Genomic DNA, 287,359 nt, shown 5'->3' with positions numbered 1-287,359 from the left:
GAGGTCTCTGAAACAGCTTTTTAATTGGGGGCTCCGGAGTCCACACTGCCTGTCCCCTACTCCCAGGAATTATTGAGCAGTAAATGGTTAACTATATACAGCACAGAGTATCTGAAACACCTTTTTAACTGGGGGTTCCCGAGGCCACACTGCCTGACCCCTGCTCCCAGGGATTATTAAGCAGTAAATGGTTAAATACGTACAGCACAGAGGTCTCTGAAACAGCCATTTAATTGGGGGCTCCTGAGGCCACACTTCCTTTTCCCTGCTGCCAGGGATTATTGGGAAGTAAATGGTTAACTGTATACAGCACAGAGGTCTCCCAAACAGCTTTTTCATTGGGTGCTGCGAGGCCACACTGCCTGTCCCCTGCTCCAAGGGATTATTGAGCAGTAAATGGTTAACTATATACAGGCACAGAGGTCTCTGAAACAGCTTTTTAATTGGGAGCTCCCGAGGCCACATTGCCTGTCCCCTGCTCCCAGGGATTATTGGGAAGTACACGGTTAACTATATACATCATAGAGGACTCTGAAACAGCTTTTTAATTGTGGGCACCCGAGGCCAAACTACCTGTCCCCTGCTCCCAGGGATTATTGAGCAGTAATTGGTTAACTATATACAGGCACAAAGGTCTCTGAAACAGCTTTTTAATTGGGGGCTCCCAAGGCCAAACAGCCTACCCCTGCTCCCAGGGATTATTGAGCAGTAATTGTTTAACTATATACAGGCACAGAGGCCTCTGAAACAGCTTTTTAATTGGGATCTCCCGGACCACACTGCCTGTCCCCTGCTCAGAGGGATTATTGAGCAGTAAATGGTTAACTATATACAGGCACAGAGGTCTCTGAAACAGCTTTTTAATTGGGAGCTCCCGAGGCCACATTGCCTGTCCCCTGCTCCCAGGGATTATTGGGAAGTACACGGTTAACTATATACATCATAGAGGACTCTGAAACAGCTTTTTCATTGTGGGCACCCGAGGCCAAACTACCTGTCCCCTGCTCCCAGGGATTATTGAGCAGTAATTGGTTAACTATATACAGGCACAAAGGTCTCTGAAACAGCTTTTTAATTGGGGACTCCCAAGGCCAAACAGCCTACCCCTGCTCCCAGCGATTATTGAGCAGTAATTGTTTAACTATATTCATGCACAGAGGTCTCTGAAACAGCTTTTTAATTGGGAGCTGCCGGACCACACTGCCTGTCCCCTGCTCAGAGGGATTATTGAGCAGTAAATGGTTAACTATATACAGCACAGATTATCTGAAACACCTTTTTAACTGTGGGCTCCCGAGGCCACACTACCTGTCCGTTGCTCCCAGGGATTATTGAGCAGTAAATGGTTAACTATATACAGCACAGAGTATCTGAAACACCTTTTTAACTGGGGACTCCCGAGGCCACAGTGCCTGTCCCCTGCTCGCAGGGATTATTGAGCAGTAAATGGTTAACTATATACAGCACAGAGTATCTGAAACACCTTTTTAACTGGGGGCTCCCGGCCCACACTGCCTGTCCCCTGCTCCAAGGGATTATTGAGCAGTAAATGGTTAACTATATACAGGCGCAGTGTTCTCTGACACAGCATTTTAATTGGGGGCTCCCGGACCGCACTGCCTGTCCCCTGCTCCCAGGGATTATTGAGCAGTAAATGGTTAACTACATACAGCACAGAGGTCTCTGAAACAGCTTTTTAATTGGGGGCTCCCGGACCACACTGCCTGTACCCTGTTCCCAGGGATTATTGGGAAGTAAATGGTTAAGTATATACAGCACAGAGTATCTGAAACAGCTTTTTAATTGGGGGCTCCCGATGCCACACTGCCTGTCCCCTGTTCCCAGGGATTATTGAGAAGTAAATGGTTAACTATATACAGCATAGAGGTCTCTGACACAGCTTTTTAATTGGGGGCTCCCGAGGCCACACTGCCAGTAACCTGCTCCCAGGAATTATTGGGAAGTAAATGGTTAAGTACGTACAGCACAGAGGTCTCTGAAACAGCTTTTTAACTGGGGGCTCCCGAGGCCACACTACCTGACCCCAGCTCCCAGGGATTATTGAACAGTAAATGGTTAACTATATACAGCACAGAGGTCTCTGAAACACCTTTTTAACTGGGGGCTCCCGAGGCCACACTGCCTGTCCCCTGCTCCCAGGGATTATTGAGCAGTAAATGGTTAACTATATACAGCACAGAGGTCTCGGAAACAGCTTTTTAATTGGGGGCACCCGAGGCTACACTGCCTGTCCCCTGCTGCGAAGGATTATTGAGCAGTAAATGGTTTACTATATTCAGCCGCAGAAGTCTCTGAAACAGCTTTTTAAATGGGTGCTCCCGGACCACACTGCGTGTCCCTTGCTCCCAGGGATTATTGAGCAGTAAATGGTTAACTATAAACAGGCGCAGAGGTCACTGAAACAGCTTTTTAATCGTGGGCTCCCGGACCACACTGCCTGACCCTTGCTCTCAGGGATTATTGAGCTGTAAATGGTTAACTATATACAGGCACAGAGGTCTCTGAATCAGCTTTTTAATTGGGGGCTCCCGAGGCCACACTGCGTGACCCCTGCTCCCAGGGATTATTGAGCAGTAAATGGTTAAATACGTAGAGCACAGAGGTCTCTGAAACAGCCTTTTAATTGGGGGCTCCCGAGGCCACACTGCCTCTATCCTGCTCCCAGGGATTATTGAGCAGTAAATGGTTAACTATTTACAGCTCAGAGGTCTCTGAAACAGCTTTTTAATTGGCGGCTCCCGAGGCCACACTGCATGTCCCCTGCTCCCAGGGATTATTGAGTAGTAAATGGTTAGCTATATACAGCACACAGGTCTCTGAAACAGCTTTTTAATTGGGGGCTCCCGGACCACACTGCCTGTTCCCTGCTCCCAGGGATTATTGAGCAGTAAATGGTTAACTGTATACAGCACAGAGGTCTCTGAAATAGCTTTTTAATTGGGTGCTGTCGAGGCCACACTGCCTGTACCTGCTCCCAGGGATTATTGAGCAGTAAATGGTTAAATACATACAGCACAGAGGTCTCTGAAACAGCCTTTTAATTGGGGGCTCCCGAGGCCACACTGCCTCTACCCTGCTCCCAGGGATTTTTGAGCCGCAAATGGTTAACAATATACAGCACAGAGGTCTCTGAAACAGCTTTTGAATTGGCGGCTCCCGAGGCCACACTGCCTGTCCCCTGCTCCCAGGGAATATTGAGCAGTAATTGGTTAACTATATACAGCACAGAGTATCTGAGACACCTTTTTAACGGGGGCTCCCGAGGCCACACTGCCTCTACCCTGCTCCCAGGGATTATTGAGCAGTAAATGATTAACTATATACAGCACAGAGGTCTCTGAAACAGCTTTTTAATTGGGAGCTCCCGGACCACACTGCCTGTCCCCTGCTCAGAGGGATTATTGAGCAGTATATGGTTAACTATATACAGCACAGAGTATCTGAAACACCTTTTTAACTGTGGGCTCCCGAGGCCACACTGCCTGTCCGTTGCTCCCAGGGATTATTGAGCAGTAAATGGTTAACTATATACAGCAGAGAATATCTGAAACACCTTTTTAACTGGGGACTCCCGAGGCCACACTGCCTGTCCCCTGCTCGCAGGGATTATTGAACAGTAAATGGTTAACTATATACAGCACAGAGTATCTGAAACACCTTTTTAACTGGGGGCTCCCGGACCACACTGCCTGTCCCCTGCTCCCAGGGATTATTGAGCAGTAAATGGTTAACTATATACAGCACAGTAGTCTCTGAAACAGCTTTTTAATTGGGGGCTCCCGAGTCCACACTGCCTGTCCCCTACTCCCAGGGATTATTGAGCAGTAAATGGTTAACTATATACAGCACAGAGTATCTGAAACACGTTTTTAACTGGGGGCTCCTTAGGCCACACTGCCTTTTCCCTGCTGCCAGGGATTATTGGGAAGTAAATGGTTAACTGTATACAGCACAGAGGTCTCCCAAACAGCTTTTTCATTGGGTGCTGGGAGGCCACACTGCCTGTCCCCTGCTCCAAGGGATTATTGAGCAGTAAATGGTTAACTATATACAGGCGCAGTGTTCTCTGACACAGCATTTTAATTGGGGGCTCCCGGACTACACTGCCTGTCCCCTGCTCCCAGGGATTATTGGGAAGTAAATGGTTAAGTACGTATAGCACAGAGTATCTGAAACATCTTGTTAATTGGGGGCTCCCGAGGCCACACTGCCTGTCCCCTGTTCCCAGGGATTATTGAGCAGTAAATGGTTAACTATATACAGCACAGAGATCTCGGAAATAGCTTTTTAATTGGGGGCACCCGAGGCCACACTGCCTGTCCCCTGCTCCGAAGTATTATTGAGCAGTAAATGGTTAACTATATTCAGGCGCAGAAGTCTCTGAAACAGCTTTTTAAATGGGTGCTCCCGGACCACACTGCCTGTCCCTTGCTCCCAGGGATTATTGAGCAGTAAATGGTTAACTATATACAGGCACAGAGGTCTCTGAAACAGCTTTTTAATTGGGGCACCCGTGGCCACACTGCCTCTCCCCTGCTCACAGGGATTATTGAGCAGTAAATGGTTAACTCTATACAGCACTGAAGTCTCTGAAACAGCCTTTTAATTGGGGCACCCGTGGCCACACTGCCTCTCCCCTGCTCCCAGGGATTATTGAGCAGTAAATGGTTAACTCTATACAGGCACAGAGGTCTCTGAATCAGCTTTGTAATTGGGGTTCTCGAGGCCACACTGCCTGTCCCCTGCTCCCAGGGATTATTGAGCAGTAAATGGTTAAATACGTACAGCACATAGGTCTCTGAAACAGCCTTTTAATTGGGGGCTCCCGAGGCCACACTGCCTCTATCCTGCTCCCAGGGATTATTGAGCAGTACATGGTTAACTATATACAGCACAGAGGTCTCTGAAACAGCTTTTTAATTGGCGGCTCCCGAGACCACACTGCATGTCCCCTGCTCCCAGGGATTATTGAGCAGTAAATGGTTAACTATATACAGCACAAAGGTCTCTGAAACAGCTTTTTAATTGGGTGCTCTCGCGGCCACACTGCCTGTACCTGCTCCCAGGGAATATTGAGCAGTAAATGGTTAACTATATACAGCACAGAGTATCTGAAACACCTTTTTAACGGGGGCTCCCGAGGCCACACTGCCTCTACCCTGCTCCCAGGGATTATTGAGCAGTAAATGGTTAACTATATACTGCACAGAGGTCTCTGACACAGCATTTTAATTGGGGTCTCCCGGACCACACTGCCTGACCCCTGCTCCCAGAGATTATTGAGCAGTAAATGGTTAGCTAGATACAGCACACAGGTCTCTGAAACAGCTTTTTAATTGGGTGCTCTCGAGGCCACACTGCCTGTACCTGCTCCCAGGGATTATTGAGCAGGAAATTGTTAAATACATACAGCACAGGGGTCTCTGAAACAGCCTTTTAATTGGGGGCTCCCGAGGCCACACTGCCTCTACCCTGCTCCCAATGATTTTTGAGCAGTAAATGGTTAACAATATACAGCACAGAGGTCTCTGAAACAGCTTTTTAATTGGCGGCTCCCGAGGCCACACTGCCTGTCCCCTGCTCCCAGGGAATATTGAGCAGTAAATGGTTAACTATATACAGCACAGAGTATCTGAAACACCTTTTTAACTGGGGGCTCCCGAGGCCACACTGCCTCTACCCTGCTCCCAGGGATTATTGAGCAGTAAATGGTTAACTATATACAGCACAGAGGTCTCTGAAACAGCTGTTTAATTGGCGGCTCCCGAGGCCACACTGCCTGTCCCCTGCTCCCAGGAATTATTGAGCAGTAAATGGTTAACTATATACAGCATAGAGGTCTCTGCCACAGCATTTTAATTGGGGTCTCCCGGACCACACTGCCTGACCCCTGCTCCCAGAGATTATTGAGCAGTAAATGGTTAGCTATATACAGCACACAGGTCTCTGATACAGCTTTTTAATTGGGGGATCACGGACCACACTGCCTGTCCCCTGCTACCAAGGATTATTGAGCAGTAAATGGTTAACTATATACAGGTGCAGTGGTCTCTGACACAGCATTTTAACTGGTGGGCCCCTGACCACACTGCCTGTCCCCTGCTCCCAGGAATTATTGAGCAGTAAATGGTTAACTATATACAGGTGCAGTGGTCTCTGACACAGCATTTTAACTGGTGGGCCCCTGACCACACTGCCTGTCCCCGGCTCCCAGTGATTATTGAGCAGTAAATTGTTAACTATATACAGCACAGAGATCTCTGAAACAGCTTTTTAATTGGGTTCTCCCAAGGCCACACTGCCTGTCCCCGGCTCCCAGGGATTATTGAGCAGTAAATTGTTAACTATATACAGCACGGAGGTCTCTGAAACAGCTTTTTAATTGGGAGCTCCCGAGGCCACACTGCCTGACCCCTTGCTCCCAGGGATTTTTGAGCAGTAAATCGTTAACCATATACAGCAAAGACGTCTCTGAAACAGCTTTTTAATTGTGGATCACGGACGACACTGCCTGGCCCCTGGTCCCAGGGATTATTGAGCAGTAAATGGTTAGCTATACACAGCACACAGGTCTCTGAAACAGCTTTTTAATTGGGGGCTCCAGAGGCCACACTGCCTGTTCCCTGCTCCCAGGGATTATTGATAATTAAATGGTTAACTATATACAGCACAAAGGTCGGTGAAACAGCTTTTTAATTGGGGGCTCCCGGACCACACTGCCTAGCCCCTGGTCCCAGGGATTATTGAGCATTAAATGGTTGGCTATATACAGCACACAGGTCTCTGAAACAGCTTTTTAATTGGGGGCTCACGGACCACACTGCCTGTTCCCTGCTCCCAGGGATTATTGAGCAGTAAATGGTTAACTGTATACAGCACAGAGGTCTCTGAAACAGCTTTTTAATTGGGTGCTCTCGACGACACACTGCCTGTACCTGCTCCCAGGGATTATTGAGCAGTAAATGGTTAAATACATACAGCACAGAGGTCTCTGAAACAGACTTTTAATTGGGGGCTCCCGAGGCCACACTGCCTCTACCCTGCTCCCAGGGATTTTTGAGCAGTAAATGGTTAACAATATACAGCACAGAGGTCTCTGAAACAGCTTTTTAATTGGCGGCTCCCGAGGCCACACTGCCTGTCCCCTGCTCCCAGGGAATATTGAGCAGTAAATGGTTAACTATATACAGCACAGAGTATCTGAAACACCTTTTTAACTGGGGGCTCCCGAGGCCACACTGCCTCTACCCTGCTCCCAGGGATTATTGAGCAGTAAATGGTTAACTATATACAGCACAGAGGTCTCTGAAACAGCTTTTTGATTGGCGGCTCCTGAGGCCACACTGCCTGTCCCCTGCTCCCAGGAATTATTGAGCAGTAAATGGTTAACTATATACAGCACAGAGGTCTCTGCAACAGCATTTTAATTGGGGTCTCCCGGACCACACTGCCTGACCCCTGCTCCCAGAGATTATTGATAATTAAATGGTTAACTATATACAGCACAAAGGTCTGTGAAACAGCTTTTTAATTGGGGGCTCCCGGACCACACTGCCTGGCCCCTGGTCCCAGGGATTCTTGAGCAGTAAATGGTTAGCTATATACAGCACACATGTATCTGAAACAGCTTTTTAATTGGGGGCTCACGGACCACACTGCCTGTTCCCTGCTCCCAGGGATTATTGAGCAGTAAATGGTTCACTGTATACAGCACAGAGGTCTCTGAAACAGCTTTTTAATTGGGTGCTCTCGAGGCCACACTTCCTGTACCTGCTCCCAGGGATTATTGAGCAGTAAATGGTTAAATACATACAGCACAGAGGTCTCTGAAACAGCCTTTTAATTGGGGGCTCCCGAGGCCACACTGCCTCTACCCTGCTCCCAGGGATTTTTGAGCAGTAAATGGTTAACAATATACAGCACAGAGGTCTCTGAAACAGCTTTTTAATTGACGGCTCCCGAGGCCACACTGCCTGGCCCCTGCTCCCAGGGAATATTGAGCAGTAAATGGTTAACTATATACAGCACAGAGTATCTGAAACACCTTTTTAACTGGGGGCTCCCGAGGCCACACTGCCTCTACCCTGCTCCCAGGGATTATTGAGCAGTAAATGGTTAACTATATACAGCACAGAGGTCTCTGAAACAGCTTTTTAATTGGCGGCTCCCGAGGCCACACTGCCTGTCCCCTGCTCCCAGGAATTATTGAGCAGTAAATGGTTAACTATATACAGCACAGAGTCTCTGCCACAGCATTTTAATTGTGGTTTCCCGGACCACACTGCCTGACCCCTGCTCCCAGAGATTATTGAGCACTAAATGGTTAGCTATATGCAGCACACAGGTCTCTGAAACAACTTTTTAATTGGGGGCTCACGGACCACACTGCCTGTTCCCTGCTCCCAGGGATTATTGAGCAGTAAATGGTTAACTGTATACAGCACAGAGGTCTCTGAAACATCCTTTTAATTGGAGTCTCCCGAGGCCACACTACCATTCCCCTGCTCCCAGGGATTATTGAGAAGTAAATGGTTAACTAAATACAGCACAGAGGTCTCTGAAACACCTTTTAATTGGGGGCTCCCGAGGCCACACTGCCTCTACCCTGCTCCCAGGGATTATTGAGCAATAAATGGTTAACTATATACAGCACAGAGGTCCCTGAAACAGCTTTTTAATTGACGGCTCCCGAGGCCACACTGCCTGTCCCCTGCTCCCAGGGATTATTGAGCAGTAAATGCTTAACTATATGCAGCACAGAGTATCTGAAACACCTTTTTAACTGGGGGCTCCTGAGGCCACACTGCCTGTTCCATGCTCCCAGGGATTATTGATAATTAAATGGTTAACCATATACAGCACAGAGGTCTCTGAATCAGCTTTTTAATTGGGGTTCTCGAGGCCACACTGCGTGACCCCTGCTCCCAGGGATTATTGAGCAGTAAATGGTTAAATACGTACAGCACAGAGGTCTCTGAAACAGCCTTTTAATTGTGGGCTCCCGAGGCCACACTGCCTCTACCCTGCTCCCAGGGATTATTGAGCAGTAAATGGTTAACTATATACAGCACAGAGGTCTCTGAAACAGCTTTTTAATTGGCGGCTCCCGAGGCCACACTCCCTGTCCCCTGCTCCCAGGGATTATTGAGCAGTAAATGGTTAACTATATACAGCACAGAAGTCTCTGAAACAGCTTTTTAATTGGCGGCTCCCGAGGCCACACTGCCTGTCCACTGCTCCCAGGGATTATTGAGCAGTAAATGGTTAACTATATACAGCACAGAGGTCTCTGACACAGCATTTTAATTGGGGTCTCCCGGACCACACTGCCTGACCCCAGTTCCCAGAGATTATTGAGCAGTAAATGGTTAGCTATATGCAGCACACAGGTCTCTGAAACAGCTTTTTATTTGGGGGCTCACGGACCACACTGCCTGTTCCCATCTCCCAGGGATTATTGAGCAGTAAATGGTTAACTGTATACAGCACAGAGGTCTCTGAAACAGCCTTTTAATTCAGGGCTCCCGAGGCCACACTGCCTTTCCCCTGCTCCCAGGGATTATTGAGAAGTAAATGGTTAACTAAATACAGCACAGAGGTCTCTGAAACAGCCTTTTAATTGGGGGCTCCCGAGGACACACTGCCTGTCCCCTGCTCCCAGGGATTATTGAGCAGTAAATGCTTAACTATATGCAGCACAGAGTATCTGAAACACCTTTTTAACTCGGGGCTCCTGAGGCCACACTGCCTGTTCCCTGCTCCCAGGGATTATTGATAATTAAATGGTTAACCATATACAGCGCAGAGGTCTCTGAATCAGCTTTTTAATTGGGGTTCTCGAGGCCACACTGCGTGACCCCTGCTCCCAGGGATTATTGAGCAGTAAATGGTTAAATACGTACAGCACAGAGGTCTCTGAAACAGCCTTTTAATTGTGGGCTCCCGAGGCCACGCTGCCTCTACCCTGCTCCCAGGGATTATTGAGCAGTAAATGGTTAACTATATACAGCACAGAATCTCTGAAACACCTTTTTAACTGGGGACTCCCGAGGCCACACTGCCTGTCCCCTGCTCGCAGGGATTATTGAACAGTAAATGGTTAACTATATACAGCACAGAGTATCTGAAACACCTTTTTAACTGGGGGCTCCCGGACCACACTGCCTGTCCCCTGCTCCCAGGGATTATTGAGCAGTAAATGGTTAACTATATTCAGGCGCAGAAGTCTCTGAAACAGCTTTTTAAATGGGTGCTCCCGGACCACACTGCCTGTCCCTTGCTCCCAGGGATTATTGAGCAGTAAATGGTTAACTATATACAGGCACAGAGGTCTCTGAAACAGCTTTTTAATTGGGGCACCCGTGGCCACACTGCCTCTCCCCTGCTCACAGGGATTATTGAGCAGTAAATGGTTAACTCTATACAGCACCGAAGTCTCTGAAACAGCCTTTTAATTGGGGCACCCGTGGCCACACTGCCTCTCCCCTGCTCCCAGGGATTATTGAGCAGTAAATGGTTAACTCTATACAGGCACAGAGGTCTCTGAATCAGCTTTGTAATTGGGGTTCTCGAGGCCACACTGCCTGTCCCCTGCTCCCAGGGATTATTGAGCAGTAAATGGTTAAATACGTACAGCACATAGGTCTCTGAAACAGCCTTTTAATTGGGGGCTCCCGAGGCCACACTGCCTCTATCCTGCTCCCAGGGATTATTGAGCAGTAAATGGTTAACTATATACAGCACAGAGGTCTCTGAAACAGCTTTTTAATTGGCGGCTCCCGAGACCACACTGCATGTCCCCTGCTCCCAGGGATTATTGAGCAGTAAATGGTTAATTATATACAGCACAAAGGTCTGTGAAACAGCTTTTTAATTGTGGGCTCCCGGACCACACTTCCTGGCCCCTGATCCCACGGATTATTGAGCAGTAAATGGTTAGCTATATACAGCACACAGGTCTCTGAAACAGCTTTTTAATTGGGGGCTCACGGACCACACTGCCTGTTCCCTGCTCCCAGGGATTATTGAGCAGTAAATGGTTAACTGTATACAGCACAGAGGTCTCTGAAACAGCTTTTTAATTGGGTGCTCTCGCGGCCACACTGCCTGTACCTGCTCCCAGGGATTATTGAGCAGTAAATGGTTAAATACATATAGCACAGGGGTCTCTGAAACAGCCTTTTAATTGGGGGCTCCCGAGGCCACACTGCCTCTACCCTGCTCCCAGGGATTTTTGAGCAGTAAATGGTTAACAATATACAGCACAGAGGTCTCTGAAACAGCTTTTTAATTGGCGGGTCCCGAGGCCACACTGCCTGTCCCCTGCTCCCAGGGAATATTGAGCAGTAAATGGTTAACTATATACAGCACAGAGTATCTGAAACACCTTTTTAACGGGGGCTCCCGAGGCCACACTGCCTCTACCCTGCTCCCAGGGATTATTGAGCAGTAAATGGTTAACTATATACTGCACAGAGGTCTCTGACACAGCATTTTAATTGGGGTCTCCCGGACCACACTGCCTGACCCCTGCTCCCAGAGATTATTGAGCAGTAAATGGTTAGCTAGATACAGCACACAGGTCTCTGAAACAGCTTTTTAATTGGGTGCTCTCGAGGCCACACTGCCTGTACCTGCTCCCAGGGATTATTGAGCAGGAAATGGTTAAATACATACAGCACAGGGGTCTCTGAAACAGCCTTTTAATTGGGGGCTCCCGAGGCCACACTGCCTCTACCCTGCTCCCAATGATTTTTGAGCAGTAAATGGTTAACAATATACAGCACAGAGGTCTCTGAAACAGCTTTTTAATTGGCGGCTCCCGAGGCCACACTGCCTGTCCCCTGCTCCCAGGGAATATTGAGCAGTAAATGGTTAACTATATACAGCACAGAGTATCTGAAACACCTTTTTAACTGGGGGCTCCCGAGGCCACACTGCCTCTACCCTGCTCCCAGGGATTATTGAGCAGTAAATGGTTAACTATATACAGCACAGAGGTCTCTGAAACAGCTTTTTAATTGGCGGCTCCCGAGGCCACACTGCCTGTCCCCTGCTCCCAGGAATTATTGAGCAGTAAATGGTTAACTATATACAGCATAGAGGTCTCTGCCACAGCATTTTAATTGGGGTCTCCCGGACCACACTGCCTGACCCCTGCTCCCAGAGATTATTGAGCAGTAAATGGTTAGCAATATACAGCACACAGGTCTCTGATACAGCTTTTTAATTGGGGGATCACGGACCACACTGCCTGTCCCCTGCTACCAAGGATTATTGAGCAGTAAATGGTTAACTATATACAGGTGCAGTGGTCTCTGACACAGCATTTTAACTGGTGGGCCCCTGACCACACTGCCTGTCCCCTGCTCCCAGGAATTATTGAGCAGTAAATGGTTAACTATATACAGGTGCAGTGGTCTCTGACACAGCATTTTAACTGGTGGGCCCCTGACCACACTGCCTGTCCCCGGCTCCCAGGGATTATTGAGCAGTAAATTGTTAACTATATACAGCACAGAGATCTCTGAAACAGCTTTTTAATTGGGTTCTCCCAAGGCCACACTGCCTGTCCCCGGCTCCCAGGGATTATTGAGCAGTAAATTGTTAACTATATACAGCACGGAGGTCTCTGAAACAGCTTTTTAATTGGGAGCTCCCGAGGCCACACGGCCTGACCCCTTGCTCCCAGGGATTTTTGAGCAGTAAATCGTTAACCATATACAGCAAAGACGTCTCTGAAACAGCTTTTTAATTGTGGATCACGGACGACACTGCCTGGCCCCTGGTCCCAGGGATTATTGAGCAGTAAATCGTTAGCTATACACAGCACACAGGTCTCTGAAACAGCTTTTTAATTGGGGGCTCCCGAGGCCACACTGCCTGTTCCCTGCTCCCAGGGATTATTGATAATTAAATGGTTAACTATATACAGCACAAAGGTCGGTGAAACAGCTTTTTAATTGGGGGCTCCCGGACCACACCGCCTAGCCCCTGGTCCCAGGGATTATTGAGCATTAAATGGTTGGCTATATACAGCACACAGGTCTCTGAAACAGCTTTTTAATTGGGGGCTCACGGACCACACTGCCTGTTCCTTGCTCCCAGGGATTATTGAGCAGTAAATGGTTAACTGTATACAGCACACAGGTCTCTGAAACAGCTTTTTAATTGGGGGCTCCCGAGGCCACACTGCCTGTTCCCTGCTCCCAGGGATTATTGATAATTAAATGGTTAACTATATACAGCACAAAGGTCGGTGAAACAGCTTTTTAATTGGGGGCTCCCGGACCACACTGCCTAGCCCCTGGTCCCAGGGATTATTGAGCATTAAATGGTTGGCTATATACAGCACACAGGTCTCTGAAACAGCTTTTTAATTGGGGGCTCACGGACCACACTGCCTGTTCCCTGCTCCCAGGGATTATTGAGCAGTAAATGGTTAACTGTATACAGCACAGAGGTCTCTGAAACAGCTTTTTAATTGGGTGCTCTCGACGACACACTGCCTGTACCTGCTCCCAGGGATTATTGAGCAGTAAATGGTTAAATACATACAGCACAGAGGTCTCTGAAACAGACTTTTAATTGGGGGCTCCCGAGGCCACACTGCCTCTACCCTGCTCCCAGGGATTTTTGAGCAGTAAATGGTTAACAATATACAGCACAGAGGTCTCTGAAACATCTTTTTAATTGGCGGCTTCCGAGGCCACACTGCCTGTCCCCTGCTCCCAGGGAATATTGAGCAGTAAATGGTTAACTATATACAGCACAGAGTATCTGAAACACCTTTTTAACTGGGGGCTCCCGAGGCCACACTGCCTCTACCCTGCTCCCAGGGATTATTGAGCAGTAAATGGTTAACTATATACAGCACAGAGGTCTCTGAAACAGCTTTTTGATTGGCGGCTCCTGAGGCCACACTGCCTGTCCCCTGCTCCCAGGAATTATTGAGCAGTAAATGGTTAACTATATACAGCACAGAGGTCTCTGCAACAGCATTTTAATTGGGGTCTCCCGGACCACACTGCCTGACCCCTGCTCCCAGAGATTATTGATAATTAAATGGTTAACTATATACAGCACAAAGGTCTGTGAAACAGCTTTTTAATTGGGGGCTCCCGGACCACACTGCCTGGCCCCTGGTCCCAGGGATTCTTGAGCAGTAAATGGTTAGCTATATACAGCACACAGGTCTCTGAAACAGCTTTTTAATTGGGGGCTCACGGACCACACTGCCTGTTCCCTGCTCCCAGGGATTATTGAGCAGTAAATGGTTCACTGTATACAGCACAGAGGTCTCTGAAACAGCTTTTTAATCGGGTGCTCTCGAGGCCACACTTCCTGTACCTGCTCCCAGGGATTATTGAGCAGTAAATGGTTAAATACATACAGCACAGAGGTCTCTGAAACAGCCTTTTAATTGGGGGCTCCCGAGGCCACACTGCCTCTACCCTGCTCCCAGGGATTTTTGAGCAGTAAATGGTTAACAATATACAGCACAGAGGTCTCTGAAACAGCTTTTTAATTAACGGCTCCCGAGGCCACACTGCCTGGCCCCTGCTCCCAGGGAATATTGAGCAGTAAATGGTTAACTATATACAGCACAGAGTATCTGAAACACCTTTTTAACTGGGGGCTCCCGAGGCCACACTGCCTCTACCCTGCTCCCAGGGATTATTGAGCAGTAAATGGTTAACTATATACAGCACAGAGGTCTCTGAAACAGCTTTTTAATTGGCGGCTCCCGAGGCCACACTGCCTGTCCCCTGCTCCCAGGAATTATTGAGCAGTAAATGGTTAACTATATACAGCACAGAGTCTCTGCCACAGCATTTTAATTGTGGTTTCCCGGACCACACTGCCTGACCCCTGCTCCCAGAGATTATTGAGCAGTAAATGGTTAGCTATATGCAGCACACAGGTCTCTGAAACAACTTTTTAATTGGGGGCTCACGGACCACACTGCCTGTTCCCTGCTCCCAGGGATTATTGAGCAGTAAATGGTTAACTGTATACAGCACAGAGGTCTCTGAAACATCCTTTTAATTGGGGTCTCCCGAGGCCACACTACCATTCCCCTGCTCCCAGGGATTATTGAGAAGTAAATGGTTAACTAAATACAGCACAGAGGTCTCTGAAACACCTTTTAATTGGGGGCTCCCGAGGCCACACTGCCTCTACCCTGCTCCCAGGGATTATTGAGCAATAAATGGTTAACTATATGCAGCACAGAGTATCTGAAACACCTTTTTAACTGGGGGCTCCTGAGGCCACACTGCCTGTTCCCTGCTCCCAGGGATTATTGATAATTAAATGGTTAACCATATACAGCACAGAGGTCTCTGAATCAGCTTTTTAATTGGGGTTCTCGAGGCCACACTGCGTGACCCCTGCTCCCAGGGATTATTGAGCAGTAAATGGTTAAATACGTACAGCACAGAGGTCTCTGAAACAGCCTTTTAATTGTGGGCTCCCGAGGCCACACTGCCTCTACCCTGCTCCCAGGGATTATTGAGCAGTAAATGGTTAACTATATACAGCACAGAGGTCTCTGAAACAGCTTTTTAATTGGCGGCTCCCGAGGCCACACTCCCTGTCCCCTGCTCCCAGGGATTATTGAGCAGTAAATGGTTAACTATATACAGCACAGAAGTCTCTGAAACAGCTTTTTAATTGGCGGCTCCCGAGGCCACACTGCCTGTCCCCTGCTCCCAGGGATTATTGAGCAGTAAATGGTTAACTATATACAGCACAGAGGTCTCTGACACAGCATTTTAATTGGGGTCTCCCGGACCACACTGCCTGACCCCAGTTCCCAGAGATTATTGAGCAGTAAATGGTTAGCTATATGCAGCACACAGGTCTCTGAAACAGCTTTTTATTTGGGGGCTCACGGACCACACTGCCTGTTCCCATCTCCCAGGGATTATTGAGCAGTAAATGGTTAACTGTATACAGCACAGAGGTCTCTGAAACAGCCTTTTAATTCAGGGCTCCCGAGGCCACACTGCCTTTCCCCTGCTCCCAGGGATTATTGAGAAGCAAATGGTTAACTAAATACAGCACAGAGGTCTCTGAAACAGCCTTTTAATTGGGGGCTCCCGAGGACACACTGCCTGTCCCCTGCTCCCAGGGATTATTGAGCAGTAAATGCTTAACTATATGCAGCACAGAGTATCTGAAACACCTTTTTAACTCGGGGCTCCTGAGGCCACACTGCCTGTTCCCTGCTCCCAGGGATTATTGATAATTAAATGGTTAACCATATACAGCGCAGAGGTCTCTGAATCAGCTTTTTAATTGGGGTTCTCGAGGCCACACTGCGTGACCCCTGCTCCCAGGGATTATTGAGCAGTAAATGGTTAAATACGTACAGCACAGAGGTCTCTGAAACAGCCTTTTAATTGTGGGCTCCCGAGGCCACGCTGCCTCTAGCCTGCTCCCAGGGATTATTGAGCAGTAAATGGTTAACTATATACAGCACAGAGGCCTCTGAAACAGCTTTTTAATTGGGGGCTCACGGACCACACTGCCTGTTCCCTGCTCTCAGGGATTATTGAGCAGTAAATGGTTAACTATATACAGCACAGAGGTCACTGAAACAGATTTTTCATTGGGTGTATTTGTTGCGGAGGTTAGTGTGTGTGTAGTGGGGATGTTAGTGTGTGAGGGGGTGTTTGTGTGTGGGGGGGGGGTTAGTGTGTGTGTGTGTGTGTGTGTGTGTCTGGGACGGATAGTGTGTGTGGTGGGGGTTCGTGTGTGTGGGCGGTGAGTTAGTGTGTGGGGGGAGGAGTTTATAGTGTGTGTGTGGGGGGCTAGTGTGTGTGTTGTGGGGGTTAGTGTGTGTGGTGGGGGTTAGTGTGTGTGGTGGGGGTTAGTGAGTGTGTGGCGGGGGTTAGTGAGTGTGTGTGGGGAGTTAGTGTGTGTTGGGGGTGTTAGTGTGTGTGGGGGGTTTAGTGTGTGGTGGGGGTTATTGTGTGTTGGGGTGGTTATTGTGTGTTGGGTGTGGTTATTGTGTGTTGGGTGTGTTAGTGTGTGTGGTGGGGGTAAGTGTGTGTTGGGTGTGGTTAGTGTGGTGGGGGCGTTAGTGTGTGTGGGGGGTTAGTGTGTGTTGGGGTGGTTATTGTGTGTGTGGGGGATAGTGTGTGTGGGGGTGTTAGTGTGTGTTGGGGTGGTTATTGTGTGTGTGGGGGATAGTGTGTGGGGGGGGGTGTTTGTGTGTGTGTTTATTTGGGGGGTTTAGTGTGTGGGGGGTTTAGTGTGTGTGAAGGGGCTAGTGTGTGTGAGGGGTGGGGATTAATGTGTGTGTGGGGGGTTAGTATGTGTGTTTGTGTGGGTGGGGTAGCTAGTGTGTGTGTAAGGGCGGTTAGTGTGTGTGAGGGAGGGTTAGTGTGTGTGGGAGGGGTTAGAGTGTGTGTGGTGGGGGTTAGTGTGTGTGTGTGGGGGGTTAGTGTGTGTGAGGGAGGGGTTAGTGTGTGTGTGGTGGGGGTTAGTGTGTGTGAGGGAGGGGTTAGTGTTTGTGTGGTGGGGTTAGTGTGTGTGTGGGAGGGTTAGTGTGTGTGGGGGTGGGTTAGTGTCTGTGGGGGGTTAGTATGTCTGTGGTTAAGGGGGTTAGTGTGTGTGTGGGGGGTAGTGTCTGTCGAGGGGGTAGTGTGTGTGGAGGGTGGTGTGTGTGTGGAGGGACGTTTGAGTGTGTGTGTTAGAGTCTGTGTGTGTCTTTATTTCTGTGTATATTAGTGTCTCTGTGAGTGTCGGTGTGTGTGTGAGAATGTGTGCATTAGACTGTGTGTGAGAGTGTATTAGTGTCTATGTGTGTGAGTGTCTCTATTAGTGTGTGTGTCTGTGAATGTGTCTTAGTCTCTCTGTGTGTGAGTGTGTGTATTAGTGTCGCTGTGTGTGAGTGTGAGTGTATGCATTAGAGTCTCCCTGTATCTGTGAGTGTGTATATTATTGTCTCTGTGTATCACTGTGTGTGTATTACTATCTGTGTCTGTGCGTTAGTGTATGTGTGTGTGTGTATTAGTGCCAGTGTGAGTTTGTGAGTGTGTGTATTAGGGTCTGTGTGTGTGAGTGTCTCTGTGTGTTTGCGAGTGTGTGTACTAGTGTCTCTGTGTGACTGTGAGTGTGTGTCTTTGTGTGTATATGAGTGTGTGTAATTGTGTGTATGTGAGTGTGTGTATTAGTGTCTTTGTGTGTATGGGAGTGTGTGTATTAGTGTCTCTGTGTGTATGTGAGTGTGTGTATTAGTATCTCTGTGTGTCTGCGAATGTGTGTTAGTGTCTCTGTGTGTCTGTGAGTGTGTGTATTAGTGTCTCATGGTGTATGTGAGTGTGTGTATTAGTGTCTCTGTGTGTCTGTGAGTGTGTGTATAGTGTCTCTGTGTGCATATGAGTGTGTGTATTAGTGTCTCTGTGTGTCTGTGAGTGTGTATTAGTGTCTCGGTGTATCTATGAGTGTGTGTATTAGTGTCTCTGTGTGTCTGTGAGTGTGTGTATAGTGTCTCTGTGTGTCTGCGAGTGTGTGTATTAGTGTCTCTGTGTGTCTGTGAGTGTGTGTATTAGTGTCTCTGTGTATCTGTGAGTGTGTGTTAGTGTCTCTGTGTGTCTGTGAGTGTGTGTATTAGTGCCTCTGTGTGTCTGAGTGTGTGTATTAGTGTCTCTTTGTGTCTGTGAGTGTGTGTATTAGTGTCTCTGTGTGTCTGCGAGTGTGTGTATTAGTGTCTCTGTGTGTCTGTGAGTGTGTGTATTAGTGCCTCTGTGTGTCTGCGAGTGCGTGTGTTAGTGTCTCTGTGTGTATGTGAGTGTGTGTATTAGTATCTCTGTGTGTCTGTGAGTGTGTGTATTAGTGTCTCGGTGTATCTGTGAGTGTGTGTATTAATGTCTCTGTGTGTCTGCGAGTGAGTGTATTAGTGTCTCGGTGTATCTGTGAGTGTGTGTATTAGTGTCTCTGTGTGTCTGTGATTGTGTGTATTAGTGTCTCTGTGTGTATGTGAGTGTGTGTATTTGTGTCTCGGTGTATCTGTGAGTGTGTGTATAGTGTCCCTGTGTGTATGTGAGTGTGTGTATAGTGTCTCTGTGTGTCTGCGAGTGTGTGTATTAGTGTCTCGGTGTGTCTGCGAGTGTGTGTGTTAGTGTCTGTGAGTGTGTGTTAGTGTCTCTGTGTGTCTGCGAGTGTGTGTATTAGTGTCTCTGTGTGTCTGTGAGTGTGTGTATTAGTGTCTTTGTGTGTCTGTGATTGTGTGTATTAGTGTCTCTGTGTGTATGTGAGTGTGTGTGTTAGTGTCTCGGTGTATCTGTGAGTGTGTGTATTAGTGTCTCTGTGTGTCTGTGATTGTGTGTATTAGTGTCTCTGTGTGTCTGCGAGTGAGTGTATTAGTGTCTCGGTGTATCTGTGAGTGTGTGTATTAGTGTCTCTGTGTGTCTGTGATTGTGTGTATTAGTGTCTCTGTGTGTATGTGAGTGTGTGTATTTGTGTCTCGGTGTATCTGTGAGTGTGTGTATAGTGTCTCTGTGTGTATGTGAGTGTGTGTATAGTGTCTCTGTGTGTCTGCGAGTGTGTGTATTAGTGTCTCGGTGTGTCTGCGAGTGTGTGTGTTAGTGTCTGTGTGTGTCTGTGAGTGTGTGTTAGTGTCTCTGTGTGTCTGCGAGTGTGTGTTAGTGTCTCTGTGTGTCTGTGAATGTGTGTTAGTGTCTCTGTGTGTCTGCGAGTGTGTGTATTAGTGTCTCTGTGTGTATGTGAGTGTGTGTATTTGTGTCTCGGTGTATCTGTGAGTGTGTGTATAGTGTCTCTGTGTGTATGTGAGTGTGTGTATAGTGTCTCTGTGTGTCTGCGAGTGTGTGTATTAGTGTCTCTGTGTGTCTGTGAGAGTGTGTATTAGTGTCTCTGTGTGCCTGTGAGTGTGTGTGTTAGTGTCTGTGTGTGTCTGTGAGTGTGTGTTAGTGTATCTGTGTGTCTGCGAGTGTGTGTATTAGTGTCTCTGTGTGTCTGTGAGTGTGTGTATTAGTGTCTCTGTGTGTCTGTGAGAGTGTGTATTAGTGTCTCTGTGTGTCTGTGAGTGTGTGTATTAGTGTCTCTGTGTGTCTGCGAGTGTGTGTATTAGTGTCTCGCTGTGTATGTGAGTGTGTGTATTAGTGTCTCTGTGTGTATGTGAGTGTGTGTATTAGTGTCTCTGTGTGTCTGTGAGTGTGTGTATTTGTGTCTCTGTGTGTCTGTGAGTGTGTGTATTTGTGTCTCGGTGTATCTGTGAGTGTGTGTATTAGTGTCTCTGTGTGTATGTGAGTGTGTGTATTAGTGTCTCTGTGTGGCTGTGAGTGTGTGTTAGTGTCTCTGTGTGTCTGCGAGAGTGTGTGTTAGTGTCTCTGTGTGTCTGTGAATGTGTGTATTAGTGTCTCTGTGTGTCTGTGAGTGTGTGTATTAGTGTCTCTGTGTCTGAGAGTTTGTTAGTGTGTCTGTGTGTATGGAAGTGTATGTATTTGTGTGTCTGTGAGTGTGTGTTAGTGCCTCTGTGTGTCTGTGAGTGTGTGTTAGTGCCTCTGTGTGTCTGTGAGTGTGTGTATTAGTGTCTATGTGTGTCTGTGAGTGTGTGTATTAGTGTCTCTGCGTGTCTGTGAGTGTGTGTATTAGTGTCTCTGTGTGTCTGCGAGTGTGTGTATTAGTGTCTCTGTGTCTGTGAGTGTGTGTATTAGTGTGTCTGTGAGTGTGTGTGTTAGTGTCTCTGTGTGTCTGTGAGTGTGTGTATTAGTGTCTCTGTGTGTATGTGAGTGTGTGCATTAGTGTCTCTGTGTGTCTGTGAGTGTGTGTATTAGTGCCTCTGTGTGTCTGCGAGTGAGTATATTAGTGTCTCGGTGTATCTGTGAGTGTGTGTATTAGTGTCTCTGTGTGTATGTGAGTGTGTGTATTAGTGTCTCTGTGTGTTTGTGAGTGTGTGTATTAGTGTCTCTGTGTGTATGTGAGTGTGTGTATTAGTGTCTCTGTGTGTCTGTGAGTTTGTGTATTAGTGTCTCTGTGTGTCTGTGAGTGTGTGTATTAGTGTCTCTGTGTGTCTGTGAGTGTGTGTATTAGTGTCTCTGTGTATCTGTGAGTGTGTGTTAGTGTCTCTGTGTGTCTGTGAGTGTGTGTATTAGTGCCTCTGTGTGTTGTGAGTGTGTGTATTAGTGTCTCTGTGTGTCTGTGAGTGTGTGTATTAATGTCTCTGCGTGTCTGTGAGTGTGTGTATTAGTGTCTCTGTGTGTCTGCGAGTGTGTGTATTAGTGTCTCTGTGTGTCTGCGAGTGTGTGTATTAGTGTCTCTGTGTCTGTGAGTGTGTGTATTAGTGTGTCTGTGAGTGTGTGTGTTAGTGTCTCTGTGTGTCTGTGAATGTGTGTATTAGTGTCTCTGTGTGTCTGCGAGTGAGTGTATTAGTGTCTCGGTGTATCTGTGAGTGTGTGTATTAGTGTCTCTGTGTGTATGTGAGTGTGTGTATTAGTGTCTCTGTGTGTCTGTGAGTGTGTGTATTTGTGTTATGGGCCAGGGTTTAGAGAACCACAAAGTGTATCTTGGAGTTCCCCTGACCCACAAATTTTAATAGATTGTGTTATGGGGAGCACATGGCCCACACTACAGTGGGTTACAGCAGAAATGGAAACATATTTTTCGAAGCAAAACAATGTTTATTCTATAAGCTCAAGTTAACCTTTTTAAAACATACAGTGAACAACTTAGGAACCATTAATTCAAATTCAACCCCCAAAGAATACAACACTAAGTAATCCGAAAGCTGTCCTTTTGACACCCAGAAGACTTCAGACACATTTTACCAGAGGGGCGTTAGGTTTACATTCACTACTGAGAACATTTATAATTCTGAATTCACCAAATGATCAAGACATAGTTTCTCATGGCAGAGAGATCAACAGTACACCTGCTCTCTGGCTTCAGCTCCAACACTGAAAACAAATCTAAAACACACCCTGGAGCAAACAGCCAAAATGAAAGAAAAAGCGGACAGACAGCCCATCTCCACACACTCTCTGACATCACTGCAGTAATAAACACCCATTTCTGTAAGGAACTTCACTATAGATATTTATATACACACCGATTATAAACACCCATTTCTTACAGGTACTCGCACATGACAGTGTATGTGTGTGTGTGAGAGAGTATGTGCATTAGAGTCTCCATGTGCCTGTGGGTGTGTGGATGTATGTCTCTGTGTGTCTGTGAGAATGTGCATAAGTGTGTGTGTGTGTATTAGTGTCTCTATGTGTGTCTGTGAGTGTCTCTGTGTCTGAGAGTGTGTTAGTGTCTCTGTGTGTATGTGAGTGTGTGTATTTGTGTGTCTGCGAGTGTGTGTATTAGTGTCTCTGTGTCTGAGAGTGTGTGTGTTAGTGTCTCTGTGTGTCTGTGAGTGTGTGTATTAGTGTCTCTGTGTATCTGTGAGTGTGTGTATTAGTGTCTCTGTTTGTCTGCGAGTGTGTGTATTAGTGTCTCTTTGTGTCTGTGAGTGTGTGTATTCGTGTCTCTGTGTGTCTGTGAGTGTGTGTATTAGTGTCTCTGTGTGTCTGTGAGTGTGTGTATTAGTGTCTCTGTGTGTCTGCGAGTGTGTGTATTAGTGTCTCTTTGTGTCTGTGAGTGTGTGTGTTAGTGTCTCTGTGTGTCTGTGAGTGTGTGTATTAGTGTCTCTGTGTGTCTGTGAGTGTGTGTATTAGTGTCTCTGTGTGTCTGTGAGTGTGTGTATTAGTGTCTCTGTGTGTCTGCGAGTGTGTGTATTAGTGTCTCTGTGTGTCTGTGAGTGTGTGTGTTAGTGTCTCTGTGTGTCTGTGAGTGTGTGTATTAGTGTTTCTGTGTGTCTGTCAGTGTGTGTATTAGTGTCTCTGAGTGTCTGTGAGTGTGTGTATTAGTGTCTCGGTGTATCTGTGAGTGTGTGTATTAGTGTCTCTGTGTGTCTGCGAGTGTGTGTATTAGTGTCTCTTTGTGTCTGTGAGTGTGTGTATTCGTGTCTCTGTGTGTCTGTGAGTGTGTGTATTAGTGTCTCTGTGTGTCTGTGAGTGTGTGTATTAGTGTCTCTGTGTGTCTGTGAGTGTGTGTATTAGTGTCTCTGTGTGTCTGCGAGTGTGTGTATTAGTGTCTCTGTGTGTCTGTGAGTGTGTGTATTAGTGTCTCTGTGTGTCTGCGAGTGTGTGTATTAGTGTCTCTGTGTGTCTGTGAGTGTGTGTATTAGTGTCTCTGTGTGTATGTGTGTGTATTTGTGTGTCTGCGAGTGTGTGTATGAGTGTCTCTGTGTGTCTGTGAATGTGTGTATTAGTGTATCTGTGTGTCTGTGAGTGTGTATTAGTGTCTCTGTGTGTCTGCGAGTGTGTGTATTAGTGTCTCTTTGTGTCTGTGAGTGTGTGTATTAGTGTCTCTGTGTGTCTGTGAGTATGTGTGTTAGTGTCTCTGTGTGTATGTAAGTGTGTGTATTTGTGTGTCTGCGAGTGTGTGTATTAGTGTCTCTGTGTGTCTGTGAGTGTATGTATTAGTGTCTATGTGTGTCTGTGAGTGTGTGTATTAGTGTCTCTGTGTGTCTGCGAGTGTGTGTATTAGTGTCTCTTTGTGTCTGTGAATGTGTGTATTAGTGTCTCTGTGTGTCTGTGAGTGTGTGTATTAGTGTCTCTCTGTGTCTGTGAGTGTGTGTATTAGTGTCTCTGTGTGTCTGTGAGTGTGTGTATTAGTGTCTCTGTGTGTCTGCGAGTGTGTGCATTAGTGTCTCTGTGTGTCTGTGAGAATGTGAATAAGTGTGTGTGTGTATTAGTCTCTCTATGTGTGTCTGTGAGTGTGTGTATTAGTGTCTCTGTGTCTGAGAGTGTGTTAGTGTCTCTGTGTGTATGTAAGTGTGTGTATTTGTGTGTCTGTGAGTGTGTGTATTAGTGCCTCTGTGTGTTTGTGAGTGTGTGTATTAGTGTTTCTGTGTGTCTGTGAGTGTGTGTGCTACTGTCTGTGTGAGTCTGTGAGTGTATGTATTAGTGTGTCTGTGAGTGTGTGTATTGGTGCCTCTGTTTGTCTGTGAGTGTGTGTGCCACTGTCTGTGTGAGTCTGTGAGTGTATTTATTAGTGTCTCTGTGTGTGTCTGTGAGCATATTAGTGTTTCTGTGTGTGTGTTTGTGTGTGCTAGTGTCTGTGTGAGTCTGTGATTGTGTTTATTACTGTCCCTATGTGTGTATAATTGTATCTGTGTGTGTCTGTGTGTGTGTTTTAGTGTCTCTGTGTATGTAAGTGTGTATATTCGTGTCTCTATGTCTCAGATAGTGTATTAGTGTCTCTGTATGTATGTGAGTGTGTGCATTAGTTTGTGTGTGTGATTGTGTGTATTAGTGTCCCTGTGTGTTTCAATTTATCTATCAATGTATCTGTGTATGTCTGTGTGTGTGAGTTTTGTGTCTCTGGGTCTGTAAGTGTGGACATTAGTGTCTCTGTGTGTCAGTGAATGTGTGAATTAGTGTCTCTGGTGTCTGTGAGTGTGTGTATTAGTGTCTGTGTGTGACTGTGAGTGTATGTATTAGTGCGCCTGTGTGTGTGTGTATTCGTGTCTGTGTGTATCTGTGAGTGTGTATTAGTGCCTGTGGGTGAGTATGTGTATTATTGTGTCTGTGTCTCTGAGTGTGTATATTACTGTCTCTATGTGTCAGTGAGTGTGTGTATTAGTGTCTGTGTGTGCGTGTGGATTAGTGTCTATGTGTGCCTGTGAGTGTGTGCATTAGTGCTTTTGTGTGAGAGTGTGTGTATTAGTGTCTGTGTATGTCTGTGTGTGTGCATTAGTGTATCTGTGTGTGGCTGTGTGTGTTTGTGAGTTTGTGTATTCGTGCCTCTGTCTGTGTCTTTGTGTGTCTGTATTAGTGTCTATGTGTGTGAGTGTGTGTATTAATGTCTGTGCTTGTGTCTGTGAGTGTGTGTATTATTGTCTCTGTGTGAGTGTGTATGTATTTGTGTCTCTGTGTCTGTGAGTGTGAATTAGTGTCCCTGTGTGTGTCTGTTTTGTGTGAGTGTGTGTATTAGTGTTTCTGTGTGTGAGTGTGCGTATTGCTGTCTGTGTGTTTGTCTGTGAGTGTGTGCATTAGTGTATCTGTGTGTGTGTATTAGTGTTTGTGTGTGAGTGTGTGTGTGTATTAGAGTCTCTGTTTAGGTCTGTGAGTGGATGTGTATTAGTGCATCTGTGTGTGAGATTGTGCCCATTGGTGTCTTTGTGTGTGTGAGTGAGTGTGTGTATTAGGGTCTATCTGTGTGTGTGTGTATTTAGTGCTATTGTGTGAGAGTGTGTGTATTAGTGTCTGTGTATGTCTGTGTGTGTGCATTAGTGTATCTGTGTGTGGCTGTGTGTGTTTGTGAGTTTGTGTATTCGTGCCTCTGTCTGTGTCTTTGTGTGTCTGTATTAGTGTCTGTGTGTGAGTGTGTGTGTATTACTGTCTCTGTATGTGTGTGTGTGAGTGTATTACTGTCTCTGTATATGTGTGTGTGAGTGTGTTAGTGTCTGTGTGAGTGTGATACTGTCTCTGCATGTGTGAGTGTATTACTGTCTCTGTATGAGTGTGTGAGTGTGTAGTGTATTTGCGTGTGTGAGTGTATTACTGTCTCTGTATATGTGTGTGTGAGTGTGTTAGTCTCTGTGTGAGTGCATTACAGTCTCTGCCTGTGCGTGTGTGTGCATTACTGTGTGTGTGTGTGTGTTAGTATCTGTGTGAGTGTATTACTGTATCTGCTTGTGTGTGTGTGAGTGTATTACTGTATGTGTGTGTGAGTGTGTTAGTGTCTGTGTGAGTGTTTTCCTGTCTCTGTATGTGTGAGTGTGAGTGTGTTAGTCTGTGTGTGAGTGTTTTACTGTCTCTGTATGTGTGAGTGTGAGTGTATTACTGTCTCTGTATGTGTGTGTGAGTGTATTACTATCTCTGTATGTGTGTATGTGTGTGTTAGTGTCTGTGTGTGTGTGAGTGTATTACTGTTTCTGTATGTGTGTATGTGTGTGTTAGTGTCTGTGTGTGTGTGAGTGTATTACTGCCTCTGGATGTGTGTGTGAGTGTGTGTCAGTGTCTGTGAGTGTGAGTGTATTACTGTCTGTGTCTGTGTGTGTATGTGAGTGTGTTACTGTATGCATGTGTGTGGTTCAGTGTCTGTGTGAGTGTGAATGCATAACTGTCTCTGTCCGTGTATGTGTGTGAGTGTATTACTGTATGTGTGTCGGTGTGTCTGTTACTGTCTGTGTGAGTGTGAGGGTATTACTGTCTCTGTATGTGTGTGTCAGTGTGTGTTAGTGTCTGTGTAAGTGTGAGTGTATTACTTTCTCTGTATGTGCGTGTGAGTGCGTTAGTGTCTGTGTGAGTGTATTACTGTCTGAGTGTGTTAGTGAGTGTGTTAGTGTGTGTGTGTGTGTTAGTGTCTGTGTTTGTGAGTGTGTTAGTGTCTGTGTGTGAGTGAGTGTATCACTGTCTGTGTTTGAGTGTGTTAGTGTCTGTGTGTGAGTGAGTGTATTACTGTCTGTGTGTGAGTGTGTGTGTGTGTTATTGTGTGCGTTAGTGTCTGTGTGTGTGTGTATTACTGTCTCTGTGTGAGTGTGTTAGTGTGTGTGTGTTAGTGCCTGTGTTTGTGTGTGTTAGTGTCTGTGTGTGAGTGTGTGTGTGAGTGTATTACTGTCTGTGTGTGAGTGTGTGTGTGAGTGTATTACTGTCTGTGTGTGAGTGTGTTAGTTTGTGTGTTAGTGCCTGTGTTTGTGTGAGTGTGTTAGTGTCTGTGTGTGAGTGTGAGTGTGTGAATGTATTACTGTCTGTGTGTGAGTGTGTGTGTGTTAGTGTGTGTTACTGTGTCTGTGTCTGTGTGTGAGTGTGTTACTTCTCTGTGAGTGTGTGTATTAGTATATATTTATTTCACTCCCTCACCACCACACCGACCATACTTGTGATGTCTTTCCCAGGCTGATGTATAATTTCATTGTGTATTTCCCTTCCTCACAGTGAACCTCATCACAATTGTGGTCCTGAAGAGAAGAAACTGTGGGCTGTCCAAATGTGTGACTTGTTACCTGTTGGCCATGGCAGTGGGGGATCTCCTGGTCGTGATTCTCGACCTGATATTCAGACACATTCCCATTGTTTTTGTTGAACAGTTTTATTTCCTGCGGTCCATCCCCGTGTGTAATATCCACGCCGCCCTGCTTTATGCAGCCACTGACTGTTCTGTCTGGTTCACCGTCACTTTCACCTTTGATCGATTTGTGGCCATTTGTTGCCCGAGGCTGAAAAGTAAATATTGCAGCGAGAAAGCGGCGGCTGTGGTTCTGGGAACAGTGGCTGTGCTGAGCTGTCTGAAGGACATTTCCTGGGGGGTGATGCTGGCCGGTCGGTATCGGCTGGAGAACACCCCCTGGTTTTGTTATGTCACAGATGGTGTTGCGGAATCTCCGGTCTGGACAACAATCGAGTTCCTCCACCACATTCTAACCCCGGGTGTTCCATTCGCCCTGATTCTGCTGCTCAATGTTCTCACCGTCAGACACATTGTCCTGAGCAGCAGGGCCCGCAGGAGACTCCGGGCTCACAGCAGTGGGCACAGTGCCAGAGACCCAGAGATGAAGAGTCGCAGCAAATCCATCATGTTACTCTTCATTATCTCCGCCAACTTCATCCTGTTATGGTCAACGTTAATGGTTTTTTCTATATGGTACCGGATGTTGTGGCTGGGGTATGACTCTGTATGGTTAGATTATTTTGTTCTGGAATTGGGCTTCATGCTGCAGCTCCTGAGTTGCTGCACAAACACCGCGATTTACGCCGTGACACAGACTCAGTTCAGGCAGCAGTTGAAAAATGTGCTGAAAGTTCCCTTTCGTTCAATTCTTCAATTCATTAAATCCTGAGAGGAAACCCCACCCACTCGGCATCTCTCTCCTCGCACTGCCGGTAAAACTGACCCTCCCCAGCCAGACTCACCCTGATTTACCATTCTGCATGATGGACTATCTGTGGGTGGGTGTGACTCCACCCATTGCCGATCAGCTGGGTGTGTGCTGCCCCCCATTGCCGATCAGCTGGGTCTGTGCTTCCCCCCATTGCCGATCAGCTGGGTCTGTCCTTCCCCCCATTGCCGATCAGCTGGGTGTGTGCTTCCCCCCATTGCCGATCAGCTGGGTGTGTGCTGCCCCTCATTGCCGATCAGCTGGGAGTGTGCCTCCCCCCATTGCCGATCAGCTGGGAGTGTGCTTCCCCGCATTGCCGATCAGCTGGGTGTGTGCCTCCCCCCATTGCCGATCAGCTGGGAGTGTGCTTCCCCGCATTGCTGATCAGCTGGGTGTGTCCTTCCCCCCATTGCCGATCAGCTGGGTGTGTGCTTCCCCCCATTGCCGATCAGCTGGGTGTGTCCTTCCCCCCCATTGCCGATCAGCTGGGTGTGTGGCTCCCCCCATTGCCGATCAGCTGGGTGTGTACTTCCCCCCATTGCCGATCAGCTGGGTGTGTGCTTCCCCCCATTGCCGATCAGCTGGTAGTGTGCATCCCCCCATTGCCGATCAGCTGGATGTGTGCTTCCCCCCATTGCCGATCAGTTGGGTGTTTCCTTCCCCGCATTGCCGATCAGCTGGGTGTGTGCTTCCCCCCATTGCCGATCAGCTCGGTGTGTGCTTCCCCCCATTGCCGATCAGCTGGGTGTGTGCTTCCCCCCATTGCCGATCAGCTGGGTGTGCGCATCCCCCCATTGCCGATCAGCTGGGTGTGTGCTTCCCCCCATTACCGATCAGCTGGGTGTGTCCTTCCCCCCATTGCCGATCAGCTGGGTCTGTCCTTCCCCGCATTGCCGATCAGCTGGGTGTGTGCTTCCCCGCATTGCCGATCAGCTGGGTGTGTGCTTCCCCCCATTGCCGATCAGCTGGGTGTGTCCTTCCCCGCATTGCTGATCAGCTGGAAGTGTGCTTCCCCCCATTGCCGATCAGCTGTGTCTGTGCTTCCCCGCATTGCCGATCAGCTGGGTGTGTGCTTCCCCCATTGCCGATCAGCTGGGTGAGTCCATCCCCGCATTGCCAATCAGCCGGGTGTGTGCTTTCCCCCCATTGCCGATCAGCTGGGTGTGTCCTTCCCCGCATTGCCGATCAGCTGGGTGTGTGCTTCCCCCCATTGCCGATCAGCTGGGTGTGTCCATCCCCGCATTGCCGATCAGCTGGGTCTGTCCTTCCCCCGCATTGCCGATCAGCTGGGAGCGTCCTTCCCCCCATTGCTGATCAGCTGGGTGTGTGCCTCCCCCCATTGCCGATCAGCTGGGAGTGTGCTTCCCCCCATTGCCGATCAGCTGGGTGTGTGCCTCCCCCCGTTGCCGATCAGCTGGGTGCGTGCTTCCCCGCATTGCCGATCAGCTGGCTATGTGCCTCCCCCCATTGCCGATCAGCTGGGTGTGTGCATCCCTCCATTGCCGATCAGCTGGGTCTGTCCTTCCCCCCATTGCCGATCAGCTGGGTGTGTGCTTCCCCCCATTGCTGATCAGCTGGGTGTGTGCTTCCCCGCATTGCCGATCAGCTGGGCGTGTGCTTCCCCCCATTGCCGATCAGCTGGGTGTGTGACTCCCCCCATTGCTGATCAGCTGGGAGTGTGCCTCCCCCCATTGCTGATCAGCTGGGAGTGTGCCTCCCCCCATTGCCTATCAGCTGGGTGTGTGCTTCCCCCCATTGCCGATCAGCTGGGTGTGTGCTTCCCCCCATTGCCGATCAGCTGGGTGTGTCCTTCCCCCCATTGCCGATCAGCTGGGTGTGTGCTTCCCCGCATTGCCGATCAGCTGGGAGTGTCCTTCCCCCCATTGCCGATCAGCTGGGTGTGTGCTTCCCCGCATTGCTGATCAGCTGGGTGTGTGCTTTCCCGCATTGCCGATCAGCTGGGTTTGTGTGACTCCCCGCATTGCCGATCAGCTGGGTGGGTGCCTCCACCATGGCCGATCAGCTGGGTGTGTGTGACTCTCCCAATGCCGATCAGCTGGGTGTGTGTGACTCTCCCAATGCCGATCAGCTGGGTGGGTGCCTCACACCTAAACACAGTCTGGGCAGCAGAATGTGCCCCAGATAGAGACAGAGACTGAGACACAGACAGACACAGAGACACAGACTGAGGTACAGGGAGACACAGACAGAGACAGGGGCACAGACAGAGACACAGACAGAGACATAGGCACAGACTGAGGCAGAGACAGAGACACAGACAGAGACACAGACAGAGACACAGACAGACACAGAGACACAGACAGAGGTACAGGGAGACACAGACGGAAACAGGGACACAGACAGAGACACAGACAGAGGCACAGACAGAGGCACAGATAGAGACACAGACAGATACACAGATAGAGACAAACACACAGAAACAGACAGAGACAGAGGCAGTGACACAGACAGAGGCACAGACAGAGACACAGACAGAGACAGAGACAGAGGAAGAGACAGAGACACAGACAGAGACACAGACAGAGACACAGATAGAGACAAACACACAGAAACAGACAGAGACAGAGGCAGTGACACAGAGAGAGACACAGACAGAGGTACAGAGAGACACAGGCAGAGACACAGACAGAGACAGAGACACAGACAGAGGTACAGAGAGACACAGACAGAGGCAGTGACACAGACAGAGACACAGACAGAGATACAGAGAGACACAGGCAGAGACACAGACAGACACAGAGACACAGACATAGGTACAGAGAGACACAGACAGAAACAGGGACACAGACACAGACACAGACACAGACACAGACAGAGGCAGAGACAGAGACACAGACAGAGACACAGACAGAGACAAACACACAGAAACAGACAGAGACAGAGGCAGTGACACAGACAGAGACACAGACAGATGTACAGAGAGACACAGACAGAGACACAGACAGACACAGAGACACAGACAGAGGTACAGGGAGACACAGACAGAGACACAGACAGACACAGAGACACAGACAGAGGTACAGGGAGACACAGACGGAAACAGGGACACAGGCAGAGACACAGACAGAGACAGAGACACAGACAGAGGCAGAGACACAGACACAGACAGAGACACAGACAGAGACACAGATAGAGACAAACACACAGAAACACACAGAGACAGAGGCAGTGACACAGACAGAGACACAGACAGAGGTACAGAGAGACACAGACAGAAACACAGACAGAGACATAGACACAGACAGAGGCACAGACAGAGGCAGAGACAGAGACACAGACAGAGACACAGACAGAGACACAGATAGAGACAAACACACAGAAACAGAGAGAGACAGAGGCAGTGACACAGACAGAGACACAGACAGAGGTACAGAGAGACACAGACAGAGACACAGACAGAAACACAGACAGAGACACAGACAGAGGCAGAGTCACAGACAGAGACACAGACAGAAACACAGATAGAGACAAACACAGAAACAGACAGAGACAGAGGCAGTGACACAGACAGAGACACAGACAGAGATACAGAGACAGACACAGACACAGACACAGACAGAGACACAGACAGAGACATAGACACAGACTGAGGCAGAGACAGACACAGGGACACAGAAAGAGGCACAGAGAGACACAGACAGAGACAGAGACACAGACACAGACAGAGGCAGAGACAGAGACACAGACAGAGACATAGACAGAGACAAACACACAGAAACAGACAGAGACAGAGGCAGTGACACAGACAGAGACACAGACAGAGATACAGAGACACAGACAGAGACACAGACAGAGACACAGACAGACACAGAGACACAGACAGAGGCACAGAGAGACACAGACAGAAACAGGGACACAGACAGAGACACAGACACAGACACAGACAGAGGCAGAGACAGAGACAGAGACACAGACAGAGACACAGACAGAGACAAACACACAGAAACAGACAGAGACAGAGGCAGTGACACAGACAGAGACACAGACAGAGGTACAGAGGCACAGACAGAGGTACAGACAGACACAGAGACACAGACAGAGGTACAGAGAGACACAGACAGAGACACAGACAGAGACAGAGGCACTGACACAGACAGAGACACAGACAGAGGTACAGAGACAGACACGGACAGAGAAAGAGACACTGCCAGAGACACAGACAGAAACACAGACAGAGATACAGACACAGACACAGACAGAGAAAGAGACACTGCCAGAGACACAGACAGAAACACAGACAGAGATACAGATAGAGACACAGATAGAGACACAGGGAGAGACACTGGCACAGCCTCAACAGGGACACAGACACAGAGAGTTACAGACACAGACACAGACAGAGACACAGACAGAGATGGAGACACAGAGAGAGATACAGACCGACACAGAGACACAGACAGAGGCACAGACAGAAACACAGACAGAGAATTGGACAGATACAGGCAGAGACACAGACAGAGACGGAGACACAGAGAGAAATACAGACCGACACAGAGGCACAGACAGAGACACAGACAGAGAAACAGACAGAAACACAGACAGAAACACAGACAGATAATTGGACAGGTACAGGCAGAGACACAGGCAGAGATTTAACATTCTGCATTAACAGGAGAGACTGTCGGTGGGTGGGTGTGACTCCCCCATGGCCGATCAGCTGGATCAGTGTGACTCCCCCATGGCCGATCAGCTGGATCAGTGTGACTCCCCCATTGCCGATCAGCTGGGTGTGTGCCTCTCCCCATTGCCGATCAACTGGGTGTGTGTGACTCCCCCAATGCCGATCAGCTGGATGTGTGCCTCTCCCCATTGCCGATCAGCTGGGTGTGTGCCTCCAACATGGCCGATCAGCTGGGTGTGTGTGACTCTCCCAAAGCCGATCAGCTGGGTGTGTGCCTCACACCTAAACACAGTCTGTGCAGCAGAATGTGCCCCAGATAGAGACAGAGACTGAGACACTGACAGACACGGAGATACAGACAGAGACAGAGAGTGAGACACAGAGACCGACAGACACAGAGACACAGACTGAGACAGAGACAGAGACTGAGACAGAGACTGAGACACAGACAGACACAGAGTCACAGAGAGAGATACAGACAGACACAGAGACACAGACAGAGATACAGACAGAGACACAGACAGAGACACAGACAGAGACTAAGACACAGACAGACACAGAGACACAGACGGAGACACAGAGAGAGACAGGGACACAGACAGAGACAGGGACACAGACTGGGACACAGACAGAGACAGGGACACAGACAGAGACAGAGAGACAGACAGGGACACAGACTGAGACAGGGACACAGACAGAGACAGAGACACAGACGGAGACGCAGACAGAGACAGGGAAACAGAGAGAGACAGGGACAGAGACAGAGATACAGACAGAGACACAGAGAGAGACAGAGACACAGGCAGAGACAGAGACAGGGACAGAGAGAGAGACAGATAGAGAGACACAGACAGACACAGCGACACAGACAGAGACACAGACAGAGTTTGGCGGGAGCATTTCCAGTGCTGTCTGTGTGGGGAGCACTGACAGTGCTGGCTGTGTTGTGGGAGCACTGACAGTGCTGACTGTGTGCGGGAGCACTGACAGTGCTGGCTGTGTGTGGGGAGCACTGACAGTGCTGGCTGTGTGGTGGGAGCTCTGACAGTGCTGGCTGTGTGGGGGAGCACTGACAGTGCTGGCTGTGTGGGGGAGCACTGACAGTGCTGGCTGAGTGGTGGGAGCACTGACAGTGCTGGCTGTGTGGGAGCACTGACAGTGCTGGCTGTGTTGGGGAGCACTGACAGTGCTGGCTGTATGGTGGGAGCACTGACAGTGCTGGCTGTGTGGGGAGCACTGACAGTGCTGGTTGTGTGGGGAGCACTGACAGTGCTGGTTGTGTGGTGGGAGCACTGACAGTGCTGGCTGTGTGGGGAGCACTGACAGTGCTAGCTCTGTGGGAGAGCACTGGCAGTGCTGGCTGTGTGGGGCGCACTCTCAGTGCTGGCTGTGGGTGGAGAACTGGCAGTGCTGGCTGTGTGGTGGGAGCACTGACAATGCTGGCTGTGGGGAGCACTGACAGTGCTGGCTGTGTGGGATGGGGTCACTGACAGTGCTGGCTGTGGGGGGAGCACTGACAGTGCTGGCTGTGTGGTGGGAGCACTGACAGTGCTGGCTGTGAGGGTGGAGCACTGACAGTGCTGGCTGTGTGGTGGGAGCACTGACAGTGCTGGCTGTGAGGGTGGAGCACTGACAGTGCTGGCTGTGTGGGAGGAGCACTGGCAGTGCTGGCTGTGTGGGGGAGCACTGACAGTGCTGGCTGTGTGGTGGGAGCACTGACAGTACTGGCTGTTTGGGGGAGCACTGACAGTGCTGGCTGTGTGGTGGTAGCACTGACAATGCTGGCTGTGGGGGAGCACTGGCAGTGCTGGCTGTGTGGGGCGCACTCTCAGTGCTGGCTGTGGGTGGAGAACTGGCAGTGCTGGCTGTGTGGTGGGAGCACTGACAATGCTGGCATTGGGGAGCACTGACAGTGCTGGCTGTGTGGGGTGGGGTCACTGACAGTGCTGGCTGTGGGGGAGCACTGACAGTGCTGGCTGTGTGGTGGGAGCACTGACAGTGCTGGCTGTGAGGGTGGAGCACTGACAGTGCTGGCTGTGTGGTGGGAGCACTGACAGTGCTGGCTGTGTGGGGGAGCACTGACAGTGCTGGCTGTGTGGGGAGAGCACTGACAGTGCTGGCTGTGTGGGAGGAGCACTGACAGTGCTGGCTGTGTGGTGAGAGCACTGACAGTGCAGGCTGTGTGGTGAGAGCACTGACAGTGCTGGCTGTATGGGAGGAGCACAGTCAGTGCTGGCTGGGTGGGGGGCACTGACAGTGCTGGCTGTGTGGTGGGAGCACTGACAGTGCTGGCTGTGTGTGGGAGCACTGACAGTTCTGGCTGTGTGGTGAGAGCACTGACAGTGCTGGCTGTGTGGGTTAGCACTGACAGTGCTGGCTGTGTGTGTGGGAGCACTGACAGTGCTGTCTGTGTGGGAGGAGCACTGACAGTGCTGGCTCTGTGGGGAGCACTGACAGTGCTGGTTGTGTGGTGGGAGCACTGACATTGCTGGCTGTGTGGGTGAGCACTGACAGTGCTAGCTCTGTGGGAGAGCACTGGCAGTGCTGGCTGTGTGGGGCGCACTCTCAGTGCTGGCTGTGGGTGGAGAACTGGCAGTGCTGGCTGTGTGGTGGGAGCACTGACAATGCTGGCTGTGGGGAGCACTGACAGTGCTGGCTGTGTGGGGTGGGGTCACTGACAGTGCTGGCTGTGGGGGGAGCACTGACAGTGCTGGCTCTGTGGGGGAGCACTGACACTGCTGGCTGTGTGGTGGGAGCACTGACAGTGCTGGCTGTGAGGGTGGAACACTGACAGTGCTGGTTGTGGGGGGAGCACTGACAGTGCTGGCTGTGTGGGGGAACACTGGCAGTGCTGGCTGTGTGGGGGAGCACTGACAGTGCTGGCTGTGTGGGGAGCACTGACATTGCTGGCTGTGTGGGGGGAGCACTGATAGTGCTGGCTGTGTGGGGGGACCACTGACAGGGCTGGCTGTGTGGTGGGAGCACTGGCAGTACTGGCTGTATGGGGGGGAGCACCGACAGTGCTGGCTGTGTGTTGGGAGCACTGACAGTGCTGGCTGTGTGGTGAGAGCACTGACAGTGCTGGCTGTCTGGGAGGAGCACTGACAGTGCTGGCTGTGTGGGGAGCACTGACAGTGCTGGCTGTTTGGGGGAGCACTGACAGTGCTGGCTGTGTGGTGAGAGCACTGACAGTGCTGGCTGTGTGGGGAGCACTGACAGTGCTGGCTGTGTGGGGGGAGCACTGATAGTGCTGGCTGTGTGGGGGAACCACTGACAGTGCGGGCTGTGTGGTGGGAGCACTGGCAGTGCTGGCTGTGTGGTGGGAGCACTGACAGTGCTGGCTGTGTAGGGGGAGCACTGACAGTGCTGGCTGTGTGGGTTAGCACTGACAGTGCTTCCTGGTGTGTGGGAGCACTGACAGTGCTGGCTGTGTGGTGGGAGCACTGACAGTGCTGGCTGTGTGGGAGGAGCACAGGCAGTGCTGGCTGTGTGGGGGGCACTGACAGTGCTGGCTGTGTGGGGGAGCACTGACAGTGCTGGCTGTGTGGTGAGAGCACTGACAGTGCTGTCTGTGTGGGGGAGCACTCACAGTGCTGGCTGTGTGGGGGGAGCACTGACAGTGCTGGCTGTGTTGGGAGCACTGACAGTGCGGGCTGTGTAGAGGGAGCACTGACAGTGCTGGCTGTGTGGGGGGAGCACTGACAGTGCTGGCTGTGTGGTGGGAGCTCTGACAGTGCTGGCTGTGTGGGGGAGCACTGACAGTGCTGGCTGTGTTGGGGAGCTCTGTAAGTGCTGGCTCTGTGGGGGGAGCACTGACAGTGCTGGCTGTGTGTGGGAGAGCACTGACAGTGCTGGCTGTGTGTTGGGAGCTCGGACAGTGCTGGCTGTGTGGGGTAGGAGCACTGACATTGCTGGCTGTGTGAGGGGAGCACTGACAGTGCTGGCTGTGTGGGGAGCACTGACAGTGCTGGCTGTGTGGGGGGAGCACTGACAGTGCTGGCTGTGTGGGGTAGGAGCACTGACATTGCTGGCTGTGTGGGGGGAGCACTGACAGTGCTGGCTGTGTGGGGAGCACTGACAGTGTTGGCTGTGTGGGGGAGCACTGACAGTGCTGGCTGTGTGGGGAGCACTGTCAGTGCTGGCTGTGTGTTGGGAGCACTGAGAGTGCTAGCTGTGTGGCGGGAGCACTGATAGTGCTGGCTGTGTGGGGAGCACTGACAGTGCTGGTGGTGTGGGGGTGCACTGACAGTGCTGGCTGTGTGGTGGGAGCACTGACAGTGCTGGCTGTGTGTGTGGGAGCACTGACAGTGCAGTCTGTATGGTGGGAGCACTGACAGTGCTGGCTGTGTGGGGGGAGGACTGACAGTGCTGGCTGTGTGGTGGGAGCACTGGCAGTGCTGGCTGTGTGGTGGGAGCACTGACAGTGCTGGCTATGTAGTGGGAGCACTGGCAGTGCTGGCTCTGTGGGGGAGCACTGAAAGTGCTGGCTGTGTGGTGGGAGCACTGACAGTGCTGGCTGTGTGGGGGAGCACTGACAGTGCTGGCTGTGTGGTGGGAGCACTGACATTGCTGTCTGTGAGGGTAGAGCACTGACAGTGCTGGCTGTGTGGTGGAAGCACTGACAGTGCTGGCTGTGTGGGGGGAGCACTGACAGGGCTGGCTGTGTGGAGGGAGCACTGACAGTGTTGGCTGTGTGGTGGGAGCACTGGCAGTGCTGGCTGTGTGGTGGGAGCACTGACAGTGTTGCTTGTGTGGCAGGAGCTCGGACAGTGCAGGCTGTGTGCTGGAGCACTGGAGGTGCTGGCTGTTTGGTGGGAGAACTGACAGTGCTGGCTATGTATTGGGAGCACTGACAGTGCTGGCTCTGTGGGTGAGCACTGAAAGTGCTGGCTGTGTGGTGGGAGCACTGACAGTGCTGTCTGTGAGGGTGGAGCACTGACAGTGCTGGCTGTGTGGGGGAGCACTGACAGTGCTGGTTGTGTGGGGGAGCACTGACAGTGCTAGCTGTGTGTGGGAGCACTGACAGTGCTGGCTGTGTGGAGAGCACTGACAATGCTGGCTGTGTGGGGGGAGCACTGACAGTGCTGGCTGTGTGGGGGAGCAGTGACCGTGCTGGTTGTGGGGTGGGAGCACTGACAGTGCTGGCTGTGTGGGAGGAGCACAGACAGTGCTGGCTCTGTGGGGAGCACTGACAGTGCTGGCTGTGTGGCGGGGGGGTGGGGGTGAGCTCTGACAGTGCTGGCTGTGTGGGGGAGCACTGACAGTGCTGGCTGTGTGGTGGGAGCACTGTCAGTGCTGGCTGTGTGGGGGGAGCACTGACAGTGCTGGCTGTGTGGGGGAGCACTGACAGTGCTGGCACTATGTGGGAGCACTGACAGTGCTGGCTGTGTGGTGGGAGCACTGACAGTGCTGACTGTGTGGTGGGAGCACTAACAGTGCTGGCTGTGTGGGTTAGCACTGGCAGTGCTGGCTGTGTGGGGGAGCACTGATAGTGCTGGCTGTGTGGGGGGACCACTGACAGTGCTGGCTGTGTGGTGGGAGCACTGGCAGTGCTGGCTGTGTGGTGGGAGCACTGACAGTGCTGGCTGTGTGGTGGGAGCACTGACAGTGCTGGCTGTGTGGTGAGAGCACTGACAGTGCTGGCTGTGTGGGAGGAGCACTGACAGTGCTGGCTGTGTGGGGGAGCACAGACAGTGCTGGCTGTGTGGGGAGCACTGACAGTGCTGGCTGTGTGGGGGAACACTGATAGTGCTGGCTGTGTGGGGGGACCACTGACAGTGCTGGCTGTGTGGTGGGAGCACTGGCAGTGCTGGCTGTGTGGTGGGAGCACTGACAGTGCTGGCTGTGTGGTGGGAGCACTGACAGTGCTGGCTGTGTGGTGAGAGCACTGACAGTGCTGGCTGTGTGGGAGGAGCACTGACAGTGCTGGCTGTGTGGAGAGCACTGACAGTGCTGGCTGTGTGGGGGAGCACTGACAGTGCTGGCTGTGTGGTGAGAGCACTGACAGTGCTGGCTGTGTGGTGAGAGCACTGACATTGCCGGCTGTGTGGGGGGAGCACAGTCAGTGCTGGCTGTGTGGGGGGCACTGACAGTGCTGGATGTGTGGTGGGAGCACTGACAGTGCTGGCTGTGTGTGGGAGCACTGACAGTGCTGGCTGTGTGGTGAGAGCACTGACAGTGCTGGCTGTGTGGATTAGCACTGACAGTGCTGGCTGTGTGTGTGGGAGCACTGACAGTGCTGTCTGTGTGGGAGGAGCACTGACAGTGCTGGCTCTGTGGGAGCACTGACAGTGCTGGTTGTGTGGTGGGAGCACTGACATTGCTGGCTGTGTGGGTGAGCACTGACAGTGCTAGCTCTGTGGGAGAGCACTGGCAGTGCTGGCTGTGTGGGGCGCACTCTCAGTGCTGGCTGTGGGTGGATAACTGGCAGTGCTGGCTGTGTGGGGTGGGGTCACTGACAGTGCTGGCTGTGGGGGGAGCACTGACAGTGCTGGCTCTGTGGGGGAGCACTGACACTGCTGGCTGTGTGGTGGGAGCACTGACAGTGCTGGCTGTGAGGGTGGAACACTGACAGTTCTGGTTGTGTGGGGGGAGCACTGACAGTGCTGGCTGTGTGGGGGGAGCACTGATAGTGCTGGCTGTGTGGGGGGACCACTGACAGTGCTGGCTGTGTGGGGAGCACTGACAGTGCTGGCTGTTTGGGGGAGCACTGACAGTGCTGGCAGTGTGGTGAGAGCACTGACAGTGCTGGCTGTGTGGTGAGAGCACTGACAGTGCTGGCTGTGTGGTGAGAGCACTGACAGTGCTGGTTGTGTGGTGGGAGCACTGACAGTGCTGTCTGTGTGGGAGGAGCACTGACAGTGCTGGCTGTGTGGGGAGCACTGACAGTGCTGCCTGTGTGGGGGGAGCACTGATAGTGCTGGCTGTGTGGGGGAACCACTGACAGTGCTGGCTGTGTGGTGGGAGCACTGGCAGTGCTGGCTGTGTGGTGGGAGCACTGACAGTGCTGGCTGTGTCGGTTAGCACTGACAGTGCTGGCTGTGTGTGTGGGAGCACTGACAGTGCTGGCTTTGTGGTGGGAGCACTGACAGTGCTGGCTGTGTGGGAGGAGCACTGACAGTGCTGGCTGTGTGTGGGAGCACTGACAGTGCTGGTTGTGTGGTGGGAGCACTGACATTGCTGGCTGTGTGGGTGAGCACTGTCAGTGCTAGCTCTGTGGGAGAGCACTGGCAGTGCTGGCTGTGTGGGGCGCACTCTCAGTGCTGGCTGTGGGTGGAGAACTGGCAGTGCTGGCTGTGTGGTGGGAGCACTGACAATGCTGGCTGTGGGGAGCACTGACAGTGCTGGCTGTGTGGGGTGGGGTCACTGACAGTGCTGGCTGTGGGGGGAGCACTGACAGTGCTGGCTCTGTGGGGGAGCACTGACACTGCTGGCTGTGTGGTGGGAGCACTGACAGTGCTGGCTGTGAGGGTGGAACACTGACAGTGCTGGTTGTGGGGGGAGCACTGACAGTGCTGGCTGTGTGGGGGAACACTGGCAGTGCTGGCTGTGTGGGGGAGCACTGACAGTGCTGGCTGTGTGGGGAGCACTGACATTGCTGGCTGTGTGGGGGGAGCACTGATAGTGCTGGCTGTGTGGGGGGACCACTGACAGGGCTGGCTGTGTGGTGGGAGCACTGGCAGTACTGGCTGTATGGGGGGGAGCACCGACAGTGCTGGCTGTGTGTTGGGAGCACTGACAGTGCTGGCTGTGTGGTGAGAGCACTGACAGTGCTGGCTGTCTGGGAGGAGCACTGACAGTGCTGGCTTTGTGGGGAGCACTGACAGTGCTGGCTGTTTGTGGGAGCACTGACAGTGCTGGCTGTGTGGTGAGAGCACTGACAGTGCTGGCTGTGTGGGGAGCACTGACAGTGCTGGCTGTGTGGGGGGAGCACTGATAGTGCTGGCTGTGTGGGGGAACCACTGACAGTGCGGGCTGTGTGGTGGGAGCACTGGCAGTGCTGGCTGTGTGGTGGGAGCACTGACAGTGCTGGCTGTGTAGGGGGAGCACTGACAGTGCTGGCTGTGTGGGTTAGCACTGACAGTGCTTCCTGGTGTGTGGGAGCACTGACAGTGCTGGCTGTGTGGTGGGAGCACTGACAGTGCTGGCTGTGTGGGAGGAGCACAGGCAGTGCTGGCTGTGTGGGGGGCACTGACAGTGCTGGCTGTGTGGGGGAGCACTGACAGTGCTGGTTTTGTGGTGAGAGCACTGACAGTGCTGTCTGTGTGGGGGAGCACTCACAGTGCTGGCTGTGTGGGGGAGCACTGACAGTGCTGGCTGTGTTGGGAGCACTGACAGTGCGGGCTGTGTAGAGGGAGCACTGACAGTGCTGGCTGTGTGGGGGGAGCACTGACAGTGCTGGCTGTGTGGTGGGAGCTCTGACAGTGCTGGCTGTGTGGGGGAGCACTGACAGTGCTGGCTGTGTTGGGGAGCTCTGACAGTGCTGGCTCTGTGGGGGGAGCACTGACAGTGCTGGCTGTGTGTGGGAGAGCACTGACAGTGCTGGCTGTGTGTTGGGAGCTCGGACAGTGCTGGCTGTGTGGGGTAGGAGCACTGACATTGCTGGCTGTGTGAGGGGAGCACTGACAGTGCTGGCTGTGTGGGGAGCACTGACAGTGCTGGCTGTGTGGGGGGAGCACTGACAGTGCTGGCTGTGTGGGGTAGGAGCACTGACATTGCTGGCTGTGTGGGGGAGCACTGACAGTGCTGGCTGTGTGGGGAGCACTGACAGTGTTGGCTGTGTGGGGGAGCACTGACAGTGCTGGCTGTGTGGGGAGCACTGTCAGTGCTGGCTGTGTGTTGGGAGCACTGAGAGTGCTAGCTGTGTGGCGGGAGCACTGATAGTGCTGGCTGTGTGGGGAGCACTGACAGTGCTGGTGGTGTGGGGGTGCACTGACAGTGCAGTCTGTATGGTGGGAGCACTGACAGTGCTGGCTGTGTGGGGGGAGGACTGACAGTGCTGGCTGTGTGGTGGGAGCACTGGCAGTGCTGGCTGTGTGGTGGGAGCACTGACAGTGCTGGCTATGTAGTGGGAGCACTGACAGTGCTGGCTCTGTGGGGGAGCACTGACAGTGCTGGCTGTGTGGTGGGAGCACTGACAGTGCTGGCTGTGTGGGGGAGCACTGACAGTGCTGGCTGTGTGGTGGGAGCACTGACAGTTCTGTCTGTGAGGGTAGAGCACTGACAGTGCTGGCTGTGTGGTGGAAGCACTGACAGTGCTGGCTGTGTGGGGGGAGCACTGACAGGGCTGGCTGTGTGGGGGGAGCACTGACAGTGTTGGCTGTGTGGTGGGAGCACTGGCAGTGCTGGCAGTGTGGTGGGAGCACTGACAGTGTTGCTTGTGTGGCAGGAGCTCGGACAGTGCAGGCTGTGTGCTGGAGCACTGGAGGTGCTGGCTGTTTGGTGGGAGAACTGACAGTGCTGGCTATGTATTGGGAGCACTGACAGTGCTGGCTCTGTGGGTGAGCACTGAAAGTGCTGGCTGTGTGGTGGGAGCACTGACAGTGCTGTCTGTGAGGGTGGAGCACTGACAGTGCTGGCTGTGTGGGGGAGCACTGACAGTGCTGGCTGTGTGGGGGAGCACTGACAGTGCTGGTTGTGTGGGGGAGCACTGACAGTGCTAGCTGTGTGTGGGAGCACTGACAGTGCTGGCTGTGTGGAGAGCACTGACAATGCTGGCTGTGTGGGGGGAGCACTGACAGTGCTGGCTGTGTGGGGGAGCAGTGACCGTGCTGGTTGTGGGGTGGGAGCACTGACAGTGCTGGCTGTGTGGGAGGAGCACAGACAGTGCTGGCTCTGTGGGGAGCACTGACAGTGCTGGCTGTGTGGCGGGGGGGTGGGGGGGAGCTCTGACAGTGCTGGCTGTGTGGGGGAGCACTGACAGTGCTGGCTGTGTGGTGGGAGCACTGACAGTGCTGGCTGTGTGGGGGGAGCACTGACAGTGCTGGCTGTGTGGGGGAGCACTGACAGTGCTGGCTGTGTGGTGGGAGCACTGATAGTGCTGGCACTGTGTGGGAGCACTGACAGTGCTGGCTGTGTGGTGGGAGCACTGACAGTGCTGACTGTGTGGTGGGAGCACTAACAGTGCTGGCTGTGTGGGTTAGCACTGGCAGTGCTGGCTGTGTGGGGGAGCACTGATAGTGCTGGCTGTGTGGGGGGACCACTGACAGTGCTGGCTGTGTGGTGGGAGCACTGGCAGTGCTGGCTGTGTGGTGGGAGCACTGACAGTGCTGGCTGTGTGGTGGGAGCACTGACAGTGCTGGCTGTGTGGTGAGAGCACTGACAGTGCTGGCTGTGTGGGAGGAGCACTGACAGTGCTGGCTGTGTGGGGGAGCACAGACAGTGCTGGCTGTGTGGGGAGCACTGACAGTGCTGGCTGTGTGGGGGAACACTGATAGTGCTGGCTGTGTGGGGGGACCACTGACAGTGCTGGCTGTGTGGTGGGAGCACTGGCAGTGCTGGCTGTGTGGTGGGAGCACTGACAGTGCTGGCTGTGTGGTGGGAGCACTGACAGTGCTGGCTGTGTGGTGAGAGCACTGACAGTGCTGGCTGTGTGGGAGGAGCACTGACAGTGCTGGCTGTGTGGAGAGCACTGACAGTGCTGGCTGTGTGGGGGAGCACTGACAGTGCTGGCTGTGTGGTGAGAGCACTGACAGTGCTGGCTGTGTGGTGAGAGCACTGACATTGCCGGCTGTGTGGGAGGAGCACAGTCAGTGCTGGCTGTGTGGGGGGCACTGACAGTGCTGGATGTGTGGTGGGAGCACTGACAGTGCTGGCTGTGTGTGGGAGCACTGACAGTGCTGGCTGTGTGGTGAGAGCACTGACAGTGCTGGCTGTGTGGATTAGCACTGACAGTGCTGGCTGTGTGTGTGGGAGCACTGACAGTGCTGTCTGTGTGGGAGGAGCACTGACAGTGCTGGCTCTGTGGGAGCACTCACAGTGCTGGTTGTGTGGTGGGAGCACTGACATTGCTGGCTGTGTGGGTGAGCACTGACAGTGCTAGCTCTGTGGGAGAGCACTGGCAGTGCTGGCTGTGTGGGGCGCACTCTCAGTGCTGGCTGTGGGTGGATAACTGGCAGTGCTGGCTGTGTGGGGTGGGGTCACTGACAGTGCTGGCTGTGGGGGGAGCACTGACAGTGCTGGCTCTGTGGGGGAGCACTGACACTGCTGGCTGTGTGGTGGGAGCACTGACAGTGCTGGCTGTGAGGGTGGAACACTGACAGTTCTGGTTGTGTGGGGGGAGCACTGACAGTGCTGGCTGTGTGGGGGAGCACTGGCAGTGCTGGCTGTGTGGGGGAGCACTGACAGTGCTGGCTGTGTGGGGAGCACTGACAGTGCTGGCTGTGTGGGGGGAGCACTGATAGTGCTGGCTGTGTGGGGGGACCACTGACAGTGCTGGCTGTGTGGGGAGCACTGACAGTGCTGGCTGTTTGGGGGAGCACTGACAGTGCTGGCTGTGTGGTGAGAGCACTGACAGTGCTGGCTGTGTGGTGAGAGCACTGACAGTGCTGGCTGTGTGGTGAGAGCACTGACAGTGCTGGCTGTGTGGTGGGAGCACTGACATTGCTGGCTTTGCGGTGAGAGAACTGACAGTGCTGGCTATGTGGGTTAGCACTGACAGTGCTGGCTGTGTGTGTGGGAGCACTGGCAGTGCTGTCTGTGTGGGAGGAGCACTGACAGTGCTGGCTGTGTGGGGAGCACTGACAGTGCTGCCTGTGTGGGGGGAGCACTGATAGTGCTGGCTGTGTGGGGGAACCACTGACAGTGCTGGCTGTGTGGTGGGAGCACTGGCAGTGCTGGCTGTGTGGTGGGAGCACTGACAGTGCTGGCTGTGTCGGTTAGCACTGACAGTGCTGGCTGTGTGTGTGGGAGCACTGACAGTGCTGGCTTTGTGGTGGGAGCACTGACAGTGCTGGCTGTGTGGGAGGAGCACTGACAGTGCTGGCTGTGTGTGGGAGCACTGACAGTTCTGGCTGTGTGGTGAGAGCACTGACAGTGCTGGCTGTGTGGGTTAGCACTGACAGTGCTGGCTGTGTGTGTGGGAGCACTGACAGTGCTGTCTGTGTGGGAGGAGCACTGACAGTGCTGGCTCTGTGGGGAGCACTGACAGTGCTGGTTGTGTGGTGGGAGCACTGACATTGCTGGCTGTGTGGGTGAGCACTGACAGTGCTAGCTCTGTGGGAGAGCACTGGCAGTGCTGGCTGTGTGGGGCGCACTCTCAGTGCTGGCTGTGGGTGGAGAACTGGCAGTGCTGGCTGTGTGGTGGGAGCACTGACAATGCTGGCTGTGGGGAGCACTGACAGTGCTGGCTGTGTGGGGTGGGGTCACTGACAGTGCTCGCTGTAGGGGGAGCACTGACAGTGCTGGCTCTGTGGGGGAGCACTGACACTGCTGGCTGTGTGGTGGGAGCACTGACAGTGCTGGCTGTGAGGGTGGAACACTGACAGTGCTGGTTGTGGGGGGAGCACTGATTTGCTGGCTGTGTGGGGGAACACTGGCAGTGCTGGCTGTGTGGGGGAGCACTGACAGTGCTGGCTGTGTGGGGAGCACTGACATTGCTGGCTGTGTGGGGGGAGCACTGATAGTGCTGGCTGTGTGGGGGGACCACTGACAGGGCTGGCTGTGTGGTGGGAGCACTGGCAGTACTGGCTGTATGGGGGGTAGCACCGACAGTGCTGGCTGTGTGTTGGGAGCACTGACAGTGCTGGCTGTGTGGTGAGAGCACTGACAGTGCTGGCTGTCTGGGAGGAGCACTGACAGTGCTGGCTGTGTGGGGAGCACTGACAGTGCTGGCTGTTTGGGGGAGCACTGACAGTGCTGGCTGTGTGGTGAGAGCACTGACAGTGCTGGCTGTGTGGGGAGCACTGACAGTGCTGGCTGTGTGGGGGGAGCACTGATAGTGCTGGCTGTGTGGGGGAACCACTGACAGTGCGGGCTGTGTGGTGGGAGCACTGGCAGTGCTGGCTGTGTGGTGGGAGCACTGACAGTGCTGGCTGTGTAGGGGGAGCACTGACAGTGCTGGCTGTGTGGGTTAGCACTGACAGTGCTTCCTGGTGTGTGGGAGCACTGACAGTGCTGGCTGTGTGGTGGGAGCACAGACAGTGCTGGCTGTGTGGGAGGAGCACAGGCAGTGCTGGCTGTGTGGGGGGCACTGACAGTGCTGTCTGTGTGGGGGAGCACTCACAGTGCTGGCTGTGTGGGGGGAGCACTGACAGTGCTGGCTGTGTTGGGAGCACTGACAGTGCGGGCTGTGTAGAGGGAGCACTGACAGTGCTGGCTATGTGGGGGGAGCACTGACAGTGCTGGATGTGTGGTGGGAGCTCTGACAGTGCTGGCTGTGTGGGGGAGCACTGACAGTGCTGGCTGTGTTGGGGAGCTCTGACAGTGCTGGCTCTGTGGGGGGAGCACTGACAGTGCTGGCTGTGTGTGGGAGAGCACTGACAGTGCTGGCTGTGTGTTGGGAGCTCGGACAGTGCTGGCTGTGTGGGGTAGGAGCACTGACATTGCTGGCTGTGTGAGGGGAGCACTGACAGTGCTGGCTGTGTGGGGAGCACTGACAGTGCTGGCTGTGTGGGGGGAGCACTGACAGTGCTGGCTGTGTGGGGTAGGAGCACTGACATTGCTGGCTGTGTGGGGGGAGCACTGACAGTGCTGGCTTTGTGGGGAGCACTGACAGTGTTGGCTGTGTGGGGGAGCACTGACAGTGCTGGCTGTGTGGGGAGCACTGACAGTGCTGGTGGTGTGGGGGTGCACTGACAGTGCTGGCTGTGTGGTGGGAGCACTGACAGTGCTGGCTGTGTGTGTGGGAGCACTGACAGTGCAGTCTGTATGGTGGGAGCACTGACAGTGCTGGCTGTGTGGGGGGAGGACTGACAGTGCTGGCTGTGTGGTGGGAGCACTGGCAGTGCTGGCTGTGTGGTGGGAGCACTGACAGTGCTGGCTATGTAGTGGGAGCACTGACAGTGCTGGCTCTGTGGGGGAGCACTGAAAGTGCTGGCTGTGTGGTGGGAGCACTGACAGTGCTGGCTGTGTGGGGGAGCACTGACAGTGCTGGCTGTGTGGTGGGAGCACTGACAGTGCTGTCTGTGAGGGTAGAGCACTGACAGTGCTGGCTGTGTGGTGGAAGCACTGACAGTGCTGGCTGTGTGGGGGGAGCACTGACAGGGCTGGCTGTGTGGGGGGAGCACTGACAGTGTTGGCTGTGTGGTGGGAGCACTGGCAGTGCTGGCTGTGTGGTGGGAGCACTGACAGTGTTGCTTGTGTGGCAGGAGCTCGGACAGTGCAGGCTGTGTGCTGGAGCACTGGAGGTGCTGGCTGTTTGGTGGGAGAACTGACAGTGCTGGCTATGTAGTGGGAGCACTGACAGTGCTGGCTCTGTGGGTGAGCACTGAAAGTGCTGGCTGTGTGGTGGGAGCACTGACAGTGCTGTCTGTGAGGGTGGAGCACTGACAGTGCTGGCTGTGTGGGGGAGCACCGACAGTGCTGGTTGTGTGGGGGAGCACTGACAGTGGTAGCTGTGTGTGGGAGCACTGACAGTGCTGGCTGTGTGGAGAGCACTGACAATGCTGGCTGTGTGGGGGGAGCACTGACAGTGCTGGCTGTGTGGGGGAGCAGTGACCGTGCTGGTTGTGGGGTGGGAGCACTGACAGTGCTGGCTGTGTGGGAGGAGCACAGACAGTGCTGGCTCTGTGGGGAGCACTGACAGTGCTGGCTGTGTGGGGGAGCACTGACAGTGCTGGCTGTGTGGTGGGAGCACTGACAGTGCTGGCTGTGTGGGGGGAGCACTGACAGTGCTGGCTGTGTGGGGGAGCACTGACAGTGCTGGCTGTGTGGTGGGAGCACTGGCAGTGCTGGCTGTGTGGTGGGAGCACTGACAGTGCTGGCTGTGTGGTGGGAGCACTGACAGTGCTGGCTGTGTGGTGAGAGCACTGACAGTGCTGGCTGTGTGGGAGGAGCACTGACAGTGCTGGCTGTGTGGAGAGCACTGACAGTGCTGGCTGTGTGGGGGAGCACTGACAGTGCTGGCTGTGTGGTGAGAGCACTGACAGTGCTGGCTGTGTGGTGAGAGCACTGACATTGCCGGCTGTGTGGGAGGAGCACAGTCAGTGCTGGCTGTGTGGGGGGCACTGACAGTGCTGGATGTGTGGTGGGAGCACTGACAGTGCTGGCTGTGTGTGGGAGCACTGACAGTGCTGGCTGTGTGGTGAGAGCACTGACAGTGCTGGCTGTGTGGATTAGCACTGACAGTGCTGGCTGTGTGTGTGGGAGCACTTACAGTGCTGTCTGTGTGGGAGGAGCACTGACAGTGCTGGCTCTGTGGGAGCACTGACAGTGCTGGTTGTGTGGTGGGAGCACTGACATTGCTGGCTGTGTGGGTGAGCACTGACAGTGCTAGCTCTGTGGGAGAGCACTGGCAGTGCTGGCTGTGTGGGGCGCACTCTCAGTGCTGGCTGTGGGTGGATAACTGGCAGTGCTGGCTGTGTGGGGTGGGGTCACTGACAGTGCTGGCTGTGGGGGGAGCACTGACAGTGCTGGCTCTGTGGGGGAGCACTGACACTGCTGGCTGTGTGGTGGGAGCACTGACAGTGCTGGCTGTGAGGGTGGAACACTGACAGTTCTGGTTGTGTGGGGGGAGCACTGACAGTGCTGGCTGTGTGGGGGAGCACTGGCAGTGCTGGCTGTGTGGGGGAGCACTGACAGTGCTGGCTGTGTGGGGAGCACTGACAGTGCTGGCTGTGTGGGGGGAGCACTGATAGTGCTGGCTGTGTGGGGGGACCACTGACAGTGCTGGCTGTGTGGGGAGCACTGACAGTGCTGGCTGTTTGGGGGAGCACTGACAGTGCTGGCTGTGTGGTGAGAGCACTGACAGTGCTGGCTGTGTGGTGAGAGCACTGACAGTGCTGGCTGTGTGGTGAGAGCACTGACAGTGCTGGCTGTGTGGTGGGAGCACTGACAGTGCTGGCTGTGTGGTGAGAGAACTGACAGTGCTGGCTGTGTGGGTTAGCACTGACAGTGCTGGCTGTGTGTGTGGGAGCACTGGCAGTGCTGTCTGTGTGGGAGGAGCACTGACAGTGCTGGCTGTGTGGGGAGCACTGACAGTGCTGCCTGTGTGGGGGGAGCACTGATAGTGCTGGCTGTGTGGGGGAACCACTGACAGTGCTGGCTGTGTGGTGGGAGCACTGGCAGTGCTGGCTGTGTGGTGGGAGCACTGACAGTGCTGGCTGTGTCGGTTAGCACTGACAGTGCTGGCTGTGTGTGTGGGAGCACTGACAGTGCTGGCTTTGTGGTGGGAGCACTGACAGTGCTGGCTGTGTGGGGGGAGCACAGTCAGTGCTGGCTGTGTGGGGGGCACTGACAGTGCTGGTTGTGTGGGGGAGCACTGACAGTGCTGGCTGTGTGTGAGAGCACTGACAGTGCTGTCTGTGTGGGGGAGCACTCACAGTGCTGGCTGTGTGGGAGGAGCACTGACAGTGCTGGCTGTGTGGGGGAGCTCTGACAGTGCGGGCTCTGTGGGGGGAGCACTGACAGTGCTGGCTGTGTGTAGGAGAGCACTGACAGTGCTGGCTGTGTGTTGGGAGCTCGGACAGTGCAGGCTGTGTGGGGTAGGAGCACTGTCATTGCTGGCTGTGTGAGGGGAGCACTGACCGTGCTGGCTGTGTGGGGAGCACTGACAGTGCTGGCTGTGTGGGGGAGCACTGACAGTGCTGGCTGTGTGGGGTAGGAGCACTGACATTGCTGGCTGTGTGGGGGGAGCACTGACAGTGCTGGCTGTGTGGGGAGCACTGACAGTGCTGGCTGTGTGGGGGGAGCACTGACAGTGCTGGCTGTGTGGGGAGCACTGTCAGTGCTGGCTGTGTGTTGGGAGCACTGAGAGTGCTAGCTGTGTGGCGGGAGCACTGACAGTGCTGGCTGTGTGGGGAGCACTGACAGTGCTGGCTGTGTAGGGGAGCACTGACAGTGCTGGGTGCTGGCTGTGTGGGGAGCACTGACAGTGCTGGCTGTGTGGGGAGAACTGACAGTGCTGGCTGTGTGGGGAGCACTGACAATGCTGTCTGTGTGGGGGAGCACTGACAGTGCTGGCTGTGTGGGGGAGCAGCGACCGTGCTGGCTGTGGGGTGGGAGCACTGACAGTGTTGGCTATGTGGGAGGAGCACAGACAGTGCTGGCTCTGTGGGGAGCACTGGCAGTGCTGGCTGTGTGGGGGGGGGGGGGGAGCTCTGACAGTGATGGCTGTGTGGGGCAGCACTGACAGTGCTGGCTGTGTGGCGGGAGCACTGATAGTGCTGGCACTGTGGGGGAGCACTGACAGTGCTGGCTGTGTGGTGGGAGCACTGACAGTGCTGGCTGTGTGGTGGGAGCACTGACAGTGCTGGCTGTGTGGTGGGAGCACTGACAGTGCTGGCTGTGTGGTGGGAGCACTGACAGTGCTGGCTGTTTGGGAGCACTGACAGTGGTGGCTGTGTGGTGGGAGCACTGACAGTGCTGGCTGTGTGGTGGGAGCACTGGCAGTGCTGGCTGTGTGGGGGAGCGTTGACAGTGCTGGCTTTATGGGGGAGCACTGACAGTGCTCGCTGTGTGGGGGTGCACTGACAGTACTGGCTGTATGGGGAGCACTGGCAGTGCTGGCTGTGTGGTGGGAGCACTGACAGTGCTGGCTGTGTGGTGGGAGGTCTGATAGTGCTGGCTGTGTGGGGTGGGGACACTGACAGTGCTGGCTGTGTGGGGAGCACTGACAGTGCTGGCTGTGTGGGGGAGCACTGACAGTGCTGGCTGTGTGGGGAGCACTGACAGTGCTGGCTGTGTGGGGGAGCACTGACAGTGCTGGGTGTGTGGTGACAGCACTGACAGTGCTGGCTGTGTGGGGAGCACTGACAGTGCTGGCTGTGTGGGGAGCACTGACAATGCTGGCTGTGTGGGGGAGCACTGACAGGGCTGGCTGTGTGGAGGAGCAGTGACCGTGCTGGCTGTGGGGTGGGAGCACTGACAGTGCTGTCTGTGTGGGAGGAGCACAGACAGTGCTGGCTCTGTGGGGAGCACTGGCAGTGCTGGCTGTGTGGGGGGGGGGAGCTCTGACAGTGCTGGCTGTGTGGGGGAGCACTGACAGTGCTGGCTGTGTGTTGGGAGCACTGATAGTGCTGGCACTGTGGGGGAGCACTGACAGTGCTGGCTGTGTGGTCAGAGCACTGACAGTGCTGGCTGTGTGGGGGGGAGCACTGACAGTGCTGTGTGTGGAACACTCGCAGCGCTGGCTGTGGGTGGAGAACTGGCAGTGCTGGCTGTGTGGTGGGAGCACTACAATGCTGGCTGTGGGGAGCAATGATAGTGCTGGCTGTGTGGGGTGGGGGCACTGACAGTGCTGCCTGTGTGGTGGGAGCACTGAAAGTGCTGGCTATGTGGTGGGAGCACTGGCAGTGCTGGTTGTGTGGGGGAGCACTGACATTGCTGGCTGTGTGGGGGGAGCACTGACAGTGGCTGTGTGGTGGGAGCACTGACAGTGCTGGCTGTGTGGTGGGAGCACTGACAGTGCCTACTGTGTGGGGGGAGCACTGACAGTGCTGGCTGTGTGGTGGGAGCACTGGCAGTGCTGGCTGTGTGGTGGGAGCACTGACAGTGCTGGCTGTGTGGTGGGAGCACTGACAGTGCTGTCTGTGTGGGGGGAGCACTGACAGTGCTGTGTGGGGAACACTCGCAGCGCTGGCTGCGGGTGGAGAACTGGCAGTGCTGGCTGTGTGGTGGGAGCACTAGAATGCTGGCTTTGGGGGAGCAATGATAGTGCTGGCTGTGTGGGGTGGGGGCACTGACAGTGCTGGCTGTGTGGTGGGAGCACTGACAGTGCTGGCTATGTGGTGGGTGCTCTGGCAGTGCTGGCTGTGTGGGGGAGCACTGACTGTGCTGGCTGTGTGGGGTAGGAGCACTGACATTGCTGGCTGTGTGGGGGGAGCACTGAGAGTGCTGGCTGTGTGGTGGGAGCACTGACAGTGCTGGCTGTGTGGTGGGAGCACTGACAGTGCTGGCTGTGTTCGGGGGAGCACTAACAATGCTGGCTGTGTGGTGGGAGCACTGACAGTGCTGGCTGTGTGGTGGGAGCACTGACAGTGCTGGCTGTGTGGTGGGAGCACTGACAGTGCTGGCTGTTAGGGAGCACTGACAGTGGTGGCTGTGTGGTGGGAGCACTGACAGTGCTGGCTGTGTGGTGGGAGCACTGGCAGTGCTGGCTGTGTGGGGGAGCATTGACAGTGCTGGCTGTATGGGGGAGCACTGACAGTGCTGGCTGTGTGGGGGGTGCACTGACAGTACTGGCTGTGTGGGGAGCACTGGCACTGCTGGCTGTGTGGTGGGAGCACTGACAGTGCTGGCTGTGTGGTGGGAGGTCTGATATTGCTGGCTGTGTGGGGTGGGGGCACTGACAGTGCTGGCTGTGTGTTGGGAGCACTGACAGTGCTGGCTGTGTGGTGGGACCACTGGCAGTGCCGACTGTGTGGGGGAGCACTGACAGTGCTGGCTGTGTGGGGAGCACTGACAGTGCTGGCTGTGTGGGGGAGCACTGACAGTGCTGGCTGTGTGGGGAGCACTGACAGTGCTGGCTGTGTTGGGGAGCACTGACAGTGCTGTGTGTTTGGTGAGTGCACTGACAGTGCTGCTTGTGTGGGGAGCACTGACAGTGCTGGCTGTGTGGGGAGCACTGACAATGCTGGCTGTGTGGGGGGATTACTGACAGTGCTGGCTGTGTGGGGGAGCAGTGAACATGCTGGCTGTGGGGTGGGAGCACTGACAGTGCTGGCTGTGTGGGAGGAGCACAGACAGTGCTGGCTCTGTGGGGAGCACTGGCAGTGCTGGCTGTGTGTGGGGGGGGAGGGGAGCTCTGACAGTGCTGGCTGTGTGGTGGCAGCACTGATAGTGCTGGCACTGTGGGGAAGCACTGACAGTGCTGGCTGTGTGGTGAGAGCACTGACAGTGCTGGCTGTGTGGGGGAGCACTGACAGTGCTGTGTGGGGAACACTCGCAGCGCTGGCTGTGGGTGGAGAACTGGCAGTGCTGGCTGTCTGGTGGGAGCACTACAATGCTGGCTGTGGGGGAGCAATGATAGTGCTGGCTGTGTGAGGGGTGCACTGACAGTACTGGCTGTGTGGGGGAGCACTGGCACTGCTGGCTGTGTGGTGGGAGCACTGACAGTGCTGGCTGTGTGGTGGGAGGTCTGATAGTGCTGGCTGTGTGGGGTGTTGGCACTGACAGTGCTGGCTGTGTGTTGGGAGCACTGACAGTGCTGGCTGTGTGGTGGGACCACTGGCAGTGCCGACTGTGTGGGGGATCACTGACAGTGCTGGCTGTGTGGGGAGCACTGACAGTGCTGGCTGTGTGGGGGAGCACTGACAGTGCTGGCTGTGTGGGGAGCACTGACAGTGCTGGCTGTGTTGGGGAGCACTGACAGTGCTGGGTGTGTGGTGAGAGCACTGACAGTGCTGCTTGTGTGGGGAGCACTGACAGTGCTGGCTGTGTGGGGAGCACTGACAATGCTGGCTGTGTGGGGGGAGCACTGACAGTGCTGGCTGTGTGGGGGAGCAGTGAACGTGCTGGCTGTGGGGTGGGAGCACTGACAGTGCTGGCTGTGTGGGAGGAGCACAGACAGTGCTGGCTCTGTGGGGAGCACAGGCAGTGCTGGCTGTGTGTGGGGGGGAGGGGAGCTCTGACAGTGCTGGCTGTGTGGGGGAGCACTGACAGTGCTGGCTGTGTGGTGGCAGCACTGATAGTGCTGGCACTGTGGGGAAGCACTGACAGTGCTGGCTGTGTGGTGAGAGCACTGACAGTGCTGGCTGTGTGGGGGGAGCACTGACAGTGCTGTGTGGGGAACACTCGCAGCGCTGGCTGTGGGTGGAGAACTGGCAGTGCTGGCTGTGTGGTGGGAGCACTACAATGCTGGCTGTGGGGGAGCAATGATAGTGCTGGCTGTGTGGGGTGGGTGCACTGACAGTGCTGGCTGTGTGGTGGGAGCACTGACAATGCTGGCTGTGTGGGGGGAGCACTGACAGTGCTGGCTGTGTGGGGGGAGCACTGACAGTGCTGGCTGTGTGGGGGAGCAGTGGACGTGCTGGCTGTGGGGTGGGAGCACTGACAGTGCTGGCTGTGTGGGAGGAGCACAGACAGTGCTGGCTCTGTGGGGAGCACTGGCAGTGCTGGCTGTGTGTGGGGGGGGGAGGGGAGCTCTGACAGTGCTGGCTGTGTGGGGGAGCACTGACAGTGCTGGCTGTGTGGTGGCAGCACTGATAGTGCTGGCACTGTGGGGAAGCACTGACAGCGCTGGCTGTGTGGTGAGAGCACTGACAGTGCTGGCTGTGTGGGGGGAGCACTGACAGTGCTGTGTGGGGAACACTCGCAGCGCTGGCTGTGGGTGGAGAACTGGCAGTGCTGGCTGTCTGGTGGGAGCACTACAATGCTGGCTGTGGGGGAGCAATGATAGTGCTGGCTGTGTGAGGGGTGCACTGACAGTACTGGCTGTGTGGGGGAGCACTGGCACTGCTGGCTGTGTGGTGGGAGCACTGACAGTGCTGGCTGTGTGGTGGGAGGTCTGATAGTGCTGGCTGTGTGGGGTGGGGGCACTGACAGTGCTGGCTGTGTGTTGGGAACACTGACAGTGCTGGCTGTGTGGTGGGACCACTGGCAGTGCCGACTGTGTGGGGGATCACTGACAGTGCTGGCTGTGTGGGGAGCACTGACAGTGCTGGCTGTGTGGGGGAGCACTGACAGTGCTGGCTGTGTGGGGAGCACTGACAGTGCTGGCTGTGTTGGGGAGCACTGACAGTGCTGGGTGTGTGGTGAGAGCACTGACAGTGCTGCTTGTGTGGGGAGCACTGACAGGGCTGGCTGTGTGGGGAGCACTGACAGTGCTGGCTGTGTGGGAGGAGCACAGACAGTGCTGGCTCTGTGGGGAGCACAGGCAGTGCTGGCTGTGTGTGGGGGGGGAGGGGAGCTCTGACAGTGCTGGCTGTGTGGGGGAGCACTGACAGTGCTGGCTGTGTGGTGGCAGCACTGATAGTGCTGGCACTGTGGGGAAGCACTGACAGTGCTGGCTGTGTGGTGAGAGCACTGACAGTGCTGGCTGTGTGGGGGGAGCACTGACAGTGCTGTGTGGGGAACACTCGCAGCGCTGGCTGTGGGTGGAGAACTGGCAGTGCTGGCTGTGTGGTGGGAGCACTACAATGCTGGCTGTGGGGGAGCAATGATAGTGCTGGCTGTGTGGGGTGGGTGCACTGACAGTGCTGGCTGTGTGGTGGGAGCACTGACAATGCTGGCTGTGTGGGGGGAGCACTGACAGTGCTGGCTGTGTGGGGGAGCAGTGAACGTGCTGGCTGTGGGGTGGGAGCACTGACAGTGCTGGCTGTGTGGGAGGAGCACAGACAGTGCTGGCTCTGTGGGGAGCACTGGCAGTGCTGGCTGTGTGTGGGGGGGGAGGGGAGCTCTGACAGTGCTGGCTGTGTGGGGGAGCACTGACAGTGCTGGCTGTGTGGTGGCAGCACTGATAGTGCTGGCACTGTGGGGAAGCACTGACAGTGCTGGCTGTGTGGTGAGAGCACTGACAGTGCTGGCTGTGTGGGGGAGCACTGACAGTGCTGTGTGGGGAACACTCGCAGCGCTGGCTGTGGGTGGAGAACTGGCAGTGCTGGCTGTGTGGTGGGAGCACTACAATGCTGGCTGTGGGGGAGCAATGATAGTGCTGGCTGTGTGGGGGGTGCACTGACAGTACTGGCTGTGTGGGGGAGCACTGGCACTGCTGGCTGTGTGGTGGGAGCACTGACAGTGCTGGCTGTGTGGTGGGAGGTCTGATAGTGCTGGCTGTGTGGGGTGGGGGCACTGACAGTGCTGGCTGTGTGTTGGGAGCACTGACAGTGCTGGCTGTGTGGTGGGACCACTGGCAGTGCCGACTGTGTGGGGGATCACTGACAGTGCTGGCTGTGTCGGGAGCACTGACAGTGCTGGCTGTGTGGGGGAGCACTGACAGTGCTGGCTGTGTGGGGAGCACTGACAGTGCTGGCTGTGTTGGGGAGCACTGACAGTGCTGGGTGTGTGGTGAGAGCACTGACAGTACTGCTTGTGTGGGGAGCACTGACAGTGCTGGCTGTGTGGGGAGCACTGACAATGCTGGCTGTGTGGGGGAGCACTGACAGTGCTGGCTGTGTGGGGGAGCAGTGAACGTGCTGGCTTTGGGTTGGGAGCACTAATAGTGCTGGCTGTGTGGGAGGAGCACAGACAGTGCTGGCTCTGTGGGGAGCACTGGCAGTGCTGGCTGTGTGTGGGGGGGGGGAGGGGAGCTCTGACAGTGCTGGCTGTGTGGGGAGCACTGACAGTGCTGGCTGTGTGGTGGCAGCACTGATAGTGCTGGCACTGTGGGGAAGCACTGACAGTGCTGGCTGTGTGGTGAGAGCACTGACAGTGCTGGCTGTGTGGGGGGAGCACTGACAGTGCTGTGTGGGGAACACTCGCAGCGCTGGCTGTAGGTGGAGAACTGGCAGTGCTGGCTGTGTGGTGAGAGCACTACAATGCTGGCTGTGGGGAGCAATGATAGTGCTGGCTGTGTGGGGTGGGTGCACTGACAGTGCTGGCTGTGTGGTGGGAGCACTGACAGTGCTGGCTATGTGGTGGGAGCACTGGCAGTGCTGGCTGTGTGGGGAGCACTGACAGTGCTGGCTGTGTGGGGTAGGAGCACTGACATTGCTGGCTGTGTGGGGGAAGCACTGACAGTGCTGGCTGTGTGGTGGGAGCACTGACAGTGCTGGCTGTGTGGTGGGAGCACTGACAGTGCTGGCTGTGTGGGGGAGCACTGACAGTGCTGACTGTGTGGTGGGAGCACTGGCAGTGCTGGCTGTGTGGTGGGAGCACTGACAGTGCTGGCTGTGTGGTGTGAGCACTGAGTGCTTTCTGTGTAGGGGGAGCACTGACAGTGCTGGCTGTGTGGGGGAGCACTGACAGTGTTGGCTGTGTGGGGGAGCACTGACAGTGCTGGCTGTGTGGTGGGAGCACTGGCAGTGCTGGCTATGTAGTGGGAGCACTGAAAGTGCTGGCTGTGTGGTGGGAGCACTGACAGTGCTGTCTGTGAGGGTGGAGCACTGACAGTGCTGGCTCTGTGGGGAGCACTGACAGTGCTGGCTCTGTGGGGGAGCACTGACAGTGCTAGCTCTGTGGGAGAGCACTGGCAGTACTGGCGGTGTGGGGAGCACTCGCAGTGCTGGCTGTGGGTGGAGAACTGGCAGTGCTGGCTGTTGGGGAGCATTGATAGTGCTGGCTGTGTGGGGTGGGGGCACTGACAGTGCTGGCTGTGTGGGGGAGCACTGACAGTGCTTGCTGTGTTGTGTGGGAGCACTGGCAGTGCTGGCTAGGTGGGGGAGCACTGACAGTGCTGGCTGTGATGGGTGGGAGCACTGGCAGTGCTGGCTGTGTGGGGGAGCACTGACAGTGCTTGCTGTGTTGGGTGGGAGCACTGACAGTGCTGGCTGTGTGGGGGAGCACTGACAGTGCAGGCTGTGTGGTGGAAGCACTGACAGTGGTGGCTGTGTGTGTGGGAGCACTGACAGTGCCGTCTGTATGGTGGGAGCACTGACAGTGCTGGCTGTGTGGGGGAGCACTGACAGTGCTGGCTGTGTTGTGGGAGCACTGGCAGTGCTGGCTGTGTAGTGGGAGCACTGACAGTGCTGGCTCTGTGGGGGAGCACTGAAAGTGCTGGCTGTGTGGTGGGAGCACTGACAGTGCTGTCTGTGAGGGTGGAGCACTGACAGTGCTGGCTGTGTGGGGGAGCACGGGCAGTGCTGGCTGTGTGGGGAGCACTCGCAGTGCTGGCTGTGGGTGGAGAACTGGCAGTGCTGGCTGTGGGGGAGCACTGACAGTGCAGGCTGTGTGGGGAGCACTGGCAGTGCTGGCTGTGTGGTGGGAGCACTGGCAGTGCTGGCTGTGTGGGGAGCACTGACAGCGCTGGCTGTGTGGTGGAGCACTGACAGTGATGGCTGTGTGGGGGGAGGATGACAGTGCTGGCTGTGTGGTGGGAGCACTGGCAGTGCTGGCTGTGTGGGGGAACATTGACAGTGCTGGCTGTATGGTGGGAGCACTGGCAGTGCTGGCTGTGTGGGTGAAGCACTGACAGTGATGGCTGTGTGGGGAGCACTGACAATGCTGGCTGTGTGGTGGGAGCACTTACAGTGCTGGCTGTGTGGTGGGAGCACTGACAGAGCTGGCTGTGTGGGAGGAGCACAGACAGTGCTGGCTCTGTGGGGAGCACAGGCAGTGCTGGCTGTGTGTGGGGGGGGAGGGGAGCTCTGACAGTGCTGGCTGTGTGGGGGAGCACTGACAGTGCTGGCTGTGTGGTGGCAGCACTGATAGTGCTGGCACTGTGGGGAAGCACTGACAGTGCTGGCTGTGTGGTGAGAGCACTGACAGTGCTGGCTGTGTGGGGGGAGCACTGACAGTGCTGTGTGGGGAACACTCGCAGCGCTGGCTGTGGGTGGAGAACTGGCAGTGCTGGCTGTGTGGTGGGAGCACTACAATGCTGGCTGTGGGGGAGCAATGATAGTGCTGGCTGTGTGGGGTGGGTGCACTGACAGTGCTGGCTGTGTGGTGGGAGCACTGACAATGCTGGCTGTGTGGGGGGAGCACTGACAGTGCTGGCTGTGTGGGGGGAGCACTGACAGTGCTGGCTGTGTGGGGGAGCAGTGGACGTGCTGGCTGTGGGGTGGGAGCACTGACAGTGCTGGCTGTGTGGGAGGAGCACAGACAGTGCTGGCTCTGTGGGGAGCACTGGCAGTGCTGGCTGTGTGTGGGGGGGGGAGGGGAGCTCTGACAGTGCTGGCTGTGTGGGGGAGCACTGACAGTGCTGGCTGTGTGGTGGCAGCACTGATAGTGCTGGCACTGTGGGGAAGCACTGACAGCGCTGGCTGTGTGGTGAGAGCACTGACAGTGCTGGCTGTGTGGGGGGAGCACTGACAGTGCTGTGTGGGGAACACTCGCAGCGCTGGCTGTGGGTGGAGAACTGGCAGTGCTGGCTGTCTGGTGGGAGCACTACAATGCTGGCTGTGGGGGAGCAATGATAGTGCTGGCTGTGTGAGGGGTGCACTGACAGTACTGGCTGTGTGGGGGAGCACTGGCACTGCTGGCTGTGTGGTGGGAGCACTGACAGTGCTGGCTGTGTGGTGGGAGGTCTGATAGTGCTGGCTGTGTGGGGTGGGGGCACTGACAGTGCTGGCTGTGTGTTGGGAACACTGACAGTGCTGGCTGTGTGGTGGGACCACTGGCAGTGCCGACTGTGTGGGGGATCACTGACAGTGCTGGCTGTGTGGGGAGCACTGACAGTGCTGGCTGTGTGGGGGAGCACTGACAGTGCTGGCTGTGTGGGGAGCACTGACAGTGCTGGCTGTGTTGGGGAGCACTGACAGTGCTGGGTGTGTGGTGAGAGCACTGACAGTGCTGCTTGTGTGGGGAGCACTGACAGTGCTGGCTGTGTGGGGAGCACTGACAGTGCTGGCTGTGTGGGAGGAGCACAGACAGTGCTGGCTCTGTGGGGAGCACAGGCAGTGCTGGCTGTGTGTGGGGGGGGAGGGGAGCTCTGACAGTGCTGGCTGTGTGGGGGAGCACTGACAGTGCTGGCTGTGTGGGGTGGGTGCACTGACAGTGCTGGCTGTGTGGTGGGAGCACTGACAGTGCTGGCTATGTGGTGGGAGCACTGGCAGTGCTGGCTGTGTGGGGAGCACTGACAGTGCTGGCTGTGTGGGGTAGGAGCACTGACATTGCTGGCTGTGTGGGGGAAGCACTGACAGTGCTGGCTGTGTGGTGGGAGCACTGACAGTGCTGGCTGTGTGGTGGGAGCACTGACAGTGCTGGCTGTGTGGGGGAGCACTGACAGTGCTGACTGTGTGGTGGGAGCACTGGCAGTGCTGGCTGTGTGGTGGGAGCACTGACAGTGCTGGCTGTGTGGTGTGAGCACTGAGTGCTTTCTGTGTAGGGGGAGCACTGACAGTGCTGGCTGTGTGGGGGAGCACTGACAGTGTTGGCTGTGTGGGGGAGCACTGACAGTGCTGGCTGTGTGGTGGGAGCACTGGCAGTGCTGGCTATGTAGTGGGAGCACTGAAAGTGCTGGCTGTGTGGTGGGAGCACTGACAGTGCTGTCTGTGAGGGTGGAGCACTGACAGTGCTGGCTCTGTGGGGAGCACTGACAGTGCTGGCTCTGTGGGGGAGCACTGACAGTGCTAGCTCTGTGGGAGAGCACTGGCAGTACTGGCGGTGTGGGGAGCACTCGCAGTGCTGGCTGTGGGTGGAGAACTGGCAGTGCTGGCTGTTGGGGAGCATTGATAGTGCTGGCTGTGTGGGGTGGGGGCACTGACAGTGCTGGCTGTGTGGGGGGAGCACTGACAGTGCTTGCTGTGTTGTGTGGGAGCACTGGCAGTGCTGGCTAGGTGGGGGAGCACTGACAGTGCTGGCTGTGATGGGTGGGAGCACTGGCAGTGCTGGCTGTGTGGGGGAGCACTGACAGTGCTTGCTGTGTTGGGTGGGAGCACTGACAGTGCTGGCTGTGTGGGGGAGCACTGACAGTGCAGGCTGTGTGGTGGAAGCACTGACAGTGGTGGCTGTGTGTGTGGGAGCACTGACAGTGCCGTCTGTATGGTGGGAGCACTGACAGTGCTGGCTGTGTGGGGGAGCACTGACAGTGCTGGCTGTGTTGTGGGAGCACTGGCAGTGCTGGCTGTGTAGTGGGAGCACTGACAGTGCTGGCTCTGTGGGGGAGCACTGAAAGTGCTGGCTGTGTGGTGGGAGCACTGACAGTGCTGTCTGTGAGGGTGGAGCACTGACAGTGCTGGCTGTGTGGGGGAGCACGGGCAGTGCTGGCTGTGTGGGGAGCACTCGCAGTGCTGGCTGTGGGTGGAGAACTGGCAGTGCTGGCTGTGGGGGAGCACTGACAGTGCAGGCTGTGTGGGGAGCACTGGCAGTGCTGGCTGTGTGGTGGGAGCACTGGCAGTGCTGGCTGTGTGGGGAGCACTGACAGCGCTGGCTGTGTGGTGGAGCACTGACAGTGATGGCTGTGTGGGGGGAGGATGACAGTGCTGGCTGTGTGGTGGGAGCACTGGCAGTGCTGGCTGTGTGGGGGAACATTGACAGTGCTGGCTGTATGGTGGGAGCACTGGCAGTGCTGGCTGTGTGGGTGAAGCACTGACAGTGATGGCTGTGTGGGGAGCACTGACAATGCTGGCTGTGTGGTGGGAGCACTTACAGTGCTGGCTGTGTGGTGGGAGCACTGACAGAGCTGGCTGTGTGGGAGGAGCACAGACAGTGCTGGCTCTGTGGGGAGCACAGGCAGTGCTGGCTGTGTGTGGGGGGGGAGGGGAGCTCTGACAGTGCTGGCTGTGTGGGGGAGCACTGACAGTGCTGGCTGTGTGGTGGCAGCACTGATAGTGCTGGCACTGTGGGGAAGCACTGACAGTGCTGGCTGTGTGGTGAGAGCACTGACAGTGCTGGCTGTGTGGGGGGAGCACTGACAGTGCTGTGTGGGGAACACTCGCAGCGCTGGCTGTGGGTGGAGAACTGGCAGTGCTGGCTGTGTGGTGGGAGCACTACAATGCTGGCTGTGGGGGAGCAATGATAGTGCTGGCTGTGTGGGGTGGGTGCACTGACAGTGCTGGCTGTGTGGTGGGAGCACTGACAATGCTGGCTGTGTGGGGGGAGCACTGACAGTGCTGGCTGTGTGGGGGGAGCACTGACAGTGCTGGCTGTGTGGGGGAGCAGTGGACGTGCTGGCTGTGGGGTGGGAGCACTGACAGTGCTGGCTGTGTGGGAGGAGCACAGACAGTGCTGGCTCTGTGGGGAGCACTGGCAGTGCTGGCTGTGTGTGGGGGGGGAGGGGAGCTCTGACAGTGCTGGCTGTGTGGGGGAGCACTGACAGTGCTGGCTGTGTGGTGGCAGCACTGATAGTGCTGGCACTGTGGGGAAGCACTGACAGCGCTGGCTGTGTGGTGAGAGCACTGACAGTGCTGGCTGTGTGGGGGGAGCACTGACAGTGCTGTGTGGGGAACACTCGCAGCGCTGGCTGTGGGTGGAGAACTGGCAGTGCTGGCTGTCTGGTGGGAGCACTACAAAGCTGGCTGTGGGGGAGCAATGATAGTGCTGGCTGTGTGAGGGGTGCACTGACAGTACTGGCTGTGTGGGGGAGCACTGGCACTGCTGGCTGTGTGGTGGGAGCACTGACAGTGCTGGCTGTGTGGTGGGAGGTCTGATAGTGCTGGCTGTGTGGGGTGGGGGCACTGACAGTGCTGGCTGTGTGTTGGGAACACTGACAGTGCTGGCTGTGTGGTGGGACCACTGGCAGTGCCGACTGTGTGGGGGATCACTGACAGTGCTGGCTGTGTGGGGAGCACTGACAGTGCTGGCTGTGTGGGGGAGCACTGACAGTGCTGGCTGTGTGGGGAGCACTGACAGTGCTGGCTGTGTTGGGGAGCACTGACAGTGCTGGGTGTGTGGTGAGAGCACTGACAGTGCTGCTTGTGTGGGGAGCACTGACAGTGCTGGCTGTGTGGGGAGCACTGACAGTGCTGGCTGTGTGGGAGGAGCACAGACAGTGCTGGCTCTGTGGGGAGCACAGGCAGTGCTGGCTGTGTGTGGGGGGGGAGGGGAGCTCTGACAGTGCTGGCTGTGTGGGGGAGCACTGAGAGTGCTGGCTGTGTGGTGGCAGCACTGATAGTGCTGGCACTGTGGGGAAGCACTGACAGTGCTGGCTGTGTGGTGAGAGCACTGACAGTGCTGGCTGTGTGGGGGGAGCACTGACAGTGCTGTGTGGGGAACACTCGCAGCGCTGGCTGTGGGTGGAGAACTGGCAGTGCTGGCTGTGTGGTGGGAGCACTACAATGCTGGCTGTGGGGGAGCAATGATAGTGCTGGCTGTGTGGGGTGGGTGCACTGACAGTGCTGGCTGTGTGGTGGGAGCACTGACAATGCTGGCTGTGTGGGGGGAGCACTGACAGTGCTGGCTGTGTCGGGGAGCAGTGAACGTGCTGGCTGTGGGGTGGGAGCACTGACAGTGCTGGCTGTGTGGGAGGAGCACAGACAGTGCTGGCTCTGTGGGGAGCACTGGCAGTGCTGGCTGTGTGTGGGGGGGGAGGGGAGCTCTGACAGTGCTGGCTGTGTGGGGGAGCACTGACAGTGCTGGCTGTGTGGTGGCAGCACTGATAGTGCTGGCACTGTGGGGAAGCACTGACAGTGCTGGCTGTGTGGTGAGAGCACTGACAGTGCTGGCTGTGTGGGGGAGCACTGACAGTGCTGTGTGGGGAACACTCGCAGCGCTGGCTGTGGGTGGAGAACTGGCAGTGCTGGCTGTGTGGTGGGAGCACTACAATGCTGGCTGTGGGGGAGCAATGATAGTGCTGGCTGTGTGGGGGGTGCACTGACAGTACTGGCTGTGTGGGGGAGCACTGGCACTGCTGGCTGTGTGGTGGGAGCACTGACAGTGCTGGCTGTGTGGTGGGAGGTCTGATAGTGCTGGCTGTGTGGGGTGGGGGCACTGACAGTGCTGGCTGTGTGTTGGGAGCACTGACAGTGCTGGCTGTGTGGTGGGACCACTGGCAGTGCCGACTGTGTGGGGGATCACTGACAGTGCTGGCTGTGTGGGGAGCACTGACAGTGCTGGCTGTGTGGGGGAGCACTGACAGTGCTGGCTGTGTGGGGAGCACTGACAGTGCTGGCTGTGTTGGGGAGCACTGACAGTGCTGGGTGTGTGGTGAGAGCACTGACAGTACTGCTTGTGTGGGGAGCACTGACAGTGCTGGCTGTGTGGGGAGCACTGACAATGCTGGCTGTGTGGGGGAGCACTGACAGTGCTGGCTGTGTGGGGGAGCAGTGAACGTGCTGGCTTTGGGTTGGGAGCACTAATAGTGCTGGCTGTGTGGGAGGAGCACAGACAGTGCTGGCTCTGTGGGGAGCACTGGCAGTGCTGGCTGTGTGTGGGGGGGGGGAGGGGAGCTCTGACAGTGCTGGCTGTGTGGGGAGCACTGACAGTGCTGGCTGTGTGGTGGCAGCACTGATAGTGCTGGCACTGTGGGGAAGCACTGACAGTGCTGGCTGTGTGGTGAGAGCACTGACAGTGCTGGCTGTGTGGGGGGAGCACTGACAGTGCTGTGTGGGGAACACTCGCAGCGCTGGCTGTAGGTGGAGAACTGGCAGTGCTGGCTGTGTGGTGGGAGCACTACAATGCTGGCTGTGGGGAGCAATGATAGTGCTGGCTGTGTGGGGTGGGTGCACTGACAGTGCTGGCTGTGTGGTGGGAGCACTGACAGTGCTGGCTATGTGGTGGGAGCACTGGCAGTGCTGGCTGTGTGGGGAGCACTGACAGTGCTGGCTGTGTGGGGTAGGAGCACTGACATTGCTGGCTGTGTGGGGGAAGCACTGACAGTGCTGGCTGTGTGGTGGGAGCACTGACAGTGCTGGCTGTGTGGTGGGAGCACTGACAGTGCTGGCTGTGTGGGGGAGCACTGACAGTGCTGACTGTGTGGTGGGAGCACTGGCAGTGCTGGCTGTGTGGTGGGAGCACTGACAGTGCTGGCTGTGTGGTGTGAGCACTGAGTGCTTTCTGTGTAGGGGGAGCACTGACAGTGCTGGCTGTGTGGGGGAGCACTGACAGTGTTGGCTGTGTGGGGGAGCACTGACAGTGCTGGCTGTGTGGTGGGAGCACTGGCAGTGCTGGCTATGTAGTGGGAGCACTGAAAGTGCTGGCTGTGTGGTGGGAGCACTGACAGTGCTGTCTGTGAGGGTGGAGCACTGACAGTGCTGGCTCTGTGGGGAGCACTGACAGTGCTGGCTCTGTGGGGGAGCACTGACAGTGCTAGCTCTGTGGGAGAGCACTGGCAGTACTGGCGGTGTGGGGAGCACTCGCAGTGCTGGCTGTGGGTGGAGAACTGGCAGTGCTGGCTGTTGGGGAGCATTGATAGTGCTGGCTGTGTGGGGTGGGGGCACTGACAGTGCTGGCTGTGTGGGGGGAGCACTGACAGTGCTTGCTGTGTTGTGTGGGAGCACTGGCAGTGCTGGCTAGGTGGGGGAGCACTGACAGTGCTGGCTGTGATGGGTGGGAGCACTGGCAGTGCTGGCTGTGTGGGGGAGCACTGACAGTGCTTGCTGTGTTGGGTGGGAGCACTGACAGTGCTGGCTGTGTGGGGGAGCACTGACAGTGCAGGCTGTGTGGTGGAAGCACTGACAGTGGTGGCTGTGTGTGTGGGAGCACTGACAGTGCCGTCTGTATGGTGGGAGCACTGACAGTGCTGGCTGTGTGGGGGAGCACTGACAGTGCTGGCTGTGTTGTGGGAGCACTGGCAGTGCTGGCTGTGTAGTGGGAGCACTGACAGTGCTGGCTCTGTGGGGGAGCACTGAAAGTGCTGGCTGTGTGGTGGGAGCACTGACAGTGCTGTCTGTGAGGGTGGAGCACTGACAGTGCTGGCTGTGTGGGGGAGCACTGGCAGTGCTGGCTGTGTGGGGAGCACTCGCAGTGCTGGCTGTGGGTGGAGAACTGGCAGTGCTGGCTGTGGGGGAGCACTGACAGTGCAGGCTGTGTGGGGAGCACTGGCAGTGCTGGCTGTGTGGTGGGAGCACTGGCAGTGCTGGCTGTGTGGGGAGCACTGACAGCGCTGGCTGTGTGGTGGAGCACTGACAGTGATGGCTGTGTGGGGGGAGGATGACAGTGCTGGCTGTGTGGTGGGAGCACTGGCAGTGCTGGCTGTGTGGGGGAACATTGACAGTGCTGGCTGTATGGTGGGAGCACTGGCAGTGCTGGCTGTGTGGGTGAAGCACTGACAGTGATGGCTGTGTGGGGAGCACTGACAATGCTGGCTGTGTGGTGGGAGCACTTACAGTGCTGGCTGTGTGGTGGGAGCACTGACAGAGCTGGCTGTGTGGTGGGAGCACTGACAGTGCTGGCTGTATGGGAGCACTGACAGTGCTGTCTGTGTGGGGGAGCACTGACAGTGCTGGCTGTGTGGGGAGCACGGACAGTGCTGGCTGTATGGGGGATCACTGACAGTGCTGGCTGTGTGGTGGCAGCACTGATAGTGCTGGCACTGTGGGGAAGCACTGACAGTGCTGGCTGTGTGGTGAGAGCACTGACAGTGCTGGCTGTGTGGGGGGAGCACTGACAGTGCTGTGTGGGGAACACTCGCAGCGCTGGCTGTAGGTGGAGAACTGGCAGTGCTGGCTGTGTGGTGGGAGCACTACAATGCTGGCTGTGGGGAGCAATGATAGTGCTGGCTGTGTGGGGTGGGTGCACTGACAGTGCTGGCTGTGTGGTGGGAGCACTGACAGTGCTGGCTATGTGGTGGGAGCACTGGCAGTGCTGGCTGTGTGGGGAGCACTGACAGTGCTGGCTGTGTGGGGTAGGAGCACTGACATTGCTGGCTGTGTGGGGGAAGCACTGACAGTGCTGGCTGTGTGGTGGGAGCACTGACAGTGCTGGCTGTGTGGTGGGAGCACTGACAGTGCTGGCTGTGTGGGGGAGCACTGACAGTGCTGACTGTGTGGTGGGAGCACTGGCAGTGCTGGCTGTGTGGTGGGAGCACTGACAGTGCTGGCTGTGTGGTGTGAGCACTGAGTGCTTTCTGTGTAGGGGGAGCACTGACAGTGCTGGCTGTGTGGGGGAGCACTGACAGTGTTGGCTGTGTGGGGGAGCACTGACAGTGCTGGCTGTGTGGTGGGAGCACTGGCAGTGCTGGCTATGTAGTGGGAGCACTGAAAGTGCTGGCTGTGTGGTGGGAGCACTGACAGTGCTGTCTGTGATGGTGGAGCACTGACAGTGCTGGCTCTGTGGGGAGCACTGACAGTGCTGGCTCTGTGGGGGAGCACTGACAGTGCTAGCTCTGTGGGAGAGCACTGGCAGTACTGGCGGTGTGGGGAGCACTCGCAGTGCTGGCTGTGGGTGGAGAACTGGCAGTGCTGGCTGTTGGGGAGCATTGATAGTGCTGGCTGTGTGGGGTGGGGGCACTGACAGTGCTGGCTGTGTGGGGGGAGCACTGACAGTGCTTGCTGTGTTGTGTGGGAGCACTGGCAGTGCTGGCTAGGTGGGGGAGCACTGACAGTGCTGGCTGTGATGGGTGGGAGCACTGGCAGTGCTGGCTGTGTGGGGGAGCACTGACAGTGCTTGCTGTGTTGGGTGGGAGCACTGACAGTGCTGGCTGTGTGGGGGAGCACTGACAGTGCAGGCTGTGTGGTGGAAGCACTGACAGTGGTGGCTGTGTGTGTGGGAGCACTGACAGTGCCGTCTGTATGGTGGGAGCACTGACAGTGCTGGCTGTGTGGGGGAGCACTGACAGTGCTGGCTGTGTTGTGGGAGCACTGGCAGTGCTGGCTGTGTAGTGGGAGCACTGACAGTGCTGGCTCTGTGGGGGAGCACTGAAAGTGCTGGCTGTGTGGTGGGAGCACTGACAGTGCTGTCTGTGAGGGTGGAGCACTGACAGTACTGGCTGTGTGGGGAGCACTGGCAGTGCTGGCTGTGTGGGGAGCACTCGCAGTGCTGGCTGTGGGTGGAGAACTGGCAGTGCTGGCTGTGGGGGAGCACTGACAGTGCAGGCTGTGTGGGGAGCACTGGCAGTGCTGGCTGTGTGGTGGGAGCACTGGCAGTGCTGGCTGTGTGGGGAGCACTGACAGCGCTGGCTGTGTGGTGGAGCACTGACAGTGATGGCTGTGTGGGGGGAGGATGACAGTGCTGGCTGTGTGGTGGGAGCACTGGCAGTGCTGGCTGTGTGGGGGAACATTGACAGTGCTGGCTGTATGGTGGGAGCACTGGCAGTGCAGGCTGTGTGGGTGAAGCACTGACAGTGATGGCTGTGTGGGGAGCACTGACAATGCTGGCTGTGTGGTGGGAGCACTTACAGTGCTGGCTGTGTGGTGGGAGCACTGACAGAGCTGGCTGTGTGGTGGGAGCACTGACAGTGCTGGCTGTATGGGAGCACTGACAGTGCTGTCTGTGTGGGGGAGCACTGACAGTGCTGGCTGTGTGGGGAGCACGGACAGTGCTGGCTGTATGGGGGATCACTGACAGAGCTGGCTGTGTGCGGGGAGCACAGACAGTTCTGGCTGTGTGTGGGGAGCACTGACAGTGCTGGCTGTGTGGTGGGAGCACTGACAGTGATGGCTGTGTGGTCGGAGCACTGACAGTGCTGGCTGTGTGGGGGGAGCACTGACAGTGCTGGTTGTGTGGGGGAGCACTGACAGTGATGGCTCTGTGGGGAGCACTGACAGTGCTGGCTGAGTGGGGGTATCACTGACAGTGCTGTCTGTGTGGGGGGAGCACTGACAGTGCTGGCTGTGTGGTGGGAGCACTGACAGTGCTGGTTGTAAGTGTGGGAGCACTGACAGTGCTGGCTGTGTGGGGGGAGCACTGACAGTGCTGGCTGTGTGGTGAGAGCACTGGCAGTGCTGGCTGTGTGGGGGAGCATTGACAGTGCTGGCTGTGTGGGGGAGCACTGACACTGCTGGCTGTGTGGGGGAAGCACTGACAGTGCTGGCTGCGTGGGGGGAGCACTGACAGTGCTGGCTGTGTGGTGGGAGCACTGACAGTGTTGGCTCTGTGGGGGAGCACTGACAGTGCTTGCTGTGAGGGTGGAGCACTGACAGTGCTGGCTGTATGGTGAGAGCACTGACAGTGCTGTCTGTGTGGGGGGATCACTGACAGTGCTGGCTGTGTGGTGGGAGCACTGACAGTGCTGGCTGTGTGGGGAGCACTGACAATGCTGGCTGTGTGGGGGGGAGCTCTGACAGTGCTGGCTGTGTTGTGGGAGCACTGACAATGCTGGCTGTGTGGGGGAGCACTGACAGTGCTGGCTGGGTGGGGAGCATTGACAGTGCTGGCTGTGTAGGGGGAGCACTGGCAGTGCTGGCTGTGTGGGGAGCACTGACAATGCTGGCTGTGTGGTGGGAGCACTGACAGTGCTGGCTGTGTGGGGGGAGCACTGACAGTGCTGGCTGTGTGGTGGGAGCACTGACAGTGCTGGCTGTATGGGGGGAGCACTGACAGTGCTGGCTGTGTGGTGTGAGCACTGGCTGTGCTGGCTGTGTGGTGGGAGCACTGACAGTGCTGGCTGTGTGGGGGAGCAGTGACCGTGCTGGCTGTGGGGTGGGAGCACTGACAGTGCTGACTGTGTGGGGGGAGCACAGACAGTGCTGGCTGTGTGGGGGGAGCACTGACAGTGCTGGCTGTGCGGTGGGAGCACTGACAGTGCTGGCTGTGTGTGTGGGTGCCCTGACAGTGCTGGCTGTGTGGGGGAAGCACTGACAGTGCTGGCTGTGTGGGGGACCACTGGCAGTTCTGTCTGTGTGGGGGGAGCACTGACAGTGTTGGCTCTGTGGGGGAGCACTGACAGTGCTGGCTGTGTGGTGGGAGCACTGACAGTGTTGCCTGTGTGGCAGGAGCTCGGACAGTGCTGGCTGTGTGGTGGAGCACTGGAGGTGCTGGCTGTGTGGTGGGAGTACTGACAGTGCTGGCTATGTAGTGGGAGCACTGACAGTGCTGGCTCTGTGGGGGAGCACTGAAAGTGCTGGCTGTGTGGTGGGAGCACTGACAGTGCTGTCTGTGAGGGTGGAGCACTGACAGTGCTGGCTGTGTGGGGGAGCACTGACAGTGCTGGTTGTGTGGTGGGAGCACTGACAGTGCTGGCTCTGTGGGGGAGCACTGACAGTGCTAGCTCTGTGGGAGAGCACTGGCAGTGCTGGCTGTGTGGGGAGCACTCGCAGTGCTGGCTGTGGGTGGAGAACTGGCAGTGCTGGCTGTGGGGGAGCACTGATAGTGCTGGCTGTGTGGGGGGTCACTGACAGTGCTGGCTGTGTGGGGAGCACTGACAGCGCTAGCTGTGTGGGGGGAGCACTGACAGTGCTGGCTGTGTGGGGAGCACTGACAGCGCTGGCTGTGTGGGGAGCACTGACAGTGATGGCTGTGTGGGGGGAGGATGACAGTGCTGGCTTTGTGGTGGGAGCACTGGCAGTGCTGGCTGTGTGGGGGTGCATTGACAGTGCTGGCTGTATGGGGGAGCACTGACAGTGCTGGCTGTGTGGGGGAGCATTGACAGTGCTCGCTCTGTGGGGGAGCACTGACAGTGATGGCTGTGTGGGGGGAGGATGACAGTGCTGGCTGTGTGGTGGGAGCACTAACAGTGCTGGCTGTGAGGGGGTGCACTGACAGTGCTGGCTCTGTGGGGGAGCACTGTCAATGCTGGCTGTGTGGGGGAGCACTGGCAGTGCTGGCTGTGTGGGTGAAGCACTGACAGTGCTGGCTGTGTGGGGAGCACTAACAATGCTGGCTGTGTGGTGGGAGCACTGACAGTGCTGGCTGTGCGGTGGGAGCACTGACAGTGCTGGCTGTGTGGTGGGAGCACTGACAGTGCTGGCTGTTTGGGAGCACTGACAGTGGTGGCTGTGTGGTGGGAGCACTGACAGTGCTGGCTGTGTGGTGGGAGCACTGGCATGCTGGCTGTGTGGGAGAGCATTGACAGTGCTGGCTGTATGGGGAGCACTGACAGTGCTGGCTGTGTGGGGGGTGCACTGACAGTACTGGCTGTGTGGGGAGCACTGGCAGTGCTGGCTGTGTGGAGGGAGCACTGACAGTGCTGGCTGTGTGGTGGGAGCTCTGATAGTGCTGGCTGTGTGGGTTGGGGGCACTGACAGTGCCCTGTGTGGTGGGAGCACTGACAGTGCTGGCTGTGTGGTGGGACCACTGGCAGTGCCGACTGTGTGGGGGAGCACTGACAGTGCTGGCTGTGTGGGGAGCACTGACAGTGCTGGCTGTGTGGGGGAGCACTGACAGTGCTGGCTGTGTGGGGAGCACTGACAGTGCTGGCTGTGTAGGGGAGCACTGACAGTGCTGGGTGTGTGGTGAGAGCACTGACAGTGCTGGCTGTGTGGGGAGCACTGACAGTGCTGGCTGTGTGGGGAGCACTGACAATGCTGGCTGTGTGGGGGAGCACTGACAGTGCTGGCTGTGTGGGGGAGCAGTGACCGTGCTGGCTGTGGGGTGGGAGCACTGACAGTGCTGGCTCTGTGGGAGGAGGACAGGCAGTGCTGGCTCTGTGGGGAGCACTGGCAGTGCTGGCTGTGTGGGGGGGGAGCTCTGACAGTGCTGGCTGTGTGGGGGAGCACTGACAGTGCTGGCTGTGTGGTGGGAGCACTGATAGTGCTGGCACTGTGGGGGAGCCCTGACAGTGCTGGCTGTGTGGTGAGAGCACTGACAGTGCTGGCTGTGTGGGGGGAGCACTGACAGTGCTGTGTGGGGAACACTCGCAGCGCTGGCTGCGGGTGGAGAACTGGCAGTGCTGGCTGTGTGGTGGGAGCACTACAATGCTGGCTGTGGGGGAGCAATGATAGTGCTGGGTGTGTGGGGTGGGGGCACTGACAGTGCTGGCTGTGTGGTGGGAGCACTGACAGTGCTGGCTATGTGGTGGGAGCACTGGCAGTGCTGGCTGTGTGGGGGAGCACTGACAGTGCTGGCTGTGTGGGGGGAGCACTGACAGTGCTGGCTGTGTGGTGTGAGCACAGGCTGTGCTGGCTGTGTGGTGGGAGCACTGACAGTGCTGGCTGTGTGGGGGAGCAGTGACCGTGCTGGCTGTGGGGTGGGAGCACTGACAGTGCTTGCTGTGTGGGGGGAGCACTGACAGTGCTGGCTGTGTGGGGGGAGCAATGACAGTGCTGTCTGTGTGGGGGATCACTTACAGTGCTGTCTGTGTGGGGGAGCACTGACAGTGCTGGCTGTGCGGTGGGAGCACTGACAGTGCTGGCTGTGTGTGTGGGAGCCCTGACAGTGCTGGCTGTGTGGGGGAAGCATTGACAGTGCTGGCTGTGTGGGGGACCACTGGCAGTGCTGTCTGTGTGGGGGGAGCACTGACAGTGTTGGCTCTGTGGGGAAGCACTGACAGTGCTGGCTGTGTGGTGGGAGCACAGACAGTGCTGGCTGTGTGGGGGGAGCACTGACAGTTCTGGCTGTGTGTGGGGAGCACTGACAGTGCTGGCTGTGTGGTGGGAGCACTGACAGTGATGGCTGTGTGGTCGGAGCACTGACAGTGCTGGCTGTGTGGGGGGAGCACTGACAGTGCTGGTTGTGTGGGGGAGCACTGACAGTGCTGGCTCTGTGGGGAGCACTGACAGTGCTGGCTGAGTGGGGGTATCACTGACAGTGCTGTCTGTGTGGGGGGAGCACTGACAGTGCTGGCTGTGTGGTGGGAGCACTGACAGTGCTGGTTGTAAGTGTGGGAGCACTGACAGTGCTGGCTGTGTGGGGGGAGCACTGACAGTGCTGGCTGTGTGGTGAGAGCACTGGCAGTGCTGGCTGTGTGGGGGAGCATTGACAGTGCTGGCTGTGTGGGGGAGCACTGACACTGCTGGCTGTGTGGGGGAAGCACTGACAGTGCTGGCTGCGTGGGGGGAGCACTGACAGTGCTGGCTGTGTGGTGGGAGCACTGACAGTGTTGGCTCTGTGGGGGAGCACTGACAGTGCTGGCTGTGAGGGTGGAGCACTGACAGTGCTGGCTGTATGGTGAGAGCACTGACAGTGCTGTCTGTGTGGGGGGATCACTGACAGTGCTGGCTGTGTGGTGGGAGCACTGACAGTGCTGGCTGTGTGGGGAGCACTGACAATGCTGGCTGTGTGGGGGGGAGCTCTGACAGTGCTGGCTGTGTTGTGGGAGCACTGACAATGCTGGCTGTGTGGGGGGAGCACTGACAGTGCTGGCTGGGTGGGGAGCATTGACAGTGCTGGCTGTGTAGGGGGAGCACTGGCATGGCTGGGTGTGTGGGGAGCACTGACAATGCTGGCTGTGTGGTGGGAGCACTGACAGTGCTGGCTGTGTGGGGGGAGCACTGACAGTGCTGGCTGTGTGGTGGGAGCACTGACAGTGCTGGCTGTATGGGGGGAGCACTGACAGTGCTGGCTGTGTGGTGTGAGCACTGGCTGTGCTGGCTGTGTGGTGGGAGCACTGACAGTGCTGGCTGTGTGGGGGAGCAGTGACCGTGCTGGCTGTGGGGTGGGAGCACTGACAGTGCTGACTGTGTGGGGGGAGCACAGACAGTGCTGGCTGTGTGGGGGGAGCACTGACAGTGCTGGCTGTGCGGTGGGAGCACTGACAGTGCTGGCTGTGTGTGTGGGTGCCCTGACAGTGCTGGCTGTGTGGGGGAAGCACTGACAGTGCTGGCTGTGTGGGGGACCACTGGCAGTTCTGTCTGTGTGGGAGGAGCACTGACAGTGTTGGCTCTGTGGGGGAGCACTGACAGTGCTGGCTGTGTGGTGGGAGCACTGACAGTGTTGCCTGTGTGGCAGGTGCTCGGACAGTGCTGGCTGTGTGGTGGAGCACTGGAGGTGCTGGCTGTGTGGTGGGAGTACTGACAGTGCTGGCTATGTAGTGGGAGCACTGACAGTGCTGGCTCTGTGGGGGAGCACTGAAAGTGCTGGCTGTGTGGGGGAGCACTGACAGTGCTGGTTGTGTGGTGGGAGCACTGACAGTGCTGGCTCTGTGGGGGAGCACTGACAGTGCTAGCTCTGTGGGAGAGCACTGGCAGTGCTGGCTGTGTGGGGAGCACTCGCAGTGCTGGCTGTGGGTGGAGAACTGGCAGTGCTGGCTGTGGGGGAGCACTGATAGTGCTGGCTGTGTGGGGGGTCACTGACAGTGCTGGCTGTGTGGGGAGCACTGACAGTGCTAGCTGTGTGGGGGGAGCACTGACAGTGCTGGCTGTGTGGGGAGCACTGACAGCGCTGGCTGTGTGGGGAGCACTGACAGTGATGGCTGTGTGGGGGGAGGATGACAGTGCTGGCTTTGTGGTGGGAGCACTGGCAGTGCTGGCTGTGTGGGGGAGCATTGACAGTGCTGGCTGTATGGGGGAGCACTGACAGTGCTGGCTGTGTGGGGGAGCATTGACAGTGCTCGCTGTGTGGGGGAGCACTGACAGTGATGGCTGTGTGGGGGGAGGATGACAGTGCTGGCTGTGTGGTGGGAGCACTGACAGTGCTGGCTGTGTGGTGGGAGCACTGACAGTGCTGGCTGTGAGGGGGTGCACTGACAGTGCTGGCTCTGTGGGGGAGCACTGTCAATGCTGGCTGTGTGGGGGAGCACTGGCAGTGCTGGCTGTGTGGGTGAAGCACTGACAGTGCTGGCTGTGTGGGGAGCACTAACAATGCTGGCTGTGTGGTGGGAGCACTGACAGTGCTGGCTGTGTGGTGGGAGCACTGACAGTGCTGGCTGTGTGGTGGGAGCACTGACAGTGCTGGCTGTTTGGGAGCACTGACATGGGTGGCTGTGTGGTGGGAGCACTGACAGTGCTGGCTGTGTGGTGGGAGCACTGGCATGCTGGCTGTGTGGGAGAGCATTGACAGTGCTGGCTGTATGGAGAGCACTGACAGTGCTGGCTGTGTGGGGGGTGCACTGACAGTACTGGCTGTGTGGGAGCACTGGCAGTGCTGGCTGTGTGGAGGGAGCACTGACAGTGCTGGCTGTGTGGTGGGAGCTCTGATAGTGCTGGCTGTGTGGGGTGGGGGCACTGACAGTGCCCTGTGTGGTGGGAGCACTGACAGTGCTGGCTGTGTGGTGGGACCACTGGCAGTGCCGACTGTGTGGGGGAGCACTGACAGTGCTGGCTGTGTGGGGAGCACTGACAGTGCTGGCTGTGTGGGGGAGCACTGACAGTGCTGGCTGTGTGGGGAGCACTGACAGTGCTGGCTGTGTAGGGGAGCACTGACAGTGCTGGGTGTGTGGTGAGAGCACTGACAGTGCTGGCTGTGTGGGGAGCACTGACAGTGCTGGCTGTGTGGGGAGCACTGACAATGCTGGCTGTGTGGGGGAGCACTGACAGTGCTGGCTGTGTGGGGGAGCAGTGACCGTGCTGGCTGTGGGGTGGGAGCACTGACAGTGCTGGCTCTGTGGGAGGAGGACAGGCAGTGCTGGCTCTGTGGGGAGCACTGGCAGTGCTGGCTGTGTGGGGAAGGGGGGAGCTCTGACAGTGCTGGCTGTGTGGGGGAGCACTGACAGTGCTGGCTGTGTGGTGGGAGCACTGATAGTGCTGGCACTGTGGGGGAGCCCTGACAGTGCTGGCTGTGTGGTGAGAGCACTGACAATGCTGGCTGTGTGGTGGGAGCACTGACAGTGCTGTGTGGGGAACACTCGCAGCGCTGGCTGCGGGTGGAGAACTGGCAGTGCTGGCTGTGTGGTGGGAGCACTACAATGCTGGCTGTGGGGGAGCAATGATAGTGCTGGGTGTGTGGGGTGGGGGCACTGACAGTGCTGGCTGTGTGGTGGGAGCACTGACAGTGCTGGCTATGTGGTGGGAGCACTGGCAGTGCTGGCTGTGTGGGGGAGCACTGACAGTGCTGGCTGTGTGGGGGAGCACTGACAGTGCTGGCTGTGTGGTGTGAGCACAGGCTGTGCTGGCTGTGTGGTGGGAGCACTGACAGTGCTGGCTGTGTGGGGGGAGCAGTGACCGTGCTGGCTGTGGGGTGGGAGCACTGACAGTGCTTGCTGTGTGGGGGGAGCACTGACAGTGCTGGCTGTGTGGGGGGAGCAATGACAGTGCTGTCTGTGTGGGGGATCACTTACAGTGCTGTCTGTGTGGGGGAGCACTGACAGTGCTGGCTGTGCGGTGGGAGCACTGACAGTGCTGGCTGTGTGTGTGGGAGCCCTGACAGTGCTGGCTGTGTGGGGGAAGCATTGACAGTGCTGGCTGTGTGGGGGACCACTGGCAGTGCTGTCTGTGTGGGGGGAGCACTGACAGTGTTGGCTCTGTGGGGAAGCACTGCCAGTGCTGGCTGTGTGGTGGGAGCACAGACAGTGCTGGCTGTGTGGGGGGAGCACTGACAGTGATGCCTGTGTGGGGGGAAGCACTGACAGTGCTGGCTAAGTGGGGGAGCACTGACAGTGCTGGCTGTTGGGTGAGAGAACTGACAGTGCTTGCTGTGTGGTCGGAGCACAGACAGTGCTGGCTGTGGGGTGAGAGAACTGACAGTGCTGGCTTTGTGGGGGGAAGCACTGACAGTGCTGGCTTTGTGGGGGAGCACTGACAGTGCTGGCTGTGAGGTGAGAGCACTGACAGTGCTGGCTGTGTGGGGGGAGCACTGACAGTGCTGGCTGTGTGGTGGGAGCCCTGACAGTGCTGGCTGTGTGGGGGGACCACAGACAGTGCTGGCTGTGTGGGGGAGCACAGACAGTGCTGTCGGTGTGGGGGAGCACTGACAGTGCTGGCTGTGAGGGTGGAGCACTGACAGTGCTGGCTGTATGGTGAGAGCACTGACAGTGCTGTCTGTGTGGGGGTTCACTGACAGTGCTGGCTGTGTGGTGGGAGCACTGACAGTGCTGGCTGTGTGGGGAGCACTGACAATGCTGGCTGTGTGGGGGGAGCTCTGACAGTGCTGGCTGTGTTGTGGGAGCACTGACAATGCTGGCTGTGTGGGGGGAGCACTGACAGTGCTGGCTGGGTGGGGAGCACTGACAGTGCTGGCTGTGTAGGGGGAGCACTGGCAGTGCTGGCTGTGTGGGGAGCACTGACAATGCTGGCTGTGTGGTGGGAGCACTGACAGTGCTGGCTGTGTGGGGGGAGCACTGACAGTGCTGGCTGTGTGGTGGGAGCACTGACAGTGCTGGCTGTGTGGGGGGTGCACTGACAGTGCTGGCTGTGTGGTGTGAGCACTGGCTGTGCTGGCTGTGTGGTGGGAGCACTGACAGTGCTGGCTGTGTGGGGGAGCAGTGACCGTGCTGGCTGTGGGGTGGGAGCACTGACAGTGCTGGCTGTGTGGGGGGACCACTGACAGTGCTGGCTGTGTGGGGGTAGCAATTACAGTGCTGTCTGTGTGGGGGAGCACTTACAGTGCTGTCTGTGTGGGGGTGCACTCACAGTGCTGGCTGTGCGGTGGGGGCACTGACAGTGCTGGCTGTGTGTGTGGGAGTCCTGAAAGTGCTGGCTGTGTGGGGGAAGCACTGACAGTGCTGGCTGTGTGGGGGACCACTGGCAGTGCTGTCTGTGTGGGGGGAGCACTGACAGTGTTGGCTCTGTGGGGGAGCACTGACAGTGCTGGCTGTGTGGTGGGAGCACAGACAGTGCTGGCTGTGTCGGGGGAGCACTGACAGTGCTGCCTGTGTGGGGGGAAGCACTGACAGTGTTGGCTCTGTGGGGGAGCACTGACAGTGCTGGCTGTTGGGTGAGAGAACTGACAGTGCTGGCTGTGTGGTGGGAGCACTGACAGTGCTGGCTGTTGGGTGAGAGAACTGACAGTGCTGGCTTTGTGGGGGGAAGCACTGACAGTGCTGGCTTTGTGGGGGAGCACTGACAGTGCTGGCTGTGAGGTGAGAGAACTGACAGTGTTGGCTGTGTGGTGGGAGCACTGACAGTGCTGCCTGTGTGGGGGGAAGCACTGACAGTGCTGGCTGTGTGGGGAGCACTGAAAGTGCTGGCTGTATGGGGGGAGGACTGACAGTGCTGGCTGTGCGGGGGGAGCACAGACAGTGCTGGCTGTGTGGGGGGAGCACTGACAGTTCTGGCTGTGTGGTGGGAGCCCTGACAGTGCTGGCTGTGTGGGCGGAGCACAGACAGTGCTGGCTGTGTGGGGGGAGCACAGACAGTGCTGTCTGTGTGGGGGAGCACTGACAGTGCTGGCTGTGTGGTGAGAGAACTGACAGTGCTGGCTGTGTGGTGGGAGCACTGACAGTGCTGGCTGTGTGGGGGGAAGCACTGACAGTGCTGGCTGTGTGGGGGGAGCACTGACAGTGCTGGCTGTGTGGTGGGAGCTCTGACAGTGCTGTCTGTGTGGAGGGAGCACTGTCAGTGCTGGCTGTGTGGCGGGAGCACTGACAGTGCTGGCTGTGTGGGGGGAGCACTGACATTGCTGTCTGTGTGTGAAGCACTGACATTGCTGGCTGTGTTGTGGGAGCACTGACAGTGCTGGCTGTGTGGTGGGAGCACTGACAGTGCTGGATGTGTGTGGGGAGCACTGACAGTGCTGGCTCTCTGGGGGGAGCACTGACAGTGCTGGCTGTGTGGGGGGAGCACTGACTGTGCTGGCTGTCTGGGGAGCACTGCCAGTGCTGGCTGTCTGGGGAGCACTGACAGTGCTGGCTGCGTTGGGGAGCACTGACGGTGCTGGCTGTGCGGTGGGAGCACTGACAGTGATGGCTGTGTGGTGGGAGCACTGACAGTGCTGTCTGTGTGGTGGGAGAACTGACAGTGCTGGCTGTGTGGTGAGAGAACTGACAGTGCTGGCTGCTTGGTGGGAGCACTGACAGTGCTGGCTGTGTGGGGGGAAGCACTGACAGTGATGGCTGTGTGGGGGAGCACTGACAGTGCTGTCTGTGTGGTGGGAGCACAGACAGTGCTGGCTGTGAGGGGTTTCACTGACCCTGCTGGCTGTGTGGGGAGCACTGACAATGCTGGCTGTGTGGGTGGGAGCTCTGACAGTGCTGGCTGTGTGGTGGGAGCTCTGATAGTGCTGGCTGTGTGGGGTGGGGGCACTGACAGTGCCCTGTGTGGTGGGAGCACTGACAGTGCTGGCTGTGTGGTGGGACCACTGGCAGTGCCGACTGTGTGGGGGAGCACTGACAGTGCTGGCTGTGTGGGGAGCACTGACAGTGCTGGCTGTGTGGGGGAGCACTGACAGTGCTGGCTGTGTGGGGAGCACTGACAGTGCTGGCTGTGTAGGGGAGCACTGACAGTGCTGGGTGTGTGGTGAGAGCACTGACAGTGCTGGCTGTGTGGGGAGCACTGACAGTGCTGGCTGTGTGGGGAGCACTGACAATGCTGGCTGTGTGGGGGAGCACTGACAGTGCTGGCTGTGTGGGGGAGCAGTGACCGTGCTGGCTGTGGGGTGGGAGCACTGACAGTGCTGGCTCTGTGGGAGGAGGACAGGCAGTGCTGGCTCTGTGGGGAGCACTGGCAGTGCTGGCTGTGTGGGGAAGGGGGGAGCTCTGACAGTGCTGGCTGTGTGGGGGAGCACTGACAGTGCTGGCTGTGTGGTGGGAGCACTGATAGTGCTGGCACTGTGGGGGAGCCCTGACAGTGCTGGCTGTGTGGTGAGAGCACTGACAATGCTGGCTGTGTGGTGGGAGCACTGACAGTGCTGTGTGGGGAACACTCGCAGCGCTGGCTGCGGGTGGAGAACTGGCAGTGCTGGCTGTGTGGTGGGAGCACTACAATGCTGGCTGTGGGGGAGCAATGATAGTGCTGGGTGTGTGGGGTGGGGGCACTGACAGTGCTGGCTGTGTGGTGGGAGCACTGACAGTGCTGGCTATGTGGTGGGAGCACTGGCAGTGCTGGCTGTGTGGGGGAGCACTGACAGTGCTGGCTGTGTGGGGGGAGCACTGACAGTGCTGGCTGTGTGGTGTGAGCACAGGCTGTGCTGGCTGTGTGGTGGGAGCACTGACAGTGCTGGCTGTGTGGGGGGAGCAGTGACCGTGCTGGCTGTGGGGTGGGAGCACTGACAGTGCTTGCTGTGTGGGGGGAGCACTGACAGTGCTGGCTGTGTGGGGGGAGCAATGACAGTGCTGTCTGTGTGGGGGATCACTTACAGTGCTGTCTGTGTGGGGGAGCACTGACAGTGCTGGCTGTGCGGTGGGAGCACTGACAGTGCTGGCTGTGTGTGTGGGAGCCCTGACAGTGCTGGCTGTGTGGGGGAAGCATTGACAGTGCTGGCTGTGTGGGGGACCACTGGCAGTGCTGTCTGTGTGGGGGGAGCACTGACAGTGTTGGCTCTGTGGGGAAGCACTGCCAGTGCTGGCTGTGTGGTGGGAGCACAGACAGTGCTGGCTGTGTGGGGGGAGCACTGACAGTGATGCCTGTGTGGGGGGAAGCACTGACAGTGCTTGCTAAGTGGGGGAGCACTGACAGTGCTGGCTGTTGGGTGAGAGAACTGACAGTGCTTGCTGTGTGGTCGGAGCACAGACAGTGCTGGCTGTGGGGTGAGAGAACTGACAGTGCTGGCTTTGTGGGGGGAAGCACTGACAGTGCTGGCTTTGTGGGGGAGCACTGACAGTGCTGGCTGTGAGGTGAGAGCACTGACAGTGCTGGCTGTGTGGGGGGAGCACTGACAGTGCTGGCTGTGTGGTGGGAGCCCTGACAGTGCTGGCTGTGTGGGGGGACCACAGACAGTGCTGGCTGTGTGGGGGAGCACAGACAGTGCTGTCGGTGTGGGGGAGCACTGACAGTGCTGGCTGTGAGGGTGGAGCACTGACAGTGCTGGCTGTATGGTGAGAGCACTGACAGTGCTGTCTGTGTGGGGGGATCACTGACAGTGCTGGCTGTGTGGTGGGAGCACTGACAGTGCTGGCTGTGTGGGGAGCACTGACAATGCTGGCTGTGTGGGGGGAGCTCTGACAGTGCTGGCTGTGTTGTGGGAGCACTGACAATGCTGGCTGTGTGGGGGGAGCACTGACAGTGCTGGCTGGGTGGGGAGCACTGACAGTGCTGGCTGTGTAGGGGGAGCACTGGCAGTGCTGGCTGTGTGGGGAGCACTGACAATGCTGGCTGTGTGGTGGGAGCACTGACAGTGCTGGCTGTGTGGGGGGAGCACTGACAGTGCTGGCTGTGTGGTGGGAGCACTGACAGTGCTGGCTGTGTGGGGGGAGCACTGACAGTGCTGGGTGTGTGATGTGAGCACTGGCTGTGCTGGCTGTGTGGTGGGAGCACTGACAGTGCTGGCTGTGTGGGGGAGCAGTGACCGTGCTGGCTGTGGGGTGGGAGCACTGACAGTGCTGGCTGTGTGGGGGGACCACTGACAGTGCTGGCTGTGTGGGGGTAGCAATTACAGTGCTGTCTGTGTGGGGGAGCACTTACAGTGCTGTCTGTGTGGGGGTGCACTCACAGTGCTGGCTGTGCGGTGGGGGCACTGACAGTGCTGGCTGTGTGTGTGGGAGTCCTGAAAGTGCTGGCTGTGTGGGGGAAGCACTGACAGTGCTGGCTGTGTGGGGGACCACTGGCAGTGCTGTCTGTGTGGGGGGAGCACTGACAGTGTTGGCTCTGTGGGGGAGCACTGACAGTGCTGGCTGTGTGGTGAGAGCACAGACAGTGCTGGCTGTGTCGGGGGAGCACTGACAGTGCTGCCTGTGTGGGGGGAAGCACTGACAGTGTTGGCTCTGTGGGGGAGCACTGACAGTGCTGGCTGTTGGGTGAGAGAACTGACAGTGCTGGCTTTGTGGGGGGAAGCACTGACAGTGCTGGCTTTGTGGGGGAGCACTGACAGTGCTGGCTGTGGGGTGAGAGAACTGACAGTGTTGGCTGTGTGGTGGGAGCACTGACAGTGCTGCCTGTGTGGGGGGAAGCACTGACAGTGCTGGCTGTGTGGGGAGCACTGAAAGTGCTGGCTGTATGGGGGGAGGACTGACAGTGCTGGCTGTGCGGGGGGAGCACAGACAGTGCTGGCTGTGTGGGGGGAGCACTGACAGTTCTGGCTGTGTGGTGGGAGCCCTGACAGTGCTGGCTGTGTGGGCGGAGCACAGACAGTGCTGGCTGTGTGGGGGGAGCACAGACAGTGCTGTCTGTGTGGGGGAGCACTGACAGTGCTGGCTGTGTGGTGAGAGAACTGACAGTGCTGGCTGTGTGGTGGGAGCACTGACAGTGCTGGCTGTGTGGGGGGAAGCACTGACAGTGCTGGCTGTGTGGGGGGAGCACTGACAGTGCTGGCTGTGTGGTGGGAGCTCTGACAGTGCTGTCTGTGTGGAGGGAGCACTGTCAGTGCTGGCTGTGTGGCGGGAGCACTGACAGTGCTGGCTGTGTGGGGGGAGCACTGACATTGCTGTCTGTGTGTGAAGCACTGACATTGCTGGCTGTGTTGTGGGAGCACTGACAGTGCTGGCTGTGTGGTGGGAGCACTGACAGTGCTGGATGTGTGTGGGGAGCACTGACAGTGCTGGCTCTCTGGGGGGAGCACTGACAGTGCTGGCTGTGTGGGGGAGCACTGACTGTGCTGGCTGTCTGGGGAGCACTGCCAGTGCTGGCTGTCTGGGGAGCACTGACAGTGCTGGCTGCGTTGGGGAGCACTGACGGTGCTGGCTGTGCGGTGGGAGCACTGACAGTGATGGCTGTGTGGTGGGAGCACTGACAGTGCTGTCTGTGTGGTGGGAGAACTGACAGTGCTGGCTGTGTGGTGAGAGAACTGACAGTGCTGGCTGCTTGGTGGGAGCACTGACAGTGCTGGCTGTGTGGGGGGAAGCACTGACAGTGATGGCTGTGTGGGGGAGCACTGACAGTGCTGTCTGTGTGGTGGGAGCACTGACAGTGCTGGCTGTGAGGGGTTTCACTGACCCTGCTGGCTGTGTGGGGAGCACTGACAATGCTGGCTGTGTGGGTGGGAGCTCTGAAAGTGCTGGCTGTGTTGTGGGAGCACTAACAGTGCTGGCTGTGTGAGGGGAGCACTGACAGTGCTGGCTGGGTGGGGAGCACTGACAGTGCTGGCTGTGTGGGGGGAGCACTGGCAGTGCTGGCTGTGTGGGGAGCACTGACAATGCTGGCTGTGTGGTGGGAGCACTGACAGTGCTGGCTGTGTGGGGGGAGCACTGACAGTGCTGGCTGTATGGTGTGAGCACTGGCAGTGCTGGCTGTGTGGTGGGAGCACTGACAGTGCTGGCTGTGTGGTGGGAGCACTGACAATGCTGGCTGGGTGGTGGGAGCACTGACAGTGCTGTCTGTGTGGGGGGAGCACTGACAGTGCTGGCTGTGTGGTGTGAGCACTGGCAGTGCTGGCTGTGTGGTGGGAGCACTGACAGTGCTGGCTGTGTGGGGAGCAGTGACCGTGCTGGCTGTGGGGTGGGAGCACTGACAGTACTGGCTGTGTGGGGGGAGCACTGACAGTGCTGGCTGTGTGGGGGAGCACTGACAGTGCTGGCTGTGTGGGAGGAGCACAGACAGTGCTGGCTCTGTGGGGAGCACTGACAGTGCGGGTTGTATGGTGGGAGCACTGACAGTGCTGGCTGTGTGGGGGGAGCACTGACAGTGCTGTCTGTGTGGGGGAGCACTTACAGTGCTGGCTGTGTGTGTGGGAGCCCTGACACTGCTGGCTGTGTGGTGGGAGCACTGACAGTGCTGGCTGTGTGGGGGAGCCTGACAGTGCTGGCTGTGTGGTGGGAGCACTGACAGGGCTGGCTGTGTGGGGGAGCACTGACAGTGCTGGCTGTGTGGGGGAGCACTGACAGTGCTGGCTGTGTGGGAGGGAGCACTGACAGTGCTGGCTGTGTGTGGGAGCACTGACAGTGCTGGCTCTGTGGGGGAGTACTGACAGTGTTGGCTCTGTGGGGGAGCACTGACAGTGCTGGCTGTGTGGTGGGAGCACAGACAGTGCTGGCTGTGTGGGGGAGCACTGACAGTGCTGGCTTTGTGGGGTAAGCACTGACAGTGCTGGCTTTGTGGGGGAGCACTGACAGTGCTGGCTGTGGGGTGAGAGAACTGACAGTGCTGGCTGTGTGGTGGGAGCACTGACAGTGGTGGCTGTGTGGGGGGAGAACAGACAGTGCTGGCTGTGTGGGGGAGCACTGACAGTGCTGTCTGCGTGGGGGGAGCACTGACAGTGCTGGCTGTGTGGTGAGAGAACTGACAGTGCTGGCTGTGTGGTGCTAGCACTGACAGTCCTGGCTGTGTGGGGGGAGTACTGACAGTGCTGTCTGTGTGGGGGAGCACTGACAGTGATGGCTGTGTGGGGGAGCACTGACAATGCTGGCTGTGTGGTGGGAGCACTGACAGTGCTGGCTGGGTGGGGGGAGTACTGACAGTGATGTCTGTGTGGGGGAGCACTGACAGTGATAGCTGTGTGGGGGAGCACTGACAGTACTGGCTTTGTGGGGGAGCACTGACAGGGCTGGCTGCGTGGGGGAGCACTGACAGTGCTGGCTGTGTGGGGGAGCACTGACGGTGCTGATTGTGTGGGGTAGCACTGACAGTGGTGGCTGTGTGGTGGGTGCACTGCCAGTGTTGGCTGTGTAGGGGAGCACTGACAGTGCTGGCTGTGTGGGGGAGCACTGACAGTGCTGGCTGTGTGTTGGGAGCACTGACAGTACTGGCTGTGTGGTGGGAGCACTGACAGTGCTGGCTGTGTGAGGGGAGCACTGACATTGCTGTCTGTGTGTGAAGCACTGACAATGCTGGCTGTGTTGTGGGAGCACTGACAGTGCTGGCTGTGTGGTGGGAGCACTGACAGTGCTGGATGTGTGTGGGGAGCACTGACAGTGCTGGCTGTCTGGGGGGAGCACTGACAGTGCTGGCTGTGTGGGGGGAGCACTGACTGTGCTGGCTGTGTGGGGGAGCACTGTCAGTGCTGGCTGTGTGGGTAGCACTGACAGTGCTGGCTGTGTTGGGGAGCACTGACAGTACTGGCTGTGCGGTGGGCGCACTGACAGTGATGGCTGTGTGTTGGAGCACTGACAGTGCTGTCTGTGTGGTGGGAGAACTGACAGTGCTGGCTGTGTGGTGAGAGAACTGACAGTGCTGGCTGTGTGGTGGGAGCACTGACAGTGCTGGCTGTGTGGGGGGAAGCACTGACAGTCATGGCTGTGTGGGGAGCACTGACAGTGCTATCTGTGTGGTGGGAGCACTGACAGTGCTGGCTCTGTGGGGAGCACTGACAGTGCTGGCTGAGTGGGGGTATCACTGACAGTGCTGTCTCTGTGGTGGGAGCACTGACAGTGCTGGCTGTGTGGTGGGAGCACTGACAGTGCTGGTTGTATGTGTGGGAGCACTGACAGTGCTGGCTGTGTTTGGGGAGCACTGACAGTGCTGGCTGTGTGGGGAGCACTGACAGTGATGGCTGTGTGGTGGGAGCACTGACAGTGCTGGCTGTGTGGGGGAAGCACTGACAGTGCTGGCTGCGTGGGGGAGCACTGGCAGTGCTGGCTGTGTGGTGGGAGCACTGACAGTGTTGGCTCTGTGGGGGAGCACTGACAGTGCTGGCTGTGTGGTGGGAGCACTGACAGTGCTGGCTGTGTGGTGGGAGCACTGGCAGTGCTGGCTGTGTGGGGAGAGCACTGACAGTGCTGGCTATGTGGGGAGGGAGCACTGATTTGCTGGCTGTGTGGGGGAGCATTGACAGTGCTGGCTGTGTGGGGGAGCACTGACAGTGCTGGCTGTGTGGGGAGCACTGACAGTGCTGGCTGTGTGGGGGGAGCACTGACAGTGCTGGCTGTGAGGGTGGAGCACTGACAGTGCTGGCTGTGTGAGGGGAGCACTGACAGTGTTGGCTGTATGGTGAGAGCACTGACAGTGCTGTCTGTGTGGGGGGATCACTGACAGTGCTGGCTGTGTGGTGGGAGCACTGACAGTGCTTGCTGTGTGGGGAGCACTGACAATGCTGGCTGTGTGGGGGAGCACTGACAGTGCTGGCTGTGTGGTTGGAGCACTGACAGTGCTGGCTGTGTTGTGGGAGCACTGACAGTGCTGGCTGTGTGAGGGGAGCACTGACAGTGCTGGCTGTGTGGGGAGCACTGACAATGCTGGCTGTGTGGGGGGAGCTCTGACAGCGCTGGCTGTGTTGTGGGAGCACTGACAGTGCTGGCTGTGTGAGGGGAGCACTGACAGTGCTGGCTGGGTGGGGAGCACTGACAGTGCTGGCTGTGTGGGGGAGCACTGGCAGTGCTGGCTGTGTGGGGAGCACTGACAATGCTGGCTGTGTGGTGGGAGCACTGACAGTGCTGGCTGTGTGGGGGGAGCACTGACAGTACTGGCTGTGTGGTGTGAGCACTGGCAGTGCTGGCTGTGTGGTGTGAGCACTGACAGTGCTGGCCTTGTGGTGGGAGCACTGACAATGCTGGCTGGGTGGTGGGAGCACTGACAGTGCTGTCTGTGTGGGGGGAGCACTGACAGTGCTGGCTGTGTGGTGTGAGCACTGGCTGTGCTGGCTGTGTGGTGGGAGCACTGACAGTGCTGGCTGTGTGGGGGAGCAGTGACCGTGCTGGCTGTGGGGTGGGAGCACTGACAGTGCTGGCTGTGTGGGCGGAGCACTGACAGTGCTGGCTGTGTGGGGGAGCACTGACAGTGCTGGCTGTGTGGGGGAGCACTGACAGTGCTGGCTGTGCGGGAGGAGCACAGACAGTGCTGGCTCTGTGGGGAGCACTGACAGTGTGGGCTGTATGGTGGGAGCACTGACAGTGCTGGCTGTGTGGGGGGAGCAATGACAGTGCTGTCTGTGTGGGGGAGCACTTACAGTTCTGTCTGTGTGGGGGGAACACTGACAGTGCTGGCTGTGCGGTGGGAGCACTGACAGTGCTGGCTGTGTGTGTGGGAGCCCTGACAGTGCTGGCTGTGTGTGGGAAGCACTGACAGTGCTGGCTGTGTGGTGGGAGCACTGACAGTGCTGGCTCTGTGGCGGGAGCACTGACAGTGCTGGCTGTGTGGGGGGAGCACTGACATTGCTGTCTGTGTGTGAATCACTGACAATGCTGGCTGTGTTGTGGGAGCACTGACAGTGCTGGCTGTGTGGTGGGAGCACTGACAGTGCTGGATGTGTGTGGGGAGCACTGACAGTGCTGGCTGTGAGGGTGGAGCACTGACAGTGCTGGCTGTGTGAGGGGAGCACTGACAGTGTTGGCTGTATGGTGAGAGCACTGACAGTGCTGTCTGTGTGGGGGGATCACTGACAGTGCTGGCTGTGTGGTGGGAGCACTGACAGTGCTTGCTGTGTGGGGAGCACTGACAATGCTGGCTGTGTGGGGGAGCACTGACAGTGCTGGCTGTGTGGTTGGAGCACTGACAGTGCTGGCTGTGTTGTGGGAGCACTGACAGTGCTGGCTGTGTGAGGGGAGCTCTGACAGCGCTGGCTGTGTTGTGGGAGCACTGACAGTGCTGGCTGTGTGAGGGGAGCACTGACAGTGCTGGCTGGGTGGGGAGCACTGACAGTGCTGGCTGTGTGGGGGAGCACTGGCAGTGCTGGCTGTGTGGGGAGCACTGACAATGCTGGCTGTGTGGTGGGAGCACTGACAGTGCTGGCTGTGTGGGGGGAGCACTGACAGTACTGGCTGTGTGGTGTGAGCACTGGCAGTGCTGGCTGTGTGGTGTGAGCACTGACAGTGCTGGCCTTGTGGTGGGAGCACTGACAATGCTGGCTGGGTGGTGGGAGCACTGACAGTGCTGTCTGTGTGGGGGGAGCACTGACAGTGCTGGCTGTGTGGTGTGAGCACTGGCTGTGCTGGCTGTGTGGTGGGAGCACTGACAGTGCTGGCTGTGTGGGGGAGCAGTGACCGTGCTGGCTGTGGGGTGGGAGCACTGACAGTGCTGGCTGTGTGGGCGGAGCACTGACAGTGCTGGCTGTGTGGGGGAGCACTGACAGTGCTGGCTGTGTGGGGGAGCACTGACAGTGCTGGCTGTGTGGGAGGAGCACAGACAGTGCTGGCTCTGTGGGGAACACTGACAGTGTGGGCTGTATGGTGGGAGCACTGACAGTGCTGGCTGTGTGGGGGGAGCAATGACAGTGCTGTCTGTGTGGGGGAGCACTTACAGTTCTGTCTGTGTGGGGGGAGCACTGACAGTGCTGGCTGTGCAGTGGGAGCACTGACAGTGCTGGCTGTGTGTGTGGGAGCCCTGACAGTGCTGGCTGTGTGTGGGAAGCACTGACAGTGCTGGCTGTGTGGTGGGAGCACTGACAGTGCTGGCTCTGTGGCGGGAGCACTGACAGTGCTGGCTGTGTGGGGGGAGCACTGACATTGCTGTCTGTGTGTGAATCACTGACAATGCTGGCTGTGTTGTGGGAGCACTGACAGTGCTGGCTGTGTAGTGGGAGCACTGACAGTGCTGGATGTGTGTGGGGAGCACTGACATTGCTGGCTGTCTGGGGGGAGCACTGACAGTGCTGGATGTGTGGGGGGAGCACTGACAGTGCTGGCTGTGTGGGGGGAGCACTGACAGTGCTGGCTCTGTGGCGGGAGCACTGACAGTGCTGGTTGTGTGGGGGGAGCACTGACATTGCTGTCTGTGTGTGAATCACTGACAATGCTGGCTGTGTTGTGGGAGCACTGACAGTGCTGGCTGTGTGGTGGGAGCACTGACAGTGCTGGATGTGTGTGGGGAGCACTGACAGTGCTGGCTGTCTGGGGGGAGCACTGACAGTGCTGGATGTGTGGGGGGAGCACTGACTGTGCTGGCTGTGTGGGGGAGCACTGCCAGTGCTGGCTGTGTGGGGGAGCACTGACAGTGCTGGCTGTGTTGGGGAGCACTGACAGTGCTGGCTGTGCGGTGGGAGCACTGACAGTGATGGCTGCGTGGTGGGAGCACTGACAGTGCTGGCTGTGTGGTGGAGCACTGACAGTGCTGTCTGTGTGGGGGGAGGACACTGACAGTGCTGGCTGTGTAGGAGCAGCGCTGGCAGTGCTGGCTGTGTGGTGGTAGAACTGACAGTGCTGGCTGTGTGGTGGAGCGCTGACAGTGCTGTCTGTGTGGGGGGAGGACACTGCCAGTGCTGGCTGTGTAGGAGCAGCGCTGGCAGTGCTGGCTGTGTGGGGGAGCACTGACAGTGCTGGCTCTGTGGTGGGAGCACTGACAGTGCTGGCTGTGTGTGGGGGGGAGCACTGACAGTGCGGGCTGTGTGGGGAGCACTGACAGTGCTGGCTGTGTGAGGGGAGCACTGACAGTGCTGGCTGGGTGGGGAGCACTGACAGTGCTGGCTGTGTGGGGGGAGCACTGACATTGCTGTCTGTGTGTGAATCACTGACAATGCTGGCTGTGTTGTGGGAGCACTGACAGTGCTGGCTGTGTGGTGGGAGCACTGACAGTGCTGGATGTGTGTGGGGAGCACTGACAGTGCTGGCTGTCTGGGGGGAGCACTGACAGTGCTGGATGTGTGGGGGGAGCACTGACAGTGCTGGCTGTGTGGGGGGAGCACTGACAGTGCTGGCTCTGTGGCGGGAGCACTGACAGTGCTGGTTGTGTGGGGGGAGCACTGACATTGCTGTCTGTGTGTGAATCACTGACAATGCTGGCTGTGTTGTGGGAGCACTGACAGTGCTGGCTGTGTGGTGGGAGCACTGACAGTGCTGGATGTGTGTGGGGAGCACTGACAGTGCTGGCTGTCTGGGGGGAGCACTGACAGTGCTGGATGTGTGGGGGGAGCACTGACTGTGCTGGCTGTGTGGGGGAGCACTGCCAGTGCTGGCTGTGTGGGGGAGCACTGACAGTGCTGGCTGTGTTGGGGAGCACTGACAGTGCTGGCTGTGCGGTGGGAGCACTGACAGTGATGGCTGCGTGGTGGGAGCACTGACAGTGCTGGCTGTGTGGTGGAGCACTGACAGTGCTGTCTGTGTGGGGGGAGGACACTGACAGTGCTGGCTGTGTAGGAGCAGCGCTGGCAGTGCTGGCTGTGTGGTGGTAGAACTGACAGTGCTGGCTGTGTGGTGGAGCGCTGACAGTGCTGTCTGTGTGGGGGGAGGACACTGCCAGTGCTGGCTGTGTAGGAGCAGCGCTGGCAGTGCTGGCTGTGTGGGGGAGCACTGACAGTGCTGGCTCTGTGGTGGGAGCACTGACAGTGCTGGCTGTGTGTGGGGGGGAGCACTGACAGTGCGGGCTGTGTGGGGAGCACTGACAGTGCTGGCTGTGTGAGGGGAGCACTGACAGTGCTGGCTGGGTGGGGAGCACTGACAGTGCTGGCTGTGTGGGGGAGCACTGGCAGTGCTGGCTGTGTGGGGAGCACTGACAATGCTGGCTGTGTGGTGGGAGCACTGACAGTGCTGGCTGTGTGGGGGGAGCACTGACAGTACTGGCTGTGTGGTGTGAGCACTGGCAGTGCTGGCTGTGTGGTGTGAGCACTGACAGTGCTGGCCTTGTGGTGGGAGCACTGACAATGCTGGCTGGGTGGTGGGAGCACTGACAGTGCTGTCTGTGTGGGGGGAGCACTGACAGTGCTGGCTGTGTGGTGTGAGCACTGGCTGTGCTGGCTGTGTGGTGGGAGCACTGACAGTGCTGGCTGTGTGGGGGAGCAGTGACCGTGCTGGCTGTGGGGTGGGAGCACTGACAGTGCTGGCTGTGTGGGCGGAGCACTGACAGTGCTGGCTGTGTGGGGGAGCACTGACAGTGCTGGCTGTGTGGGGGAGCACTGACAGTGCTGGCTGTGTGGGAGGAGCACAGACAGTGCTGGCTCTGTGGGGAGCACTGACAGTGTGGGCTGTATGGTGGGAGCACTGACAGTGCTGGCTGTGTGGGGGGAGCAATGACAGTGCTGTCTGTGTGGGGGAGCACTTACAGTTCTGTCTGTGTGGGGGGAGCACTGACAGTGCTGGCTGTGCGGTGGGAGCACTGACAGTGCTGGCTGTGTGTGTGGGAGCCCTGACAGTGCTGGCTGTGTGTGGGAAGCACTGACAGTGCTGGCTGTGTGGTGGGAGCACTGACAGTGCTGGCTCTGTGGCGGGAGCACTGACAGTGCTGGCTGTGTGGGGGGAGCACTGACATTGCTGTCTGTGTGTGAATCACTGACAATGCTGGCTGTGTTGTGGGAGCACTGACAGTGCTGGCTGTGTGGTGGGAGCACTGACAGTGCTGGATGTGTGTGGGGAGTACTGACAGTGCTGGCTGTCTGGGGGGAGCACTGACAGTGCTGGATGTGTGGGGGGAGCACTGACAGTGCTGGCTGTGTGGGGGGAGCACTGACAGTGCTGGCTGTGTGTGGGGAGCACTGACAGTGCTGGCTGTGTGGGGGGAGCACTGACAGTGCTGGCTGTGTGGTGGGAGCACTGACAGTGCTGGCTCTGTGGCGGGAGCACTGACAGTGCTGGCTGTGTGGGGGGGAGCACTGACATTGCTGTCTGTGTGTGAAGCACTGACAATGCTGGCTGTGTTGTGGGAGCACTGACAGTGCTGGCTGTGTGGTGGGAGCACTGACAGTGCTGGATGTGTGTGGGGAGCACTGACAGTGCTGGCTGTCTGGGGGGAGCACTGACAGTGCTGGATGTGTGGGGGGAGCACTGACTGTGCTGGCTGTGTGGGGGAGCACTGCCAGTGCTGGCTGTGTGGGGGAGCACTGACAGTGCTGGCTGTGTTGGGGAGCACTGACAGTGCTGGCTGTGCGGTGGGAGCACTGACAGTGATGGCTGCGTGGTGGGAGCACTGACAGTGCTGGCTGTGTGGTGGAGCACTGACAGTGCTGTCTGTGTGGGGGGAGGACACTGACAGTGCTGGCTGTGTAGGAGCAGCGCTGGCAGTGCTGGCTGTGTGGTGGTAGAACTGACAGTGCTGGCTGTGTGGTGGAGCGCTGACAGTGCTGTCTGTGTGGGGGGAGGACACTGCCAGTGCTGGCTGTGTAGGAGCAGCGCTGGCAGTGCTGGCTGTGTGGGGGAGCACTGACAGTGCTGGCTCTGTGGTGGGAGCACTGACAGTGCTGGCTGTGTGGGGGGGGGGAGCACTGACAGTGCGGGCTGTGTGGTGGGAGCACTGACAGTGCTGGCTGTGTCGGGGGAGCTCTGACAGTGCTGGCTGCGTGGTGGGAGCACTGACAGCGCTGACTCTGTGGGGGGAGCACTGACAGTGCTGGCTGTGGGGAGGGAGCACTGACAGTGCTGGCTGTGTGGTGGGAGCACTGACAGCGCTGGCTGTGTGGTGGGAGCACTGACAGTGCTGGCTGTGTGGTGGGAGCACTGACAGTGCTGACTGTGTGGTGGGAGCACTGACAGTGCTGGCTGTGTGGTGGGCGCACTGACAGTGCTGCCTGTGGGGGGGAGCACTGACAGGGCTGGCTGCGTGGGGGAGCACTGACAGTGCTGGCTGTGTAGGAGCAGCGCTGGCAGTGCTGGCTGTGTGGGGAGCACTGACAGTGCTGGTTCTGTGGTGGGAGTACTGACAGTGCTGGTTGTGTGGGGGGGGGAACACTGACAGTGCTGGCTGTGTGGTGGGAGCACTGACAGTGCTGGCTGTGTGGTGGAGCGCTGACAGTGCTGTCTGTGTGGGGGGAGGACACTGACAGTGCTGGCTGTGTAGGAGCAGCGCTGGCAGTGCTGGCTGTGTGGGGGAGCACTGACAGTGCTGGCTCTGTGGTGGGAGCACTGACAGTGCTGGCTGTGTGGGGGGGAGCACTGACAGTGCTGGCTGTGTGGTGGGAGCACTGACAGTGCTGGCTGTGTCGGGGGAGCTCTGACAGTGCTGGCTGTGTGGTGGGAGCACTGACAGCGCTGGCTGTGTGGGGGGAGCACTGACAGTGCTGGCTGTGGGGTGGGAGCACTGACAGTGCTGGCTGTGTGGTGGGAGCACTGACAGCGCTGGCTGTGTGGTGGGAGCACTGACAGTGCTGGCTGTGTGGTGGGAGCACTGACAGTGCTGGCTGTGTGGTGGGAGCACTGACAGTGCTGGCTGTGTGGTGGGAGCACTGACAGTGCTGGCTGTGGGGGGGAGCACTGACAGGGCTGGCTGCGTGGGGGAGCACTGACAGTGCTGGCTGTGTGGGGGGAGCACTGACGGTGCTGATTGTGTGGGGTAGCACTGACAGTGCTGGCTGTGTGGTGGGAGCACTGCCAGTGTTGGCTGTGTAGGGGAGCACTGACAGTGCTGGCTGCGTGGGGAAGCACGGACAGTGCTGGCTGTGTGGTGGGAGCACTGACAGTACTGGCTGTGTGGTGGGAGCACTGACAGTGCTGGCTGTGTGAGGGGAGCACTGACATTGCTGTATGTGTGTGAAGCACTGACAATGCTGGCTGTGTTGTGGGAGCACTGACAGTGCTGGCTGTGTGGTGGGAGCACTGACAGTGCTGGATGTGTGTGGGGAGCACTGACAGTGGTGGCTGTCTGGGGGAGCACTGGCAGTGCTGACTGTGCTGGGGAGCACTGACAGTACTGGCTGTGCGGTGGGAGCACTGACATTGATGGCTGTGTGGTGGGAGCACTGACAGTGCTGTCTGTGTGGTGGGAGAACTGACAGTGCTGGCTGTGTGGTGAGAGAACTGACAGTGCTGGCTGTGTGGTGGGAGCACTGACAGTGCTGGCTGTGTGGGGGAAGCACTGACAGTGATGGCTGTGTGGGGGAGCACTGACAGTGCTGTCTGTGTGGTGGGAGCACTGACAGTGCTGGCTCTGTGGGGAGCACTGACAGTGCTGGCTGAGTGGGGGTATCAATGACAGTGCTGTCTGTGTGGGGGGAGCACTGACAGTGCTGGCTGTGTGGTGGGAGCACTGACAGTGCTGGTTGTATGTGTGGGAGCACTGACAGTGCTGGCTGTGTTTGGGGAGCACTGACAGTGCTGTCTGTGTGGGGGAGCACTGACAGTGATGGCTGTGTGGGGGAGCACTGACAGTGCTGGCTTTGTGGGGGAGCACTGACAGTGCTGACTGTGTGGGGGAGCACTGACAGTTCTGGCTGTGTGGGGAAGCACTGACAGTGCTGGCTGTGTGTGGGGAGCACTGAGAGTGCTGGCTGTGTGGGGGGAGCACTGACAGTGCTGGCTGTGTGGTGGGAGCACTGAAGTGCTGGCTGTGTGTGGGGAGCACTGAGAGTGCTGGCTGTGAGGGGGGAGCACTGACATTGCTGTCTGTGTGTGAAGCACTGACAATGCTGGCTGTGTTGTGGGAGCACTGACAGGGCTGGCTGCGTGGGGGAACACTGACAGTGCTGGCTGTGTGGGGGGAGCACTGACGATGCTGATTGTGTGGGGTAGCACTGACAGTGCTCGCTGTGTGGTGGGAGCACTGACAGTGCTGGCTGTGTGGTGGGAGCACTGACAGTGCTGGCTGTGGGTGGGGAGCACTGACAGGGCTGGCTGCGTGGGGGAGCACTGACAGTGCTGGCTGTGTGGGGGGAGCACTGACGGTGATGATTGTGTGGGGTAGCACTGACAGTGCTGGCTGTGTGGTGGGAGCACTGCCAGTGTTGGCTGTGTAGGGGAGCACTGACAGTGCTGGCTGCGTGGGGAAGCACGGACAGTGCTGGCTGTGTGGTGGGAGCACTGACAGTACTGGCTGTGTGGTGGGAGCACTGACAGTGCTGGCTGTGTGGTGGAGCGCTGACAGTGCTGTCTGTGTGGGGGGAGGACACTGCCAGTGCTGGCTGTGTAGGAGCAGCGCTGGCAGTGCTGGCTGTGTGGGGGAGCACTGACAGTGCTGGCTCTGTGGTGGGAGCACTGACAGTGCTGGCTGTGTGGGGGGGGGAGCACTGACAGTGCGGGCTGTGTGGTGGGAGCACTGACAGTGCTGGCTGTGTCGGGGGAGCTCTGACAGTGCTGGCTGCGTGGTGGGAGCACTGACAGCGCTGGCTGTGTGGGGGGAGCACTGACAGTGCTGGCTGTGGGGAGGGAGCACTGACAGTGCTGGCTGTGTGGTGGGAGCACTGACAGCGCTGGCTGTGTGGTGGGAGCACTGACAGTGCTGGCTGTGTGGTGGGAGCACTGACAGTGCTGACTGTGTGGTGGGAGCACTGACAGTGCTGGCTGTGTGGTGGGCGCACTGACAGTGCTGCCTGTGGGGGGGGAGCACTGACAGGGCTGGCTGCGTGGGGGAGCACTGACAGTGCTGGCTGTGTAGGAGCTGCGCTGGCAGTGCTGGCTGTGTGGGGAGCACTGACAGTGCTGGCTCTGTGGTGGGAGTACTGACAGTGCTGGCTGTGTGGGGGGGGGGAACACTGACAGTGCTGGCTGTGTGGTGGGAGCACTGACAGTGCTGGCTGTGTGGTGGAGCGCTGACAGTGCTGTCTGTGTGGGGGGAGGACACTGACAGTGCTGGCTGTGTAGGAACAGCGCTGGCAGTGCTGGCTGTGTGGGGGAGCACTGACAGTGCTGGCTCTGTGGTGGGAGCACTGACAGTGCTGGCTGTGTGGGGGGGAGCACTGACAGTGCTGGCTGTGTGGTGGGAGCACTGACAGTGCTGGCTGTGTCGGGGGAGCTCTGACAGTGCTGGCTGTGTGGTGGGAGCACTGACAGCGCTGGCTGTGTGGGGGGAGCACTGACAGTGCTGGCTGTGGGGTGGGAGCACTGACAGTGCTGGCTGTGTGGTGGGAGCACTGACAGCGCTGGCTGTGTGGTGGGAGCACTGACAGTGCTGGCTGTGTGGTGGGAGCACTGACAGTGCTGGCTGTGTGGTGGGAGCACTGACAGTGCTGGCTGTGTGGTGGGAGCACTGACAGTGCTGGCTGTGGGGGGGAGCACTGACAGGGCTGGCTGCGTGGGGGAGCACTGACAGTGCTGGCTGTGTGGGGGGAGCACTGACGGTGCTGATTGTGTGGGGTAGCACTGACAGTGCTGGCTGTGTGGTGGGAGCACTGCCAGTGTTGGCTGTGTAGGGGAGCACTGACAGTGCTGGCTGCGTGGGGAAGCACGGACAGTGCTGGCTGTGTGGTGGGAGCACTGACAGTACTGGCTGTGTGGTGGGAGCACTGACAGTGCTGGCTGTGTGAGGGGAGCACTGACATTGCTGTATGTGTGTGAAGCACTGACAATGCTGGCTGTGTTGTGGGAGCACTGACAGTGCTGGCTGTGTGGTGGGAGCACTGACAGTGCTGGATGTGTGTGGGGAGCACTGACAGTGGTGGCTGTCTGGGGGAGCACTGGCAGTGCTGACTGTGCTGGGGAGCACTGACAGTACTGGCTGTGCGCTGGGAGCACTGACATTGATGGCTGTGTGGTGGGAGCACTGACAGTGCTGTCTGTGTGGTGGGAGAACTGACAGTGCTGGCTGTGTGGTGAGAGAACTGACAGTGCTGGCTGTGTGGTGGGAGCACTGACAGTGCTGGCTGTGTGGGGGAAGCACTGACAGTGATGGCTGTGTGGGGGAGCACTGACAGTGCTGTCTGTGTGGTGGGAGCACTGACAGTGCTGGCTCTGTGGGGAGCACTGACAGTGCTGGCTGAGTGGGGGTATCAATGACAGTGCTGTCTGTGTGGGGGGAGCACTGACAGTGCTGGCTGTGTGGTGGGAGCACTGACAGTGCTGGTTGTATGTGTGGGAGCACTGACAGTGCTGGCTGTGTTTGGGGAGCACTGACAGTGCTGTCTGTGTGGGGGAGCACTGACAGTGATGGCTGTGTGGGGGAGCACTGACAGTGCTGGCTTTGTGGGGGAGCACTGACAGTGCTGACTGTGTGGGGGAGCACTGACAGTTCTGGCTGTGTGGGGAAGCACTGACAGTGCTGGCTGTGTGTGGGGAGCACTGAGAGTGCTGGCTGTGTGGGGGGAGCACTGACAGTGCTGGCTGTGTGGTGGGAGCACTGAAGTGCTGGCTGTGTGTGGGGAGCACTGAGAGTGCTGGCTGTGTGGGGGGAGCACTGACATTGCTGTCTGTGTGTGAAGCACTGACAATGCTGGCTGTGTTGTGGGAGCACTGACAGGGCTGGCTGCGTGGGGGAGCACTGACAGTGCTGGCTGTGTGGGGGGAGCACTGACGATGCTGATTGTGTGGGGTAGCACTGACAGTGCTCGCTGTGTGGTGGGAGCACTGACAGTGCTGGCTGTGTGGTGGGAGCACTGACAGTGCTGGCTGTGGGGGGGGAGCACTGACAGGGCTGGCTGCGTGGGGGAGCACTGACAGTGCTGGCTGTGTGGGGGGAGCACTGACGGTGCTGATTGTGTGGGGTAGCACTGACAGTGCTGGCTGTGTGGTGGGAGCACTGCCAGTGTTGGCTGTGTAGGGGAGCACTGACAGTGCTGGCTGCGTGGGGAAGCACGGACAGTGCTGGCTGTGTGGTGGGAGCACTGACAGTACTGGCTGTGTGGTGGGAGCACTGACAGTGCTGGCTGTGTGAGGGGAGCACTGACATTGCTGTATGTGTGTGAAGCACTGACAATGCTGGCTGTGTTGTGGGAGCACTGACAGTGCTGGCTGTGTGGTGGGAGCACTGACAGTGCTGGATGTGTGTGGGGAGCACTGACAGTGGTGGCTGTCTGGGGGAGCACTGGCAGTGCTGACTGTGCTGGGGAGCACTGACAGTACTGGCTGTGCGGTGGGAGCACTGACAGTGATGGCTGTGTGGTGGGAGCACTGACAGTGCTGTCTGTGTGGTGGGAGAACTGACAGTGCTGGCTGTGTGGTGAGAGAACTGACAGTGCTGGCTGTGTGGTGGGAGCACTGACAGTGCTGGCTGTGTGGGGGAAGCACTGACAGTGATGGCTGTGTGGGGAGCACTGACAGTGCTGTCTGTGTGGTGGGAGCACTGACAGTGCTGGCTCTGTGGGCAGCACTGACAGTGCTGGCTGAGTGGGGGTATCAATGACAGTGCTGTCTGTGTGGGGGGAGCACTGACAGTGCTGGCTGTGTGGTGGGAGCACTGACAGTGCTGGTTGTATGTGTGGGAGCACTGACAGTGCTGGCTGTGTGGGGGAGCACTGACAGTGCTGGCTTTGTGGGGGAGCACTGACAGTGCTGACTGTGTGGGGGAGCACTGACAGTTCTGGCTGTGTGGGGAAGCACTGACAGTGCTGGTTGTGTGTGGGGAGCACTGAGAGTGCTGGCTGTGTGGGGGGAGCACTGACAGTGCTGGCTGTGTGGGGGGAGCACTGAAGTGCTGGCTGTGTGTGGGGAGCACTGAGAGTGCTGGCTGTGTGGGGGGAGCACTGACATTGCTGTCTGTGTGTGAAGCACTGACAATGCTGGCTGTGTTGTGGGAGCACTGACAGGGCTGGCTGCGTGGGGGAGCACTGACAGTGCTGGCTGTGTGGGGGGAGCACTGACGATGCTGATTGTGTGGGGTAGCACTGACAGTGCTCGCTGTGTGGTGGGAGCACTGCCAGTGTTGGCTGTGTAGGGGAGCACTGACAGTGCTGGCTGTGTGGGGGAGCACGGACAGTGCTGGCTGTGTGGTGGGAGCACTGACAGTACTGGCTGTGTGGTGGGAGCACTGACAGTGCTGGCTGTGTGAGGGGAGCACTGACATTGCTGTCTGTGTGTGAAGCACTGACAATGCTGGCTGTGTTGTGGGAGCACTGACAGTGCTGGCTGTGTTGTGGGAGCACTGACAGTGCTGGCTGGGTGGTGGGAGCACTGACTGTGCTGCATGTGTGTGGGGAGCACTGACAGTGCTGGCTGTCTGGGGGGAGCACTGACAGTGCTGGCTGTGTGGGGGGAGCACTGATTGTGTTGGCTGTGTGGGGGAGCACTGTCAGTGCTGGCTGTGTGGTGGGAGCACTGACGGCGCTGGCTGTGTGGTGGGAGCACTGACAGTGCTGGCTGTGTGGTGGGAGCACTGACAGTGCTGGCTGTGTGGTGGGAGCACTGACAGTGCTGGCTGTGTGGTGGGAGCACTGACAGTGCTGGCTGTGGGGGGGAGCACTGACAGGGCTGGCTGCGTGGGGGAGCACTGACAGTGCTGGCTGTGTGGGGGGAGCACTGACGGTGCTGATTGTGTGGGGTAGCACTGACAGTGCTGGCTGTGTGGTGGGAGCACTGCCAGTGTTGGCTGTGTAGGGGAGCACTGACAGTGCTGGCTGCGTGGGGAAGCACGGACAGTGCTGGCTGTGTGGTGGGAGCACTGACAGTACTGGCTGTGTGGTTGGAGCACTGACAGTGCTGGCTGTGTGAGGGGAGCACTGACATTGCTGTATGTGTGTGAAGCACTGACAATGCTGGCTGTGTTGTGGGAGCACTGACAGTGCTGGCTGTGTGGTGGGAGCACTGACAGTGCTGGATGTGTGTGGGGAGCACTGACAGTGGTGGCTGTCTGGGGGAGCACTGGCAGTGCTGACTGTGCTGGGGAGCACTGACAGTACTGGCTGTGCGGTGGGAGCACTGACAGTGATGGCTGTGTGGTGGGAGCACTGACAGTACTGGCTGTGTGGTGGGAGCACTGACAGTGCTGGCTGTGTGAGGGGAGCACTGACATTGCTGTCTGTGTGTGAAGCACTGACAATGCTGGCTGTGTTGTGGGAGCACTGACAGTGCTGGCTGTGTTGTGGGAGCACTGACAGTGCTGGCTGTGTGGTGGGAGCACTGACAGTGCTGGATGTGTGTGGGGAGCACTGACAGTGCTGGCTGTCTGGGGGGAGCACTGACAGTGCTGGCTGTGTGGGGGGAGCACTAACGATGCTGATTGTGTGGGGTAGCACTGACAGTGCTCGCTGTGTGGTGGGAGCACTGCCAGTGTTGGCTGTGTAGGGGAGCACTGACAGTGCTGGCTGTGTGGGGGAGCACGGACAGTGCTGGCTGTGTGGTGGGAGCACTGACAGTACTGGCTGTGTGGTGGGAGCACTGACAGTGCTGGCTGTGTGAGGGGAGCACTGACATTGCTGTCTGTGTGTGAAGCACTGACAATGCTGGCTGTGTTGTGGGAGCACTGACAGTGCTGGCTGTGTTGTGGGAGCACTGACAGTGCTGGCTGGGTGGTGGGAGCACTGACTGTGCTGCATGTGTGTGGGGAGCACTGACAGTGCTGGCTGTCTGGGGGGAGCACTGACAGTGCTGGCTGTGTGGGGGGAGCACTGATTGTGTTGGCTGTGTGGGGGAGCACTGTCAGTGCTGGCTGTGTGGTGGGAGCACTGACGGCGCTGGCTGTGTGGTGGGAGCACTGACAGTGCTGGCTGTGTGGTGGGAGCACTGACAGTGCTGGCTGTGTGGTGGGAGCACTGACAGTGCTGGCTGTGTGGTGGGAGCACTGACAGTGCTGGCTGTGGGGGGGAGCACTGACAGGGCTGGCTGCGTGGGGGAGCACTGACAGTGCTGGCTGTGTGGGGGGAGCACTGACGGTGCTGATTGTGTGGGGTAGCACTGACAGTGCTGGCTGCGTGGGGAAGCACGGACAGTGCTGGCTGTGTGGTGGGAGCACTGACAGTACTGGCTGTGTGGTTGGAGCACTGACAGTGCTGGCTGTGTGAGGGGAGCACTGACATTGCTGTATGTGTGTGAAGCACTGACAATGCTGGCTGTGTTGTGGGAGCACTGACAGTGCTGGCTGTGTGGTGGGAGCACTGACAGTGCTGGATGTGTGTGGGGAGCACTGACAGTGGTGGCTGTCTGGGGGAGCACTGGCAGTGCTGACTGTGCTGGGGAGCACTGACAGTACTGGCTGTGCGGTGGGAGCACTGACAGTGATGGCTGTGTGGTGGGAGCACTGACAGTACTGGCTGTGTGGTGGGAGCACTGACAGTGCTGGCTGTGTGAGGGGAGCACTGACATTGCTGTCTGTGTGTGAAGCACTGACAATGCTGGCTGTGTTGTGGGAGCACTGACAGTGCTGGCTGTGTTGTGGGAGCACTGACAGTGCTGGCTGTGTGGTGGGAGCACTGACAGTGCTGGATGTGTGTGGGGAGCACTGACAGTGCTGGCTGTCTGGGGGGAGCACTGACAGTGCTGGCTGTGTGGGGGGAGCACTGACTGTGTTGGCTGTGTGGGGGAGCACTGTCAGTGCTGGCTGTGTGGGGGAGCACTGACAGTGCTGGCTGTGCTGGGGAGCACTGACAGTACTGGCTGTGCGGTGGGAGCACTGACAGTGATGGCTGTGTGGTGGGAGCACTGACAGTGCTGTCTGTGTGGTGGGAGAACTGACAGTGCTGGCTGTGTGGTGAGAGAACTGACAGTGCTGGCTGTGTGGTGGGAGCAGTGACAGTGCTGGCTGTGTGGGGGGAAGCACTGACAGTGATGGCTGTGTGGGGGATCACTGACAGTGCTGTCTGTGTGGTGGGAGCACTGACAGTGCTGGCTCTGTGGGGAGCACTGACAGTGCTGGCTGAGTGGGGGTATCACTGACAGTGCTGTCTGTGGGAGGGGGAGCACTGACAGTGCTGGCTGTGTGGTGGGAGCACTGACAGTGCTGGTTGTATGTGTGGGAGCACTGACAGGGCTGGCTGTGTTTGGGGAGCACTGACAGTGCTGTCTGTGTGGGGGAGCACTGACAGTGATGGCTGTGTGGGGGAGCACTGACAGTGCTGGCTTTGTGGGGGAGCACTGACAGTGCTGACGGTGTGGGGGAGCACTGACAGTGCTGGCTGTGTGGGGGGAGCACTGACAGTGCTGGCTGTGTGTGGGGAGCACTGAGAGTGCTGGCTGTGTGGGGGGAGCACTGACATTGCTGTCTGTGTGTGAAGCACTGGCAATGCTGGCTGTGTTGTGGGAGCACTGACAGTGCTGGCTGTGTGGTGGGAGCACTGACAGTGCTGGCTGTGTGGTGGGAGCACTGACAGTACTGGCTGTGTGGTGGGAGCACTGACAGTGCTGGCTGTGTGAGGGGAGCACTGACATTGCTGTATGTGTGTGAAGCACTGACAATGCTGGCTGTGTTGTGGGAGCACTGACAGTGCTGGCTGTGTGGTGGGAGCACTGACAGTGCTGGATGTGTGTGGGGAGCACTGACAGTGGTGGCTGTCTGGGGGAGCACTGGCAGTGCTGACTGTGCTGGGGAGCACTGACAGTACTGGCTGTGCGGTGGGAGCACTGACAGTGATGGCTGTGTGGTGGGAGCACTGACAGTGCTGTCTGTGTGGTGGGAGAACTGACAGTGCTGGCTGTGTGGTGAGAGAACTGACAGTGCTGGCTGTGTGGTGGGAGCACTGACAGTGCTGGCTCTGTGGGGGAAGCACTGACAGTGATGGCTGTGTGGGGAGCACTGACAGTGCTGTCTGTGTGGTGGGAGCACTGACAGTGCTGGCTCTGTGGGGAGCACTGACAGTGCTGGCTGAGTGGGGGTATCAATGACAGTGCTGTCTGTGTGGGGGGAGCACTGACAGTGCTGGCTGTGTGGTGGGAGCACTGACAGTGCTGGTTGTATGTGTGGGAGCACTGACAGTGCTGGCTGTGTTTGGGGAGCACTGACAGTGCTGTCTGTGTGGGGGAGCACTGACAGTGATGGCTGTGTGGGGGAGCACTGACAGTGCTGGCTTTGTGGGGGAGCACTGACAGCGCTGACTGTGTGGGGGAGCACTGACAGTTCTGGCTGTGTGGGGAAGCACTGACAGTGCTGGCTGTGTGTGGGGAGCACTGAGAGTGCTGGCTGTGTGGGGGGAGCACTGACAGTGCTGGCTGTGTGGGGGGAGCACTGAAGTGCTGGCTGTGTGTGGGAGCACTGAGAGTGCTGGCTGTGTGGGGGGAGCACTGACATTGCTGTCTGTGTGTGAAGCACTGACAATGCTGGCTGTGTTGTGGGAGCACTGACAGGGCTGGCTGCGTGGGGGAGCACTGACAGTGCTGGCTGTGTGGGGGGAGCACTGACGATGCTGATTGTGTGGGGTAGCACTGACAGTGCTCGCTGTGTGGTGGGAGCACTGCCAGTGTTGGCTGTGTAGGGGAGCACTGACAGTGCTGGCTGTGTGGGGGAGCACGGACAGTGCTGGCTGTGTGGTGGGAGCACTGACAGTACTGGCTGTGTGGTGGGAGCACTGACAGTGCTGGCTGTGTGAGGGGAGCACTGACATTGCTGTCTGTGTGTGAAGCACTGACAATGCTGGCTGTGTTGTGGGAGCACTGACAGTGCTGGCTGTGTTGTGGGAGCACTGACAGTGCTGGCTGGGTGGTGGGAGCACTGACAGTGCTGGATGTGTGTGGGGAGCACTGACAGTGCTGGCTGTCTGGGGGGAGCACTGACAGTGCTGGCTGTGTGGGGGGAGCACTGACTGTGTTGGCTGTGTGGGGGAGCACTGTCAGTGCTGGCTGTGTGGTGGGAGCACTGACAGCGCTGGCTGTGTGGTGGGAGCACTGACAGTGCTGGCTGTGTGGTGGGAGCACTAACAGTGCTGGCTGTGTGGTGGGAGCACTGACAGTGCTGGCTGTGTGGTGGGAGCACTGACAGTGCTGGCTGTGGGGGGGGAGCACTGACAGGGCTGGCTGCGTGGGGGAGCACTGACAGTGCTGGCTGTGTGGGGGGAGCACTGACGGTGCTGATTGTGTGGGGTAGCACTGACAGTGCTGGCTGTGTGGTGGGAGCACTGCCAGTGTTGGCTGTGTAGGGGAGCACTGACAGTGCTGGCTGCGTGGGGAAGCACGGACAGTGCTGGCTGTGTGGTGGGAGCACTGACAGTACTGGCTGTGTGGTGGGAGCACTGACAGTGCTGGCTGTGTGAGGGGAGCACTGACATTGCTGTATGTGTGTGAAGCACTGACAATGCTGGCTGTGTTGTGGGAGCACTGACAGTGCTGGCTGTGTGGTGGGAGCTCTGACAGTGCTGGATGTGTGTGGGGAGCACTGACAGTGGTGGCTGTCTGGGGGAGCACTGGCAGTGCTGACTGTGCTGGGGAGCACTGACAGTACTGGCTGTGCGGTGGGAGCACTGACAGTGATGGCTGTGTGGTGGGAGCACTGACAGTGCTGTCTGTGTGGTGGGAGAACTGACAGTGCTGGCTGTGTGGTGAGAGAACTGACAGTGCTGGCTGTGTGGTGGGAGCACTGACAGTGCTGGCTGTGTGGGGGAAGCACTGACAGTGATTGCTGTGTGGGGGAGCACTGACAGTGCTGTCTGTGTGGTGGGAGCACTGACAGTGCTGGCTCTGTGGGGAGCACTGACAGTGCTGGCTGAGTGGGGGTATCAATGACAGTGCTGTCTGTGTGGGGGGAGCACTGACAGTGCTGGCTGTGTGGTGGGAGCACTGACAGTGCTGGTTGTATGTGTGGGAGCACTGACAGTGCTGGCGGTGTTTGGGGAGCACTGACAGTGCTGTCTGTGTGGGGGAGCACTGACAGTGATGGCTGTGTGGGGGAGCGCTGACAGTGCTGGCTTTGTGGGGGAGCACTGACAGTGCTGACTGTGTGGGGGAGCACTGACAATTCTGGCTGTGTGGGGGAGCACTGACAGTGCTGGCTGTGTGTGGGGAGCACTGAGAGTGCTGGCTGTGTGGGGGAAGCACTGACAGTGCTGGCTGTGTGGGGGGAGCACTGAAGTGCTGGCTGTGTGTGGGGAGCACTGAGAGTGCTGGCTGTGTGGGGGGAGCACTGACATTGCTGTCTGTGTGTGAAGCACTGACAATGCTGGCTGTGTTGTGGGAGCACTGACAGGGCTGGCTGCGTGGGGGAGCACTGACAGTGCTGGCTGTGTGGGGGAGCACTGACGGTGCTGATTGTGTGGGGTAGCACTGACAGTGCTCGCTGTGTGGTGGGAGCACTGCCAGTGTTGGCTGTGTAGGGGAGCACTGACAGTGCTGGCTGTGTGGGGGAGCACGGACAGTGCTGGCTGTGTGGTGGGAGCACTGACAGTACTGGCTGTGTGGTGGGAGCACTGACAGTGCTGGCTGTGTGAGGGGAGCACTGACATTGCTGTCTGTGTGTGAAGCACTGACAATGCTGGCTGTGTTGTGGGAGCACTGACAGTGCTGGCTGTGTTGTGGGAGCACTGACAGTGCTGGCTGTGTGGTGGGAGCACTGACAGTGCTGGATGTGTGTGGGGAGCACTGACAGTGCTGGCTGTCTGGGGGGAGCACTGACAGTGCTGGCTGTGTGGGGGGAGCACTGACTGTGTTGGCTGTGTGGGGGAGCACTGTCAGTGCTGGCTGTGTGGGGGAGCACTGACAGTGCTGGCTGTGCTGGGGAGCACTGACAGTACTGGCTGTGCGGTGGGAGCACTGACAGTGATGGCTGTGTGGTGGGAGCACTGACAGTGCTGTCTGTGTGGTGGGAGAACTGACAGTGCTGGCTGTGTGGTGAGAGAACTGACAGTGCTGGCTGTGTGGTGGGAGCAGTGACAGTGCTGGCTGTGTGGGGGGAAGCACTGACAGTGATGGCTGTGTGGGGGAACACTGACAGTGCTGTCTGTGTGGTGGGAGCACTGACAGTGCTGGCTCTGTGGGGAGCACTGACAGTGCTGGCTGAGTGGGGGTATCACTGACAGTGCTGTCTGTGGGAGGGGGAGCACTGACAGTGCTGGCTGTGTGGTGGGAGCACTGACAGTGCTGGTTGTATGTGTGGGAGCACTGACAGGGCTGGCTGTGTTTGGGGAGCACTGACAGTGCTGTCTGTGTGGGGGAGCACTGACAGTGATGGCTGTGTGGGGGAGCACTGACAGTGCTGGCTTTGTGGGGGAGCACTGACAGTGCTGACGGTGTGGGGGAGCACTGACAGTGCTGGCTGTGTGGGGGGAGCACTGACAGCGCTGGCTGTGTGTGGGGAGCACCGAGAGTGCTGGCTGTGTGGGGGGAGCACTGACATTGCTGTCTGTGTGTGAAGCACTGACAATGCTGGCTTTGTTGTGGGAGCACTGACAGTGCTGGCTGTGTGGTGGGAGCACTGACAGTGCTGGATGTGTGTGGGGAGCACTGACAGTGCTGGCTGTCGTGGGGGAGCACTGACAGTGCTGGCTGTGTGGGGGGAGCACCGACTGTGCTGGCTGTGTGGTAGAGCACTGCCAGTGCTGGCTGTGTGGGGGAGCACTGACAGTGCCGGCTGTGTTGGGGAGCACTGACAGTGCTGGCTGTGCGGTGGGAGCACTGACAGTGATGTCTGTGTGGTGGGAGCACTGACAGTGCTGGCTGTGTGGGGGGAGCACTGACAGTGCTGGCTGTGTGTGGGGAGCACTGAGAGTGCTGGCTGTGTGGGTGGAGCACTGACATTGCTGTCTGTGTGTGAAGCACTGACAATGCTGGCTGTGTTGTGGGAGCACTGACAGGGCTGGCTGCGTTGGGGAGCACTGACAGTGCTGGCTGTGTGGGGGGAGCACTGACGGTGCTGATTGTGTGGGGTAGCACTGACAGTGCTGGCTGTGTGGTGGGAGCACTGCCAGTGTTGGCTGTGTAGGGGAGCACTGACAGTGCTGGCTGTGTGGGGGAGCACGGACAGTGCTGGCTGTGTGGTGGGAGCACTGACAGTACTGGCTGTGTGGTGGGAGCACTGACAGTGCTGGCTGTGTGTGGGGAGCACTGACATTGCTGTCTGTGTGTGAAGCACTGACAATGCTGGCTGTGTTGTGGGAGCACTGACAGTGCTCTGCTGTGTGGTGGGAGCACTGACAGTGCTGGATGTGTGTGGGGAGCACTGACAGTGCTGGCTGTGCGGTGGGAGCACTGACAGTGATGGCTGTGTGGTGGGAGCACTGACAGTGCTGGCTGTGTGGTGGAGCACTGACAGTGCTGTCTGTGTGGGGGGAGGACACTGACAGTGCTGGCTGTGTAGGAGCAGCGCTGGCAGTGCTGGCTGTGTGGTGGGAGAACTGACAGTGCTGGCTGTGTGGTGGAGCGCTGACAGTGCTGTCTGTGTGGGGGGAGGACACTGACAGTGCTGGCTGTGTAGGAGCAGCGCTGGCAGTGCTGGCTGTGTGGGGGAGCACTGACAGTGCTGGCTCTGTGGTGGGAGCACTGACAGTGCTGGCTGTGTGGGGGGGAGCACTGACAGTGCAGGCTGTGTGGTGGGAGCACTGACAGTGCTGGCTGTGTCGGGGGAGCTCTGACAGTGTTGGCTGTGTGGTGGGAGCACTGACAGCGCTGGCTGTGTGTGAAGCACTGACAATGCTGGGTTTGTTGTGGGAGCACTGACAGTGCTGGCTGTGTGGTGGGAGCACTGACAGTGCTGGATGTGTGTGGGGAGCACTGACAGTGCTGGCTGTCGTGGGGGAGCACTGACAGTGCTGGCTGTGTGGGGGGAGCACCGACTGTGCTGGCTGTGTGGTAGAGCACTGCCAGTGCTGGCTGTGTGGGGGAGCACTGACAGTGCCGGCTGTGTTGGGGAGCACTGACAGTGCTGGCTGTGCGGTGGGAGCACTGACAGTGATGGCTGTGTGGTGGGAGCACTGACAGTGCTGGCTGTGTGGGGGGAGCACTGACAGTGCTGGCTGTGTGTGGGGAGCACTGAGAGTGCTGGCTGTGTGGGTGGAGCACTGACATTGCTGTCTGTGTGTGAAGCACTGACAATGCTGGCTGTGTTGTGGGAGCACTGACAGGGCTGGCTGCGTTGGGGAGCACTGACAGTGCTGGCTGTGTGGGGGGAGCACTGACGGTGCTGATTGTGTGGGGTAGCACTGACAGTGCTGGCTGTGTGGTGGGAGCACTGCCAGTGTTGGCTGTGTAGGGGAGCACTGACAGTGCTGGCTGTGTGGGGGAGCACGGACAGTGCTGGCTGTGTGGTGGGAGCACTGACAGTACTGGCTGTGTGGTGGGAGCACTGACAGTGCTGGCTGTGTGTGGGGAGCACTGACATTGCTGTCTGTGTGTGAAGCACTGACAATGCTGGCTGTGTTGTGGGAGCACTGACAGTGCTCTGCTGTGTGGTGGGAGCACTGACAGTGCTGGATGTGTGTGGGGAGCACTGACAGTGCTGGCTGTGCGGTGGGAGCACTGACAGTGATGGCTGTGTGGTGGGAGCACTGACAGTGCTGGCTGTGTGGTGGAGCACTGACAGTGCTGTCTGTGTGGGGGGAGGACACTGACAGTGCTGGCTGTGTAGGAGCAGCGCTGGCAGTGCTGGCTGTGTGGTGGGAGAACTGACAGTGCTGGCTGTGTGGTGGAGCGCTGACAGTGCTGTCTGTGTGGGGGGAGGACACTGACAGTGCTGGCTGTGTAGGAGCAGCGCTGGCAGTGCTGGCTGTGTGGGGGAGCACTGACAGTGCTGGCTCTGTGGTGGGAGCACTGACAGTGCTGGCTGTGTGGGGGGGAGCACTGACAGTGCAGGCTGTGTGGTGGGAGCACTGACAGTGCTGGCTGTGTCGGGGGAGCTCTGACAGTGTTGGCTGTGTGGTGGGAGCACTGACAGCGCTGGCTGTGTGGGGGGAGCACTGACAGTGCTGGCTGTGGGGTGGGAGCACTGACAGTGCTGGCTGTGTGGTGGGAGCACTGACAGCGCTGGCTGTGTGGTGGGAGCACTGACAGTGCTGGCTGTGTGGTGGGAGCACTGACAGTGCTGGCTGTGTGGGGGAAGCACTGACAGTGATGGCTGTGTGGGGGAGCACTGACAGTGCTGTCTGTGTGGTGGGAGCACTGACAGTGCTGGCTCTGTGGGGAGCACTGACAGTGCTGGCTGAGTGGGGGTATCAATGACAGTGCTGTCTGTGTGGGGGGAGCACTGACAGTGCTGGCTGTGTGGTGGGAGCACTGACAGTGCTGGTTGTATGTGTGGGAGCACTGACAGTGCTGGCTGTGTTTGGGGAGCACTGACAGTGCTGTCTGTGTGGGGGAGCACTGACAGTGATGGCTGTGTGGGGGAGCACTGATAGTGCTGGCTTTGTGGGGGAGCACTGACAGTGCTGACTGTGTGGGGGAGCACTGACAGTTCTGGCTGTGTGGGGAAGCACTGACAGTGCTGGCTGTGTGTGGGGAGCACTGAGAGTGCTGGCTGTGTGGGGGGAGCACTGACAGTGCTGGCTGTGTGGTGGGAGCACTGAAGTGCTGGCTGTGTGTGGGGAGCACTGAGAGTGCTGGCTGTGTGGGGGGAGCACTGACATTGCTGTCTGTGTGTGAAGCACTGACAATGCTGGCTGTGTTGTGGGAGCACTGACAGGGCTGGCTGCGTGGGGGAGCACTGACAGTGCTGGCTGTGTGGGGGGAGCACTGACGATGCTGATTGTGTGGGGTAGCACTGACAGTGCTCGCTGTGTGGTGGGAGCACTGACAGTGCTGGCTGTGTGGTGGGAGCACTGACAGTGCTGGCTGTGGGGGGGGAGCACTGACAGGGCTGGCTGCGTGGGGGAGCACTGACAGTGCTGGCTGTGTGGGGGGAGCACTGACGGTGCTGATTGTGTGGGGTAGCACTGACAGTGCTGGCTGTGTGGTGGGAGCACTGCCAGTGTTGGCTGTGTAGGGGAGCACTGACAGTGCTGGCTGCGTGGGGAAGCACGGACAGTGCTGGCTGTGTGGTGGGAGCACTGACAGTACTGGCTGTGTGGTGGGAGCACTGACAGTGCTGGCTGTGTGGTGGAGCGCTGACAGTGCTGTCTGTGTGGGGGGAGGACACTGCCAGTGCTGGCTGTGTAGGAGCAGCGCTGGCAGTGCTGGCTGTGTGGGGGAGCACTGCCAGTGCTGGCTCTGTGGTGGGAGCACTGACAGTGCTGGCTGTGTGGGGGGGGGAGCACTGACAGTGCGGGCTGTGTGGTGGGAGCACTGACAGTGCTGGCTGTGTCGGGGGAGCTCTGACAGTGCTGGCTGCGTGGTGGGAGCACTGACAGCGCTGGCTGTGTGGGGGGAGCACTGACAGTGCTGGCTGTGGGGAGGGAGCACTGACAGTGCTGGCTGTGTGGTGGGAGCACTGACAGCGCTGGCTGTGTGGTGGGAGCACTGACAGTGCTGGCTGTGTGGTGGGAGCACTGACAGTGCTGACTGTGTGGTGGGAGCACTGACAGTGCTGGCTGTGTGGTGGGCGCACTGACAGTGCTGCCTGTGGGGGGGGAGCACTGACAGGGCTGGCTGCGTGGGGGAGCACTGACAGTGCTGGCTGTGTAGGAGCAGCGCTGGCAGTGCTGGCTGTGTGGGGAGCACTGACAGTGCTGGCTCTGTGGTGGGAGTACTGACAGTGCTGGCTGTGTGGGGGGGGGAACACTGACAGTGCTGGCTGTGTGGTGGGAGCACTGACAGTGCTGGCTGTGTGGTGGAGCGCTGACAGTGCTGTCTGTGTGGGGGGAGGACACTGACAGTGCTGGCTGTGTAGGAGCAGCGCTGGCAGTGCTGGCTGTGTGGGGGAGCACTGACAGTGCTGGCTCTGTGGTGGGAGCACTGACAGTGCTGGCTGTGTGGGGGGGAGCACTGACAGTGCTGGCTGTGTGGTGGGAGCACTGACAGTGCTGGCTGTGTCGGGGGAGCTCTGACAGTGCTGGCTGTGTGGTGGGAGCACTGACAGCGCTGGCTGTGTGGGGGGAGCACTGACAGTGCTGGCTGTGGGGTGGGAGCACTGACAGTGCTGGCTGTGTGGTGGGAGCACTGACAGCGCTGGCTGTGTGGTGGGAGCACTGACAGTGCTGGCTGTGTGGTGGGAGCACTGACAGTGCTGGCTGTGTGGTGGGAGCACTGACAGTGCTGGCTGTGTGGTGGGAGCACTGACAGTGCTGGCTGTGGGGGGGAGCACTGACAGGGCTGGCTGCGTGGGGGAGCACTGACAGTGCTGGCTGTGTGGGGGGAGCACTGACGGTGCTGATTGTGTGGGGTAGCACTGACAGTGCTGGCTGTGTGGTGGGAGCACTGCCAGTGTTGGCTGTGTAGGGGAGCACTGACAGTGCTGGCTGCGTGGGGAAGCACGGACAGTGCTGGCTGTGTGGTGGGAGCACTGACAGTACTGGCTGTGTGGTGGGAGCACTGACAGTGCTGGCTGTGTGAGGGGAGCACTGACATTGCTGTATGTGTGTGAAGCACTGACAATGCTGGCTGTGTTGTGGGAGCACTGACAGTGCTGGCTGTGTGGTGGGAGCACTGACAGTGCTGGATGTGTGTGGGGAGCACTGACAGTGGTGGCTGTGTGGTGGGAGCACTGCCAGTGTTGGCTGTGTAGGGGAGCACTGACAGTGCTGGCTGCGTGGGGAAGCACGGACAGTGCTGGCTGTGTGGTGGGAGCACTGACAGTACTGGCTGTGTGGTGGGAGCACTGACAGTGCTGGCTGTGTGAGGGGAGCACTGACATTGCTGTATGTGTGTGAAGCACTGACAATGCTGGCTGTGTTGTGGGAGCACTGACAGTGCTGGCTGTGTGGTGGGAGCACTGACAGTGCTGGATGTGTGTGGGGAGCACTGACAGTGCTGGCTGTGCGGTGGGAGCACTGACATTGATGGCTGTGTGGTGGGAGCACTGACAGTGCTGTCTGTGTGATGGGAGAACTGACAGTGCTGGCTGTGTGGTGAGAGAACTGACAGTGCTGGCTGTGTGGTGGGAGCACTGACAGTGCTGGCTGTGTGGGGGAAGCACTGACAGTGATGGCTGTGTGGGGGAGCACTGACAGTGCTGTCTGTGTGGTGGGAGCACTGACAGTGCTGGCTCTGTGGGGAGCACTGACAGTGCTGGCTGAGTGGGGGTATCAATGACAGTGCTGTCTGTGTGGGGGGAGCACTGACAGTGCTGGCTGTGTGGTGGGAGCACTGACAGTGCTGGTTGTATGTGTGGGAGCACTGACAGTGCTGGCTGTGTTTGGGGAGCACTGACAGTGCTGTCTGTGTGGGGGAGCACTGACAGTGATGGCTGTGTGGGGGAGCACTGACAGTGCTGGCTTTGTGGGGGAGCACTGACAGTGCTGACTGTGTGGGGGAGCACTGACAGTTCTGGCTGTGTGGGGAAGCACTGACAGTGCTGGCTGTGTGTGGGGAGCACTGAGAGTGCTGGCTGTGTGGGGGGAGCACTGACAGTGCTGGCTGTGTGGTGGGAGCACTGAAGTGCTGGCTGTGTGGGGGGAGCACTGACATTGCTGTCTGTGTGTGAAGCACTGACAATGCTGGCTGTGTTGTGGGAGCACTGACAGGGCTGGCTGCGTGGGGAGCACTGACAGTGCTGGCTGTGTGGGGGGAGCACTGACGATGCTGATTGTGTGGGGTAGCACTGACAGTGCTCGCTGTGTGGTGGGAGCACTGACAGTGCTGGCTGTGTGGTGGGAGCACTGACAGTGCTGGCTGTGGGGGGGGAGCACTGACAGGGCTGGCTGCGTGGGGGAGCACTGACAGTGCTGGCTGTGTGGGGGGAGCACTGACGGTGCTGATTGTGTGGGGTAGCACTGACAGTGCTGGCTGTGTGGTGGGAGCACTGCCAGTGTTGGCTGTGTAGGGGAGCACTGACAGTGCTGGCTGCGTGGGGAAGCACGGACAGTGCTGGCTGTGTGGTGGGAGCACTGACAGTACTGGCTGTGTGGTGGGAGCACTGACAGTGCTGGCTGTGTGAGGGGAGCACTGACATTGCTGTATGTGTGTGAAGCACTGACAATGCTGGCTGTGTTGTGGGAGCACTGACAGTGCTGGCTGTGTGGTGGGAGCACTGACAGTGCTGGATGTGTGTGGGGAGCACTGACAGTGCTGTCTGTGTGGTGGGAGAACTGACAGTGCTGGCTGTGTGGTGAGAGAACTGACAGTGCTGGCTGTGTGGTGGGAGCACTGACAGTGCTGGCTGTGTGGGGGAAGCACTGACAGTGATGGCTGTGTGGGGAGCACTGACAGAGCTGTCTGTGTGGTGGGAGCACTGACAGTGCTGGCTCTGTGGGCAGCACTGACAGTGCTGGCTGAGTGGGGGTATCAATGACAGTGCTGTCTGTGTGGGGGGAGCACTGACAGTGCTGGCTGTGTGGTGGGAGCACTGACAGTGCTGGTTGTATGTGTGGGAGCACTGACAGTGCTGGCTGTGTTTGGGGAGCACTGACAGTGCTGTCTGTGTGGGGGAGCACTGACAGTGATGGCTGTGTGGGGGAGCACTGACAGTGCTGGCTTTGTGGGGGAGCACTGACAGTGCTGACTGTGTGGGGGAGCACTGACAGTTCTGGCTGTGTGGGGAAGCACTGACAGTGCTGGTTGTGTGTGGGGAGCACTGAGAGTGCTGGCTGTGTGGGGGGAGCACTGACAGTGCTGGCTGTGTGGGGGGAGCACTGAAGTGCTGGCTGTGTGTGGGGAGCACTGAGAGTGCTGGCTGTGTGGGGGGAGCACTGACATTGCTGTCTGTGTGTGAAGCACTGACAATGCTGGCTGTGTTGTGGGAGCACTGACAGGGCTGGCTGCGTGGGGGAGCACTGACAGTGCTGGCTGTGTGGGGGGAGCACTGACGATGCTGATTGTGTGGGGTAGCACTGACAGTGCTCGCTGTGTGGTGGGAGCACTGCCAGTGTTGGCTGTGTAGGGGAGCACTGACAGTGCTGGCTGTGTGGGGGAGCACGGACAGTGCTGGCTGTGTTGTGGGAGCACTGACAGTACTGGCTGTGTGGTGGGAGCACTGACAGTGCTGGCTGTGTGAGGGGAGCACTGACATTGCTGTCTGTGTGTGAAGCACTGACAATGCTGGCTGTGTTGTGGGAGCACTGACAGTGCTGGCTGTGTTGTGGGAGCACTGACAGTGCTGGCTGGGTGGTGGGAGCACTGACTGTGCTGCATGTGTGTGGGGAGCACTGACAGTGCTGGCTGTCTGGGGGGAGCACTGACAGTGCTGGCTGTGTGGGGGGAGCACTGACTGTGTTGGCTGTGTGGGGGAGCACTGTCAGTGCTGGCTGTGTGGTGGGAGCACTGACGGCGCTGGCTGTGTGGTGGGAGCACTGACAGTGCTGGCTGTGTGGTGGGAGCACTGACAGTGCTGGCTGTGTGTTGGGAGCACTGACAGTGCTGGCTGTGTGGTGGGAGCACTGACAGTGCTGGCTGTGGGGGGGAGCACTGACAGGGCTGGCTGCGTGGGGGAGCACTGACAGTGCTGGCTGTGTGGGGGGAGCACTGACGGTGCTGATTGTGTGGGGTAGCACTGACAGTGCTGGCTGTGTGGTGGGAGCACTGCCAGTGTTGGCTGTGTAGGGGAGCACTGACAGTGCTGGCTGCGTGGGGAAGCACGGACAGTGCTGGCTGTGTGGTGGGAGCACTGACAGTACTGGCTGTGTGGTTGGAGCACTGACAGTGCTGGCTGTGTGAGGGGAGCACTGACATTGCTGTATGTGTGTGAAGCACTGACAATGCTGGCTGTGTTGTGGGAGCACTGACAGTGCTGGCTGTGTGGTGGGAGCACTGACAGTGCTGGATGTGTGTGGGGAGCACTGACAGTGGTGGCTGTCTGGGGAGCACTGGCAGTGCTGACTGTGCTGGGGAGCACTGACAGTACTGGCTGTGCGGTGGGAGCACTGACAGTGATGGCTGTGTGGTGGGAGCACTGACAGTACTGGCTGTGTGGTGGGAGCACTGACAGTGCTGGCTGTGTGAGGGGAGCACTGACATTGCTGTCTATGTGTGAAGCACTGACAATGCTGGCTGTGTTGTGGGAGCACTGACAGTGCTGGCTGTGTTGTGGGAGCACTGACAGTGCTGGCTGTGTGGTGGGAGCACTGACAGTGCTGGATGTGTGTGGGGAGCACTGACAGTGCTGGCTGTCTGGGGGGAGCACTGACAGTGCTGGCTGTGTGGGGGGAGCACTGACTGTGTTGGCTGTGTGGGGGAGCACTGTCAGTGCTGGCTGTGTGGGGGAGCACTGACAGTGCTGGCTGTGCTGGGGAGCACTGACAGTACTGGCTGTGCGGTGGGAGCACTGACAGTGATGGCTGTGTGGTGGGAGCACTGACAGTGCTGTCTGTGTGGTGGGAGAACTGACAGTGCTGGCTGTGTGGTGGGAGCAGTGACAGTGCTGGCTGTGTGGGGGGAAGCACTGACAGTGATGGCTGTGTGGGGGAACACTGACAGTGCTGTCTGTGTGGTGGGAGCACTGACAGTGCTGGCTCTGTGGGGAGCACTGACAGTGCTGGCTGAGTGGGGGTATCACTGACAGTGCTGTCTGTGGGAGGGGGAGCACTGACAGTGCTGGCTGTGTGGTGGGAGCACTGACAGTGCTGGTTGTATCTGTGGGAGCACTGACAGGGCTGGCTGTGTTTGGGGAGCACTGACAGTGCTGTCTGTGTGGGGGAGCACTGACAGTGATGGCTGTGTGGGGGAGCACTGACAGTGCTGGCTTTGTGGGGGAGCACTGACAGTGCTGACGGTGTGGGGGAGCACTGACAGTGCTGGCTGTGTGGGGGGAGCACTGACAGTGCTGGCTGTGTGTGGGGAGCACTGAGAGTGCTGGCTGTGTGGGGGGAGCACTGACATTGCTGTCTGTGTGTGAAGCACTGACAATGCTGGCTGTGTTGTGGGAGCACTGACAGTGCTGGCTGTGTGGTGGGAGCACTGACAGTGCTGGCTGTGTGGTGGGAGCACTGACAGTACTGGCTGTGTGGTGGGAGCACTGACAGTGCTGGCTGTGTGAGGGGAGCACTGACATTGCTGTATGTGTGTGAAGCACTGACAATGCTGGCTGTGTTGTGGGAGCACTGACAGTGCTGGCTGTGTGGTGGGAGCACTGACAGTGCTGGATGTGTGTGGGGAGCACTGACAGTGGTGGCTGTCTGGGGGAGCACTGGCAGTGCTGACTGTGCTGGGGAGCACTGACAGTACTGGCTGTGCGGTGGGAGCACTGACAGTGATGGCTGTGTGGTGGGAGCACTGACAGTGCTGTCTGTGTGGTGGGAGAACTGACAGTACTGGCTGTGTGGTGAGAGAACTGACAGTGCTGGCTGTGTGGTGGGAGCACTGACAGTGCTGGCTGTGTGGGGGAAGCACTGACAGTGATGGCTGTGTGGGGAGCACTGACAGTGCTGTCTGTGTGGTGGGAGCACTGACAGTGCTGGCTCTGTGGGGAGCACTGACAGTGCTGGCTGAGTGGGGGTATCAATGACAGTGCTGTCTGTGTGGGGGGAGCACTGACAGTGCTGGCTGTGTGGTGGGAGCACTGACAGTGCTGGTTGTATGTGTGGGAGCACTGACAGTGCTGGCTGTGTTTGGGGAGCACTGGCAGTGCTGTCTGTGTGGGGGAGCACTGACAGTGATGGCTGTGTGGGGGAGCACTGACAGTGCTGGCTTTGTGGGGGAGCACTGACAGTGCTGACTGTGTGGGGGAGCACTGACAGTTCTGGCTGTGTGGGGAAGCACTGACAGTGCTGGCTGTGTGTGGGGAGCACTGAGAGTGCTGGCTGTGTGGGGGGAGCACTGACAGTGCTGGCTGTGTGGGGGGAGCACTGAAGTGCTGGCTGTGTGTGGGGAGCACTGAGAGTGCTGGCTGTGTGGGGGGAGCACTGACCTTGCTGTCTGTGTGTGAAGCACTGACAATGCTGGCTGTGTTGTGGGAGCACTGACAGGGCTGGCTGCGTGGGGGAGCACTGACAGTGCTGGCTGTGTGGGGGGAGCACTGACGATGCTGATTGTGTGGGGTAGCACTGACAGTGCTCGCTGTGTGGTGGGAGCACTGCCAGTGTTGGCTGTGTAGGGGAGCACTGACAGTGCTGGCTGTGTGGGGGAGCACGGACAGTGCTGGCTGTGTGGTGGGAGCACTGACAGTACTGGCTGTGTGGTGGGAGCACTGACAGTGCTGGCTGTGTGAGGGGAGCACTGACATTGCTGTCTGTGTGTGAAGCACTGACAATGCTGGCTGTGTTGTGGGAGCACTGACAGTGCTGGCTGTGTTGTGGGAGCACTGACAGTGCTGGCTGGGTGGTGGGAGCACTGACAGTGCTGGATGTGTGTGGGGAGCACTGACAGTGCTGGCTGTCTGGGGGGAGCACTGACAGTGCTGGCTGTGTGGGGGGAGCACTGACTGTGTTGGCTGTGTGGGGAGCACTGTCAGTGCTGGCTGTGTGGTGGGAGCACTGACAGCGCTGGCTGTGTGGTGGGAGCACTGACAGTGCTGGCTGTGTGGTGGGAGCACTAACAGTGCTGGCTGCGTGGTGGGAGCACTGACAGTGCTGGCTGTGTGGTGGGAGCACTGACAGTGCTGGCTGTGGGGGGGGGAGCACTGACAGGGCTGGCTGCGTGGGGGAGCACTGACAGTGCTGGCTGTGTGGGGGAGCACTGACGGTGCTGATTGTGTGGGGTAGCACTGACAGTGCTGGCTGTGTGGTGGGAGCACTGCCAGTGTTGGCTGTGTAGGGGAGCACTGACAGTGCTGGCTGCGTGGGGAAGCACGGACAGTGCTGGCTGTGTGGTGGGAGCACTGACAGTACTGGCTGTGTGGTGGGAGCACTGACAGTGCTGGCTGTGTGAGGGGAGCACTGACATTGCTGTATGTGTGTGAAGCACTGACAATGCTGGCTGTGTTGTGGGAGCACTGACAGTGCTGGCTGTGTGGTGGGAGAACTGACAGTGCTGGCTGTGTGGTGGGAGCACTGACAGTGCTGGCTGTGTGGGGGAAGCACTGACAGTGATTGCTGTGTGGGGGAGCACTGACAGTGCTGTCTGTGTGGTGGGAGCACTGACAGTGCTGGCTCTGTGGGGAGCACTGACAGTGCTGGCTGAGTGGGGGTATCAATGACAGTGCTGTCTGTGTGGGGGAGCACTGACAGTGCTGGCTGTGTGGTGGGAGCACTGACAGTGCTGGTTGTATGTGTGGGAGCACTGACAGTGCTGGCTGTGTTTGGGGAGCACTGACAGTGCTGTCTGTGTGGGGGAGCACTGACAGTGATGGCTGTGTGGGGGAGCACTGACAGTGCTGGCTTTGTGGGGGAGCACTGACAGTGCTGACTGTGTGGGGGAGCACTGACAATTCTGGCTGTGTGGGGGAGCACTGACAGTGCTGGCTGTGTGTGGGGAGCACTGAGAGTGCTGGCTGTGTGGGGGGAGCACTGACCGTGCTGGCTGTGTGGGGGGAGCACTGAAGTGCTGGCTTTGTGTGGGGAGCACTGAGAGTGCTGGCTGTGTGGGGGGAGCACTGACATTGCTGTCTGTGTGTGAAGCACTGACAATGCTGGCTGTGTTGTGGGAGCACTGACAGGGCTGGCTGCGTGGGGGAGCACTGACAGTGCTGGCTGTGTGGGGGGAGCACTGACGGTGCTGATTGTGTGGGGTAGCACTGACAGTGCTCGCTGTGTGGTGGGAGCACTGCCAGTGTTGGCTGTGTAGGGGAGCACTGACAGTGCTGGCTGTGTGGGGGAGCACGGACAGTGCTGGCTGTGTGGTGGGAGCACTGACAGTACTGGCTGTGTGGTGGGAGCACTGACAGTGCTGGCTGTGTGAGGGGAGCACTGACATTGCTGTCTGTGTGTGAAGCACTGACAATGCTGGCTGTGTTGTGGGAGCACTGACAGTGCTGGCTGTGTTGTGGGAGCACTGACAGTGCTGGCTGTGTGGTGGGAGCACTGACAGTGCTGGATGTGTGTGGGGAGCACTGACAGTGCTGGCTGTCTGGGGGGAGCACTGACAGTGCTGGCTGTGTGGGGGGAGCACTGACTGTGTTGGCTGTGTGGGGGAGCACTGTCAGTGCTGGCTGTGTGGGGGAGCACTGACAGTGCTGGCTGTGCTGGGGAGCACTGACAGTACTGGCTGTGCGGTGGGAGCACTGACAGTGATGGCTGTGTGGTGGGAGCACTGACAGTGCTGTCTGTGTGGTGGGAGAACTGACAGTGCTGGCTGTGTGGTGAGAGAACTGACAGTGCTGGCTGTGTGGTGGGAGCAGTGACAGTGCTGGCTGTGTGGGGGGAAGCACTGACAGTGATGGCTGTGTGGTGGAACACTGACAGTGCTGTCTGTGTGGTGGGAGCACTGACAGTGCTGGCTCTGTGGGGAGCACTGACAGTGCTGGCTGAGTGGGGGTATCACTGACAGTGCTGTCTGTGGGAGGGGGAGCACTGACAGTGCTGGCTGTGTGGTGGGAGCACTGACAGTGCTGGTTGTATGTGTGGTAGCATTGACAGTGCTGGCTGTGTGGGGGGAAGCACTGACAGTGATGGCTGTGTGGGGGAACACTGACAGTGCTGTCTGTGTGGTGGGAGCACTGACAGTGCTGGCTCTGTGGGGAGCACTGACAGTGCTGGCTGAGTGGGGGTATCACTGACAGTGCTGTCTGTGGGAGGGGGAGCACTGACAGTGATGGCTGTGTGGGGGAGCACTGACAGTGCTGGCTTTGTGGGGGAGCACTGACAGTGCTGACGGTGTGGGGGAGCACTGACAGTGCTGGCTGTGTGGGGGGAGCACTGACAGTGCTGGCTGTGTGTGGGGAGCACCGAGAGTGCTGGCTGTGTGGGGGGAGCACTGACATTGCTGTCTGTGTGTGAAGCACTGACAATGCTGGCTTTGTTGTGGGAGCACTGACAGTGCTGGCTGTGTGGTGGGAGCACTGACAGTGCTGGATGTGTGTGGGGAGCACTGACAGTGCTGGCTGTCGTGGGGGAGCACTGACAGTGCTGGCTGTGTGGGGGGAGCACCGACTGTGCTGGCTGTGTGGGAGAGCACTGCCAGTGCTGGCTGTGTGGGGGAGCACTGACAGTGCCGGCTGTGTTGGGGAGCACTGACAGTGCTGGCTGTGCGGTGGGAGCACTGACAGTGATGGCTGTGTGGTGGGATCACTGACAGTGCTGGCTGTGTGGGGGGAGCACTGACAGTGCTGGCTGTGTGTGGGGAGCACTGAGAGTGCTGGCTGTGTGGGTGGAGCACTGACATTGCTGTCTGTGTGTGAAGCACTGACAATGCTGGCTGTGTTGTGGGAGCACTGACAGGGCTGGCTGCGTGGGGGAGCACTGACAGTGCTGGCTGTGTGGGGGGAGCACTGACGGTGCTGATTGTGTGGGGTAGCACTGACAGTGCTGGCTGTGTGGTGGGAGCACTGCCAGTGTTGGCTGTGTAGGGGAGCACTGACAGTGCTGGCTGTGTGGGGGAGCACGGACAGTGCTGGCTGTGTGGTGGGAGCACTGACAGTACTGGCTGTGTGGTGGGAGCACTGACAGTGCTGGCTGTGTGTGGGGAGCACTGACATTGCTGTCTGTGTGTGAAGCACTGACAATGCTGGCTGTGTTGTGGGAGCACTGACAGTGCTCTGCTGTGTGGTGGGAGCACTGACAGTGCTGGATGTGTGTGGGGAGCACTGACAGTGCTGGCTGTGCGGTGGGAGCACTGACAGTGATGGCTGTGTGGTGGGAGCACTGACAGTGCTGGCTGTGTGGTGGAGCACTGACAGTGCTGTCTGTGTGGGGGGAGGACACTGACAGTGCTGGCTGTGTAGGAGCAGCGCTGGCAGTGCTGGCTGTGTGGTGGGAGAACTGACAGTGCTGGCTGTGTGGTGGAGCGCTGACAGTGCTGTCTGTGTGGGGGGAGGACACTGACAGTGCTGGCTGTGTAGGAGCAGCGCTGGCAGTGCTGGCTGTGTGGGGGAGCACTGACAGTGCTGGCTCTGTGGTGGGAGCACTGACAGTGCTGGCTGTGTGGGGGGGAGCACTGACAGTGCAGGCAGTGTGGTGGGAGCACTGACAGTGCTGGCTGTGTCGGGGGAGCTCTGACAGTGTTGGCTGTGTGGTGGGAGCACTGACAGCGCTGGCTGTGTGGTGGGAGCACTGACAGTGCTGGCTGTGTGGTGGGAGCACTGACAGTGCTGGCTGTGTGGGGGGGGAGCACTGACAGGGCTGGCTGCGTCGGGGAGCACTGACAGTGCTGGCTGTGTGGGGGGAGCACTGACGGTGCTGATTGTGTGGGGTAGCACTGACAGTGCTGGCTGTGTGGTGGGAGCACTGCCAGTGTTGGCTGTGTAGGGGAGCACTGACAGTGCTGGCTGTGTGGGGGAGCACTGACAGTGCTGGCTGTGTGGTGGGAGCACTGACAGTACTGGCTGTGTGGTGGGAGCACTGACAGTGCTGGCTGTGTGAGGGGAGCACTGACATTGCTGTCTGTGTGTGAAGCACTGACAATGCTGGCTGTGTTGTGGGAGCACTGACAGTGCTGGCTGTGTGGTGGGAGCACTGACAGTGCAGGATGTGTGTGGGGAGCACTGTCAGTGCTGGCTGTGTGGGGGAGCACTGACAGTGCTGGCTGTGTTGGGGAGCACTGACAGTACTGGCTGTGCGGTGGGAGCACTAACAGTGATGGCTGTGTGGTGGGAGCACTGACAGTGCTGTCTGTGTGGTGAGAGAACTGACAGTGCTGGCTGTGTGGTGGGAGCAGTGACAGTGCTGGCTGTGTGGGGGGAAGCACTGACAGTGATGGCTGTGTGGGGGAACACTGACAGTGCTGTCTGTGTGGTGGGAGCACTGACAGTGCTGGCTCTGTGGGGAGCACTGACAGTGCTGGCTGAGTGGGGGTATCACTGACAGTGCTGTCTGTGGGAGGGGGAGCACTGACAGTGCTGGCTGTGTGGTGGGATCACTGACAGTGCTGCTTGTATGTGTGGGAGCACTGACAGGGCTGGCTGTGTTTGGGGAGCACTGACAGTGCTGTCTGTGTGGGGGAGCACTGACAGTGATGGCTGTGTGGGGGAGCACTGACAGTGCTGGCTTTGTGGGGGAGCACTGACAGTGCTGACGGTGTGGGGGAGCACTGACAGTGCTGGCTGTGTGGGGGGAGCACTGACAGTGCTGGCTGTGTGTGGGGAGCACTGAGAGTGCTGGCTGTGTGGGGGGAGCACTGACATTGCTGTCTGTGTGTGAAGCACTGACAATGCTGGCTGTGTTGTGGGAGCACTGACAGTGCTGGCTGTGTGGTGGGAGCACTGACAGTGCTGGATGTGTGTGGCGAGCACTGACAGTGCTGGCTGTCGTGGGGGAGCACTGACAGTGCTGGCTGTGTGGGGGGAGCACCGACTGTGCTGGCTGTGTGGGAGAGCACTGCCTGTGCTGGCTGTGTGGGGGAGCACTGACAGTGCCGGCTGTGTTGGGGAGCACTGACAGTGCTGGCTGTGCGGTGGGAGCACTGACAGTGATGGCTGTGTGGTGGGAGCACTGACAGTGTTGGCTGTGTGGGGGCAGCACTGACAGTGCTGGCTGTGTGTGGGGAGCACTGAGAGTGCTGGCTGTGTGGGTGGAGCACTGACATTGCTGTCTGTGTGTGAAGCACTGACAATGCTGGCTGTGTTGTGGGAGCACTGACAGGGCTGGCTGCGTGGGGGAGCACTGACAGTGCTGGCTGTGTGGGGGGAGCACTGACGGTGCTGATTGTGTGGGGTAGCACTGACAGTGCTGGCTGTGTGGTGGGAGCACTGCCAGTGTTGGCTGTGTAGGGGAGCACTGACAGTGCTGGCTGTGTGGTGGGAGCACTGCCAGTGTTGGCTGTGTAGGGGAGCACTGACAGTGCTGGCTGTGTGGGGGAGCACGGACAGTGCTGGCTGTGTGGTGGGAGCACTGACAGTACTGGCTGTGTGGTGGGAGCACTGACAGTGCTGGCTGTGTGGGGGGAGCACTGACATTGCTGTCTGTGTGTGAAGCACTGACAATGCTGGCTGTGTTGTGGGAGCACTGACAGTGCTCTGCTGTGTGGTGGGAGCACTGACAGTGCTGGATGTGTGTGGGGAGCACTGACAGTGCTGGCTGTGCGGTGGGAGCACTGACAGTGATGGCTGTGTGGTGGGAGCACTGACAGTGCTGGCTGTGTGGTGGAGCACTGACAGTGCTGTCTGTGTGGGGGGAGGACACTGACAGTGCTGGCTGTGTAGGAGCAGCGCTGGCAGTGCTGGCTGTGTGGTGGGAGAACTGACAGTGCTGGCTGTGTGGTGGAGCGCTGACAGTGCTGTCTGTGTGGGGGGAGGACACTGACAGTGCTGGCTGTGTAGGAGCAGCGCTGGCAGTGCTGGCTGTGTGGGGTAGCACTGACAGTGCTGGCTCTGTGGTGGGAGCACTGACAGTGCTTGCTGTGTGGGGGGGAGCACTGACAGTGCAGGCTGTGTGGTGGGAGCACTGACAGTGCTGGCTGTGTCGGGGGAGCTCTGACAGTGTTGGCTGTGTGGTGGGAGCACTGACAGCGCTGGCTGTGTGGGGGGAGCACTGACAGTGCTGGCTGTGGGGTGGGAGCACTGACAGTGCTGGCTGTGTGGTGGGAGCACTGACAGCGCTGGCTGTGTGGTGGGAGCACTGACAGTGCTGGCTGTGTGGTGGGAGCACTGACAGTGCTGGCTGTGTGGTGGGAGCACTGACAGTGCTGGCTGTGTGGTGGGAGCACTGACAGTGCTGGCTGTGTGGGGGGGAGCACTGACAGGGCTGGCTGCGTCGGGGAGCACTGACAGTGCTGGCTGTGTGGGGGGAGCACTGACGGTGCTGATTGTGTGGGGTAGCACTGACAGTGCTGGCTGTGTGGTGGGAGCACTGCCAGTGTTGGCTGTGTAGGGGAGCACTGACAGTGCTGGCTGTGTGGGGGAGCACTGACAGTGCTGGCTGTGTGGTGGGAGCACTGACAGTTCTGGCTGTGTGGTGGGAGCACTGACAGTGCTGGCTGTGTGAGGGGAGCACTGACATTGCTGTCTGTGTGTGAAGCACTGACAATGCTGGCTGTGTTGTGGGAGCACTGACAGTGCTGGCTGTGTGGTGGGAGCACTGACAGTGCAGGATGTGTCTGGGGAGCACTGTCAGTGCTGGCTGTGTGGGGGAGCACTGACAGTGCTGGCTGTGTTGGGGAGCACTGACAGTGCTGGCTGTGTGGTGGGAGCACTGACAGTGCTGGTTGTATGTGTGGGAGCACTGACAGGGCTGGCTGTGTTTGGGGAGCACTGACAGTGCTGTCTGTGTGGGGGAGCACTGACAGTGATGGCTGTGTGGGGGAGCACTGACAGTGCTGGCTTTGTGGGGGAGCACTGACAGTGCTGACGGTGTGGGGGAGCACTGACAGTGCTGGATGTGTGGGGGGAGCACTGACAGTGCTGGCTGTGCGTGGGGAGCACTGAGAGTGCTGGCTGTGTGGGGGGAGCACTGACATTGCTGTCTGTGTGTGAAGCACTGACAATGCTGGCTGTGTTGTGGGAGCACTGACAGTGCTGGCTGTGTGGTGGGAGCACTGACAGTGCTGGATGTGTGTGGGGAGCACTGACAGTGCTGGCTGTCGTGGGGGAGCACTGACAGTGCTGGCTGTGTGGGGGGAGCACCGACTGTGCTGGCTGTGTGGGAGAGCACTGCCAGTGCTGGCTGTGTGGGGGAGCACTGACAGTGCCGGCTGTGTTGGGGAGCACTGACAGTGCTGGCTGTGCGGTGGGAGCACTGACAGTGATGGCTGTGTGGTGGGAGCACTGACAGTGCTGGCTGTGTGGGGGGAGCACTGACAGTGCTGGCTGTGTGTGGGGTAGCACTGACAGTGCTGGCTGTGTGGTGGGAGCACTGCCAGTGTTGGCTGTGTAGGGGAGCACTGACAGTGCTGGCTGTGTGGGGGAGCACGGACAGTGCTGGCTGTGTGGTGGGAGCACTGACAGTACTGGCTGTGTGGTGGGAGCACTGACAGTGCTGGCTGTGTGGGGGGAGCACTGACATTGCTGTCTGTGTGTGAAGCACTGACAATGCTGGCTGTGTTGTGGGAGCACTGACAGTGCTCTGCTGTGTGGTGGGAGCACTGACAGTGCTGGATGTGTGTGGGGAGCACTGACAGTGCTGGCTGTGCGGTGGGAGCACTGACAGTGATGGCTGTGTGGTGGGAGCACTGACAGTGCTGGCTGTGTGGTGGAGCACTGACAGTGCTGTCTGTGTGGGGGGAGGACACTGACAGTGCTGGCTGTGTAGGAGCAGCGCTGGCAGTGCTGGCTGTGTGGTGGGAGAACTGACAGTGCTGGCTGTGTGGTGGAGCGCTGACAGTGCTGTCTGTGTGGGGGGAGGACACTGACAGTGCTGGCTGTGTAGGAGCAGCGCTGGCAGTGCTGGCTGTGTGGGGGAGCACTGACAGTGCTGGCTCTGTGGTGGGAGCACTGACAGTGCTGGCTGTGTGGGGGGGAGCACTGACAGTGCAGGCTGTGTGGTGGGAGCACTGACAGTGCTGGCTGTGTCGGGGGAGCTCTGACAGTGTTGGCTGTGTGGTGGGAGCACTGACAGCGCTGGCTGTGTGGGGGGAGCACTGACAGTGCTGGCTGTGGGGTGGGAGCACTGACAGTGCTGGCTGTGTGGTGGGAGCACTGACAGCGCTGGCTGTGTGGTGGGAGCACTGACAGTGCTGGCTGTGTGGTGGGAGCACTGACAGTGCTGGCTGTGTGGTGGGAGCACTGACAGTGCTGGCTGTGTGGTGGGAGCACTGACAGTGCTGGCTGTGTGGGGGGAAGCACTGACAGGGCTGGCTGCGTCGGGGAGCACTGACAGTGCTGGCTGTGTGGGGGGAGCACTGACGGTGCTGATTGTGTGGGGTAGCACTGACAGTGCTGGCTGTGTGGTGGGAGCAATGCCAGTGTTGGCTGTGTAGGGGAGCACTGACAGTGCTGGCTGTGTGGGGGAGCACTGACAGTACTGGCTGTGTGAGGGGAGCACTGACATTGCTGTCTGTGTGTGAAGCACTGACAATGCTGGCTGTGTTGTGGGAGCACTGACAGTGCTGGCTGTGTGGTGGGAGCACTGACAGTGCAGGATGTGTGTGGGGAGCACTGTCAGTGCTGGCTGTGTGGGGGAGCACTGACAGTGCTGGCTGTGTTGGGGAGCACTGACAGTACTGGCTGTGCGGTGGGAGCACTAACAGTGATGGCTGTGTGGTGGGAGCACTGACAGTGCTGTCTGTGTGGTGGGAGAACAGACAGTGCTGGCTGAGTGGTGAGAGAACTGACAGTGCTGGCTGTGTGGTGGGAGCACTGACAGTGCTGGCTGTGTGGGGGGAAGCACTGACAGTCATGGCTGTGTGGGGGAGCACTGACAGTGCTATCTGTGTGGTGGGACCACTGACAGTGCTGGCTCTGTGGGGAGCACTGACAGTGCTGGCTGAGTGGGGGTATCACTGACAGTGCTGTCTGTGTGGGGGGAGCACTGACAGTGCTGGCTGTGTGGTGGGAGCACTGACAGTGCTGGTTGTATGTGTGGGAGCACTGACAGTGCTGGCTGTGTTTGGGGAGCACTGACAGTGCTGGCTGTGTGGTGGGAGCACTGCCAGTGTTGGCTGTGTAGGGGAGCACTGACAGTGCTGGCTGTGTGGTGGGAGCACTGACAGTGCTGGCTGTGTGGGGGGAAGCACTGACAGTCATGGCTGTGTGGGGGAGCACTGACAGTGCTATCTGTGTGGTGGGAGCACTGACAGTGCTGGCTGTGGGGTGGGAGCACTGACAGTGCTGGCTGTGTGGTGGGAGCACTGACAGCGCTGGCTGTGTGGTGGGAGCACTGACAGTGCTGGCTGTGTGGTGGGAGCACTGACAGTGCTGGCTGTGTGGTGGGAGCACTGACAGTGCTGGCTGTGTGGTGGGAGCACTGACAGTGCTGGCTGTGTGGGGGGGAGCACTGACAGGGCTGGCTGCGTCGGGGAGCACTGACAGTGCTGGCTGTGTGGGGGGAGCACTGACGGTGCTGATTGTGTGGGGTAGCACTGACAGTGCTGGCTGTGTGGTGGGAGCACTGCCAGTGTTGGCTGTATAGGGGAGCACTGACAGTGCTGGCTGTGTGGGGGAGCACTGACAGTGCTGGCTGTGTGGTGGGAGCACTGACAGTACTGGCTGTGTGGTGGGAGCACTGACAGTGCTGGCTGTGTGAGGGGAGCACTGACATTGCTGTCTGTGTGTGAAGCACTGACAATGCTGGCTGTGTTGTGGGAGCACTGACAGAGCTGGCTGTGTGGTGGGAGCACTGACAGTGCAGGATGTGTGTGGGGAGCACTGACAGTGCTGGCTATCTGGGGGGAGCACTGACAGTGCTGGCTGTGTGGGGGAGCACTGTCAGTGCTGGCTGTGCGGGGGAGCACTGACAGTGCTGGCTGTGTTGGGGAGCACTGACAGTACTGGCTGTGCGGTGGGAGCACTAACAGTGATGGCTGTGTGGTGGGAGCACTGACAGTGCTGTCTGTGTGGTGGGAGAACTGACAGTGCTGGCTGTGTGGTGAGAGAACTGACAGTGCTGGCTGTGTGGTGGGAGCACTGACAGTGCTGGCTGTGTGGGGGGAAGCACTGACAGTCATGGCTGTGTGGGGGAGCACTGACAGTGCTATCTGTGTGGTGGGAGCACTGACAGTGCTGGCTCTGTGGGGAGCACTGACAGTGCTGGCTGAGTGGGGGTATCACTGACAGTGCTGTCTGTGTGGGGGGAGCACTGACAGTGCTGGCTGTGTGGTGGGAGCACTGACAGTGCTGGTTGTATGTGTGGGAGCACTGACAGTGCTGGCTGTGTTTGGGGAGCACTGACAGTGCTGGCTGTGTGGGGAGCACTGACAGTGATGGCTGTGTGGTGGGAGCACTGACAGTGCTGGCTGTGTGAGGGAAGCACTGACAGTGCTGGCTGCGTGGGGGGAGTACTGGCAGTGCTGGCTGTGTGGTGGGAGCACTGACAGTGTTGGCTCTGTGGGGGAGCACTGACAGTGCTGGCTGTGTGGTGGGAGCACTGACAGTGCTGGCTGTGTGGTGGGAGCACTCGCAGTGCTGGCTGTGTCGGGAGAGCACTGACAGTGCTGGCTGTGTGGGGAGGGAGCACTGATTTGCTGGCTGTGTGGGGGAGCATTGACAGTGCTGGCTGTGTGGGGGAGCACTGCAGTGCTGGCTGTGTGGGGAGCACTGACAGTGCTGGCTGTGTGGGGGAGCACTGACAGTGCTGGCTGTGAGGGTGGAGCACTGACAGTGCTGGCTGTGTGAGGGGAGCACTGACAGTGCTGGCTGTATGGTGAGAGCACTGACAGTGCTGTCTGTGTGGGGGGATCACTGACAGTGCTGGCTGTGTGGTGGGAGCACTGACAGTGCTGGCTGTGTGGGGAGCACTGACAGTGCTGGCTGTGTGGTTGGAGCACTGACAGTGCTGGCTGTGTTGTGGGAGCACTGACAGTGCTGGCTGTGTGAGGGGAGCACTGACAGTGCTGGCTGTGTGGGGAGCACTGACAATGCTGGCTGTGTGGGGGGAGCTCTGACAGCGCTGGCTGTGTTGTGGGAGCACTGACAGTGCTGGCTGTGTGAGGGGAGCACTGACAGTGCTGGCTGGGTGGGGAGCACAGGCAGTGCTGGCTGTGTGGGGGAGCACTGGCAGTGCTGGCTGTGTGGGGAGCACTGACAATGCTGGCTGTTTGGTGGGAGCACTGACAGTGCTGGCTGTGTGGGGGGAGCACTGACAGTACTGGCTGTGTGGTGTGAGCACTGGCAGTGCTGGCTGTGTGGTGTGAGCACTGACAGTGCTGGCTGCGTAGTGGGAGCACTGACAATGCTGGCTGGGTGGTGGGAGCACTGACAGTGCTGTCTGTGTGGGGGAGCACTGACAGTGCTGGCTGTGTGGTGTGAGCACTGGCTGTGCTGGCTGTGTGGTGGGAGCACTGACAGTGCTGGCTGTGTGGGGGAGCAGTGACCGTGCTGGCTGCGGGGTGGGAGCACGGACAGTGATGGCTGTGTGGTGGGAGCACTGACAGTGCTGGCTGTGTGGGGGTGCACTGACAGTGCTGGCTGTGTGGGGGAGCACAGACAGTGCTGGCTGTGTGGGAGGAGCACAGACAGTGCTGGCTCTGTGGGGAGCACTGCCAGTGTGGGCTGTATGGTGGGAGCACTGACAGTGCTGGCTATGTGGGGGGAGCAATGACAGTGCTGTCTGTGTGGGAGAGCACTTACAGTTCTGTCTGTGTGGGGGAGCACTTACAGTGCTGGCTGTGCGGTGGGAGCACTGACAGTGCTGGCTGTGTGTGTGGGAGCCCTGACAGTGCTGGCTGTGTGGGGGAAGCACTGACACTGCTGGCTGTGTGGGGGGGGGGGAGCACTGACAGTGCTGGCTGTGTGGTGGGAGCACTGACAGTGCTGGCTGTGTGTGGGGAGCACTGACAGTGCTGGCTGTGTGGGGGGAGCACTGACAGTGCTGGCTGTGTGGTGGGAGCACTGACAGTGCTGGCTGTGAGGCGGGAGCACTGACAGTGCTGGCTGTGTGGGGGGAGCACTGACATTGCTGTCTGTGTGTGAAGTACTGACAATGCTGGCTGTGTTGTGGGAGCACTGACAGTGCTGGCTGTGTGGTGGGAGCACTGACAGTGCTGGATGTGTGTGGGGAGCACTGACAGTGCTGGCTGTCTGGGGGGAGCACTGACAGTGCTGGCTGTGTTGGGGGAGCACTGACTGTGCTGGCTGTGTGGGGGAGCACTTCCAGTGCTGGCTGTGTGGGGGAGCACTGACAGTGCTGGCTGTGTTGGGGAGCACTGACAGTGCTAGCTGTGCGGTGGGAGCACTGACAGTGATGGCTGTGTGGTGGGAGCACTGACAGTGCTGGATGTGTGGTGGAGCACATACAGTGCTGTCTGTGTGGGGGGAGGACACTGACAGTGCAGGCTGTGTAGGAGCAGCGCTAGCAGTGCTGGCTGTGTGGTGGGAGAACTGACAGTGCTGGCTGTGTGGTGGAGCGCTGACAGTGCTGTCTGTGTGGGGGGAGGACACTGACAGTGCTGGCTGTGTAGGAGCAGCGCTGGCAGTGCTGGCTGTGTGGGGGAGCACTGACAGTGCTGGCTGTGTGGGGGGGAGCACTGACAGTGCTGGCTGTGTGGTGGGAGCACTGACAGTGCTGGCTGTGTCGGGGGAGCTCTGACAGTGCAGGCTGTGTGGTGGGAGCACTGACAGCGCTGGCTGTGTGGGGGGAGCACTGACAGTGCTGGCTGTGGGGTGGGAGCACTGACAGTGCTGGCTGTGTGTTGGGAGCACTGACAGCGCTGGCTGTGTGGTGGGAGCACTGACAGTGCTGGCTGTGTGGTGGGAGCACTGACAGTGCTGGCTGTGTGGTGGGAGCACTGACAGTGCTGGCTGTGTGGTGGGAGCACTGACAGTGCTGGCTGTGGTGGGGGGGGAAGCACTCAGGGCTGGCTGCGTGGGGAGCACTGACAGTGCTGGCTGTGTGGGGGGAGCACTGACGGTGCTGATTGTGTGGGGTAGCACTGAAAGTGCTGGCCGTGTGGTGATAGCACTGCCAGTGTTGGCTGTGTAGGGGAGCACTGACAGTGCTGGCTGTGTGGGGGAGCACGGACAGTGCTGGCTGTGTGGTGGGAGCACTGACAGTACTGGCTGTGTGGTGGGAGCACTGACAGTGCTGGCTGTGTGAGGGGAGCACTGACATTGCTGTCTGTGTGTGAAGCACTGACAATGCTGGCTGTGTTGTGGGAGCACTGACAGTGCTGGCTGTGTGGTGGGAGCACTGACAGTGCTGGATGTGTGTGGGGAGCACTGACATTGCTGGCTGTCTGGGGGGAGCACTGACAGTGCTGGCTGTGTGGGGGGAGCACTGACTGTGCTGGCTGTGTGGGGGAGCACTGTCAGTGCTGGCTGTGTGGGGGAGCACTGACAGTGCTGGCTGTGCTGGGGAGCACTGACAGTACTGGCTGTGCGGTGGGAGCACTGACAGTGATGGCTGTGTGGTGGGAGCACTGACAGTGCTGTCTGTGTGGTGGGAGAACTGACAGTGCTGGCTGTGTGGTGAGAGAAGTAACAGTGCTGGCTGTGTGGTGGGAGCACTGACAGTGCTGGCTGTGTGGGGGGAAGCACTGACATTGATGGCTGTGTGTGGGAGCACTGACAGTGCTGTCTGTGTGGCGGGCGCACTGACAGTGCTGGCTCTGTGGGGAGCACTGACAGTGCTGGCTGAGTGCGTTTATCACTGACAGTGCTGTCTGTGTGGGGGGATCACTGACAGTGCTGGCTGTGTGGTGGGAGCACTGACAGTGCTGGTTGTATGTGTGGGAGCACTGACAGTGCTGGCTGTGTTTGGGGAGCACTGACAGTGCTGGCTGTGTGGAGGAGCACTGACAGTGATGGCTGTGTGGTGGGAGCACTGACAGTGCTGGCTGTGTGGGGGAAGCACTGACAGTGATGGCTGCGTGGGGGGAGCACTGGCAGTGCTGGCTGTGTGGTGGGAGCACTGACAGTGTTGGCTCTGTGGGGGAGCACTGACAGTGCTGGCTGTGTGGTGGGAGCACTGACAGTGCTGGCTGTGTGGTGGGAGCACTGGCAGTTCTGGCTGTGTGGGGGAGCACTGACAGTGCTGGCTGTGTGGGGAGGGAGCACTGATTTGCTGGCTGTGTGGGGGAGCATTGACAGTGCTGGCTGTGTGGGGGAGCACTGACAGTGCTGGCTGTGTGGGGAGAACTGACAGTGCTGGCTGTGTGGGGGAGCACTCACAGTGCTGGCTGTGAGGGTGGAGAACTGACAGTGCTGGCTGTGTGAGGGGAACACTGACAGTGCTGGCTGTATGGTGAGAGCACTGGCAGTGCTATCTGTGTGGGGGGATCACTGACAGTGCTGGCTGTGTGGTGGGAGCACTGACAGTGCTGGCAGTGTGGGGAGCACTGACAATGCTGGCTGTGTGGCGGGAGCACTGACAGTGCTGGCTGTGTAGTTGGAGCACTGACAGTGCTGGCTGTGTTGTGGGAGCACTGACAGTGCTGGCTGTGTGAGGGGAGCACTGACAGTGCTGGCTGTGTGGGGAGCACTGACAATGCTGGCTGTGTGGGGGGAGCTCTGACAGTGCTGGCTGTGTTGTGGGAGCACTGACAGTGCTGGCTGTGTGGGGAGCACTGACAATGCTGGCTGTGTGGTGGGAGCACTGACAGTGCTGGCTGTGTGGGGGGAGCACTGACAGTACTGGCTGTGTGGTGTGAGCACTGGCAGTGCTGGCTGTGTGGTGGGAGCACTGACAGTGCTGGCTGTGTGGTGGGAGCACTGGCAGTGCTGGCTGAGTGGGGAGAGCACTGACAGTGCTGGCTGTGTGGGGAGGGAGCACTGATTTGCTGGCTGTGTGGGGGAGCATTGACAGTGCTGGCTGTGTGGGGGAGCACTGACACTGCTGGCTGTGTGGGGAGCACTGACAGTGCTGGCTGTGTGGGGGGAGCACTGACAGTGCTGGCTGTGAGGGTGGAGCACTGTCAGTGCTGGCTGTGTGAGGGGAGCCCTGACAGTGCTGGCTGTATGGTGAGAGCACTGACAGTGCTGTCTGTGTGGGGGGATCACTGACAGTGCTGGCTGTGTGGTGTGAGCACTGACAGTGCTGGCTGTGTGGGGAGCACTGACAGTGCTGGCTGTGTGGTTGGAGCACTGACAGTGCAGGCTGTGTTGTTGGAGCACTGACAGTGCTGGCTGTGTGAGGGGAGCACTGACAGTGCTGGCTGTGTGGGGAGCACTGACAATGCTGGCTGTGTGGGGGGAGCTCTGACAGCGCTGGCTGTGTTGTGGGAGCACTGACAGCGCTGGCTGTGTGAGGGGAGCACTGACAGTGCTGTCTGGGTGGGGAGCACTGACAGTGCTGGCTGTGTGGGGGGAGCACTGGCAGTGCTGGCTGTGTGGGGAGCACTGACAATGCTGGCTGTGTGGTGGGAGCACTGACAGTGCTGGCTGTGTGTGGGGAGCACTGACAGTACTGGTTGTGTGGTGTGAGCACTGGCAGTGCTGGCTGTGTGGTGTGAGCACTGACAGTGCTAGCTGTGTAGTGGGAGCACTGACAATGCTGGCTGGGTGGTGGGAGCACTGACGGTGCTGTCTGTGTGGGGGGAGCACTGACAGTGCTGGCTGTGTGGTGTGAGCACTGGCTGTGCTGGCTGTGTGGTGGGAGCACTGACAGTGCTGGCTGTGTGGGGGAGCAGTGACCGTGCTGGCTGTGGGGTGGGCGCACTGACAGTGCTGGCTGTGTGGGGGGAGCACTGACAGTGCTGGCTGTGTGGGGGAGCACTGACAGTGCTGGCTGTGTGGGGGAGCACTGACAGTGCTGGCTGTGTGGGAGGAGCACAGACAGTGCTGGCTCTGTGGGGAGCACTGCCAGTGTGGGCTGAATGGTGGGAGCACTGACAGTGCTGGCTGTGTGGGGGGAGCAATGGCAGTGCTGTCTGTGTGGGAGAGCACTTACAGTTCTGTGTGTGTAGGGGAGCACTGACAGTGCTGGCTGTGCGGTGGGAGCACTGACAGTGCTGGCTGTGTGTGTGGGAGCCCTGACAGTGCTGGCTGTGTGGGGGAAGCACTGACACTGCTGGCTGTGTGGTGGGAGCACTGACAGTGCTGGCTGTGTGGTGGGAGCACTGACAGTGCTGGCTGTGTGGTGGGAGCACTGACAGTGCTGGCTGTGGGGGGGGGGGGGGGGAAGCACTCAGGGCTGGCTGCGTGGGGAGCACTGACAGTGCTGGCTGTGTGGGGGGTGCACTGACGGTGCTGATTGTGTGGGGTAGCACTGACAGTGCTGGCTGTGTGGTGGGAGCACTGCCAGTGTTGGCTGTGTAGGGGAGCACTGACAGTGCTGGCTGTGTGGGGGAGCACGGACAGTGCTGGCTGTGTGGTGGGAGCACTGACAGTACTGGCTGTGTGGTGGGAGCACTGACAGTGCTGGCTGTGTGTGGGGAGCACTGACATTGCTGTCTGTGTGTGAAGCACTGACAATGCTGGCTGTGTTGTGGGAGCACTGACAGTGCTGGCTGTGTGGTGGGAGCACTGACAGTGCTGGATGTGTGTGGGGAGCACTGACATTGCTGGCTGTCTGGGGGGAGCACTGACAGTGCTGGCTGTGTGGGGGAGCACTGACTGTGCTGGCTGTGTGGGGGAGCACTGTCAGTGCTGGCTGTGTGGGGGAGCACTGACAGTGCTGGCTGTGCTGGGGAGCACTGACAGTACTGGCTGTGCGGTGGGAGCACTGACAGTGATGGCTGTGTGGTGGGAGCACTGACAGTGCTGTCTGTGTGGTGGGAGAACTGACAGTGCTGGCTGTGTGGTGAGAGAAGTAACAGTGCTGGCTGTGTGGTGGGAGCACTGACAGTGCTGGCTGTGTGGGGGGAAGCACTGACAGTGATGGCTGTGTGGGGGAGCACTGACAGTGCTGTCTGTGTGGCGGGCGCACTGACAGTGCTGGCTCTGTGGGGAGCACTGACAGTGCTGGCTGAGTGGGGAGAGCACTGACAGTGCTGGCTGTGTTGGGAGGGAGCACTGATTTGCTGGCTGTGTGGGGGAGCATTGACAGTGCTGGCTGTGTGGGGGAGCACTGACAGTGCTGGCTGTGTGGGGAGCACTGACAGTGCTGGCTGTGTGGGGGGAGCACTGACAGTGCTGGCTGTGAGGGTGGAGCACTGACAGTGCTGGCTGTGTGAGGGGAGCACTGACAGTGCTGGCTGTATGGTGAGAGCACTGACAGTGCTGTCTGTGTGGGGGGATCACTGACAGTGCTGGCTGTGTGGTGGGAGCACTGACAGTGCTGGCTGTGTGGGGAGCACTGACAGTGCTGGCTGTGTGGATGGAGCACTGACAGTGCTGGCTGTGTTGTGGGAGCACTGACAGTGCTGGCTGTGTGAGGGGAGCACTGACAGTGCTGGCTGTGTGGGGAGCACTGACAATGCTGGCTGTGTGGGGGGAGCTCTGAAAGCGCTGGTTGTGTTGTGGGAGCACTGACAGTGCTGGCTGTGTGAGGGGAGCACTAACAGTGCTGGCTGGGTGGGGAGCACTGACAGTGCTGGCTGTGTGGGGGGAGCACTGGCAGTGCTGGCTGTGTGGGGAGCACTGACAATGCTGGCTGTGTGGTGGGAGCACTGACAGTGCTGGCTGTGTGGGGGGGGCACTGACAGTACTGGCTGTGTGGTGTGAGCACTGGCAGTGCTGGCTGTGTGGTGTGAGCACTGACAGTGCTGGCTGTGTAGTGGGAGCACTGACAATGCTGGCTGGGTGGTGGGAGCACTGACAGTGCTGTCTGTGTGGGGGGAGCACTGACAGTGCTGGCTGTGTGGTGTGAGCACTGGCTGTGCTGGCTGTGTGGTGGGAGCACTGACAGCGCTGGCTGTGTGGGGGAGCAGTGACCGTGCTGGCTGTGGGGTGGGAGCACTGACAGTGCTGGCTGTGTGGGGGGAGCACTGACAGTGCTGGCTGTGTGGGGGAGCACTGACAGTGCTGGCTGTGTGGGGGAGCACTGACAGTGCTGGCTGTGTGGGAGGAGCACAGACAGTGCTGGCTCTGTGGGGAGCACTGCCAGTGTGGGCTGAATGGTGGGAGCACTGACAGTGCTGCCTGTGTGGGAGAGCACTTACAGTTCTGTCTGTGTGGGGGAGCACTGACAGTGCTGGCTGTGCGGTGGGAGCACTGACAGTGCTGGCTGTGTGTGTGGGAGCCCTGACAGTGCTGGCTGTGTGGGGCAAGCACTGACACTGCTGGCTGTGTGGTGGGAGCACTGACAGTGCTGGCTGTGTGGTGGGAGCACTGACAGTGCTGGCTGTGTGGCGGGAGCACTGACAGTGCTGGCTGTGGGGGGGGGGGGGGAGCACTCAGGGCTGGCTGCGTGGGGAGCACTGACAGTGCTGGCTGTGTGGGGGGAGCACTGACGGTGCTGATTGTGTGGGGTAGCACTGACAGTGCTGGCTGTGTGGTGGGAGCACTGCCAGTGTTGGCTGTGTAGGGGAGCACTGACAGTGCTGGCTGTGTGGGGGAGCACGGACAGTGCTGGCTGTGTGGTGGGAGCACTGACAGTACTGGCTGTGTGGTGGGAGCACTGACAGTGCTGGCTGTGTGAGGGGAGCACTGACATTGCTGTCTGTGTGTGAAGCACTGACAATGCTGGCTGTGTTGTGGGAGCACTGACAGTGCTGGCTGTGTGGTGGGAGCACTGACAGTGCTGGATGTGTGTGGGGAGCACTGACATTGCTGGCTGTCTGGGGGGAGCACTGACAGTGCTGGCTGTGTGGGGGGAGCACTGACTGTGCTGGCTGTGTGGGGGAGCACTGTCAGTGCTGGCTGTGTGGGGGAGCACTGACAGTGCTGGCTGTGCTGGGGAGCACTGACAGTACTGGCTGTGCGGTGGGAGCACTGACAGTGATGGCTGTGTGGTGGGAGCACTGACAGTGCTGTCTGTGTGGTAGGAGAACTGACAGTGCTGGCTGTGTGGTGAGAGAAGTAACAGTGCTGGCTGTGTGGTGGGAGCACTGACAGTGCTGGCTGTGTGGGGGGAAGCACTGACAGTGATGGCTGTGTGGGGGAGCACTGACAGTGCTGTCTGTGTGGCGGGCGCACTGGCAGTGCTGGCTCTGTGGGGAGCACTGACAGTGCTGGCTGAGTGCGGGTATCACTGACAGTGCTGTCTGTGTGGGGGGAGCACTGACAGTGCTGGCTGTGTGGTGGGAGCACTGACAGTGCTGGTTGTATGTGTGGGAGCACTGACAGTGCTGGCTGTGTTTGGGGAGCACTGACAGTGCTGGCTGTGTGGAGGAGCACTGACAGTGATGGCTGTGTGGTGGGAGCACTGACAGTGCTGGCTGTGTGGGGGAAGCACTGACAGTGCTGGCTGCGTGGGGGGAGCACTGGCAGTGCTGGCTGTGTGGTGGGAGCACTGACAGTGTTGGCTCTGTGGGGGAGCACTGACAGTGCTGGCTGTGTGGTGGGAGCACTGACAGTGCTGGCTGTGTGGTGGGAGCACTGGCAGTGCTGGCTGTGTGGGGGAGCACTGACAGTGCTGGCTGTGTGGGGAGGGAGCACTGATTTGCTGGCTGTGTGGGGGAGCATTGACAGTGCTGGCTGTGTGGGGGAGCACTGACAGTGCTGGCTGTGTGGGGAGAACTGACAGTGCTGGCTGTGTGGGGGAGCACTGACAGTGCTGGCTGTGAGGGTGGAGAACTGACAGTGCTGGCTGTGTGAGGGGAGCACTGACAGTGCTGGCTGTATGGTGAGAGCACTGACAGTGCTATCTGTGTGGGGGGATCACTGACAGTGCTGGCTGTGTGGTGGGAGCACTGACAGTGCTGGCTGTGTGGGGAGCACTGACAATGCTGGCTGTGTGGGGGGAGCACTGACAGTGCTGGCTGTGTAGTTGGAGCACTGACAGTGCTGGCTGTGTTGTGGGAGCACTGACAGTGCTGGCTGTGTGAGGGGAGCACTGACAGTGCTGGCTGTGTGGGGAGCACTGACAATGCTGGCTGTGTGGGGGAGCTCTGACAGTGCTGGCTGTGTTGTGGGAGGACTGACAGTGCTGGCTGTGTGGGGAGCACTGACAATGCTGGCTGTGTGGTGGGAGCACTGACAGGGCTGGCTGTGTGGGGGGAGCACTGACAGTACTGGCTGTGTGGTGTGAGCACTGGCAGTGCTGGCTGTGTGGTGGGAGCACTGACAGTGCTGGCTGTGTGGTGGGAGCACTGGCAGTGCTGGCTGAGTGGGGAGAGCACTGACAGTGCTGGCTGTGTGGGGAGGGAGCACTGATTTGCTGGCTGTGTGGGGGAGCATTGACAGTGCTGGCTGTGTGGGGGAGCACTGACAGTGCTGGCTGTGTGGGGAGCACTGACAGTGCTGGCTGTGTGGGGGGAGCACTGACAGTGCTGGCTGTGAGGGTGGAGCACTGACAGTGCTGGCTGTGTGAGGGGAGCACTGACAGTGCTGGCTGTATGGTGAGAGCACTGACAGTGCTGTCTGTGTGGGGGGATCACTGACAGTGCTGGCTGTGTGGTGGGAGCACTGACAGTGCTGGCTGTGTGGGGAGCACTGACAGTGCTGGCTGTGTGGTTGGAGCACTGACAGTGCTGGCTGTGTTGTGGGAGCACTGATAGTGCTGGCTGTGTGAGGGAGCACTGACAGTGCTGGCTGTGTGGGGAGCACTGACAATGCTGGCTGTGTGGGGGGAGCTCTGACAGCGCTGGCTGTGTTGTGGGAGCACTGACAGTGCTGGCTGTGTGAGGGGAGCACTGACAGTGCTGGCTGGGTGGGGAGCACTGACAGTGCTGGCTGTGTGGGGGGAGCACTGGCAGTGCTGGCTGTGTGGGGAGCACTGACAATGCTGGCTGTGTGGTGGGAGCACTGACAGTGCTGGCTGTGTGGGGGGAGCACTGACAGTACTGGCTGTGTGGTGTGAGCACTGGCAGTGCTGGCTGTGTGGTGTGAGCACTGACAGTGCTGGCTGTGTAGTGGGAGCACTGACAATGCTGGCTGGGTGGTGGGAGCACTGACAGTGCTGTCTGTGTGGGGGGAGCACTGACAGTGCTGGCTGTGTGGTGTGAGCACTGGCTGTGCTGGCTGTGTGGTGGGAGCACTGACAGTGCTGGCTGTGTGGGGGAGCAGTGACCGTGCTGTCTGTGGGGTGGGAGCACTGACAGTGCTGGCTGTGTGGGGGGAGCACTGACAGTGCTGGCTGTGTGGGGGAGCACTGACAGTGCTGGCTGTGTGGGAGAGCACTGACAGTGCTGGCTGTGTGGGAGGAGCACAGACAGCGCTGGCTCTGTGGGGAGCACTGCCAGTGTGGGCTGAATGGTGGGAGCACTGACAGTGCTGGCTGTGTGGGGGGAGCAATGACAGTGCTGTCTGTGTGGGAGAGCACTTACAGTTCTGTCTGTGTGGGGGAGCACTGACAGTGCTGGCTGTGCGGTGGGAGCACTGACAGTGCTGGCTGTGAGTGTGGGAGCCCTGACAGTGCTGGCTGTGTGGGGGAAGCACTGACACTGCTGGCTGTGTGGGGGGGAGCACTGACAGTGCTGGCTGTGTGGTGGGAGCACTGACAGTGCTGGCTGTGTGTGGGGAGCACTGACAGTGCTGGCTGTGTGGGGGGAGCACTGACAGTGCTGGCTGTGTGGTGGGAGCACTGACAGTGCTGGCTGTGTGGCGGGAGCACTGACAGTGCTGGTTGTGTGGGGGGAGCACTGACATTGCTGTCTGTGTGTGAAGCACTGACAATGCTGGCTGTGTTGTGGGAGCACTGACAGTGCTGGCTGTGTGGTGGGAGCACTGACAGTGCTGGATGTGTGTGGGGAGCACTGACAGTGCTGGCTGTCTGGGGGGAGCACTGACAGTGCTGGCTGTGTGGGGGGAGCACTGACTGTGCTGGCTGTGTGGGGGAGCACTTCCAGTGCTGGCTGTGTGGGGGAGCACTGACAGTGCTGGCTGTGTTGGGGAGCACTGACAGTGCTGGCTGTGCGGTGGGAGCACTGACAGTGATGGCTGTGTGGTGGGAGCACTGACAGTGCTGGCTGTGTGGTGGAGCACTGACAGTGCTGTCTGTGTGGGGGGAGGACACTGACAGTGCTGGCTGTGTAGGAGCAGCGCTGGCAGTGCTGGCTGTGTGGTGGGAGAACTGACTGTGCTGGCTGTGTGGTGGAGCGCTGACAGTGCTGTCTGTGTGGGGGGAGGACACTGACAGTGCTGGCATGTAGGAGTAGCGCTGGCAGTGCTGGCTGTGTGGGGGAGCACTGACAGTGCTGGCTCTGTGGTGGGAGCACTGACAGTGCTGGCTGTGTCGGGGGAGCTCTGACAGTGCAGGCTGTGTGGTGGGAGCACTGACAGCGCTGGCTGTGTGGGGGGAGCACTGACAGTGCTGGCTGTGGGGTGGGAGCACTGACAGTGCTGGCTGTGTGGTGGGAGCACTGACAGCGCTGGCTGTGTGATGGGAGCACTGACAGTGCTGGCTGTGTGGTGGGAGCACTGACAGTGCTGGCTGTGTGGTGGGAGCACTGACAGTGCTTGCTTTGTGGTGGGAGCACTGACAGTGCTGGCTGTGGGGGGGGGGGAAGCACTCAGGGCTGGCTGCGTGGGGAGCACTGACAGTGCTGGCTGTGTGGTGGGAGCACTGACAGTGCTGGCTGTGTGGTGGGAGCACTGGCATTGCTAGCTGTGTGGGGGAGCACTGACAGTGCTGGCTGTGTGGGGAGGGAGCACTGATTTGCTGGCTGTGTGGGGGAGCATTGACAGTGCTGGCTGTGTGGGGGAGCACTGACAGTGCTGGCTGTGTGGGGAGAACTGACAGTGCAGGCTGTGTGGGGGAGCACTGACAGTGCTGGCTGTGAGGGTGGAAAACTGACAGTGCTGGCTGTGTGAGGGGAGCACTGACAGTGCTGGCTGTATGGTGAGAGTACTGACAGTGCTGGCTGTGTGGTGGGAGCACTGACAGTGCTGGCTGTGTGGGGAGCACTGACAATGCTGGCTGTGTGGGGGGAGCACTGACAGTGCTGGCTGTGTGGTTGGAGCACTGACAGTTCTGGCTGTGTTGTGGGAGCACTGACAGTGCTGGCTGTGTGAGGGGAGCACTGACAGTGCTGGCTGTGTGGGGAGCACTGACAATGCTGGCTGTGTGGGGGAGCTCTGACAGTGCTGGCTGTGTTGTGGGAGCACTGACAGTGCTGGCTGTGTGGGGAGCACTGACAATGCTGGCTGTGTGGTGGGAGCACTGACAGTGCTGGCTGTGTGGGGGAGCACTGACAGTACTGGCTGTGTGGTGTGAGCACTGGCAGTGCTGGCTGTGTGGTGGGAGCACTGACAGTGCTGGCTGTGTGGTGGGAGCACTGGCAGTGCTGGCTGTGTGGGGAGAGCACTGACAGTGCTGGCTGTGTGGGGAGGGAGCACTGATTTGCTGGCTGTGTGGGGGAGCATTGACAGTGCTGGCTGTGTGGGGGAGCACTGACAGGGCTGGCTGTGTGGGGAGCACTGACAGTGCTGGCTGTGTGGGGGGAGCACTGACAGTGCTGGCTGTGAGGGTGGAGCACTGACAGTGCTGGCTGTGTGAGGGGAGCACTGACAGTGCTGGCTGTATGGTGAGAGCACTGACAGTGCTGTCTGTGTGGGGGGATCACTGACAGTGCTGGCTGTGTGGTGGGAGCACTGACAGTGCTGGCTGTGTGGGGAGCACTGACAGTGCTGGCTGTGTGGTTGGAGCACTGACAGTGCTGGCTGTGTTGTGGGAGCACTGACAGTGCTGGCTGTGTGAGGGGAGCACTGACAGTGCTGGCTGTGTGGGAAGCACTGACAATGCTGGCTGTGTGGGGGAGCTCTGACAGCGCTGGCTGTGTTGTGGGAGCACTGACAGTGCTGGCTGTGTGAGGGGTGCACTGACAGTGCTGGCTGGGTGGGGAGCACTGACAGTGCTGGCTGTGTGGGGGGAGCACTGGCAGTGCTGGCTGTGTGGGGAGCACTGACAATGCTGGCTGTGTGGTGGGAGCACTGACAGTGCTGGCTGTGTGGGGGGAGCACTGACAGTACTGGCTGTGTGGTGTGAGCACTGGCAGTGCTGGCTGTGTGGTGTGAGCACTGACAGTGCTGGCTGTGTAGTGGGAGCACTGACAATGCTGGCTGGGTGGTGGGAGCACTGACAGTGCTGTCTGTGTGGGGGGAGCACTGACAGTGCTGGCTGTGTGGTGTGAGCACTGGCTGTGCTGGCTGTGTGGTGGGAGCACTGACAGTGCTGGCTGTGTGGGGGAGCAGTGACCGTGCTGGCTGTGGGGTGGGAGCACTGACAGTGCTGGCTGTGTGGGGGGAGCACTGACAGTGCTGGCTGTGTGGGGGAGCACTAACAGTGCTGGCTGTGTGGGAGAGCACTGACAGTGCTGGCTGTGTGGGAGGAGCACAGACAGTGCTGGCTCTGTGGGGAGCACTGCCAGTGTGGGCTGTATGGTGGGAGCACTGACAGTGCTGGCTGTGTGGGGGGAGCAATGACAGTGCTGTCTGTGTGGGAGAGCACTTACAGTTCTGTCTGTGTGGGGGAGCACTGACAGTGCTGGCTGTGCGGTGGGAGCACTGACAGTGCTGGCTGTTTCTGTGGGAGCCCTGACAGTGCTGGCTGTGTGGGGGAAGCACTGGCACTGCTGGCTGTGTGGGGGGGAGCAATGACAGTGCTGGCTGTGTGGTGGGAGCACTGACAGTGCTGGCTGTGTGTGGGGAGCACTGACAGTGCTGGCTGTGTGGGGGGAGCACTGACAGTGCTGGCTGTGTGGTGGGAGCACTGACAGTGCTGGCTGTGTGGCGGGAGCACTGACAGTGCTGGCTGTGTGGGGGGAGCACTGACATTGCTGTCTGTGTGTGAAGCACTGACAATGCTGGCTGTGTTGTGGGAGCACTAACAGTGCTGGCTGTGTGGTGGGAGCACTGACAGTGCTGGATGTGTGTGGGGAGCACTGACAGTGCTGGCTGTCTGGGGGGAGCACTGACAGTGCTGGCTGTGTGGGGGGAGCACTGACTGTGCTGGCTGTGTGGGGGAGCACTTCCAGTGCTGGCTGTGTGGGGGAGCACTGACAGTGCTGGCTGTGTTGGGGAGCACTGACAGTGCTGGCTGTGCGGTGGGAGCACTGACAGTGATGGCTGTGTGGTGGGAGCACTGACAGTGCTGGCTGTGTGGTGGAGCACTGACAGTGCTGTCTGTGTGGGGGGAGGACACTGACAGTGCTGGCTGTGTAGGAGCAGCGCTGGCAGTGCTGGCTGTGTGGTGGGAGAACTGACAGTGCTGGCTGTGTGGTGGAGCGCTGACAGTGCTGTCTGTGTGGGGGGAGGACACTGACAGTGCTGGCTGTGTAGGAGCAGCGCTGGCAGTGCTGGCTGTGTGGGGGAGCACTGACAGTGCTGGCTGTGTAGTGGGAGCACTGACAATGCTGGCTGGGTGGTGGGAGCACTGACAGTGCTGTCTGTGTGGGGGAGCACTGACAGTGCTGGCTGTGTGGTGTGAGCACTGGCTGTGCTGGCTGTGTGGTGGGAGCACTGACAGTGCTGGCTGTGTGGGGGAGCAGTGACCGTGCTGTCTGTGGGGTGGGAGCACTGACAGTGCTGGCTGTGTGGGGGGAGCACTGACAGTGCTGGCTGTGTGGGGGAGCACTGACAGTGCTGGCTGTGTGGGGGAGCACTGACAGTGCTGGCTGTGTGGGAGGAGCACAGACAGTGCTGGCTCTGTGGGGAGCACTGCCAGTGTGGGATGAATGGTGGGAGCACTGACAGTGCTGGCTGTGTGGGGGGAGCAATGACAGTGCTGTCTGTGTGGGAGAGCACTTACAGTTCTGTCTGTGTGGGGGAGCACTGACAGTGCTGGCTGTGCGGTGGGAGCACTGACAGTGCTGGCTGTGTGTGTGGGAGCCCTGACAGTGCTGGCTGTGTGGGGGAAGCACTGACACTGCTGGCTGTGTGGGGGGGAGCACTGACAGTGCTGGCTGTGTGGTGGGAGCACTGACAGTGCTGGCTGTGTGTGGGGAGCACTGACAGTGCTGGCTGTGTGGGGGGAGCACTGACAGTGCTGGCTGTGTGGTGGGAGCACTGACAGTGCTGGCTGTGTGGCGGGAGCACTGACAGTGCTGGTTGTGTGGGGGGAGCACTGACATTGCTGTCTGTGTGTGAAGCACTGACAATGCTGGCTGTGTTGTGGGAGCACTGACAGTGCTGGCTGTGTGGTGGGAGCACTGACAGTGCTGGATGTGTGTGGGGAGCACTGACAGTGCTGGCTGTCTGGGGGGAGCACTGACAGTGCTGGCTGTGTGGGGGAGCACTGACTGTGCTGGCTGTGTGGGGGAGCACTTCCAGTGCTGGCTGTGTGGGGGGAGCACTGACGGTGCTGATTGTGTGGGGTAGCACTGACAGTGCTGGCTGTGTGGTGGGAGCACTGCCAGTGTTGGCTGTGTAGGGGAGCACTGACAGTGCTGGCTGTGTGGGGGAGCACTGACAGTGCTGGCTGTGTGGTGGGAGCACTGACAGTACTGGCTGTGTGGTGGGAGCACTGACAGTGCTGGCTGTGTGAGGGGAGCACTGACATTGCTGTCTGTGTGTGAAGCACTGACAATGCTGGCTGTGTTGTGGGAGCACTGACAGTGCTGGCTGTGTGGTGGGAGCACTGACAGTGCAGGATGTGTGTGGGGAGCACTGTCAGTGCTGGCTGTGTGGGGGAGCACTGACAGTGCTGGCTGTGTTGGGGAGCACTGACAGTACTGGCTGTGCGGTGGGAGCACTAACAGTGATGGCTGTGTGGTGGGAGCACTGACAGTGCTGTCTGTGTGGTGAGAGAACTGACAGTGCTGGCTGTGTGGTGGGAGCAGTGACAGTGCTGGCTGTGTGGGGGGAAGCACTGACAGTGATGGCTGTGTGGGGGAACACTGACAGTGCTGTCTGTGTGGTGGGAGCACTGACAGTGCTGGCTCTGTGGGGAGCACTGACAGTGCTGGCTGAGTGGGGGTATCACTGACAGTGCTGTCTGTGGGAGGGGGAGCACTGACAGTGCTGGCTGTGTGGTGGGATCACTGACAGTGCTGCTTGTATGTGTTGGAGCACTGACAGGGCTGGCTGTGTTTGGGGAGCACTGACAGTGCTGTCTGTGTGGGGGAGCACTGACAGTGATGGCTGTGTGGGGGAGCACTGACAGTGCTGGCTTTGTGGGGGAGCACTGACAGTGCTGACGGTGTGGGGGAGCACTGACAGTGCTGGCTGTGTGGGGGGAGCACTGACAGTGCTGGCTGTGTGTGGGGAGCACTGAGAGTGCTGGCTGTGTGGGGGGAGCACTGACATTGCTGTCTGTGTGTGAAGCACTGACAATGCTGGCTGTGTTGTGGGAGCACTGACAGTGCTGGCTGTGTGGTGGGAGCACTGACAGTGCTGGATGTGTGTGGCGAGCACTGACAGTGCTGGCTGTCGTGGGGGAGCACTGACAGTGCTGGCTGTGTGGGGGGAGCACCGACTGTGCTGGCTGTGTGGGAGAGCACTGCCTGTGCTGGCTGTGTGGGGGAGCACTGACAGTGCCGGCTGTGTTGGGGAGCACTGACAGTGCTGGCTGTGCGGTGGGAGCACTGACAGTGATGGCTGTGTGGTGGGAGCACTGACAGTGTTGGCTGTGTGGGGGCAGCACTGACAGTGCTGGCTGTGTGTGGGGAGCACTGAGAGTGCTGGCTGTGTGGGTGGAGCACTGACATTGCTGTCTGTGTGTGAAGCACTGACAATGCTGGCTGTGTTGTGGGAGCACTGACAGGGCTGGCTGCGTGGGGGAGCACTGACAGTGCTGGCTGTGTGGGGGGAGCACTGACGGTGCTGATTGTGTGGGGTAGCACTGACAGTGCTGGCTGTGTGGTGGGAGCACTGCCAGTGTTGGCTGTGTAGGGGAGCACTGACAGTGCTGGCTGTGTGGGGGAGCACGGACAGTGCTGGCTGTGTGGTGGGAGCACTGACAGTACTGGCTGTGTGGTGGGAGCACTGACAGTGCTGGCTGTGTGGGGGGAGCACTGACATTGCTGTCTGTGTGTGAAGCACTGACAATGCTGGCTGTGTTGTGGGAGCACTGACAGTGCTCTGCTGTGTGGTGGGAGCACTGACAGTGCTGGATGTGTGTGGGGAGCACTGACAGTGCTGGCTGTGCGGTGGGAGCACTGACAGTGATGGCTGTGTGGTGGGAGCACTGACAGTGCTGGCTGTGTGGTGGAGCACTGACAGTGCTGTCTGTGTGGGGGGAGGACACTGACAGTGCTGGCTGTGTAGGAGCAGCGCTGGCAGTGCTGGCTGTGTGGTGGGAGAACTGACAGTGCTGGCTGTGTGGTGGAGCGCTGACAGTGCTGTCTGTGTGGGGGGAGGACACTGACAGTGCTGGCTGTGTAGGAGCAGCGCTGGCAGTGCTGGCTGTGTGGGGTAGCACTGACAGTGCTGGCTCTGTGGTGGGAGCACTGACAGTGCTGGCTGTGTGGGGGGGAGCACTGACAGTGCAGGCTGTGTGGTGGGAGCACTGACAGTGCTGGCTGTGTCGGGGGAGCTCTGACAGTGTTGGCTGTGTGGGGGGAGCACTGACAGCGCTGGCTGTGTGGGGGGAGCACTGACAGTGCTGGCTGTGGGGTGGGAGCACTGACAGTGCTGGCTGTGTGGTGGGAGCACTGACAGCGCTGGCTGTGTGGTGGGAGCACTGACAGTGCTGGCTGTGTGGTGGGAGCACTGACAGTGCTGGCTGTGTGGTGGGAGCACTGACAGTGCTGGCTGTGTGGTGGGAGCACTGACAGTGCTGGCTGTGTGGGGGGGAGCACTGACAGGGCTGGCTGCGTCGGGGTGCACTGACAGTGCTGGCTGTGTGGGGGGAGCACTGACGGTGCTGATTGTGTGGGGTAGCACTGACAGTGCTGGCTGTGTGGTGGGAGCACTGCCAGTGTTGGCTGTGTAGGGGAGCACTGACAGTGCTGGCTGTGTGGGGGAGCACTGACAGTGCTGGCTGTGTGGTGGGAGCACTGACAGTTCTGGCTGTGTGGTGGGAGCACTGACAGTGCTGGCTGTGTGAGGGGAGCACTGACATTGCTGTCTGTGTGTGAAGCACTGACAATGCTGGCTGTGTTGTGGGAGCACTGACAGTGCTGGCTGTGTGGTGGGAGCACTGACAGTGCAGGATGTGTCTGGGGAGCACTGTCAGTGCTGGCTGTGTGGGGGAGCACTGACAGTGCTGGCTGTGTTGGGGAGCACTGACAGTGCTGGCTGTGTGGTGGGAGCACTGACAGTGCTGGTTGTATGTGTGGGAGCACTGACAGGGCTGGCTGTGTTTGGGGAGCACTGACAGTGCTGTCTGTGTGGGGGAGCACTGACAGTGATGGCTGTGTGGGGGAGCACTGACAGTGCTGGCTTTGTGGGGGAGCACTGACAGTGCTGACGGTGTGGGGGAGCACTGACAGTGCTGGCTGTGTGGGGGGAGCACTGACAGGGCTGGCTGTGTGTGGGGAGCACTGAGAGTGCTGGCTGTGTGGGGGGAGCACTGACATTGCTGTCTGTGTGTGAAGCACTGACAATGCTGGCTGTGTTGTGGGAGCACTGACAGTGCTGGCTGTGTGGTGGGAGCACTGACAGTGCTGGATGTGTGTGGGGAGCACTGACAGTGCTGGCTGTCGTGGGGGAGCACTGACAGTGCTGGCTGTGTGGGGGGAGCACCGACTGTGCTGGCTGTGTGGGAGAGCACTGCCAGTGCTGGCTGTGTGGGGGAGCACTGACAGTGCCGGCTGTGTTGGGGAGCACTGACAGTGCTGGCTGTGCGGTGGGAGCACTGACAGTGATGGCTGTGTGGTGGGAGCACTGACAGTGCTGGCTGTGTGGGGGGAGCACTGACAGTGCTGGCTGTGTGTGGGGTAGCACTGACAGTGCTGGCTGTGTGGTGGGAGCACTGCCAGTGTTGGCTGTGTAGGGGAGCACTGACAGTGCTGGCTGTGTGGGGGAGCACGGACAGTGCTGGCTGTGTGGTGGGAGCACTGACAGTACTGGCTGTGTGGTGGGAGCACTGACAGTGCTGGCTGTGTGGGGGGAGCACTGACATTGCTGTCTGTGTGTGAAGCACTGACAATGCTGGCTGTGTTGTGGGAGCACTGACAGTGCTCTGCTGTGTGGTGGGAGCACTGACAGTGCTGGATGTGTGTGGGGAGCACTGACAGTGCTGGCTGTGCGGTGGGAGCACTGACAGTGATGGCTGTGTGGTGGGAGCACTGACAGTGCTGGCTGTGTGGTGGAGCACTGACAGTGCTGTCTGTGTGGGGGGAGGACACTGACAGTGCTGGCTGTGTAGGAGCAGCGCTGGCAGTGCTGGCTGTGTGGTGGGAGAACTGACAGTGCTGGCTGTGTGGTGGAGCGCTGACAGTGCTGTCTGTGTGGGGGGAGGACACTGACAGTGCTGGCTGTGTAGGAGCAGCGCTGGCAGTGCTGGCTGTGTGGGGGAGCACTGACAGTGCTGGCTCTGTGGTGGGAGCACTGACAGTGCTGGCTGTGTGGGGGGGAGCACTGACAGTGCAGGCTGTGTGGTGGGAGCACTGACAGTGCTGGCTGTGTCGGGGGAGCTCTGACAGTGTTGGCTGTGTGGTGGGAGCACTGACAGCGCTGGCTGTGTGGGGGGAGCACTGACAGTGCTGGCTGTGGGGTGGGAGCACTGACAGTGCTGGCTGTGTGGTGGGAGCACTGACAGCGCTGGCTGTGTGGTGGGAGCACTGACAGTGCTGGCTGTGTGGTGGGAGCACTGACAGTGCTGGCTGTGTGGTGGGAGCACTGACAGTGCTGGCTGTGTGGTGGGAGCACTGACAGTGCTGGCTGTGTGGGGGGAAGCACTGACAGGGCTGGCTGCGTCGGGGAGCACTGACAGTGCTGGCTGTGTGGGGGGAGCACTGACGGTGCTGATTGTGTGGGGTAGCACTGACAGTGCTGGCTGTGTGGTGGGAGCAATGACAGTGTTGGCTGTGTAGGGGAGCACTGACAGTGCTGGCTGTGTGGGGGAGCACTGACAGTACTGGCTGTGTGAGGGGAGCACTGACATTGCTGTCTGTGTGTGAAGCACTGACAATGCTGGCTGTGTTGTGGGAGCACTGACAGTGCTGGCTGTGTGGTGGGAGCACTGACAGTGCAGGATGTGTGTGGGGAGCACTGTCAGTGCTGGCTGTGTGGGGGAGCACTGACAGTGCTGGCTGTGTTGGGGAGCACTGACAGTACTGGCTGTGCGGTGGGAGCACTAACAGTGATGGCTGTGTGGTGGGAGCACTGACAGTGCTGTCTGTGTGGTGGGAGAACAGACAGTGCTGGCTGAGTGGTGAGAGAACTGACAGTGCTGGCTGTGTGGTGGGAGCACTGACAGTGCTGGCTGTGTGGGGGGAAGCACTGACAGTCATGGCTGTGTGGGGGAGCACTGACAGTGCTATCTGTGTGGTGGGAGCACTGACAGTGCTGGCTCTGTGGGGAGCACTGACAGTGCTGGCTGAGTGGGGGTATCACTGACAGTGCTGTCTGTGTGGGGGGAGCACTGACAGTGCTGGCTGTGTGGTGGGAGCACTGACAGTGCTGGTTGTATGTGTGGGAGCACTGACAGTGCTGGCTGTGTTTGGGGAGCACTGACAGTGCTGGCTGTGTGGTGGGAGCACTGCCAGTGTTGGCTGTGTAGGGGAGCACTGACAGTGCTGGCTGTGTGGTGGGAGCACTGACAGTGCTGGCTGTGTGGGGGGAAGCACTGACAGTCATGGCTGTTTGGGGGAGCACTGACAGTGCTATCTGTGTGGTGGGAGCACTGACAGTGCTGGCTGTGGGGTGGGAGCACTGACAGTGCTGGCTGTGTGGTGGGAGCACTGACAGCGCTGGCTGTGTGGTGGGAGCACTGACAGTGCTGGCTGTGTGGTGGGAGCACTGACAGTGCTGGCTGTGTGGTGGGAGCACTGACAGTGCTGGCTGTGTGGTGGGAGCACTGACAGTGCTGGCTGTGTGGGGGGGGAGCACTGACAGGGCTGGCTGCGTCGGGGAGCACTGACAGTGCTGGCTGTGTGGGGGGAGCACTGACGGTGCTGATTGTGTGGGGTAGCACTGACAGTGCTGGCTGTGTGGTGGGAGCACTGCCAGTGTTGGCTGTATAGGGGAGCACTGACAGTGCTGGCTGTGTGGGGGAGCACTGACAGTGCTGGCTGTGTGGTGGGAGCACTGACAGTACTGGCTGTGTGGTGGGAGCACTGACAGTGCTGGCTGTGTGAGGGGAGCACTGACATTGCTGTCTGTGTGTGAAGCACTGACAATGCTGGCTGTGTTGTGGGAGCACTGACAGAGCTGGCTGTGTGGTGGGAGCACTGACAGTGCAGGATGTGTGTGGGGAGCACTGACAGTGCTGGCTATCTGGGGGGAGCACTGACAGTGCTGGCTGTGTGGGGGAGCACTGTCAGTGTTGGCTGTGCGGGGGAGCACTGACAGTGCTGGCTGTGTTGGGGAGCACTGACAGTACTGGCTGTGCGGTGGGAGCACTAACAGTGATGGCTGTGTGGTGGGAGCACTGACAGTGCTGTCTGTGTGGTGGGAGAACTGACAGTGCTGGCTGTGTGGTGAGAGAACTGACAGTGCTGGCTGTGTGGTGGGAGCACTGACAGTGCTGGCTGTGTGGGGGGAAGCACTGACAGTCATGGCTGTGTGGGGGAGCACTGACAGTGCTATCTGTGTGGTGGGAGCACTGACAGTGCTGGCTCTGTGGGGAGCACTGACAGTGCTGGCTGAGTGGGGGTATCACTGACAGTGCTGTCTGTGTGGGGGGAGCACTGACAGTGCTGGCTGTGTGGTGGGAGCACTGACAGTGCTGGCTGTGTGGTGGGAGCACTCGCAGTGCTGGCTGTGTGGGGAGAGCACTGACAGTGCTGGCTGTGTGGGGAGGGAGCACTGATTTGCTGGCTGTGTGGGGGAGCATTGACAGTGCTGGCTGTGTGGGGGAGCACTGCAGTGCTGGCTGTGTGGGGAGCACTGACAGTGCTGGCTGTGTGGGGGAGCACTGACAGTGCTGGCTGTGAGGGTGGAGCACTGACAGTGCTGGCTGTGTGAGGGGAGCACTGACAGTGCTGGCTGTATGGTGAGAGCACTGACAGTGCTGTCTGTGTGGGGGGATCACTGACAGTGCTGGCTGTGTGGTGGGAGCACTGACAGTGCTGTCTGTGTGGGGAGCACTGACAGTGCTGGCTGTGTGGTTGGAGCACTGACAGTGCTGGCTGTGTTGTGGGAGCACTGACAGTGCTGGCTGTGTGAGGGGAGCACTGACAGTGCTGGCTGTGTGGGGAGCACTGACAATGCTGGCTGTGTGGGGGGAGCTCTGACAGCGCTGGCTGTGTTGTGGGAGCACTGACAGTGCTGGCTGTGTGAGGGGAGCACTGACAGTGCTGGCTGGGTGGGGAGCACAGGCAGTGCTGGCTGTGTGGGGGGAGCACTGGCAGTGCTGGCTGTGTGGGGAGCACTGACAATGCTGGCTGTTTGGTGGGAGCACTGACAGTGCTGGCTGTGTGGGGGGAGCACTGACAGTACTGGCTGTGTGGTGTGAGCACTGGCAGTGCTGGCTGTGTGGTGTGAGCACTGACAGTGCTGGCTGCGTAGTGGGAGCACTGACAATGCTGGCTGGGTGGTGGGAGCACTGACAGTGCTGTCTGTGTGGGGGAGCACTGACAGTGCTGGCTGTGTGGTGTGAGCACTGGCTGTGCTGGCTGTGTGGTGGGAGCACTGACAGTGCTGGCTGTGTGGGGGAGCAGTGACCGTGCTGGCTGCGGGGTGGGAGCACGGACAGTGATGGCTGTGTGGTGGGAGCACTGACAGTGCTGGCTGTGTGGGGGTGCACTGACAGTGCTGGCTGTGTGGGGGAGCACAGACAGTGCTGGCTGTGTGGGAGGAGCACAGACAGTGCTGGCTCTGTGGGGAGCACTGCCAGTGTGGGCTGTATGGTGGGAGCACTGACAGTGCTGGCTATGTGGGGGGAGCAATGACAGTGCTGTCTGTGTGGGAGAGCACTTACAGTTCTGTCTGTGTGGGGGAGCACTTACAGTGCTGGCTGTGCGGTGGGAGCACTGACAGTGCTGGCTGTGTGTGTGGGAGCCCTGACAGTGCTGGCTGTGTGGGGGAAGCACTGACACTGCTGGCTGTGTGGGGGGGGGAGCACTGACAGTGCTGGCTGTGTGGTGGGAGCACTGACAGTGCTGGCTGTGTGTGGGGAGCACTGACAGTGCTGGCTGTGTGGGGGGAGCACTGACAGTGCTGGCTGTGTGGTGGGAGCACTGACAGTGCTGGCTGTGAGGCGGGAGCACTGACAGTGCTGGCTGTGTGGGGGGAGCACTGACATTGCTGTCTGTGTGTGAAGTACTGACAATGCTGGCTGTGTTGTGGGAGCACTGACAGTGCTGGCTGTGTGGTGGGAGCACTGACAGTGCTGGATGTGTGTGGGGAGCACTGACAGTGCTGGCTGTCTGGGGGGAGCACTGACAGTGCTGGCTGTGTTGGGGGAGCACTGACTGTGCTGGCTGTGTGGGGGAGCACTTCCAGTGCTGGCTGTGTGGGGGAGCACTGACAGTGCTGGCTGTGTTGGGGAGCACTGACAGTGCTAGCTGTGCGGTGGGAGCACTGACAGTGATGGCTGTGTGGTGGGAGCACTGACAGTGCTGGATGTGTGGTGGAGCACATACAGTGCTGTCTGTGTGGGGGGAGGACACTGACAGTGCAGGCTGTGTAGGAGCAGCGCTAGCAGTGCTGGCTGTGTGGTGGGAGAACTGACAGTGCTGGCTGTGTGGTGGAGCGCTGACAGTGCTGTCTGTGTGGGGGGAGGACACTGACAGTGCTGGCTGTGTAGGAGCAGCGCTGGCAGTGCTGGCTGTGTGGGGGAGCACTGACAGTGCTGGCTGTGTGGGGGGAGCACTGACAGTGCTGGCTGTGTGGTGGGAGCACTGACAGTGCTGGCTGTGTCGGGGGAGCTCTGACAGTGCAGGCTGTGTGGTGGGAGCACTGACAGCGCTGGCTGTGTGGGGGGAGCACTGACAGTGCTGGCTGTGGGGTGGGAGCACTGACAGTGCTGGCTGTGTGTTGGGAGCACTGACAGCGCTGGCTGTGTGGTGGGAGCACTGACAGTGCTGGCTGTGTGGTGGGAGCACTGACAGTGCTGGCTGTGTGGTGGGAGCACTGACAGTGCTGGCTGTGTGGTGGGAGCACTGACAGTGCTGGCTGTGGTGGGGGGGGAAGCACTCAGGGCTGGCTGCGTGGGGAGCACTGACAGTGCTGGCTGTGTGGGGGGAGCACTGACGGTGCTGATTGTGTGGGGTAGCACTGACAGTGCTGGCTGTGTGGGGGAGCACGGACAGTGCTGGCTGTGTGGTGGGAGCACTGACAGTGCTGGCCGTGTGGTGATAGCACTGCCAGTGTTGGCTGTGTAGGGGAGCACTGACAGTGCTGGCTGTGTGGGGGAGCACGGACAGTGCTGGCTGTGTGGTGGGAGCACTGACAGTACTGGCTGTGTGGTGGGAGCACTGACAGTGCTGGATGTGTGTGGGGAGCACTGACATTGCTGGCTGTCTGGGGGGAGCACTGACAGTGCTGGCTGTGTGGGGGGAGCACTGACTGTGCTGGCTGTGTGGGGGAGCACTGTCAGTGCTGGCTGTGTGGGGGAGCACTGACAGTGCTGGCTGTGCTGGGGAGCACTGACAGTACTGGCTGTGCGGTGGGAGCACTGACAGTGATGGCTGTGTGGTGGGAGCACTGACAGTGCTGTCTGTGTGGTGGGAGAACTGACAGTGCTGGCTGTGTGGTGAGAGAAGTAACAGTGCTGGCTGTGTGGTGGGAGCACTGACAGTGCTGGCTGTGTGGGGGGAAGCACTGACATTGATGGCTGTGTGGGGGAGCACTGACAGTGCTGTCTGTGTGGCGGGCGCACTGAAAGTGCTGGCTCTGTGGGGAGCACTGACAGTGCTGGCTGAGTGCGTTTATCACTGACAGTGCTGTCTGTGTGGGGGGATCACTGACAGTGCTGGCTGTGTGGTGGGAGCACTGACAGTGCTGGTTGTATGTGTGGGAGCACTGACAGTGCTGGCTGTGTTTGGGGAGCACTGACAGTGCTGGCTGTGTGGAGGAGCACTGACAGTGATGGCTGTGTGGTGGGAGCACTGACAGTGCTGGCTGTGTGGGGGAAGCACTGACAGTGCTGGCTGCGTGGGGGGAGCACTGGCAGTGCTGGCTGTGTGGTGGGAGCACTGACAGTGTTGGCTCTGTGGGGGAGCACTGACAGTGCTGGCTGTGTGGTGGGAGCACCGACAGTGCTGGCTGTGTGGTGGGAGCACTGGCAGTTCTGGCTGTGTGGGGGAGCACTGACAGTGCTGGCTGTGTGGGGAGGGAGCACTGATTTGCTGGCTGTGTGGGGGAGCATTGACAGTGTTGGCTGTGTGAGGGAGCACTGACAGTGCTGGCTGTGTGGGGAGAACTGACAGTGCTGGCTGTGTGGGGGAGCACTCACAGTGCTGGCTGTGAGGGTGGAGAACTGACAGTGCTGGCTGTGTGAGGGGAACACTGACAGTGCTGGCTGTATGGTGAGAGCACTGACAGTGCTATCTGTGTGGAGGGATCACTGACAGTGCTGGCTGTGTGGTGGGAGCACTGACAGTGCTGGCTGTGTGGGGAGCACTGACAATGCTGGCTGTGTGGCGGGAGCACTGACAGTGCTGGCTGTGTAGTTGGAGCACTGACAGTGCTGGCTGTGTTGTGGGAGCACTGACAGTGCTGGCTGTGTGAGGGGAGCACTGACAGTGCTGGCTGTGTGGGGAGCACTGACAATGCTGGCTGTGTGGGGGGAGCTCTGACAGTGCTGGCTGTGTTGTGGGAGCACTGACAGTGCTGGCTGTGTGGGGAGCACTGACAATGCTGGCTGTGTGGTGGGAGCACTGACAGTGCTGGCTGTGTGGGGGGAGCACTGACAGTACTGGCTGTGTGGTGTGAGCACTGGCAGTGCTGGCTGTGTGGTGGGAGCACTGACAGTGCTGGCTGTGTGGTGGGAGCACTGGCAGTGCTGGCTGAGTGGGGAGAGCACTGACAGTGCTGGCTGTGTGGGGAGGGAGCACTGATTTGCTGGCTGTGTGGGGGAGCATTGACAGTGCTGGCTGTGTGGGGGAGCACTGACACTGCTGGCTGTGTGGGGAGCACTGACAGTGCTGGCTGTGTGGGGGGAGCACTGACAGTGCTGGCTGTGAGGGTGGAGCACTGACAGTGCTGGCTGTGTGAGGGGAGCCCTGACAGTGCTGGCTGTATGGTGAGAGCACTGACAGTGCTGTCTGTGTGGGGGGATCACTGACAGTGCTGGCTGTGTGGTGGGAGCACTGACAGTGCTGGCTGTGTGGGGAGCACTGACAGTGCTGGCTGTGTGGTTGGAGCACTGACAGTGCAGGCTGTGTTGTTGGAGCACTGACAGTGCTGGCTGTGTGAGGGGAGCACTGACAGTGCTGGCTGTGTGGGGAGCACTGACAATGCTGGCTGTGTGGGGGGAGCTCTGACAGCGCTGGCTGTGTTGTGGGAGCACTGACAGCGCTGGCTGTGTGAGGGGAGCACTGACAGTGCTGTCTGGGTGGGGAGCACTGACAGTGCTGGCTGTGTGGGGGGAGCACTGGCAGTGCTGGCTGTGTGGGGAGCACTGACAATGCTGGCTGTGTGGTGGGAGCACTGACAGTGCTGGCTGTGTGTGGGGAGCACTGACAGTACTGGTTGTGTGGTGTGAGCACTGGCAGTGCTGGCTGTGTGGTGTGAGCACTGACAGTGCTAGCTGTGTAGTGGGAGCACTGACAATGCTGGCTGGGTGGTGGGAGCACTGACGGTGCTGTCTGTGTGGGGGGAGCACTGACAGTGCTGGCTGTGTGGTGTGAGCACTGGCTGTGCTGGCTGTGTGGTGGGAGCACTGACAGTGCTGGCTGTGTGGGGGAGCAGTGACCGTGCTGGCTGTGGGGTGGGCGCACTGACAGTGCTGGCTGTGTGGGGGGAGCACTGACAGTGCTGGCTGTGTGGGGGAGCACTGACATTGCTGGCTGTGTGGGGGAGCACTGACAGTGCTGGCTGTGTGGGAGGAGCACAGACAGTGCTGGCTCTGTGGGGAGCACTGCCAGTGTGGGCTGAATGGTGGGAGCACTGACAGTGCTGGCTGTGTGGGGGGAGCAATGGCAGTGCTGTCTGTGTGGGAGAGCACTTACAGTTCTGTGTGTGTAGGGGAGCACTGACAGTGCTGGCTGTGCGGTGGGAGCACTGACAGTGCTGGCTGTGTGTGTGGGAGCCCTGACAGTGCTGGCTGTGTGGGGGAAGCACTGACACTGCTGGCTGTGTGGTGGGAGCACTGACAGTGCTGGCTGTGTGGTGGGAGCACTGACAGTGCTGGCTGTGTGGTGGGAGCACTGACAGTGCTGGCTGTGGGGGGGGGGGGGTGGGAAGCACTCAGGGCTGCCTGCGTGGGGAGCACTGACAGTGCTGGCTGTGTGGGGGGTGCACTGACGGTGCTGATTGTGTGGGGTAGCACTGACAGTGCTGGCTGTGTGGTGGGAGCACTGCCAGTGTTGGCTGTGTAGGGGAGCACTGACAGTGCTGGCTGTGTGGGGGAGCACGGACAGTGCTGGCTGTGTGGTGGGAGCACTGACAGTACTGGCTGTGTGGTGGGAGCACTGACAGTGCTGGCTGTGTGTGGGGAGCACTGACATTGCTGTCTGTGTGTGAAGCACTGACAATGCTGGCTGTGTTGTGGGAGCACTGACAGTGCTGGCTGTGTGGTGGGAGCACTGACAGTGCTGGATGTGTGTGGGGAGCACTGACATTGCTGGCTGTCTGGGGGGAGCACTGACAGTGCTGGCTGTGTGGGGGAGCACTGACTGTGCTGGCTGTGTGGGGGAGCACTGTCAGTGCTGGCTGTGTGGGGGAGCACTGACAGTGCTGGCTGTGCTGGGGAGCACTGACAGTACTGGCTGTGCGGTGGGAGCACTGACAGTGATGGCTGTGTGGTGGGAGCACTGACAGTGCTGTCTGTGTGGTGGGAGAACTGACAGTGCTGGCTGTGTGGTGAGAGAAGTAACAGTGCTGGCTGTGTGGTGGGAGCACTGACAGTGCTGGCTGTGTGGGGGGAAGCACTGACAGTGATGGCTGTGTGGGGGAGCACTGACAGTGCTGTCTGTGTGGCGGGCGCACTGACAGTGCTGGCTCTGTGGGGAGCACTGACAGTGCTGGCTGAGTGGGGAGAGCACTGACAGTGCTGGCTGTGTTGGGAGGGAGCACTGATTTGCTGGCTGTGTGGGGGAGCATTGACAGTGCTGGCTGTGTGGGGGAGCACTGACAGTGCTGGCTGTGTGGGGAGCACTGACAGTGCTGGCTGTGTGAGGGGAGCACTGACAGTGCTGGCTGTGAGGGTGGAGCACTGACAGTGCTGGCTGTGTGAGGGGAGCACTGACAGTGCTGGCTGTATGGTGAGAGCACTGACAGTGCTGTCTGTGTGGGGGGATCACTGACAGTGCTGGCTGTGTGGTGGGAGCACTGACAGTGCTGGCTGTGTGGGGAGCACTGACAGTGCTGGCTGTGTGGATGGAGCACTGACAGTGCTGGCTGTGTTGTGGGAGCACTGACAGTGCTGGCTGTGTGAGGGGAGCACTGACAGTGCTGGCTGTGTGGGGAGCACTGACAATGCTGGCTGTGTGGGGGGAGCTCTGAAAGCGCTGGTTGTGTTGTGGGAGCACTGACAGTGCTGGCTGTGTGAGGGGAGCACTGACAGTGCTGGCTGGGTGGGGAGCACTGACAGTGCTGGCTGTGTGGGGGGAGCACTGGCAGTGCTGGCTGTGTGGGGAGCACTGACAATGCTGGCTGTGTGGTGGGAGCACTGACAGTGCTGGCTGTGTGGGGGGGGCACTGACAGTACTGGCTGTGTGGTGTGAGCACTGGCAGTGCTGGCTGTGTGGTGTGAGCACTGACAGTGCTGGCTGTGTAGTGGGAGCACTGACAATGCTGGCTGGGTGGTGGGAGCACTGACAGTGCTGTCTGTGTGGGGGGAGCACTGACAGTGCTGGCTGTGTGGTGTGAGCACTGGCTGTGCTGGCTGTGTGGTGGGAGCACTGACAGCGCTGGCTGTGTGGGGGAGCAGTGACCGTGCTGGCTGTGGGGTGGGAGCACTGACAGTGCTGGCTGTGTGGGGGGAGCACTGACAGTGCTGGCTGTGTGGGGGAGCACTGACAGTGCTGGCTGTGTGGGGGAGCACTGACAGTGCTGGCTGTGTGGGAGGAGCACAGACAGTGCTGGCTCTGTGGGGAGCACTGCCAGTGTGGGCTGAATGGTGGGAGCACTGACAGTGCTGTCTGTGTGGGAGAGCACTTACAGTTCTGTCTGTGTGGGGGAGCACTGACAGTGCTGGCTGTGCGGTGGGAGCACTGACAGTGCTGGCTGTGTGTGTGGGAGCCCTGACAGTGCTGGCTGTGTGGGGCAAGCACTGACACTGCTGGCTGTGTGGTGGGAGCACTGACAGTGCTGGCTGTGTGGTGGGAGCACTGACAGTGCTGGCTGTGTGGCAGGAGCACTGACAGTGCTGGCTGTGGGGGGGGGGGGAAGCACTCAGGGCTGGCTGCGTGGGGAGCACTGACAGTGCTGGCTGTGTGGGGGGAGCACTGACGGTGCTGATTGTGTGGGGTAGCACTGACAGTGCTGGCTGTGTGGTGGGAGCACTGCCAGTGTTGGCTGTGTAGGGGAGCACTGACAGTGCTGGCTGTGTGGGGGAGCGCGGACAGTGCTGGCTGTGTGGTGGGAGCACTGACAGTACTGGCTGTGTGGTGGGAGCACTGACAGTGCTGGCTGTGTGAGGGGAGCACTGACATTGCTGTCTGTGTGTGAAGCACTGACAATGCTGGCTGTGTTGTGGGAGCACTGACAGTGCTGGCTGTGTGGTGGGAGCACTGACAGTGCTGGATGTGTGTGGGGAGCACTGACATTGCTGGCTGTCTGGGGGGAGCACTGACAGTGCTGGCTGTGTGGGGGGAGCACTGACTGTGCTGGCTGTGTGGGGGAGCACTGTCAGTGCTGGCTGTGTGGGGGAGCACTGACAGTGCTGGCTGTGCTGGGGAGCACTGACAGTACTGGCTGTGCGGTGGGAGCACTGACAGTGATGGCTGTGTGGTGGGAGCACTGACAGTGCTGTCTGTGTGGTAGGAGAACTGACAGTGCTGGCTGTGTGGTGAGAGAAGTAACAGTGCTGGCTGTGTGGTGGGAGCACTGACAGTGCTGGCTGTGTGGGGGGAAGCACTGACAGTGATGGCTGTGTGGGGGAGCACTGACAGTGCTGTCTGTGTGGCGGGCGCACTGGCAGTGCTGGCTCTGTGGGGAGCACTGACAGTGCTGGCTGAGTGCGGGTATCACTGACAGTGCTGTCTGTGTGGGGGGAGCACTGACAGTGCTGGCTGTGTGGTGGGAGCACTGACAGTGCTGGTTGTATGTGTGGGAGCACTGACAGTGCTGGCTGTGTTTGGGGAGCACTGACAGTGCTGGCTGTGTGGAGGAGCACTGACAGTGATGGCTGTGTGGTGGGAGCACTGACAGTGCTGGCTGTGTGGGGGAAGCACTGACAGTGCTGGCTGCGTGGGGGGAGCACTGGCAGTGCTGGCTGTGTGGTGGGAGCACTGACAGTGTTGGCTCTGTGGGGGAGCACTGACAGTGCTGGCTGTGTGGTGGGAGCACTGACAGTGCTGGCTGTGTGGTGGGAGCACTGGCAGTGCTGGCTGTGTGGGGGAGCACTGACAGTGCTGGCTGTGTGGGGAGGGAGCACTGATTTGCTGGCTGTGTGGGGGAGCATTGACAGTGCTGGCTGTGTGGGGGAGCACTGACAGTGCTGGCTGTGTGGGGAGAACTGACAGTGCTGGCTGTGTGGGGGAGCACTGACAGTGCTGGCTGTGAGGGTGGAGAACTGACAGTGCTGGCTGTGTGAGGGGAGCACTGACAGTGCTGGCTGTATGGTGAGAGCACTGACAGTGCTATCTGTGTGGGGGGATCACTGACAGTGCTGGCTGTGTGGTGGGAGCGCTGACAGTGCTGGCTGTGTGGGGAGCACTGACAATGCTGGCTGTGTGGGGGGAGCACTGACAGTGCTGGCTGTGTAGTTGGAGCACTGACAGTGCTGGCTGTGTTGTGGGAGCACTGACAGTGCTGGCTGTGTGAGGGGAGCACTGACAGTGCTGGCTGTGTGGGGAGCACTGACAATGCTGGCTGTGTGGGGGAGCTCTGACAGTGCTGGCTGTGTTGTGGGAGGACTGACAGTGCTGGCTGTGTGGGGAGCACTGACAATGCTGGCTGTGTGGTGGGAGCACTGACAGGGCTGGCTGTGTGGGGGGAGCACTGACAGTACTGGCTGTGTGGTGTGAGCACTGGCAGTGCTGGCTGTGTGGTGGGAGCACTGACAGTGCTGGCTGTGTGGTGGGAGCACTGGCAGTGCTGGCTGAGTGGGGAGAGCACTGACAGTGCTGGCTGTGTGGGGAGGGAGCACTGATTTGCTGGCTGTGTGGGGGAGCATTGACAGTGCTGGCTGTGTGGGGGAGCACTGACAGTGCTGGCTGTGTGGGGAGCACTGACAGTGCTGGCTGTGTGGGGGGAGCACTGACAGTGCTGGCTGTGAGGGTGGAGCACTGACAGTGCTGGCTGTGTGAGGGGAGCACTGACAGTGCTGGCTGTATGGTGAGAGCACTGACAGTGCTGTCTGTGTGGGGGGATCACTGACAGTGCTGGCTGTGTGGTGGGAGCACTGACAGTGCTGGCTGTGTGGGGAGCACTGACAGTGCTGGCTGTGTGGTTGGAGCACTGACAGTGCTGGCTGTGTTGTGGGAGCACTGATAGTGTTGGCTGTGTGAGGGGAGCACTGACAGTGTTGGCTGTGTGGGGGGAGCTCTGACAGCGCTGGCTGTGTTGTGGGAGCACTGACAGTGCTGGCTGTGTGAGGGGAGCACTGACAGTGCTGGCTGGGTGGGGAGCACTGACAGTGCTGGCTGTGTGGGGGGAGCACTGGCAGTGCTGGCTGTGTGGGGAGCACTGACAATGCTGGCTGTGTGGTGGGAACACTGACAGTGCTGGCTGTGTGGGGGGAGCACTGACAGTACTGGCTGTGTGGTGTGAGCACTGGCAGTGCTGGCTGTGTGGTGTGAGCACTGACAGTGCTGGCTGTGTAGTGGGAGCACTGACAATGCTGGCTGGGTGGTGGGAGCACTGACAGTGCTGTCTGTGTGGGGGGAGCACTGACAGTGCTGGCTGTGTGGTGTGAGCACTGGCTGTGCTGGCTGTGTGGTGGGAGCACTGACAGTGCTGGCTGTGTGGGGGAGCAGTGACCGTGCTGTCTGTGGGGTGGGAGCACTGACAGTGCTGGCTGTGTGGGGGGAGCACTGACAGTGCTGGCTGTGTGGGGGAGCACTGACAGTGCTGGCTGTGTGGGGGAGCACTGACAGTGCTGGCTGTGTGGGAGGAGCACAGACAGTGCTGGCTCTGTGGGGAGCACTGCCAGTGTGGGCTGAATGGTGGGAGCACTGACAGTGCTGGCTGTGTGGGGGGAGCAATGACAGTGCTGTCTGTGTGGGAGAGCACTTACAGTTCTGTCTGTGTGGGGGAGCACTGACAGTGCTGGCTGTGCGGTGGGAGCACTGACAGTGCTGGCTGTGAGTGTGGGAGCCCTGACAGTGCTGGCTGTGTGGGGGAAGCACTGACACTGCTGGCTGTGTAGGGGGGAGCACTGACAGTGCTGGCTGTGTGGTGGGAGCACTGACAGTGCTGGCTGTGTGTGGGGAGCACTGACAGTGCTGGCTGTGTGGGGGGAGCACTGACAGTGCTGGCTGTGTGGTGGGAGCACTGACAGTGCTGGCTGTGTGGCGGGAGCACTGACAGTGCTGGTTGTGTGGGGGGAGCACTGACATTGCTGTCTGTGTGTGAAGCACTGACAATGCTGGCTGTGTTGTGGGAGCACTGACAGTGCTGGCTGTGTGGTGGGAGCACTGACAGTGCTGGATGTGTGTGGGGAGCACTGACAGTGCTGGCTGTCTGGGGGGAGCACTGACAGTGCTGGCTGTGTGGGGGGAGCACTGACTGTGCTGGCTGTGTGGGGGAGCACTTCCAGTGCTGGCTGTGTGGGGGAGCACTGACAGTGCTGGCTGTGTTGGGGAGCACTGACAGTGCTGGCTGTGCGGTGGGAGCACTGACAGTGATGGCTGTGTGGTGGGAGCACTGACAGTGCTGGCTGTGTGGTGGAGCACTGACAGTGCTGTCTGTGTGGGGGGAGGACACTGACAGTGCTGGCTGTGTAGGAGCAGCGCTGGCAGTGCTGGCTGTGTGGTGGGAGAACTGACTGTGCTGGCTGTGTGGTGGAGCGCTGACAGTGCTGTCTGTGTGGGGGGAGGACACTGACAGTGCTGGCATGTAGGAGTAGCGCTGGCAGTGCTGGCTGTGTGGGGGAGCACTGACAGTGCTGGCTCTGTGGTGGGAGCACTGACAGTGCTGGCTGTGTCGGGGGAGCTCTGACAGTGCAGGCTGTGTGGTGGGAGCACTGACAGCGCTGGCTGTGTGGGGGGAGCACTGACAGTGCTGGCTGTGGGGTGGGAGCACTGACAGTGCTGGCTGTGTGGTGGGAGCACTGACAGCGCTGGCTGTGTGATGGGAGCACTGACAGTGCTGGCTGTGTGGTGGGAGCACTGACAGTGCTGGCTGTGTGGTGGGAGCACTGACAGTGCTTGCTTTGTGGTGGGAGCACTGACAGTGCTGGCTGTGGGGGGGGGGAAGCACTCAGGGCTGGCTGCGTGGGGAGCACTGACAGTGCTGGCTGTGTGGTGGGAGCACTGACAGTGCTGGCTGTGTGGTGGGAGCACTGGCATTGCTAGCTGTGTGGGGGAGCACTGACAGTGCTGGCTGTGTGGGGAGGGAGCACTGATTTGCTGGCTGTGTGGGGGAGCATTGACAGTGCTGGCTGTGTGGGGGAGCACTGACAGTGCTGGCTGTGTGGGGAGAACTGACAGTGCAGGCTGTGTGGGGGAGCACTGACAGTGCTGGCTGTGAGGGTGGAAAACTGACAGTGCTGGCTGTGTGAGGGGAGCACTGACAGTGCTGGCTGTATGGTGAGAGTACTGACAGTGCTATCTGTGTGGGGGGATCACTGACAGTGCTGGCTGTGTGGTGGGAGCACTGACAGTGCTGGCTGTGTGGGGAGCACTGACAATGCTGGCTGTGTGGGGGGAGCACTGACAGTGCTGGCTGTGTGGTTGGAGCACTGACAGTTCTGGCTGTGTTGTGGGAGCACTGACAGTGCTGGCTGTGTGAGGGGAGCACTGACAGTGCTGGCTGTGTGGGGAGCACTGACAATGCTGGCTGTGTGGGGGAGCTCTGACAGTGCTGGCTGTGTTGTGGGAGCACTGACAGTGCTGGCTGTGTGGGGAGCACTGACAATGCTGGCTGTGTGGTGGGAGCACTGACAGTGCTGGCTGTGTGGGGGAGCACTGACAGTACTGGCTGTGTGGTGTGAGCACTGGCAGTGCTGGCTGTGTGGTGGGAGCACTGACAGTGCTGGCTGTGTGGTGGGAGCACTGGCAGTGCTGGCTGTGTGGGGAGAGCACTGACAGTGCTGGCTGTGTGGGGAGGGAGCACTGATTTGCTGGCTGTGTGGGGGAGCATTGACAGTGCTGGCTGTGTGGGGGAGCACTGACAGGGCTGGCTGTGTGGGGAGCACTGACAGTGCTGGCTGTGTGGGGGGAGCACTGACAGTGCTGGCTGTGAGGGTGGAGCACTGACAGTGCTGGCTGTGTGAGGGGAGCACTGACAGTGCTGGCTGTATGGTGAGAGCACTGACAGTGCTGTCTGTGTGGGGGGATCACTGACAGTGCTGGCTGTGTGGTGGGAGCACTGACAGTGCTGGCTGTGTGGGGAGCACTGACAGTGCTGGCTGTGTGGTTGGAGCACTGACAGTGCTGGCTGTGTTGTGGGAGCACTGACAGTGCTGGCTGTGTGAGGGGAGCACTGACAGTGCTGGCTGTGTGGGAAGCACTGACAATGCTGGCTGTGTGGGGGAGCTCTGACAGCGCTGGCTGTGTTGTGGGAGCACTGACAGTGCTGGCTGTGTGAGGGGTGCACTGACAGTGCTGGCTGGGTGGGGAGCACTGACAGTGCTGGCTGTGTGGGGGGAGCACTGGCAGTGCTGGCTGTGTGGGGAGCACTGACAATGCTGGCTGTGTGGTGGGAGCACTGACAGTGCTGGCTGTGTGGGGGGAGCACTGACAGTACTGGCTGTGTGGTGTGAGCACTGGCAGTGCTGGCTGTGTGGTGTGAGCACTGACAGTGCTGGCTGTGTAGTGGGAGCACTGACAATGCTGGCTGGGTGGTGGGAGCACTGACAGTGCTGTCTGTGTGGGGGGAGCACTGACAGTGCTGGCTGTGTGGTGTGAGCACTGGCTGTGCTGGCTGTGTGGTGGGAGCACTGACAGTGCTGGCTGTGTGGGGGAGCAGTGACCGTGCTGGCTGTGGGGTGGGAGCACTGACAGTGCTGGCTGTGTGGGGGGAGCACTGACAGTGCTGGCTGTGTGGGGGAGCACTGACAGTGCTGGCTGTGTGGGGGAGCACTGACAGTGCTGGCTGTGTGGGAGGAGCACAGACAGTGCTGGCTCTGTGGGGAGCACTGCCAGTGTGGGCTGTATGGTGGGAGCACTGACAGTGCTGGCTGTGTGGGGGGAGCAATGACAGTGCTGTCTGTGTGGGAGAGCACTTACAGTTCTGTCTGTGTGGGGGAGCACTGACAGTGCTGGCTGTGCGGTGGGAGCACTGACAGTGCTGGCTGTTTCTGTGGGAGCCCTGACAGTGCTGGCTGTGTGGGGGAAGCACTGGCACTGCTGGCTGTGTGGGGGGGAGCAATGACAGTGCTGGCTGTGTGGTGGGAGCACTGACAATGCTGGCTGTGTGTGGGGAGCACTGACAGTGCTGGCTGTGTGGGGGGAGCACTGACAGTGCTGGCTGTGTGGTGGGAGCACTGACAGTGCTGGCTGTGTGGCGGGAGCACTGACAGTGCTGGCTGTGTGGGGGGAGCACTGACATTGCTGTCTGTGTGTGAAGCACTGACAATGCTGGCTGTGTTGTGGGAGCACTAACAGTGCTGGCTGTGTGGTGGGAGCACTGACAGTGCTGGATGTGTGTGGGGAGCACTGACAGTGCTGGCTGTCTGGGGGGAGCACTGACAGTGCTGGCTGTGTGGGGGGAGCACTGACTGTGCTGGCTGTGTGGGGGAGCACTTCCAGTGCTGGCTGTGTGGGGGAGCACTGACAGTGCTGGCTGTGTTGGGGAGCACTGACAGTGCTAGCTGTGCGGTGGGAGCACTGACAGTGATGGCTGTGTGGTGGGAGCACTGACAGTGCTGGCTGTGTGGTGGAGCACTGACAGTGCTGTCTGTGTGGGGGGAGGACACTGACAGTGCTGGCTGTGTAGGAGCAGCGCTGGCAGTGCTGGCTGTGTGGTGGGAGAACTGACAGTGCTGGCTGTGTGGTGGAGCGCTGACAGTGCTGTCTGTGTGGGGGGAGGACACTGACAGTGCTGGCTGTGTAGGAGCAGCGCTGGCAGTGCTGGCTGTGTGGGGGAGCACTGACAGTGCTGGCTGTGTAGTGGGAGCACTGACAATGCTGGCTGGGTGGTGGGAGCACTGACAGTGCTGTCTGTGTGGGGGGAGCACTGACAGTGCTGGCTGTGTGGTGTGAGCACTGGCTGTGCTGGCTGTGTGGTGGGAGCACTGACAGTGCTGGCTGTGTGGGGGAGCAGTGACCGTGCTGTCTGTGGGGTGGGAGCACTGACAGTGCTGGCTGTGTGGGGGGAGCACTGACAGTGCTGGCTGTGTGGGGGAGCACTGACAGTGCTGGCTGTGTGGGGGAGCACTGACAGTGCTGGCTGTGTGGGAGGAGCACAGACAGTGCTGGCTCTGTGGGGAGCACTGCCAGTGTGGGCTGAATGGTGGGAGCACTGACAGTGCTGGCTGTGTGGGGGGAGCAATGACAGTGCTGTCTGTGTGGGAGAGCACTTACAGTTCTGTCTGTGTGGGGGAGCACTGACAGTGCTGGCTGTGCGGTGGGAGCACTGACAGTGCTGGCTGTGTGTGTGGGAGCCCTGACAGTGCTGGCTGTGTGGGGGAAGCACTGACACTGCTGGCTGTGTGGGGGGAGCACTGACAGTGCTGGCTGTGTGGTGGGAGCACTGACAGTGCTGGCTGTGTGTGGGGAGCACTGACAGTGCTGGCTGTGTGGGGGGAGCACTGACAGTGCTGGCTGTGTGGTGGGAGCACTGACAGTGCTGGCTGTGTGGCGGGAGCACTGACAGTGCTGGTTGTGTGGGGGGAGCACTGACATTGCTGTCTGTGTGTGAAGCACTGACAATGCTGGCTGTGTTGTGGGAGCACTGACAGTGCTGGCTGTGTGGTGGGAGCACTGACAGTGCTGGATGTGTGTGGGGAGCACTGACAGTGCTGGCTGTCTGGGGGGAGCACTGACAGTGCTGGCTGTGTGGGGGAGCACTGACTGTGCTGGCTGTGTGGGGGAGCACTTCCAGTGCTGGCTGTGTGGGGGAGCACTGACAGTGCTGGCTGTGTTGGGGAGCACTGACAGTGCTGGCTGTGCGGTGGGAGCACTGACAGTGATGGCTGTGTGATGGGAGCACTGACAGTGCTGGCTGTGTGGTGGAGCACTGACAGTGCTGTCTGTGTGGGGGGAGGACACTGACAGTGCTGGCTGTGTAGGAGCATCGCTGGCAGTGCTGGCTGTGTGGTGGGAGAACTGACTGTGCTGGCTGTGTGGTGGAGCGCTGACAGTGCTGTCTGTGTGGGGGGAGGACACTGACAGTGCTGGCATGTAGGAGTAGCGCTGGCAGTGCTGGCTGTGTGGGGGAGCACTGACAGTGCTGGCTCTGTGGTGGGAGCACTGACAGTGCTGGCTGTGTCGGGGGAGCTCTGACAGTGCAGGCTGTGTGGTGGGAGCACTGACAGCGCTGGCTGTGTGGGGGGAGCACTGACAGTGCTGGCTGTGGGGTGGGAGCACTGACAGTGCTGGCTGTGTGGTGGGAGCACTGACAGCGCTGGCTGTGTGATGGGAGCACTGACAGTGCTGGCTGTGTGGTGGGAGCACTGACAGTGCTGGCTGTGTGGTGGGAGCACTGACAGTGCTGGCTGTGTGGTGGGAGCACTGACAGTGCTGGCTGTGGGGGAGGGGAAGCACTCAGGGCTGGCTGCGTGGGGAGCACTGACAGTGCTGGCTGTGTGGTGGGAGCACTGACAGTGCTGGCTGTGTGGTGGGAGCACTGGCATTGCTAGCTGTGTGGGGGGGGCACTGACAGTGCTGGCTGTGTGGGGAGGGAGCACTGATTTGCTGGCTGTGTGGGGGAGCATTGACAGTGCTGGCTGTGTGGGGGAGCACTGACAGTGCTGGCTGTGTGGGGAGAACTGACAGTGCAGGCTGTGTGGGGGAGCACTGACAGTGCTGGCTGTGAGGGTGGAAAACTGACAGTGCTGGCTGTGTGAGGGGAGCACTGACAGTGCTGGCTGTATGGTGAGAGTACTGACAGTGCTATCTGTGTGGGGGGATCACTGACAGTGCTGGCTGTGTGGTGGGAGCAATGACAGTGCTGGCTGTGTGGGGAGCACTGACAATGCTGGCTGTGTGGGGGGAGCACTGACAGCGCTGGCTGTGTGGTTGGAGCACTGACAGTTCTGGCTGTGTTGTGGGAGCACTGACAGTGCTGGCTGTGTGAGGGGAGCACTGACAGTGCTGGCTGTGTGGGGAGCACTGACAATGCTGGCTGTGTGGGGGAGCTCTGACAGTGCTGGCTGTGTTGTGGGAGCACTGACAGTGCTGGCTGTGTGGGGAGCACTGACAATGCTGGCTGTGTGGTGGGAGCACTGACAGTGCTGGCTGTGTGGGGGGAGCACTGACAGTGCTGGCTGTGTGGTGGGAGCACTGGCAGTGCTGGCTGTGTGGGGAGAGCACTGACAGTGCTGGCTGTGTGGGGAGGGAGCACTGATTTGCTGGCTGTGTGGGGGAGCATTGACAGTGCTGGCTGTGTGGGGGAGCACTGACAGTGCTGGCTGTGTGGGGAGCACTGACAGTGCTGGCTGTGTGGGGGGAGCACTGACAGTGCTGGCTGTGAGGGTGGAGCACTGACAGTGCTGGCTGTGTGAGGGGAGCACTGACAGTGCTGGCTGTATGGTGAGAGCACTGACAGTGCTGTCTGTGTGGGGGGATCACTGACAGTGCTGGCTGTGTGGTGGGAGCACTGACAGTGCTGGCTGTGTGGGGAGCACTGACAGTGCTGGCTGTGTGGTTGGAGCACTGACAGTGCTGGCTGTGTTGTGGGAGCACTGACAGTGCTGGCTGTGTGAGGGGAGCACTGACAGTGCTGGCTGTGTGGGAAGCACTGACAATGCTGGCTGTGTGGGGGAGCTCTGACAGCGCTGGCTGTGTTGTGGGAGCACTGACAGTGCTGGCTGTGTGAGGGGTGCACTGACAGTGCTGGCTGGGTGGGGAGCACTGACAGTGCTGGCTGTGTGGGGGGAGCACTGGCAGTGCTGGCTGTGTGGGGGAGCACTGACAGTGCTGGCTGTGTGGGAGGAGCACAGACAGTGCTGGCTCTGTGGGGAGCACTGCCAGTGTGGGCTGAATGGTGGGAGCACTGACAGTGCTGGCTGTGTGGGGGGAGCAATGACAGTGCTGTCTGTGTGGGAGAGCACTTACAGTTCTGTCTGTGTGGGGGAGCACTGACAGTGCTGGCTGTGCGGTGGGAGCACTGACAGTGCTGGCTGTGTGTGTGGGAGCCCTGACAGTGCTGGCTGTGTGGGGGAAGCACTGACACTGCTGGCTGTGTGGGGGGAGCACTGACAGTGCTGGCTGTGTGGTGGGAGCACTGACAGTGCTGGCTGTGTGTGGGGAGCACTGACAGTGCTGGCTGTGTGGGGGGAGCACTGACAGTGCTGGCTGTGTGGTGGGAGCACTGACAGTGCTGGCTGTGTGGCGGGAGCACTGACAGTGCTGGTTGTGTGGGGGGAGCACTGACATTGCTGTCTGTGTGTGAAGCACTGACAATGCTGGCTGTGTTGTGGGAGCACTGACAGTGCTGGCTGTGTGGTGGGAGCACTGACAGTGCTGGATGTGTGTGGGGAGCACTGACAGTGCTGGCTGTCTGGGGGGAGCACTGACAGTGCTGGCTGTGTGGGGGAGCACTGACTGTGCTGGCTGTGTGGGGGAGCACTTCCAGTGCTGGCTGTGTGGGGGAGCACTGACAGTGCTGGCTGTGTTGGGGAGCACTGACAGTGCTGGCTGTGCGGTGGGAGCACTGACAGTGATGGCTGTGTGATGGGAGCACTGACAGTGCTGGCTGTGTGGTGGAGCACTGACAGTGCTGTCTGTGTGGGGGGAGGACACTGACAGTGCTGGCTGTGTAGGAGCATCGCTGGCAGTGCTGGCTGTGTGGTGGGAGAACTGACTGTGCTGGCTGTGTGGTGGAGCGCTGACAGTGCTGTCTGTGTGGGGGGAGGACACTGACAGTGCTGGCATGTAGGAGTAGCGCTGGCAGTGCTGGCTGTGTGGGGGAGCACTGACAGTGCTGGCTCTGTGGTGGGAGCACTGACAGTGCTGGCTGTGTCGGGGGAGCTCTGACAGTGCAGGCTGTGTGGTGGGAGCACTGACAGCGCTGGCTGTGTGGGGGGAGCACTGACAGTGCTGGCTGTGGGGTGGGAGCACTGACAGTGCTGGCTGTGTGGTGGGAGCACTGACAGCGCTGGCTGTGTGATGGGAGCACTGACAGTGCTGGCTGTGTGGTGGGAGCACTGACAGTGCTGGCTGTGTGGTGGGAGCACTGACAGTGCTGGCTGTGTGGTGGGAGCACTGACAGTGCTGGCTGTGGGGGAGGGGAAGCACTCAGGGCTGGCTGCGTGGGGAGCACTGACAGTGCTGGCTGTGTGGTGGGAGCACTGACAGTGCTGGCTGTGTGGTGGGAGCACTGGCATTGCTAGCTGTGTGGGGGGGGCACTGACAGTGCTGGCTGTGTGGGGAGGGAGCACTGATTTGCTGGCTGTGTGGGGGAGCATTGACAGTGCTGGCTGTGTGGGGGAGCACTGACAGTGCTGGCTGTGTGGGGAGAACTGACAGTGCAGGCTGTGTGGGGGAGCACTGACAGTGCTGGCTGTGAGGGTGGAAAACTGACAGTGCTGGCTGTGTGAGGGGAGCACTGACAGTGCTGGCTGTATGGTGAGAGTACTGACAGTGCTATCTGTGTGGGGGGATCACTGACAGTGCTGGCTGTGTGGTGGGAGCAATGACAGTGCTGGCTGTGTGGGGAGCACTGACAATGCTGGCTGTGTGGGGGGAGCACTGACAGCGCTGGCTGTGTGGTTGGAGCACTGACAGTTCTGGCTGTGTTGTGGGAGCACTGACAGTGCTGGCTGTGTGAGGGGAGCACTGACAGTGCTGGCTGTGTGGGGAGCACTGACAATGCTGGCTGTGTGGGGGAGCTCTGACAGTGCTGGCTGTGTTGTGGGAGCACTGACAGTGCTGGCTGTGTGGGGAGCACTGACAATGCTGGCTGTGTGGTGGGAGCACTGACAGTGCTGGCTGTGTGGGGGGAGCACTGACAGTGCTGGCTGTGTGGTGGGAGCACTGGCAGTGCTGGCTGTGTGGGGAGAGCACTGACAGTGCTGGCTGTGTGGGGAGGGAGCACTGATTTGCTGGCTGTGTGGGGGAGCATTGACAGTGCTGGCTGTGTGGGGGAGCACTGACAGTGCTGGCTGTGTGGGGAGCACTGACAGTGCTGGCTGTGTGGGGGGAGCACTGACAGTGCTGGCTGTGAGGGTGGAGCACTGACAGTGCTGGCTGTGTGAGGGGAGCACTGACAGTGCTGGCTGTATGGTGAGAGCACTGACAGTGCTGTCTGTGTGGGGGGATCACTGACAGTGCTGGCTGTGTGGTGGGAGCACTGACAGTGCTGGCTGTGTGGGGAGCACTGACAGTGCTGGCTGTGTGGTTGGAGCACTGACAGTGCTGGCTGTGTTGTGGGAGCACTGACAGTGCTGGCTGTGTGAGGGGAGCACTGACAGTGCTGGCTGTGTGGGAAGCACTGACAATGCTGGCTGTGTGGGGGAGCTCTGACAGCGCTGGCTGTGTTGTGGGAGCACTGACAGTGCTGGCTGTGTGAGGGGTGCACTGACAGTGCTGGCTGGGTGGGGAGCACTGACAGTGCTGGCTGTGTGGGGGGAGCACTGGCAGTGCTGGCTGTGTGGGGAGCACTGACAATGCTGGCTGTGTGGTGGGAGCACTGACAGTGCTGGCTGTGTGGGGGGAGCACTGACAGTACTGGCTGTGTGGTGTGAGCACTGGCAGTGCTGGCTGTGTGGTGTGAGCACTGACAGTGCTGGCTGTGTAGTGGGAGCACTGACAATGCTGGCTGGGTGGTGGGAGCACTGACAGTGCTGTCTGTGTGGGGGGAGCACTGACAGTGCTGGCTGTGTGGTGTGAGCACTGGCTGTGCTGGCTGTGTGGTGGGAGCACTGACAGTGCTGGCTGTGTGGGGGAGCAGTGACCGTGCTGGCTGTGGGGTGGGAGCACTGACAGTGCTGGCTGTGTGGGGGGAGCACTGACAGTGCTGGCTGTGTGGGGGAGCACTGACAGTGCTGGCTGTGTGGGGGAGCACTGACAGTGCTGGCTGTGTGGGAGGAGCACAGACAGTGCTGGCTCTGTGGGGAGCACTGCCAGTGTGGGCTGTATGGTGGGAGCACTGACAGTGCTGGCTGTGTGGGGGGAGCAATGACAGTGCTGTCTGTGTGGGAGAGCACTTACAGTTCTGTCTGTGTGGGGGAGCACTGACAGTGCTGGCTGTGCGGTGGGAGCACTGACAGTGCTGGCTGTTTCTGTGGGAGCCCTGACAGTGCTGGCTGTGTGGGGGAAGCACTGGCACTGCTGGCTGTGTGGGGGGGAGCACTGACAGTGCTGGCTGTGTGGTGGGAGCACTGACAGTGCTGGCTGTGTGTGGGGAGCACCGACAGAGCTGGCTGTGTGGGGGGAGCACTGACAGTGCTGGCTGTGTGGTGGGAGCACTGACAGTGCTGGCTGTGTGGCGGGAGCACTGACAGTGCTGGCTGTGTGGGGGGAGCACTGACATTGCTGTCTGTGTGTGAAGCACTGACAATGCTGGCTGTGTTATGGGAGCACTAACAGTGCTGGCTGTGTGGTGGGAGCACTGACAGTGCTGGATGTGTGTGGGGAGCACTGACAGTGCTGGCTGTCTGGGGGGAGCACTGACAGTGCTGGCTGTGTGGGGGGAGCACTGACTGTGCTGGCTGTGTGGGGGAGCACTTCCAGTGCTGGCTGTGTGGGGGAGCACTGACAGTGCTGGCTGTGTTGGGGAGCACTGACAGTGCTGGCTGTGTGGTGGGAGCACTGACAGTGATGGCTGTGTGGTGGGAGCACTGACAGTGCTGGCTGTGTGGTGGAGCACTGACAGTGCTGTCTGTGTGGGGGGAGGACACTGACAGTGCTGGCTGTGTAGGAGCAGCGCTGGCAGTGCTGGCTGTGTGGTGGGAGAACTGACAGTGCTGGCTGTGTGGTGGAGCGCTGACAGTGCTGTCTGTGTGGGGGGAGGACACTGACAGTGCTGGCTGTGTAGGAGCAGCGCTGGCAGTGCTGGCTGTGTGGGGGAGCACTGACAGTGCTGGCTGTGTAGTGGGAGCACTGACAATGCTGGCTGGGTGGTGGGAGCACTGACAGTGCTGTCTGTGTGGGGGGAGCACTGACAGTGCTGGCTGTGTGGTGTGAGCACTGGCTGTGCTGGCTGTGTGGTGGGAGCACTGACAGTGCTGGCTGTGTGGGGGAGCAGTGACCGTGCTGTCTGTGGGGTGGGAGCACTGACAGTGCTGGCTGTGTGGGGGGAGCACTGACAGTGCTGGCTGTGTGGGGGAGCACTGACAGTGCTGGCTGTGTGGGGGAGCACTGACAGTGCTGGCTGTGTGGGAGGAGCACAGACAGTGCTGGCTCTGTGGGGAGCACTGCCAGTGTGGGCTGAATGGTGGGAGCACTGACAGTGCTGGCTGTGTGGGGGGAGCAATGACAGTGCTGTCTGTGTGGGAGAGCACTTACAGTTCTGTCTGTGTGGGGGAGCACTGACAGTGCTGGCTGTGCGGTGGGAGCACTGACAGTGCTGGCTGTGTGTGTGGGAGCCCTGACAGTGCTGGCTGTGTGGGGGAAGCACTGACACTGCTGGCTGTGTGGGGGGGAGCACTGACAGTGCTGGCTGTGTGGTGGGAGCACTGACAGTGCTGGCTGTGTGTGGGGAGCACTGACAGTGCTGGCTGTGTGGGGGGAGCACTGACAGTGCTGGCTGTGTGGTGGGAGCACTGACAGTGCTGGCTGTGTGGCGGGAGCACTGACAGTGCTGGTTGTGTGGGGGGAGCACTGACATTGCTGTCTGTGTGTGAAGCACTGACAATGCTGGCTGTGTTGTGGGAGCACTGACAGTGCTGGCTGTGTGGTGGGAGCACTGACAGTGCTGGATGTGTGTGGGGAGCACTGACAGTGCTGGCTGTCTGGGGGGAGCACTGACAGTGCTGGCTGTGTGGGGGGAGCACTGACTGTGCTGGCTGTGTGGGGGAGCACTTCCAGTGCTAGCTGTGTGGGGGAGCACTGACAGTGCTGGCTGTGTTGGGGAGCACTGACAGTGCTGGCTGTGCGGTGGGAGCACTGACAGTGATGGCTGTGTGGTGGGAGCACTGACAGTGCTGGCTGTGTGGTGGAGCACTGACAGTGCTGTCTGTGTGGGGGGAGGACACTGACAGTGCTGGCTGTGTAGGAGCAGCGCTGGCAGTGCTGGCTGTGTGGTGGGAGAACTGACTGTGCTGGCTGTGTGGTGGAGCGCTGACAGTGCTGTCTGTGTGGGGGGAGGACACTGACAGTGCTGGCATGTAGGAGTAGCGCTGGCAGTGCTGGCTGTGTGGGGGAGCACTGACAGTGCTGGCTCTGTGGTGGGAGCACTGACAGTGCTGCCTGTGTCGGGGGAGCTCTGACAGTGCAGGCTGTGTGGTGGGAGCACTGACAGCGCTGGCTGTGTGGGGGGAGCACTGACAGTGCTGGCTGTGGGGTGGGAGCACTGACAGTGCTGGCTGTGTGGTGGGAGCACTGACAGCGCTGGCTGTGTGATGGGAGCACTGACAGTGCTGGCTGTGTGGTGGGAGCACTGACAGTGCTGGCTGTGTGGTGGGAGCACTGACAGTGCTGGCTGTGTGGTGGGAGCACTGACAGTGCTGGCTGTGGGGGGGGGGAAGCACTCAGGGCTGGCTGCGTGGGGAGCACTGACAGTGCTGGCTGTGTGGTGGGAGCACTGACAGTGCTGGCTGTGTGGTGGGAGCACTGGCATTGCTAGCTGTGTGGGGGAGCACTGACAGTGCTGGCTGTGTGGGGAGGGAGCACTGATTTGCTGGCTGTGTGGGGGAGCATTGACAGTGCTGGCTGTGTGGGGGAGCACTGACAGTGCTGGCTGTGTGGGGAGAACTGACAGTGCTGGCTGTGTGGGGGAGCACTGACAGTGCTGGCTGTGAGGGTGGAAAACTGACAGTGCTGGCTGTGTGAGGGGAGCACTGACAGTGCTGGCTGTATGGTGAGAGTACTGACAGTGCTATCTGTGTGGGGGGATCACTGACAGTGCTGGCTGTGTGGTGGGAGCACTGACAGTGCTGGCTGTGTGGGGAGCAGTGACAATGCTGGCTGTGTGGGGGGAGCACTGACAGTGCTGGCGGTGTGGTTGGAGCACTGACAGTTCTGGCTGTGTTGTGGGAGCACTGACAGTGCTGGCTGTGTGAGGGGAGCACTGACAGTGCTGGCTGTGTGGGGAGCACTGACAATGCTGGCTGTGTGGGGGAGCTCTGACAGTGCTGGCTGTGTTGTGGGAGCACTGACAGTGCTGGCTGTGTGGGGAGCACTGACAATGCTGGCTGTGTGGTGGGAGCACTGACAGTGCTGGCTGTGTGGGGGGAGCACTGACAGTACTGGCTGTGTGGTGTGAGCACTGGCAGTGCTGGCTGTGTGGTGGGAGCACTGACAGTGCTGGCTGTCTGGTGGGAGCACTGGCAGTGCTGGCTGTGTGGGGAGAGCACTGACAGTGCTGGCTGTGTGGGGAGGGAGCACTGATTTGCTGGCTGTGTGGGGGAGCATTGACAGTGCTGGCTGTGTGGGGGAGCACTGACAGTGCTGGCTGTGTGGGGAGCACTGACAGTGCTGGCTGTGTGGGGGGAGCACTGACAGTGCTGGCTGTGAGGGTGGAGCACTGACAGTGCTGGCTGTGTGAGGGGAGCACTGACAGTGCTGTCTGTGTGGGGGGATCACTGACAGTGCTGGCTGTGTGGTGGGAGCACTGACAGTGCTGGCTGTGTGGGGAGCACTGACAGTGCTGGCTGTGTGGTTGGAGCACTGACAGTGCTGGCTGTGTTGTGGGAGCACTGACAGTGCTGGCTGTGTGAGGGGAGCACTGACAGTGCTGGCTGTGTGGGAAGCACTGACAATGCTGGCTGTGTGGGGGAGCTCTGACAGCGCTGGCTGTGTTGTGGGAGCACTGACAGTGCTGGCTGTGTGAGGGGTGCACTGACAGTGCTGGCTGGGTGGGGAGCACTGACAGTGCTGGCTGTGTGGGGGAGCACTGGCAGTGCTGGCTGTGTGGGGAGCACTGACAATGCTGGCTGTGTGGTGGGAGCACTGACAGTGCTGGCTGTGTGGGGGGAGCACTGACAGTACTGGCTGTGTGGTGTGAGCACTGGCAGTGCTGGCTGTGTGGTGTGAGCACTGACAGTGCTGGCTGTGTAGTGGGAGCACTGACAATGCTGGCTGGGTGGTGGGAGCACTGACAGTGCTGTCTGTGTGGGGGGAGCACTGACAGTGCTGGCTGTGTGGTGTGAGCACTGGCTGTGCTGGCTGTGTGGTGGGAGCACTGACAGTGCTGGCTGTGTGGGGGAGCAGTGACCGTGCTGGCTGTGGGGTGGGAGCACTGACAGTGCTGGCTGTGTGGGGGGAGCACTGACAGTGCTGGCTGTGTGGGGGAGCACTGACAGTGCTGGCTGTGTGGGGGAGCACTGACAGTGCTGGCTGTGTGGGAGGAGCACAGACAGTGCTGGCTCTGTGGGGAGCACTGCCAGTGTGGGCTGTATGGTGGGAGCACTGACAGTGCTGGCTGTGTGGGGGGAGCAATGACAGTGCTGCCTGTGTGGGCGAGCACTTACAGTTCTGTCTGTGTGGGGGAGCACTGACAGTGCTGGCTGTGCGGTGGGAGCACTGACAGTGCTGGCTGTTTCTGTGGGAGCCCTGACAGTGCTGGCTGTGTGGGGGAAGCACTGGCACTGCTGGCTGTGTGGGGGGGAGCACTGACAGTGCTGGCTGTGTGGTGGGAGCACTGACAGTGCTGGCTGTGTGTGGGGAGCACTGACAATGCTGGCTGTGTGGGGGGAGCACTGACAGTGCTGGCTGTGTGGTGGGAGCACTGACAGTGCTGGCTGTGTGGCGGGAGCACTGACAGTGCTGGCTGTGTGGGGGGAGCACTGACATTGCTGTCTGTGTGTGAAGCACTGACAATGCTGGCTGTGTTGTGGGAGCACTAACAGTGCTGGCTGTGTGGTGGGAGCACTGACAGTGCTGGATGTGTGTGGGGAGCACTGACAGTGCTGGCTGTCTGGGGGGAGCACTGACAGTGCTGGCTGTGTGGGGGGAGCACTGACTGTGCTGGCTGTGTGGGGGAGCACTTCCAGTGCTGGCTGTGTGGGGGAGCACTGACAGTGCTGGCTGTTTTGGGGAGCACTGACAGTGCTGGCTGTGCGGTGGGAGCACTGACAGTGATGGCTGTGTGGTGGGAGCACTGACAGTGCTGGCTGTGTGGTGGAGCACTGACAGTGCTGTCTGTGTGGGGGGAGGACACTGACAGTGCTGGCTGTGTAGGAGCAGCGCTGGCAGTGCTGGCTGTGTGGTGGGAGAACTGACAGTGCTGGCTGTGTGGTGGAGCGCTGACAGTGCTGTCTGTGTGGGGGGAGGACACTGACAGTGCTGGCTGTGTAGGAGCAGCGCTGGCAGTGCTGGCTGTGTGGGGGAGCACTGACAGTGCTGGCTCTGTGGTGGGAGCACTGACAGTGCTGGCTGTGTCGGGGGAGCTCTGGCAGTGCAGGCTGTGTGGTGGGAGCACTGACAGCGCTGGCTGTGTGGGGGGAGCACTGACAGTGCTGGCTGTGGGGTGGGAGCACTGACAGTGCTGGCTGTGTGGTGGGAGCACTGACAGCGCTGGCTGTGTGATGGGAGCACTGACAGTGCTGGCTGTGTGGTGGGAGCACTGACAGTGCTGGCTGTGTTGTGGGAGCACTGACAGTGCTGGCTGTGTGGTGTGAGCAATGACAGTGCTGGCTGTGGGGGGGGGGGGGGGAAGCACTCAGGGCTGGCTGCGTGGGGAGCACTGACAGTGCTGGCTGTGTGGTGGGAGCACTGACAGTGCTGGCTGTGTGGTGGGAGCACTGGCATTGCTGGCTGTGTGGGGGAGCACTGACAGTGCTGTCTGTGTGGGGAGGGAGCACTGATTTGCTGGCTGTGCGGGGGAGCATTGACAGTGCTGGCTGTGTGGGGGAGCACTGACAGTGCTGGCTGTGTGGGGAGAACTGACAGTGCTGGCTGTGTGGGGGAGCACTGACAGTGCTGGCTGTGAGGGTGGAGAACTGACAGTGCTGGCTGTGTGAGTGGAGCACTGACAGTGCTGGCTGTATGGTGAGAGCACTGACAGTGCTATCTGTGTGGGGGGATCACTGACAGTGCTGGCTGTGTGGTGAGAGCACTGACAGTGCTGGCTGTGTGGGGAGCACTGACAATGCTGGCTGTGTGGGGGGAGCACTGACAGTGCTGACTGTGTGGTTGGAGCACTGACAGTTCTGGCTGTGTTGTGGGAGCACTGACAGTGCTGGCTGTGTGAGGGGAGCACTGACAGTGCTGGCTGTGTGGGGAGCACTGACAATGCTGGCTGTGTGGGAGAGCTCTGACAGTGCTGGCTGTGTTGTGGGAGCACTGACAGTGCTGGCTGTGTGGGGAGCACTGACAATGCTGGCTGTGTGGTGGGAGCACTGACAGTGCTGGCTGTGTGGGGGGAGCACTGACAGTACTGGCTGTGTGGTGTGAGCACTGGCAGTGCTGGCTGTGTGGTGGGAGCACTGACAGTGCTGGCTGTGTGGTGGGAGCACTGGCAGTGCTGGCTGTGTGGGGAGAGCACTGACAGTGCTGGCTGTGTGGGGAGGGAGCACTGATTTGCTGGCTGTGTGGGGGAGCATTGACAGTGCTGGCTGTGTGGGGGAGCACTGACAGTGCTGGCTGTGTGGGGAGCACTGGCAGTGCTGGCTGTGTGGGGGGAGCACTGACAGTGCTGGCTGTGAGGGTGGAGCACTGACAGTGCTGGCTGTGTGAGGGGAGCAGTGACAGTGCTGGCTGTATGGTGAGAGCACTGACAGTGCTGTCTGTGTGGGGGGATCACTGACAGTGCTGGCTGTGTGGTGGGAGCACTGACAGTGCTGGCTGTGTGGGGAGCACTGACAGTGCTGGCTGTGTGGTTGGAGCACTGACAGTGCTGGCTGTGTGGTGGGAGCACTGACAGTGCTGGCTGTGTGAGGGGAGCACTGACAGTGCTGGCTGTGTGGGGAGCACTGACAATGCTGGCTGTGTGGGGGAGCTCTGACAGCGCTGGCTGTGTTGTGGGAGCACTGACAGTGCTGGCTGTGTGAGGGGTGCACTGACAGTGCTGGCTGGGTGGGGAGCACTGACAGTGCTGGCTGTGTGGGGGGAGCACTGGCAGTGCTGGCTGTGTGGTGAGCACTGACAATGCTGGCTGTGTGGTGGGAGCACTGACAGTGCTGGCTGTGTGGGGGGAGCACTGACAGTACTGTCTGTGTGGTGTGAGCACTAGCAGTGCTGGCTGTGTGGTGTGAGCACTGACAGTGCTGCCTGTGTAGTGGGAGCACTGACAATGCTGGCTGGGTGGTGGGAGCACTGACAGTGCTGTCTGTGTGGGGGGAGCACTGACAGTGCTGGCTGTGTGGTGTGAGCACTGGCTGTGCTGGCTGTGTGGTGGGAGCACTGACAGTGCTGGCTGTGTGGGGGAGCAGTGACCGTGCTGGCTGTGGGGTGGGAGCACTGACAGTGCTGGCTGTGTGGGGGGAGCACTGACAGTGCTGGCTGTGTGGGGGAGCACTGACAGTGCTGGCTGTGTGGGGGAGCACTGACAGTGCTGGCTGTGTGGGAGGAGCACAGACAGTGCTGGCTCTGTGGGGAGCACTGCCAGTGTGGGCTGTATGGTGGGAGCACTGACAGTGCTGGCTGTGTGGGGGGAGCAATGACAGTGCTGTCTGTGTGGGAGAGCACTTACAGTTCTGTCTGTGTGGGGGAGCACTGACAGTGCTGGCTGTGCGGTGGGAGCACTGACAGTGCTGGCTGTGTGTGTGGGAGCCCTGACAGTGCTGGCTGTGTGGGGGAAGCACTGACACTGCTGGCTGTGTGGGGGGGAGCACTGACAGTGCTGGCTGTGTGGTGGGAGCACTGACAGTGCTGGCTGTGTGTGGGGAGCACTGACAGTGCTGGCTGTGTGGGGGGAGCACTGACAGTGCTGGCTGTGTGGTGGGAGCACTGACAGTGCTGGCTGTGTGGCGGGAGCACTGACAGTGCTGGCTGTGTGGGGGGAGCACTGACATTGCTGTCTGTGTGTGAAGCACTGACAATGCTGGCTGTGTTGTGGGAGCACTAACAGTGCTGGCTGTGTGGTGGGAGCACTGACAGTGCTGGATGTGTGTGGGGAGCACTGACAGTGCTGGCTGTCTGGGGGGAGCACTGACAGTGCTTGCTGTGTGGGGGGAGCACTGACTGTGCTGGCTGTGTGGGGGAGCACTTCCAGTGCTGGCTGTGTGGGGGAGCACTGACAGTGCTGGCTGTGTTGGGGAGCACTGACAGTGCTGGCTGTGCGGTGGGAGCACTGACAGTGATGGCTGTGTGGTGGGAGCACTGACAGTGCTGGCTGTGTGGTGGAGCACTGACAGTGCTGTCTGTGTGGGGGGAGGACACTGACAGTGCTGGCTGTGTAGGAGCAGCGCTGGCAGTGCTGGCTGTGTGGTGGAAGAACTGACAGTGCTGGCTGTGTGGTGGAGCGCTGACAGTGCTGTCTGTGTGGGGGGAGGACACTGACAGTGCTGGCTGTGTAGGAGCAGCGCTGGCAGTGCTGGCTGTGTGGGGGAGCACTGACAGTGCTGGCTCTGTGGTGGGAGCACTGACAGTGCTGGCTGTGTGGGGGGGAGCACTGACAGTGCTGGCTGTGTGGTGGGAGCACTGACAGTGCTGGCTGTGTCGGGGGAGCTCTGACAGTGCAGGCTGTGTGGTGGGAGCACTGACAGCGCTGGCTGTGTGGGGGGAGCACTGACAGTGCTGGCTGTGGGGTGGGAGCACTGACAGTGCTGGCTGTGTGGTGGGAGCACTGACAGCGCTAGCTGTGTGGTGGGAGCACTGACAGTGCTGGCTGTGTGGTGGGAGCACTGACAGTGCTGGCTGTGTGGGGGGAGCACTGACAGTGCTGGCTGTGTGGTGGGAGCATGACAGTGCTGGCTGTGGGGGGGGGGGGGGGAAGCACTCAGGGCTGGCTGCGTGGGGAGCACTGACAGTGCTGGCTGTGTGGGGGAGCACTGACGGTGCTGATTGTGTGGGGTAGCACTGACAGTGCTGGCTGTGTGGTGGGAGCACTGCCAGTGTTGGCTGTGTAGGGGAGCACTGACAGTGCTGGCTGTGTGGGGGAGCACGGACAGTGCTGGCTGTGTGGTGGGAGCACTGACAGTACTGGCTGTGTGGTGGGAGCACTGACAGTGCTGGCTGTGTGAGGGGAGCACTGACATTGCTGTCTGTGTGTGAAGCACTGACAATGCTGGCTGTGTTGTGGGAGCACTGACAGTGCTGGCTGTGTGGTGGGAGCACTGACAGTGCTGGATGTGTGTGGGGAGCACTGACAGTGCTGGCTGTCTGGGGGAGCACTGACATTGCTGGCTGTGTGGGGGGAGCACTGACTGTGCTGGCTGTGTGGGGGAGCACTGTCAGTGCTGGCTGTGTGGGGGAGCACTGACAGTGCTGGCTGTGCTGGGGAGCACTTACAGTACTGGCTGTGCGGTGGGAGCACTGACAGTGATGGCTGTGTGGTGGGAGCACTGACAGTGCTGTCTGTGTGGTGAGAGAAGTAACAGTGATGGCTGTGTGGGGGAGCACTGACAGTGCTGTCTGTGTGGTGGGAGCACTGACAGTGCTGGCTCTGTGGGGAGCACTGACAGTGCTGGCTGAGTGCGGGTATCACTGACAGTGCTGTCTGTGTGGGGGGAGCACTGACAGTGCTGGCTGTGTGGTGGGCGCACTGACAGTGCTGGTTGTATGTGTGGGAGCACTGACAGTGCTGGCTGTGTTTGGGGAGCACTGACAGTGCTGGCTGTGTGGGGGAGCACTGACAGTGATGGCTGTGTGGTGGGAGCACTGACAGTGCTGGCTGTGTGGGGGAAGCACTGACAGTGCTGGCTGCGTGGGGGGAGCACTGGCAGTGCTGGCTGTGTGGTGGGAGCACTGACAGTGTTGGCCCTGTGGGGGAGCACTGACACTGCTGGCTGTGTGGTGGGAGCACTGACAGTGCTGGCTGTGTGGTGGGAGCACTGGCAGTGCTGGCTGTGTGGGGGAGCACTGACAGTGCTGGCTGTGTGGGGAGGGAGCACTGATTTGCTGGCTGTGGGGGGGAGCATTGACAGTGCTGGCTGTGTGGGGGAGCACTGACAGTGCTGGCTGTGTGGGGAGAACTGACAGTGCTGGCTGTGTGGGGGAGCACTGACAGTGCTGGCTGTGAGGGTGGAGAACTGACAGTGCTGGCTGTGTGAGGGGAGCACTGACAGTGCTGGCTGTATGGTGAGAGCACTGACAGTGCTATCTGTGTGGGGGGATCACTGACAGTGCTGGCTGTGTGGTGGGAGCACTGACAGTGCTGGCTGTGTGGGGAGCACTGACAATGCTGGCTGTGTGGGGGGAGCACTGACAGTGCTGGCTGTGTGGTTGGAGCACTGACAGTGCTGGCTGTGTTGTGGGAGCACTGACAGTGCTGGCTGTGTGAGGGGAGCACTGACAGTGCTGGCTGTGTGGGGAGCACTGACAATGCTGGCTGTGTGTGGGGAGCTCTGACAGTGCTGGCTGTGTTGTGGGAGCACTGACAGTGCTGGCTGTGTGGGGAGCACTGACAATGCTGTCTGTGTGGGGGGAGCTCTGACAGTGCTGGCTGTGTTGTGGGAGCACTGGCAGTTCTGGCTGTGTGGGGAGCACTGACAATGCTGGCTGTTTGGTGGGAGCACTGACAGTGCTGGCTGTGTGGGGGGAGCACTGACAGTACTGGCTGTGTGGTGTGAGCACTGGCAGTGCTGGCTGTGTGGTGTGAGCACTGACAGTGCTGGCTGTGTAGTGGGAGCACTGACAATGCTGGCTGGGTGGTGGGAGCACTGACAGTGGTGTCTGTGTGGGGGGAGCACTGACAGTGCTGGCTGTGTGGTGTGAGCACTGGCTGTGCTGGCTGTGTGGTGGGAGCACTGACAGTGCTGGCTGTGTGGTGGGAGCACTGGCAGTGCTGGCTGTGTGGGGGAGCACTGACAGTGCTGGCTGTGTGGGGAGGGAGCACTGATTTGCTGGCTGTGGGGGGGAGCATTGACAGTGCTGGCTGTGTGGGGGAGCACTGACAGTGCTGGCTGTGTGGGGAGAACTGACAGTGCTGGCTGTGTGGGGGAGCACTGACAGTGCTGGCTGTGAGGGTGGAGAACTGACAGTGCTGGCTGTGTGAGGGGAGCACTGACAGTGCTGGCTGTATGGTGAGAGCACTGACAGTGCTATCTGTGTGGGGTGATCACTGACAGTGCTGGCTGTGTGGTGGGAGCACTGACAGTGCTGGCTGTGTGGGGAGCACTGACAATGCTGGCTGTGTGGGGGGAGCACTGACAGTGCTGGCTGTGTGGTTGGAGCACTGACAGTGCTGGCTGTGTTGTGGGAGCACTGACAGTGCTGGCTGTGTGAGGGGAGCACTGACAGTGCTGGCTGTGTGTGGAGCACTGACAATGCTGGCTGTGTGTGGGGAGCTCTGACAGTGCTGGCTGTGTTGTGGGAGCACTGACAGTGCTGGCTGTGTGGGGAGCACTGACAATGCTGTCTGTGTGGGGGGAGCTCTGACAGTGCTGGCTGTGTTGTGGGAGCACTGGCAGTGCTGGCTGTGTGGGGAGCACTGACAATGCTGGCTGTTTGGTGGGAGCACTGACAGTGCTGGCTGTGTGGGGGAGCACTGACAGTACTGGCTGTGTGGTGTGAGCACTGGCAGTGCTGGCTGTGTGGTGTGAGCACTGACAGTGCTGGCTGTGTAGTGGGAGCACTGACAATGCTGGCTGGGTGGTGGGAGCACTGACAGTGGTGTCTGTGTGTGGGGAGCACTGACAGTGCTGGCTGTGTGGTGTGAGCACTGGCTGTGCAGGCTGTGTGGTGGGAGCACTGACAGTGCTGGCTGTGTGGGGAGCAGTGACCGTGCTGGCTGTGGGGTGGGAGCACGGACAGTGCTGGCTGTGTGGGGGGAGCACTGACAGTGCTGGCTGTGTGGGGGAGCACTGACATTGCTGGCTGTGTGGGGGAGCACTGACAGTGCTGGCTGTGTGGGAGGAGCACAGACAGTGCTGGCTCTGTGGGGAGCACTGCCAGTGTGGGCTGTATGGTGGGAGCACTGACAGTGCTGGCTGTGTGGGGGGAGCAATGACAGTGCTGTCTGTGTGGGAGAGCACTTACAGTTCTGTCTGTGTGGGGGAGCACTGACAGTGCTGGCTGTGCGGTGGGAGCACTGACAGTGCTGGCTGTGTGTGTGGGAGCCCTGACAGTGCTGGCTGTGTGGGGGAAGCACTGACACTGCTGGCTGTGTGGGGGGGGAGCACTGACAGTGCTGGCTGTGTGGTGGGAGCACTGTCAGTGCTGGCTGTGTGTGGGGAGCACTGACAGTGCTGGCTGTGTGGGGGGAGCACTGACAGTGCTGGCTGTGTGGTGGGAGCACTGACAGTGCTGGCTGTGTGGCGGGAGCACTGACAGTGCTGGCTGTGTGGGGGGTGCACTGACATTGCTGTCTGTGTGTGAAGCACTGACAATGCTGGCTGTGTTGTGGGAGCACTGACAGTGCTGGCTGTGTGGTGGGAGCACTGACAGTGTTGGATGTGTGTGGGGAGCACTGACAGTGCTGGCTGACTGGGGGGAGCACTGACAGTGCTGGCTGTGTGGGGGGAGCACTGACTGTGCTGGCTGTGTGGGGGAGCACTTCCAGTGCTGGCTGTGTGGGGGAGCACTGACAGTGCTGGCTTTGTTGGGGAGCACTGACAGTGCTGGCTGTGCGGTGGGAGCACTGACAGTGATGGCTGTGTGGTGGGAGCACTGACAGTGCTGACTGTGTGGTGGAGCACTGACAGTGCTGTCTGTGTGGGGAAAGGACACTGACAGTGCTGGCTGTGTAGGAGCAGCGCTGGCAGTGCTGGCTGTGTGGTGGGAGAACTGACAGTGCTGGCTGTGTGGTGGAGCGCTGACAGTGCTGTCTGTGTGGGGGGAGGACACTGACAGTGCTGGCTGTGTTGGAGCAGCGCTGGCAGTGCTGGCTGTGTGGGGGAGCACTGACAGTGCTGGCTCTGTGGTGGGAGCACTGACAGTGCTGGCTGTGTGGGGGGGGAGCACTGACAGTGCTGGCTGTGTGGTGGGAGCACTGACAGTGCTGGATGTGTCGGGGGAGCTCTGACAGTGCAGGCTGTGTGGTGGGAGCACTGACAGCGCTGGCTGTGTGGGGGGAGCACTGACAGTGCTGGCTGTGGGGTGGGAGCATTGACAGTGCTGGCTGTGTGTTGGGAGCACTGACAGCGCTGGCTGTGTGGTGGGAGCACTGACAGTGCTGGCTGTGTGGTGGGAGCACTGACAGTGCTGGCTGTGTGGTGGGAGCACTGACAGTGCTGGCTGTGTGGTGGGAGCACTGACAGTGCTGGCTGTGGGGGGGGGAAGCACTCAGGACTGGCTGCGTGGGGAGCACTGACAGTGCTGGCTGTGTGGGGGGAGCACTGACGGTGCTGATTGTGTGGGGTAGCACTGACAGTGCTGGCTGTGTGGTGGGAGCACTGCCAGTGTTGGCTGTGAAGGGGAGCACTGACAGTGCTGGCTGTGTGGGGGAGCACGGACAGTGCTGGCTGTGTGGTGGGAGCACTGACAGTACTGGCTGTGTGGTGGGAGCACTGACAGTGCTGGCTGTGTGAGGGGAGCACTGACATTGCTGTCTGTGTGTGAAGCACTGACAATGCTGGCTGTGTTGTGGGAGCACTGACAGTGCTGGCTGTGTGGTGGGAGCACTGACAGTGCTGGATGTGTGTGGGGAGCACTGACATTGCTGGCTGTCTGGGGGGAGCACTGACATTGCTGGCTGTGTGGGGGGAGCACTGACTGTGCTGGCTGTGTGGGGGAGCACTGTCAGTGCTGGCTGTGTGGGGGAGCACTGACAGTGCTGGCTGTGCTGGGGAGCACTGACAGTACTGGCTGTGCGGTGGGAGCACTGACAGAGATGGCTGTGTGGTGGGAGCACTGACAGTGCTGTCTGTGTGGTGGGAGAACTGACAGTGCTGGCTGTGTGGTGAGAGAAGTAACACTGCTGGCTGTGTGGTGGGAGCACTGACAGTGCTGGCTGTGTGTGGGGAAGCACTGACAGTGATGGCTGTGTGGGGGAGCACTGACAGTGCTGTCTGTGTGGTGGGAGCACTGACAGTGCTGGCTCTGTGGGGAGCACTGACAGTGCTGGCTGAGTGCGGGTATCACTGACAGTGCTGTCTGTGTGGGGGGAGCACTGACAGTGCTGGCTGTGTGGTGGGAGCACTGACAGTGCTGGTTGTATGTGTGGGAGCACTGACAGTGCTGGCTGTGTGGGGAGCACTGACAATGCTGGCTGTTTGGTGGGAGCACTGACAGTGCTGGCTGTGTGGGGGAGCACTGACAGTACTGGCTGTGTGGTGTGAGCACTGGCAGTGCTGGCTGTGTGGTGTGAGCACTGACAGTGCTGGCTGTGTAGTGGGAGCACTGACAATGCTGGCTGGGTGGTGGGAGCACTGACAGTGGTGTCTGTGTGTGGGGAGCACTGACAGTGCTGGCTGTGTGGTGTGAGCACTGGCTGTGCAGGCTGTGTGGTGGGAGCACTGACAGTGCTGGCTGTGTGGGGAGCAGTGACCGTGCTGGCTGTGGGGTGGGAGCACGGACAGTGCTGGCTGTGTGGGGGGAGCACTGACAGTGCTGGCTGTGTGGGGGAGCACTGACAGTGCTGGCTGTGTGGGGGAGCACTGACAGTGCTGGCTGTGTGGGAGGAGCACAGACAGTGCTGGCTCTGTGGGGAGCACTGCCAGTGTGGGCTGTATGGTGGGAGCACTGACAGTGCTGGCTGTGTGGGGGGAGCAATGACAGTGCTGTCTGTGTGGGAGAGCACTTACAGTTCTGTCTGTGTGGGGGAGCACTGACAGTGCTGGCTGTGCGGTGGGAGCACTGACAGTGCTGGCTGTGTGTGTGGGAGCCCTGACAGTGCTGGCTGTGTGGGGGAAGCACTGACACTGCTGGCTGTGTGGGGGGGGGAGCACTGACAGTGCTGGCTGTGTGGTGGGAGCACTGTCAGTGCTGGCTGTGTGTGGGGAGCACTGACAGTGCTGGCTGTGTGGGGGGAGCACTGACAGTGCTGGCTGTGTGGTGGGAGCACTGACAGTGCTGGCTGTGTGGCGGGAGCACTGACAGTGCTGGCTGTGTGGGGGGAGCACTGACATTGCTGTCTGTGTGTGAAGCACTGACAATGCTGGCTGTGTTGTGGGAGCACTGACAGTGCTGGCTGTGTGGTGGGAGCACTGACAGTGCTGGATGTGTGTGGGGAGCACTGACAGTGCTGGCTGACTGGGGGGAGCACTGACAGTGCTGGCTGTGTGGGGGAGCACTGACTGTGCTGGCTGTGTGGGGGAGCACTTCCAGTGCTGGCTGTGTGGGGGAGCACTGACAGTGCTGGCTTTGTTGGGGAGCACTGACAGTGCTGGCTGTGCGATGGGAGCACTGACAGTGATGGCTGTGTGGTGGGAGCACTGACAGTGCTGACTGTGTGGTGGAGCACTGACAGTGCTGTCTGTGTGGGGAAAGGACACTGACAGTGCTGGCTGTGTAGGAGCAGCGCTGGCAGTGCTGGCTGTGTGGTGGGAGAACTGACAGTGCTGGCTGTGTGGTGGAGCGCTGACAGTGCTGTCTGTGTGGGGGGAGGACACTGACAGTGCTGGCTGTGTTGGAGCAGCGCTGGCAGTGCTGGCTGTGTGGGGGAGCACTGACAGTGCTGGCTCTGTGGTGGGAGCACTGACAGTGCTGGCTGTGTGGGGGGGGAGCACTGACAGTGCTGGCTGTGTGGTGGGAGCACTGACAGTGCTGGATGTGTCGGGGGAGCTCTGACAGTGCAGGCTGTGTGGTGGGAGCACTGACAGCGCTGGCTGTGTGGGGGGAGCACTGACAGTGCTGGCTGTGGGGTGGGAGCATTGACAGTGCTGGCTGTGTGTTGGGAGCACTGACAGCGCTGGCTGTGTGGTGGGAGCACTGACAGTGCTGGCTGTGTGGTGGGAGCACTGACAGTGCTGGCTGTGTGGTGGGAGCACTGACAGTGCTGGCTGTGTGGTGGGAGCACTGACAGTGCTGGCTGTGGGGGGGGGGAAGCACTCAGGACTGGCTGCGTGGGGAGCACTGACAGTGCTGGCTGTGTGGGGGGAGCACTGACGGTGCTGATTGTGTGGGGTAGCACTGACAGTGCTGGCTGTGTGGTGGGAGCACTGCCAGTGTTGGCTGTGTAGGGGAGCACTGACAGTGCTGGCTGTGTGGGGGAGCACGGACAGTGCTGGCTGTGTGGTGGGAGCACTGACAGTACTGGCTGTGTGGTGGGAGCACTGACAGTGCTGGCTGTGTGAGGGGAGCACTGACATTGCTGTCTGTGTGTGAAGCACTGACAATGCTGGCTGTGTTGTGGGAGCACTGACAGTGCTGGCTGTGTGGTGGGAGCACTGACAGTGCTGGATGTGTGTGGGGAGCACTGACATTGCTGGCTGTCTGGGGGGAGCACTGACATTGCTGGCTGTGTGGGGGGAGCACTGACTGTGCTGGCTGTGTGGGGGAGCACTGTCAGTGCTGGATGTGTCGGGGGAGCTCTGACAGTGCAGGCTGTGTGGTGGGAGCACTGACAGCGCTGGCTGTGTGGGGGGAGCACTGACAGTGCTGGCTGTGGGGTGGGAGCATTGACAGTGCCGGCTGTGTGTTGGGATAACTGACAGCGCTGGCTGTGTGGTGGGAGCACTGACAGTGCTGGCTGTGTGGTGGGAGCACTGACAGTGCTGGCTGTGTGGTGGGAGCACTGACAGTGCTGGCTGTGTGGTGGGAGCACTGACAGTGCTGGCTGTGGGGGGGGGGAAGCACTCAGGACTGGCTGCGTGGGGAGCACTGACAGTGCTGGCTGTGTGGGGGGAGCACTGACGGTGCTGATTGTGTGGGGTAGCACTGACAGTGCTGGCTGTGTGGTGGGAGCACTGCCAGTGTTGGCTGTGTAGGGGAGCACTGACAGTGCTGGCTGTGTGGGGGAGCACGGACAGTGCTGGCTGTGTGGTGGGAGCACTGACAGTACTGGCTGTGTGGTGGGAGCACTGACAGTGCTGGCTGTGTAGGGGAGCACTGACAGTACTGGCTGTGTGGTGGGAGCACTGACAGTGCTGGCTGTGTGGTGGGAGAACTGACAGTGCTGGCTGTGTGGTGGAGCGCTGACAGTGCTGTCTGTGTGGGGGGAGGACACTGACAGTGCTGGCTGTGTTGGAGCAGCGCTGGCAGTGCTGGCTGTGTGGGGGAGCACTGACAGTGCTGGCTCTGTGGTGGGAGCACTGACAGTGCTAACTGTGTGGGGGGGGAGCACTGACAGTGCTGGCTGTGTGGTGGGAGCACTGACAGTGCTGGATGTGTCGGGGGAGCTCTGACAGTGCAGGCTGTGTGGTGGGAGCACTGACAGCGCTGGCTGTGTGGGGGGAGCACTGACAGTGCTGGCTGTGGGGTGGGAGCATTGACAGTGCTGGCTGTGTGTTGGGAGCACTGACAGCGCTGGCTGTGTGGTGGGAGCACTGACAGTGCTGGCTGTGTGGTGGGAGCACTGACAGTGCTGGCTGTGTGGTGGGAGCACTGACAGTGCTGGCTGTGTGGTGGGAACACTGACAGTGCTGGCTGTGGGGGGGGGGGAAGCACTCAGGACTGGCTGCGTGGGGAGCACTGACAGTGCTGGCTGTGTGGGGGGAGCACTGACGGTGCTGATTGTGTGGGGTAGCACTGACAGTGCTGGCTGTGTTGTGGGAGCACTGCCAGTGTTGGCTGTGTAGGGGAGCACTGACAGTGCTGGCTGTGTGGGGGAGCACGGACAGTGCTGGCTGTGTGGTGGGAGCACTGACAGTACTGGCTGTGTGGTGGGAGCACTGACAGTGCTGGCTGTGTGAGGGGAGCACTGACATTGCTGTCTGTGTGTGAAGCACTGACAATGCTGGCTGTGTTGTGGGAGCACTGACAGTGCTGGCTGTGTGGTGGGAGCACTGACAGTGCTGGATGTGTGTGGGGAGCACTGACATTGCTGGCTGTCTGGGGGGAGCACTGACATTGCTGGCTGTGTGGGGGGAGCACTGACTGTGCTGGCTGTGTGGGGGAGCACTGTCAGTGCTGGATGTGTCGGGGGAGCTCTGACAGTGCAGGCTGTGTGGTGGGAGCACTGACAGCGCTGGCTGTGTGGGGGGAGCACTGACAGTGCTGGCTGTGGGGTGGGAGCATTGACAGTGCCGGCTGTGTGTTGGGATAACTGACAGCGCTGGCTGTGTGGTGGGAGCACTGACAGTGCTGGCTGTGTGGTGGGAGCACTGACAGTGCTGGCTGTGTGGTGGGAGCACTGACAGTGCTGGCTGTGTGGTGGGAGCACTGACAGTGCTGGCTGTGGGGGGGGGGGAAGCACTCAGGACTGGCTGCGTGGGGAGCACTGACAGTGCTGGCTGTGTGGGGGGAGCACTGACGGTGCTGATTGTGTGGGGTAGCACTGACAGTGCTGGCTGTGTGGTGGGAGCACTGCCAGTGTTGGCTGTGTAGGGGAGCACTGACAGTGCTGGCTGTGTGGGGGAGCACGGACAGTGCTGGCTGTGTGGTGGGAGCACTGACAGTACTGGCTGTGTGGTGGGAGCACTGACAGTGCTGGCTGTGTAGGGGAGCACTGACAGTACTGGCTGTGTGGTGGGAGCACTGACAGTGCTGGCTGTGTTGTGGGAGCACTGACAGTGCTGGCTGTGTGGTGGGAGCACTGACAGTGCTGGATGTGTGTGGGGAGCACTGACATTGCTGGCTGTCTGGGGGGAGCACTGACATTGCTGGCTGTGTGGGGGGAGCACTGACTGTGCTGGCTGTGTGGGGGAGCACTGTCAGTGCTGGCTGTGTGGGGGAGCACTGACAGTGCTGGCTGTGCTGGGGAGCACTGACAGTACTGGCTGTGCGGTGGGAGCACTGACAGAGATGGCTGTGTGGTGGGAGCACTGACAGTGCTGTCTGTGTGGTGGGAGAACTGACAGTGCTGGCTGTGTGGTGAGAGAAGTAACACTGCTGGCTGTGTGGTGGGAGCACTGACAGTGCTGGCTGTGTGTGGGGAAGCACTGACAGTGATGGCTGTGTGGGGGAGCACTGACAGTGCTGTCTGTGTGGTGGGAGCACTGACAGTGCTGGCTCTGTGGGGAGCACTGACAGTGCTGGCTGAGTGCGGGTATCACTGACAGTGCTGTCTGTGTGGGGGGAGCACTGACAGTGCTGGCTGTGTGGTGGGAGCACTGACAGTGCTGGTTGTATGTGTGGGAGCACTGACAGTGCTGGCTTTGTTTGGGGAGCACTGACAGTGCTGGCTGTGTGGGGGAGCACTGACAGTGATGCCTGTGTGGTGGGAGCACTGACAGTGCTGGCTGTGTGGGGGTAGCACTGACAGTGCTGGCTGCGTGGGGGGAGCACTGGCAGTGCTGGCTGTGTGGTGGGAGCACTGACAGTGTTGGCTCTGTGGGGGAGCACTGACAGTGCTGGCTGTGTGGTGGGAGCACTGACAGTGCTGGCTGTGTGGTGGGAGCGCTGGCAGTGCTGGCTGTGTGGGGGAGCACTGACAGTGCTGGCTGTGTGGGGAGGTAGCACTGATTTGCTGGCTGTGTGGGGGAGAACTGACAGTGCTGGCTGTGTGAGGGGAGCACTGACAGTGCTGGCTGTGAGGGTGGAGAACTGACAGTGCTGGCTGTGTGAGGGGAGCACTGACAGTGCTGGCTGTATGGTGAGAGCACTGACAGTGCTATCTGTGTGGGGGGATCACTGACAGTGCTGGCTTTGTGGTGGGAGCACTGACAGTGCTGGCTGTGTGGGGAGCACTGACAATGCTGGCTGTGTGGGGGGAGCACTGACAGTGCTGGCTGTGTGGTTGGAGCACTGACAGTGCTGGCTGTGTTGTGGGAGCACTGACAGTGCTGGCTGTGTGAGGGGAGCACTGACAGTGCTGGCTGTGTGGGGAGCACTGACAATGCTGGCTGTGTGGGGGGAGCTCTGACAGTGCTGGCTGTGTTGTGGGAGCACTGGCAGTGCTGGCTGTGTGGGGAGCACTGACAATGCTGGCTGTGTGGTGGGAGCACTGACAGTGCTGGCTCTGTGGGGAGCACTGACAGTGCTGGCTGTGTGGGGGGAGCACTGACAGTGCTGGCTGTGTGGTGGGAGCACTGACAGTGCTGGTTGTATGTGTGGGAGCACTGACAGTGCTGGCTGTGTTTGGGGAGCACTGACAGTGCTGGCTGTGTGGGGGAGCACTGACAGTGATGCCTGTGTGGTGGGAGCACTGACAGTGCTGGCTGTGTGGGGGTAGCACTGACAGTGCTGGCTGCGTGGGGGGAGCACTGGCAGTGCTGGCTGTGTGGTGGGAGCACTGACAGTGTTGGCTCTGTGGGGGAGCACTGACAGTGCTGGCTGTGTGGTGGGAGCACTGACAGTGCTGGCTGTGTGGTGGGAGCGCTGGCAGTGCTGGCTGTGTGGGGGAGCACTGACAGTGCTGGCTGTGTGGGGAGGGAGCACTGATTTGCTGGCTGTGTGGGGGAGCACTGACAGTGCTGGCTGTGTGGGGAGAACTGACAGTGCTGGCTGTGTGGGGGAGCACTGACAGTGCTGGCTGTGATGGTGGAGAACTGACAGTGCTGGCTGTGTGAGGGGAGCACTGACAGTGCTGGCTGTATGGTGAGAGCACTGACAGTGCTATCTGTGTGGGGGGATCACTGACAGTGCTGGCTGTGTGGTGGGAGCACTGACAGTGCTGGCTGTGTGGGGAGCACTGACAATGCTGGCTGTGTGGGGGAGCACTGACAGTGCTGGCTGTGTGGTTGGAGCACTGACAGTGCTGGCTGTGTTGTGGGAGCACTGTCAGTGCTGGCTGTGTGAGGGGAGCACTGACAGTGCTGGCTGTGTGGGGAGCACTGACAATGCTGGCTGTGTGGGGGGAGCTCTGACAGTGCTGGCTGTGTGGTGGGAGCACTGACAGTGCTGGATGTGTGTGGGGAGCACTGACAGTGCTGGCTGTCTGGGGGAGCACTGACAGTGCTGGCTGTGTGGGGGGAGCACTGACTGTGCTGGCTGTGTGGGGGAGCACTGTCAGTGCTGGCTGTGTGGGGGAGCACTGACAGTGCTGGCTGTGCTGGGGAGCACTTACAGTACTGGCTGTGCGGTGGGAGCACTGACAGTGATGGCTGTGTGGTGGGAGCACTGACAGTGCTGTCTGTGTGGTGAGAGAAGTAACAGTGCGGGCTGTGTGGTGGGAGCACTGACAGTGCTGGCTGTGTGGGGGGAAGCACTGACAGTGATGGCTGTGTGGGGGAGCACTGACAGTGCTGTCTGTGTGGTGGGAGCACTGACAGTGCTGGCTCTGTGGGGAGCACTGACAGTGCTGGCTGAGTGCGGGTATCACTGACAGTGCTGTCTGTGTGGGGGGAGCACTGACAGTGCTGGCTGTGTGGTGGGCGCACTGACAGTGCTGGTTGTATGTGTGGGAGCACTGACAGTGCTGGCTGTGTTTGGGGAGCACTGACAGTGCTGGCTGTGTGGGGGAGCACTGACAGTGATGGCTGTGTGGTGGGAGCACTGACAGTGCTGGCTGTGTGGGGGAAGCACTGACAGTGCTGGCTGCGTGGGGGGAGCACTGGCAGTGCTGGCTGTGTGGTGGGAGCACTGACAGTGTTGGCCCTGTGGGGGAGCACTGACACTGCTGGCTGTGTGGTGGGAGCACTGACAGTGCTGGCTGTGTGGTGGGAGCACTGGCAGTGCTGGCTGTGTGGGGGAGCACTGACAGTGCTGGCTGTGTGGGGAGGGAGCACTGATTTGCTGGCTGTGGGGGGGAGCATTGACAGTGCTGGCTGTGTGGGGGAGCACTGACAGTGCTGGCTGTGTGGGGAGAACTGACAGTGCTGGCTGTGTGGGGGAGCACTGACAGTGCTGGCTGTGAGGGTGGAGAACTGACAGTGCTGGCTGTGTGAGGGGAGCACTGACAGTGCTGGCTGTATGGTGAGAGCACTGACAGTGCTATCTGTGTGGGGGGATCACTGACAGTGCTGGCTGTGTGGTGGGAGCACTGACAGTGCTGGCTGTGTGGGGAGCACTGACAATGCTGGCTGTGTGGGGGGAGCACTGACAGTGCTGGCTGTGTGGTTGGAGCACTGACAGTGCTGGCTGTGTTGTGGGAGCACTGACAGTGCTGGCTGTGTGAGGGGAGCACTGACAGTGCTGGCTGTGTGGGGAGCACTGACAATGCTGGCTGTGTGTGGGGAGCTCTGACAGTGCTGGCTGTGTTGTGGGAGCACTGACAGTGCTGGCTGTGTGGGGAGCACTGACAATGCTGTCTGTGTGGGGGGAGCTCTGACAGTGCTGGCTGTGTTGTGGGAGCACTGGCAGTGCTGGCTGTGTGGGGAGCACTGACAATGCTGGCTGTTTGGTGGGAGCACTGACAGTGCTGGCTGTGTGGGGGGAGCACTGACAGTACTGGCTGTGTGGTGTGAGCACTGGCAGTGCTGGCTGTGTGGTGTGAGCACTGACAGTGCTGGCTGTGTAGTGGGAGCACTGACAATGCTGGCTGGGTGGTGGGAGCACTGACAGTGGTGTCTGTGTGGGGGGTGCACTGACAGTGCTGGCTGTGTGGTGTGAGCACTGGCTGTGCTGGCTGTGTGGTGGGAGCACTGACAGTGCTGGCTGTGTGGTGGGAGCACTGGCAGTGCTGGCTGTGTGGGGGAGCACTGACAGTGCTGGCTGTGTGGGGTGGGAGCACTGATTTGCTGGCTGTGGGGAGGAGCATTGACAGTGCTGGCTGTGTGGGGGAGCACTGACAGTGCTGGCTGTGTGGGGAGAACTGACAGTGCTGGCTGTGTGGGGGAGCACTGACAGTGCTGGCTGTGAGGGTGGAGAACTGACAGTGCTGGCTGTGTGAGGGGAGCACTGACAGTGCTGGCTGTATGGTGAGAGCACTGACAGTGCTATCTGTGTGGGGGGATCACTGACAGTGCTGGCTGTGTGGTGGGAGCACTGACAGTGTTGGCTGTGTGGGGAGCACTGACAATGCTGGCTGTGTGGGGGGAGCACTGACAGTGCTGGCTGTGTGGTTGGAGCACTGACAGTGCTGGCTGTGTTGTGGGAGCACTGACAGTGCTGGCTGTGTGAGGGGAGCACTGACAGTGCTGGCTGTGTGTGGAGCACTGACAATGCTGGCTGTGTGTGGGGAGCTCTGACAGTGCTGGCTGTGTTGTGGGAGCACTGACAGTGCTGGCTGTGTGGGGAGCACTGACAATGCTGTCTGTGTGGGGGGAGCTCTGACAGTGCTGGCTGTGTTGTGGGAGCACTGGCAGTGCTGGCTGTGTGGGGAGCACTGACAATGCTGGCTGTTTGGTGGGAGCACTGACAGTGCTGGCTGTGTGGGGGAGCACTGACAGTACTGGCTGTGTGGTGTGAGCACTGGCAGTGCTGGCTGTGTGGTGTGAGCACTGACAGTGCTGGCTGTGTAGTGGGAGCACTGACAATGCTGGCTGGGTGGTGGGAGCACTGACAGTGGTGTCTGTGTGGGGGAGCACTGACAGTGCTGGCTGTGTGGTGTGAGCACTGGCTGTGCAGGCTGTGTGGTGGGAGCACTGACAGTGCTGGCTGTGTGGGGAGCAGTGACCGTGCTGGCTGTGGAGTGGGAGCACGGACAGTGATGGCTGTGTGGGGGGAGCACTGACAGTGCTGGCTGTGTGGGGGAGCACTGACAGTGCTGGCTGTGTGGGGGAGCACTGACAGTGCTGGCTGTGTGGGAGGAGCACAGACAGTGCTGGCTCTGTGGGGAGCACTGCCAGTGTGGGCTGTATGGTGGGAGCACTGACAGTGCTGGCTGTGTGGGGGGAGCAATGACAGTGCTGTCTGTGTGGGAGAGCACTTACAGTTCTGTCTGTGTGGGGGAGCACTGACAGTGCTGGCTGTGCGGTGGGAGCACTGACAGTGCTGGCTGTGTGTGTGGGAGCCCTGACAGTGCTGGCTGTGTGGGGGAAGCACTGACACTGCTGGCTGTGTGGGGGGGGAGCACTGACAGTGCTGGCTGTGTGGTGGGAGCACTGACAGTGCTGGCTGTGTGTGGGGAGCACTGACAGTGCTGGCTGTGTGGGGGGAGCACTGACAGTGCTGGCTGTGTGGTGGGAGCACTGACAGTGCTGGCTGTGTGGCGGGAGCACTGACAGTGCTGGCTGTGTGGGGGGAGCACTGACATTGCTGTCTGTGTGTGAAGCACTGACAATGCTGGCTGTGTTGTGGGAGCACTGACAGTGCTGGCTGTGTGGTGGGAGCACTGACAGTGCTGGATGTGTGTGGGGAGCACTGACAGTGCTGGCTTTGTTGGGGAGCACTGACAGTGCTGGCTGTGCGGTGGGAGCACTGACAGTGATGGCTGTGTGGTGGGAGCACTGACAGTGCTGACTGTGTGGTGGAGCACTGACAGTGCTGTCTGTGTGGGGAAAGGACACTGACAGTGCTGGCTGTGTAGGAGCAGCGCTGGCAGTGCTGGCTGTGTGGTGGGAGAACTGACAGTGCTGGCTGTGTGGTGGAGCGCTGACAGTGCTGTCTGTGTGGGGGGAGGACACTGACAGTGCTGGCTGTGTTGGAGCAGCGCTGGCAGTGCTGGCTGTGTGGGGGAGCACTGACAGTGCTGGCTCTGTGGTGGGAGCACTGACAGTGCTGGCTGTGTGGGGGGGGGGAGCACTGACAGTGCTGGCTGTGTGGTGGGAGCACTGACAGTGCTGGCTGTGTCGGGGGAGCTCTGACAGTGCAGGCTGTGTGGTGGGAGCACTGACAGCGCTGGCTGTGTGGGGGGAGCACTGACAGTGCTGGCTGTGGGGTGGGAGCATTGACAGTGCTGGCTGTGTGTTGGGAGCACTGACAGCGCTGGCTGTGTGGTGGGAGCACTGACAGTGCTGGCTGTGTGGTGGGAGCACTGACAGTGCTGGCTGTGTGGTGGGAGCACTGACAGTGCTGGCTGTGTGGTGGGAGCACTGACAGTGCTGGCTGTGGGGGGGGGAAGCACTCAGGACTGGCTGCGTGGGGAGCACTGACAGTGCTGGCTGTGTGGGGGGAGCACTGACGGTGCTGATTGTGTGGGGTAGCACTGACAGTGCTGGCTGTGTGGTGGGAGCACTGCCAGTGTTGGCTGTGTAGGGGAGCACTGACAGTGCTGGCTGTGTGGGGGAGCACGGACAGTGCTGGCTGTGTGGTGGGAGCACTGACAGTACTGGCTGTGTGGTGGGAGCACTGACAGTGCTGGCTGTGTGAGGGGAGCACTGACATTGCTGTCTGTGTGTGAAGCACTGACAATGCTGGCTGTGTTGTGGGAGCACTGACAGTGCTGGCTGTGTGGTGGGAGCACTGACAGTGCTGGATGTGTGTGGGGAGCACTGACATTGCTGGCTGTCTGGGGGGAGCACTGACATTGCTGGCTGTGTGGGGGGAGCACTGACTGTGCTGGCTGTGTGGGGGAGCACTGTCAGTGCTGGCTGTGTGGGGGAGCACTGACAGTGCTGGCTGTGCTGGGGAGCACTGACAGTACTGGCTGTGCGGTGGGAGCACTGACAGTGATGGCTGTGTGGTGGGAGCACTGACAGTGCTGTCTGTGTGGTGGGAGAACTGACAGTGCTGGCTGTGTGGTGAGAGAAGTAACACTGCTGGCTGTGTGGTGGGAGCACTGACAGTGCTGGCTGTGTGTGGGGAAGCACTGACAGTGATGGCTGTGTGGGGGAGCACTGACAGTGCTGTCTGTGTGGTGGGAGCACTGACAGTGCTGGCTCTGTGGGGAGCACTGGCAGTGCTGGCTGAGTGCGGGTATCACTGACAGTGCTGTCTGTGTGGGGGGAGCACTGACAGTGCTGGCTGTGTGTTGGGTGCACTGACAGTGCTGGTTGTATGTGTGGGAGCACTGACAGTGCTGGCTGTGTTTGGGGAGCACTGACAGTGCTGGCTGTGTGGGGAGCACTGACAGTGATGCCTGTGTGTTGGGAGCACTGACAGTGCTGGCTGCGTGGGGGGAGCACTGGCAGTGCTGGCTGTGTGGTGGGAGCACTGACAGTGTTGGCTCTGTGGGGGAGCACTGACAGTGCTGGCTGTGTGGTGGGAGCACTGACAGTGCTGGCTGTGTGGTGGGAGCGCTGGCAGTGCTGGCTGTGTGGGGGAGCACTGACAGTGCTGGCTGTGTGGGGAGGGAGCACTGATTTGCTGGCTGTGTGGGGGAGCATTGACAGTGCTGGCTGTGTGGGGGAGCACTGACAGTGCTGGCTGTGTGGGGAGAACTGACAGTGCTGGCTGTGTGAGGGGAGCACTGACAGTGCTGGCTGTGAGGGTGGAGAACTGACAGTGCTGGCTGTGTGAGGGGAGCACTGACAGTGCTGGCTGTATGGTGAGAGCACTGACAGTGCTATCTGTGTGGGGGGATCACTGACAGTGCTGGCTTTGTGGTGGGAGCACTGACAGTGCTGGCTGTGTGGGGAGCACTGACAATGCTGGCTGTGTGGGGGGAGCACTGACAGTGCTGGCTGTGTGGTTGGAGCACTGACAGTGCTGGCTGTGTTGTGGGAGCACTGACAGTGCTGGCTGTGTGAGGGGAGCACTGACAGTGCTGGCTGTGTGGGGAGCACTGACAATGCTGGCTGTGTGGGGGGAGCTCTGACAGTGCTGGCTGTGTTGTGGGAGCACTGGCAGTGCTGGCTGTGTGGGGAGCACTGACAATGCTGGCTGTGTGGTGGGAGCACTGACAGTGCTGGCTCTGTGGGGAGCACTGACAGTGCTGGCTGAGTGCGGGTATCACTGACAGTGCTGTCTGTGTGGGGGGAGCACTGACAGTGCTGGCTGTGTGGTGGGAGCACTGACAGTGCTGGTTGTATGTGTGGGAGCACTGACAGTGCTGGCTGTGTTTGGGGAGCACTGACAGTGCTGGCTGTGTGGGGGAGCACTGACAGTGATGCCTGTGTGGTGGGAGCACTGACAGTGCTGGCTGTGTGGGGGTAGCACTGACAGTGCTGGCTGCGTGGGGGGAGCACTGGCAGTGCTGGCTGTGTGGTGGGAGCACTGACAGTGTTGGCTCTGTGGGGGAGCACTGACAGTGCTGGCTGTGTGGTGGGAGCACTGACAGTGCTGGCTGTGTGGTGGGAGCGCTGGCAGTGCTGGCTGTGTGGGGGAGCACTGACAGTGCTGGCTGTGTGGGGAGGGAGCACTGATTTGCTGGCTGTGTGGGGGAGCACTGACAGTGCTGGCTGTGTGGGGAGAACTGACAGTGCTGGCTGTGTGGGGGAGCACTGACAGTGCTGGCTGTGATGGTGGAGAACTGACAGTGCTGGCTGTGTGAGGGGAGCACTGACAGTGCTGGCTGTATGGTGAGAGCACTGACAGTGCTATCTGTGTGGGGGGATCACTGACAGTGCTGGCTGTGTGGTGGGAGCACTGACAGTGCTGGCTGTGTGGGGAGCACTGACAATGCTGGCTGTGTGGGGGAGCACTGACAGTGCTGGCTGTGTGGTTGGAGCACTGACAGTGCTGGCTGTGTTGTGGGAGCACTGACAGTGCTGGCTGTGTGAGGGGAGCACTGACAGTGCTGGCTGTGTGGGGAGCACTGACAATGCTGGCTGTGTGGGGGGAGCTCTGACAGTGCTGGCTGTGTTGTGGGAGCACTGACAGTGCTGGCTGTGTGGGGAGCACTGACAATGCTGTCTGTGTGGTGGGAGCACTGACAGTGCTGGCTGTGTGGGGGAGCACTGACAGTACTGGCTGTGTGGTGTGAGCACTGGCAGTGCTGGCTGTGTGGTGGGAGCACTGACAGTGCTGGCTGTGTGGTGGGAGCACTGGCAGTGCTGGCTGAGTGGGGAGAGCACTGACAGTGCTGGCTGTGTGGGGAGGGAGCACTGATTTGCTGGCTGTGTGGGGGAGCATTGACAGTGTTGGCTGTGTGGGGAGCACTGACAGTGCTGGCTGTGTGGGGAGCACTGACAGTGCTGGCTGTGTGGGGGGATCACTGACAGTGCTGGCTGTGAGGGTGGAGCACTGACAGTGCTGGCTGTGTGAGGGGAGCACTGACAGTGCTGGCTGTATGGTGAGAGCACTGACAGTGCTGTCTGTGTGGGGGGATCACTGACAGTGCTGGCTGTGTGGTGGGAGCACTGACAGTGCTGGCTGTGTGGGGAGCACTGACAGTGCTGGCTGTGTGGTTGGAGCACTGACAGTGCTGGCTGTGTTGTGGGAGCACTGGCAGTGCTGGCTGTGTGAGGGGAGCACTGACAGTGCTGGCTGTGTGGGGAGCACTGACAATGCTGGCTGTGTGGGGGGAGCTCTGACAGCGCTGGCTGTGTTGTGGGAGCACTGACAGTGCTGGCTGTGTGAGGGGAGCACTGACAGTGCTGGCTGGGTGGGGAGCACTGACAGTGCTGGCTGTGTGGGGGGAGCACTGGCAGTGCTGGCTGTGTGGGGAGCACTGACAATGCTGGCTGTGTGGTGGGAGCACTGACAGTGCTGGCTGTGTGGGGGGAGCACTGACAGTACTGGCTGTGTGGTGTGAGCACTGGCAGTGCTGGCTGTGTGGTGTGAGCACTGACAGTGCTGGCTGTGTAGTGGGAGCACTGACAATGCTGGCTGGGTGGTGGGAGCACTGACAGTGCTGTCTGTGTGGGGGGAGCACTGACAGTGCTGGCTGTGTGGTGTGAGCACTGCCTGTGCTGGCTGTGTGGTGGGAGCACTGACAGTGCTGGCTGTGTGGGGGAGCAGTGACCGTGCTGGCTGTGGGGTGGGAGCACTGACAGTGCTGGCTGTGTGGGGGGAGCACTGACAGTGCTGGCTTTGTGGGGGAGCACTGACAGTGCTGGCTGTGTGGGGGAGCACTGACAGTGCTGGCTGTGTGGGAGGAGCACAGACAGTGCTGGCTCTGTGGGGAGCACTGCCAATGTGAGCTGTATGGTGGGAGCACTGACAGTGCTGGATATGTGGGGGGAGCAATGACAGTGCTGTCTGTGTGGGAGAGCACTTACAGTTCTGTCTGTGTGGGGGAGCAATGACAGTGCTGGCTGTGCGGTGGGAGCACTGACAGTGCTGGCTGTGAGTGTGGGAGCCCTGACAGTGCTGGCTGTGTGGGGGAAGCACTGACACTGCTGGCTGTGTGGGGGGGTGGAAGCACTGACAGTGCTGGCTGTGTGGTGGGAGCACTGACAGTGCTGGCTGTGTGTGGGGAGCACTGACAGTGCTGGCTGTGCGGGGGGAGCACTGACAGTGCTGGCTGTGTGGTGGGAGCACTGACAGTGCTGGCTGTGTGGCGGGAGCACTGACAGTGCTGGCTGTGTGGGGGGAGCACTGACATTGCTGTCTGTGTGTGAAGCACTGACAATGCTGGCTGTGTTGTGGGAGCACTGACAGTGCTGGCTGTGTGGTGGGAGCACTGACAGTGCTGGATGTGTGTGGGGAGCACTGACAGTGCTGGCTGTCTGGGGGGAGCACTGACAGTGCTGGCTGTGTGGGGGGAGCACTGACTGTGCTGGCTGTGTGGGGGAGCACTTCCAGTGCTGGCTGTGTGGGGGAGCACTGACAGTGCTGGCTGTGTTGGGGAGCACTGACAGTGCTGGCTGTGCGGTGGGAGCACTGACAGTGATGGCTGTGTGGTGGGAGCACTGAAAGTGCTGGCTGTGTGGTGGAGCACTGACAGTGCTGTCTGTGTGGGGGGAGGACACTGACAGTGCTGGCTGTGTAGGAGCAGCGCTGGCAGTGCTGGCTGTGTGGGGGAGCACTGACAGTGGTGGCTGTGTAGGAGCAGCGCTGGCAGTGCTGGCTGTGTGGGGAGCACTGACAGTGCTGGCTGTGTGGGGAGAACTGACAGTGCTGGCTGTGTGGGGGAGCACTGACAGTGCTGGCTGTGAGGGTGGAGAACTGACAGTGCTGGCTGTGTGAGGGGAGCACTGACAGTGCTGGCTGTATGGTGAGAGCACTGACAGTGCTATCTGTGTGGGGGGATCACTGACAGTGCTGGCTGTGTGGTGGGAGCACTGACAGTCCTGGCTGTGTGGGGAGCACTGACAATGCTGGCTGTGTGGGGGGAGAACTGACAGTGCTGGCTGTGTGGTTGGAGCACTGACAGTTCTGGCTGTGTTGTGGGAGCACTGACAGTGCTGGCTGTGTGAGGGGAGCACTGACAGTGCTGGCTGTGTGGGGAGCACTGACAATGCTGGCTGTGTGGGGGGAGCTCTGACAGTGCTGGCTGTGTTGTGGGAGCACTGACAGTGCTGTCTGTGTGGGGAGCACTGGCACTGCTGGCTGTGTGTGAAGCACTGACAATGCTGGCTGTGTTGTGGGAGCACTGACAGTTCTGGCTGTGTGGTGGGAGCACTGACAGTGCTGGCTGTGTGGTGGGAGCACTGACAGTGCTGGCTGTGTGGCGGGAGCACTGACAGTGCTGGCTGTGTGGGGGGAGCACTGACATTGCTGTCTGTGTGTGAAGCACTGACAATGCTGGCTGTGTTGTGGGAGCACTGATAGTGCTGGCTGTGTGGTGGGAGCACTGACAGTGCTGGATGTGTGTGGGGAGCACTGACAGTGCTGGCTGTCTGGGGGAGCACTGACAGTGCTGGCTGTGTGGGGGGAGCACTGACTGTGCTGGCTGTGTGGGGGAGCACTTCCAGTGCTGGCTGTCTGGGGGGAGCACTGACAGTGCTGGCTGTGTGGGGGGGGCACTGACAGTGCTGGCTGTGTGGTGGGAGCACTGACAGTACTGGCTGTGTCGGGGGAGCTCTGACAGTGCAGGCTGTGTGGTGGGAGCACTGACAGTGCTGGCTGTGTGGTGGGAGCACTGACAGCGCTGGCTGAATGGTGGGAGCACTGACAGTGCTGGCTGTGTGGTGGGAGCACTGACAGTGCTGGCTGTGTGGTGGGAGCACTGACAGTGCTGGCTGTGTGGTGGGAGCACTGACAGTGCTGGCTGTGGGGGGGGGGGAAGCACTCAGGGCTGGCTGCGTGGGGAGCACTGACAGTGCTGGCTGTGTGGTGGGAGCACTGACAGTGCTGGCTGTGTGGTGGGAGCACTGGCAGTGCTGGCTGTGTGGGGGAGCACTGACAGTGCTGGCTGTGTGGGGAGGGAGCACTGATTTGCTGGCTGTGTGGGGGAGCATTGACAGTGCTGGCTGTGTGGGGGAGCACTGACAGTGCTGGCTGTGTGGGGAGAACTGACAGTGCTGGCTGTGTGGGGGAGCACTGACAGTGCTGGCTGTGAGGGTGGAGAACTGACAGTGCTGGCTGTGTGAGGGGAGCACTGACAGTGCTGGCTGTATGGTGAGAGCACTGACAGTGCTATCTGTGTGGGGGGATCACTGACAGTGCTGGCTGTGTGGTGGGAGCACTGACAGTCCTGGCTGTGTGGGGAGCACTGACAATGCTGGCTGTCTGGGGGGAGAACTGACAGTGCTGGCTGTGTGGTTGGAGCACTGACAGTTCTGGCTGTGTTGTGGGAGCACTGACAGTGCTGGCTGTGTGAGGGGAGCACTGACAGTGCTGGCTGTGTGGGGAGCACTGACAATGCTGGCTGTGTGGGGGGAGCTCTGACAGTGCTGGCTGTGTTGTGGGAGCACTGACAGTGCTGGCTGTGTGGGGAGCACTGGCAGTACTGGCTGTGTGGTGGGAGCACTGACAGTGCTGGCTGTGTGGTGGGAGCACTGGCAGTGCTGGCTGTGTGGGAAGAGCACTGACAGTGCTGGCTGTGTGGGGAGGGAGCACTGAATTGCTGGCTGTGTGGGGGAGCATTGACAGTGCTGGCTGTGTGGGGGAGCACTGACAGTACTGGCTGTGTGGGGAGCACTGACAGTGCTGGCTGTGTGGGGGGAGCACTGACAGTGCTGGCTGTGAGGGTGGAGCACTGACAGTGCTGGCTGTGTGAGGGGAGCACTGACAGTGCTGGCTGTCTGGTGAGAGCACTGACAGTGTTGGCTGTGTGGGGGGATCACTGACAGTGCTGGCTGTGTGGTGGGAGCACTGACAGTGCTGGCTGTGTGGGGAGCACTGACAGTGCTGGCTGTGTGGTTGGAGCACTGACAGTGCTGGCTGTGTTGTGGGAGCACTGACAGTGCTGGCTGTGTGGGGGGAGCTCTGACAGCGCTGGCTGTGTTGTGGGAGCACTGACAGTGCTGGCTGTGTGAGGGGAGCACTGTCAGTGCTGGCTGGGTGGGGAGCACTGACAGTGCTGGCTGTGTGGGGGGAGCACTGGCAGTGCTGGCTGTGTGGGGAGCACTGACAATGCTGGCTGTGTGGTGGGAGCACTGACAGTGCTGGCTGTGTGGGGGGAGCACTGACAGTACTGGCTGTGTGGTGTGAGCACTGGCAGTGCTGGCTGTGTGGTGTGAGCACTGACAGTGGTGGCTGTGTAGTGGGAGCACTGACAATGCTGGCTGGGTGGTGGGAGCACTGACAGTGCTGTCTGTGTGTGGGGAGCACTGACAGTGCTGGCTGTGTGGTGTGAGCACTGGCTGTGCTGGCTGTGTGGTGGGAGCACTGACAGTGCTGGCTCTGTGGGGGAGCAGTGACCGTGCTGGCTGTGTGGGGGGAGCACTGACAGTGCTGGCTGTGTGGGGGAGCACTGACAGTGCTGGCTGTGTGGGGGTGAACTGACAGTGGTGGCTGTGTGGGAGGAGCACAGACAGTGCTGGCTCTGTGGGGAGCACTGCCAGTGTGGGCTGTATGGTGGGAGCACTGACAGTGCTGGCTGTGTGGGGGGAGCAATGACAGTGCTGTCTGTGTGGGAGAGCACTTACAGTTCTGTCTGTGTGGGGGAGCACTGACAGTGCTGGCTGTGCGGTGGGAGCACTGACAGTGCTGGCTGTGTGTGTGGGAGCCCTGACAGTGCTGGCTGTGTGGGGGAAGCACTGACACTGCTGGCTGTGTGGGGGGGAGCACTGACAGTGCTGGCTGTGTGGTGGGAGCACTGACAGTGCTGGCTGTGTGTGGGGAGCACTGACAGTGCTGGCTGTGTGGGGGGAGCACTGACAGTGCTGGCTGTGTGGTGGGAGCACTGACAGTGCTGGCTGTGTGGCGGGAGCACTGACAGTGCTGGCTGTGTGGGGGGAGCACTGACATTGCTGTCTGTGTGTGAAGCACTGACAATGCTGGCTGTGTTGTGGGAGCACTGACAGTGTTGGCTGTGTGGTGGGAGCACTGACAGTGCTGGATGTGTGTGGGGAGCACTGACAGTGCTGGCTGTCTGGGGGGAGCACTGACAGTGCTGGCTGTGTGGGGGGAGCACTGACTGTGCTGGCTGTGTGGGGGAGCACTTCCAGTGCTGGCTGTGTGGGGGAGCACTGACAGTGCTGGCTGTGTTGGGGAGCACTGACAGTGCTGGCTGTGCGGTGGAAGCACTGACAGTGATGGCTGTGTGGTGGGAGCACTGACAGTGCTGGCTGTGTGGTGGAGCACTGACAGTGCTGTCTGTGTGGGGGGAGGACACTGACAGTGCTGGCTGTGTAGGAGCAGCGCTGGCAGTGCTGGCTGTGTGGTGGGAGAACTGAGTGCTGGCTGTGTGGTGGAGCGCTGACAGTGCTGGCTGTGTCGGGGGAGCTCTGACAGTGCAGGCTGTGTGGTGGGAGCACTGACAGCGCTGGCTGTGTGGGGGGAGCACTGACAGTGCTGGCTGTGGGGTGGGAGCACTGACAGTGCTGGCTGTGTGGTGGGAGCACTGACAGCGCTGGCTGTGTGGTGGGAGCACTGACAGTGCTGGCTGTGTGGTGGGAGCACTGACAGTGCTGGCTGTGTGGTGGGAGCACTGACAGTGCTGGCTGTGTGGTGGGAGCACTGACAGTGCTGGCTGTGGGGGGGTGGGAAGCACTCAGGGCTGGCTGCGTGGGGAGCACTGACAGTGCTGGCTGTGTGGGGGGAGCACTGACGGTGCTGATTGTGTGGGGTAGCACTGACAGTGCTGGCTGTGTGGTGGGAGCACTGCCAGTGTTGGCTGTGTAGGGGAGCACTGACAGTGCTGGCTGTGTGGGGGAGCACGGACAGTGCTGGCTGTGTGGTGGGAGCACTGACAGTACTGGCTGTGTGGTGGGAGCACTGACAGTGCTGGCTGTGTGAGGGGAGCACTGACAGTGCTGGATGTGTGTGGGGAGCACTGACAGTGCTGGCTGTCTGGGGGAGCACTGACAGTGCTGGCTGTGTGGGGGGAGCACTGACTGTGCTGGCTGTGTGGGGGAACACTGTCAGTGCTGGCTGTGTGGGGGAGCACTGACAGTGCTGGCTGTGCTGGGGAGCACTGACAGTACTGGCTGTGCGGTGGGAGCACTGACAGTGATGGCTGTGTGGTGGGAGCACTGACAGTGCTGTCTGTGTGGTGGGAGAACTGACAGTGCTGGCTGTGTGGTGAGAGAAGTAACAGTGCTGGCTGTGTGGTGGGAGCACTGACAGTGCTGGTTGTGTGGGGGGAAGCACTGACAGTGATGGCTGTGTGGGGGAGCACTGACAGTGCTGTCTGTGTGGTGGGAGCACTGACAGTGCTGGCTCTGTGGGGAGCACTGACAGTGCTGGCTGAGTGCGGGTATCACTGACAGTGCTGTCTGTGTGGGGGGAGCACTGACAGTGCTGGCTGTGAGGTGGGAGCACTGACAGTGCTGGTTGTATGTGTGGGAGCACTGACAGTGCTGGCAGTGTTTGGGGAGCACTGACAGTGCTGGCTGTGTGGGGGAGCACTGACAGTGCTGGCTGTGTGGTGTGAGCACTGGCTGTGCTGGCTGTGTGGTGGGAGCACTGACAGTGCTGGCTCTGTGGGGGAGCAGTGACCGTGCTGGCTGTGTGGGGGGAGCACTGACAGTGCTGGCTGTGTGGGGGAGCACTGACAGTGCTGGCTGTGTGGGGGTGCACTGACAGTGGTGGCTGTGTGGGAGGAGCACAGACAGTGCTGGCTCTGTGGGGAGCACTGCCAGTGTGGGCTGTATGGTGGGAGCACTGACAGTGCTGGCTGTGTGGGGGGAGCAATGACAGTGCTGTCTGTGTGGGAGAGCACTTACAGTTCTGTCTGTGTGGGGGAGCACTGACAGTGCTGGCTGTGCGGTGGGAGCACTGACAGTGCTGGCTGTGTGTGTGGGAGCCCTGACAGTGCTGGCTGTGTGGGGGAAGCACTGACACTGCTGGCTGTGTGGGGGGGAGCACTGACAGTGCTGGCTGTGTGGTGGGAGCACTGACAGTGCTGGCTGTGTGTGGGGAGCACTGACAGTGCTGGCTGTGTGGGGGGAGCACTGACAGTGCTGGCTGTGTGGTGGGAGCACTGACAGTGCTGGCTGTGTGGCGGGAGCACTGACAGTGCTGGCTGTGTGGGGGGAGCACTGACATTGCTGTCTGTGTGTGAAGCACTGACAATGCTGGCTGTGTTGTGGGAGCACTGACAGTGTTGGCTGTGTGGTGGGAGCACTGACAGTGCTGGATGTGTGTGGGGAGCACTGACAGTGCTGGCTGTCTGGGGGGAGCACTGACAGTGCTGGCTGTGTGGGGGGAGCACTGACTGTGCTGGCTGTGTGGGGGAGCACTTCCAGTGCTGGCTGTGTGGGGGAGCACTGACAGTGCTGGCTGTGTTGGGGAGCACTGACAGTGCTGGCTGTGCGGTGGGAGCACTGACAGTGATGGCTGTGTGGTGGGAGCACTGACAGTGCTGGCTGTGTGGTGGAGCACTGACAGTGCTGTCTGTGTGGGGGGAGGACACTGACAGTGCTGGCTGTGTAGGAGCAGCGCTGGCAGTGCTGGCTGTGTGGTGGGAGAACTGACAGTGCTGGCTGTGTGGTGGAGCGCTGACAGTGCTGGCTGTGTCGGGGGAGCTCTGACAGTGCAGGCTGTGTGGTGGGAGCACTGACAGCGCTGGCTGTGTGGGGGGAGCACTGACAGTGCTGGCTGTGGGGTGGGAGCACTGACAGTGCTGGCTGTGTGGTGGGAGCACTGACAGCGCTGGCTGTGTGGTGGGAGCACTGACAGTGCTGGCTGTGTGGGGGAGCACTGACAGTGCTGGCTTTGTGGGGGAGCACTGACAGTGCTGACAGTGTGGGGGAGCACAGACAGTGCTGGCTGTGTGGGGGGAGCACTGACAGTGCTGGCTGTGTGGGGGAGCACTGACAGTGCTGGCTGTGTGGAGGGAGCACTGACAGTGCTGGCTGTGTGGTGGGAGCACTGACAGTGCTGGCTGTGTGGGGGGAGCACTGACGGTGCTGATTGTGTGGGGTAGCACTGACAGTGCTGGCTGTGTGGTGGGAGCACTGCCAGTGTTGGCTGTGTAGGGGAGCACTGACAGTGCTGGCTGTGTGGGGGAGCACGGACAGTGCTGGCTGTGTGGTGGGAGCACTGACAGTACTGGCTGTGTGGTGGGAGCACTGACAGTGCTGGCTGTGTGAGGGGAGCACTGACAGTGCTGGATGTGTGTGGGGAGCACTGACAGTGCTGGCTGTCTGTGGGAGCACTGACAGTGCTGGCTGTGTGGGGGAGCACTGACAGTGCTGGCTGTGCTGGGGAGCACTGACAGTACTGGCTGTGCGGTGGGAGCACTGACAGTGATGGCTGTGTGGTGGGAGCACTGACAGTGCTGTCTGTGTGGTGGGAGAACTGACAGTGCTGGCTGTGTGGTGAGAGAAGTAACAGTGCTGGCTGTGTGGTGGGAGCACTGACAGTGCTGGTTGTGTGGGGGGAAGCACTGACAGTGATGGCTGTGTGGGGGAGCACTGACAGTGCTGTCTGTGTGGTGGGAGCACTGACAGTGCTTGCTCTGTGGGGAGCACTGACAGTGCTGGCTGAGTGCGGGTATCACTGACAGTGCTGTCTGTGTGGGGGGAGCACTGACAGTGCTGGCTGTGAGGTGGGAGCACTGACAGTGCTGGTTGTATGTGTGGGAGCACTGACAGTGCTGGCTGTGTTTGGGGAGCACTGACAGTGCTGGCTGTGTGGGGGAGCACTGACAGTGATGGCTGTGTGGTGGGAGCACTGACAGTGCTGGCTGTGTGGGGGAAGCACTGACAGTGCTGGCTGCGTGGGGGGAGCACTGGCAGTGCTGGCTGTGTGGTGGGAGCACTGACAGTATTGGCTCTGTGGGGGAGCACTGACAGTGCTGGCTGTGTGGTGGGAGCACTGACAGTGCTGGCTGTGTGGTGGGAGCACTGGCAGTGCTGGCTGTGTGGGGGAGCACTGACAGTGCTGGCTGTGTGGGGAGGGAGCACTGATTTGCTGGCTGTGTGGGGGAGCATTGACAGTGCTGGCTGTGTGGGGGAGCACTGACAGTGCTGGCTGAGTGGGGAGAACTGACAGTGCTGGCTGTGTGGGGGAGCACTGACAGTGCTGGCCGTGAGGGTGGAGAACTGACAGTGCTGGCTGTGTGGGGGAGCACTGACAGTGCTGGCTGTATGGTGAGAGCACTGACAGTGCTATCTGTGTGGGAGGATCACTGACAGTGCTGGCTGTGTGGTGGGAGCACTGACAGTGCTGGCTGTGTGGGGAGCACTGACAATGCTGGCTGTGTGGGGGAGCACTGACAGTGTTGGCTGTGTGGTTGGAGCACTGACAGTGCTGGGTGTGTTGTGGGAGCACTGACAGTGCTGGCTGTGTGAGGGGAGCACTGACAGTGCTGGCTGTGTGGGGAGCACTGACAATGCTGGCTGTGTGGGGGGAGCTCTGACAGTGCTGGCTGTGTTGTGGGAGCACTGACAGTGCTGGCTGTGTGAGAGGAGCACTGACAGCGCTGGCTGGGTGAGGAGCACTGACAGTGCTGGCTGTGTGGGGGGAGCACTGGCAGTGCTGGCTGTGTGGGGAGCACTGACAATGCTGGCTGTGTGGTGGGAGCACTGACAGTGCTGGCTGTGTGGGGGGAGCACTGACAGTACTGGCTGTGTGGTGTGAGCACTGGCAGTGCTGGCTGTGTGGTGTGAGCACTGACAGTGCTGGCTGTGTGGTGGGAGCACTGACAATGCTGGCTGGGTGGTGGGAGCACTGACAGTGCTGTCTGTGTGGGGGGAGCACTGACAGTGCTGGCTGTGTGGTGTGAGCACTGGCTGTGCTGGCTGTGTGGTGGGAGCACTGACAGTGCTGGCTGTGTGGGGGAGCAGTGACCGTGCTGGCTGTGGGGTGGGAGCACTGACAGTGCTGGCTGTGTGGGGGAGCACTGACACTGCTGGCTGTGTGGGGGAGCACTGACACTGCTGGCTGTGTGGGGGAGCACTGACACTGCTGGCTGTGTGGGGGGGAGCACTGACAGTGCTGGCTGTGTGGGGGACCACTGGCAGTGCTTTCTGTGTGGTGGGAGCAATGACAGTGCTGGCTCTGTCGGGGAGTACTGACAGTGTTGGCTCTGTGGGGGAGCACTGACAGTGCTGGCTGTGTGGTGGGAGCACAGACAGTGCTGCCTGTGTGGGGGGAAGCACTGACAGTGCTGGCTTTGTGGGGGGAAGCACTGACAGTGCTGGCTTTGTGGGGGAGCACTGACAGTGCTGGCTGTGGGGTGAGAGAACTGACAGTGCTGGCTGTGTGGGGGGAGCACAGACAGTGCTGGCTGTGTGGGGGGAGCACAGACAGTGCTGGCTGTGTGGGGGGAGCACAGACAGTGCTGTCTGCGTGGGGGGAGCACTGACAGTGCTGGTTGTGTGGTGAGAGCACTGACAGTGCTGGCTGTGTGGGGGGAAGCACTGACAGTGATGGCTGTGTGGGGGAGCACTGACAGTGCTGGCTTTGTGGGGGAGCACTGACAGTGCTGACAGTGTGGGGGAGCACAGACAGTGCTGGCTGTGTGGGGGGAGCACTGACAGTGCTGGCTGTGTGGGGGAGCACTGACAGTGCTGGCTGTGTGGAGGGAGCACTGACAGTGCTGGCTGTGTGGTGGGAGCACTGACAGTGCTGGCTGTGTGGTGGGAGCACTGACAGTGCTGGCTGTGTGGTGGCAGCACTTACAGTGCTGGCTGTGTGGGGGGAGCACTGACAGTGCTGGCTGTGTGGGGGAGCACTGAGAGTGCTGGCTGTGTGGTGGGAGCACTGACAGTGCTGGCTGTGTCGGGGGAGCTCTGACAGTTCAGGCTGTGTGGTGGGAGCACTGACAGCGCTGGCTGTGTGGGGGGAGCACTGACAGTGCTGGCTGTGGGGTGGGAGCACAGACAGTGCTGGCTGTGTGGTGGGAGCACTGACAGCGCTGGCTGTATGGTGGGAGCACTGACAGTGCTGGCTGTGGGGTGGGAGCACTGACAGTGCTGGCTGTGTGGTGGGAGCACTGACAGTGCTGGCTGTGTGGTGGGAGCACTGACAGTGCTGGCTGTGGGGGGGGGAAGCACTCAGGGCTGGCTGCGTGGGGAGCACTGACAGTGCTGGCTGTGTGGGGGGAGCACTGACGGTGCTGATTGTGTGGGGTAGCACTGACAGTGCTGGCTGTGTGGTGGGAGCACTGCCAGTGTTGGCTGTGTAGGGGAGCACTGACAGTGCTGGCTGTGTGGGGGAGCACGGACAGTGCTGGCTGTGTGGTGGGGGCACTGACAGTACTGGCTGTGTGGTGGGAGCACTGACAGTGCTGGCTGTGTGAGGGGAGCACTGACATTGCTGTCTGTGTGTGAAGCACTGACAATGCTGGCTGTGTTGTGGGAGCACTGACAGTGCTGGCTGTGTGGTGGGAGCACTGACAGTGCTGGATGTGTGTGGGGAGCACTGACAGTGCTGGCTGCCTGGGGGAGCACTAACAGTGCTGGCTGTGTGGGGGAGCACTGACTGTGCTGGCTGTGTGGGGAGCACTGTCAGTGCTGGCTGTGTGGGGGAGCACTGACAGTGCTGGCTGTGCTGGGGTGCACTGACAGTACTGGCTGTGCGGTGGGAGCACTGACAGTGATGGCTGTGTGGTGGGAGCACTGACAGTGCTGTCTGTGTGGTGGGAGAACTGACAGTGCTGGCTGTGTGGTGAGAGAAGTAACAGTGCTGGCTGTGTGGTGGGAGCACTGACAGTGCTGGTTGTGTGGGGTAAAGCACTGACAGTGATGGCTGTGTGGGGGAGCACTGACAGTGCTGTCTGTGTGGTGGGAGCACTGACAGTGCTGGCTCTGTGGGGAGCACTGACAGTGCTGGCTGAGTGCGGGTATCACTGACAGTGCTGTCTGTGTGGGGGGAGCACTGACAGTGCTGGCTGTGTGGTGGGAGCACTGACAGTGCTGGTTGTATGTGTGGGAGCACTGACAGTGCTGGCTGTGTTTGGGGAGCACTGACAGTGCTGGCTGTGTGGGGGAGCACTGACAGTGATTGCTGTGTGGTGGGAGCACTGACAGTGCTGGCTGTGTGGGGGGAGCACTGACAGTGCTGGCTGTGTGGGGGAGCACTGACAGTGCTGGCTGTGTGGGGGTGCACTGACAGTGGTGGCTGTGTGGGAGGAGCACAGACAGTGCTGGCTCTGTGGGGAGCACTGCCAGTGTGGGCTGTATGGTGGGAGCACTGACAGTGCTGGCTGTGTGGGGGGAGCAATGACAGTGCTGTCTGTGTGGGAGAGCACTTACAGTTCTGTCTGTGTGGGGGAGCACTGACAGTGCTGGCTGTGCGGTGGGAGCACTGACAGTGCTGGCTGTGTGTGTGGGAGCCCTGACAGTGCTGGCTGTGTGGGGGAAGCACTGACACTGCTGGCTGTGTGGGGGGGAGCACTGACAGTGCTGGCTGTGTGGTGGGAGCACTGACAGTGCTGGCTGTGTGTGGGGAGCACTGACAGTGCTGGCTGTGTGGGGGGAGCACTGACAGTGCTGGCTGTGTGGTGGGAGCACTGACAGTGCTGGCTGTGTGGCGGGAGCACTGACAGTGCTGGCTGTGTGGGGGGAGCACTGACATTGCTGTCTGTGTGTGAAGCACTGACAATGCTGGCTGTGTTGTGGGAGCACTGACAGTGCTGGCTGTGTGGTGGGAGCACTGCCAGTGTTGGCTGTGTAGGGGAGCACTGACAGTGCTGGCTGTGTGGGGGAGCACTGACAGTGCTGGCTGTGTGGTGGGAGCACAGACAGTGCTGCCTGTGTGGGGGGAAGCACTGACAGTGCTGGCTGTGTGGGGAGAACTGACAGTGCTGGCTGTGTGGGGGAGCACTGACAGTGCTGGCCGTGAGGGTGGAGAACTGACAGTGCTGGCTGTGTGGGGGGAGCACTGACAGTGCTGGCTGTATGGTGAGAGCACTGACAGTGCTATCTGTGTGGGGGGATCACTGACAGTGCTGGCTGTGTGGTGGGAGCACTGACAGTGCTGGCTGTGTGGGGAGCACTGACAATGCTGGCTGTGTGGGGGAGCACTGACAGTGCTGGCTGTGTGGTGGGAGCACTGACAGTGCTGGATGTGTGTGGGGAGCACTGACAGTGCTGGCTGTCTGGGGGAGCACTAACAGTGCTGGCTGTGTGGGGGGAGCACTGACTGTGCTGGCTGTGTGGGGGAGCACTGTCAGTGCTGGCTGTGTGGGGGAGCACTGACAGTGCTGGCTGTGCTGGGGTTCACTGACAGTACTGGCTGTGCGGTGGGAGCACTGACAGTGATGGCTGTGTGGTGGGAGCACTGACAGTGCTGTCTGTGTGGTGGGAGCACAGACAGTGCTGCCTGTGTGGGGGGAAGCACTGACAGTGCTGGCTGTGTGGGGAGAACTGACAGTGCTGGCTGTGTGGGGGAGCACTGACAGTGCTGGCCGTGAGGGTGGAGAACTGACAGTGCTGGCTGTGTGGTGGGAGCACTGACAGTGCTGGCTGTGTGGTGGGAGCACTGACAGTGCTGGCTGTGGGGGGGGGAAGCACTCAGGGCTGGCTGCGTGGGGAGCACTGACAGTGCTGGCTGTGTGGGGGGAGCACTGACGGTGCTGATTGTGTGGGGTAGCACTGACAGTGCTGGCTGTGTGGGGGAGCACTGCCAGTGTTGGCTGTGTAGGGGAGCACTGACAGTGCTGGCTGTGTGGGGGAGCACTGACAGTGCTGGCTGTGTGGTGGGAGCACAGACAGTGCTGCCTGTGTGGGGGGAAGCACTGACAGTGCTGGCTGTGTGGGGAGAACTGACAGTGCTGGCTGTGTGGGGGAGCACTGACAGTGCTGGCCGTGAGGGTGGAGAACTGACAGTGCTGGCTGTGTGGGGGGAGCACTGACAGTGCTGGCTGTATGGTGAGAGCACTGACAGTGCTATCTGTGTGGGGGGATCACTGACAGTGCTGGCTGTGTGGTGGGAGCACTGACAGTGCTGATGTGTGGGGAGCACTGACAATGCTGGCTGTGTGGGGGAGCACTGACAGTGCTGGCTGTGTGGTTGGAGCACTGACAGTGCTGGCTGTGTTGTGGGAGCACTGACAGTGCTGGCTGTGTGAGGGGAGCACTGACAGTGCTGGCTGTGTGGGGAGCACTGACAATGCTGGCTGTGTGGGGGGAGCTCTGACAGTGCTGGCTGTGTTGTGGGAGCACTGACAGTGCTGGCTGTGTGAGAGGAGCACTGACAGCGCTGGCTGGGTGAGGAGCACTGACAGTGCTGGCTGTGTGGGGGGAGCACTGGCAGTGCTGGCTGTGTGGGGAGCACTGACAATGCTGGCTGTGTGGTGGGAGCACTGACAGTGCTGGCTGTGTGGGGGGAGCACTGACAGTACTGGCTGTGTGGTGTGAGCACTGGCAGTGCTGGCTGTGTGGTGTGAGCACTGACAGTGCTGGCTGTGTGGTGGGAGCACTGACAATGCTGGCCGGGTGGTGGGAGCACTGACAGTGCTGTCTGTGTGGGGGAGCACTGACAGTGCTGGCTGTCTGGTGTGAGCACTGGCTGTGCTGGCTGTGTGGTGGGAGCACTGACAGTGCTGGCTGTGTGGGGGAGCAGTGACCGTGCTGGCTGTGGGGTGGGAGCACTGATAGTGCTGGCTGTGTGGGGGGAGCACTGACAGTGCTGGCTGTGTGGGGGAGCACTGACAGTGCTGGCTGTGTGGGGGAGCACTGACAGTGCTGGCTGTGTGGGAGGAGCACAGACAGTGCTGGCTCTGTGGGGAGCACTGACAGTGTGGGCTGTATGGTGGGAGCACTGACAGTGCTGGCTGTGTGGGGGGAGCAATGACAGTGCTGTCTGTGTGGGGGAGCACTTACAGTTCTGGCTGTGTGGGGGGAGCACTGACAGTGCTGGCTGTGCGGTGGGAGCACTGACAGTGCTGGCTGTGTGTGTGGGAGCCCTGACAGTGCTGGCTGTGTGGGGGAAGCACTGACACTGCTGGCTGTGTGGGGGGAGCACTGACAGTGCTGGCTGTGTGGGGGACCACTGGCAGTGCTTTCTGTGTGGTGGGAGCAATGGCAGTGCTGGCTCTGTCGGGGAGTACTGACAGTGTTGGCTCTGTGGGGGAGCACTGACAGTGCTGGCTGTGTGGTGGGAGGACAGACAGTGCTGCCTGTGTGGGGGGAAGCACTGACAGTGCTGGCTTTGTGGGGGGAAGCACTGACAGTGCTGGCTTTGTGGGGGAGCACTGACAGTGCTGGCTGTGGGGTGAGAGAACTGACAGTGCTGGCTGTGTGGGGGGAGCACAGACAGTGCTGGCTGTGTGGGGGGAGCACAGACAGTGCTGGCTGTGTGGGGGGAGCACAGACAGTGCTGTCTGCGTGGGGGGAGCACTGACAGTGCTGGTTGTGTGGTGAGAGCACTGACAGTGCTGGCTGTGTGGGGGGAAGCACTGACAGTGATGGCTGTGTGGGGGAGCACTGACAGTGCTGGCTTTGTGGGGGAGCACTGACAGTGCTGACTGTGTGGGGGAGCACAGACAGTGCTGGCTGTGTGGGGGGAGCACTGACAGTGCTGGCTGTGTTGGGGAGCACTGACAGTGCTGGCTGTGTGGAGGGAGCACTGACAGTGCTGGCTGTGTGGTGGGAGCACTGACAGTGCTGGCTGTGTGGTGGGAGCACTGACAGTGCTGGCTGTGTGGTGGCAGCACTTACAGTGCTGGCTGTGTGGGGGGAGCACTGACAGTGCTGGCTGTGTGGGGGAGCACTGACAGTGCTGGCTGTGTGGTGGGAGCACTGACAGTGCTGGCTGTGTCGGGGGAGCTCTGACAGTGCAGGCTGTGTGGTGGGAGCACTGACAGCGCTGGCTGTGTGGGGGGAGCACTGACAGTGCTGGCTGTGGGGTGGGAGCACTGACAGTGCTGGCTGTGTGGTGGGAGCACTGACAGCGCTGGCTGTATGGTGGGAGCACTGACAGTGCTGGCTGTGGGGTGGGAGCACTGACAGTGCTGGCTGTGTGGTGGGAGCACTGACAGTGCTGGCTGTGTGGTGGGAGCACTGACAGTGCTGGCTGTGGGGGGGGGGGAAGCACTCAGGGCTGGCTGCGTGGGGAGCACTGACAGCGCTGGCTGTGTGGGGGGAGCACTGACGGTGCTGATTGTGTGGGGTAGCACTGACAGTGCTGGCTGTGTGGTGGGAGCACTGCCAGTGTTGGCTGTGTAGGGGAGCACTGACAGTGCTGGCTGTGTGGGGGAGCACGGACAGTGCTGGCTGTGTGGTGGGAGCACTGACAGTACTGGCTGTGTGGTGGGAGCACTGACAGTGCTGGCTGTGTGAGGGGAGCACTGACATTGCTGTCTGTGTGTGAAGCACTGACAATGCTGGCTGTGTTGTGGGAGCACTGACAGTGCTGGCTGTGTGGTGGGAGCACTGACAGTGCTGGAAGTGTGTGGGGAGCACTGACAGTGCTGGCTGTCTGGGGGAGCACTAACAGTGCTGGCTGTGTGGGGGGAGCACTGACTGTGCTGGCTGTGTGGGGGAGCACTGTCAGTGCTGGCTGTGTGGGGGAGCACTGACAGTGCTGGCTGTGCTGGGGTGCACTGACAGTACTGGCTGTGCGGTGGGAGCACTGACAGTGATGGCTGTGTGGTGGGAGCACTGACAGTGCTGTCTGTGTGGTGGGAGAACTGACAGTGCTGGCTGTGTGGTGAGAGAAGTAACAGTGCTGGCTGTGTGGTGGGAGCACTGACAGTGCTGGTTGTGTGGGGGAAAGCACTGACAGTGATGGCTGTGTGGGGGAGCACTGACAGTGCTGTCTGTGTGGTGGGAGCACTGACAGTGCTGGCTCTGTGGGGAGCACTGACAGTGCTGGCTGAGTGCGGGTATCACTGACAGTGCTGTCTGTGTGGGGGAGCACTGACAGTGCTGGCTGTGTGGTGGGAGCACTGACAGTGCTGGTTGTATGTGTGGGAGCACTGACAGTGCTGGCTGTGTTTGGGGAGCACTGACAGTGCTGGCTGTGTGGGGGAGCACTGACAGTGATTGCTGTGTGGTGGGAGCACTGACAGTGCTGGCTGTGTGGGGGAAGCACTGACAGTGCTGGCTGCGTGGGGGGAGCACTGGCAGTGCTGGCTGTGTGGTGGGAGCACTGACAGTGTTGGCTCTGTGGGGGAGCACTGACAGTGCTGGCTGTGTGGTGGGAGCACTGACAGTGCTGGCTGTGTGGGGAGGGAGCACTGATTTGCTGGCTGTGTGGGGGAGCATTGACAGTGCTGGCTGTGTGGGGGAGCACTGACAGTGCTGGCTGTGTGGGGAGAACTGACAGTGCTGGCTGTGTGGGGGAGCACTGACAGTGCTGGCCGTGAGGGTGGAGAACTGACAGTGCTGGCTGTGTGAGGGGAGCACTGACAGTGCTGGCTGTATGGTGAGAGCACTGACAGTGCTATCTGTGTGGGGGGATCACTGACAGTGCTGGCTGTGTGGTGGGAGTACTGACAGTGCTGGCTGTGTGGGGAGCACTGACAATGCTGGCTGTGTGGGGGAGCACTGACAGTGCTGGCTGTGTGGGAGGAGCACTGACAGTGCTGGCTCTGTGGGAGCACTGACAGTGCTGGCTGTGTTGTGGGAGCACTGACAGTGCTGGCTGTGTGAGGGGAGCACTGACAGTGCTGGCTGTGTGGGGAGCACTGACAATGCTGGCTGTGTGGGGGGAGCTCTGACAGTGCTGGCTGTGTTGTGGGAGCACTGACAGTGCTGGCTGTGTGAGAGGAGCACTGACAGCGCTGGCTGGGTGAGGAGCACTGACAGTGCTGGCTGTGTGGGGGGAGCACTGGCAGTGCTGGCTGTGTGGGGAGCACTGACAATGCTGGCTGTGTGGTGGGAGCACTGACAGTGCTGGCTGTGTGGGGGGAGCACTGACAGTACTGGCTGTGTGGTGTGAGCACTGGCAGTGCTGGCTGTGTGGTGTGAGCACTGACAGTGCTGGCTGCTGTGTGGTGGCAGCACTGACAATGCTGGCTGGGTGGTGGGAGCACTGGCAGTGCTGTCTGTGTGGGGGGAGCACTGACAGTGCTGGCTGTGTGGTGTGAGCACTGGCTGTGCTGGCTGTGTGGTGGGAGCACTGACAGTGCTGGCTGTGTGGGGAGCAGTGACCGTGCTGGCCGTGGGGTGGGAGCACTGACAGTGCTGGCTGTGTGGGGGGAGCACTGACAGTGCTGGCTGTGTGGGGGAGCACTGACAGTGCTGGCTGTGTGGGGGAGCACTGACAGTGCTGGCTGTGTGGGAGGAGCACAGACAGTGCTGGCTCTGTGGGGAGCACTGACAGTGTGGGCTGTATGGTGGGAGCACTGACAGTGCTGGCTGTGTGGGGGGAGCAATGACAGTGCTGTCTGGGTGGGGGAGCACTTACAGTTCTGTCTGTGTGGGGGGAGCACTGACAGTGCTGGCTGTGCGGTGGGAGCACTGACAGTGCTGGCTGTGTGTGTGGGAGCCCTGACAGTGCTGGCTGTGTGGGGGAAGCACTGACACTGCTGGCTGTGTGGGGGGGAGCACTGAGAGTGCTGGCTGTGTGGGGGACCACTGGCAGTGCTTTCTGTGTGGTGGGAGCAATGACAGTGCTGGCTCTGTGGGGGAGTACTGACAGTGTTGGCTCTGTGGGGGAGCACTGACAGTGCTGGCTGTGTGGGGGAGCACAGACAGTGCTGTCTGTGTGGTGGGAGAACTGACAGTGCTGGCTGTGTGGTGAGAGAAGTAACAGTGCTGGCTGTGTGGTGGGAGCACTGACAGTGCTGGTTGTGTGGGGGAAAGCACTGACAGTGATGGCTGTGTGGGGGAGCACTGACAGTGCTGTCTGTGTGGTGGGAGCACTGACAGTGCTGGCTCTGTGGGGAGCACTGACAGTGCTGGCTGAGTGCGGGTATCACTGACAGTGCTGTCTGTGTGGGGGAGCACTGACAGTGCTGGCTGTGTGGTGGGAGCACTGACAGTGCTGGTTGTATGTGTGGGAGCACTGACAGTGCTGGCTGTGTTTGGGGAGCACTGACAGTGCTGGCTGTGTGGGGGAGCACTGACAGTGATTGCTGTGTGGTGGGAGCACTGACAGTGCTGGCTGTGTGGGGGAAGCACTGACAGTGCTGGCTGCGTGGGGGGAGCACTGGCAGTGCTGGCTGTGTGGTGGGAGCACTGACAGTGTTGGCTCTGTGGGGGAGCACTGACAGTGCTGGCTGTGTGGTGGGAGCACTGACAGTGCTGGCTGTGTGGGGAGGGAGCACTGATTTGCTGGCTGTGTGGGGGAGCATTGACAGTGCTGGCTGTGTGGGGGAGCACTGACAGTGCTGGCTGTGTGGGGAGAACTGACAGTGCTGGCTGTGTGGGGGAGCACTGACAGTGCTGGCCGTGAGGGTGGAGAACTGACAGTGCTGGCTGTGTGAGGGGAGCACTGACAGTGCTGGCTGTATGGTGAGAGCACTGACAGTGCTATCTGTGTGGGGGGATCACTGACAGTGCTGGCTGTGTGGTGGGAGTACTGACAGTGCTGGCTGTGTGGGGAGCACTGACAATGCTGGCTGTGTGGGGGAGCACTGACAGTGCTGGCTGTGTGGGAGGAGCACTGACAGTGCTGGCTCTGTGGGAGCACTGACAGTGCTGGCTGTGTTGTGGGAGCACTGACAGTGCTGGCTGTGTGAGGGGAGCACTGACAGTGCTGGCTGTGTGGGGAGCACTGACAATGCTGGCTGTGTGGGGGGAGCTCTGACAGTGCTGGCTGTGTTGTGGGAGCACTGACAGTGCTGGCTGTGTGAGAGGAGCACTGACAGCGCTGGCTGGGTGAGGAGCACTGACAGTGCTGGCTGTGTGGGGGGAGCACTGGCAGTGCTGGCTGTGTGGGGAGCACTGACAATGCTGGCTGTGTGGTGGGAGCACTGACAGTGCTGGCTGTGTGGGGGGAGCACTGACAGTACTGGCTGTGTGGTGTGAGCACTGGCAGTGCTGGCTGTGTGGTGTGAGCACTGACAGTGCTGGCTGCTGTGTGGTGGCAGCACTGACAATGCTGGCTGGGTGGTGGGAGCACTGGCAGTGCTGTCTGTGTGGGGGGAGCACTGACAGTGCTGGCTGTGTGGTGTGAGCACTGGCTGTGCTGGCTGTGTGGTGGGAGCACTGACAGTGCTGGCTGTGTGGGGAGCAGTGACCGTGCTGGCCGTGGGGTGGGAGCACTGACAGTGCTGGCTGTGTGGGGGGAGCACTGACAGTGCTGGCTGTGTGGGGGAGCACTGACAGTGCTGGCTGTGTGGGGGAGCACTGACAGTGCTGGCTGTGTGGGAGGAGCACAGACAGTGCTGGCTCTGTGGGGAGCACTGACAGTGTGGGCTGTATGGTGGGAGCACTGACAGTGCTGGCTGTGTGGGGGGAGCAATGACAGTGCTGTCTGGGTGGGGGAGCACTTACAGTTCTGTCTGTGTGGGGGGAGCACTGACAGTGCTGGCTGTGCGGTGGGAGCACTGACAGTGCTGGCTGTGTGTGTGGGAGCCCTGACAGTGCTGGCTGTGTGGGGGAAGCACTGACACTGCTGGCTGTGTGGGGGGGAGCACTGAGAGTGCTGGCTGTGTGGGGGACCACTGGCAGTGCTTTCTGTGTGGTGGGAGCAATGACAGTGCTGGCTCTGTGGGGGAGTACTGACAGTGTTGGCTCTGTGGGGGAGCACTGACAGTGCTGGCTGTGTGGGGGAGCACAGACAGTGCTGGCTGTGTGGGGGGAGCACTGACAGTGCTGGCTGTGTTGGGGAGCACTGACAGTGCTGGCTGTGTGGAGGGAGCACTGACAGTGCTGGCTGTGTGGTGGGAGCACTGACAGTGCTGGCTGTGTGGTGGGAGCACTGACAGTGCTGGCTGTGTGGTGGCAGCACTTACAGTGCTGGCTGTGTGGGGGGAGCACTGACAGTGCTGGCTGTGTGGGGGAGCACTGACAGTGCTGGCTGTGTGGTGGGAGCACTGACAGTGCTGGCTGTGTCGGGGGAGCTCTGACAGTGCAGGCTGTGTGGTGGGAGCACTGACAGCGCTGGCTGTGTGGGGGGAGCACTGACAGTGCTGGCTGTGGGGTGGGAGCACTGACAGTGCTGGCTGTGTGGTGGGAGCACTGACAGCGCTGGCTGTATGGTGGGAGCACTGACAGTGCTGGCTGTGGGGTGGGAGCACTGACAGTGCTGGCTGTGTGGTGGGAGCACTGACAGTGCTGGCTGTGTGGTGGGAGCACTGACAGTGCTGGCTGTGGGGGGGGGGAAGCACTCAGGGCTGGCTGCGTGGGGAGCACTGACAGTGCTGGCTGTGTGGGGGGAGCACTGACGGTGCTGATTGTGTGGGGTAGCACTGACAGTGCTGGCTGTGTGGTGGGAGCACTGCCAGTGTTGGCTGTGTAGGGGAGCACTGACAGTGCTGGCTGTGTGGGGGAGCACGGACAGTGCTGGCTGTGTGGTGGGAGCACTGACAGTACTGGCTGTGTGGTGGGAGCACTGACAGTGCTGGCTGTGTGAGGGGAGCACTGACATTGCTGTCTGTGTGTGAAGCACTGACAATGCTGGCTGTGTTGTGGGAGCACTGACAGTGCTGGCTGTGTGGTGGGAGCACTGACAGTGCTGGAAGTGTGTGGGGAGCACTGACAGTGCTGGCTGTCTGGGGGAGCACTAACAGTGCTGGCTGTGTGGGGGGAGCACTGACTGTGCTGGCTGTGTGGGGGAGCACTGTCAGTGCTGGCTGTGTGGGGGAGCACTGACAGTGCTGGCTGTGCTGGGGTGCACTGACAGTACTGGCTGTGCGGTGGGAGCACTGACAGTGATGGCTGTGTGGTGGGAGCACTGACAGTGCTGTCTGTGTGGTGGGAGAACTGACAGTGCTGGCTGTGTGGTGAGAGAAGTAACAGTGCTGGCTGTGTGGTGGGAGCACTGACAGTGCTGGTTGTGTGGGGGAAAGCACTGACAGTGATGGCTGTGTGGGGGAGCACTGACAGTGCTGTCTGTGTGGTGGGAGCACTGACAGTGCTGGCTCTGTGGGGAGCACTGACAGTGCTGGCTGAGTGCGGGTATCACTGACAGTGCTGTCTGTGTGGGGGAGCACTGACAGTGCTGGCTGTGTGGTGGGAGCACTGACAGTGCTGGTTGTATGTGTGGGAGCACTGACAGTGCTGGCTGTGTTTGGGGAGCACTGACAGTGCTGGCTGTGTGGGGGAGCACTGACAGTGATTGCTGTGTGGTGGGAGCACTGACAGTGCTGGCTGTGTGGGGGAAGCACTGACAGTGCTGGCTGCGTGGGGGGAGCACTGGCAGTGCTGGCTGTGTGGTGGGAGCACTGACAGTGTTGGCTCTGTGGGGGAGCACTGACAGTGCTGGCTGTGTGGTGGGAGCACTGACAGTGCTGGCTGTGTGGGGAGGGAGCACTGATTTGCTGGCTGTGTGGGGGAGCATTGACAGTGCTGGCTGTGTGGGGGAGCACTGACAGTGCTGGCTGTGTGGGGAGAACTGACAGTGCTGGCTGTGTGGGGGAGCACTGACAGTGCTGGCCGTGAGGGTGGAGAACTGACAGTGCTGGCTGTGTGAGGGGAGCACTGACAGTGCTGGCTGTATGGTGAGAGCACTGACAGTGCTATCTGTGTGGGGGGGATCACTGACAGTGCTGGCTGTGTGGTGGGAGTACTGACAGTGCTGGCTGTGTGGGGAGCACTGACAATGCTGGCTGTGTGGGGGAGCACTGACAGTGCTGGCTGTGTGGGAGGAGCACTGACAGTGCTGGCTCTGTGGGAGCACTGACAGTGCTGGCTGTGTTGTGGGAGCACTGACAGTGCTGGCTGTTTGAGGGGAGCACTGACAGTGCTGGCTGTGTGGGGAGCACTGACAATGCTGGCTGTGTGGGGGGAGCTAGACAGTGCTGGCTGTGTTGTGGGAGCACTGACAGTGCTGGCTGTGTGAGAGGAGCACTGACAGCGCTGGCTGGGTGAGGAGCACTGACAGTGCTGGCTGTGTGGGGGGAGCACTGGCAGTGCTGGCTGTGTGGGGAGCACTGACAATGCTGGCTGTGTGGTGGGAGCACTGACAGTGCTGGCTGTGTGGGGGGAGCACTGACAGTACTGGCTGTGTGGTGTGAGCACTGGCAGTGCTGGCTGTGTGGTGTGAGCACTGACAGTGCTGGCTGCTGTGTGGTGGCAGCACTGACAATGCTGGCTGGGTGGTGGGAGCACTGGCAGTGCTGTCTGTGTGGGGGGAGCACTGACAGTGCTGGCTGTGTGGTGTGAGCACTGGCTGTGCTGGCTGTGTGGTGGGAGCACTGACAGTGCTGGCTGTGTGGGGGAGCAGTGACCGTGCTGGCCGTGGGGTGGGAGCACTGACAGTGCTGGCTGTGTGGGGGGAGCACTGACAGTGCTGGCTGTGTGGGGGAGCACTGACAGTGCTGGCTGTGTGGGGGAGCACTGACAGTGCTGGCTGTGTGGGAGGAGCACAGACAGTGCTGGCTCTGTGGGGAGCACTGACAGTGTGGGCTGTATGGTGGGAGCACTGACAGTGCTGGCTGTGTGGGGGGAGCAATGACAGTGCTGTCTGGGTGGGGGAGCACTTACAGTTCTGTCTGTGTGGGGGGAGCACTGACAGTGCTGGCTGTGCGGTGGGAGCACTGACAGTGCTGGCTGTGTGTGTGGGAGCCCTGACAGTGCTGGCTGTGTGGGGGAAGCACTGACACTGCTGGCTGTGTGGGGGGGAGCACTGAGAGTGCTGGCTGTGTGGGGGACCACTGGCAGTGCTTTCTGTGTGGTGGGAGCAATGACAGTGCTGGCTCTGTGGGGGAGTACTGACAGTGTTGGCTCTGTGGGGGAGCACTGACAGTGCTGGCTGTGTGGTGGGAGCACAGACAGTGCTGCCTGTGTGGGGGGAAGCACTGGCAGTGCTGGCTTTGTGGGGGGAAGCACTGACAGTGCTGGCTTTGTGGGGGAGCACTGACAGTGCTGGCTGTGGGGTGAGAGAACTGACAGTGCTGGCTGTGTGGGGGGAGCACAGACAGTGCTGGCTGTGTGGGGGGAGCACAGACAGTGCTGGCTGTGTGGGGGGAGCACAGACAGTGCTGTCTGCGTGGGGGGAGCACTGACAGTGCTGGTTGTGTGGTGAGAGCACTGACAGTGCTGGCTGTGTGGGGGGAAGCACTGACAGTGATGGCTGTGTGGGGGAGCACTGACAGTGCTGGCTTTGTGGGGGAGCACTGACAGTGCTGACTGTGTGGGGGAGCACAGTCAGTGCTGGCTGTGTGGGGGGAGCACTGACAGTGCTGGCTGTGTGGGGGAGCACTGACAGTGCTGGCTGTGTGGAGGGAGCACTGACAGTGCTGGCTGTGTTGTGGGAGCACTGACAGTGCTGGCTGTGTGGTGGGAGCACTGACAGTGCTGGCTGTGTGGTGGCAGCACTTACAGTGCTGGCTGTGTGGGGGGAGCACTGACAGTGCTGGATGTGTGTGGGGAGCACTGACAGTGCAGGCTGTCTGGGGGGAGCACTGACAGTGCTGGCTGTGTGGGGGGAGCACTGACTGTGCTGGCTGTGTGGGGGAGCACTGCCAGTGCTGGCTGTGTGGGGGTGCGCTGACAGTGCTGGCTGTGTTGGGGAGCACTGAGAGTGCTGGCTGTGTGGTGGGAGCACTGACAGTGATGACTGTGTGGTGGGAGCACTGACAGTGCTGTCTGTGTGGTGGGAGAACTGACAGTGCTGGCTGTGTGGGGGAGCACTGACAGTGCTGGCTGTGTGGTGAGAGCACTGACAGTGCTGGCTGTGTGGGGGAGCACTGACAGTGCTGGCTCTGTGGTGGGAGCACTGAAAGTGCTGGCTGTGTGGGGGGGGGAGCACTGACAGTGCTGGCTGTGTGGTGGGAGCACTGACAGTGCTGGCTGTGTCGGGGGTGCTCTGACAGTGCTGGCTGTGTGGTGGGTGCACTGAAAGTGCTGGCTGTGTGGGGGAGCACTGACAGTGCGGGCTGTGGGGTGGGAGCACTGACAGTGCTGGCTTTGTGGTGGGAGCACTGACAGTGCTGGCTGTGTGGTGGGAGCACTGACAGTGCTGGATGTGTGGTGGGAGCACTGACAGTGCTGGCTGTGTGGTGGGAGCACTGACAGTGTTGGCTGTGTAGGGGAGCAATGACAGTGCTGGCTGTGTGGGGGAGCACTGACAGTGCTGGCTGTGTGGTGGGAGCACTGACAGTACTGGCTGTGTGGTGGGAGCACTGACAGTGCTGGCTGAGTGAGGGGAGCACTGACAGTGATGGCTGTGTGGGGAGCACTGACAGTGCTGGCTTTGTGGGGAGCACTGACAGTGCTGACTGTGTGGGGGAGCACTGACAGTGTTGGCTGTGTGGGGGAGCACTGACAGTGCTGGCTGTGTGGGGGGAGCACTGACAGTGCTGGATGTGTGTGGGAGCACTGGCAGTGCTGGCTGTCTGGGGGGAGCACTGACAGTGCTGGCTGTGTGGGGGAGCACTGACAGTGTTGGCTGTGTGGGGGAGCACTGACTGTGCTGGCTGTGTGGGGGGAGCACTGACAGGGCTGGCTGTGTGGGGGGGACCACTGCCAGTGCTGGCTGTGTGGGGGAGCACTGACAGTGCTGGCTGTGTGGTGGGAGCACAGGCAGTGCTGTCTGCGTGGGGGGAGCACTGACAGTGCTGGTTGTGTGGTGAGAGCACTGACAGTGCTGGCTGTGTGTGTGGGAGCCCTGACAGTGCTGGCTGTGTGGGGGAAGCACTGACACTGCTGGCTGTGTGGGGGGGAGCACTGAGAGTGCTGGCTGTGTGGGGGACCACTGGCAGTGCTTTCTGTGTGGTGGGAGCAATGACAGTGCTGGCTCTGTGGGGGAGTACTGACAGTGTTGGCTCTGTGGGGGAGCACTGACAGTGCTGGCTGTGTGGTGGGAGCACAGACAGTGCTGCCTGTGTGGGGGGAAGCACTGGCAGTGCTGGCTTTGTGGGGGGAAGCACTGACAGTGCTGGCTTTGTGGGGGAGCACTGACAGTGCTGGCTGTGGGGTGAGAGAACTGACAGTGCTGGCTGTGTGGGGGGAGCACAGACAGTGCTGGCTGTGTGGGGGGAGCACAGACAGTGCTGGCTGTGTGGGGGGAGCACAGACAGTGCTGTCTGCGTGGGGGGAGCACTGACAGTGCTGGTTGTGTGGTGAGAGCACTGACAGTGCTGGCTGTGTGGGGGGAAGCACTGACAGTGATGGCTGTGTGGGGGAGCACTGACAGTGCTGGCTTTGTGGGGGAGCACTGACAGTGCTGACTGTGTGGGGGAGCACAGACAGTGCTGGCTGTGTGGGGGGAGCACTGACAGTGCTGGCTGTGTGGGGGAGCACTGACAGTGCTGGCTGTGTGGAGGGAGCACTGACAGTGCTGGCTGTGTTGTGGGAGCACTGACAGTGCTGGCTGTGTGGTGGGAGCACTGACAGTGCTGGCTGTGTGGTGGCAGCACTTACAGTGCTGGCTGTGTGGGGGGAGCACTGACAGTGCTGGATGTGTGTGGGGAGCACTGACAGTGCAGGCTGTCTGGGGGGAGCACTGACAGTGCTGGCTGTGTGGGGGAGCACTGACTGTGCTGGCTGTGTGGGGGAGCACTGCCAGTGCTGGCTGTGTGGGGGTGCGCTGACAGTGCTGGCTGTGTTGGGGAGCACTGAGAGTGCTGGCTGTGTGGTGGGAGCACTGACAGTGCTGGCTGTGTGGTGAGAGCACTGACAGTGCTGGCTGTGTGGGGGAGCACTGACAGTGCTGGCTCTGTGGTGGGAGCACTGAAAGTGCTGGCTGTGTGGGGGGGGGGAGCACTGACAGTGCTGGCTGTGTGGTGGGAGCACTGACAGTGCTGGCTGTGTCGGGGGTGCTCTGACAGTGCTGGCTGTGTGGTGGGTGCAATGAGAGTGCTGGCTGTGTGGGGGAGCACTGACAGTGCGGGCTGTGGGGTGGGAGCACTGACAGTGCTGGCTTTGTGGTGGGAGCACTGACAGTGCTGGCTGTGTGGTGGGAGCACTGACAGTGCTGGATGTGTGGTGGGAGCACTGACAGTGCTGGCTGTGTGGTGGGAGCACTGACAGTGTTGGCTGTGTAGGGGAGCAATGACAGTGCTGGCTGTGTGGGGAAGCACTGACAGTGCTGGCTGTGTGGTGGGAGCACTGACAGTACTGGCTGTGTGGTGGGAGCACTGACAGTGCTGGCTGAGTGAGGGGAGCACTGACAGTGATGGCTGTGTGGGGGAGCACTGACAGTGCTGGCTTTGTGGGGAGCACTGACAGTGCTGACTGTGTGGGGGAGCACTGACAGTGTTGGCTGTGTGGGGGAGCACTGACAGTGCTGGCTGTGTGGGGGGAGCACTGACAGTGCTGGATGTGTGTGGGAGCCCTGACAGTGCTGGCTGTGTGGGGGAAGCACTGACACTGCTGGCTGTGTGGGGGGGAGCACTGAGAGTGCTGGCTGTGTGGGGGACCACTGGCAGTGCTTTCTGTGTGGTGGGAGCAATGACAGTGCTGGCTCTGTGGGGGAGTACTGACAGTGTTGGCTCTGTGGGGGAGCACTGACAGTGCTGGCTGTGTGGTGGGAGCACAGACAGTGCTGCCTGTGTGGGGGGAAGCACTGGCAGTGCTGGCTTTGTGGGGGGAAGCACTGACAGTGCTGGCTTTGTGGGGGAGCACTGACAGTGCTGGCTGTGGGGTGAGAGAACTGACAGTGCTGGCTGTGTGGGGGGAGCACAGACAGTGCTGGCTGTGTGGGGGAGCACAGACAGTGCTGGCTGTGTGGGGGGAGCACAGACAGTGCTGTCTGCGTGGGGGGAGCACTGACAGTGCTGGTTGTGTGGTGAGAGCACTGACAGTGCTGGCTGTGTGGGGGGAAGCACTGACAGTGATGGCTGTGTGGGGGAGCACTGACAGTGCTGGCTTTGTGGGGGAGCACTGACAGTGCTGACTGTGTGGGGGAGCACAGACAGTGCTGGCTGTGTGGGGGGAGCACTGACAGTGCTGGCTGTGTGGGGGGAGCACTGCCAGTGCTGGCTGTGTGGGGGTGCACTGACAGTGCTGGCTGTGTTGTGGAGCACTGACAGTGCTGGCTGTGCGGTGGGAGCACTGACAGTGATGGCTGTGTGGTGGGAGCACTGACAGTGCTGTCTGTGTGGTGGGAGAACTGACAGTGCTGGCTGTATGGGGGAGCACTGACAGTGCTGGCTGTGTGGTGAGAGCACTGACAGTGCTGGCTGTGTGGGGGAGCACTGACAGTGCTGGCTCTGTGGTGGGAGCACTGAAAGTGCTGGCTGTGTGGGGGGGAGCACTGACAGTGCTGGCTGTGTGGTGGGAGCACTGACAGTGCTGGCTGTGTCGGGGGAGCTCTGACAGTGCTGGCTGTGTGGGGGGAGCACTGACAGTGCTGGCTGTGTGGGGGAGCACTGACAGTGCGGGCTGTGGGGTGGGAGCACAGACAGTGCTGGCTTTGGGGTGGGAGCACTGACAGTGCTGGCTGTGTGGTGGGAGCACTGACAGTGCTGGCTGTGTGGTGGGAGCACTGACAGTGCTGGCTGTGTGGTGGGAGCACTGACAGTGTTTGCTGTGTAGGGGAGCAATGACAGTGCTGGCTGTGTGGGGGAGCACTGACAGTGCTGGCTGTGTGGTGGGAGCACTGACAGTACTGGCTGTGTGGTGGGAGCACTGACAGTGCTGGCTGTGTGAGGGGAGCACTGACAGTGATGGCTGTGTGGGGGAGCACTGACAGTGCTGGCTTTGTGGGGAGCACTGACAGTGCTGACTGTGTGGGGGAGCACTGACAGTGCTGGCTGTGTGGGGGAGCACTGACAGTGCTGGCTGTGTGGGGGGAGCACTGACAGTGCTGGATGTGTGTGGGAGCACTGACAGTGCTGGCTGTCTAGGGGGAGCACTGACAGTGCTGGCTGTGTGGGGGAGCACTGACTGTGCTGGCTGTGTGGGGGGAGAAATGACAGGGCTGGCTGTGTGGGGGGGACCACTGCCAGTGCTGGCTGTGTGGGGGAGCACTGACAGTGCTGGCTGTGTTGGGGAGCACTGACAGTGCTGGCTGTGCGGTGGGAGCACTGACAGTGATTGCTGTGTGGTGGGAGCACTGCCAGTGATGTCTGTGTGGGGGGAGAACTGACAGTGCTGGCTGTGTGGTGGAGCACTGACAATGCTGTCTGTGTGGGGGGAGGACACTGACAGTGCTGGCTGTGTAGGAGCAGCGCTGGCAGTGCTGGCTGTGTGGGGGAGCACTGACAGTGCTGGCTGTGTGGTGGGAGCACTGACAGTGCTGGCTGTGTCGGGGGAGATCTGACAGTGCTGGCTGTGTGGTGGGAGCACTGACAGTGCTGGCTGTGTGGGGGAGCACTGACAGTGCTGGCTGTGGGGTGGGAGCCCTGACAGTGCTGGCTGTGTGGTGGGAGCACTGACAGTGCTGGCTGTGTGGTGGGAGCCCTGACAGTGCTGGCTGTGTGGTGGGAGCACTGACAGTGCTGGCTGTGTGGTGGGAGTACTGACAGTGCTGGCTGTGGGGGGGGGGGGGGCACTGACAGTGCTGGCTGTGTGGTGGGAGCACTGACAGTGCTGGCTGTGTGGTGGAAGCACTGACAGTGCTGGCTGTGTGGGGAGCACTGACAGTGCTGGCTGTGTGGGGAGCACTGACAGTGCTGGCTGTGTGGGGGGAGCACTGACGGTGCTGGCTGTGAGGGGGAGCACTGACAGTGCTGGCTGTGTGGTGGGAGCACTGACAATGTTGGCTGTGTAGGGGAGCACTGACAGTACTGGCTGTGTGGGGGAGCACTGACAGTGCTGGCTGTGTGGTGGGAGCACTGACAGTGCTGGCTGTGTGGGGGGAGCACTGACAGTGCTGGATGTGTGTGGGAGCACTGACAGTGCTGGCTGTCTAGGGGGAGCACTGACAGTGCTGGCTGTGTGGGGGAGCACTGACTGTGCTGGCTGTGTGGGGGGAGAAATGACAGGGCTGGCTGTGTGGGGGGGGACCACTGCCAGTGCTGGCTGTGTGGGGGAGCACTGACAGTGCTGGCTGTGTTGGGGAGCACTGACAGTGCTGGCTGTGCGGTGGGAGCACTGACAGTGATTGCTGTGTGGTGGGAGCACTGCCAGTGATGTCTGTGTGGGGGGAGAACTGACAGTGCTGGCTGTGTGGTGGAGCACTGACAATGCTGTCTGTGTGGGGGGAGGACACTGACAGTGCTGGCTGTGTAGGAGCAGCGCTGGCAGTGCTGGCTGTGTGGGGGAGCACTGACAGTGCTGGCTGTGTGGTGGGAGCACTGACAGTGCTGGCTGTGTCGGGGGAGATCTGACAGTGCTGGCTGTGTGGTGGGAGCACTGACAGTGCTGGCTGTGTGGGGAGCACTGACAGTGCTGGCTGTGGGGTGGGAGCACTGACAGTGCTGGCTGTGTGGTGGGAGCACTGACAGTGCTGGCTGTGTGGTGGGAGCCCTGACAGTGCTGGCTGTGTGGTGGGAGCACTGACAGTGCTGGCTGTGTGGTGGGAGTACTGACAGTGCTGGCTGTGGGGGGGGGAGCACTGACAGTGCTGGCTGTGTGGTGGGAGCACTGACAGTGCTGGCTGTGTGGTGGAAGCACTGACAGTGCTGGCTGTGTGGGGGAGCACTGACAGTGCTGGCTGTGTGGGGAGCACTGACAGTGCTGGCTGTGTGGGGGGAGCACTGACGGTGCTGGCTGTGAGGGGGAGCACTGACAGTGCTGGCTGTGTGGTGGGAGCACTGACAATGTTGGCTGTGTAGGGGAGCACTGACAGTACTGGCTGTGTGGTGGAGCACTGACAGTGCTGGCTGTGTGGTGGGAGCACTGACAGTGCTGGCTATGTGGGGGAGCACTGTCAGTGCTGGCTGTGTGGGGAGCACTGACAGTGTTGGCTGTGTGGGGGGAGCACTGACAGTGCTGGCTGTGTGGGTGGAGCACGGGCAGTGCTGGCTGTGTGGGGGGAGCACTGACAGTGCTGGCTGTGTGGGGGAGCACTGACAGTGCTGGCTGTGTGGGGGAGCAGTGGCAGTGCTGGCTGTGTTGGGGAGCACTGACAGTGCTGGCTGTGTGGTGGGAGCACTGACAGTGCTGGCTGTGTGGGGGAGCACTGTCAGTGCTGGCTGTGTGGGGAGCACTGACAGTGTTGGCTGTGTGGCGGGAGCACTGACAGTGCTGGCTGTGTGGGTGGAGCACGGGCAGTGCTGGCTGTGTGGGGGGAGCACTGACAGTGCTGGCTGTGTGGGGGAGCACTGACAGTGCTGGCTGTGTGGGGGAGCACTGGCAGTGCTGGCTGTGGGATGGCTGAAAATTGCCAGAAATGGTTGCCGTGTACGGACATAAAAAGGCTGCCGTGAACTGACATAAAATGGCCACCGTGAACTGACATAAAATGGCTGCTGTGAACTGACATAAAATGGCTGCTGTGAACTGACATAAAATGACCACTGTGAACTGACATAAAATGGCTGCCGTGAACTGACATAAAATGGCCACCGTGAATGAACATAAAATGGCTGCCGTGAGCTAACATAAAATAGCCACCGTGACCTGACATAAAATGGCCGCCGTGAACTGACATACAATGGCCACCGTGAACTGACATAAAATGGCCATTGCGAGCTGAAATAAAATGGCCACCTTCGAACGACATAAAATGACCACCGTGAATTGGCATAAAATGGCCACCGTGTACTGACATTAAATGGCCCCTTCGACTGAATAAATTGGCCCCCGTGAACTGACATAAAATGGCCACCGTGAACTGAGATAAAATGGCAACCATGAACTGAGATAAAATGGCCCCCGTGAACTGACATAAAATGGCCACCGTGAACTGACATAAAATGGCCACTGTGAACTGTCATAAAATGGCCCCCGTGAACCAACATGAACTGGCCACCGCAACGGAGATTAAATGGACATTGCAAACTGACATAAAATGGCCATTGTGATCTGACATACAATGGCCACCGTGAACTGACATAAAATGGCCACCGTCAACTGAGATAAAATGGCCATTGCAACCTGACGTAAAATGGCCATTGTGAACTGACATACAATGGCCATGGTGAACTAACATACAATGCCCACCATGAACTGACATACAATGGCCACCATGAACTGACATAAAATGGCCATTGTGAACAGACATAAAATGGCCATTGTGAACAGACATAAAATGACTATTGTGAACTGACATACAATGGCCACCGTGAACTTACATAAAATGGCCATTGTGAACTGACATAAAATGGCCACCGTGAACTGACATAAAATGGACCCCGTGAACTGACATAAAATGGCCATTGTGAACTGACATAAAATGGCCATTGTGAACTGACATACAATGGCCACCATGAACTGAAATAAAATGGCCATTGTGAACTGTCATAAAATGGCAATTGTGAACTGACATACAATGGCCATTGTGAACTGACATACAATGGCCACCATGAACTGACATAAAATGGCCTTTGTGAACTGATATACAATGGCTACCGTGAATTGACATAAAATGGCCACTGTGAACTGATATACAATGGCTACCGTGAATTGACATAAAATGGCCACTGTGAACTGACATAAAATGGCCATTGAGAACTGACATACAATGGCCATTGTGAACTGACATACAATGGCCCCCGTGGACTGACATAAAATGGCCATTGCGACCTGACATAAAAGGGCCCCCGTGAACTGACATAAACTGTCCATTGTGAACTGACATACAATGGACGCCATGAACTCTCATACAATGGCCACCGTGAACTGACATAAAATGGCCATTGCGAGCTGACATAAAATGGCCCCCGTCAACCGACATAAAATGACCACCGTGAACTGACATAAAATGGCCACCATGTACTGACATGAAATGCCCCCCATCGATTGAATAAAATGGCCCCCGTGAACTGACATAAAATGGCCACTGTGAACTGAGATAAAATGACCACCGTGAACTGACATAAAATGACAATTGTGTACTGACATACAATAGCCACCATGAACTGACATAAAATGGCCCCCGTGAACGGACATAAAATGGCCACCGTGAACTTACATAACATGGCCCCCGTGAACCAACATGAACTGGCCACCGCAACTGAGATAAAATGGCCATTACAAACTGACATAAAATGGCCATTGTGAACTGACATACAATGGCCACCGTGAACTGACACAAAATGGCCACCGTCAACTGAGAAAAAATGGCCATTGCAAACTGACATAAAATGGCCATTGTGAACTGACATACAATGGCCAATGTGAACTGACATACAATGGACCCCGTCAACTGACATAAAATGGCCATTGTGAACTGACATACAATGGCCCCCGTGAACTGACATAAAATGGCCAATGTGAACTGACATAAAATGGCCCCCGTGAACTGACATAAAATGGCCATTGCGACCTGACATAAAATGGCTACCGTGAACTGACATAAAATGGCCATTGCGACCTGACATAAAAAGGCCCCCATGAACTGACATAAACTGTCCATTCTGAACTGACATAAAATGGTTATTGCGACCTGACATAAAATGGCCCCCATGAACTGACATAAACTGTCCATTGTGAACTGACATAAAATGTCCCCCGTGAACTGACATTAACTGTCCATTGTGAACTGACATAAAATGGCCATTGTGAACTGACATAAAATGGCCATTGCGACCTGACATAAAATGGCCCCCGTGAACTGACATAAAATGGCCATTGTGAACTGACATAAACTGTCCATTCTGAACTGACATACAATGGTTATTGCGACCTGACATAAAATGGCCCCCGTGAACTGACATAAACTGTCCATTATGAACTGACATAAAATGGCCATTGCGACCTGACATAAAATGGCCCCTGTGAACTGACATAAAATGGCCACTGTGAACTGACATAAAATGGCCACCGCGAGCTGACATAAAATGGCCACCGTGAATTGAGATAAAATGGCCCCCGTGAACCTACATAAACTGTCCATTGCAAATTCACATAAAAATGCCATTCTGAACTGACATACAATGGCCACCGTGAACTGACATAAAATGGCCATTGCAAATTGACATAAAATGGCTATTGTGAACTGACATAAAATGGCCATTGTGAACTGACATAAAATGGCCATTGTGAACTGATATACAATGGCCACCGTGAACTGATATAAAATGGCCATTGTGAACTGACATACAATGGCCCCCGTGAACTGACATAAAATGGCCAATGTGAACTGACATAAAATGGCCCCCGTGAACTGACATAAAATGGCCATTGCGACCTGATATACAATGGCCACCGTCAACTGACAGAAAATGGCCATTGTGAACTGACATACAATGGCCCCCGTGAACTGACATAAAATGGCCAATGTGAACTGACATAAAATGGCCCCCGTGAACTGACATAAAATGGCCATTGCGACCTGACATAAAATGGCACCCGTGAACTGACATAAAATGGCCATTGCAACCTGACATAAAAAGGCCCCCGTGAACTGACATAAACTGTCCATTGTGAACTGACATAAAATGGCCATTGCGACCTGACATAAAATGGCCCACGTGAACTGACATAAAATGGCCATTGTGAACTGACATAAACTGTCCATTCTGAACTGACATACAATGGTTATTGCGACCTGACATAAAATGGCCCCCGTGAACTGACATAAATTGTCCATTATGAACTGACATAAAATGGCCATTGCGACCTGACATAAAATGGCCCCTGTGAACTGACATAAAATGGCCATTGCAAATTGACATAAAATGGCTATTGTGAACTGACATAAAATGGCCATTGTGAACTGACATAAAATGGCCATTGTGAACTGACATAAAATGGCCATTGTGAACTGACATAAAATGGCCATTGTGAACTGATATACAATGGCCACCGTGAACTGATATAAAATGGCCATTGCGACCTGACCTAAAAAGGCCCCCGTGAACTGACATGAACTGTCCATTGTTAACTGACATAAAATGGCTCCCGTGAACCGACATAAAATGGCCACCGTGAACTGACATACAATGGCCATTGTGAACTGACATACTAATGGCTATCGCGAACTGATGTAAAATGGCCACCGTGAACTGACATAAAATGGCCTACTGCTGATTGTGGATTTTGTTTTGGCAGAGTCCCACAGAGAGACGCAGAGACCGAGAGAAATGGAGAGGGGAGAACACCCTCCCCCCTCCCCCCCGCCGAGATAGATGGAGAAGGGGAACCCCCCCCCCACCGAGAGAGATGGAGAAGCCCCCCCCCCACCGAGATAGATGGAGAAGGGGAACCCCCCCACACCGAGAGAGATGGAGAAGGGGAACCCCCCCCCACCGAGCGAGATGGAGAAGGGGGACCCCCCCCCACAGAGAGAGATGGAGTGGGTGGAACCCCCCTCCCCCCCACCGAGAGAGATGGAGAAGGAGACCCCCCACAAAGCGTGATGGAGAAAGGGGAACCCCCCCCCCCCACCGAGAGAGAGATGGAGAGGGTGGAACCACCCCCCCCCCACACCGGGAGAGATGGAGAGGGGGGAACCCCCCCTCCACCGAGAGAGATGGAGAGGGTGGACCCCCCCCCCGCCGAGAGAGATGGAGACGGGGTCCCCCCCACCGAGAGAGATGGAGAGAGGGGACCCCCCACCGAGAGAGATGGAGAGGGGAGAACCCTGCCCCCACCGAGAGAGATGGAGAGGGGAGAACTCCCCCTCCACCGAGAGAGATGGAGAGGGTGGACCCCCCCCCCTCCACCGAGAGAGATGGAGAGGGTGGACCCCCCCCCCGCCGAGAGAGATGGAGACGGGGGACCCCCCACCGAGAGAGATGGAGAGGGGAGAACTCCCCCTCCACCGAGAGAGATGGAGAGGGTGGACCCCCCCCCCCCCCGCCGAGAGAGATGGAGACGGGGTCACCCCCACCGAGAGAGATGGAGAGAGGGGACCCCCCACCGAGAGAGATGGAGAGGGGGGACTCCCCCAGCGAGAGAGATGGAGAGGGGGGACCCCCCCCCCCACCGAGAGAGATAGAGAGGCGGGAACCCCCCACCCACCGAGACAGATGGAGAGGGAGGAACTCCCCCTCCACCGAGCGAGATGGAGAGGGTGGACCCCCGCCCCCGCCGAGAGAGATGGAGAGGGGGGTCCCCCCTCCACCGAGAGAGATGGAGAGGGGTGAACCCTGCCCCCACCGAGAGAGATGGAGAGGGGAGAACTCCCCCTCCACCGAGAGAGATGGAGAGGGTGGACTCCCCCCCCGCCGAGAGAGATGGAGAGGGTGGACCCCCCCCACCGAGAGAGATGGAGAGAGGGGACCCCCACCGAGAGAGATGGAGAGGGGGGGCTCCCCCAGCGAGAGAGATGGAGAGGGGGGGGCTCCCCCAGCGAGAGAGATGGAGAGGGGGGACCCCCCACCAAGAGAGATAGAGGCGGGAACCCCCACCCACCGAGAGAGATGGAGAGGGAGGAACTCCCCCTCCACCGAGAGAGATGGAGGGGGGGGTCCCCCCCTCCACCGAGAGAGATGGAGAAGGGGGAACCCTGACCCCACCGAGAGAGATGGAGAGGGGGGACTCCCCCACCGAGAGAGATGGAGAGGGGGACCCCCCCACCGAGGGAGATGGAGAGGCCGGAACCCCCCACCCACCGAGAGAGATGGAGAGGGGGGACCCTTCCCCCACCCCCACCGAGACGGAGAGGAAAACTGCAGGGGATGGGCACAATGGAAATGTGGAGCTTGTTCAAGGAACAGCTACTGCGTGTCCTTGATAAGTATGTACCTGCCAGGCAGGGAGGAAGTGGTCGAGCAAGGGAACCGTGATTTACTAAGGCAGTTGAAACACTTGTCTAGAGGAAGAAGGAAGGAGGCGTATGTAAAGATGAGACATGAAGGTTCAGTAAGGGCGCACGTGAGTTACAAGTTAGCTAGGAAGGACCTAAAGAGAGAGCTAAGAAGAGCCAGGAGGGGACATGAGAAGTCTTTGGAAGGTAGGATCAAGGATAACCCTAAAGCTTTCTATAGATATGTCAGGAATAAAAGAATGACTAGGGTAAGAGTATGGCCAGTCAAGGACAGGAGTGGGAAGTTGTGCTTGGAGTCTGAGGAGATAGGAGAGGTGCTATACGAATATTATTTCATCACTATTCACACAGCAAAAAGACAATGTTGACGAGGAGAATACTGAGATTCAGGCTACTCGACTAGAAGGGCTTGAGGTTCATAAGGAGGAGGTGTTAGCAATTCTGGAAAGGGTGAAAATTGATAAGTACCCTGGGCCGGATACGATTTATCCTAGGATTCTCTGGGAAGCTAGGGAGGAGATGACAGAGCCTTTGGCTTTGATCTTTAAGTCATCTTTGTCAACAGGAATAGTGCCAGAAGACTGGAGGATAGCAAATGTTGTCCCCTTGTTCAAGAAGGAGAGTAGAGACAACCCCGGTAAATATAGACCAGTGAGTCTAACTTCTGTTGTGGGCAAAATCTTGGAAAGGTTTATAAGAGATAGGGTGTATAATCATCTGGAAAGGAATAATTTGATTAGACATAGTCAACACGGTTTCGTGAAGGGTCGGTTGTGCCTCACAAACCATATAGGGTTCTTTGAGAAGGCGACCAAACAGGTGGATGAGGGTAAAGCAGTTGATGTGGTGTATATGGATTTCAGTAAAGCATTTGACAAGGTTCCCCACGGTATGCTACTGCAAAAAATACGGAAGCATGGGATTCAGGGAGATTTAGCAGTTTGGATCAGAAATTGGCTAGCTGGAAGAAGACAAAGGGTGGTGGTTGATGGGAAGTGTTCAGACTGGAGTCCAGTTACTAGTGGTGTACCACAAGGATCTGTTTTGGGTCCACTGCTGTTTGTCATTTTTATAAATGACCTGGAGGAGGGCGTAGAAGGATGGGTGAGTAAATTTGCAGATGACACTAAAGTCGGTGGAGTTGTGGACAGTGCGGAAGGATGTTACAAGTTACAGAGGGACATAGATAAGCTGCAGCGCTGGGCTGAGAGGTGGCAAATGGAGTTTAATGCAGAAAAGTGTGAGGTGATTCATTTAGGAAGGAATAACAGGAAGACAGAGTACTGGGCGAATGGTAAGATTCTTGGCAATGTGGATGAGCAGAGAGATCTCGGTGTCCATATACATAGATCCCTGAAAGTTGCCACTCAGGTTGAGAGGGTTGTTAAGAAGGCGTACAGTGTGTTAGCTTTTATTGGTAGAGTGTCTGAGTTTCGGAGCCATGAGGTCATGTTGCAGCTGTACAAAACTCTGGTGCGGCCGCATTTGGAGAATTGCGTACAGTTCTGGTCGCCGCATTATAGGAAGGATGTGGAAGCATTGGAAAGGGTGCAGAGGAGATTTACCAGAATGTTGCCTGGTATGGAGGGAAGATCTTATGAGGAAAGGCTGAGGGACTTGAGGCTGTTTTCGATAGAGAGAAGAAGGTTAAGAGGTGACTTAATTGAGGCATACAAGATGATCAGAGGATTGGATAGGGTGGACAGTGAGAACCTTTTTCCTTGGATGGTGATGTCAAGCACGAGGGGACATAGCTTTAAATTGAGGGGAGATAGATATAGGACAGATGTCAGAGGTACGTTCTTTACTAAGAGAGTAGTAAGGGCGTGGAATGCCCTGCTGCAACAGTAGTGGACTCGCCATCACTAAGGGCATTCAAATGGTCATTGGATAGACATATGGGCGATAAGGGAATAGTGTAGATGGGCTTTAGAGTGGTTTCACAGGTCGGTGCAACATCGAGGGCCGAAGGGCCTGTAATGCGCCGTAATGTTCTATGAGAGAGATGGAGAGGGGGTAACACCCCCCCCCCCACAGAGAGTCATGGAGAGGGGGGACCCCCCACCGAGAGAGACGGAGAGGGGGGACCCCCCCACCGAGAGGGATGGAGAGGGGGGACCCCCCCACCGAGAGGGATGGAGAGGGGGGACCACCCACCGAGAGAGACGGAGAGGGGGGACCCCCCACGGAGAGGGATAGAGAGGGGGGACCCCCCACCGAGAGATGGAGAGGGGGAATCCCCCCACACCGAGAGAGATGGAGGGGGGGAATCCCCCCCCACCGAGAGTTGTGGAGAGGGGGGAACCCCTCCCACTGAGAGGGATGGAGAGGGGGGACCCACCCTCCACCGAGAGAGATCAAGAGGGGGAACCCCCCCACCGAGAGGGATGGAGAGGGGGAAGCCCCCCCACCGAGTGAGATGGAGAGGGGGAAACCCCCCCACCGGGAGGGATGGAGAGGGGGGAACCCCCACCCCCCGAGAGAGATGGAGAGGGGGAGCCACCAACCCCACCGAGAGGGATGGAGAGGGGGAAACCCCCCCACTGAGAGGGATGGAGAGGGGGAACCCCCCCCCCACCGAGAAAGATGGAGAGGGGGGAACCACCTCCCACAGAGAGGGATGGAGAGGGTGTCCGCCCCCCCACCGAGAGAGATGGAGAGGGGTGAACCCCCGCCCCACCGAGAGAGATGGAGAGGGGTGAACCCCCTCCCCACCGAGAGAGATGGAGAGGGGGGAGCCCACCCCACCGAGAGGGATGGAGAGGGGTGAACCCCCGCCCCACCGAGAGAGATGGAGAGGGGGAACCCCCACCCCACCCCACCGAGAGAGATGGAGAGGGGGAAACCCCCCACACCGAGAGAGATGGAGGGGGGAATCCCCACCCACCGAGAGTTGTGGAGAGCCCCCCCCCCAATGAGAGGGATGGAGAGGGGGGACCCCCCCTTCACCGAGAGAGATTGAGGGGGGACCCCACCCCACCGAGAGGCATGGAGAGGGGGAAGCCCCCCCCCCACCGAGAGTTGTGGAGAGGCGGGAACCCCCCCCACCGAGAGGGATAGAGAGGGGGGACCCCCCTCCACCGAGAGATTAAGAGGGGGGACCCCCCCCACCGAGAGGGATGGAGAGGGGGGAACCCCCACCGAGAGAGATGGAGAGGGGGAACCCCCACCCCCACCGAGAGGGATGGAGAGGGGGAAACCCCCCCACCGAGAGGGATGGAGAGGGGGAACACCCCCCCACCGAGAGTGATGGAGAGGGGGGACCCCCCACCGAGAGAGATGGAGAGGGGGGACCCCCCACCGAGAGGGATGGAGAGTGGGGAACCCCCCCACCGAGAGAGATGGAGAGGGGGGAACCCCTCCCCACCGAGAGAGATGGAGAGGGGGGAACCGCCCCCACCGAGAGAGATGGAGAGGGGGGACCCCCCACCGAGAGTGATGGAGAGAGGGGACCCCCCACGGAGAGAGATGGAGACGGGGGACCCCCCACCGAGAGAGATGGAGAGGGGGGACCCCCCATCGAGAGGGATGGAGAGGGGGGAACCCCCCCCCACCGAGAGAGATGGAGAGGGGGGACCCCCCATCGAGAGGGATGGAGAGGGGGGAACCCCCACCCCACCGAGAGAGATGGAGAGGGATGAGCCCCCCCCCACCGAGAGAGATGGAGAGGCGGACCCCTCCCCCCACCTAGAGGGATGGAGAGGGGAAACCCCCCCAATCCACTGAAAGAAGACGGCTGAAACCGATGGAGGGAGAAAAGAAAGGGGGGGTAAGGGGGTAAACAAGGAGCAGGGGGTCACACACCAGGTCGGCCCGGAAGGTCATTACGGAGGGTCTGCGGGGGAGAGAGGGGAAGGGTTAGGGAAAGGGGGGTTGGGGGGGGGGGGCAGACACGCCGAACTGAACGGCAACAGTTTCTAACTATAGAAACGTAAGAGAAAGCCTTTTCACTCTCTGAGAAATGTAAACTAGCCGCAATGCACAGAATTGTGGAAACGGCAATAAAAAGATTTTTACAATAAATTCAGAGCCCAGTTCAGTTTTTCCAATTCAGGAGCAATTTAGCGCGGCCCATCCACCTGCCCTGCACATCTTTGGGTTGTGGGGGTGAAACCCAGGCTAACACGGGGAGAATGTGCAAACTCCACACGGACAGTGACCCAGATCCGGGATTGAACAGTGGTTAGCACTGCTGCCTCACAGCTACAGGGCCCCAGGTTCGATTCCCGGCTTGGGTCATTGTCTGTGCGGAGTCTGGACGTCCTCCCCGTGTCTGCGTGGGTTTCCTCCGGGTGCTCCGGTTTCCTCCCACCGCCCAAAGACGTGCAGGTTAGGTGGGTTGGCCGTGATCAATCCAAATTGCCCACAGTATCTAAAGATGTTCAGGTTAGGTGGGGTGACAGCGACGGGGTAGGGGAGTGGGCCCAGGTATGGCGCTCTCTTCAGGGTTCACACTGTCTCTGTCATTATTGTTTACACCTACAATGCTGCCAAACTTTCTATCAAACTTTCTATCTCATTATCTTCAATCAGTACTCAACAAAGTCAAACTGAGACACAGATACACACACACACACACACACACACACATACACACACACACACACACACACACACACATACACACACAGACAGACACACACACACACAGGCATACACACTGTCACACACACACACACACACAGACACACACAGACACACAGTCACAGACTGCAATGAAGTTACTGAGAAAAGTCCCTAGTCTCCAAACTCTGGCGCCTGTTCGGGTACACTGAGGGAGAATACATAATGTCCAATTCACCAAACAGCACGTCCTTCGGGACGTCAGGGGGGAAACCGGAGCACCCGGGAGAAACCCACGCGGACAAGGGGAGAACGTGCAGACTCCGCACAGACTGCGTCCCAAGCCGGGATTCGAACCTGCGACCCTGGAGCTGTGAAGCTGCAGTGCTACCCACTGTGCTTACGTGTAACTTCCAGTGTCGCGTAAAGAATGCCACATAAATGCCCCCCCCCCCCAACACACACACACGTGTACAGAAAAACAGATACTCAAACTTAGACAGACTGGGTCAATACAGCTTTCAAATGGAGCGAGATCCATTCTCCACCTTTAACTTGGAGAGGTGTATCTGGCCAGTGTGTGACCCAAGACACACACTGACTCTGAACATCCTCACAGCAGCTTGGGGACAGATATTTCTAAAGCACTTTTCATAACCTTTGGGTATCACAAACTGTTTCACAGGCAATGGAGCCCTTTTGAAATCTAGTCAGGAGTAATTTAGGAAATGGACCAGCTAATTTCAGAGAGAGACACAGAAACAGGATGAGATTGTGCTGTACATGTTTCAGAGCTGTCACTGAGACACACACGAGATGTACAATATCAATTATTATTCTGAAGCATGTGATTAAATCAGCCCTGAGACTGAATTCCAGTGTTTCAGAGTAAAGCTTCATCTACACTGCCCATCAAACACTCACAACACAAATACTGTCTGGGCTTAAATACAGAGTCAAAATCCCTCTGTCCTGTCCAAGAAATTTTTCATTGCAGATAGTTATTTTTATTTTTTTGAAAAGCAGAACTTAAATTGCACAGACTCCCAGGGTGGACTCTTGTTTATTTCAGCCCTTCACATTCAAACGTGAAGTTTAAGCTCCGATTGCAGGTGTCTGCTTGTCTCTGTCTGTATATTCAATGTTTCTGTAGCTTATTCACTCGTCTGAATTATTTGAATAATAGGCCTTGGTTAATCAATCCTTTCTCACAGCACATGGAAGTTGTGAATCTTCAAGGCTGTCAGTCTGATATAGATAACAAAAAACTACATCCTTTGATCAATCCATTCCCCAACCCTAAATAGATCTCACACATTTCCATAATGCAGGAATATCTCCATCAAAACTTCTAATCAGTTCCCCATACACTTGTTAAACTTGCCTGCGTGAAGTAAATTCCACTGACAGATTCCGAAAGCTGCACAGAAAAATGACTGGTTATTTTAAACTTTGAAACGGAACTATTTTAACTTGTCCATCAATCCTATTAAACATAAATGTTGTCCCTGTGGGCTGACAGTCTCTCAGCAAGATTGAAACATTGAGGGACCCCGCGTCCTGCATTTGACAACATTTGTGGCACTTCCACAATCTACAACACATTGCTGTCTGTATTGTGTGAATCCAGCTGTGAAATATCTGTCCAGTTTAAACTTCCACTGTTTCCGCCTTCTCATCATTGATAAAGATCACGGTTTGATCACCCCTCTGCCTGAGGTGGGAGTGTGACCATCCAGGGCTGCAGGCCCGGCCTCCTGTCCTCCTACCCCTCTGTCTGAGGTGGGAGTGGGACCATCCAGTGCTGCAGTCCCGGCCGCCTGTCCTCCCACCCCTCTGTCTGAGGTGGGAGTGGGACCATCGAGGGCTGCAGGCCCAGCCTCCTGTCCTCCCACCCCTCTGCCTGAGGTGGGAGTGGGACCATCCAGGGCGGCAGGCCCAGCCTCCTGTCCTCGCACCCCTCTGCCTGAGGTGGGACTGGGACCATCCAGGGCGGCAGTCCCGGCCTCCTGTCCTCCCACCCCTCTGCCTGAGGTGGGAGTGGGAGCATCCAGGGCTGCAGGCCCAGCCTCCTGCCCTCCCATCCTCTGGCCCGCACCTCGGGGGCATCCTCCACTCTGCCGGGGGCAGGGCGGACAAGACATTATGCGGGGGCGGCAGCTGGGGGTGAAGTGCTATGCCCACCCTACCATGACCATTGAGGCGGGCACCCGTGCGATGGGCGGGGCTGTCGGCCCCTCGGCCATCGTAGCCACCTCGCGGATGTACGGCAAGGCCGGGTTCTTCCTGCGGGCCGAGCAGGCGGCCCACCGGGCCCTGGAAAGGGGGCTCACGGTGGGCGGGACACACGTGGCGGTGGAGACGCTGGAGGCCACCGCAGAACGTGTTGTTCTATCAAACGTCCCGCCCTCCCTCCCCACCGAGCTCCTCCTGCCCCATCCCAACCTACTGGGGGAGGTCAGGTCCGGGGCGGCGCCGCTGACGCTCGGCCTGCGGGACCCCTCCCTCCGCCATGTCTCTCCTTCCGCCGCCAGGCTTCTGTCCGCCTGAGCCGGGAGGGGGAGGGGGATGCTGCCGGGGCCTCTCCCGCCATGGAGGCCTTGCAGCAGGGCGATCCCGAGCCGCCCCCTCCCCGCAAGCGCCGTCTGCCCGGGCGAGGAGGGGGGGGGGGTTTCCTGCCCCCTCCCCAGGAGAGGAGGGGTGGGGGTCTCCCGTGTTGGTGCCCATCCCCCTGACGCCTGGCCCGGGGCACACAATGAAGAGAAGCAAGGCCGGGGGGGCCTCCGAGGCCCCCGAGCCACTCGAGCTGCTGTCGCTCCCCGAGCAGGAGGACCCAGGGTCGAGCGGACTCGAAGCCCCTGGGGGCCCGCTCCCGCCCCGTGTAAGTTTCCTCCCAGGACGCCTCCTCTTCACCATCGCCAGGGGCCGGCAGCAGCCGCGACTGCTCATCGTGCCGCTGTGGGCCGTGGACGGGGGAGGATTTTTACTCCGACCTCTTCTCTCCGGATCCGTCCAGCGAGGACGCTTGCAGAGTTCTGGGGGAGGACCTGCCGCAGGTGGGCCCGGAGGGCGCCGGGAAGCTCAATAATGCCATCAACCTCCAAGAGCTGACCGGCGCCCTGGACAGCCTCTCACGGGGCAAATCCCCAGGGCTGGACGGGCTGACCGTGGAGTTCTTCAGGGCGTGCTGGGACGGCCTGGGGAGTGACTATGCGGGGGTCCTGGGGGAATGTACCGCGACCGGGGAGATGCCCCTTTCGTGGCGCAGGGCCGTCATTGCCCTGCTGCCCAAGAAGGGGGATCACCGCCGACTTAAGAACTGGCGACCGGTCTCCCTCCTCAGCACGGACTATAAAATCTTCGCCAAGGTGCTGTGTTTACGCCTTGGCCCCGAGCTGGACCACATGATCCACCCTGACCAGTCCTACACAGTCCCGGACCGCACAATCTACACAACATCCACCTGGCCCGGGACATTATTCACTTTACCCAGAGGACTGGTATGTCGAGCGCCTCCCTGTCTCTTGACCAGTAGAAGGCGTTCGACAGGGTGGGGCCCGGGGATTTGCTCGGGACTCTGCGAGCTGTCGGGTTCGGGTGGTATTTTGCCGCCCGGATCCGGTTACTGTCCGCCGCCTCGGAGAGTCTGATTAAGGTTAACGGGTCCCTGACGGCGCCCCTTCGCTTTGGGAGAGGAGTGCGTCAGGGCTGCCCCCTGTCCGGTCAACATTATTCCCTCTGCGTGGGGCCTTTCCTGTGCCTCCTGCGGAGGGGGTTCACGGGGCTGGTTCTGCGCGAGCCGGACGGGGGGGTGGTCCTCTCGGCGGACGCTGATGCCGTGTTCCTCATGGTCACTGACCCCGGGGACCCCCGGAGGATGCGAGAGAGCCAAGCTGTCTACTCCGCCGCGTCCTCCGCACGGATCGACTGGGCCAAATGTTCCGGACTCCTGGTCGGTCCGTGGCAGGTGGACCCCCTCCCGGAGGAGCTCGGGCCCTTCAGCTGGAGTCGGACCAACAGCCTCAACCTGGGAGTGCATCGTTGCCCGGCAGAGGGAGACTGGCCGGCGAACGGGCAGGAGCTGGAGACCAAGGTCACCGCTGGCCTGGGACGCTGGACAGGACGGCTCCGAGCGCTGTCCCACAGGGGCCGAGTTCTCGTCATAAACCAGCTGATCGCCTCCATGCTGTGGTCCCGGCTGGTCACTGACTCCCCCCCCCTGGCTTTGTCCCACCATCCAGAGAGCCCGGCTTCGGTTCCTCGGGGACAATCGACTGCACGGGGTCGCTGCGGAGGTCTGGAGTCTCCCGATGGCGGAGGGCGGTCAGGCGCTGGTGTGCCTCCGCACCCAGACTGCCACTTTCCACCCTCAGACTCTGCAGCGTTACCTGTACGCTGAGCCTCCTCCACGGTGGGGCCCTGGCGACGGATTTCTCCCCCCAGGGGCTCGGCCTGAACGACGACGTGCAGCTCCTGTCTGTGGACCAGCAGAGTCTTCGGAACTCTCTGTTGGCGCTGCCCGTCTTGTACCAGGACCTCCTCAAAGTCTGGAACACGGTCTCCAGGCGCCGCAGCTCTCCCCCGTCAGGAGTGGCGGCTGTCGTAAGGGAGCCGCTGCTCAGAAATCCGCACCTCCGCCAATCTCCATTCGGGTGGCTGGCGGAGCGGAGGGCGGTGGGTGCCGTGGGAAGGGCTGGGTGGCGGAGGGCTGTGGGTGCCTTGGGAAGGGCTGGGTGGCGGAGGGCCGGGCTGTGGGTGCCGTGGGAAGGGCTGGGTGGCGGAGGGCCGGGCTGTGGGTGCCGTGGGCAGGGCTGGGTGGCGGAGGGCTGTGGGTGCCGTGGGAAGTGCTGGGTGGCGGAGGGCTGTGGGTGCCGTGGGAAGGGCTGGGTGGCGGAGGGCTGTGGGTGCCGTGGGAAGGGCTGGGTGGCGGAGGGCTGTGGGTGCCGTGGGAAGGGCTGGGTGGGGGAGGGCCGGGCTGTGGGTGCCGTGGGAAGGGCTGGGTGGCGGAGGGCTGTGGGTGCCGTGGGAAGGGCTGGGTGGCGGAGGGCTGTGGGTGCCGTGGGCAGGGCTGGGTGGCGGAGGGCTGTGGGTGCCGTGGGAAGGGCTGGGTGTCGGAGGGCTGTGGGTGCCGTGGGAAGGGTTGGGTGGGGGAGCGGAGGGCTGTGGGTGCCGTGGGAAGGGCTGGGTGGGGGAGGGCCGGGCTGTGGGTGCCGTGGGAAGGGTTGGGTGGCGGAGGGCTGTGGGTGCCGTGGGAAGGGCTGGGTGGCGGAGGGCTGTGGGTGCCGTGGGCAGGGCTGGGTGGCGGAGGGCTGTGGGTGCCGTGGGAAGGGCTGGGTGGCGGAGGGCTGTGGGTGCCGTGGGAAGGGCTGAGTGCGGGAGGGCCGTGGGTGCCGTGGGAAGGGCTGGGTGGCGGAGGGCCGGGCTGTGGGAAGGGCTGGGTGGCGGAGGGCTGTGGGTGCCGTGGGAAGGGCTGGGTGGCAGAGGGCCGGGCTGTGGGAAGGGCTGGGTGGCGGAGGGCTGTGGGTGCCGTGGGCAGGGCTGGGTGGTGGAGGGCCGGGCTGTGGGTGCCGTGGGAAGTGCTGGGTGGGGGAGGGCCGGGCTGTGGATGCCGTGGGAAGGGCTGGGTGGCGGAGGGCCGGGCTGTGGATGCCGTGGGAAGGGCTGGTTGGGGAGGGCCGGTCTGTGGATGCCCAGGGACCACTGTAAATAATGATATTCTACCCATGGACCACTGTAAATAAAGATATTCTACCCAGGGACCACTGTAAATAAAGATATACTACCGACGGACCAATGTAATTAAAGATACACCATCCAGAGTCCACTGTAAATAAAGAGGTACTACCAGGGATCACGGTAAATAATGATATGCTACCCAGGGACCATTGTAGATACTGATATACTATCCAGGAGCCAATGTAAGTAATGATGTACTACCCAGGGAACATTGTAAATAATGATATACTGCCCAGGGACCACAGTAAATATTGAGACATTACCCAGGGACCAATGTAAATAATGATATATTTCCCAGAGACCACTGTAAATAATGATATTCTACACTGGGACCACTGTAAATAATGATATACTACCCAGGGACGACTGTAAATAATGAGATACTACACAGAGACCACCGTAAATAATGATATAATACCGAGGGACCACTGACAATAATGATATTCTACCCAGGGACCACTGTAAATAATGCTATACTCCCCAGTGAACACTGTAAATAATGATATTCTACCCAGGGACCACTGTAAATAATGATATAATACCCAGGGACTATTGAAGATAAGGATATACAACCCAGAGACAACTGTAAATAATGATATAAGACCCAGCGACAACTGTAATTAATTATATTCTACTCAGGCACCACAGTAAATAATGACATACTACCCAGGGACCACAGCAAATAATGATATTCCATCCAGGGACCACTGTAAATAATGATATAATACCCAGGGATCACTGGAAAAATAATATTCTACCCAGGGACCACCGCAAAGAATGATATAATACCCTGGGAACACTGTAAATAATGATATTCTACCAAGGGACCACTGTAAATAATGATATTCTACCCAGGTACCACTGTAAATAATGATATACTCCCCAGGGAACACCGTAAATAATGATATAATACCGAGGGACCACTGACAATAATGATATTCTACCCAGGGACCACTGTAAATAATGATATACTCCCCAGTGAACACTGTAAATAATGATATTCTACCCAGGGACCACTGTAAATAATGATATACTCCCCAGAGAACACTGTAAATAGTGATATTCTACCCAGGGACCACTGTAAAGAATGATATGATACCCAGGGACCATTGAAGATAAGGATATACAACCCAGAGACAACTGTAAATAATGATATAAGACCCAGCAACCACTGTAATTAATTATATTCTACTCAGGCACCACAGTAAATAATGACATACTACCCAGGGACCACAGTAAATAATGATATTCCATCCAGGGACCACTGTAAATAATGATATAATACCCAGGGACCACTGTAAATAATAATATTCTACCCAGGGACCATTGTAAAGAATGATATAATACCCTGGGACCACTGTAAATAATGATATTCTACCAAGGGACCACTGTAAATAATGTAATCCTACCCAGTTACCACTATAAATAATGATATACTCCCCAGACAACACTGTTAATAATGATATTCTACCCAGGGACCACTGTAAATAATGATATTCTCCCCAGGGACCACTGTAAATAATGAGATACTACACAGAGACCACCGTAAATAATGATATACTACCCAGGGACCGCTGACAATAATGATATTCTAACCAGGGACCACAGTAAATAATGATATACTTCCCCAGGGACCCCTGTAAAAAATGATATTCTACCCAGGGACCACTGTATATAATGATATAATACCCAGGGACCATTGAAGATAAGGATATACAACCCAGAGACAACTGTAAATAATGATATAAGACCCAGCGACTACTGTAATTAATTATATTCTACTCAGGCACCACAGTAAATAATGACATACTACCCAGGGACCACAGTAAATAATGATATAATACCCTGGGACCACTGTAAATAATGATATTCTACCCAGGGACCACGGTAAATAATCACATACTGCACAGGGACCACAGTAAATAATGATATACTTCCAAGGGACCACTTGAAATAATGATGTTCTACCCAGGGACCACTGTAGATAATGATATAAAACCCAGGGACCAATGTAAATTATGGTATTCTACCCAGGGACCACTGTAAAGAATGATAACATACCCAGGGAACACTGTAAATAATGGTATACTACCTAAGGACCACTGTAAGTAATTATATTCTACCCAGGGAACACTGTAAATAATGATATACTACCTAAGGCCGACTGTAAATAATGATATGCTACCCAGGGACCACTGTAAATAATGATGTACTATCCAGTGACCATTGTAAATTATGATAATCTACACAGGGACCACTGTAAATAATGATATTCTACTCAGGGACCACTGTAAATAATGATATTCTCCCCAGGTACCACTGTCAATAATGATGTACTATCCAGGGACCATTGTAAATAATGATATTCTACCCAGGGACCACTGTAAATAATGATATTCTACTCAGGGACCACTGTAAATAATGATATACTGCTCAGAGACCCCTGTATTTCATGATATTCTAAACAGGGACCACTCTAAATAATGATATACTACCCAGGGACCACTATAAATAATGATATTCTCCCCAGGGGCCACTGTCAATAATGATGTACTATCCAGGGACCATTGTAAATAATGATATTCTACCCAGGGACCACTGTAAATAATGATATTCTACTCAGGGACCACTGTAAATAATTATATACTGCTCAGAGACCACTGTATTTCATGATATTCTAAACAGGGACCACTGTAAATAATGATATACTGCCCAGGGACCACTGTGTGAAGAACGACATATCTCGCAGAGACCACTGTAAATACTGATATACTACCCTGGGACGACTGTTAATAATGAAATACTTTCCAGACTCCACTGTAAATTAAGAGGTACTATACAGGGCACATTATAAATGATGACATAATGTCCAGGGACCACTGTAAATCATGATGTATCACTCTGGGACCACTGTAAATAAAACTACACTACACTGGGACCACTGTAAATAATGATATGTTACCCAGGGACCACTATAAATAATGATATACCGCCCAGAGACCACTGCAAATAATTATATATCACCAAGCGACAACTGTAAATAATGATAGACAATCCAGACGCCTGTAAATAATGATATAGTACCCAGGGACCACTGCAAATAATCACATACTGCCCATGGTCCACTGTGAATAAAGATGTACTACACAGTGCACACTATAATTGATGACATACTGTCCAGGTACCATGGTAAATCATGACATAACACACTGGGACCACTGTAAATAACGATATACTGCCCAGGGACCACTGTGGGAAATGATATACTACCCAGGGACAACTGTAAATAATGATATTCTACACAGGAACCACTGTAAATAATGTTATACTATCCAGGGACGACTGTAAATAAGGATATACTATCCAGGGAGCACTGCAAATAATGATGTACTGAACAGGGAACCCTGTAAATAATGTTATACTATCCAGGGACCACTGTAAATAAGGATATACTATCCAGGGACCACTGCAAATAATGATGTACTGAACAGGGAACCCTGTCAATAATGAAATACTACCCGGGGCCCACTGTAAATAATGCTATACTACCCAGGGGCCATTGTAAAAAATGATATGCCACCCTGGAACCACTGTTTATAACGATATTCTACCCAGGGAACGCTGGACGTAATGAGATACAACCCAGGGACCACTGTAGATAATGTCACACTACCCAGCGTCCACTGTAAATATTGATATTCTACCCAGGGACCACTGTAAATAATGATATTTTACCATGGGACCACTGTAAATAATGATATTTTACCGTGGTATCGCGGTAGATAAAGATATGCTGCACAGGGACCACTGTAAATAATGATATTCTATCCATGGACCGCAGTAAATAATGATATACAATCCAGTGACAACTCTAAATAAAGATATACTACCGAAGGACCACTGTAGTTAAAGATACACCATCCAGAGTCCATTGTAAAGGATGATAGACAATCCAGACCCCTGTAAATAATGATATACTACCCAGGGACCACTGTAAATAATGATATAAGACCCAGCGACAACTGTAATTAATTATATTCTACTCAGGCACCACAGTAAATAATGACATACTACCCAGGGACCACAGCAAATAATGATATTCCATCCAGGGACCACTGTAAATAATGATATAATACCCAGGGATCACTGGAAATAATAATATTCTACCCAGGGACCACCGCAAAGAATGATATAATACCCTGGGAACACTGTAAATAATGATATTCTACCAAGGGACCACTGTAAATAATGATATTCTACCCAGGTACCACTGTAAATAATGATATACTCCCCAGGGAACACCGTAAATAATGATATAATACCGAGGGACCACTGACAATAATGATATTCTACCCAGGGACCACTGTAAATAATGATATACTCCCCAGTGAACACTGTAAATAATGATATTCTACCCAGGGACCACTGTAAATAATGATATACTCCCCAGAGAACACTGTAAATAGTGATATTCTACCCAGGGACCACTGTAAAGAATGATATGATACCCAGGGACCATTGAAGATAAGGATATACAACCCAGAGACAACTGTAAATAATGATATAAGACCCAGCGACCACTGTAATTAATTATATTCTACTCAGGCACCACAGTAAATAATGACATACTACCCAGGGACCACAGTAAATAATGATATTCCATCCAGGGACCACTGTAAATAATGATATAATACCCAGGGACCACTGTAAATAATAATATTCTACCCAGGGACCATTGTAAAGAATGATATAATACCCTGGGACCACTGTAAATAATGATATTCTACCAAGGGACCACTGTAAATAATGTAATCCTACCCAGTTACCACTATAAATAATGATATACTCCCCAGACAACACTGTTAATAATGATATTCTACCCAGGGACCACTGTAAATAATGATATTCTCCCCAGGGACCACTGTAAATAATGAGATACTACACAGAGACCACCGTAAATAATGATATACTACCCAGGGACCGCTGACAATAATGATATTCTAACCAGGGACCACAGTAAATAATGATATACTTCTCCAGGGACCCCTGTAAAAAATGATATTCTACCCAGGGACCACTGTATATAATGATATAATACCCAGGGACCATTGACGATAAGGATATACAACCCAGAGACAACTGTAAATAATGATATAAGACCCAGCGACTACTGTAATTAATTATATTCTACTCAGGCACCACAGTAAATAATGACATACTACCCAGGGACCACAGTAAATAATGATATAATACCCTGGGACCACTGTAAATAATGATATTCTACCCAGGAACCACGGTAAATAATCACATACTGCACAGGGACCACAGTAAATAATGATATACTTCCAAGGGACCACTTGAAATAATGATGTTCTACCCAGGGACCACTGTAGATAATGATATAAAACCCAGGGACCAATGTAAATTATGGTATTCTACCCAGGGACCACTGTAAAGAATGATAACATACCCAGGGAACACTGTAAATAATGGTATACTACCTAAGGACCACTGTAAGTAATTATATTCTACCCAGGCAACACTGTAAATAATGATATACTACCTAAGGCCGACTGTAAATAATGATATGCTACCCAGGGACCACTGTAAATAATGATGTACTATCCAGTGACCATTGTAAATTATGATAATCTACACAGGGACCACTGTAAATAATGATATTCTACTCAGGGACCACTGTAAATAATTATATACTGCTCAGAGACCACTGTATTTCATGGTATTCTAAACAGGGACCACTGTAAATAATGATATACTGCCCAGGGACCACTGTGTGAAGAACGACATATCTCGCAGAGACCACTGTAAATACTGATATACTACCCTGGGACGACTGTTAATAATGAAATACTTTCCAGACTCCACTGTAAATTAAGAGGTACTATACAGGGCACATTATAAATGATGACATAATGTCCAGGGACCACTGTAAATCATGATGTATCACTCTGGGACCACTGTAAATAAAACTACACTACACTGGGACCACTGTAAATAATGATATGTTACCCAGGGACCACTATAAATAATGATATACCGCCCAGAGACCACTGCAAATAATTATATATCACCAAGCGACAACTGTAAATAATGATAGACAATCCAGACGCCTGTAAATAATGATATAGTACCCAGGGACCACTGCAAATAATCACATACTGCCCATGGTCCACTGTGAATAAAGATGTACTACACAGTGCACACTATAATTGATGACATACTGTCCAGGTACCATGGTAAATCATGACATAACACACTGGGACCACTGTAAATAACGATATACTGCCCAGGGACCACTGTGGAAAATGATATACTACCCAGGGACAACTGTAAATAATGATATTCTACACAGGAACCACTGTAAATAATGTTATACTATCCAGGGACGACTGTAAATAAGGATATACTATCCAGGGAGCACTGCAAATAATGATGTACTGAACAGGGAACCCTGTAAATAATGTTATACTATCCAGGGACCACTGTAAATAAGGATATACTATCCAGGGACCACTGCAAATAATGATGTACTGAACAGGGAACCCTGTCAATAATGAAATACTACCCGGGGCCCACTGTAAATAATGCTATACTACCCAGGGGCCATTGTAAAAAATGATATGCCACCCTGGAACCACTGTTTATAACGATATTCTACCCAGGGAACGCTGGACGTAATGAGATACAACCCAGGGACCACTGTAGATAATGTCACACTACCCAGCGACCACTGTAAATATTGATATTCTACCCAGGGACCACTGTAAATAATGATATTTTACCATGGGACCACTGTAAATAATGATATTTTACCGTGGTATCGCGGTAGATAAAGATATGCTGCGCAGGGACCACTGTAAATAATGATATTCTATCCATGGACCGCAGTAAATAATGATATACAATCCAGTGACAACTCTAAATAAAGATATACTACCGAAGGACCACTGTAGTTAAAGATACACCATCCAGAGTCCATTGTAAAGGATGATAGACAATCCAGACCCCTGTAAATAATGATATACTACCCAGGGACCACTGTAAATAATGACATACTGCCCATGGACCACTGTGAATAAAGATGTACTAGACAGTGCACACTATAATTGATGACATACTGTCCAGGTAGCACTGTAAATCATGATATACCACCTTGGGACCACTGTAAATAACGATATACTGCCCAGGGACCACTGTGGAAAATGATATACTACCCAGGGACAAGTGTAAATAATGATATACTATCCAGGGACCACTGTAAATAATGATATACTACCCAGGGACAACTGTAAATAATGATATCCTATCCAGGGGCCACTGTAAATAATGATATACTATCCAGGGACCACTGCAAATAATGATGTACTGAACAGGGAACCCTGTAAATAATGAAATACTACCCGGGACCCACTGTAAATAATGCTATTCTACCCAGGGGCCATTGTAAATAATGATATGCCACCCTGGAACCACAGTTTATAACGATATTCTACCCAGGGAACGCTGGAAGTAATGAGATACAACCCAGGGACAACTGTAGATAATGTTACACTACCCAGGGACCACTGTAACTAATGATATTTTACCCAGGGATCACTGTAAATAATGATATTTTACCATGGGACGACTGTAAATAATGATATTTTGCCATGGGATCGCGGTAGATAAAGATATGCTGCACAGGGACCACTGTAAATAATGATATTCTACCCATGGACCACAGTAAATAATGATATACTATCCAGTGACAACTCTAAATAAAGATACACTACCGAGGGACCACTGTAATTAAAGATACACCATTCAGAGTCCACTGTAAATAAAGTGATACAATCCAGGGATCACGGTAAATAATGATAAACTACCCAGGGATCACGGTAAATAATGATATACTACCCTGGGACCACTGTAAATAAAGATATACTACCGACGGACCAATGTAATTAAAGATACACCATCCAGAGTCCACAGTAAATAATGATATACTACCCAGGGACCACAGTATGTAATGAGACATTACCCAGGGACCAATGTAAATAATGATATATTACCCAGGGACCACTGTAAATAATGATATTCTACCCAGGGACCAATGTAAATAGTGATATATTACCCTGGGACCACTGCCAATAATGATATACTACCCAGGGACCACTGTAAATAATGATATTCTACCTAGGGACCACTGTAAATGATGATATTCTACCCAGGGACCAGTGTAAATAATGAGATACTGCACAGGGACCACTGAAAATAATGATATTCTACCCAGGGAACACTGTAAATAATGATATACTACCCAGGGACCACTGTAAATAATGATATACTGCCCAGGGAACACAGTAAATAATGATTTACTACCAAGGGACCACTAGAAATAATGATGTTCTACTCGTGGACCACTGTAGATAATGATATACTACTAGGGACCACTTTAAATAATTATATTCTACCCAGGGACCACTGTAAAGAATGATATAATCCGCAGGGACCACGATGAATAATGAGATACTTCCCAGGGACCACTGTAAATAATGAGAGAATACTCGGGGTCCATTGTAGAAACGGATATACTACCCAGGGACCACTGTAAATAACGATATTCGACCCAGCGACCACAGTAAATAATGAGATAATACACAGAGACCATTGAAGATACGGATATCCTACCCAGAGACCACATTAAATAATTATATTCTCCCTATGGACCACTGTAAATAATGATATTCTACCCAGGGACCACTGTAAATAATGATATAATACCCAGGGACCATTGAAGATAAGGATATACAACCCAGAGACAACTGTAAATAATGATATTCTACACAGGGACTACTGTAAATAATGATATTCTACCCAGGGACCACTGTAAATAATGATATTCCATCCAGGGACTACTGTAAATAATGATGTAATACCCAGGGACCACTGTAAATAATAATATTCTACCCAGGGACCACTGTAAATAATGATATTCTACACAGGGACTACTGTAAATAATGATATTCTACCCAGGGACCACTGTAAATAATGATATTCCATCCAGGGACCACTGTAAATAATGATGTAATACCCAGGGACCACTGTAAATAATAATATTCTACCCAGGGACCACTGTAAATAATGATATTCTACACAGGGACTACTGTAAATAATGATATTCTACCCAGGGACCACTGTAAATAATGATATTCAATCCAGGGACCACTGTAAAGAATGATATAATACCCAGAGTCCACTGTAAATAATGATATTCTACCCAGGGACCACAGTAACTAATGACATATTGCACAGGGACCACAGTAAATAATGATATGCTACCAAGGGAGCACTTGAAATAATGATGTTCTACCCAGGTTTCTCTGTAGATAATGATATAAAAGCCAGGGACCACTGAAAATTATGGTATTCTCCCCAGGAACCACTATAAATAATGATATACCTAGGGACCACTGTAAATAATGAAATTCTACCGAGGGACCACTGTAAAGAATGATATCATACACAGGGAACACTGTAAATAATGATATACTACCCAGGGACCACTGTAACTATTGATATTCTACCCAGGGAACACTGTAAATACTGATATACTACCCAGGGAACACTGTAAATAATGATATAATATCCAGGGACCACTGTAAATAATGACATACTGCTCAGAGACGACTGTATTTCGTGATATTCTACACAGGGACCACTGTAAATAATGATATACCGCCCAGGGACCACTGTAAATAATGATATTCAACCCAGGGACCACTGTAAATAAAGATATACTAACGACGGACCAATGTAATTAAAGATACACCATCCAGAGTCCACTGTAAATAAAGGGGTACTACCAGGGATCACGGTAAATAATGATATGCTACCCAGGGACCATTGTAGATACTGATATACTATCCAGGAGCCACTGTAAGTAATGATGTACTACCCAGGGAACATTGTAAATAATGATATACTACCCGTGGACCACAGTAAATATTGAGACATTAGCCAGGGACCAATGTAAATAATGATATATTACCCAGAGACCACTGTAAATAATGATATTCTACACAGGGACCACTGTAAATAATAATATTCTACCCAGGGACCACTGCAAAGAATGATATAATACCCTGGGACCACTGTAAATAATGATATTCTACCCAGAGACAACTGTAAATAATGATATTCTACCCAGGTAACACTGTAAATAATGATATACTCCCCAGGGAACACCGTAAATAATGATATAATACCGAGGGACCACTGACAATAATGATATTCTACCCAGGGACCACTGTAAATAATGATATCCTCCCCAGTGAACACTGTAAATAATGATATTCTACCCAGGGACCACTGTAAATAATGATATACTCCCCAGAGAACACTGTAAATAATGATATTCTACACGGTGACCACTGTAAAGAATGATATAATACCCAGGGACCATTGAAGATAAGGATATACAACTCAGAGACAACTGAAAATAATGATATAAGATCCAGCGACCACTGTAATTAATTATATTCTACTCAGGCACCACAGTAAATAATGACATACTACCCAGGGACCACAGTACATAATGATATTCCATCCAGGGACCACTGTAAATAATGATGTAGTACCCAGTGACATCTGTAAATAATAATATTCTACCCAGGGACCACTGCAAAGAATGAAATAATACCCTGGGACCACAGTAAATAATGAGATACTACACAGAGACCACCGTAAATAATGATATACTACCCAGGGACCGCTGACAATAATGATATTCTACCCAGGGACCACTGTAAATAATGATATACTCCCCAGGGACCCCTGTAAAAAATGATATTCTACCCAGTGACCACTGTAAATAATGATATAAGACCCAGCGACAACTGTAAGTAATTATATTCTACTCAGGCACCACAGTAAATAATGACATACTACCCAGGGACCACAGTAAATAATGATATTCCATTCATGGACCACTGTAAATAATGATGTAATACCCAGGGACCATTGTAAATAATAATATTCTACCCAGGGACCGCTGCAAAGAATGATATAATACCCTGGGACCACTGTAAATAATGATATTCTACCCAGGGACCACGGTAAATAATGACATACTGCACAGGGACCACAGTAAATAATGATATACTACCCAGGGACCACTGTAGATAATGATATAAGACCCAGGGATCAATGTAGATAATGATATAATACCCAGGGACCAATGTAAATTATGGTATTCTACCCAGGGACCACTGTAAAGAATGATATCATACCCAGGGAACACTGTAAATAATGGTATACTACCTAAGGACCACTGTAATTAATGATATTCTACCCAGGAAACACTGTAAATAATGAGATACTACCTAAGGCCCACTGTAAATAATGATATGCTACCCAGGGACAACTGTAAATAATGATGTACTATCCAGGGACCATTGTAAATAATGATATTCTACCCAGGGACCACTGTAAATAATGATATTCTACTCAGGGACCACTGTAAATAATGATATACTGCTCAGAGACCACTGTATTTCATGATATTCTAAACAGTGACCACTGTAAATAATGATATACTACCCAGGGACCACTGTAAATAATGATATTCTCCCCAGGGACCACTGTCAATAATGATGTACTATCCAGGGACCATTGTAAATAATGATATTCTACCCAGGGACCACTGTAAATAATGATATTCTACTCAGGGACCACTGTAAATAATGATATACTGCTCAGAGACCACTGTATTTCATGATATTCTAAACAGGGACCACTGTAAATAATGATATACTGCCCAGGGACCACTGTGTGAAGAATGATATATCTCGCAGAGACCACTGTAAATACTGATATACTACCCTGGGACGACTGTTAATAATGAAATACTTCCCAGACTCCACTGTAAATTAAGCGGTACTACACAGGGCACACTATAACTGATGACATAATGTCCAGGGACCACTGTAAATCATGATGTATCACTCTGGGACCACTGTAAATAATACTACACTACACTGGGACCACTGTAAATAATGATATGTTACCCAGGGACCACTATAAATAATGATATACCGCCCAGAGACCACTGCAAATAATTATATATCACCAAGCGACAACTGTAAATAATCATAGACAATCCAGACCCCTTTAAATAATGATATACTCCCCAGGGACCACTGCAAATAATGACATACTGCCCATGGTCCACTGTGAATAAAGATGTACTACACAGTGCACACTATAATTGATGACATACTGTCCAGGTAACATGGTAAATCATGACATAACACCCTGGGACCACTGTAAATAACGATATACTGCCCAGGGACCACTGTGGAAAATGATATACTACCCAGGGACAACTGTAAATAATGATATTCTACACAGGAACCACTGTAAATTATGATAGACTGCCCAGGGACCACTGTAAATAATGATATTCTACACAGGAACCACTGTAAATAATGTTATACTATCCAGGGACCACTGTAAATAAGGATATACTATCCAGGGACCACTGCAAATAATGACGTACGGAACAGGGAACCCTGTCAATAATGAAAGACTACCCGGGGCCCACTGTAAATAATGCTATACTACCCAGGGGCCATTGTAAAAAATGATATGCCACCCTGGAACCACTGTTTATAACGATATTCTACCCAGGAAACGCTGGACGTAATGAGATACAACCCAGGGACCACTGTAGATAATGTCACACTACCCAGGGACCACTGTAAATATTGATATTCTACCCAGGGACCACTGTAAATAATGATATTTTACTCTGGGACCACTGTAAATAACGATATACTGCCCAGAGACCACTGTGGAAAATGATATACTACCCAGGGACAACTGTAAATAATGATATTCTACACAGGAACCACTGTAAATTATGATATACTGCCCAGGGACCACTGTAAATAATGATATTCTACACAGGAACCACTGTAAATAATGTTATACTATCCAGGGACCACTGTAAATAAGGATATACTATCCAGGGACCACTGCAAATAATGATGTACTGAACAGGGAACCCTGTCAATAATGAAATACTACCCGGGGCCCACTGTAAATAATGCTATACTACCCAGGGGCCATTGTAAAAAATGATATGCCACCCTGGAACCACTGTTTATAACGATATTCTACCCAGGGAACGCTGGACGTAATGAGATACAACCCAGGGACCACTGTAGATAATGTCACACTACCCAGGGACCACTGTAAATATTGATATTCTACCCAGGGACCACTGTAAATAATGATATTTTACCATGGGACCACTGTAAATAATGATATTTTACCATGGGATCGCGGTAGATAAAGATATGCTGCACAGTGATCACTGGAAATAATGATATTCTACCAATGGACCACAGTAAATAATGATATACTATCCATTGACAACTCTAAATAAAGATATACTACCGAAGGACCACTGTAGTTAAAGATACACCATCCAGAGTCCATTGTAAAGGATGATAGACAATCCAGACCCCTGTAAATAATGATATTCTACCCAGGGATCACTGTAAATAATGATATTTTACCATGGGACGACTGTAAATAATGATATTTTACCATGGGATCGCGGTAGATAAAGATATGCTGCACAGTGATCACTGGAAATAATGATATTCTACCAATGGACCACAGTAAATAATGATATACTATCCATTGACAACTCTAAATAAAGATATACTACCGAAGGACCACTGTAGTTAAAGATACACCATCCAGAGTCCATTGTAAAGGATGATAGACAATCCAGACCCCTGTAAATAATGATATTCTACCCAGGGATCACTGTAAATAATGATATTTTACCATGGGACCACTGTAAATAATGATATTTTGCCATGGGATCGCGGTAGATAAAGATATGCTGCACAGGGACCACTGTAAATAATGATATTCTACCCATGGACCACAGTAAATAATGATATACTATCCAGTGACAACTCTAAATAAAGATACACTACCGAGGGACCACTGTAATTAAAGATACACCATCCAGAGTCCACTGTAAATAATGAGTTACAATCCAGGGATCACGGTAAATAATGATATACAACCCAGGGATCACGGTAAATAATGATATACTACCCAGGGACCACTGTAAAAAAAGATATACTACCGACGGACCAATGTAATTAAATGTACACCATCCAGAGTCCACTGTAAATAATGATACACTACCCAGGGACCACAGTATGTAATGAGACATTACCCAGGGACCAATGTAATGAATGATATATTACCCAGGGACCACTGTAAATAATGATATTCTACCCAGGGACCAATGTAAATAGTGATATATTACCCTGGGACCACTGTCAATAATGATATTCTACTCAGGGGCCACTGTAAATAATGATATACTACCCAGGGACCACTGTAATTGATGATATTCTACCCAGGGACCAGTGTAAATAATGAGATACTGCACAGGGACCACTAAAATAATGATATTCTACCCAGGGAACACTGTAAATAATGATATACTACCCAGGGACCACTGTAAATAATGATATACTGCCCAGGGACCATAGTATATAATGATATACTACCAAGGGACCACTAGAAATAATGATGTTTTACTCGGGGACCAGTGTAGATAATGATATACTACTAGGGACCATTTTAAATAATTATATTCAACCCAGGGACCACTGTAAAGAATGATATAATCCGCAGGGACCACGATAAATAATGATATTCTACCCAGGGACCACTGTAAATAATGATACTCTACCCAGGGACCACAATCAAGAATGATATACTGCCCAGGGACCACTGTAAATAATGATATTCTACACAGGGACCACCGTAAATAATGAGATACTACACAGAGACCACGGGAAATAATGATATTCTACCCAGGGAACACTGTCAATAATGATATACTACCCAGGGACCACTGTAAATAATGATATACTGCCCAGGGACCACAGTAAATAATGATTTACTACCAAGGGACCACTAGAAATAATGATATAATATCCAGGGACCACTGTAAATAATGACATACTGCTCAGAGACGACTGTATTTCGTGATATTCTACACAGGGACCACTGTAAATAATGATATACCGCCCAGGGACCACTGTAAATAATGATATTCAACCCAGGGACCACTGTAAATAAAGATATACTACCGACGGACCAATGTAATTAAAGATACACCATCCAGAGTCCACTGTAAATAAAGGGGTACTACCAGGGATCACGGTAAATAATGATATGCTACCCAGGGACCATTGTAGATACTGATATACTAGCCAGGAGCCACTGTAAGTAATGATGTACTACCCAGGGAACATTGTAAATAATGATATACTACCCGTGGACCACAGTAAATATTGAGACATTAGCCAGGGACCAATGTAAATAATGATATATTACCCAGAGACCACTGTAAATAATGATATTCTACACAGGGACCACTGTAAATAATAATATTCTACCCAGGGACCACTGCAAAGAATGATATAATACCCTGGGACCACTGTAAATAATGATATTCTACCCAGAGACCACTGTAAATAATGATATTCTACCCAGGTAACACTGTAAATAATGATATACTCCCCAGGGAACACCGTAAATAATTATATAATATCGAGGGACCACTGACAATAATGATATTCTACCCAGGGACCACTGTAAATAATGATATACTCCCCAGTGAACACTGTAAATAATGATATTCTACCCAGAGAACACTGTAAATAATGATATTCTACCCGGGGACCACTGTAAAGAATGATATAATACCCAGGGACCATTGAAGATAAGGATATACAACTCAGAGACAACTGAAAATAATGATATAAGATCCAGCGACCACTGTAATTAATTATATTCTACTCAGGCACCACAGTAAATAATGACATACTACCCAGGGACCACAGTAAATAATGATATTCCATCCAGGGACCACTGTAAATAATGATGTAGTACCCAGCGACATCTGTAAATAATAATATTCTACCCAGGGACCACTGCAAAGAATGAAATAATACCCTGGGACCACAGTAAATAATGAGATACTACACAGAGACCACCGTAAATAATGATATACTACCCAGGGACCGCTGACAATAATGATATTCTACCCAGGGACCACTGTAAATAATGATATACTCCCCAGGGACCCCTGTAAAAAATGATATTCTACCCAGTGACCACTGTAAATAATGATATAAGACCCAGCGACAACTGTAATTAATTATATTCTACTCAGGCACCACAGTAAATAATGACATACTACCCAGGGACCACAGTAAATAATGATATTCCATCCATGGACCACTGTAAATAATGATGTAATACCCAGGGACCATTGTAAATAATAATATTCTACCCAGGGACCGCTGCAAAGAATGATATAATACCCTGGGACCACTGTAAATAATGATATTCTACCCAGGGACCACGGTAAATAATGACATACTGCACAGGGACCACATTAAATAATGATATACTACCCAGGGACCACTGTAGATAATGATATAAGACCCAGGGATCAATGTAGATAATGATATAATACCCAGGGACCAATGTAAATTATGGTATTCTACCCAGGGACCACTGTAAAGAATGATATCATACCCAGGGAACACTGTAAATAATGGTATACTACCTAAGGACCACTGTAATTAATGATATTCTACCCAGGAAACACTGTAAATAATGAGATACTACCTAAGGCCCACTGTAAATAATGATATGCTACACAGGGACAACTGTAAATAATGATGTACTATCCAGGGACCATTGTAAATAATGATATTCTACTCAGGGTCCACTGTAAATAATGATATACTGCTCAGAGACCACTGTATTTCATGATATTCTAAACAGGGACCACTGTAAATAATGATATACTACCCAGGGACCACTGTAAATAATGATATTCTCCCCAGGGACCACTGTCAATAATGATGTACTATCCAGGGACCATTGTAAATAATGATATTCTACCCAGGGACCACTGTAAATAATGATATTCTACTCAGGGACCACTGTAAATAATGATATACTGCTCAGAGACCACTGTATTTCATGATATTCTAAACAGGGACCACTGTAAATAATGATATACTGCCCAGGGACCACTGTGTGAAGAATGATATATCTCGCAGAGACCACTGTAAATACTGATATACTACCCTGGGACGACTGTTAATAATGAAATACTTCCCAGACTCCACTGTAAATTAAGCGGTACTACACAGGGCACACTATAACTGATGACATAATGTCCAGGGACCACTGTAAATCATGATGTATCACTCTGGGACCACTGTAAATAATACTACACTACACTGGGACCACTGTAAATAATGATATGTTACCCAGGGACCACTATAAATAATGATATACCGCCCAGAGACCACTGCAAATAATTATATATCACCAAGCGACAACTGTAAATAATCATAGACAATCCAGACCCCTTTAAATAATGATATACTCCCCAGGGACCACTGCAAATAATGACATACTGCCCATGGTCCACTGTGAATAAAGATGTACTACACAGTGCACACTATAATTGATGACATACTGTCCAGGTAACATGGTAAATCATGACATAACACCCTGGGACCACTGTAAATAACGATATACTGCCCAGGGACCACTGTGGAAAATGATATACTACCCAGGGACAACTGTAAATAATGATATTCTACACAGGAACCACTGTAAATTATGATAGACTGCCCAGGGACCACTGTAAATAATGATATTCTACACAGGAACCACTGTAAATAATGTTATACTATCCAGGGACCACTGTAAATAAGGATATACTATCCAGGGACCACTGCAAATAATGACGTACGGAACAGGGAACCCTGTCAATAATGAAAGACTACCCGGGGCCCACTGTAAATAATGCTATACTACCCAGGGGCCATTGTAAAAAATGATATGCCACCCTGGAACCACTGTTTATAACGATATTCTACCCAGGAAACGCTGGACGTAATGAGATACAACCCAGGGACCACTGTAGATAATGTCACACTACCCAGGGACCACTGTAAATATTGATATTCTACCCAGGGACCACTGTAAATAATGATATTTTACTCTGGGACCACTGTAAATAACGATATACTGCCCAGAGACCACTGTGGAAAATGATATACTACCCAGGGACAACTGTAAATAATGATATTCTACACAGGAACCACTGTAAATTATGATAGACTGCCCAGGGACCACTGTAAATAATGATATTCTACACAGGAACCACTGTAAATAATGTTATACTATCCAGGGACCACTGTAAATAAGGATATACTATCCAGGGACCACTGCAAATAATGACGTACGGAACAGGGAACCCTGTCAATAATGAAAGACTACCCGGGGCCCACTGTAAATAATGCTATACTACCCAGGGGCCATTGTAAAAAATGATATGCCACCCTGGAACCACTGTTTATAACGATATTCTACCCAGGAAACGCTGGACGTAATGAGATACAACCCAGGGACCACTGTAGATAATGTCACACTACCCAGGGACCACTGTAAATATTGATATTCTACCCAGGGACCACTGTAAATAATGATATTTTACCATGGGACCACTGTAAATAATGATATTTTACCATGGGATCGCGGTAGATAAAGATATGCTGCACAGTGACCACTGGAAATAATGATATTCTACCAATGGACCACAGTAAATAATGATATACTATACAGTGACAACTCTAAATAAAGATATACTACCGAAGGACCACTGTAGTTAAAGATACACCATCCAGAGTCCATTGTAAAGGATGATAGACAATCCAGACCCCTGTAAATAATGATATTCTACCCAGGGATCACTGTAAATAATGATATTTTACCATGGGACCACTGTAAATAATGATATTTTGCCATGGGATCGCGGTAGATAAAGATACACTACCGAGGGACCACTGTAATTAAAGATACACCATCCAGAGTCCACTGTAAATAATGAGTTACAATCCAGGGATCACGGTAAATAATGATATACAACCCAGGGATCACGGTAAATAATGATATACTACCCAGGGACCACTGTAAAAAAAGATATACTACCGACGGACCAATGTAATTAAATGTACACCATCCAGAGTCCACTGTAAATAATGATACACTACCAAGGGACCACAGTATGTAATGAGACATTACCCAGGGACCAATGTAATGAATGATATATTACCCAGGGACCACTGTAAATAATGATATTCTACCCAGGGACCAATGTAAATAGTGATATATTACCCTGGGACCACTGTCAATAATGATATTCTACTCAGGGGCCACTGTAAATAATGATATACTATCCAGGGACCACTGTAATTGATGATATTCTACCCAGGGACCAGTGTAAATAATGAGATACTGCACAGGGACCACTAAAATAATGATATTCTACCCAGGGAACACTGTAAATAATGATATACTACCCAGGGACCACTGTAAATAATGATATACTGCCCAGGGACCATAGTATATAATGATATACTACCAAGGGACCACTAGAAATAATGATGTTCTACTCGGGGACCACTGTAGATAATGATATACTACTAGGGACCATTTTAAATAATTATATTCAACCCAGGGACCACTGTAAAGAATGATATAATCCGCAGGGACCACGATAAATAATGATATTCTACACAGGGACCACTGTAAATAATGATACTCTACCCAGGGACCACAATCAAGAATGATATACTGCCCAGGGACCACTGTAAATAATGATATTCTACACAGGGACCACCGTAAATAATGAGATACTACACAGAGACCACGGTAAATAATGATATTCTACCCAGGGAACACTGTCAATAATGATATACTACCCAGGGACCACTGTAAATAATGATATACTACTCAGGGACCACTGTAAATAATGATATACTGCCCAGGGACAACAGTAAATAATGATATACTACCAAGGGACCACTAGAAATAATGATGTTCTACCCAGGGACCACTGTAGATAATGATATACCACTAGGGACCACTTTAAATATTGATATTCTACTAAGGGACCACTGTAAAGAATGATATACTATCCAGTGACAACTCTAAATAAAGATATACTACCGAAGGACCACTGTAGTTAAAGATACACCATCCAGAGTCCATTGTAAATGATGATAGACAATCCAGACCCCTGTAAATAATGATATTCTACACAGGGATCACTGTAAATAATGATATTTTACCATGGGACCACTGTAAATAATGATATTTTGCCATGGGATCGCGGTAGATAAAGAAATGCTGCACAGGGACCACTGTGGAAAATGATATACTACCCAGAGACAAGTGTAAATAATGATATACTATCCAGGGACCACTGTAAATAATGATATACTACCCAGGGACAACTGTAAATAATGATATCCTATCCAGGGGCCACTGTAAATAATGATATACTATCCAGGGACCACTGCAAATAATGATGTACTGAACAGGGAACCCTGTAAATAATGCCATTCTACACAGGGGCCATTGTAAATAATGATATGCCACCCTGGAACCACAGTTTATAACGATATTCTACCCAGGGAACGCTGGAAGTAATGAGATACAACCCAGGGACAACTGTAGGTAATGTTACACTACCCAGGGACCACTGTAACTAATGATATTTTACCCAGGGATCACTGTAAATAATGATATTTTACCATGGGACGACTGTAAATAATGATATTTTGCCATGGGATCGCGGTAGATAAAGATATGCTGCACAGGGACCACTGTAAATAATGATATTCTACCCATGGACCACAGTAAATAATGGTATACTATCCAGTGACAACTCTAAATAAAGATACACTACCGAGGGACCACTGTAATTAAAGATACACCATTCAGAGTCCACTGTAAATAATGTGATACAATCCAGGGATCACGGTAAATAATGATAAACTACCCAGGGATCACGGTAAATAATGATATACTACCCTGGGACCACTGAAAATAAAGATATACTACCGACGGACCAATGTAATTAAAGATACACCATCCAGAGTCCACAGTAAATAATGATATACTACCCAGGGACCACAGTATGTAATGAGACATTACCCAGGGACCAATGTAAATAATAATATATTACCCAGGGACCACTGTAAATAATGATATTCTACCCAGGGACCAATGTAAATAGTGATATATTACCCTGGGACCACTGCCAATAATGATATTCTACCCAGGGACCACTGTAAATAATGATATACTACCCAGGGACCACTGTAAATAATGATATTCTACCTAGGGACCACTGTAAATGATGATATTCTACCCAGGGACCAGTGTAAATAATGAGATACTGCACAGGGACCACTGAAAATAATGATATTCTACCCAGAGAACACTGTAAATAATGATATACTACCCAGGGACCACTGGAAATAATGATATACTGCCCAGGGACCACAGTAAATAATGATTTACTACCAAGGGACCACTAGAAATAATGATGTTCTACTCGTGGACCACTGTAGATAATGATATACTACTAGGGGCCACTTTAAATAATTATATTCTACCCAGGGACCACTGTAAAGAATGATATAATCCGCAGGGACCACGATGAATAATGAGATACTTCCCAGGGACCACTGTAAATAATGAGAGAATACTCGGGGTCCATTGTAGAAACGGATATACTACCCAGGGACCACTGTAAATAACGATATTCGACCCAGCGACCACAGTAAATAATGAGATAATACACAGAGACCATTGAAGATACGGATATCCTACCCAGAGACCACATTAAATAATTATATTCTCCCTATGGACCACTGTAAATAATGATATAATACCCAGGGACCATTGAAGATAAGGATATACAACCCAGAGACAACTGTAAATAATGATATTCTACACAGGGACTACTGTAAATAATGATATTCTACCCAGGGACCACTGTAAATAATGATATTCCATCCAGGGACCACTGTAAATAATGATGTAATACCCAGGGACCACTGTAAATAATAATATTCTACCCAGGGACCACTGTAAATAATGATATTCTACACAGGGACTACTGTAAATAAAGATATTCTACCCAGGGACCACTGTAAATAATGATATTCCATCCAGGGACCACTGTAAATAATGATGTAATACCCAGGGACCACTGTAAATAATAATATTCTACCCAGGGACCACTGTAAATAATGATATTCTACACAGGGACTACTGTAAATAATGATATTCTACCCAGGGACCACTGTAAATAATGATATTCAATCCAGGGACCACTGTAAAGAATGATATAATACCCAGAGTCCACTGTAAATAATGATATTCTACCCAGGGACCACAGTAACTAATGACATATTGCACAGGGACCACAGTAAATAATGATATGCTACCAAGGGAGCACTTGAAATAATGATGTTCTACCCAGGTTTCACTGTAGATAATGATATAATAGCCAGGGACCACTGAAAATTATGGTATTCTCCCCAGGAACCACTATAAATAATGATATACCGAGGGACCACTGTAAATAATGAAATTCTACCGAGGGACCACTGTAAAGAATGATATCATACACAGGGAACACTGTAAATAATGATATACTACCCAGGGACCACTGTAACTATTGATATTCTACCCAGGGAACACTGTAAATACTGATATACTACCCAGGGAACACTGTAAATAATGATATAATATCCAGATACCACTGTAAATAATGACACTGCTCAGAGACGACTGTATTTCGTGATATTATACACAGGGACCACTGTAAATAATGATATACCGCCCAGGGACCACTGTAAATAATGATATTCAACCCAGGGACCACTGTAAATAAAGATATACTACCGACGGACCAATGTAATTAAAGATACACCATCCAGAGTCCACTGTAAATAAAGGGGTACTACCAGGGATCACGGTAAATAATGATATGCTACCCAGGGACCATTGTAGATACTGATATACTATCCAGGAGCCACTGTAAGTAATGATGTACTACCCAGGGAACATTGTAAATAATGATATACTACCCGTGGACCACAGTAAATATTGAGACATTAGCCAGGGACCAATGTAAATAATGATATATTACCCAGAGACCACTGTAAATAATGATATTCTACACAGGGACCACTGTAAATAATAATATTCTACCCAGGGACCACTGCAAAGAATGATATAATACCCTGGGACCACTGTAAATAATGATATTCTACCCAGAGACCACTGTAAATAATGATATTCTACCCAGGTAACACTGTAAATAATGATATACTCCCCAGGGAACACCGTAAATAATTATATAATACCGAGGGACCACTGACAATAATGATATTCTACCCAGGGACCACTGTAAATAATGATATACTCCCCAGTGAACACTGTAAATAATGATATTCTACCCAGGGACCACTGTAAATAATGATATACTCCCCAGAGAACACTGTAAATAATGATATTCTACCCGGGGACCACTGTAAAGAATGATATAATACCCAGGGACCATTAAAGATAAGGATATACAACTCAGAGACAACTGAAAATAATGATATAAGATCCAGCGACCACTGTAATTAATTATATTCTACTCAGGCACCACAGTAAATAATGACATACTACCCAGGGACCACAGTAAATAATGATATTCCATCCAGGCACCACTGTAAATAATGATGTAGTACCCAGCGACATCTGTAAATAATAATATTCTACCCAGGGACCACTGCAAAGAATGAAATAATACCCTGGGACCACAGTAAATAATGAGATACTACACAGAGACCACCGTAAATAATGATATACTGCTCAGAGACCACTGTATTTCATGATATTCTAAACAGGGACCACTGTAAATAATGATATACTACCCAGGGACCACTGTAAATAATGATATTCTCCCCAGGGACCACTGTCAATAATGATGTACTATCCAGGGACCATTGTAAATAATGATATTCTACCCAGGGACCACTGTAAATAATGATATACTCCCCAGGGACCCCTGTAAAAAATGATATTCTACCCAGTGACCACTGTAAATAATGATATAAGACCCAGCGACAACTGTAATTAATTATATTCTACTCAGGCACCACAGTAAATAATGACATACTACCCAGGGACCACAGTAAATAATGATATTCCATCCATGGACCACTGTAAATAATGATGTAATACCAAGGGACCATTGTAAATAATAATATTCTACCCAGGGACCGCTGCAAAGAATGATATAATACCCTGGGACCACTGTAAATAATGATATTCTACCCAGGGACCACGGTAAATAATGACATACTGCACAGGGACCACAGTAAATAATGATATACTACCCAGGGACCACTGTAGATAATGATATAAGACCCAGGGATCAATGTAGATAATGATATAATACCCAGGGACCAATGTAAATTATGGTATTCTACCCAGGGACCACTGTAAAGAATGATATCATACACAGGGAACACTGTAAATAATGGTATACTACCTAAGGACCACTGTAATTAATGATATTCTACCCAGGGACCACTGTAAATAATGATATTCTCCCCAGGGACCACTGTCAATAATGATGTACTATCCAGGGACCATTGTAAATAATGATATTCTACCCAGGGACCACTGTAAATAATGATATTCTGCTCAGGGACCACTGTAAATAATGATATACTGCTCAGAGACCACTGTATTTCATGATATTCTAAACAGGGACCACTGTAAATAATGATATACTGCCCAGGGACCACTGTGTGAAGAATGATATATCTCGCAGAGACCACTGTAAATACTGATATACTACCCTGGGACGACTGTTAATAATGAAATACTTCCCAGACTCCACTGTAAATTAAGCGGTACTACACAGGGCACACTATAACTGATGACATAATGTCCAGGGACCACTGTAAATCATGATGTATCACTCTGGGACCACTGTAAATAATACTACACTACACTGGGACCACTGTAAATAATGATATGTTACCCAGGGACCACTATAAATAATGATATACCGCCCAGAGACCACTGCAAATAATTATATATCACCAAGCGACAACTGTAAATAATCATAGACAATCCAGACCCCTTTAAATAATGATATACTACCCAGGGACCACTGCAAATAATGACATACTGCCCATGGTCCACTGTGAATAAAGATGTACTACACAGTGCACACTATAATTGATGACATACTGTCCAGGTAACATGGTAAATCATGACATAACACCCTGGGACCACTGTAAATAACGATATACTGCCCAGGGACCACTGTGGAAAATGATATACTACCCAGGGACAACTGTAAATAATGATATTCTACACAGGAACCACTGTAAATTATGATATACTGCCCAGGGACCACTGTAAATAATGATATTCTACACAGGAACCACTGTAAATAATGTTATACTATCCAGGGACCACTGTAAATAAGGATATACTATCCAGGGACCACTGAAAATAATGACGTACTGAACAGGGAACCCTGTCAATAATGAAAGACTACCCGGGGCCCACTGTAAATAATGCTATACTACCCAGGGGCCATTGTAAAAAATGATATGCCACCCTGGAACCACTGTTTATAACGATATTCTACCCAGGAAACGCTGGACGTAATGAGATACAACCCAGGGACCACTGTAGATAATGTCACACTACCCAGGGACCACTGTAAATATTGATATTCTACCCAGGGACCACTGCAAATAATGATATTTTACTCTGGGACCACTGTAAATAACGATATACTGCCCAGAGACCACTGTGGAAAATGATATACTACCCAGGGACAACTGTAAATAATGATATTCTACACAGGAACCACTGTAAATTATGATAGACTGCCCAGGGACCACTGTAAATAATGATATTCTACACAGGAACAACTGTAAATAATGTTATACTATCCAGGGACCACTGTAAATAAGGATATACTATCCAGGGACCACTGCAAATAATAATGTACTGAACAGGGAACCCTGTCAATAATGAAATACTACCCGGGGCCCACTGTAAATAATGCTATACTACCCAGGGGCCATTGTAAAAAATGATATGCCACCCTGGAACCACTGTTTATAACGATATTCTACCCAGGGAACGCTGGACGTAATGAGATACAACCCAGGGACCACTGTAGATAATGTCACACTACCCAGGGACCACTGTAAATATTGATATTCTACCCAGGGACCACTGTAAATAATGATATTTTACCATGGGACCACTGTAAATAATGATATTTTACCACGGGATCGCGGTAGATAAAGATATGCTGCACAGTGACCACTGGAAATAATGATATTCTACCAATGGACCACAGTAAATAATGATATACTATCCAGTGACAACTCTAAATAAAGATATACTACCGAAGGACCACTGTAGTTAAAGATACACCATCCAGAGTCCATTGTAAAGGATGATAGACAATCCAGACCCCTGTAAATAATGATATTCTACCCAGGGATCACTGTAAATAATGATATTTTACCATGGGACCACTGTAAATAATGATATTTTGCCATGGGATCGCGGTAGATAAAGATATGCTGCACAGGGACCACTGTAAATAATGATATTCTACCCATGGACCACAGTAAATAATGATATACTATCCAGTGACAACTCTAAATAAAGATACACTACCGAGGGACCACTGTAATTAAAGATACACCATCCAGAGTCCACTGTAAATAATGAGTTACAATCCAGGGATCACGGTAAATAATGATATACAACCCAGGGATCACGGTAAATAATGATATACTACCCAGGGACCACTGTAAAAAAAGATACACTACCGACGGACCAATGTAATTAAATGTACACCATCCAGAGTCCACTGTAAATAATGATACACTACCCAGGGACCACAGTATGTAATGAGACATTACCCAGGGACCAATGTAATGAATGATATATTACCCAGGGACCACTGTAAATAATGATATTCTACCCAGGGACCAATGTAAATAGTGATATATTACCCTGGGACCACTGTCAATAATGATATTCTACTCAGGGGCCACTGTAAATAATGATATACTACCCAGGGACCACTGTAATTGATGATATTCTACCCAGGGACCAGTGTAAATAATGAGATACTGCACAGGGACCACTAAAATAATGATATTCTACCCAGGGAACACTGTAAATAATGATATACTACCCAGGGACCACTGTAAATAATGATATACTGCCCAGGGACCATAGTATATAATGATATACTACCAAGGGACCACTAGAAATAATGATGTTCTACTCGGGGACCACTGTAGATAATGATATACTACTAGGGACCATTTTAAATAATTATATTCAACCCAGGGACCACTGTAAAGAATGATATCATCCGCAGGGACCACGATAAATAATGATATTCTACCCAGGGACCACTGTAAATAATAATACTCTACCCAGGGACCACAATCAAGAATGATATACTGCCCAGGGACCACTGTAAATAATGATATTCTACACAGGGACCACCGTAAATAATGAGATACTACACAGAGACCACGGTAAATAATGATATTCTACCCAGGGAACACTGTCAATAATGATATACTACCCAGGGACCACTGTAAATAATGATATACTACTCAGGGACCACTGTAAATAATGATATACTGCCCATGGACAACAGTAAATAATGATATACTACCAAGGGACCACTAGAAATAATGATGTTCTACCCAGGGACCACTGTAGATAATGATATACCACTAGGGACCACTTTAAATATTGATATTCTACTAAGGGACCACTGTAAAGAATGATATACTATCCAGTGACAACTCTAAATAAAGATATACTACCGAAGGACCACTGTAGTTAAAGATACACCATCCAGAGTCCATTGTAAATGATGATAGACAATCCAGACCCCTGTAAATACTGATATTCTACACAGGGATCACTGTAAATAATGATATTTTACCATGGGACCACTGTAAATAATGATATTTTGCCATGGGATCGCGGTAGATAAAGATATGCTGCACAGGGACCACTGTGGAAAATGATATACTACCCAGGGACAAGTGTAAATAATGATATACTATCCAGGGACCACTGTAAATAATGATATACTACCCAGGGACAACTGTAAATAATGATATCCTATCCAGGGGCCACTGTAAATAATGATATACTATCCAGGGACCACTGCAAATAATGATGTACTGAACAGGGAACGCTGTAAATAATGCTATTCTACCCAGGGGCCATTGTAAATAATGATATGCCACCCTGGAACCACAGTTTATAACGATATTCTACCCAGGGAACGCTGGAAGTAATGAGATACAACCCAGGGACAACTGTAGATAATGTTACACTACCCAGGGACCACTGTAACTAATGATATTTTACCCAGGGATCACTGTAAATAATGATATTTTACCATGGGACGACTGTAAATAATGATATTTTGCCATGGGATCGCGGTAGATAAAGATATGCTGCACAGGGACCACTGTAAATAATGATATTCTACCCATGGACCACAGTAAATAATGATATACTATCCAGTGACAACTCTAAATAAAGATACACTACCGAGGGACCACTGTAATTAAAGATACACCATTCAGAGTCCACTGTAAATAATGTGATACAATCCAGGGATCACGGTAAATAATGATAAACTACCCAGGGATCACGGTAAATAATGATATACTACCCTGGGACCACTGTAAATAAAGATATACTACCGACGGACCAATGTAATTAAAGATACACCATCCAGAGTCCACAGTAAATAATGATATACTACCCAGGGACCACAGTATGTAATGAGACATTACCCAGGGACCAATGTAAATAATGATATATTACCCAGGGACCACTGTAAATAAAGATATTCTACCCAGGGACCAATGTAAATAGTGTTATATTACCCTGGGACCACTGCCAATAATGATATTCTACCCAGGGACCACTGTAAATAATGATATACTACCTAGGGACCACTGTAAATAATGATATTCTACCTAGGGACCACTGTAAATGATGATATTCTACCCAGGGACCAGTGTAAATAATGAGATACTGCACAGGGACCACTGAAAATAATGATATTCTACCCAGAGAACACTGTAAATAATGATATACTACCCAGGGACCACTGTAAATAATGATATGCTGCCCAGGGACCACAGTAAATAATGATTTACTACCAAGGGACCACTAGAAATAATGATGTTCTACTCGTGGACCACTGTAGATAATGATATACTACTAGGGGCCACTTTAAATAATTATATTCTACCCAGGGACCACTGTAAAGAATGATATAATCCGCAGGGACCACGATGAATAATGAGATACTTCCCAGGGACCACTGTAAATAATGAGAGAATACTCGGGGTCCATTGTAGAAACGGATATACTACCCAGGGACCACTGTAAATAACGATATTCGACCCAGCGACCACAGTAAATAATGAGATAATACACAGAGACCATTGAAGATACGGATATCCTACCCAGAGACCACATTAAATAATTATATTCTCCCTATGGACCACTGTAAATAATGATATTCTACCCAGGGACCACTGTAAATAATGATATAATACCCAGGGACCATTGAAGATAAGGATATACAACCCAGAGACAACTGTAAATAATGATATTCTACACAGGGACTACTGTAAATAATGATATTCTACCCAGGGACCACTGTAAATAATGATATTCCATCCAGGGACCACTGTAAATAATGATGTAATACCCAGGGACCACTGTAAATAATAATATTCTACCCAGGGACCACTGTAAATAAGGATATTCTACACAGGGACTACTGTAAATAATGATATTCTACACAGGGACCACAGTAACTAATGACATATTGCACAGGGACCACAGTAAATAATGATATGCTACAAAGGGAGCACTTGAAATAATGATGTTCTACCCAGGTTTCACTGTAGATAATGATATAATAGCCAGGGACCACTGAAAATTATGGTATTCTCCCCAGGAACCACTATAAATAATGATATACCTAGGGACCACTGTAAATAATGAAATTCTACCGAGGGACCACTGTAAAGAATGATATCATACACAGGGAACACTGTAAATAACGATATACTACCCAGGGACCACTGTAACTATTGATATTCTACCCAGGGAACACTGTAAATACTGATATACTACCCAGGGAACACTGTAAATAATGATATAATATCCAGGGACCACTGTAAATAATGACATACTGCTCAGAGACGACTGTATTTCGTGATATTCTACACAGGGACCACTGTAAATAATGATATACCGCCCAGGGACCACTGTAAATAATGATATTCAACCCAGGGACCACTGTAAATAAAGATATACTACCGACGGACCAATGTAATTAAAGATACACCATCCAGAGTCCACTGTAAATAAAGGGGTACTACCAGGGATCACGATAAATAATGATATGCTACCCAGGGACCATTGTAGATACTGATATACTATCCAGGAGCCACTGTAAGTAATGATATACTCCCCAGGGAACATTGTAAATAATGATATACTACCCGTGGACCACAGTAAATATTGAGACATTAGCCAGGGACCAATGTAAATAATGATATATTACCCAGAGACCACTGTAAATAATGATATTCTACACAGGGACCACTGTAAATAATAATATTCTACCCAGGGACCACTGCAAAGAATGATATAATACCCTGGGACCACTGTAAATAATGATATTCTACCCAGAGACCACTGTAAATAATGATATTCTACCCAGGTAACACTGTAAATAATGATATACTCCCCAGGGAACACCGTCAATAATTATATAATACCGAGGGACCACTGACAATAATGATATTCTACCCAGGGACCACTGTAAATAATGATATACTCCCCAGTGAACACTGTAAATAATGATATTCGACCCAGGGACCACTGTAAATAATGATATACTCCCCAGAGAACACTGTAAATAATCATATTCTACCCGGGGACCACTGTAAAGAATGATATAATACCCAGGGACCATTGAAGATAAGGATATACAACCCAGAGACAACGGAAAATAATGATATAAGATCCAGCGACCACTGTAATTAATTATATTCTACTCAGGCACCACAGTAAATAATGACATACTACCCAGGGACCACAGTAAATAATGATATTCCATCCAGGGACCACTGTAAATAATGATGTAGTACCCAGCGACATCTGTAAATAATAATATTCTACCCAGGGACCACTGCAAAGAATGAAATAACAGCCTGAGACCACAGTAAATAATGAGATACTACACAGAGACCACCGTAAATAATGATATACTACCCAGGGACCGCTGACAATAATGATATTCTGCCCAGGGACCACTGTAAATAATGATATACTCCCCAGGGACCCCTGTAAAAAATGATATTTTACCCAGGGACCACTGTAAATAATGATATAAGACCCAGCGACAACTGTAATTAATTATATTCTACTCAGGCACCACAGTAAATAATGACATACTACCCAGGGACCACAGTAAATAATGATATTCCATCCATGGACCACTGTAAATAATGATGTAATACCCAGGGACCATTGTAAATAATAATATTCTACCCAGGGACCGCTGCAAAGAATGATATAATACCCTGGGACCACTGTAAATAATGATATTCTATCCAAGGAACCACGGTAAATAATGACATATTGCACAGGGACCACAGTAAATAATGATATATTACCCAGGGACCACTGTAGATAATGATATAAGACCCAGGGATCAATGTAGATAATGATATAATACCCAGGGACCAATGTAAATTATGGTATTCTACCCAGGGACCACTGTAAAGAATGATATCATACCCAGGGAACACTGTAAATAATGGTATACTACCTAAGGACCACTGTAATTAATGATATTCTACCCAGGGAACACTGTAAATAATGAGATACTACCTAAGGCCCACTGTAAATAATGATATGCTACCCAGGGACAACTGTAAATAATGATGTACTATCCAGGGACCATTGTAAATAATGATATTCTACCCAGGGACCACTGTAAATAATGATATTCTACTCAGGGACCACTGTAAATAATGATATACTGCTCAGAGACCACTGTATTTCATGATATTCTCCCCAGGGACAACTGTCAATAATGATGTACTATCCAGGGACCATTGTAAATAATGATATTCTACCCAGGGACCACTGTAAATAATGATATTCTACTCAGGGACCACTGTAAATAATGATATACTGCTCAGAGACCACTGTATTTCATGATATTCTCCCCAGGGACCACTGTCAAAAATGATGTACTATCCAGGGACCATTGTAAATAATGATATTCTACCCAGGGACCACTGTAAATAATGATATACTGCCCAGGGACCGCTGTGTGAAGAATGATATATCTCGCAGAGACCACTGTAAATACTGATATACTACCCTGGGACGACTGTTAATAATGAAATACTTCCCAGACTCCACTGTAAATTAAGCGGTACTACACAGGGCACACTATAACTGATGACATAATGTCCAGGGACCACTGTAAATCATGATGTATCACTCTGGGACCACTGTAAATAATACTACACTACACTGGGACCACTGTAAATAATGATATGTTACCCAGGGACCACTATAAATAATGATTTACCGCCCAGAGACCACTGCAAATAATTATATATCACCAAGCGACAACTGTAAATAATCATAGACAATCCAGACCCCTTTAAATAATGATATACTACCCAGGGACCACTGCAAATAATGACATACTGGCCATGGTCCACTGTGAATAAAGATGTACTACACAGTGCACACTATAATTGATGACATACTGTCCAGGTAACATGGTAAATCATGACATAACACCCTGGGACCACTGTAAATAACGATATACTGCCCAGGGACCACTGTGGAAAATGATATACTACCCAGGGACAACTGTAAATAAGGATATACTATCCAGGGACCACTGTAAATAATGATATTCTACACAGGAACCACTGTAAATAATGTTATACTATCCAGGGACCACTGTAAATAAGGATATACTATCCAGGGACCACTGCAAATAATGACGTACTGAACAGGGAGCCCTGTCAATAATGAAATACTACCCGGGGCCCACTGTAAATAATGCTATACTACCCAGGGGCCATTGTAAAAAATGATATGCCACCCTGGAACCACTGTTTATAACGATATTCTACCCAGGAAACGCTGGACGTAATGAGATACAACCCAGGGACCACTGTAGATAATGTCACACTACCCAGGGACCACTGTAAATATTGATATTCTACCCAGGGCCCACTGTGAATAATGATATTTTACTCTGGGACCACTGTAAATAACGATATACTGCCCAGAGTCCACTGTGGAAAATGATATACTACCCAGGGACAACTGTAAATAATGATATTCTACACAGGAACCACTGTAAATTATGATATACTGCCCAGGGACCACTGTAAATAATGATATTCTACCAATGGACCACAGTAAATAATGATATACTATCCAGTGACAACTCTAAATAAAGATATACTACCGAAGGACCACTGTAGTTAAAGATACACCATCCAGAGTCCATTGTAAAGGATGATAGACAATCCAGATCCCTGTAAATAATGATATTCTACCCAGGGATCACTGTAAATAATGATATTTTACCATGGGACCACTGTAAATAATGATATTTTGCCATGGGATCGCGGTAGATAAAGATATGCTGCACAGGGACCACTGTAAATAATGATATTCTACCCATGGACCACAGTAAATAATGATATACTATCCAGTGACAACTCTAAATAAAGATACACTACCGAGGGACCACTGTAATTAAAGATACACCATCCAGAGTCCACTGTAAATAATGAGTTACAATCCAGGGATCACGGTAAATAATGATATACAACCCAGGGATCACGGTAAATAATGATATACTACCCAGGGACCACTGTAAAAAAAGATACACTACCGACGGACCAATGTAATTAAATGTACACCATCCAGAGTCCACTGTAAATAATGATACACTACCCAGGGACCACAGTATGTAATGAGACATTACCCTGGGACCAATGTAATGAATGATATATTACCCAGGGACCACTGTAAATAATGATATTCTACCCAGGGACCAATGTAAATAGTGATATATTACCCTGGGACCACTGTCAATAATGATATTCTACTCAGGGGCCACTGTAAATAATGATATACTACCCAGGGACCACTGTAATTGATGATATTCTACCCAGGGACCAGTGTAAATAATGAGATACTGCACAGGGACCACTAAAAATAATGATATTCTACCCAGGGAACACTGTAAATAATGATATACTACCCAGGGACCACTGTAAATAATGATATACTGCCCAGGGACCATAGTATATAATGATATACTACCAAGGGACCACTAGAAATAATGATGTTCTACTCGGGGACCACTGTAGATAATGATATACTACTAGGGACCATTTTAAATAATTATATTCAACCCAGGGACCACTGTAAAGAATGATATAATCCGCAGGGACCACGATAAATAATGATATTCTACCCAGGGACCACTGTAAATAATGATACTCTACCCAGGGACCACAATCAACAATGATATACTGCCCAGGGACCACTGTAAATAATGATATTCTACACAGGGACCACCGTAAATAATGAGATACTACACAGAGACCACGGTAAATAATGATATTCTAAGCAGGGAACACTGTCAATAATGATATACTACACAGGGACCACTGTAAATAATGATATACTACTCAGGGTCCACTGTAAATAATGATATACTGCCCAGGGACAACAGTAAATAATGAGATACTACCAAGGGACCACTAGAAATAATGATGTTCTACCCAGGGACCACTGTAGATAATGATATACCACTAGGGACCACTTTAAATATTGATATTCTACTAAGGGACCACTGTAAAGAATGATATAATACGCAGGGACCACTATAAATAATGGTATTCTGCCCAGGGACCACTGTAAATAATGATATACTACCCAGGGAGCACTGTAAATAATGATTTACTCCCCAGGGACCACTTTAAATAATGATATTCTACCCAGTGACCACTGTAATGAATGATATTCTACTGAGGGACCACTGTAAAGAATGATATAATAAGCAGGGACCACTGTAAATAATGATATTCTACCCAGGGACCACTGTAAATAATTATATACTACCCAGGGACCACTGTAAATAATGATATACTACCCAGGGACCACTGTAAAAAATGATATACTACCCAGGGACCACTGTAAATCATGATATAATACCCAGGGACCACTGTAAATAACAATATTCTACATAGGAACCAATGTAAATAATGATATAATACCCAGGGACCACTGTAAACATTGATATTCTACAGAGGGACCACTGCAAATAATGATATACGACCCCGGGGGGCCCTGTAAATCATGATATTCTACCCAGGGACCACTGTAAATAATGATATACTGCTCAGGGTCCACTTTTTATAATGATATTCTACACAGGGACCACTGTAAATAATGATATACTGCCGAGGGACCACTGTAAGTAATGATATTCTACCCAGGGACCACTGTAAATAATGATATACTGCCCAGGGTCCACTTTAAATAATGATACAGTATCAGGGACCACTGTAATTAATGATACACTGCCAAGAGACCATTTAAAATGGTGATATTCTCCCCAGGGACCACAGTAAATAATGAGATAACACCCAGGGGCATTGGAGATACTGATATACCGCTCAGGGACCATTGAAAATAATGATATTCTACCCAGGCACCACTGTAAATGATGACATACTACTCGGTGACCATTGTAGATATGGATATACTACCCAAGGACCACTGTAAATAATGTTATTCTGCGCAGGAACCACCGTAAATAATGATATTATAGTTTTATAATATAGAGAGTATTATAGTTAGCTATCGCATTTCTATTAGAAATCTCGTGCTAGGAAACAGATAATTGACTTTGCAATTTAAAAAAAAAGTATTAAAAAAAAAAAGACAAATTTTAATTTTAATTAATTGACGCAATGTCAGTTAGAGGGGTGCTGTGCTCTGACTGTGAGATGTGGCAGGTCCGGGAGGCTTCCAGCGTCCCGGATGGCTTCATCTGCAGAAAGTGCACCCAACTGCAGCTCCTCACAGACCGCATGGTTCGGTTGGAGCAGCAATTGGATGCACTTAGCAGCATGCAGGTGGCGGAAAGCGTCATAGATCGCAGTTATGTAAATGTGGTCACACCCAAGGTGCAGGCAGAGAAATGGGTGACCACCAGAAAGGGCAGGCAGTCAGTGCAGGAATCCCCTGTGGTTGTCCCCCTCTCGAACAGATATACCCCTTTGGATACTGTCGGGGGGGATAGCCTAACAGGGGAAAACAGCAGCAGCTAGAGCAGTGGCACCACGGCTGGCTCTGATGTTCAGAAGGGAGGGTCAAAGCGCAGAAGAGTAATAGTAATCGGGGACTCTATAGTCAGGGGCACAGATAGGCGCTTCTGTGGACGTGAAAGAGACTCCAGGATGGTATGTTGCCTCCCTGGTGCCAGGGTCCAGGATGTCTCCGAACGGGTAGAGGGAATCCTGAAGGGGGAGGGCAAACAGGCAGAGGTCGTTGTACATATTGGTACTAACGACATAGGCAGGAAGGGGCATGAGGTCCTGCAGCAGGAGTTCAGGGAGCTAGGCAGAAAGTTAAAAGACAGGACCTCGAGGGTTGTAATCTCGGGATTACACCCTGTGCCACGTGCCAGTGAGGCTAGAAATAGGAAGATAGAGCAGAAAATCACGTGGCTAAACAGCTGGTGTAGGAGGGAGGGTTTCCGTTATCTGGACCACTGGGAGCTCTTCCGGGGCAGGTGTGACCTGTATAAGATGGACGGGTTGCATCTAAACCGGAGAGGCATAAATATCCTGGCCGCGAGGTTTGCTAGTGTCACACGGGAGGGTTTAAACTAGTATGGCAGGGGGGTGGGCACGGGAGCAATAGGTCAGAAGGTGAGAGCATTGAGGGAGAACTAGGGAATAGGGACAGTGTGGCTCTGAGGCAGAGCAGACGGTATGAAGTTGCTGAACACAGCGGGTCTGGTGGCCTGAAGTGCATATGTTTTAATGCAAGGAGCATTACGGGTAAGGCAGATGAACTTAGAGCTTGGATTACTACTTGGAACTATGATGTTGTTGCCATTACAGAGACCTGGTTGAGGGAAGGGCAGGATTGGCAGCTAAACGTTCCAGGATTTAGATGTTTCAGGCGGGATAGAGGGGGATGTAAAAGGGGAGGCGGAGTTGCGCTACTTGTTCGGGAGAATATCACAGCTATACTGCGAGAGGACACCTCAGAGGGCAGTGAGGCTATATGGGTAGAGATCAGGAATAAGAAGGGTGCAGTCACAATGTTGGGGGTATACTACAGGCCTCCCAACAGCCAGCGGGAGCTGGAGGAGCAGATAGGTAGACAGATTTTGGAAAAGAGTAAAAACAACAGGGTTGTGGTGATGGGAGACTTCAACTTCCCCAATATTGACTGGGACTCACATAGTGTCAGGGGCTTAGACGGGGCGGAGTTTGTAAGGAGCATCCAGGAGAGCTTCTTAAAACAATATGTAAACAGTCCAACTAGGGAAGGGGCGGTACTGGACCTGGTATTGGGGAAAGAGCCCGGCCAGGTGGGAGATGTTTCAGTAGGGGAGCATTTCGGTAACAGTGACCACAATTCAGTAAGTTTTAAAGTACTGGTGGACAAGGATAAGAGTGGTCCGAGGATGAATGTGCTAAATTGGGGGAAGTCTAATTATAACAATATTAGGCGGGAACTGAAGAACATAGATTGGGGGCGGATGTTTGAGGGCAAATCAACATCTGACATGTGGGAGGCTTTCAAGTGTCAGTTGAAAGGAATACAGGACAGGCATGTTCCTGTGAGGAAGAAAGATAAATACGGCAATTTTCGGGAACCTTGGATGACGAGTGATATTGTAGGCCTCGTCAAAAAGAAAAAGGAGGCATTTGTCAGGGCTAAAAGGCTGGGAACAGACGAAGCCTGTGTGGCATATAAGGAAAGTAGGAAGGAACTTAAGCACGGAGTCAGGAGGGCTAGAAGGGGTCATGAAAAGTCATTGGCAAATAGGGTTAAGGAAAATCCCAAGGCTTTTTACACGTACATAAAAAGCAAGAGGGTAGCCAGGGAAAGGGTTGGCCCACTGAAGGATAGGCAAGGGAATCTATGTGTGGAGCCAGAGGAAATGGGCGAGGTACTAACTGAATACTTTGCATCAGTATTCACCAAAGAGAAGGAATTGGTAGATGTTGAGTCTGGAGAAGGGGGTGTAGATAGCCTGGGTCACATTGTGATCCAAAAAGACGAGGTGTTGGGTGTCTTAAAAAATATTAAGGTAGATAAGTCCCCAGGGCCTGATGGGATCTACCCCAGAATACTGAAGGAGGCTGGAGAGGAGATTGCTGAGGCCTTGACAGAAATCTTTGGATCCTCGCTGTCTTCAGGGGATGTCCCGGAGGACTGGAGAATAGCCAATGTTGTTCCTCTGTTTAAGAAGGGTAGCAAGGATAATCCCGGGAACTACAGGCCGGTGAGCCTTACTTCAGTGGTAGGGAAATTACTGGAGAGAATTCTTCGAGACAGGATCTACTCCCATTTGGAATCAAATGGACGTATTAGTGAGAGGCAGCACGGTTTTGTGAAGGGGAGGTCGTGTCTCACTAACTTGATAGAGTTTTTCGAGGAGGTCACTAAGATGATTGATGCAGGTAGGGCAGTAGATGTTGTCTATATGGACTTCAGTAAGGCCTTTGAGAAGGTCCCTCATGGTAGACTAGTACAAAAGGTGAAGTCACACGGGATCAGGGGTGAACTGGCGAGGTGGATACAGAACTGGCTAGGCCATAGAAGGCAGAGTGTAGCAATGGAGGGATGCTTTTCTAATTGGAGGGCTGTGATCAGTGGTGTTCCACAGGGATCAGTGCTGGGACCTTTGCTCTTTGTAGTATATATAAATGATTTGGAGGAAAATGTAACTGGTCTGATTAGTAAGTTTGCAGACGACACAAAGGTTGGTGGAATTGCGGATAGCAATGAGGACTGTCTGAGGATACAGCAGGATTTAGATTGTCTGGAGACTTGGGCGGAGAGATGGCAGATGGAGTTTAATCCGGACAAATGTGAGGTAATGCATTTTGGAAGGGCTAATGCAGGTAGGGAATATACAGTGAATGGTAGAACCCTCAAGAGTATTGAAAGTCAAAGAGATCTAGGAGTACAGGTCCACAGGTCATTGAAAGGGGCAACACAGGTGGAGAAGGTAGTCAAGAAGGCATACGCATGCTTGCCTTCATTGGCCGGGCATTGAGTATAAGAATTGGCGAGTCATGTTGCAGCTGTATAGAACCTTAGTTAGGCCACACTTGGAGTATAGTGTTCAATTCTGGTCGCCACACTACCAGAAGGATGTGGAGGCTTTAGAGAGGGTGCAGAAGAGATTTACCAGAATGTTGCTTGGTACGGAGGGCATAAGCTATGAGGAGCGATTGAATAAACTCGGTTTGTTCTCACTGGAACGAAGGAGGTTGAGGGGCGACCTGATAGAGGTATACAAAATTATGGGGGCATAGACAGAGTGGATAGTCAGAGGCTTTTCCCCAGGGTAGAGGGGTCAATTACTAGGGGGCATAGGTTTAAGGTGAGAGGGGCAAGGTTTAGAGTAGATCTACGAGGCAAGTTTTTTACGCAGAGGGTAGTGGGTGCCTGGAACTCACTACCGGAGGAGGTAGTGGAAGCAGGGACGATAGGGACAATTAAGGGGCATCTTGACAAATATATGAATAGGATGGGAATAGAAGGATACAGACCTCTGGTTCGACTCTGGCAAGCCCCCCCCCCCCCCCCAACCAATAAATTCTGGTGGAGAGGAAACCCGAGACACTACATGTGTTGTGTCTCCCACCCGCCCTCCTCCTCTAACCTAATAATAAGACCCATTGGTGTAAGGTAAGTGCCATATTATATTATTATATTATTAGCATTGTGCAGGTCAAGGATCGGAGGTGGAGGAGCAGTCTCTGTCAGCGAGAGAACCTGAGAACATCTCAGACACTCAGAAGGTAAGAAGGTAAGTAAGTGATTTTCACTTTTATACCTTTTTTCAAATTGTGTGTCGGGGGGAAACTGAAGTGACATCACAGAAAAGCTGTGACCTGAGTGGCTGGTTGGGATTCTAACCGAAATTTAAAAAAATAAATTTGAGTATTTGGGAACTAATTAAACATAATAACTTCATTATAATTTAGAGGATATCTAAGCCAGAGATCGGAGAGTATTATAGTTAGCTATCGCATTTCTATTAGAAATCTAGTGCTAGGAAACAGATAGTTGACAGTAACTTTGCAATTTTAAAAAAATGTATTTAAAAAAAAAAAAGACAAATTTTAATTTTAATTAATTGACGCAATGTCAGTTAGAGGGGTGCTGTGCTCTGACTGTGAGCTGTGGCAGGTCCGGGAGGCTTCCAGCGTCCCGGGTGGCTTCATCTGCAGAAAGTGCACCCAACTGCAGCTCCTCACAGACCGCATGGTTCGGTTGGAGCAGCAATTGGATGCACTTAGGAGCATGCAGGTGGCGGAAAGCGTCATAGATCGCAGTTATGTAAATGTGGTCACACCCAAGGTGCAGGCAGAGAAATGGGTGACCACCAGAAAGGGCAGGCAGTCAGTGCAGGAATCCCCTGTGGTTGTCCCCCTCTCGAACAGATATACCCCTTTGGATACTGTCGGGGGGGATAGCCTATCAGGGGAAAACAGCAGCAGCCAGAGCAGTGGCACCACGGTTGGCTGTGATGTTCAGAAGGGAGGGTCAAAGCGCAGAAGAGTAATAGTAATAGGGGACTCTATAGTCAGGGGCACAGATAGGCGCTTCTGTGGACGTGAAAGAGACTCCAGGATGGTATGTTGCCTCCCTGGTGCCAGGGTCCAGGATGTCTCCGAACGGGTAGAGGGAATCCTGAAGGGGGAGGGCAAACAGGCAGAGGTCGTTGTACATATTGGTACTAACGACATAGGCAGGAAGGGGCATGAGGTCCTGCAGCAGGAGTTCAGGGAGCTAGGCAGAAAGTTAAAAGACAGGACCTCGAGGGTTGTAATCTCGGGATTACTCCCTGTGCCACGTGCCAGTGAGGTTAGAAATAGGAAGATAGAGCAGACAAACACGTGGCTAAACAGCTGGTGTAGGAGGGAGGGTTTCCGTTATCTGGACCACTGGGAGCTCTTCCGGGGCAGGTGTGACCTGTATAAGATGGACGGGTTGCATCTAAACCGGAGAGGCATAAATATCCTGGCCGCGAGGTTTGCTAGTGTCACACGGGAGGGTTTAAACTAGTATGGCAGGGGGGTGGGCACGGGAGCAATAGGTCAGAAGGTGAGAGCATTGAGGGAGAACTAGGGAATAGGGACAGTGTGGCTCTGAGGCAGAGCAGACGGGGAGAAGTTGCTGAACACAGCGGGTCTGGTGGCCTGAAGTGCATATGTTTTAATGCAAGGAGCATTACGGGTAAGGCAGATGAACTTAGAGCTTGGATTACTACTTGGAACTCTGATGTTGTTGCCATTACAGAGACCTGGTTGAGGGAAGGGCAGGATTGGCAGCTAAACGTTCCAGGATTTAGATGTTTCAGGCGGGATAGAGGGGGATGTAAAAGGGGAGGCGGAGTTGCGCTATTTGTTCGGGAGAATATCACAGCTATACTGCGAGAGGACACATCAGAGGGCAGTGAGGCTATATGGGTAGAGATCAGGAATAAGAAGGGTGCAGTCACAATGTTGGGGGTATACTACAGGCCTCCCAACAGCCAGCGGGAGATAGAGGAGCAGATAGGTAGACAGATTTTGGAAAAGAGTAAAAACAACAGGGTTGTGGTGATGGGAGACTTCAACTTCCCCAATATTGACTGGGACTCACTTAGTGCCAGGAGCTTAGACGGGGCGGAGTTTGTAAGGAGCATCCAGGAGGGCTTCTTAAAACAATATGTAAACAGTCCAACTAGGGAAGGGGCGGTACTGGACCTGGTATTGGGGAAAGAGCCCGGCCAGGTGGGAGATGTTTCAGTAGGGGAGCATTTCGGTAACAGTGACCACAATTCAGTAAGTTTTAAAGTACTGGTGGACAAGGATAAGAGTGGTCCGAGGATGAATGTGCTAAATTGGGGAAGGCTAATCATAACAATATTAGGCGGGAACTGAAGAACATAGATTGGGGGCGGATGTTTGAGGGCAAATTAACTTCTGACATGTGGGAGGCTTTCAAGTGTCAGTTGAAAGGAATACAGGACAGGCATGTTCCTGTGAGGAAGAAAGATAAATACGGCAATTTTCGGGAACCTTGGATGACGAGTGATATTGTAGGCCTCGTCAAAAAGAAAAAGGAGGCATTTGTCAGGGCTAAAACGCTGGGAACAGACGAAGCCTGTGTGGCATATAAGGAAAGTAGGAAGGAACTTAAGCAAGGAGTCAGGAGGGCTAGAAGGGGTCATGAAAAGTCA

The sequence above is a fragment of the Scyliorhinus torazame genome, chromosome 5 (assembly GCF_047496885.1).
Source record: "Scyliorhinus torazame isolate Kashiwa2021f chromosome 5, sScyTor2.1, whole genome shotgun sequence".
Taxonomy (NCBI): Eukaryota; Metazoa; Chordata; class Chondrichthyes; order Carcharhiniformes; family Scyliorhinidae; genus Scyliorhinus; species Scyliorhinus torazame.
This window is presented reverse-complemented; position numbering follows the sequence as displayed.